This window comes from Cavia porcellus, unplaced genomic scaffold, assembly GCF_034190915.1.
Source record: "Cavia porcellus strain 051 isolate PalLab524CR breed Dunkin Hartley unplaced genomic scaffold, mCavPor4.1 scaffold_2, whole genome shotgun sequence".
Taxonomy (NCBI): Eukaryota; Metazoa; Chordata; class Mammalia; order Rodentia; family Caviidae; genus Cavia; species Cavia porcellus.
The window spans coordinates 65,253,149-65,456,842 of NW_026947485.1; the positions used below are offsets into that span (position 1 = coordinate 65,253,149).

General features: G+C 35.4%; 2 protein-coding genes and 1 non-coding gene across 11 annotated transcripts; 2 read left to right on the top strand and 1 right to left on the bottom strand.

The window, feature by feature from the left end:
- Positions 1-1,957: 1,957 nt before the first annotated feature.
- On the top strand, positions 1,958-18,347 carry LOC100730760 (lanosterol 14-alpha demethylase). The gene is made up of 10 exons (XM_003475094.5): positions 1,958-2,294; positions 4,162-4,260; positions 6,728-6,904; positions 8,578-8,704; positions 10,592-10,766; positions 12,612-12,731; positions 13,093-13,288; positions 14,255-14,350; positions 14,958-15,126; positions 17,048-18,347. Exons 1-10 carry the CDS (start codon positions 2,121-2,123, stop codon positions 17,224-17,226), a joined length of 1,512 nt encoding a protein of 503 aa, XP_003475142.1. The 5' UTR covers positions 1,958-2,120; the 3' UTR covers positions 17,227-18,347.
- A 1,261-nt stretch (positions 18,348-19,608) lies between these two features.
- Akap9 (A-kinase anchoring protein 9) lies at positions 19,609-183,092 on the bottom strand. 9 transcript variants are annotated; one of them, XM_063242902.1, is made up of 52 exons: positions 182,411-183,091; positions 163,704-163,952; positions 160,687-160,731; positions 151,883-151,936; positions 151,357-151,527; positions 150,464-150,619; positions 149,457-149,654; positions 145,003-147,360; positions 140,019-140,232; positions 138,781-138,860; positions 137,059-137,197; positions 136,227-136,312; positions 127,060-127,174; positions 126,431-126,629; positions 120,928-121,024; positions 119,763-119,855; positions 110,054-110,407; positions 107,822-108,046; positions 106,503-106,643; positions 105,942-106,045; positions 105,097-105,192; positions 103,244-103,452; positions 95,951-96,183; positions 66,441-66,603; positions 65,480-65,692; positions 64,424-64,462; positions 62,821-63,053; positions 61,334-61,453; positions 54,913-55,089; positions 54,117-54,221; positions 50,587-50,739; positions 49,966-50,145; positions 47,796-48,869; positions 46,305-46,442; positions 45,131-45,619; positions 44,563-44,614; positions 44,346-44,464; positions 43,539-43,730; positions 43,125-43,313; positions 40,650-40,794; positions 33,077-33,296; positions 31,943-32,093; positions 29,649-30,317; positions 29,215-29,423; positions 28,861-28,966; positions 27,292-27,468; positions 26,147-26,347; positions 25,140-25,372; positions 23,276-23,361; positions 22,290-22,419; positions 21,652-21,791; positions 19,609-20,147 (listed from the first exon to the last, which is right to left on the bottom strand). In XM_063242902.1, exons 1-52 carry the CDS (start codon positions 182,456-182,458, stop codon positions 20,110-20,112), a joined length of 11,805 nt encoding a protein of 3,934 aa, XP_063098972.1. In that variant the 5' UTR covers positions 182,459-183,091; the 3' UTR covers positions 19,609-20,109. The 9 variants fall into 9 exon arrangements, with proteins under 9 accessions (XP_063098972.1, XP_063098981.1, XP_063098991.1 ...); XM_063242911.1 differs by lacking the exon at positions 151,883-151,936 and having other exon boundaries at positions 182,411-183,092; XM_063242921.1 differs by lacking the exon at positions 106,503-106,643.
- LOC111758419 (small nucleolar RNA SNORD60) lies at positions 78,316-78,397 on the top strand. Its single transcript, XR_002792594.1, has one exon. It is a non-coding gene; the product is annotated as a small nucleolar RNA SNORD60 (small nucleolar RNA).
- Positions 183,093-203,694: the final 20,602 nt, after the last annotated feature.

The window sequence follows — 203,694 nt, forward strand, 5'->3', positions numbered from 1 at the left end:
GATCTCTAAGTAAATGCGCTGGTGGTCTCAGAGGCACCTCATAGCCTACAACTTAGTTTTTTTACTGCAGGGTGGCTTGCTGGATAACAGGTGCCACCCTCCTTGATTTATAAGCCTTTGCTATCATGTGGCAAATGGTCCAAGTTGCTTATCTACAGGCCTTTTTTGCTCTCAGGGCATGCCTTCTCTCTCATTCAGGCATATGGAGTAGACCAAATACTTGGCCTTTGGTAACTCATACCAAGCTTTTGATCAGTCTCATCAAGACTTGGCTATGTAGGGACTGGGGATTTAGCTCAGCAGGCATAAGTTCCTGCCTGGCAAGCACGAAGTTGTGAGTTCAATTCCTGGTACCGCAAAAAAAAAAAAAAACAAAAAAAAAACAAAAAAAACCCAACACAACAACTTGGGTATCTGTAGTTCAGAGTGATTGCAGTTATAAAACCTACTATACATGATTACCCACTGCAGTGATAATACATTTATGCAATTCACCTTTATCTACTTATAAATACCAGTCTTCTGCTCATTACTGTTACAATACAGTGACTGTTAGTATAACTGAATGTTTATGCTTGCAAAAATATGTATATTACTGCCTATTTTACTGAAAGTGGTTTACGATTGTTTTTTGTTTCCCCTTTAACAATGTAAATGTCTTTAAAAATTTTTTTAAATTAGTTTTTCCAGTGTTACATTTTTCAGGACTTTGATCTTTCAGAATTTCAACATTTGGGATTATGGTGGTCAAGACCTTGTCTTTTGGGATTACAGCAAAAGTCTCCTTCAGGGATTTGGGAGGTGGCAGCAACCTAGAGAATAAAAACAAGTGTGAAGCAGGAAGACCAGATAGGATACTGTTGTAATGTAGACAAGAAATGATGAAAGCCTTACCTAAGACAGGGGCAACAGGAATGAAAATGTTTTTAAAGTGTTAAGAGTTATACGTTGGTGACTGGTTAGATGTCAAGCATAGAGGAGAAAAAAGGGTGCAGAGAGGTGTCCATTTGACATAGGCATTGCAGGAAGGCAGACTGGCAAGAAGGTGTGAGGAGATAAAGAGTTTAGTTTTAGACTCACTCGCTGTAAGATGAATAACTTTATAGGAAGAGGTATCTGGCATGCAATAGGGCATTTCCTATGTATTCTCTAACAGACTGTATTTACCTCATTCACTGGTGTGGCTTGCGTCTCAAAATCTGGCTCCCACCTAGCTAAATGAATGAATCTGATCAGTGTTAAACTCTATAAACCTTTATTAGAGACGCTTATATACAGCCACAGGAATAAACTGTGTTTGTAGGACTGAACGGCCGTTTCAAACATGTTGGGTACTCAACTCCTGAGAATACTGTTTTTGGTTATAGCGGCCTCAAACACCTCACAACTTCCTATCACATCTACACGTTTTTTCAAAAATCTGTTTTTCTAAAGACCACCGTACCTAATACCGAACATCTGCTAATTTTATGGCCATATATTAGTACCTTTCAGACTGGAAATTTGCTGGGGCGGGACGGTGATGACCTCATCATCTACTCCACGCCCCAGCGGCTACGGAGACAGTGTCTTTCCCAGAGCCCCGCACAGCACCTGGGCCGTGAGGCGCAGCCAGACCGCGCCCAGACGGAGGGGGTGCACCCCACAGCCCCGCGTGACGCCACATAGGCCGACATCACCTCAGGAATGCGCCGTGCAATCACAGAGCGCGCCGCATCGAGCGGACGTAGCCCCCGCCCCGGATCCCTCCGCCAGGCCACTCCCGCGCCGGGTGCCGGCACTCTGCACTCTCAGGCCCACAGGCTCTGGGGCCCTCGGTTCTTACATCGTGGTCACCTCTAAAGCCACTTTCGCTTGCGTGTAGGACCCCTCTCGCCACTGTTTTAGGGCGCGTCCTCAGAGCCTCTCGTAGGCGCAGGGAGACCTCGTCGGCGAGTCGTAGTGCTTATGGGCGTGGTTTGCGTCAGGCCCCGCCCCTTCCATGACGTTTTTGGTGGCGAGCGAGCGAGTGGTGTGCTGGGCTGCCCGGGGTTAGGTGTAGGTCGGTGTGAGGGCGCTGCTTCTCCACGCGGGTCTGCCTGTTTCTCTCGCTTGGTATCTTCTGAGAGGGCAGCGACGGGATGGCTCTGCTGGGTTTACTGCATGCGGGCGGGTCGTTGCTGGGACAGGTAGTGGATCAAGTGACCGGCAGCAGCCTTGTCTCCACGCTGCTGGTGGCCTGCGCCTTCACGCTCAGCCTGGCCTACCTGTACCGCCTGCCTTTGGACCACTTGGCCCATCTGTCACCCGGAGCGGTGGGTACAGCTTCTGTGGGCCGGGCGAGGCCTTGGCAGCTGAGGTGGCGGGAGGGAGGCTGGGTCCTTAGTCCTGGCCCTGCTGGGAGGTGGATGTGGTGGTCGTGGCCACAGCACGGCTGCTGATGGCGCTGGCTATCGCGACGTCTGTGACCTTGCCGGCCTCGGTATTGGGGCCAGCGGCCACCTATCTGATCCTGGTGAATCGTGCGTGCAGCGTTTGTGGTCGTTGTGACTACTCTGCAGTCCAGCCTGGTTGTGGACCTTACTGGCTGACTTCCGACTTTGGGGGCTTGAGGAAGACCTTCATGATGATGCGCTTGGCAACTGCGGCCCTTGTGGTCGACACCCTATAGATGGCAGCTTATGTCGGTGTCCAGGCTTTTGTGTTCAGTTTGGTAAAGGGGAGTTTCAGGGATGCGGTAAGGGGTTTCTTATAATACTGTTAAAATACCAGTTTCTTTAATTAGGGATTGGCCACCAGTCTTAAATCTGCCAAATATGTTTGATGAATGCACCCTTAATAAGCAACTATAGATAGATTTCAAAAACTACCCTTTACTGACAGTGAAATGGACAAACCAACTACACAGTACTTAGATCAAGGTCTGGGTTAAAAGATTTTAAACTTTATTTGAACTACGACAGGCACGAGGCAGGGTTAGTAGTAGTATTTTTCCTACAGGTGCGATTTTTGAGGAAGTAGTGTATGTTTTTGGAAAGTATGTTATTTTTCTTGTTGCTGGGACAAAATATGCAACACCCAACGTTAAAGGGGTAAGGTTTATTTAGCTTTCAGTTTGTAGTGGTTTTAGTCCAAAACTGGCTGACTCCAAGGCAGGGTGACTGGGCAGAGAACAGTTCATGGTGCAGAAGACAGCAAAGGCAACAGGGAGAAAGAGGCCTCTTTCTGTCCCTTGTATTGTATGCAGGCAACTTGCCCCTAGGGTGGGTGTAGCACTCACATCCTTAATCAGTTGACTGTGAAAGCCTGCCCCACCCTGCAACCCTGTTGGGATTTGGGGGAACATCCAGACACAAACCATAACACATCTAAACAGTACCATCCTTTGTCATTGCAAGTTTCATTTACAGGAAACTTAATGTAATATGTGGATATCATTTTGTAACATTTGATGTATGGTTTATGATGAATGTTAAAGAATTTCTGTTAGAATTGATGTATTTCCTTTAAAATTGATGGATCTAATTCATTTGCAGTGAAAGAAGTATGAGATGTGTTCTGTTCACTGTAAATGCAGATTAAACATTTCCCTTATGTCAACTTAGTGTTGGCCTTTTCTGTTTCTTTGAGGAAGATTCTGCAACTACTAATGGTTAGAAAGGCTAGCCTGAATCACTGGTAATACTACGGTGTCTATTTAGAATTGCAGTGCTTGTTCAACTATCCTGTTTTGAAAAAGAATTTTTTTTGAGATAGTATTGTTGTATGGTTCAGGCTGGTTTTCAACTTGTTATGTAGCCCAGGCTGGCCTTGAACTCAGTGTGATCTTCCTGCCTCAGCCACCTGAGTGGAGGTGTGCATCACACCTAGCCTTGAATTTCTGTTCTTTTAAATAGTATTCATCATAGATATTGGCTGTTTAGCTCTTCTTAAGTTACTTATGATGCTTCACTTTTTGGTAGTTTTCTTTTAGGACTGATAGAAAATTTGATTACATTATTTGGTTATGAAACTGAATTGAGTTTTTTTCTTTAAAATTAAATAAGAAATGAACTTTTTTTTTTTTTTTTTTTGGTACCAGGGATTGTACTCATGACCTTGTGCTAGCCAGGCAAGCACTTAATACCGCTGAGCTAAATCCCCGGCCCAAGAAATGAATTTTGTTGCTCTTTTCACTTACAGAAAACTCCACCGTACATTTTCTCTCCAGTTCCATTCCTTGGGCATGCTGTAGCATTTGGGAAAAATCCAATTGAGTTCCTAGAGAATGCATATGAGAAGGTAAGTCTTCTAAATAACTAGAGAAAAAGTAGGTTAGATAGATAAGTGGAAGAACATTTTAAAATTGTGTCTTTATGATTACAGAGAGTATAGAAACAAATGGAAGCTACCCTAGTATAAGAGATGGAGAAGTCTTGTAAACTACTATTTTAGCTTCTGTGCATGTCCTGAGGTAGTCTGAGAGTCCCCTGAGGAAATGTAGTTCTGGCAATTATTGTTTAAGAAACAGTGTTCTAAATTTTGTTTTCACTGATTGTAGTTAAAATTGATAAAATTGACCCTCATTTTTCTTAACCATGCATCTGTGGAATTTCTAACCTGCCTGGTACATCCTCTGTGACTTTACTATCTACTTGTGTACTCAATCTTTGACCTTTCCTCTCTAATTAGCTTTCTTCTGTCACTTCAACCATTTACTGCTCGCGCTACTTTGGACTTGCTGTGACAGAATACCTGAGGTAAATAAAGGAGGAGACTTTTACTTTGGCTCATGCTTTCTGAGTCCTTGGTTTGACTCTGGCAGAAACATAGTGAAAGGAACGCTGTTCAACTTGTGGAAATCAGAAAGCAGAGCGAGAGAGGATTGCTAGTGGGCTTCTTCCTCTTTCTGTTTTTGTTCCATCCAGGCCCTTACTGTATTGGATGGTGCCATCTACATTCAAGGTGGTTCTCAGCCCAGTTTGCTATCCCACGTACTAATCATCTCTAGAAATCCCTCAGACATTTCCCTTCAGGGATTTACTTAGGTGGTTTCCCTTCAGTGAAAAACTTAGGTGGTTTTTCAATCCAGTCAGATGACAGTGATTAATCCTCACAGAGTTGTTCCCTGTTCCACTTTCTAATTTTTCTCAGGTCTTGGGTCACACCTCCTCATTTGCCTGTGTGACTCCTTTAATTATAATCATTCTTGACTTCATTATATTATCTGTTCCACTTTCCCATTTACTTTCTTCCTGATCTATCAGGCTTCTTCTTTTTTCTGTTTTTTACTTTTGGCCCATGGTTCATCATTTCAGTTACATTCTTGCCAAGACTTTAAGTTTCCTTGTTTCTAGAGCGGTTTGTTCCTCTCACTTGGCAAAACTCCAATGGTGGGAGAAGTCAGTTACTCAATTTCAGCTTTTTTGCATCAGATCAATTTCTTAATTTCATCATGACCTGCCTTGCATGAAATTTGAATATTGCTCAACAGTTCTGTTTTGTTCTTGTGATTGGCTGACTGAATTTCTTTCTTTTTTTTTTTTTTTTTGTTACCGGGGATTGAATTTACAACCTCCCACTTGCAGGGCAGGCGCTTATGCCACTGACCTAAATCCCCAGCCCCTGAATTTCCACATAGTTTAAACTTCCTTCTTTTGCTCATGAACACAAATGTCCTTAATGTGATTTCTGAGCAGACTCTGGTATAACTGCTGCCTGACTCTTAATTCTCATCTCATTTTTCCCACTGTTCTCATTCAGGACCGTTGAGCATGCTTGGCTGCCAAGCTGACTCCTGTTCATCTGCTGGGGCTCATTGTGGGTCTTTTTCCCTGTTTATATCTGCCTTTCATCACAGTTGTTTTTCTTTATGTACTACTGCCTCACCTGCATTTTATATTTATTTTCAGTGATTTACATATTTTCCAAGACACTGCTTCAGGAGTGAGGGACAGTATATTTTTGTTCATGATTATATTTCCAGAATTTAGTCTTTAATAGTAATAGTGATAATAATAATAAATGCAAAATGAAGCTTGTTACGCCTAACGAGTAACATCAACATGATAAAACCATTCGTTGTTGGTGAGATAGTATAAAACTGATAATGACAAACTTCCTGGGTCTTCTATATGTTTTATAGAAAAGGACATATATTTCAGCTGCTGCTTAAATTTTTTAAAATTTTTTTTTATTTTTTTGTCTTTTTCCTTTTTATCGGTACTGGGGATCGAACTCACAACTGTCTGCTTACAAGACAGGCGCTTGTGCCGCTGAGCTAAATCTCCAGCCCCCGTGTAAATTTATTTTTAACTAAAGAGGGGAGGGCTGTATATTCTCAGAGATACTCATTCCAGAATTGTTTATGAAAACAAAACCTTGATAGCATTACCCATAGCCAATAATGAAAAAGCAATTAAGTTAACATCATGGTGTATAATAATAGAAAACAATGGTTGACTAATGTTTAAATGATAAAAAATGTTTTCAGTATAAAAAGTGGAAAACAGAATAAACAGTTGTCTTTATATTGAATTTGCAACTAGATCAACATATTTATAAATTTAAATAAATACAAGAGGGGTTGGGGTACGAAGTTGAAACAGATTCCTTTAAAATATATGAATTTTATTTTTTGGCTATGCATTGTATGATTTAAGTAGTAGTAGTAGTTGTTTTCATTGTTGTGTGTGTGTGTGTGTGTGTGTGTGTGTGTGTGTGTGTATGCGTTTGGTAACTGTCACTATGAGTGCTTTTCTCTCTTTAGTATGGACCTGTATTTAGTTTTACCATGGCGGGTAAGACATTTACTTACCTTCTGGGGAGTGATGCTGCTGCACTGCTTTTTAATAGTAAAAATGAAGACCTGAATGCAGAAGATGTCTACAGTCGTCTGACAACTCCTGTTTTTGGGAAGGGAGTTGCATATGATGTGCCTAATGCAGTAAGTAACACTGTTGTCTTGAATAAGGACAAATTTATACTGTGATAGTTATAGCTAGTACTGTAATATTACACATTTACAATGTGGAAACATTTTATTCCTTGGTTCAAAAAATCTGAGGTGCATGAGACATTTAAAAGGAGAAAAACTACACTGATAAGGAATGTATATTTTGTTTTATACCTGCTAAATAAAGTGCTTCCTCTAAAAAGAAATGTAATCAGTGATAAGAGGATATTGGAATTTGTTTTGAGAAATTAGTAAGGAAATCCCATTATTTCATTAAAGGAGCTTTTTCCCTACCTATTTCTCCCTGAAATTCTATCATAAGTGCTGGAAGAAATTGCTAACTTCAGAAGTTCTCTTTCTAATGTAATCATTCAGGTACAGTGAGCATTTGTTGGGTGCTTTTTTTCTTCTTCTAAAGTTAAGTATTAAAGTGCAGGTTGATACACAACATAACTTAGATGACTGGCTTGGTTGCTTCCTATGTGGACTTTGGCTAATGCACATAGACCCAAGTGTCATAGTTAGTTTTCTTATTGCTGAGACACAATACCTGACACCCATGATTAAAGGAGGAAAAGTTTATTTGGATCACAGTTTGAAGAGGTTTTAGTACATAGTTTGTTGGCTCCAAGGCAGGATGACATGTCAGTTTTCTCTTTTGCAGAAGAGAAATAGCCCACATCAAGTAGTCAGGTGATGAGAGCACATTAGTCCTCTTTCTGTCCCCTTTTTAAATGTAATATCCTCTCTAAGGTGAGTGTGCTAGTCACACCCTTAATCGTAGAATTGTGCCCTGTCAATCAGTATACTGACTTAGTAATCATACAAGAGATCCAGCCACATCTGAAAAGCATCTCACTTCCTCCATGAGTGCTTGAGACTTTGAGGAGCCATCTAGATGACAGCCATGACACCAAATAAAGCAGTTAAAAATAGATTAAATGTCGTTTTTGAGAATGGTCATGTTGTGGGAGAATGACTACTCAAATTCAAAAGCCAAGGCCTCAGAGAGAATGATTCTACTTGAATTTAAAAGCAAAGTCCTCAGAAAAACTTTGTTTAGATTTGGTTTATCTATTCATTTCTCTTTTTACATCGTACTAGCCTCTTAACATATAAATGCCCTGAAGGATTAACCATTAGTTGTCTTTGTGTAAATTTATTTTACTCAGATTGTAGTCTCATTAAACTTGTGGAAGATAGTGTCACAGAGGTTGATATTTTCTTGGAAATAGAGGAAAAAAGCATGTTAAAGAGGATAAAAATAGTATCAAACTGTAAATGGACCTTCAGGAAATTGCAGTGGAATTTGGGTTGAGTTTAAAGACTGGAAATTAAAGACAACAGGGACAGGAAGCTCTGGAGTTAGAAGAGGGAAAAGGGTCTGTAGGAAGGAGGGCAGGAGGTGGGCCTCCTACTTTATTCATCTGGGACCTTGGTAGCAGACACTGTGCTTCCATCATTACTTCAGCTAAATGCATAGATGCTCTACGTTGCTGTATCTGGTCTAGTTTTTAAAAACTCTTACTGTTTTTTTTTTTTTTTTTTATAATTTTTCAGGATGTTTTCTTTGAATGTTACATAGTTAGACTAATTTAATGGACTGTATGATATAGCAGACATTATTGTAATGCTGTGTGACCTTGATTTTTTTTTCTTAAAAGATTTTCTTGGAGCAGAAGAAAATGTTAAAAAGTGGCCTTAACATAGCCCATTTTAAGCAGTATGTTCCTATAATTGAAGAAGAAACAAAGGAATACTTTAAAAGTTGGGGAGAAAGTGGAGAAAAAAGTAAGGTCCTGTTATTTCTACTTGTCCATGATTAGAAGTATAGAGTGCGTGCGTGCATGCGTGCGTGCGTGTGCGTGTGCGTGTGTGTGTGTGTGTGTGTGTGTGTGTGTGTGTGTGTGTATAAAATAGTATGGCAGGCTGGGGATTTAGCTCAGTGATTTGAGTGCCTTTCTGGCAAGCGCAAGGTCATAAGTTCGATCCCAGCACCAAAAAAATAAAAAGAAAAAATAATATGGCATATATACAGTTTCCTTGGATTTAATGAGAGGGACGTGTTCTGATTACTAAGGAGTAGTTACTGTAGATCCAGTTTTTCACTAGACTGTAATAATGTATTTCTTTAGAGGGGATTGCCTTACCTAAAGCAGGGATCAGTGTTTGATCATAGGGTAGTAGTATCCAGAGCAACAGGTCATCACATTCTGAGTGTGGGCTTCAGCTTCTGTAAGTGGAGTAGGAACCTGTTTTTATTTTTAGCATCTCTAAAGTTGGTATTGATGTATTTTCAAACCATACATAAAGCTGATGTGTAAATTAGAATGCCAACTTAATAAACATGTGAGTTTATAGTATTCAGAAGACCCAGAGAATTGGCTGATCTTCTCTTTTTTTGGCAGTCTGATTGGAAACCCAATTGTTAATGGGTCATTCTTTTTGTTATAGTAGAATGAAAGAACAGGAAATTACTTGGACAAATTTTGTGACTTATAAGTATCACCAAAATATGTTCGCCAGATGCATCTGTTTCCAGTGTTGAGATACACCATTTGGTGATTATAGTTTGCTTTTATATATTGCCAAAACTTCAGTGTTTAGTCTTGAGTCCTTTATTGATCTGGGAAAAATTCAGATCTTTGAACTGTCATCCCTTATTGTCTTTGTAGGCACAAAATAATCTTTTTTCTGGTTTGTTGTGCTGTGACCTGAAAATCAGATAATCCCATTGATTTTAATCTCCATTTTATCTCTAAAGAGCTCAGAAAAGAGATTTGGAGATGCCTTGGTGGCATCTGTCATGGCTGTCCAGAGGGCAGTTCCCTATTATTGTTGTTATTATTATTATTTTGGTACTAGGAATTGAACTCAGGACTTCACGCTTGCCAGGTAGTCACTAGTGTCTTATTATTATAGACAGCTAAATTAGATAAAAATATTTTAGGCAGTCAGACAAGGTTAGGCCCTTGAGGGGAGTCAGTACAGAGGATGAAAACATATTACAGCTGTGGCTGGAGGTGTATCTGTTAAAGACCAGGCCTCAAGATAAAGACAAAATGACCAGGCCTACATGCCTCACCAATGGATAAGCAATATACTATAATCAGTAACACTTGGTCTAATAAAGTCCAGATAGATATCAGTTATCTAGATGGGTGACCAGGACCTCCTCTTCTTTCAGCGTACACTTTCTATGTGATTTGCTTCCCCATTAGATCAGCATCACCTAATTAACTATACTTGTAATCTTATTGGCTGATGTAATTTTGTTCCAGGTTGAACATATCTCATAATATTATACCCATCTTGTGATTTTGTTCTATAAAACTTCCTTTGGCAGTGGGCTTATTGGCAACCCATTTGGGCCCCCTCCTCTTTCATAAAATTTCCTACTCTTAACCTCCATTGTTCCTTAAAATTCATTCTTCAATTTTGGGAAACTTGGTGTATCAGACATGTAATAGGTTGAGAATTACAATATTTCCCTAGGTCTTTTTCACTATGATCTGGTCCATTGACTTCAGTGTTCTGAATAGCCACATATCTGTCTTTTTTATGAATGGGATCTTGTTTTTCAGTTTTAATTCTATTTTCTATCACTATCTTTTTTTATTTTCAGCGAAACTATTTCATAAGTCATTTGGAAATAGTAATAATCTTTTTCTTCCCTAGATTTATTTGAAGCTCTTTCTGAGCTCATAATTTTAACAGCTAGCCATTGTTTACATGGAAAAGAAATCAGAAGTCAACTCAATGAGCAGGTGGCACAGCTGTATGCAGATCTGGATGGAGGTTTTAGTCATGCAGCCTGGCTGCTGCCGGGTTGGCTGCCTCTACCTAGTTTCAGGTATGGATAACAAGATATTGCACGTAGTTAATTTAACTTCTTATTATGTGCTGTTGATATGCTTTCAACTCTGGGGAGATTATGAACTCCTTTATAAGAATTCATGACAGGTTTTCATTATGTAGTAAACTTATTTAAAGTAAGTTTTAGGTAGTTAGAATGGTGATTTGCTGTTTATTCTAGTATTTTAAAGCTTACCTCTCATAATTTTTATACTCAGGAAAGTCGTAACTATCTCTGAAAGTTTCCTTTAAGCACTTGTTTGATACTCTAATGATTTTATAGTATATATGCTGCTAAATTAATTTCTTTTGAATATTTGTGCCTTTATTTAATATTTTCTTTGTCCCTTTGCTGAATATTCTGGGATTTGACTAAGGGCAGAGACTTTCTTTGATTCACAGAAATACTGCTTTTAAAACATGATGATTAACTGAGGGTCATGCACATTAGTACACTTTCTAAATCTTCACTGAATCACATCCATTTAGGTGAGTGATGGGGAGGAGTTAAATTGGTATTCCCTTTCCCTTCTATTTCTGCCCCTTTTATCTCTTACAGAATAAAAGTAGTCAGAATAAAAGAAAGTCAGAAGAGGTTCTCTGTAAGACTTCTCTGGAATTCATAGCACCTTGTAGGTGTTAGGAGCTTCACAGTTTTCAAAATTCTTTTCCTTTGTATTGTGTTGGGACACACAGCACAGCTTTTGGTCCTGGTTTTCCATAAACCCAGTCTGTTTCTTTCTGCCCTATCTCCTGGGTGAATCAGAATTCTTTAGTTTGCTGATGTCCTGGTCTTTTTTTTTTTTTTTTTTTTTTTTAACTTTGACAACCAAATTATTCCATTCATTGTCTTTATTTCGTTTCTTGGAATTGAACCCAGGGCCCCATGCATACTAAGCACACGCTCTCTGTCTGAATGATACCCCTGGCCCTCCATTTATCTTCAATAGGCTCTGCTGTATTCACAATTAAACTTGAATTTTTCTTTCTGTGCATAGCATCTGAGTTGATTTCCTATAGCAGTCTTTCAAGTGAAATACGCAGAAACTTGGAGTTTGTTATGAGAGAGTGCTTTGCAATTAGGTTGCCTGGTTTTAAGTGATAGTTCTGCTGTTCATTGGGTATGTGATTTTCGGCAGCCACCTTTGAGTTGGGGTGGCTGCTATATTGTTACATGGTGAGCAGCCTGTTTAAAAGTAAAGCTTTGGGAGTTGAAGTTAGTTTTCTGAAATCTACTTGAATTTTCCTCCCTGAAGAACGAAGTTATAGAAAAATGAAAGGTAGCTTCAAAAATGAATGAATCTTGTTCAAAATTGATTTGGTTAAAATTAAATTGTGTGTTGATTTAGAAAAGTATTTTACTTTCTGTTGAACTGAAAGATAACTTCCAAAGGAATTTTGTGCCTATTGTGTGCCTACAGTTAGAAGATGGTGTGTTAAGGATCTGAGACATACAGTATAACATTTTTGGGGTCTAAGAGCTATAGGAATTCTTAAGATTTTTATGAAGTTTTTCTTGGTTCTAGATTTTTATTTTCATTTTGTCATTGTACTGGGGATAGGGTCTCATATGCTAGCTAAGTGTTGCACCACTAAGATATATCCCCAGCCTCTTTTCATTTTTTGTTTTGAGATAAGGTCTCACTAAATTGTTGTCTGGGCTAGCCTTGAACTTGTGATCCTCAGCATGAGTCACCATACCTAGCTGATTCTACTTTTTGTAAATTAAATTAGAGTCCTTAATTAGTTAAGTAAGGTTGCCTTAAGCGAGGTCCTGGTTTTCAAATGAATTTAATTCTAGAAAGTATTTTTTTAAAAAGTCATTTTTATGTTTAAATTACAGGCGCAGGGACAGAGCTCATCAAAAAATCAAGAATATTTTCTATAAGGCAATCCAGAAACGCAGACAATCAAAAGAAAAAATTGATGATATCCTCCAAACTTTATTAGATTCTACATATAAGTAAGTGTTGTCCACATGAGATATTTAGTGAAAGTGGGAAATTACACATTAAAACATGGTTAAATAATATTTCCAGTTAAAAGATAGGGAGGTTGACAAAGTAAGTTTGTAACCGTGACCTTTGGATTTTAGATTGTTGAAACATAAATTACTGGGACCTCATTATTAACTAGAATCCCAGTGACTGAGCATGGTGACAACTTTTCATGTTTTCCACTGTCAGTCTCTTCCTGGGGCAAGGTGGGGGATTCTGATATAGGGTAGGTAGATGAAAGCAGCTGTTATGCCTGAAAAATATATTCTGGCGGAGACATGAAATGTGTTGGCCCAAATGTTCAGTTTCTGTGTGTTCATTCTGCAGAGATGGGCGTCCTTTGACAGATGATGAAGTAGCAGGGATGCTTATTGGACTGCTCTTGGCAGGGCAGCACACATCCTCAACCACCAGTGCCTGGTTGGGCTTCTTTTTGGCCAGAGATAAAATGCTACAAGAAAAATGTTATTTAGAACAGAAAACAGTATGCGGAGAGGACCTGCCTCCATTAACCTATGACCAGGTTTGTTGGATTTTATTTCATTTCTGTACCATAATGTTTAGCAGCTGTGGCTTGTCTATTTTAAAAGACAAAGGTTTTTTTTTTTTAATACTTAATTAGGGTTATCTGTGTTTTAGGAAATTTCCTATAACATTACCCTGGTCACATTCTCTTCCTGTTGTGTATTTTGGTCCTGAATTAGTATGACATATGACATGGATTTTTTTTCAGATGTTGATGCTTGTATTCCTGGAATAAATCTTACATCATAGAGTATACAGTGTGTCCTTTCTCTTTTCCTTCCTCCATCTCTCTCTCTTCTTGTTTTTTTTTTTTTGAGACAGGCTGGTCCTGAAGTTGCTGTGTTGCTTAGGCTGGCTTTGAATTTAACAGCTATCCTGCCTCAGACTCCCCAGTGCTAGGATTATAGCTGTGTGCTACCATGCCTGGCCTTCTTCCTTTCTCCCTTCCGTAACTTCCTCCTTTTTTTCCTTGTCCTTTTTGTGTATGCTGAATTTTATTTGCTAATATTTTGAAAATTTTTTACACTGTATTAAAAAAAATCAGGAAATACATTTTTATCTTCTTATACTACTACAAACCTTGCTTTTCTTGCCAGTATTCACTTTTGTTTCTTGAATCAACTCTCCTTTAGATTGTTAAAAGCCGTTGGTTGATTTTCGGGAGTTTTGAAAAAGTTGAGATTGGTGGTTTTTGCTAATGCTCTTGTTTTTTGGAGGAGTGAATCTCCTTTGTCTTCCATGCTGTTTTTCAGGGTGATTGCCCCTCTTGCTATTATCTTGCCTTTTTTCCTTTGTTGAAATTGGGCATTATAGTCCAAACCTCAGCCATCTTGAGCCAGTTGTCTCTTCTCTTCAATCCAGAGTGAAACCTGTCTTATAGTAATCAAGATGTTAAAATAACATTTTTATACTGTTGAGTATGTTAAGTATTTGTAAAGAATCAGGAAATAATTTTTCTTTTTAGCTCAAGGATCTAAATTTACTTGATCGCTGCATAAAAGAAACATTAAGACTTAGACCTCCTATAATGACCATGATGAGAATGGCTAAAACTCCTCAGGTAAGTCTCTTGCGTAGATTGCTCCTTCTGTGCCCCTGGTTTTTATTGATCAAACTTAGGAGATACAATGGTATCAAAGAGAAATTTCTTGAAAAAAAAATCACTTCTACATAATGTTAAATTTTATACTAAATATATGGACATTTTAATGGCAGATACTATATATATGCCTATCTCTAATGCTGTTTTCTTTTTTTTTTTTTTTTTTTTGTCTTTTTCCTTTTTATCGGTACCGGGGATCGAACTCACGACTGCCCGCTTTCAAGGCAGGCGCTTATGCCGCTGAGCTAAACCTCCAGCCCCTGTTTTCTTAATTCTCATTTAACAATTGAGTTTTTAAAATGTCATTTAAAATTGACATTTTTTTTGGTTTTAAAAATAACATTTTGTTGTAAAACAATTTAATCATATGAAGCATTGAAATTAGGTAGTGAAAGGCCCTCTGAAATGCTGCCTACCTCTGAAGCATTATGGATTTGTGTACATTGGTCCAACTCCTTGTTGGCTTACTTGGAGATCATTAGAGTAATTTTTAGCTGGTTTGTCATGTGGCTGGATTAGTTATTTGGCAAAATTCTCTAATGCAGTGTGTTGCTTGCATTTGTAGACTGTGGCAGGGTACACCATTCCCCCAGGACATCAGGTGTGCGTTTCTCCCACTGTCAACCAGAGACTTAAAGACTCCTGGATAGAGCGTCTGGACTTTAATCCTGATCGATACTTACGGGACAACCCAGCATCAGGAGAGAAGTTTGCCTATGTGCCATTTGGAGCTGGTAAGATAAGAGTTTTGGTTTGAAACGTTTTTGTTCTGATAACATTTGTCCCTATCAGCATAATGCATGTGAATTTTTTTTACAAATGTCTTTCACTTTGGCTCTGATTACTGCCTCTGGCATCACCAGGCTTTTTCTATTTTGGTTGTTCTTGTGACTTCATATGGCCTCCCTATAAGGGCCTACCCTAAATCAGTGTGACCCCATCTTAATTACATAAAGATCATTTCCAAATAAATTTATATCCTGAGATTCTTGATGGACTTGAATTGGGAGCAGGGGGTATAGAACTCAAAAGTTAAATAACCCCAGTTTCTTTTTTTTGAACTCATGACTGCCTGCTTGCAAGGCAGGCGTTTATGCCACTGAGCTAAATCCCCAACCCCCATAACCCCAGTTTCTTTCAACAGTTTTTTGTTTTTTTTTTTTTTTTGCGCTTAGGCCACTGAGCTAAATCCCCAGCCCATCTTTCAACAGTTTTTAAAGAGGCAAAGCTTGTTGTGTTGCCTAGACTAGCTGCAAAGTCCAGGCTTTAGCACTTCTGTTGTTTTAGCCTTCTCAGTAGCTGAGACCTTACCTGCAAACCACTATTCCTTACTTCAACCATTTTGTACTTTGTAGTAAAGCTGTTTATCTATATTGGTGTGTATAACTTTAGTTCATCTATTTTCATGTTGCATTTTGTTAAATCATCAGACATTACCAAAATTTGTTGATTGAGTTTAGCATACTTCCAGTTTTTTTGCTATTAAAAATAACCCTTTGTGGGGCTGGGGCATACGTAGGATGTTATTTTCTTCCTTGGTTTGCTTTATGGATGTGAAAGATAATCAGATAACCATAAAAGTATTTCTGGGCACTCTGCTATGTTCCCTTGATGTATTTCTTGATCCTTATACAGTACCACACTGGCTTGGTTGCTGTACCCTTAGTCTTGAAGTCAAACGTGGCCAGTTTTAATTCCTCCAGTATGGTCTATTTTGAAGATTGTTTTGCGTCTTCTAGGCCTTTGTATTTCCTTGTACATGTTAGAACAAGTTTGTCAGTTCTGGTATGACTTTTCAAATTTTGACACTAGTAAATGTTATTTTTGAATTTATTAAATCTTCCATAGTGGCATTTTAAGGTTCCTGGCCCCTTTTTGTTCTCATGTATCTGCCATTTATTTTACTTTACATTTTATATTTTGACGCAAGGTTTTGCTGAATAGTTAGGCTGGCCTCAAACTTAGAGCAGTCCTGTTCCCTCTGCCTCTGAAGTGCTGAGATTACAACTGTACACCACTGTGAGGTTTTGATTGAAAGGTTCATATTGACTTTCAACTAGGGTTCTCTTGGGAAAGGAATTGAGAATGTTCCAGTACATTTCCAAACTAGAATACTATCTTATGATTCAAACTCAGATAGTTTTTAAATTTCAAAGTCATTAGAAAAAATCATGAGCCAAGTGCTGTTTTCTTAAAAACACTGAAAATATTCTGGAGCTTTAACCACTTACATTTTTATTTTATGTGAAAGATGTCTGAATATTTGCTCAAATGTGGTCAAATAAATTACTCCAGGCTTTTCCCCTATGGTATATACATTCAGACCCACACATTGACAAATTTTTCAAATATCTCCTACTATTTCTAATTATTATAATGATTTTAGTTATAGCAAATAACCAGTTCCAACTTTTTATTGGCTTAGAGTGAGTTGGAATTGTATTTTTTTTTACTAATTGGATGATGATATGGTTGAACGGACACAAATATAGCAGCACTCCAAGCAGTCCTGTATGACCGAGTTGGAGATACTGGATTTGTAGTATCCATGGCATAACTCATACATTTTAATTCATGAGAGTTATAACAATTGTTTGTAACGTAAGACAAAAGAATTTAAGTTTTTGATGAAAACTTTTTTTTTTTTTTAAACAGGGCGTCATCGTTGTATTGGGGAAAATTTTGCTTATGTTCAAATTAAGACAATATGGTCCACCCTGTTTCGTTTATATGAATTTGATCTTATTGATGAATATTTTCCTGCTGTGAATTATACAACTATGATCCACACTCCTGAAAACCCTGTTATCCGGTACAAACAGAGGTCAAAATGAAGAATGCCACAATGAACTAACGGGACAGCAGTGTAAGCTGCAGATGCATCCGGAGAGAATGAAGTTTACAAAATAACACTCAGCGTGCCGTGTTTTTAATTCTAAAAACAAGTTTTATGATTTTAATATTAACTGATCTATCAAATATAGTAGTATTTGAAATGTTATATAATAGTTTTGATACTTCCGTGTACTTTAAGGAAGCCAAATTAGTGAAAGGAACTGTTTTCTAAGTAATTGGCCGATTCTAAGTAGTAATACGAATTTTAAAAGCATATAGACCTCTTGGCAAGTTTATTCAGCAGAGTCAGGTCTGGGACCACTTCTGCAAGGTACAAAGAGCCCAAGAATACTTGGAAGAACACAAGTTATTCATTTACCTTGGTAATTTTTATGTGTAAGGATGGGAGAGTAAGAATGAACTCACAGTGAAAGCCTTGGATAGAAAAGAATACCATTAATTGTTTTGGTATGAAGATAGATACCAGTGATGGGACTATAATGCAGAAAAATAAATTCTCTGAATTTTAATTGGGAACACTATTGGAAATAGAGAAATCTAAGTTTGTTCCTTGATAATATTTCCTAAAAATAAATTAACATTAAAGGTTGCTTGAATTTTAATATAATTGCTAAATATCAGCTATTTCTCATCTGCTAAATAATGCATATTTCTACAAGGTCGTATTTGTATAAAAGTCCTCAGTGGGTAGTTATTTCCTCCTTGGCTCAAGGTTGTTCCCTGTCTCCTCTCCAAAATCCAATTTGGGGTGTTTCTAGTACTGCTACTTTTGATTCAGTTTGTTTTGAACTGAGGACTAAAGAACACAGCAGTGTACTAGGTACTGTGCTTCTCTGTGTAAAATACAGATTCATTGGATGGTTCACTGGTTGCATTTTGAAGCCTGTATTTGGGAATGAGCCTAACTGAAATATACTGGCAGCCTAACTACGTGAGATAATTGCATTTTGACCACATGATCCATTTTTACCAGATGCAGCCAAAATGTTTTCCTGTGTGTATGCTACATTCTGTTGAATGAGGCTGGAAGACTCATGTTAGACTCTTGTGAAAGCAAAATCTTCACTATTTTTTGCATTAAAATTCTCTTTGAGAAAAATTGTTTATGAAGTGTGTACTTCAGTGAGTAGAACTGGGGCATCCTGGAATCTGGATGGGGAAAATTATGTCTTGCACTATTTTTCTTTTTACACATAGCTCTTGTTCACTTATTTTAAAGGCACAGTTGTCTGCCTTGGAGAAACATGATTTATTTACAGGTAGATATTACACATGATCCAGTTTTGACAGCAGTGATAATGTCTTCTTAGGTTTCTTTGGGGGAAATTATCAAGAGTAATATTAAATATGCTGGGTTAAGAGAATAGTTTTTTAAGATATTTTGTCCTCTAAGTGGCTATATCAGTTACATTTCCATCAGCAACTTGTGAGTTTCTACAAATTTTTCATTGTTCGTTGAGACAGTTTAGTTACATCTTGTATACTAATTTTTTTTTTTGGTACTGGGAATCAAACTCAGGACCTCAAATGCAGGTGCTGTGCTGCTGAGCTCGATAAGTTTTAAAGTCTGACAGATTTTTGTGTTGGTTTCCTTTGCAATGCTGCATGTTTTATTTCTTTAAAAGCACTATTATGAAAAAGGATCTATACGTTCACCAGACTGAAGAGATTTCATAGCACAAAAAAGTAAAACCTGAATGAAGGTTAGAAGGAAAACTGGTGGATAGTTTCAGATATCCACCAGTTACTAGGGGAGGATTCCTGGGTAATCGAATCTCTTGGAGCCTAACTTACTAATATAGGAAATTTGAGTAATTAGAGACATTGAAGAATGTAGCAATGTACTAGGTACTGTGCTTCTTTGTGTTGAATATAAATAATAAGACATTAGATAAGAAAATCCTTTAAATGTTAGTGACCGGTATTACTGCTGCTTTAGTGAGAGGCCACAAGGCTGGGAAAGACTTAAATAACAGGTAACAGTGGCACTTGTGTTACCTCTGGGAACCTACCAGTCTGAATTTGGCTTGGCAGGTATATTTAATTCTGTAACATTATGATCAATACAATTTAAGATTCTTTAAGCTAAATGACCTCTGTGTCTTAATAGGCCAAGACATTTACATCTTTGAATAGAAGAAATACTAAATACAAAAGAGCAAATATGGATTAGTCACACGAATACCATTAAAATGTAGTATTTCCCATAGATTAAAAACATACAAAAACAAATGGAAAACTTTCTTCATTAAAGGCACAGAAAAGCCCTAATACCTACTTCACGAATTAGGGCAATAACCACAGGACAGGCATAAAGAAGTATGGCTCAGTTATAAAATAAAGAAGATTCAAATACAGAGTTGTGAAAATGGTGAAGTCATTTTTATTTCAGTACTTGACAAAATACCCCATAAAATTCAAAACTTCTACCATTATACAAAAATAGGTCTCTACACAAGTATATGTTCTGTCTTCATCACCAGTACCAAATATATTAGGCAGAAACATGTAACTTCAGTAGCCTTGTAAGGAAAGTGCCAGACACCGCAAGCTACACTTCCAGCAGTATCATAATTTGCAAGTTTAATCTTTTTACCCATCTGATAAATACACAAGATTCATAATTTAATCATTTAAATTAGCATTCCACAAATATACATGTAATGATTATTGTGCATGAATACATACACAACAGTTATATACACAAATTCCAGTTTTCATGTGCTGGCAAGGGATTTGTATACAATCTTGAGCTGTGTTTATAATGGTCCCATTGAATATTCACAATACAAAAGCACAAAAGAACCATTGATATACAAAAGAATTTCTTTAAAATCACTTCATTTAAATGATTTGAAGAATCATCTTCTCATGCCAGTATGAAACTGAATAGTTGACCCTACAAGAGAAAAACCAATCATTTCAATGATTTCAAATTGTACTACTTACTACCGATACCAGGCAGATTCACATAGAACAGATTACTTTTATCCAGCACTAAAAAAATGCTTTCTTGGGGCTGAGGATTTAGCTTTCTGACAGTGCCTGTTTGGCAAGCATGAAATCCTGAGTTTGACTTCCAGTACACCCCTGCCTCTAAAGAAAGCTTTCTTGTCCTTAAAATATCATTCATATTTGAACTAACTTTAAAAGAGATTCTGATTATGTATTTAAAAGTCACCATGACTGGCTCAAGGTAAGAAAGACTAATTTTGGTACTGGAGATTGAACTCATGACCTTGCGTTTGCCAAGCAGGCACTTAGGCGGCTGAGCTAAACCCCAGCCCTAGAAAGACTAATGTTAAGAAGTTCTACAAAGTGCTTCTGGAAGTTGAATCAGCTTGAAAAATTGATCCAGGTCCTATTGCTTCTCAGCCTTTTGGCTAAGATCAAGGACATCTGGGTCTTAAGAACTTTGGATGCTGAAAACAAAACAAGCCAAACCACCAAAAAACTCCTCAACTATGGCATTGTTTCCTATTACTACAGAGAACCTGCTATTAGTCCAAGTTTGTGAAGTTAGTAGAAAAAAAACTGCTTAATACAGTTAGACATGACAGCACAACCACTTAAAAATCAGTCCCTGGATCAAGAGTAAATGAGATTAGGGGCTGGGGATTTAGCTCAGTGGTATAAGTGCCTGTGCCTTGCATGTAGGCAGTCGTGAGTTCAATTCCCGGTACCAGTAAAAATGAAAAAGACAAAAAAAAAAAATGTTAGTATAAAAAGAGTAAATGAGATTAGAAAATGAGATTTTTCAAAAAATGAATGGGGAATTCATCTGTATTATAGTGACGTTGTACTACAAAAATGACATTTTTGAGGACAGAAAAATAAAGGGACCATTCTTTTTTTAAAAGCCAGTCAAATAATTAGCAGTGGGGGGGGGTGGTGGTGGTATACCAACTTTAGTGACACTAATGTTAATAAGTTCTGATAACCCACTGCCATCGGACCAGCCTAGGGATCGTTCTTATAAGGTCTTTTAAATGGAACATTCTTTAGTATCCATGAGTGCAACAGAGCAGTAGGGGTGCTGGCTGCAGGAAGTGTTAAAGGCAGCCAGTGCCTTAGCACTTTGTATCATTCGTTCCTTATTTCAGAAACCTGTTCCCCAGTCGACTAAAATGTGGAGTGCCTTGTGTACTGCATTTTGTCTGATCACTCTGCTGCATGAAGACAGCAGGGAATCATTTTAGGGCAGAATAAGATTCTGGGTGATAAGTTAGGTCATTCTTTGAAGGCTCTACAGATTATACAGTTTTAAGCTTTGGTTAACTTGGTGACTTGTCTACTGAAAGATTTGAGAATCTTAAAAAAGTGAAGGTCAAACAGTTTTAGAAAGGAAGGAGAGCTGTGGGTCTGGCATTATGGTGCTACCAATAAGCAAGTAAATGGAATACCTGACTGCACAGTTCCAAGGCGTCTTTGTAATGCCTCGAGCCGAGTGATGTAATCTGTTAGAGCTCTGTCAGGATCATAATTCTGAAGCTGAGAACATGCTAGGGAACTGGGATTTAAATCAGCTGGAGTGCCTGGGTACCTAAGGATTAAAAATGTATATAAAATCTAAATTATCCAGAAAAGACAACTAAGTTACCAGCTTGTCTCCATTCCCTGCTTCAAAAGGTAGGCCATTTATACACTGCCTGACCTATATTCTCCAGGCTTCTCAGTTTGAGATGACAAAAAACTCAACAGATTCAAAGAAACTACCAATGTCATAAAGAGTGCCCAGTGCAATGCTTCTCAGTGATTCTCAGAAAATCTTAGAAAATTCTTAGAAAATGAGTCTTGTGCAGACTGTTAGGATTTTCACAAGGCCAGTAACACCAATTTTAGTCAATAGTTTATCCAAAGTCAAAACCATTTACACATTCAAAAACTATAGCTTTCATTCTGAGCCTTGGGTTACATAAACTACATATAGGTAAAGATGTATAGCTATTGCAATGCAAGGAAGTAAAAGCCCTAACAGTGTCCATCTTTCTTTGTTAAATATTAATGTACTTATTCCAGTCAGGTTAGATCAAATTCTTACCTATTCTGAAATGGTAAAGGAGACCTGGGATATTCCAGATCTGATCTTGAGCGATATGTTGTATGTCTTTGTTCTCCATACAGCTCCAGCCCACCAGAAGAATGATAAAATGGGTCTGTCTTTTCAGTACCTAAAGTAACCCAAGATGTATAATTATAAAGAAAGAAAACCCCATGTCCTAGTTATAGTCATTTTCCATTTTTGCTAAAAGAAGTAACAGTGCAAGCAAAAATTTGACCTACTAGCTTTGAACACAACACATAACTCACTATGGCAAACATGTTAGCTGTTGCAATATGATAATGTGTACTTCAGAGTACCTCCAGGATACCAAATACACACATTTCCCTTTCTCTGTTGCTTAACTACTGGCAGACTATATAAAGGCGGCTTAATACCAACACAGGGTGAGTATGCAATGCCCTCTAGCTCTGTGTATGCTCCAGCTGATCCTTATGCCCAAAATGTTTAAGTCTCATGTACTACTCCTTCCTCTTAGGTGTGTAGAGAAAGAATTTTAACTGTCACTGTGCAACCTACTAATAAACTCAACAGCTGTCTGAAAATTGCTAAACGATGGAAACAAACTAATTATTTCACCTGACTAAGCAACCCTTTCTTGCTTAAAATGCAGGCGAATCACTGGCTTGAGCCAGAACACCAGGGTTTGGTCCTGGCTCCATTACTTCCCTCGGGAGTAATCTGGGGCCAATGACGTGTTTTCCATAGTTTGGTTTCTCATTTATGCTGTGAGAGTAAGAGTGACTGTAGACTGGAAGATTATACACAAGAGCGAGCCTTGGTGTAGACTAACTGATCCATAAAAATGAGCTGTTAATATCCTTTTTAAAAAAGTGTGGTCCCCAACCTTGTTAAAGAACATGTCTCTGGGCAACCCTGGCTCTGGAATTTATTATTTAGAAAATATTATACTTGTAGTAATTTTAGAGTCATAAATATAAGAAAATATGCTATTATGAATTCACCTGAATGTAGTCCAAAGCCATCTCTGTTAATATTGATGGAACCAGAACCTGTGACTCGATGCCACCGACGAACCAAGAATTTCATTCTAAAAAAGATCCCAAAATGAAATGTCACAGCACATCAATAAAGCATATATGTACCTTCCACAAAAACTGTCAGTTAAATATGTACACAGAGCAAATTTAAGTAGTATCATATGATCCCCTATTCTAAAACTACATGAATATCTGTGGTTTATAGCAAAAATAACTGCAAGAAAACAATGTTGCAAGCTCCCCTAACACTTTTGCAAGGGCCAGGAGAGGTCACCAACGTACTTACAACTTCAGGGATAAATGAGTTAAGATGTGGGGCAAAAAGAGTAATGAGAACAGAAGGCAGAATCAAAGATGAGTAGAGAACAAAAAGACCCTTAAATTGGTGATGAGAGTAGGCTGGACTAGCTACAGGATGAGGTCATACCATCAGCACAAAAACAGTGCTATCCCAAAGGAATGGGCTTCTTAAGTGTCATGAGCTAGCAAGGTAGCTGCTTGGGTCACTGGACCTGCAGAATATATTGGAGTATCAGCTTTGATTTCTTAATTCTAGTTTTATAGTTTAGGTTTTTTTGAGACAGGATCTTGTGATGGAGTCCAGCTTGGTCTCAAACTGTGGCAATCCTCCAGCCTGCTCCCGAATGCTGGGACTGCAGACTGTGCCAGCATACATCATTAAGTTCAGTTTTAGGAAGGTCAAAATACAATGAACATAAAAGAGGACAAGAAAATGGGTGGTAGAGTAGCAACTTTTATAGTGCTTCCATGGAGCCTCCTCAAATTCCTCTAATCAAGATGATTGATGAGCTCCTGTGACCTCCATGGGGACTTTTCTAAGCCACTGCAGAGTCCTTCCCCACAAGAAAGTGTGGCTTCCAGGCAGACACTAGTGTGTCTCATCACTGGCTCTCTTAGCACTCAGCCCATGTTCCCACCAGCCAAGGTGATGAAGGGAATGTGAGGGAGGAGAGTGGGAGCTGTGTGACTAATGTGGAGCACAATGGTGGGGAGGGTGGGAAGCCAATGATGAGACACAAAAATGATGAGACAGCATGAGCGGAGCTTGGGGAAACTAGCTGGTTACCTGATGGGCTTATTACCTCCTTCGCCTCTTTCTTCACTGTGAAGTGATGCTCTGGACTAGATAATCTCCCACACCTTCCAGTTAAGAAGTGTAATGTATTTTTATTTGAAAAAAAAAAAAATAAGAGCAAAGGCTCTTAAAGCAGCATCCAAAGTGATCTAGCAGGTACACGTATGAAAAACAAACCTGCTTTGGCCCTCTGGCCCTGGACAGGGAGAGGGAGGAGACCCTTGCAGGAGCTCAGTGTCTGCCACGCCCTAGGCAGGCCAGGATGCCAACGATCTTGGAATCTTCATTCCCTTTCAACCACAGAGAACAAACAGCAAACCTGCCAACTTAAAGCTGCCAGGAAGGCAACAGAAACTCCAGCAGAGTTGCTGCCCTGAAGGCTATCAGCTTGGCAAGCATGGTCCTTGGCAGGTACCACCCATGAGTTAAGTATGCAGTGAGAAAACAAACACATGCCAGCCTCAAGAGGAAGCTTTCAAAAAGTTTTTTTCCTTCTGTGATCTTAGGTGTATGTCTAAACTAGTTCATGGTCTAATTCAAATTTGATTTAAGATCTCGGATTAGATGTGCCTGCTGAGTCACCAACCACAATACTGGGTTTACTCAATGCAGCTAAAGAATCCCTGCTAGAAGCACAAAAGGCTAACGAGAAATAAGCAGGACTGTTTCAGTGAGAGTAAACGCCTCTGTACAAACAGCCTTTGATAGAGTCGACCAGTAAAGTGACTTTACCTGGAAATTGCAATGCACACTCTGACAGCTGAACGGAACCTGGTGAAGGCCCTGGGGCGATTGGTGATCACCTCGAGGTCTGTAAAGGCTGGCTGTCCCCCCATGCGGGCAAGCAGTGCAAGGGTGGCATCCTCACACTCTTGGAACCCACCCAGTAACAGCAGCAGGTATTTCTTCTGATAAATAAGAGCTTTGCGAAAACCTTCGGCCCTCAAGTATTTACCATAAATCCTCTGTGTTTACAAAAGAAAGAACAAAAAGACATTACTGTCATTCAAATTGTTCTCTAGGGAAAGACAAGCGATGTTAAAAAGCCTGAAAGCCAGTGTCCTCTCACGGTTTTCCACTGTAACAGCAAAGTTGAAAGTGAATATAATTACTTTTATACTTAGTAATGGAGTGTGAGTACCATCTTTATAGTTATGCTTTTTATTTTGAGCTCATTATATCTATTGGCTATAAGTTTTTAAAAATTACATGGAGCTACTTTACTAATTTGGTCATTTATCTACTTAGTTCTTTTAATAACTTAATGCTTCTTGTTCATTTGTCACACATTTATGTTCATTCCATAGTTCTAACAAATACTTCAAATAGTTCAAGTTGCTGATTAAGGTAGCTTTACCACAGTGTCTATTCTTAGACATCAGAGGGGCTACTTGGAAGGCTTCTTGTCCTATGGGGCATGATGCTCTTATGCTGACAAGTACTGCTTTGGTTAGCTGAAAAGAGAACATTTTGAATCTATTACAGGAAGAAACCATAGGAAGCAGGACCGTGAGCTCTTGGTGCTACCACTGTGACAATGAACAGAGCTTTACTGGGTCCAGTCCTTGACTTGCTAACTCTACAGACCTTCCAGAAGCCTTGCAATCACAACACAGACTGAATAAACAGACCTAGACACCTGAGTGCCACCTCCATTTCTTTAGTCTAAACAGTTAAGGTCAGGAGAGATGAAACAAGGCAAAACAGAGAACAGTCTATAGCCTGAAGAGGTATCCTACCTTTAAGGTGGCATGTTCAGAATCATGGCTCAGATTCTGAAGTACATTATCATTTCTTAGTTCAGCTTTCAGTTTATACACTTCTGCTTCTGCCCTTTTCAAGGATTTCTGGAGAGTCGATTTCTCTCTGTTCCATACTTCTTTTTCAGATGCAATGATGGCATCAATGTTGGCCCCACCACCAAATGAAAACCTAGAAGACTAGAGACCACATCCTTCTTACATGATTTTTAAAAATGAATCTTATGAAGAAAAACTGGAATTAATCATATTAAAGGTATCCTACAGTGGATGCCTATATCAGCTGTTTAATCTCAGGAAAGCTCAAAGCCAATCTAAACTGACATTTAAGAGATGTTTTAAGTACATGCTCCTTTGCTGAGCAGAATGCCTAGCCAGAGAAAGCTTAACTTTAGCAGAGCTCTGAAACAAAAAGGTCAAGAAAACTGAACATGTGGGTCACTGGGTCTAAATGCTGAGCCTGTACTCAGAAGAGGGCAGAAAATAACACCTCATGTACACAGCTAAATGGGTTGTTATGGAAACTGCTTGGCTAGGTTTCTATTTATTTGTACAGTTTTCTTACTGGTCCTTCTTGTCTATCAACTGATTACAGAAACCAATTATTTTGCAGCTTTTAACTTTTTATCGGTACCGGGGATTGAACTCTTATGACCGCCTGCTTGCAAGGCAGGTGCTTAGGCCGCTGAGCTAAATCCCCAGCCCCTATTTTGCAGCTTTTAAGCTGGAAAAAATGTAAATGCCCAGAGTATTTTATTAGGGTGAAATAGTTTAACAGCATCCTTCACCTGAGTAGTAAACACAGTAACTGCAAGTGTAATAAAAAAAGCAATCAGGACCTTAGGGAGCAATGTATCTAGATTAGGAGTAAGCAGACTTCAGTTGATTATAAGTTTAGTTTAGTTTTCTCACCTATAAGGCTGGATGTGGATTAGATTCTGCACGTATATAACCCTGTGTCTAATACAGAGAAGGCTTTCTTCAAAACAACAGCTTTTATTATTCCTGTCACCCCTATAAAATTTTCCACAGATGGTATTATAGATGTTTTTATATCTCAGAGTCAGAAACTTGAAACCAGACAAAGGAACAGTAACTTGGCACTGCTTTTAAAAATGACGTACACAATCTCCAGCAGCCTGTCTGTAGCACCTTATCCGATCTTCTAGCTTCATAACTGTGTTCCGCAAACCATTCTTTTCTTCCGTCAGCTGGCTGATATGTCCTGTCAGCTCAGCATTCTGTCTCAGCAGTCTTTCAGTCAATGAGCCACAAGAAGCACTTTGGGACACTAAGCTGGGCTGGGAAAATAACATGGCAGTAACTGGTCGTGTAAGTACAAATGTCCATGAATACTGTGTGTGAACGTGTGAAGAGGTAGAGAGAAGCCCATTTCATGAACCAGTGCTTTGTTAACTAATAGGGAGAAATGTATCAGGCAGCAAAGAAACTAGCGAAGGGCATGGTAAGCAGCAGGGTGATTAAAGACACAAAGGCTCATTCAAAAGTGCTATGTTTAAGTTATAAGTTGCTTGATGAAACTAGAATAAATGTTTCAATTTGTGGATAATAGACTTTAATGAAGGCAATAAACTTCAGTGAAGGCAATCCAGAAGACTTTAGGAAGCAGTGTGCCACAAATAAAGTTTATGTGCTAGAAAGATTCCTTTGGCAGCAGGATGCACAACAGTGTAAGCTCGGGAAGATTTAGGGAAGGTATCTTCCAGTGTCAGGCATGCCCACAAGCAAGCTGTTATAATAGTGCTACTAAGAAATCCTAAAAAGTGGAGGCAGCAATGGGCACAGGAGACAGACATGTTAGGAGGTGAAAGGCACACGATTTGAGGACTGCTTAGCTGTGCAAGTAAGGGTAAAGCAAGGTAGACTACAGTGAGGTCCAGCGTTCTAACTGGGACGATAGCATTAACACGAAGGCTAGGGGAAGATAAAAAGTTTGGAGCATACAGGGTTTCTAAGGGATCATTATGGGGTACAAAGAAAAGAAAGACACCTAGTAACGAACTGAAATTATAAGCCTGAAGCACAGGTCAAAGGTCTACACTAGAACCCTAGTCCATGGGACAGTGATCTCCGTATGGCTATGATTTGTCAAATTTATTCATTTTATTTCCAGAACACAGTACAGTACTTGAGACACAGTATGGTGCATTTCAAGTGTTTGTTCAATAAATCAGTTCAATGAAGGCTATGGGAATGAATGAGTTTTAGAATACACTTAAAAAAAACATGGATGATGACAGGGAAAGAGAAAACCATGAGGGTAACTGATTAAAGATGTAGATGCAATGAAAGAACACTGACACAAGAGACCAGCAAAGAAGGTTCTAAAAAGACGAAGGGCTTATAACTGTTCAGTATAATTAAACGAAGGCAGGAGGAAGAAGATTCAGCAGATGAATGAATCATGAAGACACTGGTATGATTCTGAGGATGGTTTCATGCAGTGGTGAGGGTAGAAACCACACTGTTCTAAGAATCTTAGTATTTTAGTAAAAGAGCACTGTAGCCAAGTGTGGTAGTACACACCTGAATCCCAGTGCTTGGGAGGGCATTGTATTTAAAATTAAAAAAATCAAAATTTTATAGAATATGCTGGCAATTTCAAACAATTCATATTTCCTACTGAGTCTTTGCTCTCTATGCTTTATAAAGACTTTTTAAAAAAGCCTTACCTCTTCACCTGGCTGGTCAATGAATTTCTGTAGTTGTAAAATAATTCCATCAATATTTTCCTGAACCCAGATGAAAGTTTCATCATCTGCTGTTTCAAACTGTAGCCTTTAACAAAAAGACAGAGTTATGAAAGACTTTCTCCAGCTTGCTTATTAACACAAATATTACAGACTGGGGAGACTTCACTTATCACTGATGTTGAGTCTTCCCTAAGTGCAGGTATTATTTTCAGCTCTTCCCATGTAAACAAGCATTACCTTCACACCTAGTTTCCTGCCCTGGCCAGCTACTCCTGCAGGGCAGTGTCGTCTAGCCTAAGAACACTGTGTCAAAGACCAGGCAGGCAAGCTAACCTGTTAGAGGCTTTCTGGGACAGATGTTGCAGGCTCGAAGCTGCACGCTCAAGCTTCTGTCTGACCACTTCTAATTCATGATTGTAGCCAGTTTCCTCTCCATTCATTACAGTCAATTTAGGATAGTTTGATTCTTTTGTATCTCCTTCTATCTTCTGTTGAAGGACCCAATTTCGAGTGCGATCGTTAGTGAAGCTCCAACTGGTTGGCTGGCAATTTTGGACAGAAGAAGAAATAATTATTATAAACAAATAGCATTAAATATTCTTTCTTAAGGGAGCAGAAATATTTATATTCCAAATAAAGTTCCACAGAATTCATTTTAAATGATTTGCACATAAACTAGTTGAATAATTTAACCCAATATAAAAATTTTATAGTCAAAGGGCTTTTAGAGCTCCTTAAAAGTATTTAAAAATAAAGTATCAGTTCACCTCATTAAGATTCTGATACAGGATTCGCCTACTTTCTCTTTTTTCTTCTCGTTCTAGTTCTTGCTTTTGGAACTCCTGCATAATTCCCTGTAGTCGCTTTCCTTCAAGGTCTAACTTATAGACTTGCTGCCTTTTCTCTTCCAGCTGGCGCTGAAGATCTTCCACCTTAGACTGGAGTTCATGCATCTTTTTCTGTCCCTCAGTGTTGGCCTCTTGTTCGGTCTGCAGTGTCTTCTTATGAACTTGTCTGTCTTTTTCCATCTGCTGTCTTGTTTGCAAAGAATCCAGTTTGTATTTCTCAGTCTCATTTAACAGTTCTACTATACGGCTGTGCTTCTCCTCCAGCTGTCTCTGCAGCTCTTTCAAGAGCTCCTCTGACGGCAGGGGTGGACGTGGCTGGCCAACCTCGTCACTGCTCTGCAGCTGGGCCCGCAGTTCCCGCTCCCTCGCCAGGACACCACTGAGCTCCTGAATTCGGATTTTCTCAGAATCAAGGAGCACTTGAAGCTCCAAGTTTCGGCCTTGTTCTTCTGCTAACTTGGCATCATAAAGAATCCTCTGTGATTCCACTTTCTGCTGTGATTCATTTAGCAGTTGTTTCTGTTGCTCCAAAAGTAGATTTAGCTGAGTGTTCCTTTGTTTCTGATCCTCAAGTGAAAATTTCAGATCCTTGAGAGAAAACATCCAACTTAAGTACTTATTAATATTACTAAAGATACTTTGTAAGTATACAACCATACTTTTATTAATACTAAATTGGTAATACTTAGATGTTACCCAGTTTATTAATTTAAATTTTAAGTGGTTACAACATAATTATTTAGATGCCAATTGATTTTCATCAAGGAATATAAACAAGATAGAATAACACATTTCTCTTAAAGCATTAAACTTATCTACTAAATATGACCTGGTATGTTTCTTTTTTTCTTTCTTTTTCAGATGGTGTTACTATGTAGTTCAGGCTGGCCTTGAACTCATTATGAAGCCCAAACTCCCAGGGATTCTCCTGCCTCAGATTCCCGCATACTGGGATTATGGGTGTGTCACTACACCTGGTGTCTCGGATACATTTCTAACAAAGAGCGTCAAAAATTATAAGCATTCTTGTGATACTTTTCAACCATATTAATGGTATTTTTTTTTAACTGTTAGGCACTTACGTGTAAGTATATGAAAATAATCGCTTAACAGTAAAACATACATGTAGAATCTAGAATGATGGCGATTTCAGACAGCTATCGACTAGCCCACAGGGGTAGCTAAAATAGTGATACTTCTACTTTTATACACTACTAAACCACACTATATAAAATTTCAAAAACATGTTTCCAGTAGAAAAATGGTACAAATTCCTGAAAAATCTTCTGTTTTTCAATTTCAGAGGCTAAAAATAATAAATCTGATACAGAAAGGGGATCTAAGACAAACTACTAAAAATCAATGCAAACTTTTAGTAAGAAATAGGTAGTACTTGAGGGAAGTAACACATCCCCCTCGTGGAGGTTACCACAGTAGAAATTAAAAAGTGATCAAGCAAAAAATATGGCAAAAGTCTTGAAAGTGTTTTGGCTGCTGAGCTGAAGCACACTGCTTTGTGTGACAAGGAGGCATGCGTGGGGCTGGAGGCTGCGGCCACAGAGGACCTTCCATGTGGGCCAGCCTGTCCTGAGCAGAGAGCTATGTGAGGTAGGGTTACCTCTCTGGGAAAGCCAACTGCTTATTTCAAATTTTTTAAAAGTATAGCAGGAATGACTCCTGGGCACCACAAAAGTAGCCCTGATCCCATTCTCTAGTCTGCCACAATGGCCTGCAGAGCCTCTGTCAGCACATGAGCCAAGCTGCCCCAGCAGTTGAACACTGGATGACAGTTTTTGTTCCTGAACTAAAACCTCAGTATCAGGTTTAATTGTAGTGTTGGCACTCTGCAATGAATAAATGGGTCCTGGGTTGCAGAGTGGGCACTTGTTTCTAAGATGTTTGCCATCACTGCTGTAGGAGAAAACAGAACAAAACTACTTTTGCATTCTGAGTGCCCTATTTAGCAAACTGGGTGTTCACTAATTCATATTCCCAAAATAAAGTGCCCCAGAGCAATCTGTATGTGTCCTTGGATGCAGCAAATAAAGATTAAATCACCAACATTTCCTCATCATATCATTTAGATAATCCCAAAGCAGTATTTAATGCAAATGAAAAACACGGTTTTTAAGGACTTCTAGTGCTGATATTTTAGGCAAAAGCCTGTCTCAAGAATGAATTCTCCTGAGACACAAAGACAATGATGGCAATACCTCGAGTTCGTCTTTTTCCCTCTCTTCACTGTGTCCCAACCTGGCTTTCTCTTTCTCCAAAGCCCACTGGAGCTCTCTTGATTTTTTCTGTTCACTTGCTAATGTGTCATTAAGCAAATGTACTTCATCTGTCTTATCTTTAACTTCCAATCTAAATCAAAAGAGACAAATGAACTGTCATCAAGTATGTCTTGAGCAAGAAAGAGAAAACAGTATACACCAAAAGCTGAGGCATACAGTGCACATTATAAACTAGCTAACAGGAAAATATAAAGTTTAAAGATTCTTGACTGGTTATTTCAGATTCTCTGTTTCTAATATTGGTAGAACAACTATGATTATTTACCATTGTAAAATACTACGCCATTTGCTGCTACAGAATAATTTTTTGTTGACATGGGGACTGACACCAAGGAATGTACTTTAACTACACTCCCAGTCCTTTTCATTTTTTGGTACAGGAGGCTCACTAAATTACACAGGCTGCCTTGAACTTACTACGATCCTTCTGCCTAATGCTGCCCAAGTAGATAGATTTATAGGTATGCACCAGGCTTACAAAATAAAATCAATAAAGTTTCTCCTTGTGTTTTACTAAACACAGGAATCATATGAATTCATGTGTGAAATCAATGTTCAAAATAAAAACACCTGTATTTGCAATGCGTTTTGACAAACAGAACACCTCAGTTTTTATATCAATGTATCCCTTTTTGCAAGCATTATCTTGAAATATTTTCCATAATTTGGCTAACTAAACCATTAATCACATTAAACATCATTTCAAGTTAGTATACAGTAAAATAAATGCCAAAATTATATCTCATATAGAAGTAAGGCCATAGTAGAGAATATGCCAAAAATAATCAGGAATTTACAACTGGAAAACATTTGGAATTTTTCTCCATGATTGTTTTTTTTGTAATTAACAAAGTTTTCATGCTATGTAAACATCATGAACAGTGTTTTAATTTTCTTTGCACAATGTTTACACAAAATTATTCTATTTCTTCCCTAATACAAATTTATAGTAAAGAAGCCGGAAGTTTAGCTCAGCAGTGTAAGCATCTGCCTGGCAAGTGCCAAGTCATAAGTTCGATCCCTGGGACCAAAAAAAAAAGAAGCCAGGCATACCTGAATGCTTCTAATTCTTTTAGGTGCTTATGCTGTGCCTTGAGTGTTGTTTCTAATTCCAATTTCGTTTGTGCAAGTTCACTTTTCAGCTCAGCAACAACCATCTTTTCTGAACTCAGCTGCTCCTGAAGTTCAGTTGCTTTTTCTTTCACATTGCTGAGCTCCATTTGCATCTCCAGAATTTGAGACTGCTTCTGTTGCATATTATATTCCAAAAGTTCTAAAGGGAATATGATTGATATTTAAATATTTCACTGCTAAGAATTGAGGAGACTACTATTGTAAAGCAACTGTGGAAGACTACAAAATTGGTACATTACATAATCTTTATGTATGTTTTCCTTTATGTATGTTTTCCTCAGTAGTGCTAGTGGCAGAAATTTCAGGAGTAGGCCTGGATCTGTGAGCTGTAAGAGGTGATGTGGGCCAAGTGGTGTGCACCACACCATGGCCCTCGCTGAGGCTGGGGACTGGGGTAGCCACAGTTCTTGTCCCAGGAACGATGGTCCTCAGTGTGCAGAGCACTTGGGCAGTGCTACTCCTGGGACAGCTACAGGTGCTGGTGCTTCAGGGGTCCCTTGAAATGCAGGAATTTCTAAATATGGACTTTTTGGTGCCTCTGCACAATTCCAGGCTAACCTAACACAGAATGTATTCTCCAAGGATAAGAGCAAATCTAAGAGCAGCAGCCATGTGAAAAGATTAACTATAGTTTTCCTAGATACAATCAATGGGACAAGGTGTCACCATGAAATTCACAGACTTCTAAACTGATAGCACTAATAATCTCTACAAATATAACTCTACAACCTCAAAGTATAATACTAAAGCACCAAGTGTTTCATGAAACAATCCTAGATGTCAATATCCTCAATGACGAATCAGCCCATTGGTGACACAGCTTACAATCACTACAACTATTCATTCAAGAGAAATTAAAGGATCAAAATTTGACAATGGCAGTTTTGTTGGTAGTACTGTATTGGCAAGGGAGTCTTATCTACTTTTTGCACTGTATGTAAAATATATTATTTGAGAAAAGGCATTATGTATAGAATCACTGATGAACATGATGTGATCATTTAAGGAAATCTAAGAACAGGGTGAAGAAGTGGGTCCCCTGGACCCAGGAAGAATCTGAAGTGCAAACTGAAGTCCACAGAAGGAGTGAAAAAAAGAACTTTAATGAAGAAGGCAGTGGCAGCCAGTGACATCTGTGTGCTGAGACAGGACTCACTGTATGAGAGGAGCTGTTCAATGCACGGCCATGGTGACAGTAATGGCTGGTAATCCTGGAGACCTCTGCAGAGAGATGTGGCAGTGGAGGGGAATAGTGAACTTGGGGGACTGCACTGGCTGGCAGTGAATGCAGAGGATATTAGTCTTCCTGTGGGACAGAGCAACTGGCTGGGAGCTCTCTGGGAAACAGGCAGATGAGCTCAGAATGCAGAACTACTAATGGCTTTGTGTCATGGTTTATGTCTGTGTCCCCCAGGCCTCATTAGTTTGCATTGTTCATTTGTGATGGTTCATTGTATAGTGCTTGGATTGATGGTGTCAGTGCTCCACCCACATAGAGGTGGAGCCAGGATATGATGTAATGGCAGGAAGAAGGTGTGTTTTGCTCTTTGCTGGTTCTGGCTTGCTGTTTGCAGCCGCATGAACTGCAGCCCAGCCATGCCCGCCTGTCTTGGAGCCAACTGAGTGTGGACTGAAACCTCCAAAAACTGTAAGAAATAAACCTTTCCTTTCCCAACTTGGGCATCAGGTATTTTGTCTCAGCGATGAGCATAAAGTAACTAAGACACTTGGACTAGCAGCTCCCCCGCTTGGGTGCAGACCTGTGGAAATTGCTTGGACTGCTGTAAGCCTGATGAGTCTGGTCTCAAGGCAGGCTACTGAGATTATCCACTACCCCACCAAAAAGCAACTGGTGGCTTGCTGGGATATACTGGCACGATTGAGGACTCCTGTCTCCACAGGCTGTCTACTAGCGAAGCCAGAGAGAACCCTGCAAGTGGACTTTCTTTTTCTTTTCTTTCTTTTTTTCCTCCTGTTCTCTTACATTGTTTTTATATGAGTTTGAAGGTAGTTCTTAACCTCTGGGTGTGGTTTTTTTTTCTGTTCATTCTCATCTCTTTCATCTATCTTTACCTTCACCCTTCTGCATCAGTTTCCCAAAATTGGCATGATGCCCCTTTGTCCACCAACCTTACTTCTAATCCTATTCTCTTCTTCCACTTATCTATTTTCTCCTTAATCCATTTACATTTTAACTCCTGAAGGCAAAACTGACACATTACTTCCATGACAGAGAACATCTGAGGAAATTTACGATCACCAAGCCAGCACTCCAAAATGTTTTGAAGAACATTCTAGAAAGAGATAATAAGGACCATAGCTCCATGAATCCCAACAGAAGAAATCTACCAGGGAAGGTAAACAGTTAGAGGGAGCCATCAATTAACCATCAAAATGGATCAAGAAGCAAGATCCAACAATATGCATACAAGAAACACATTTAATTAAAAAAGAAATTCATAGACTGAAAGTCAAAGGATGAAAAACAATATACCATGAGACAGGAACCCAGAAAAAAGCAGGGGTAGCTATTCTATTTGCAGACAAAGTGAATTTCAAGCCAAGGCTGATTAAAGGAGATAAAGATAGTCACTATATCCTTATAAAGGGAACAGTCCAAGAGGAAGAGATAACAATCATAAATATACAACAAATACCAGTGCACTCAACTATATACAAAAATTACTAATGGACATGAAACATCAAGTAAGCTCTAATACAATTGTACTGGGAGATCTCAATACCCACTGTCACAAAAAGAGCAATGAGACAAAAAAAAAAAATCAATGATGAAGTATTAGAACTGAATCAAACTTTTAAACAATTGGACCTAGTAGATGTCTATAGTGTTTCACCCCACAACATCAGAATACATGTTCTTATCAGTCATTCTCCAAAATAGACCATACACTGGCTCACGGAACATGCTTAAATATATGAAAAGGAACTGAAATTATCCCATGCATACTATCAGACCACAGCGCAAAAAAACTGGAACTCCATCGCAAAGGAAACCACAAGAACTTCATAAACACGTGAAAATTAAATAGCACCTTAATGAACAACCAATGGGTCACAAATGAAATTAAAGAAGAAATTAAGACAGTTTATATAGTTTCATGGTAACGACAACCACATACTGGAATTTGTGTGACACAATGAAAGTTGTCTTAAGAGGGCAATTTATAGCAGTAAACACACATATCAGGAAAACAGAGCAAACACATGTAAGCAATTTAACGTTGAACTCCAAACTTCTAGAAAAAAAAGAGCAGGCTAAACCAAAAGCTCATACAAGGGAGGAAATTATAAAGATCAGAGCAAATATTAACACAATGGAGACCAAACCCAAAAAAAAAAAAAAATCAATGAATCAAAGAGTTGGTTCTTTGAAAGATTAAATAAAATTGACAAACCCTTAGTCAACCTTATCAAAAACAGGAAAGACTCAAATCCATGCGATTAGGAATGAAAAGGGCAAAATCACAACAGACCCTGCAGAAATCCAGAAAATCACCTATACCTACTTTGAAAACTTGCATTCTAACATGGAAAATACCGAAGAAATGTACAGATTCCTAGATACATATGAATTACCAAAGCCACAAATCAAAAAGACATAACAATCTTAATAATCCAATGTCAATAAATGAAATTGAAGATGTAATTAAAAACCTATCAACAAATAAAAGCTCAGGTCCTGACAGATTCACTGCTGAATTCTACCAGAAATTTAATGAAGTATTAACACCACTACTTCTCAAACTCATTAGTGAAACTGAACAGGAAGCAATACTTCCAAATCCATTCCTGAAAGCAAGTACTACCCTGATAACAAAGTCAGAGAAGGACTCAACTAAGAAAGAGAATTACAGGTCAATCTCCCTAATGAACACTGATGCAAAAATCCTCAATAAGATACTGGCAAACAGATCGTAGCAAATCATTAAGAAGACTGTATACCACGATCAAGTGGGGTTCATCCCAGGGATGGTTCAATAGATGTAAACCCATAAATGTAATACACTGTATTAACAGTCAAGGACAAAAATCATCTCAACAGATACAGAAAAAGCTTTTAACAAAGTCCAGCACCCATTCATGATAAAAATGCTACAGAAAATTCGAATAGATGGTCTTTATCTCAATCTGATAAAAGCCATTTATGACAAACCAACAGCCAACATCATACTAAATGGACAAAACCTGAAAGCTTTTACTCTAAAATCAGAAACAAAACAAGGATGTCCACTGTCTCCACTGTTATTCAACATAGTCCTTGAAACTTTAGTTGGAGCAATTAGACAAGAGAAACAAATAAAAGGAATACAGATAAGAAAGGAATAAGTTAAACTATCATTACTTGCAGATCACATGATATTTTACTTAGGAGGCCCAAAAAACTCTACCAGAAGACTATTAGATTTAATAAGCAAATATACTAATGTAGCTGGATACAAAATCAACACTCAAAAATCAACAGCCTTCCTGTACAAAAATATCAAACTCACTGACACAGAAGTCAGTCACAATACCTTTTATGATAGCATCCAAAAATTGAAATACCTAGGAACCAATCTAACAAAGGATATAAAAGACCTCTACATTGAAAACTGTAGTACTCTGAAAAAGGTGATTGAAGAAGATACTAGAAAATGGACAGAGATTCTGTGCTCTTGGGTAGGAAGAACCAGTATAGTGAAAATGGCCATACTTCATACAGATTCAGTGCAATCACTGTCAAAATTCCAAATGCATATCTCACAGAATTACAGAAAACAATCCAAAAATTCTTCTGGAACCGTGTGCAAACACCATATTGTCTCAGTGTGAGAAGCTGAAACACAACATATGAAATATATATATGTATATAAAATAGTTAAAATAGTTATACTACTGATTTTTCTGAGTTTGTTGAAGAGAAGGATTTATGCTGGTATTGTTTGGACAACTGAATGCAGATGTCTTGTGTTCTGGGTGAATGATCTGGTGTTAACAACACACAACATATGTATCACTGCTGTCTGAACTGACACGTTTTGAAACTGTTTTACTTTTTCCTTACTTTTTTTTCTCCTTAAAATAAAATGGATTTGGAAAAAAAAATTTTAAAAAAACTTTAAATGTTCACACAGAAGACTTTTGTGAAGAAGTCAGAAGAGGGACTTTTCTTTCTCTGTTTTCTCTCTCTCTCTTTCTCTCTCTCTCTCTCTCTCTCTCTGTCTCTCTGTCTGTCTTTTTAGACAGTGCTTCACTACGCAGTTCAGGCTGGCTTTGAATTCACTTTGTAGTCATGATTACATGAGGAACTACCATAAATACTATATGTGGTTATCAAAAATTGTTAGAAAATTTTAGTGTGAGAAGTTAACACTCTGAATGAATAAATGTAGAAGCCCCTTGCAGAGTCAGGCTGGCCTTGAACTCAAAAGTGCTGGGATTACAGCCATGCATCACCACACCTAGCCAAGGGACTTCTGCATTTATTCATTCAGAATGTTAACCTCTCACAGTAAAATTTGCTAATGATTTTTGACAATCACATATAGTATTTGCAGTAGTTACCCATGTAATCACCACTACCAGGGTCAACACTGCTTGCTTCTGTTCAGACCATCTTTGCAGACAGCCCCTAGGTACTTTATTATAACTCTGTCCCTAGCAGTTGGAAGCAAAAACCCTGGCTGAGATCCTTTCCCCTGCCTTCTCATTAGACATCAAGCAAATGCTGCACATTTGTTTTAAGTCTTCAAGTATGTTAAGTGAAAAAAAGTATGTTACAAAATATGCATCAGTATTTACTTGTTCAAAAATTATATATTTATGTATGTATGCACATTGAAAAGGTCTGCAGACATATTTACCTACATGTTAAATAGTCACTATATTTTAGGCTTTATACGATTCTAGGGGGTGACTTTTACTCTTGTTTTTTTCTGTTGTGTCATAAATATGTAACAATACTCAATAGAAGTTTTTTAAAATTTAAAATTCTATTAAAGTTTATCAAGTCATTAATGATGTTACAAGAGAGGAATAGTACTGGCGTTAGATGATAACCTTATCAATTTAGAGTTCTCAAATAGTTTCTTAGTGAATAGTATATGTAAAAATGAACCTATGTTATTAATTAAGCTTTCAATGGGATCCTGCTTAATTTAAATACAACAGTATTATCTCACACAATTTTAGTCAAGCCTCTGTCTATAGGGATATGTTTAATTTATCTCATGGTAATTGTTTCTTCTAAAGTACTTTTATGCTGATTCAGGTTTTCAATAATAAATGTGAGACTGCTGTAACAGTCTCAAAAGCACATGTTTCTGCCATTACTTGCAACAATATCATTAAACATGCAGGAATGTGCCCTAGGTAGGGAAAATGAAAATTTACTCTACTGACTTTTATCTATAGCTTAGTTTAAATAGCCATCCCTATTGTAAAATGCAAAACGACTCAAGCAAGAGAAAAACCCATCTAGTCAATAATTATATGAAAAGGGACTAAATCATGTTAGTAAAGTCAATTAAAATCACAGTATCTGTCCACAATGCATCTAAGAGACACCAAAAAATTATCCACCATGCATCTAAGTGATTCTCATAGCATCAGCTCTTTGCAAATATGTGCAACAAAAACCCTCATACACTGCCAGTGAGCAATCTGATACTACCACTCTTTAAAACAGTTTGGCATTACCTAGTAAATTTGAATAAATATATCTTATGAGACAGCAATTCTACTCCTAGGATGATTTGTGTACACATACATCAAACAGACTGTAGAGTAAGATGGAGAACATAATGTAGGATATCTACACAAGGGAATTCTACACAGTAACATAAACAAACCAGAGATAAATTCAGTAATTTGAATGAATGTTACAGGAAGATGAAAAACGCAAGACACAAAATATGCAAAGACCGACAAAAGTTCAAAACAGGGCAACTTAATAATTAACACAGGGAAAAACCCCACAGAAGTACAGGACATATGTAAATTGGTAAAAAATCAGAAAGAAAACTGCTGAGTACACACTACAGAGGAGTATGTGAAGGAGCTTTTGGAATATGGGCAATATTCTACTTCTTGACATGTGTGATGCTTAGACAGATACTCCTTTAATAATTTGTCAAAATGTGTATTTGAATTCTTCACTATATGTTACAGTTCGTAAGTTTTTAAACAAAGCTTAAAAGTGAAAATAACTTTTCACTGCAAATTTACTTAAAATAGTTATCCTTTAGGGTATAGAAAAACTTACAAACATAAGAAACAAAGACAATGAACTTAATGGCTTTAATCTAAGGCCTATTTTTAATATGACACTGTTAATCAATTTGACTATCTTCTATCTCCTATAGTAATTAATATAGATTATTTCCTTAGTATTGTTAGAATAAGAATATGACCAAGAAACGTGTTTTAACTGCATAATAATATGAGAAACAAAGGAAATAGTTTTAGCGACTTATGTAACCATATGACCTACCTTGGCCAGGTTTATCACTCTCCTGCTCTCTTTTCAGGATCATTTTTCTACCATTCATTTGAGCACGCAGTGCTTGAATTTCAGACAACAAACTCCTTCTGTCTGCTTTTTGGACACATTCCATAGCTGCTTGATATTGAATACCCTGCAACGAAGGAAAATAAAAAAATCAAATGAAAAGTTATAAAGATAATAAAATTAACAACCAAGAAGTTTGAAAAAGAATGCATGGAATACATTCTACATTTTTTATTTAAAAAATTTCATTTTTTTATCCAAATTGTATGCTGATCTGTTATAAAGAGATGCCCCTTTATACTGCAATGTACAGTATTTCCTAAAAACAAAACATTCTTATACAACCACAGTACAGTAAACAAAAAATTACCATTACTACATTATCTAATAAACTAAGCCTATTCAAATTTTGCCAAATGTTCTTTATAAAAAAGCAGTGATACTGATGAGTCTTTGTTATTGTAATCTTGGATTTTCTGAGGCACATAAGTTAGTTATCTTGTTTTATGTCGTTCAATTAAAAAAACACAAGACTTTGAACTAATTTAGCCAATGTTCCCATGTACCTGGTCAGCGAGCTTTCCCCATCACAGCACAGTATCAAAACCAGGAAACTCTCATTGCCACATACTATGTAGGTTACAGACTTTATTCAAATTTCTTTAGCTTTTATATATACTTTCCGTGATATACAGTATCATACAGATTCATGTATGAACCACAATCAGCACAGAACTATTTCACCAACAATGAGTCTACTTGTAGTTACACCCTCTCCCTAACTCTCACACCTACACCACTGATTATCTGTCACGATATATTTTAACCTCAGGCATGTTATGCAACAAAACAAGCTGAGGCCTTCAAGAGTTCGCTCTTCGTAATGTGCTGAGGAGTGCTTCATGGGGTAGGTATACCAGACCTTGGTCATTGCCTTCACCGACTGCGGGCCATTTGCGTTGTTTCCAGTTTGGAGCTATTACAATAAAACTGCTATGAATACACATGTGTAGGTTCTTAAAAGACACAACGTTTTAATTTCTGGATGATTAAATACCTATGAGTGTGAGTGCGAGGTTGCATGGTAAATGAACATTCAATTTCCTAAGCAACCCGCCAGGTTAGTCTGCAGAGCGGCTCACCTACTCCACATTCCTCCTAGCAATGCGTGCGAGACAGTCTCCCAGCAACTCTCCCAGCAAGTGGTAGTGTTACAGTTTATTTTGGCCACTTAAACAGGTATATGTGCCTCACTATGTTTTGGTCTGGTATTTCAAGAATAGATAAATATTTTTGAGACAGAGTTTCATTCTGTAATTCAAATTAGCCTTGAACTCACTGGTTGTATTCTTATGACCCCACCTTCACTCTAAACACTTAAAAAAGGTTGTTTTATCATTTTCTTACCAATCCTGCAGAAAAGTTTATTAGTTCTTTCAAACTTTTAATATTTCTTCCTCTCTATTGTACTGTGTATTTGGTTAACTTTTTTACTATCATCAACCCTTATTTGGATTCTGTATTTACAGATTTGATTACTCACTAAAATATATTTGTAATCTCCAAATGAGTTTCTTTCACTGGTTCACACATGTACTGAGAAGCTTAAAACTGCTTCAAAAATCAAACAAGGTAATACTCTGTCTTCTCATTTCTATTCTCAAACTATAAACAACTGTCCTTTTAAGCTATGTAGTATCAATTTTTTTCACAGCTTTGTGCTTATCTTTTGTGATTTCCTGGTTTGTTTGTTTATTTGTCTTTTTGAGACAGGGTTTCACTATGCAGTTCAGGCTGGCCTTGACCTCACTTTGTAGCCCAGGCTGGCCTTGAACTCACAATGATCCTCCTGCCTCAGCCTCTCGAGTGCAGGGATTACAGGTGTGTGCCACCATGCCCGGCTGTTTTCTTGGCTTAAAATGAAGTACTGTTTAAAGTGAAGTACTGAGTTGTATTCCTAAGTTCAAAGAGGCTGTGAAACATCTTAAGGTGAAAATGTATGTTAGATAAACCTTTTTGGGCACAAGTAATATTGCTACTGATCATGTTCAACACTAATAATGAATCAATAACATATAATATTTTAAAACAAAACCTCACAGAAAGCAAGGTTATGTACAGATTGGGTGAGGAAACGTGACTAGAGGTTTATAAGCCCCTAAGTGTGTATTTTACCTAAGAGTGACGGCAACTTTATACAACATAGCTACTGCAAACAATGAGAACTGATTCCACCTTACTCTATTTCTTTGAGTTTATTTGTTGTTCTAATTCCCTACATTTGATGATCAGCTCATTTGTTTTCAGGCTTTATTTTATAACACAGAATGTCTAACATAACATTTTTCCCCTAAATATTCTTAGTGGTCCTGTTACTTAAGACTCTAAAATGAGTCAGTAACTGATACCCTATTATTATTTACAAGTATCTTTTAAAATGAAGTTCCATTTGGCTACCTGTTCCTGTATTCTCTGTTCTAAGCAGCTCAGTAATCCAACTGCATCTCTGGTACCTAGAGCTGTTAGCTCGGTCTGGAATGCAGCCAGCACAACGTTGCGCTCCTTTAGGAAAACATGTTGAAGGGCAAGCAAAAGGTCACCTCGCCAGTCTGAGAGATTCTCAGAAGGCTGAGAATCATCATAAACCTAGGAGAATATGAATAGCAAAAGTTAGTGTTCAAATAAGCATGTTTTAAAAAATCGTAAGTTAGTCTACTACCCCAAATAAATATCAAAAGTCAAAAAACAGCAATTTCAAGTGTGAAAATATATATAACAATTCATGTGAAAACATAAAGAATAATTTATGAAGTGTATTACTGCCATTAGGAATCATACAAAGCCACTGGAAGCATAATGTTCTTTGGGTACCTCGCCTTCTCTTTGCACTTGCATTTTGGTAATTAGATCCTTAAGCGAGGAGATTGTACTAAGGTACGCCCTTCTTTCTTCCAGCCAGGATTCTGAAGCTTGTTGAACAGAATGGTCTTCTCCATCACCGCAAGGCAGCTCTGTGAGAGAAAGTACCTGCATGCCCTCGGTGTGAACAGCTCTCAGCAATCCCTAGAAACAGAGGCCAGAAGTAGGACAACTTCTTCAAAAGCTGAAATCTTAGATGTACAAAGATACATGAATTTTAAGCAAACTAGCTTTACCAAGCTAGACGGATTTAGAAAATCCACTGGACAGAGGAAATTTCAGCCTTCTAGTGATATATCTTCTTCCTGGGGAGACTTAGCCAGTCCCCAAATGCTGCCCAGAACATCTTACTACCTTTTTGCGCCAGAAATCGAACTCAGGACTATATTCCAGTCCCCTTCTCATTGCTTTTTCTCTAGGTTGCTTTTGTGTAGCAAAAGTGTCTTTCTTAGGTTTAATAATTAGCCACTGATATAACCAAAGGAAATGGTGTGAGAAAACCTCTATTCCTTTAGACTGTTTTAAAATAATTTTGACAAACAAAAACACCAGGAGTAAAAATTAAAGTATCTTTTACCCATAACTATGAAATATACTGCAGTTCATTACCTATGAAACATGAAAACAAAGTGAAACAGATTCTCAAGGATCAAGCTAGTTTTCTCTTCAGAGCAGATCTTACTATGTAATTTAAATATGCTATAATGCTCAATATAAAAACAGTATAAGCTAAGTTTTTTAAAAAATATTTTTCACTACCTTTATTTTCTTTGGAAATAAATCTGTGGAATTTTCAATTTCTTCTCTGTCTTCTAATGCTGTGTCAAATCCCTGACTTTGTGTAAGGTAAATTCCATGACCCCAGTCTGCTGCAGAATCTAAAATAAAATCATATATTATACAAAAGGTCACATCCTCAACAAAAGTAATATTTTAAATAAATACTATAATTAGTCAAGAAATGTATAACACTTACCACTGGAACATATTTCTCCAGTTTGGTAAGTATTAGTATGAACTGATGATCCCTAATTAGAGAAAATAAAATAAAACAAAATAAAAAGTTTTGTTTGCTTTAGTAAAAAATAGATAAATTGTAAAAAAGAAAGAAATCAGCTCATCTGTCATACTTGTCACAGTAAATGAAACTATCTATGGCTTATAACAATTTATTATTTTTTTCTGTCCTGGATATCACAATAAAAAGAGACATTCATGAACTAAGGAATTATAACAAGCTCCAAATCCACACAGGGTTTTTATTATATAACCCTACACAACAGGAAGATTTAAAATTGGAATAGTATCATGAAAAAGAGGTGCTTTCCTTGGGGCTGGCGATTTAGCTCAGCGGCATAAGCACTTGCCTTGCAAGCAGGAGGTTGTGAGTTCAATCCCTGGTACCGATAAAAATGAAAAAGACAAAAAAAAAAAGGAGGTGCTTCCCATATTTCTTTTTAAATTGCTCTTAAAAACATAAAAGTATAGAATTTTGAAAAAAAATTATAGAATGCTAAAAAAGAAAAAGTAAAGAAATCACATACCTCTTTAGATCTCAGACACTGTATCACTGCTTTCAAGGTCCCACACTCCTCTGTCAGTAACTGGACAGCAACATAATGCTCCCTCTTCAGAGTCTCAGTTTCTGAAATGTGTCTCGATTCCATATCCAAAATTTCGGCAGCATGTAATTCTTGCATCTGCTCAATTTTCTCAGTAAACTGACTGATTATTTCAGTGACTTCTTCCGAAGAACATTCATTCTGCGTATCAATCTGAACTCCCACATTTCTGACCAGAACCTGCAGAGTCTGGCTGCTGCCATGCACTGTGAGGGCTCCCCCTGTCTGGGATGTGCAGCTTTCACCCACTTCAATGGGAAGTGGCTCACATATGCAGATCTCCCTGTTTCCTTGTACCTCACTCTTATCTCCTTTCCGTATGAAGTGGGATAATTTGTCTTCTGCCCCTGTGAGTTGATCCCTGACTTGGCTTAAATCTTTCTGAAGAGATGCTATATTTATTTCTTTTATCTAAAACAATGAGAACAATAAAAAGAATTGAGTTAGAATTTTTGTAAATAAAATGTAGACCTTTTTAAAAGAAGGGGAAGCTGAGTGTGGTGGCTCACGCCTGTAATCCCAGCACTAGGGAGGCTGAGGCAAAAGGATCATTGTGAGTTGGAGACCAACCTGGGATACAAAGTGAGCTCAAGGCCAGCCTGAACTGCACAGAGACCCTGTCTCACAAAACAAAACAGAATACAAAAGAATAAAAAACAAAAAACAAGAAGGGGAAAGGAAGAGTACAACTCATGTTCAATATATTTATCTGTCTCAGAATAATAGGGAAAACACATTTCAGAAACACCCATGGTCTACATATACTTCCATATGTATACATGGTCATGTTACCATTATTCCAGAAAGGAAATAATTGTCTTTTAGTTCCGTTAGATTTATGGTTCTCTTTAATATCTGTCTTCTTCTTTTGGTAATGGACTAGATAGACATCAAAGTGTTCTCCTAAAAAAAGATCCTCAGGAAAACCAAGCAAGGAAATACTGGTAAAGGAAATTATAACAATAAATTTTTCATTAAACCTATAAAAATCTTTCTTTTTTATGTAGCTTTTAAATTATGGATCTGGGTTTGTTTTTATAGAAGGAAATTAAGATAGGCAAAAATAAATGAATTAAGACTATGTTTCTTTTCCTACCAAAAGCTCTTCTTGAAGTTTCTCCACCTTCTCTTTGTGACTGGCAAGTTCTTTCTTGGTAGCCACTGATTCAGCTCTAAAAGCCTCAAGTTCATCAAAAAGTCTTTCTTCACTGCTATGAATTACTTCAGTAGGAATCTGAATGGCAGTAGAAAATACAACAAACACATCATTTTAAAGAAATATAGCTAAGTTCAAGGGACTTACACAATGAAGCCTTTCCAGGAATGCCTGTCTACAGATGAAAGGCACTGAAAAGATCAGTGCTCTTTTTCACAAATGGAAATTTTTTAGGAACCATCATCTTATGGTAGTTAAAATTTATAAATTATTAATAAAAATACTCTTTGTTATAGTCAAAAGTTTCCTATTTGTATCACTTTCCTTAAAGGATACCAGATATAACTAAGATAATTCTTTGAAAATATAAATGGGAAGTCACTAGCATTATAATACTTATTACAAAGCAATGTAGTCCAACTACAAGAAAAAGCCTAGTAAATAGGATTATTGTTATATGACTAATATAATTATAAAGTTCCAATATATCTGGTGTTCAGGTAAGATTTTAACTCAAAATTGTAAATTCATAATATGAGAATTTGAAAAAAAAGTTCTTGTCATATTTGTTACGCAGTGAAAAATAACTGCAACTTCGTATTTTTACTTAAGTAGATTCACACAGGTCAAACACAAACTGCTAAGGAAGGGTGACATAAAATTTGTAAAAACTAACATTTGTCATACTAACACATTAATTCAGTAGAATACTAACACATTTTGGTATTTTCACTATCTAAAAGGGATATGTATGTATTAGTGGGAAATGAAGGAGAAAACCCACACGAAGTCCTAAAGGACATTTGATAAACTGATTTTATTCTTTAGACAGTTCTAATTAATGACTATGCTAACGGAATGTTCCGTTTGAAAGTATTAACTATAGCTTGTATCTATTACTCTAGTAATAATATCACTACCTGGTGTTTAATTTGGCCTTGTCTCTGTAATCTTAAATTCCTGCAATTAAACCTAGCATATAAACAAAAACCTAACCTAGGATTATAATAAACAGCGAAGTCTTAGGTGAACATGAGCAGCTCTGCTTCAACTAATCACAGGTAAGCAACTTATCAAATCACACTCAAAACAGACCTAGTTGTAAGCAGTAAGGCCACTTCCATACATTATTGGAAGTTCTGTCTATACTCACTGGCCACTGTTGCAGAGAGAAATTTTCTGAACCTCTTCTGGGTCTTGAATGTTGCATAATTCATGAATCACTCTTTGCCCAAATAAATTCTGTTAATTTTAGTTTGTCTAAAGTTTTTCTTTTAGGTATAATATTTTAATAAAATCCTGCTATGTACAATTTGCTAGGTATAAACAGAGCACCATATTTAATTTAGTAAATTAGGAGTCAGTATAATGAACAGAGGAAAAAGTTTCTCAAAATATTTAAGTGAAAAAAACATCAAATACAAAACTAACCTTGAGAACTTCAAAATCTCCTTGAGAGCTTGTTTTACTTTCTTTCCCTTCCTGTTTTTTCTTACTGTCCTCTAAAAGCTTCTGTAGTTCTATCAGTCTCCTTTCTTTTTCCAAAGCATTTTTCTCTGCTGTTTCTACTTGTTTTTTTTCTGAAATCAAACTACTATGCATTGCAACCACCTGGCTTTCTAATTCTGATATTCTCAGGGTTAATTTGGATACATCTGATTCCACCCTGTTTTCCGTTATTTGATCTAAATTCTGTATACTGGTCCTTTCACGCTCTGATGAAACTGTTTGCTTATCCCGATAGAACTTCACATATTCCTGGACTGCCTCAAGCTGGGCCTGACTCACAAGAGCAGCAGCTACTTTCTCCTCAAGTATTTTCTGCAGGTTTATGATCTTTTTTTGAAGGTTTTCTGTTTCAGATTGGCCTTGCTCTTGCATATCCTTTATTTGCTTATAACACTGGGTAAGTTCTAAGTCTTTTGTACTAATAGAGCTCTCAAGTTGTAGCAACTTTGTTTCCAAACTTCTGGAATCTGTGGTGCTTTCTTCAAAAGATTGGAGGTCAATCTGATACCCTAGGGGATTAAAACCATCCTCAGTAGAGACTACTTCCAGCTCAGGTTTGTCCTTGCTGAGGTCATCTAGAGCCAGAGCAGCACTTTTCTCTGGTACATTTTGCATTTTTCCCTTAATTTTACATTCTTCCTTTAAGCTGCACAATTCTTGTGTTAGTTGACTCATTTTAAAATTGGTTTCCTTAAGTACATTTTTGGTAAAGGCCATTTCTTCATTAGTGGTTTCTACTTGCTGTTCCAAAGCCAGTTTTTCAGCTGTAACTTTATCCAACTGATGTTTTAAACTGTCTGCTTCCTCCGGAAGGGAATTAGCATACACTGAAGTCTTCCGTTCAATATTTGCCAATTCCTGTTGAAGTTTTTCAATCAGTTCATTGAGTTGCTCTACTTCTTCTTCTCTGTTTTTCTTCACACATTCTTGATCACTCAACAGACATTCTATTTGAGTTTCAAGATCCCTTATGAGTTCATTTTTTTCTTCAATAACCTATTAGTTAATGAAAAAAAGAAACATGGTAGTATGAATTTGTATCTTGGAAATGGATCCTTGGGGCGTCCCCCAAGAGAAAATGTACTTTATTTTAGGGCAGGATCTTAAAGAGATGATTTTGTTTTGTTGTTGAGACAGGGTCTCACTGTAGTTCAGATTGGCCTTGGATTTGTGATGATCTTTTGCCTCAGCCTCGCAAGTGCTGGGATTACAGATATGTGCCACAATGCCTGGCTTAAACAGAAGATCTAGAACAAAAACAATATACTGTGCTTCTCAGACATAGTGTGTTACTTCCAATATAGATCAACACTATCACTATCATGTAAAACTAGGACATTACTAAGAACTTCCTTTCTGAAAGTTCTGTTAAATACAATTTATAGTTTTAGGATTTAGTTTCTTATTAGGCAAAAATGGTCAGTACATTCTATTGAAAAGAATGATGGGGTTTTTGTTTTGTTTTGTTTTTACCTGAAGTACTGGAGATTAAACCCAGAGCTTCTGCATTGAGCATATCTCTACTCTGTTATGTTACATTACGGTTTTTTTTTTTTGGTACGGGGAATCAAACTCGGGCCAGTCTTCATGCTTGCTAGGCAGGTGCTGTGCCACTGTGCTGCATCCTTGGGCCTATATTATTTTTTGGAGACAGGTCTTGTTAATACACTAAATTGCTCAGTCTGGGTTTAAATTTGTGATCCTCCTACCTCAACCTCTCAGTGTTGGGATAACAGGAATTTACCAACACATCCAGCTCAAGGATTAAGTACTGAATAAAGTCTAAAAGAGAAGGTACCCAAAGGTGATACACATTAAAGGGAAGAATTTTTCACAGATTTGATTAGGATATGATGAAATATAAGTCATAGAACTTCCTTGAAAAATATTAAATCTACCTTTTGAGAATATTAGTAATTAACAAAATATATAGTTTAAGCTAATGTATATTAAAATTAATGAGTAAAAGAGAAATAAGATTTAAGATTTGTTTTTAAAAATTCAGTGAGAAAGTAAAAATTATCACCACTGCGCCCTTCAAAATGACAGCTCATACTAATTTTGGATAATAACCAATTATAAATGCGTATACCTTGTTATCTGTTGTAAGTTTAAGCTGTTGCTGAAGTTGTATAATTTGTTCATTTAATTGATCAATTTCTACATCTTTTTCTTGTATTATTTGAGCAAATTTTCCAAATAACACATGTTGGTCCTGAGTAGAAACATCATCAGATTCCTTCATGGAATGTCTCAGTTTCTCCATTTCATCCTAGAGACAAATGAATATAATAAGTGAAGAGGCAAATAAAAGTGAATAAACAAACATCTCAATAAAGTAACAAGACAACAAGGACTATAGTAATTACACTGTACACTATTAATTACACTGTAATTTCCAGAACATCTTTAACTCACAAAAAAATGTATCATCAATAAGGTACAAATGAAAATATTAGTACTTATAATGTACAAATGAAAATTATATAGTACGTAATTCTTCAAAAATTTTAATTAAAAAATCACACAATTTTTTATTTTTGACAAATTTAAATGATTTGGTTCAGCAAAAAGTAAGTTCCATGCAAATCCATTTGCCTGCTAATGTTCCTCTAGTATTTTTTAGCAGCTGAATTTGGTAAATGTTTATTAAGGCTCCATAGAAGTGAAATTATGAATTACATATAGACAAAATCTTTTCTAAATTAATTACCTTAAATAATTTGTTCTCTTGTTGAAGTTCTTGTAGGCGGGTAGTGGATTCCTTTTTCTGTATTTCTAATTGCATATGTAGTTGCTGAACTTCTTCATTCTTATTTTCTAGTTCTTCTCTAAACTGCTCTAATTGCTCTTCTAAGTTTGTGATCTTTAATGCCAAAAATTATTGAGAGAAAAGTTTATATAAATGTTTTGTCAAGATAGGATAAAGAGTGCTTAGGTTTACAAAATACATATGCTTAAAACATGTAAATGGGAATACATGAAAGTGGTTTTCTAAACCAGCTGAACTACACAGTTCTAGACATGCTCAACTACATCCTCTATTTTTTTTTGAGACAGTCTCATTATGTAGTCCAGACTGGCCTTTGAACTCCTCAGGATTCTCCTGCCTCAGACTCCCAAGTGCTGGGATTACATGATTGAGCCATCACACGTGGCTCCACCCACACATTCTTAAAGTTATCTTGCCCAAAGCAGAGAGGAGATCTGAAGGAATGCCACACAGAGCCTTTTGTTACCTAAGAAACTGCATTAACACAGAAGGGTAAAGGCAGGAAGTAGTCCATATGCTACACCTTAAATTTATATTAAATTTAGTTGCTACCAAAAAACTTTTTAAAAAATTCATTTGGTTATTTTAGTAAGACTAGCTCATTTTAGTCTATAAATGTCTACTTATCTACCTGAAGGGACTGATTGCTTGGTGGTTTGCCTAAGGAGAAGGGTGTAGAGGTAAACACTAAGACCAAGAGGCTCTTTGGTCTGAATTATAAAAGCCCTAGAACAGCAGTAATGAACTTAAGGCACACTTGCTGCAGCAGGCTGTCTGCCTCACTGAAAGCTCTAAAAGGTTCATCACCATCACTGCCGCAGGGTAAGTTAATACAGTTTTAGGAGAAAATTAGCTTCTATAGGTAGGACAATAGAAATTTAGTTAATTTCTGAAAATGGATGGTTAGTAATAATGGAAAAACAACATCTTTGACATAGAAACTGAATCTAATGATAAATATTGAGCTAGTTATTATTCTATTTTAAAAAACAGATTTCACCAAGGACGGTAACATTTAAGCTTACTGCTTTGTAGTTACTTAACAAATATTTAATGAATAGATTTCCAAACTGCATTCATTTGAAGATAAAAACTGCTGCATTAAAAGCAACCTAAGATACAGGAGTAGTGTTAGTGGCAGCTGGCTCAGAGTAGTTGACAAATCCTTTAGTGCCTTGGAAGCTAAAAACAGGCATGTGCTGCTTACACAGTGACATATTACATAATTAGAACTGTGTCACTGCTTCATTCTACTTAAAACTTGGATTAATACTTCTTAAACAGAAATGCTATTGATACTACTAGCCATCACTTACAATTTCCTGCTACACACTATACAAAGTGCTCTGTGTGTATTATTTTTTATAATTCTGTAATAATCATGGTTAAGAGATCTGTTCTGATTATTCTCCTTTTGGAGGTGAGAAAAGGAGTCATAAAGAGGAGGAGTAACTGGGCCTCAGTATGTGGTGAAGCTGCTTTTAGAACTTGGGAAGTTTTTACCTCTGAAGCCTTCCATTCTACACTATCACTTATCCTGATTCTAGTAACTACTGTCTAAGACATTTAACCTTTTTTTTCTCTAATGCTGGTATTAAATTCTATAGACAAATACATTTAGTGGCTGTGCACATAGAATTATCATGTTAGTTTGCTGAAAAGTATGGTAATTATAGTTTCTTTAAAGTTATCTAACAGTATTTATATCTATTTCTACCTTCTACAAATACTTTTGATGAGGAGACATTATAAAGTCAGCACATCTGTGTTTACTTAGGTTCAAAACTGCTACACTACATCACATGATGTTTAGTATCTTTCTTGGATACATACTTAGTAGTCAGATTCTTAGCTCTGTGATCTAAAGCCTTGCTACATGAAGGTCATCACTGGTCATCTCTGGTCACATCATGTGAAAGCCTGTGCAGAATTCCATGCTACTAAAGATCAGCACATTCACAAAGTCTCCAGGTGATTCGTGTACACACTGAAGAGGTGTATAGCACTAACATTTTTAACTAACTGAATCTGAGTTATCACCTTAGAAATTTTAACCTCCAAAATGGTATTAAGGAATATTCTTTCTTCTTCTGAAACCAGACTCTAGTTTCAGTCCCAGCCTTTCTCATTATTGAGAGCCCATAACCACCCTCAAGAAGGACAATATAAATGTTTAAATGTGTTTTAATCTTCTTTATCTATTATATTAGGCTATTCAGATTAATTTGCACCTGTTTACGTTTTACTTGTTAAATGTTTTATCTCTTTCAAATGTAACTATGTCTCCTTAATCACACAGCAGATTCCTTGAAGCCTGGTGTTAGTTTTACAGCTAGGAAAAATGTGTTACATGTAATAAGAATGCAATAAATGTTTAAAAAATGAGATGAGATCCTGCTATGTTGCCTATGGTATTTCCTGAGCTCAACCATTTTTTCTGCCTCAGCCTTTGGAACAGCTGAGACTACAGATATGTATCACCATGCCCAGATGAGTTCTTTTTTTTTCTTTTGGAAGGGATGGAGCTTTGCAAATCACAGGAGAAATCTGTACTGTTACTTTATTATTACTGTTCTGGAAGCTTAACAAAGAGAATCAAACCCACAGTTCTGTACATGCTAAATGAATGTTGTACCACTGAGTTAGATCAAACCTTGGTTACTTTATTATTTACCTTTTGTTTTAAGAACAAAGCTGGGGTTGGTGGTACTCTTTCACCTAACCAGCCTGGGGTATACTGAGAAATGCAATGTCAAAACCAGTAACAGAGATAAGCCTGTAAACCGAGACCTATTTTCCTTACTAGCATGAGTGTTTCTTCATCTCAGTACTATTGCAATGCTGTGGATAGCTCTTTGTAACAACGGCTTGCTCTGTACACTGGAGGATGCTTAGCAGCGTCCTTGTCCTCTATGAGCTGTCTATAGCATTTTTTCCACTGGGCTCACCCTCATCTGTGGCAACCACTATCTCCAATGGCACCAGACATTAGCACATAATAAAACCCTATCTCAAAAAACAAACTCCAAATGAACACTCCAAAACCCTTAAAAAACATGCTTTCTATGTTGTAAAATAGCACTATAAATCTCCTAGACCAATAGTTTTGAAAACAACTGAAGGAACCCACAGTGGAGCAGCATTAACTCAAAGAGAGGTACTAACTTTTGATCTTGCACATCACCACTCTCCTCTTCATTCAATCATTATCTGCTGATTTTTTTTTTCTCTTTAGGTTCCTTCTTTAAAGCCTTCACATTCCATATCCTCTCCACTTGGAACATGTCTTCCTTACATTGACTTATTTGTTCATAGGTCTACTACTATTAAGGTCAATTTACACAAGAATTGAGAAACAGCTTGAGCATAGCTTTTAGGTCATAAACTTCATTCTACTGAAATGGTATTTTCAAGGTAAGTGATTTAAAATTATTCAAACCACACTTTGTCATTAGAAAATAACTCCTTACCTCTTTTTCCTTTCTGTCTATAGCATCTCGCTCAGCCTGCAGCTGTACTTCTAGAGATAATTCTGCTTTAGCTTCTACAGCTTCAAGTTGTCTTCTGTCTTCTACCTTTAAATACATAAGAATTTTCTCAATATTTAGAGATTTAGTCCTGGTTTTCTATTGTGTTTGCGCACGCACGTGTGTGGGACGTTTGGACAAGTAGCAATTCTGTATCTATTTAGAAGGAGAAAATCTCTGTATTCTGTATTCTATTTAGAAGGAGAAAATCTACATTGACAAATAATAAAAGTTACATATATTCAAACTTGAATGCATTTTCCATTAATCTGAACAGGAACTTTTGAACTTTTGAACAGGAACTTTTGAAAATACAAATGAAATGAAAGCGATCTCCCATATGCAACCAGCCTTCTGCTAACATTTCTTTCTTTCTTTCTTTCTTTTTTTTTTTTTTTTTTGATTTTGCTTCTGCAGAATAATAGAGATGGATTTCATTACTTCTTAATTTGGAGAAAAATATCAGCCTAAACTGAAGTCCATTTTTCATTTAATGATCATTGATGGTTAAAAGGTAAGTAATTAATTCTTCTGGGAAATACTTAAACTTTCTTTTATCAAGATTGAAGAACACAGGCAACACTTGGAAATTTAAAAACAGGTTATGAGATCAACAAAGACGTAAAGATACATACATTATAGCATGTCAACACAATTTTTTATTTTAAAGACCCAATGCTTGTATAAGAGTAATCTTTACTAAAACATTTGATAAAGTTAGCTCAAATAAACGTCATACCTTTTGAAAAGTATCTGCACTGACGAGTAATGCCTGCTCCAGTTCTCGTACTCTGAACTCTAGCTTTTCAATTTCTTCATTCCGCTCTTGTACATCTCTTTGAAGCTGCTCTTTCGACAGCAAAAGCTCACTGCATTTGTCTGTTTTTTCTTTCAGATTATTTGTTAACTGTTCAACCTGAAAATACATTAAGCAAAAAGTATAAATTTTTAGGATGTTCACAGCTATAAAACACATCTATTTTCATTTCATAAAGATGACTTTTAAATACTACACTAATTTCATTTTTGATTAGAATAGAAAAATTATCTCTAACCAAGGTGACATTTTTCTAAATTGATAAAACTAGGTGGCACTAGTAAAAAGGTAATATATTCTACTCAATCCTTTCTTCAAATATTCTATCTCTTAAGACCAAGACCTTTCTCCAGCTAGGAAAGGGGAAAAATATATTTTGAGTAACAAATTATCCAATGGCAAAACTACTCGAAGACCTAGTGACCTAAAAGGAGACAAAACTGCATAATACTTTCTGACTTACTCTTACGTGAGGCAAGACAATCTTTAAAAAATAACTTTTATAGATTTCGTTTTGACAACAGCTATTTGCAAAGGTTTTTTCATCTATATATTTCACTAGGCCAGAATGAAGATAGGTGGGGAAAAGGACCTGGGCACTCTGTAAGTATCCCCTAAATGTCTTTATGGTGTTGGCTTTTCTATCTGAGATCTAATGATGAAGTGACTCAAGACTTATGGCTTAAGGCAGGACCGTTCAGATCAGTGGCAATGTGACAGAAAAACCACAGGAAAGCTTAAGACCATTTATGAAATTAGTTCTGAACAAGTGAGGAAATAAAAGAATAAAAAAGACATGATGTAGTAAGAAATAAAGGAACACTATCTTACTTTGGTGGACTATTTGGAGGAAATTATCCAACAATGACAGTTATTCCTTAAAATTTAAAAAAATGCACGCATAACAATAATTACAGGTTTAAGGATGATGGTAATAAACCTACTGAGGAGAAACTTTAGGTTGACCTACATTTAGAGTAAGGTCATAAAAAAAGGAAGGAAATACATACAATATGGTGAACTACTATGTTTCATTTTAGAAATGAATAAACAAGACATTTGAGAGAGTATGTGATTTGATCATTGTCATATACTTAGTAAACAGCAAAAGTATGATCCAAACTGGGACTGCCTCACTTGAGAAACAATCTCTTTGTCATCACCAGCCACTATTAGCAATTTATAGTCATTCTTCCCCATGCACATACCATTCAACTGGTAAGTAAAGAATTCTATTTTTTTTTACCAGTATCTCACTTATTTTGTTATACAGCTATCATACTTAAGTTCAAATCTCAACCTTATTTTTTTCTCCTACAAAGAGTGCTAATTTAGTATTGTGAAGAGAGAAGTGCTATTATTCATGAAACTAACTGACTCACAGATACACACCAGATTTGTTTTTGGAAAAGTTACATGTTGCATTTATTTCTTTGGTTTTTGCAATGGCTTTGAGAACAGTTAGCTTAGAATTATTTCATTAAAATATATTAATAAATACATCAAGGTCCTCAGGTAAAAATACATGGTAGTTTTAGTATTTTAATGTAGAGGAGATTAAGTGGAACTGAGTTTTTGTCTCATTAACTTTTCTTTCACATAATAACTCTAAGTGAAATACCTAAAATATTATTGCCTTGAGAAACTTTAATGGAGGTTTCCTTATCAATAAGTGAGAGATTGTTAGCATCTTTGAATGTACTGAAGCCTTTTACAGAATCAGAAGTAGAAACTAACCTGTCCGCAATTCTGGAACACATTCTAGTTATTCTGACCTGAGACCTCATTTCGTTCTTCTGTAGAGTGCAATGTTGGCCTCTCATTAATTCTGCAACTAACTTCCCAGCCAGTATCACCAAGGCTGACTTATCCAAAAGTTTTTATACAATTCCAGACTTAATGAGTTAGACTCTAAAGGGTGGTTTCCAGAACGTGTATTTTAAGTTTCCTTAGTTATTTGATAATCACCTAGTTGTGGTACCTTTCAATCTAGTCACTTACTAAAATCTTTTCTTCCGAACTTTCTTTTTCTTGTCTGTGAAATGGATTGACATTTGGCAGTATATTTATTTCTAGAGCTTGTGGCTATTAATCTTTGTTTTATTTTACAATGACATTTATAATAAAGTGGATAAACCAGTTAGCTGATTAAGAGTTCAAATAAAAGCAGACCATATGATTAGGAGTATAACAAAATGTAATTTTCACCACTAATTATGGGCCAGCAATGCATTTAAACTAAATACAGTACTTGAAAGCACAAAGAATTTATACAGCACATTTAGTTATTCATAATGTGTCTAGTTGTTTAATAAAATACTGTAAGAACTACATTCTAAATTTGAAAGCTAAAGAGTCAAAGTACTAAATAAATCACTTCATGGCACAAGACATCAATAAACTTATCTATACAAACAGCAAGCAGATTTTTGTGCTAAAAGAACAGAAAACAAATGACGTAGAAAATTCAAGTATGATGAACTTAGAAATGGCTGGTAAACTAAGGCTGAACAGTGCCCTGTGAGCATCAGGTCCTTTTTTTTTTTTTTTAATAAAAATGAAAACATCCTTTCCTGGTAAGCAGCTGTAGCTCCAGCAAGTGGTGGCAGCCCCAGGGATAGAACCAGCCAGCGTCTCCCAAGATCCACGCCACGTTGGAACTTAGGGCACTGGGAAACAAAGTAACCCGCTCACCTCCCTGGTAAGCAGCCATGGCTCCAGCAAGTGGTGGCTGCCCCAGGGAGAGAACCAGCTAGTGTCTCGAGATCTATGCTATGTTGGAACTTAGGGTGCTGGGAAATAAAGCAACCCACTCACTTCCCTGGTAAGCAGCCATGAGCCTACCAACACGTGGGCTGAGAATCAAACATTCCACCCCATCCCATCCCCTGATTAGTAAATGGGAGCCAGAAGTCTGAGCATCTCTTGGGAGGTTGACCATATGCAAATAGGGGGCATTTTCTTCTACCATCTCTTTGAAGGCAAATATTGTTATCACTGTTATGCTTTGCTCTGATTAACTATATTGCTCTTTTTAATATTCTGTTTTGATAAGTTCTATGTTCTATATTTGGTTTGATTTTGCTATACCTGATTGAAAGGACAACTATTGTGAGGATAATGAGATATACTATGGTACCTATTACTGTTATCCCGGTAACTGTTGTGACATTCAGTACCAATTTCACTGCATTGTCTCAACTGGCTTTGTTCTGCCTTGTTCTGTTGTATTTTACTATCTTCAAAACAATAAAGATTTTTTAAAAAATGAAAACATCTCAAACATAGTAGCACACAGCTTTAGAAAATTTTCTTTGATAACTTAAAATTGTGTTCATGCATTAAATATGTGAAACGTGTTAATTTCTTGAAGTATTGATGTCACCCTTCAGATGCTGATCCTATTGCATTTTCCTGTAATTTTTTTCCTCAATGAATCTTAGACTTGTAATAGGGAAGACATTAAACATGCTAAGATAAATACTGGCCTTAGGCTTTATTTATAAATAAACTTAATTATGGGCCAATAATACATTTCCAGCATTAAAAAGAACTAGACACAAAATCCCTGCTCTACAGAGTTCTCTATTTTAATAAAGTATCTCAAGCACTGATTCTGAACCACTATGAGCTTTCAATTCATCTTTCAAACTGTGCACAGATACTGATTTTCTCTGCAAATGCTCATCATTTTTTGAATACTCATAATGGATACCTTAAATTTGGATGGACAAGAACTATATTTTGTTTTATATAATACTATGTCAAGAATTTTGTTTTATCTTTCAGTTTTCTAACATGTCCTTCTCAGTTCTGTCCAACCCAGTGGCATTTTCTGTAACAATTTGTGACGGTTTTCTGTTATTTTTTACTGTTTCCTTGCCACTCATTCCTCATTTCTACAGTTTGATCATATGAGCTTGCCATCTTCCAAACTTTCCTGACTTCATATCCACTGGGTGACTAATGTTGAAATATCCTCAAAAGCCAGGTCGTCAATAAATGTAACTCATCAGCATTTCTGATCAGTATTTCTTTAACATTTGTTTTGAACTTCAGATCTTCGCTGTAACAGCAATTCTAAAAGAATAGTATCTTCAAAAAGAAGAAATGCTATCTTCAAAAAGAATCATTTCTTGGGGGGTCTTCGTCATAAAACAGTTGTATTAAGAGATTGATAAAGAAATACATAACTCTAAAGAAATGTGTGACTCCGCAAAGGTTGCTTCTATTGTGTTGTCAACTTCCACCATGATAAACACTGTTAAAACTATCTGGTATGGGACATTAATTTATACACAAAATGGTCAGATCAAAAAATTAAAATTTTGATTCAATACTGAATGAAAATTTGTATGACAAAATTAAGTTTGAAAACTTAAAACATAAAAGATAAAGATTGGTAAGTATTCATTGGTATGTCTGTTACATTTATCAAAAATATATATTTAAGAATCAAACTATTTGAGTTTACAAGATGCTATCAAGCAATCTGCCATCTGTGATCCATAATTTTTCTACATTTTTAACTCAAAGGCAGTAATTTAACATTAAGAAAATTTTAATTTTCCAAATGTACTCAGAAAAAATTATCAGAATTATCTTCCAGATAATAAATACACTTGTATAATTCATTGCCACAAATGAACTCCCTACTTGTGAACTAGCAGTCAACAACTCTATGACCATCTGTGCTGATGGCACTGTCTACTCATAACCACTCTCTCCTGATGTGAGGTATATGAACAAGAAGAGACAATAGTCAACTTGCACTGTTTCACTGACTCTTGTTTTCACTGTACGTTAAAGGCCTGATTTCACTTTTACAACCAAAATAAAAACAGCGGTTTTCTACTTGGAAAGGTAATTATATGTTCCTGTTAGTAGAAATAGCAATTTCAAACATGATCTCTAGGAATACTTTGCAGTTCTCAATCTTGCTTTAGAAAAAATTTCTTTGCCTACTGATTGGGATATCAATACATCAGTGTGAATTAGGTTAATAAAACAACTTAGAGATTGAGTGTGGACTCGGTCTCAGGAGTATGTGCAAGATTTATTCCCATACCATCATTGGTAATAACTGCACTTGTTGCTGTGGAAACCTTAAATTCTTCTGTTGCAAACTTTAAGTTTGCTGTGAAGGTGTACTTTCAGGAATCCTGGGTTTTCAGCAGCTGTGGGTCCAACATGAGAATGAATTTAAAGGAAAACTTTGAAATGGCACATCTGTTCTGGATGCACAGGTCACCCAACTAGGCTGAGTGGCCACTTTGACTATGTTTCCATTTGAGGAAAAGGGACAGAGGGCGTGAAAAAGTAGCAGCGTGCAGACTATGTAGAAGGCTAATACGACCATCTGGCAAACAGTGATGACAATGAAGGTAGAAGAGTACAAAGATGTAGTACAAATCTGACCTAGCAATGAGTTGGGAGAAGGGCTGAGAAAAGTCAGACCAAGGAAGCATCTATGTTTTAGCGGAGAACAGAAGATAAAGACTTTGAGATGAAGAAACATACTTTATTTTTATCTTTTTTGGTAAAGGCTCACCAGGAATCAAGGGTTCTCTTTTGGACATGTTAATCTTGAGACATCTAAGTGGAAGTCAGGCAGCTCAATATTCAAGTATGGACACAGATGTCAGGAACAAAGGAACAACTGTGGAGTCATTTTTATAGGACTGCCCAAGCAGTAAATGTATGCATGGAAGAAAAAGGGGCTTAAGACTAATTCATGGGGTACTCCATCATTTATTGTGGGCTGGTAGAGAGGGAACAAAAAAGATTAGAGAAGATCAGTGGAGCAGGTAAGTCCCAAGCCAAAAGAAAGAACTGTTTCTTCAAGACTGTAATGAATGCCTCTGAACGGTTGACTACGATGAAGACAGAGAGGTGAGCCTCTAGGCAACTGTCACGAAAACAGTTTAAATGGAGGAGAGGGCATAAACCCCAAGATAGAGAAGTCAGAACTTCACTGTAGTAGACCGAGAAGAGAATGGGAAATGTAACTAAGAGTGATTATAGCTAATTCCTTCAATTGGGAATGGGAGTAAAGAAATGAGCAGGAAAATTTATTTAACTGGTTAACACTAGAAGATATATGCAGATGAAAAACAGTTGCAAATTTCAATTCAAACAATTTCTTTTTCTGGCAGTGCTAGTAATCTAACATGGGCCCTGGGTCATGCTGATTCTCTCACATTTGAGTAGTATTTGATTTTCTGATTTTTGAGATTTATATACAACAAAAAGAATTCACGTTTAAGTTTTTCATGAAATAAATCTTATTTTGTACACACAATAGAAAGCAATGTAAGATAGGCAATATCAATGAAGTTCTTACCTCTCTAGTTTGATGTTCACTGACAGGCTGAAACCGAGGTACAACCTTAAGCTGCTGTTCTAGTTTCTGTATTTCTTGTTGGAATACATCTCTCTCATGTTCTCTATCAATGGCTTGCTCCTGAAGTTTAATAATAATGATGATAGTAACTGAAGAAATGTTTATTAAACCTATTATTTGCCTTATTTCCCTTTTGTTAAAGTTTTTTTTTTTTTTTTTTTTTTTTTTGGTACTGAGGATCGAATTCACAATCTCATGCTAGCTAGGCAGATGCTTATAATGCTGAGCTAACTCCCTGACCCTTAAAGATTAGTTTTGTTTGAAAATGAAGAACTGATGACCAAAGAATACCCTGAACCACAAAGGTTTAAAAAAATTTTTTTTTTGGTATCGGGACTTGAACTCAGGGCCTCATGTTTGCCAGGCAGGTGTTGTCACTATATCCCCAGCCCCTACAAAGGTTTAAAAAGAAAATACTTCTTTTAATATATTATGTATCTCATAAGGACTCTTCAGCAAATATTTAAGTATTTAAAAACTATCTGAAGTATAATTTTAAAAATCAAGTAATGTTAAATCAGAAGGGAAAAAAATTTTTTTTTTGGTACTGGGGATTGAACTGACAACCTTGCACTTGCCAGGCAGGCACGTGTGCCACTGAGTTAAATCCCTGGCCTAGGAAAAAAAGTTCTTTTTTTTTTTTTTTTTTCTGGTACAGGCGATTAATGACTGCATGCTTCCCAAGCTAAATCCCAGGCTCTAGGAAAAAAAATTCTTAAAATGAATTCACCTTTTTGTACAAAGGAAAAATTACACTGCTAATTTAGCCATTACAATAAGTATAAAAATTACCTTGTTAATTTCTTAGAGTTTTATACCTAACATTAGAAAATGTATAAGGATATGACTCTCTGATCTACGAAGAGAACATTAGACTTGTATGAGATTCTAAAGAAGGAAATCTGTGAGAGTCAGGAGATTTAATACTGATTTGGAAAAAGCCTTAAATGGTATGAGGCTGACTGCTCTAGTCCCATTTCTAGACACCATTCCTGTTAGCTATGTCCATTTTTTTGGAGGGAGAAGCAGTGGGAACTAGTCCGCTCTCAGAATTCTCATCTGCTTTGGTACTGATTAAATGAAAGACTAGGATATGCTTAGGGTGGAATTTGGAAAAAGCAGTAGGGCTTATTCCAAGTTTCCTATTCTACTTTTTTTGTTTTTGTGTGTGTTGTGGATTGAACCCAGGACCTTGTGGCTGTACTTTACCATGGAGCTACATCCCTAGTTGTACTACCTTTAATTCTGATTGTTATACAATATAAACTATTGGAATTTTTAATAAGAAAAGTGCTCAAGCATCATAGAATACAAATATGGTTGAAAACAGTCATTCAAGGGTCCTCATAATTTAAAATTCACAGCCTTGAAGAGTAGCAAGTAGTATTCCTTTGAGAAAAGTCAATATTCAAATTGAGAATACTTACATCTAAAAATTTTCTCATTTTTTCTAACTGCTTTTCCAGTGCTTGGTTTTGCTGTCTTAAATCCATTAGTTCAGCATTTTTCTCTTGTTCCAGCTCTATAAACCTACTGACTTGTTCCTCAACATCTATTTCTAGAGCTTTCACTTGCTTTTGAAGGTCATCACGTACTTTTTCTGCTTGACACTGTACTTCTAGCTTTTCCTTCATTAGTTTTTCTGTCTCCTGTAATAACTCTGTTTATAAATGTGAAAAAACATAAAGGCAAATCACAATTAATGATTCTATAATAGTAAAGTCACCCACAACTGTTTAAATTTTTACCTTTATAAAGATGGAGACTTATTGTAAATACATGTTAAAAAGTTTTATACAAGTATCAAGATTACTTCACATTTATATAAGGTAGGCAAGTATTAATTGATAGAGGAATGAGAAAAAAGTTATGTTCTGTCATAAAAATTAACATTTGTGTAAAAACAACACAGTAAAGCAAAAAATCCAGTTTCACTATTAGAGAAAGAGCAAAATCCAATTAAATTCAAGCACAGGGAAAAAAACTCATCATTTTCTTTGCATCAGGCAAAATTAATCCATTCTAAACCATTCTCACTTTATATGCATATATAATATACAAAGATCAAGCACCATACTGCAACAGAATTTCCTGTTACACTTACTCATCAGATCTATAATCCTGAGATGCTTTTGCATGCTCACATATCTGTGTACCCAGGAAAAACTGACATGGGTAAGAGGCGGTGCAGTTAGTACTTAGGAGCAGACTATGGGTTTAAAGTCTGACTGTAAGCCTTTTTTCCTATGTGACATTAATATGACACTCTTGAGTTTTCTCAGACATAAAATATTAGTACTGTTATCATATCTACCATATACTACCATATAAAATGACAGTATTGTTACCAATCTCTTAGAATGATTTTGGGATCAAATGAATTATAATACGTAAAGAATACTGAATGATAAACACTATGTAAATGATAATTATTGCTATTAATATAACAATAAAGTATAGACAGCCAAAATAAAATAATCTTTTAATGAAGAAAAGGGATATAACATAGCTCTACTGTCTTTATACTATACTAATTATTGTGTTTACACTGTACTCAGGACTAAGAATCTGTAGAAAATACCTTTTTTAAAAAAACAATACTGCTATTGAATGTAAAAGTAAATCAATCAGAAAACCTGTTACTGAATTTCACTGAATCTTTTGCTACTGTTATCGTCCTGATTTTGAAGAAATATTTATTACAGATGAGTTTAATCACTTACAAAAATAGAGTTTAAAAACATAGTTTTTTAAAAAAATCTTTTAAACTCTGTAAAAAACTAGATACAACAAAATGATGGTTACCATAAAACCTAATTTCAGATGAAAATGTAAAAGAAGTTGTTTTCTTGTTAAAGAGAAAAACTGTAAGTATGACACACAACAGCAAAACTGCAAAATTAGAGACATATTAGTTGAAAATTCAAGGGTCACCCAAATTTTGAATTGTAAGTTTACCATCCAAAAGCAGTCCATGCAACTGTACACACACACACACACACACACACACACACACACACACACACACACCTGCTCCAGGTGCTGCATCAACTGCAGCATCTACTAGTCCTATGAGAAAAGAAAAAACAGATACAACAAAAATATAATTATATCATTTCTCATGTAATGCTTTATGTATTCATATATTAGAAGCAAAAGCTGAAGTCACTGTTTATCATTATTAATATTTGAGAAGTTCCAGTATTTCTTTTATTCATTCCACATTAAAAATTCCAACCCTAAATCTGTGTTAAAAAAATTTCAGCACCTGAAAAAAACTTCAGCATCTTTCAAATGTATGCTGTAAATAAAATTAGACATTTATAATTTCTACTGTATATATAATATGAATAAAAGTAAGAGGACATGATAAAGAGGATTTAAAGGTCCATTGTTTCAAAGACTAGTATCACTGAACAAGCTTTTAACTTCAAGATTTTTCTTTCTTTCTTTCTTTCTTTTTTGGTACCAGAGATTGAACTCATGACCTTGCACTTGTCAGGCAGATACTTGTGCCACTGAGCTATATCCCTAGCCCTTAATTTCAAGATATTGATTTCTCAGTTAAGGAAAACTTAGTTTACTTGAAAATTTAAGTATTATTTGAATGCCTACTTAGATGTCAGATTGCTTTTAGCTGCACTAACCTTTTCAAACTATTCTGGTTTAGAGGTTCAAGGGCCTCTTACCTGCTTACTAATGGTACCCGATTACTGTTCTTTGTTATTCAACAATATATTTTTTGCTCGTTCTCTGCTATTAAAAGAACTAAACCTCGCATAATTTGTAAAAATACTTTATTTTACTGTTTGTAACTTTATCCCACGGTAGAGATTTAGGGATAAAGAAGCATCTTATTTTTTTTTTAAACTGCTATTATCTGCCAAAAGTGAAAAAACAAAATTCTCCTCCTAGAGATCCTGATTTCATATTTATTACTGACTAATAAAACTATCAGGTATCCTTTTACTTACAATTTTTTTAAGTTCCTACATAAAATATACAAAAAATGGTTCTGAAAGGGGGAAAAGAAGTTTAAATGTAAATGAAGGAGTAATGTTTTATGCAAAGTCTAAAAATACATACGTCGTTCCACTGGGCCTGCCTCTGCTTTCATAGCCTCTTTCTGTCTGGACAGTAATTCTTTTTCTTCCTGGATCTGCTGTTGCTCTGCTTCCAATTCTTGTAATCGATTACCTGCACATAACAACTCCTGTTCAAGGCGATCTATTATATCGGTTTTTTCCTGAATTTGCCTTTCAAAAACAGTTTTTTCATCTGCATAACCATCAATGACACCTATAAAATAAAAGGAATAAAATTTCAAAGAATGAAATTACTGCTCATTTAAAATTTTACCAGTAGGTTTTTATATAAATAAGAGATGTACTGTTAAACAAATTATTCTAACCTATTAAAAAAGTATAAATTTGCTACAAGATTAACCTTTAATGATATGTTCAGTATTGTTTTTTCTTGTTTATCACTGGGCAATATATACAAAATATCTCTATAAACTACTACTATTATTGTCCGTTGTGATAGTAAGATATCATATTATGAATGTATAACTCACTATGAAACAGAAATAGGTTCCTGGAAAACTTAATGTAAATCAGATAGTTCTGAATTGAAGTCTAATATTAAATACATTGGAGAAGGATGATACTTTAATTCTAGGAGGGCAATACTCAACAACCTGAGAGAATAGAAACAGCCTGAGGTGGTAGAGGCTAAAACATAGTCACCATTTCAAGGCTCCTTAAATAGCAATTATTTTACTATGGTCAGATGATGGTAACAATTCACTACCATCCATTTCTGTATTTTTAAAAATTTTAAGTATTTTCTGTAATTCCCTAAATTGTTCTCATAATATTGTGTGTGTGTATTTTTAAAAACTGCTTTGAAGAACTCTGAAGACAAACTACAACCACCTTTCAGTGGTTGCTCTAAATTAAGAATGTTTTTAAATATGGCTATATATACACATCTCTATTTTAAGACCGAAATTTCTCCAATCAGTTGCGAAAGACAGCATGCTTACCCTCAGCCTTACTGAGCTCCACAGCCAGTTGTTCTCTGGCCCTGGACTCTTCATGAAGGCGCTCTCGCAGTTCTTCTTGGCACTTAAGGGATTCTGTTGCTTCTTGTTTCTGCCTAAATGATTCACGCATCAACTCTGTCTGTGTGACTTTTGCATGTTCGAGCTAAACCAGGAGGGAAACAACACATGAAGCATGATACAGTGTTGGTAATACCTGTGTCATTTTCAATTGAAGTTAAAAAAGGATTTAAAGTGAATAAATTATAGTCATGAGCTGATGATTTAGTTCAGTGGCATAAGCGCCTGCCTGACAAGCATGAGGTTGTGATTTGATCCGGGTATCCATATATAGTCACTTAAATAGTCTTAATGCTTGTTAATATTAGCAGGAAGAATTTCACAGAAAATGAGTAGATTAACTTGCGTCACTTCTGGTAAGTAATACTTTAGTTTTATGGGATGAAAAAGCATCCTTCTATGGGAAATAAGCTACTAACTCAATGGATATGTATTCCACAATGCAAAGGGAAGTATAAAATTAATGAAACACAGGATTTTTGTATTTGCTGAAAAGTTCTTGAGATATATGTAATGGCCTATGAAAAACTATTTATTTTATATTTAACATTTATTCATTATGACTCTCACAATATTTGCCATACTTTGTGAGGGACTATTAATATATGATTAATACAATGGTACCAGTTAAAATTATAGTGGCACAAAAAATCATAATTATAATACCTGGGCTTGACGCCTGTTCCTTTGTAAGAAGTCTAAAAATTCTATATTCAATTTATTTTCAAAATCTTATAAATGCAGAAGCATTAAAAATAGAGCTATCATAGAATGCTATCATTGGCACAAATAGGAGTATATTCTTTTTCCTTTTTTATTGGTACCAGGGATCGAACTCACGACTGCCCGCTTGCAAGGTAGGCGCTTATGCCGCTGAGCTAAATCCCCAGCCCCAGGACTATATTCTTAAACATTTCTTAAGATGGCAGTACAGAGTGGAAGCCAAAGGTCTCAATTAGGAGGCAAGTGGATTACTTGTTACTGAATCATTGTATGAAATTACAGAAAAGCACTGTTTCCATCATAGATATCTGGAGTTCCTGAATACCATAACCTACTTTTCTGTTTTTACTGTAACTATACAAGACAAGTCTGGCCTCAAATGTTTCTAATACTTAGTCCAAAAATTTTAAAAACAAATAACTATAATAACAACAAGCAAGTCTCATAAAATCTGTGACTTTATATGTCAAGCACTGTATACAACACAAAGATATTATTGCCATGTTTTAAGCCAAAATATATCGAATATATTTGTGGTACTAAGTGTACTGGTTTTGTTAGTCTTCGAAAATATAAAGCACTCCCAGTTAAGAGATAAGTAGGTTTGAATTATGCCAAAATGTTAAGTGTTTGATCTTATATAAAAACTTTATTAAACACATTTTTGTGGAAATTAAGAAAATGATCAAATGTATTCAGAGAACAATGTATTATAAAATTTTGATAATAGTTAAGAGCATTTTATTCTTTAAATGCCTTTGCACTTCATAATTTAACCAGTATTACCATAACAAATGGATTCTGGAGTTACTAAAGCTTTTCCATGGTCACTAAATCTATTTCCAAAATATCTAATATATAATTATTCTCATTTCTTTTTTTAAAAAATTGCTCTCATTTCAATAAAATGTTTCAAATACCCTTTGGAATTTATTTTAGAATAACACTCATAAATATATGACAATAGAAATTTAAGCATGAATTTTAAATTATAAATTATTTCCTAGAATGATTCTAGAACAACAGCAGCTACGGAGGCTCTCTGAGATAGTCAGCTCAGAATCCAGGTATGGTGCGGTGTGAGGAGTCCTAAGCAGGAGGAGATATACCGTGCCGACCCAGGAACGAACTAAGCTGAGAGAAAACAATCAGAAATGCAATCCTGGTGCTATGACTGGAACAGCTAAAGTCTCAGGGCTGAAGCTGGAACCCATGCCTCTGGAAACTGCGACTTGAATTTCCTGCCGCAGCTGATGCATGAGAATTGGCACAGCAGGGATAGAGACGTGAAAGCTCTGAGAGTGGGAATCAGTAAACCGAATTGAGAGAGGAACTGGCGGGGAGCCCTGCATTGACTGGTGGTGAGTGAGAGGAATGGGGACCCCTCCATAGATAAGGAGGCTCCAACAGAGGACTAGCCAGAACAGGACGCTGCAGTGACTTCAGTCGCATATTCCCCTCTCAAGCGGGATTGGTGGGGAGCCCTGACCTGGGTGATGTCAGGGACTAAGACCCAGTAGGCTAGCCCAAACCAGGTCCCTGTGCCTGGCAGTGCACCCTAGCAGTGAAGCTTTCAGTAGGTTGACCTGGAGGAGTGGACCCAACAAACGCTGCCCCGGTCTGTGTCTTCCTAGCACACTGCAGTGGGCGGGAACACCTAGCCAGCTAACCCACAAAGAAAGAAAATGGGCCTCCTATATAAGACTGTATGGAAGGTTCAAAAAATATTAGAAGAGGAGGCAACAAGAAAGGGTCCTCAGTCCCCAATCCTGAGAACACTGATCCAGGAAAGGTAAATGCAAAGGAGAATGAGGACAGAAAACATGCAGTATCAGACACGGCACCAACAGACATAAAGCAGTATCTCCAGAGCCTCATAGATGAGCTCAAAAGTGAAGTATTTAACGAAGTAAAGCAAGATATAAGTAGAACAGTTAGAGAAATGCTAAGCACCGCCCAAGAAAAAACAGATGGTGGAATGGAAAAAAAGGGGAGAATTGTTTGATGGAGAAAATAGAGAAAACATAGAATACATCAAGCAGGTTCAAAGAGATTACCAGGAAACTAAAAACTATTGAAAACTGGCATAACAGCTTGAAAGAAACTAAGGATAGACTATCTGAATTGGAGGACAGATTTGTAAAGTGGGAGCATGAAATGAAAAACTTCTTAAAAATAACAAGGAAACAAACAGCAATAATACAAAGGCTAGAAGATGATCAGAGGATCTATAACTTAAGAATTAAGAACCTAAAGGAAGAAATAGGGACACAAACAAATGAACTACAAAGGCTATTCACAGAAATAATCCAGGAGAATTTTCCTAATTTAGTAAAAGGTAAGGATACTCAGATGTATGAGGCATACAGGACCCCAGCCACCTTACACCCCAAACAGAACTACACCCAGGCATATAATAATCAAAATTCCAGAAATCCAATATAAGAACAGAATATTAAAAGCAGTCAGAGACAAGAAACAGATCACTTACAAGGGAACACTCATCAGAATTACAGCAAACTTCTCAGCACAAACTATCAAATCACGAAGAGCATGGGGTGAAATCATTCAAGCTTTGAAAGACAATAACCTCCAGCCAAGATTGATATATCCTGCACAACTGTCCCTAGAAATTAATGAAGAAACAAGGTGCTTCTAGGATAAAGAGGAACTAGGGGAATTTGCAACCACCAATTCAACTCTACGGAGAATACTGCAGGACATTCTAAAAGAGAAAAATACCAAGACTCCAAAAACAGTAACAGAGAGGCCACAATGAATGGAGCAGAAAGCAAAATGAAGAAGACAAACTGACAGACAACTAATGACAGAAAAAGAGCTCAACAGAAATGAGGCAGAGAAGGTTGGATATAATATCTAATATACATGGCCTAGATACCCTAACTTCAGGGAAAAAATAGAGAATAGCAGGCACAGTGGATCAAGAGATAGGGTCCACTGAGAGGCTCTTTATAGGAAATATAATTAGCCTAAAGAAGGTTATATGGACCAAAATCAAACATGAGAAAATGGAACTCGATGTGATAGGGAACCAGAGAGAATAGGGCTAATGAGGCCAGTATATATGGATAGGTTGAACAGACAGGCTTTAAGAAGTATACCTAGAAATCCAGCCCAGGAGTGAGAAAATTCAGAAACACTTAAGTAAATAGCAGGTTGCCCCCCCCCCCCCAATATAAAACCGTGAGTGTTGGGGAGACCCAAAATACACAGTTCATTCTGGAGGAGTAAAAGGGAGGGATAGTCCTCAAAAAAAAAACAGCATAAGATATAGCTAATAGTGTATCAGGAATCAAAACCCCTATTACTCTTACCACTCTGCTTGGTTGGAACTTGTTCTGTCCTAGTTTGTATACAAGCATTGGATCTGAGGGGCATGGATGGCTGTCCATAGCATAGGGGACATATTTAATTCCCTATTAACTCAATCAGGATCCATGTATGACTTATACTGTTATATCATGACTGATCTTAGTTAAATCTGACTTGTTTGATTGCTGCTTATTACTGATAGATTTTATTCAAAACCTGTAAGGTTGATGGCAACAAGTTGAGCAGTACAGACAACTATACTGAAAATGACAATGATTCACTACTGATTTGATTACTACCTGTTTTTGTAGCTCTACACTATCTATAAAGTTGTGTTTCTGTTAATTCTGTTATGTACTGATATGCTCAATTATACTTTATCTGATGATATAGCCAATTCTGTTGATGATAACAAGAAACAGCATGGTGACCAGGATAGAACTCGTTATACAGCAGATTTATATGTCTTTTTAGTTTTATATGTCTATAGGAAAAAGTTTAGTTCTGTCCTGCTTTGTTATGTTTTTCCCTCTAACATAGAAAGGATAGAAATACATGTTAAGACTCAAGCTTACGTAAAACCTATAAACAGTTTATGAGCACTGATGTGATGACACATGACGAAATGAACAAAAACTTTGAAAGAAAGTGGCACTGCAGTACCCAATCCCGATTCCTGAGTGTTATGATGTGAAATCCAGCAGTATTATTGATCTTTGTTCAGAAGGAATTTAATCTAATATGCTGTTAGGTCTCAACATAAATGAACATATAGATAAACGCGTACATGTCTAAGTGTATAGAATTGATAGCCATAATACTTAGTTTTTGTTGGATAGTTGAACAGAACTGTTTGCAGTATCCCTGGTTAAATTCCCATTTATATGTTCCACTTGTGTACCTTGAACAACTATTTATAGGGGATAATATGTATACATCAGCTAGTGATTTATTACTATTTCTTTTATTTTAAAGTACGTACTATTTCTGCCTGTTTTCTATGTTGTTTTGTGTTTCTTTAAATAAAAAAAGAAAAAAAAGTTACTTCCTAAAATATCTACAAAAACATGTTACCTACTAAAGAATAAGAGAAACAGTTTTACATTCAACTGGCAAAGTTTTTTTCCCTTAATGTAGATAATACAATTAGTTTTTAAACTAATTTTATAAAAGAAACATGACCATAAAGTATGAAAAAACCCATATATTACTACTCTGATGAACTTACTCACAACTTATATATGTATTTTTAGAGGCTATCAATTTTTATTTTTTAAAAATTAATTTTATCACTACATTTTAGATAAACAGAATGGTAACATTCATCATAGGGGACTTGTACAACATATCTAGATGCTATATCAACTGCTTCTAGCTACACATGTAATTTTGCTGAGTAAAATAGTTAACTAGTGACTATATGAAATACAAGAGTTCTAAGCTACAACTTCTATTTTCTACTCCACAAGATCTAATCCAAGCTTTTATAATACAATTAAATATTTACTACAAAATCACAATAAATTTGGTTTTATGAAACAAAGAACTGAAGCAGTCAGAAGTACAGTTAACAATTTTATTTATGATAGCAGGTGGGTACCACAATTTACTTGGCTAAGAGTCCCTTTTCAAATTCTAATGTAAATACTTTAAGCCCTTCTCCCTCTGCTTTAGTCCTAATATTTACAAAAATATGAAGTACATAAAAATTTCAAATTCAGTAATTTAAAAAAGCACTCAGGAAACATTTAAAGTACTGGTATATCTTTAGTGAACAGTCTTTATCACTTTAAAATGAAAATTGTAGGATAGATAACAAAACGATTCTGAAAACCATCTGGCTTGTTAAATATTAGCTAGTTGGTATAGTGAAAGTCATGAAAGTCATAAAAAGTGCTGAGTAACTTGTGAATCATTCACAACCATAAACATCCAAATGAACCCAGAAAACTGAATATGAAGGCATCTTTAAGCTAAACACTTACCCTTTGCAACTTTTATAAAAACATTTCACATTAAAAGCAGAAAATGAGGCATTGCTCTACAGAATTACTAGGCAACTTAAAAACAGAAAATAGGTTCTGTAGGGGCTAAGAAAAATTTTGAATACATTTCCTTGTTCCTTATCTGGAACTACAGCCAATATGAAATAGGATTTGTAAACATTTTCTGACTGGCTCAAAGATAATTCACTTAGCTGCTTTAGGTATCACAATGCCTATTTTCTTAAATATCATTTCATTTGTATTTAGAAAAAAAAACATACAAAGGCAAGAAGAACCTCAAGGACAAGTAGAATCTTTAAAAGGCTGGCTTGGTATTGGAGAAATATAGTATCTCTTCCTGCTTTAAAAACATAGCCAAGTTGGGGCTCTGAAATCAACTCTAATTTTAGCACTTGAATACAACTAGGATGAATGAGTAGTAATTCACCAAATAACAACAAAACAATCTTACTAAAGACACTTAAAATTTCATTTCTCATTATACTTAGTTTAAAAATAACTTTTATACTTACTGAATAAGGAGGAGTAGGCAGTGAAATTTTAGAAATCAGCTTTAATATGTGCCCATTTCTTTTATGAATAAAATGAAAAATAGAAGTATTAATAATTACTGAGTTATTTTCATCCAAATGTTCACACAGAGGAAAAGGATATGGCAAAGGTACCCGAGATTCAACCTCATAAATGTCTTCATCTTGTTCTTCCGACCAAGAGCCACTGAGTTTGACAGTTGCCAAATAGGTCTTGTAAGAATCCATTCTAGAAGATGAAGCTGCCAAGTTTCCCTATTTGCTTAACCAGTTTCCCACTACACTAAAAAGTTTTCAGTTTATCAATATATTTTATACTAGTATAAAAATTTCTTTTTAGCACTATCAAGCAAACATATTAATTCAGAGATGAAAAAGTCCAGGAAAAAAACTTATAAAGCTACAAAAACTAGCTATCTATCAGTCTTCATCCAAATAAAATAACAAACAAAAAGCAACAAATAGAAAGCAAGCAATAAAAAATCCACTATTTTAAGTAGAATAATGAAATCCTTGAAGAATGAAAATGTAAATATCTAGCTGCGCAGTAGAACTGCTTGCATATATCAAATATGCTATGATAATAAGTAAGCCTTCCAAGCAGATCCTGGCAGGGAGGGTCAGGTTTTAAATTTCCATAGCAGCAGTCCCGAGAAATGTTGCACCATTATTTCCCTTGTTCTAGCAGCTTCACCCAACTGAAAAGGAAAAGCATTCTGAACTGAGAGCTATTCAAATAACCTGGCCTGTTGAGCCAAGGATTCTAGTCAGAGTCCCCTGAGAAAAAGGTCAGAACACTGGGTGTGGTTTCATGTCTTTACCTATAGACACACAGACAGGTGGAGTACGAGTTAATCACCCACAAAAAAGCCTGCTCAACAGGATCCAAGTTCTACGTCAGAGCTTTCAAAAGAGTATTCAGACAAATTTACAATGTTTCTAAGATAAGCTGGTGTTTTTCCATCCCACTAAAATACTGCTTTCATTTAAAATGTGAAATAAAGATTGTCTGAGCTTACTTTATTAAGCACTTATTCAAGTATATCGAATAATTGTAATTATTTCTTTATTATTAAACTAGAACTTTTTTCATATTTTCCTAGAAATAACATTGTGAATAAATATAGATAGTTCAGCTATAACCTATTTTACACTAACTTGTTTATGGAGTGCATGTTTAGGAAAAAAATGTTTTAAAATTTGTGCTATATATAAATAGCTAGTTATTATATAGCTTAAAGTAGCCACCTAAACAGTAAGGTGAAAGTTTATATACAATAGCTAGCTTCTAGTAGTTCCAGAAACCTGAGGAATAGTTAAACTATCTCCTCAGAATTTTAAAAGATACATAGTATTTATTTACTTAACAGATTCTTAAAAGATAAATAACATTAATTAATTAATTCATGTAGTATTGAGGCCAGGTAGTCCCTCAGCTATAACCTCCGCCACTTTTGGTATTTTATTTTGAGACACAGTCTTGTTCAACTGTCCAGGCTGCGATCCAGCTTGAGATCCTCCTCCCTCATTTCCCCAAATTGCTTGGTGTAACGGCAAGCGACATTACTCATAGCTGTAACACACTTTCTAAAATGGAAAGATTCTCAGTTGTTTTAAATAAAATTTCCTTTTTAATTTAATTCCCTTGTTTTTTTTTTTTTTCCTACCAAGTAACTAAATATTCCAAATGCACAAGGCTTTTATCTAAATGGAAAAACCCATGCTAAAGAAAGCAGGTAACATCAACAATAATCTCCTTAATAGCCAATCTCACTACATAAAGCTGTTTTTGAGGACCTGGTTCTCAAACCCTTTGCAACAAGCTAATAGTTAATGTGGAGAAAATGAAAATTTTCCAAAGAAAGTCCTGAATGGGTGTTGAGAGATGACTTATAGCTAAGGAGGGGTAGGAGCCTCCTATAATTCTGCAAAGTTTTGTCTTATATTCTCTAGTTAGACTGTAAAGATGTCGTAACACCTATACAAGATAGAGACCTAAACCTATCACCATAGCAGCTAAATGTGATTTTAATGAGAATTCAGAAGATCTCAAATTTCCAATACCCTGGCTGTTCCACTTTATAAATGAGGGGGACCTATGAAAAAGTCCATAAAATATCTTTTAAAATATTCTTTCTCTGCAAGTTAGTTTATTCTGGTAACTTGTTGGCCAACATACCTGATTTGAAGTAAAAATGAAACTTTGTAGAGGTAAAATACAATCCTTCATAAATAGTAAAATTTAGCTCAAGGTATAAACTAACTACAAAAAGAAAAAAAATACCAAAAAAGTTTTTTTTTTTTTTTTTTTTTTAAAGTAACAGATTAGAGCTGGGGATTTAGCTCAGCGGCATAAGCACCTGTCTTGCAAGCTCATGGTCATGAGTTCAATCCTAGATACAAAAATAAATAAATAAATAAATAAATAAATAAATAAATAAAGTAACACATTAAGATGACTTAGAATAGACAAACAGCTTCTCTAATAGCATACAATTGATGGCATACTGTATTAATTGATGTTCAGGAAGAAGACTCTAAATGAAAATAATCCAAATGATAATTCATTATTTTTACTCATTTTGGGAAACGTGGTTTGTGTCTAGATGTCCACCCAGAGCCTCGCGTAGTCGTAAGTGGGGCTTTATAGGGGTGGCAGGATCTGGAGTGTATGATGTTGGGAGCAAGGATGTGTGATTCCTAAATCAGTGTGCTGATTGGTTTGGCATGGTTCTGGGTAGGATCATGGGTGCTCCACCCTGGTTGTGAAGACTATGCAACATAATAATGGCCAGCCTGGATAAGACACAAGAACAGAAAGAAGCTGCTACTACCACTTGTCTCCTGTCTCTTGTTGCTTGCTTGTTTTTGCTGTCTTCTGCCTGCCATGGACTATTGCTCCTCTGTGATTCCCCTCTATCATGCCACCTAGGAGCCAGTCAACTATGAACTGAAACCACTACAAACTGTGAGCTGATCTTCCCTCCTTTAATTTTGGATGCCAGGTATTTTGTCTCTTCAATGAGAAAAGTAACTAAGATACATATAAAATGTTTCTATCTATACTAAAAAAGCTTTTAAGTAAGAAATATCCTCTATTGAGTAGGAACAGTGCTCAAAGTAAGAAACTAACCAAAAACAAAATGTAAAAAATCAGAGGGAAAAAAAAAGACTAAAAAAAGATTAATAAAGATGACTTACAACAGTGGCACATGGTGACTATTACAAGAATTCAACTTACATTCAATTTTGATTTCCCCCTCTGTTTTACAAAGCATATAAACCTTTTTGCAACCACACCTAAAGTATAACTTTAATTCTTAGAAGCACACATTTTTAATTATTGTGACTATTTCATTATCCCCAGATTTCAGATGATCAAGATTTAAACAAACCAGATACAGAAGATGAACTATCTCATGGTTTGTCTTATATGAGAAATTCAAAGTATAACTTAAAGGACATAATAAACAACAGATGGTAAGAAACAGGGAGGCAGACCTCGTATAAATGGGGATGGAATCTAGGTAAGGACAAAAAAGGGAAGGAGCATTTAAAAAAAATTAAGGTGCAATAGTGTAAGTACCAACTACCCACAATGAATGTATTCACTATGTACTGAAACCATGAATAATAAAAAAGAAAATTTTAATATATATTTGAAGGTTACTGATTTGTAATACTGGCGTATGTTTCCTCAATGAAACAGCTTTGCATCAGTCACAAAATGTCAAATCATTAACCATTTAACCTCCCCTTCACACAAACTGCCCTCAAATTATAAATACTCCTGCTATTGTCTTTTGGGCTTGACTTATATGCTTATTTCTCTGAATTATTTAATGGAATAAATTCTGTTTATATTACTTGACAGAGCCCCAATCAATGCTAAACATACTTAAGAGAGCACTAGATGATAAAATGTTTTTCAGCACTTTATCATTAAATTTAAAATGACAAAACAAAATCTTTTATTCTCAGATTCCTCTTTGAGAATATATATTTAAGCACATAGCTTTGATTCTACTATTCTAAAAAGTGAGAATTAGTAAACTTGTGAGAGTTTATCACAGAGAAAATCATTCTGTGAGAATAAACTGCCCATTCATTGATTTCTTCCAAGTAATTCTTGCTCCTTTCCCCCCCAAAATACTGGAAACTTAGTGAATAAAGTTTGAATTCAAGAGATTATCTTTCTAAGGGCCTTAGCACAGTTTTTAAGCAGTTTTCATCACTCTACAATAAAAGCTACTCTACCCAGTAAGAAAATGCCAATATATGGAAATTATACCTGTTTTAATGGTGATCTCTGAAAGCAAATGTGAAGCAAAACCCATTAAATTAAATGTATTATTACATAAACTTGGACATACCATTGGGCAAATTATCTCTCCAATCACGTATATAGTATAAACTACTGTATCTTGTGAAATTAGCTTATGAGTGCTTATCCAATGCCCTTACACATGGTAAAGAAAATACAGTTCAACAGTTCTTTCATTAAAATAGGGTGCATGTTTAGACCCTAACGCAACTTCAAACCTTAAAACTAAGTACAATGTTTATTTAGTTTTCACTGAAATTACACAGCAAATAAAATCACTGAAAGAAAAAAAGAACGTTGAATATCAATAATATCTGCTTAGACCTTGAGGCCTTTTAAATGTTTACCTCCCCAAAGCACCTCATAGTCTTTCCAAACTAACTGGAGGCACAGTCTTCCTGCAACAGAATATACTTTTCACCAGTACTCCCATACTCCAACAAGGGGGCTGTACAAAGCCTATCCTTCTGATCTATTTCTTCTTTTTCATCATTTCTAATTAGTACAAACCATTCCAATCTAGAGCAGGGAGGGAAAGCAGTTTCCTCCCTTTCAAGCCAGTGCTTTCTTGTTTTTTCAGAACTAGGTATCATGAGATTGCCACCTCTATTTCTTTAAAGTTGATTAAGACTAAAGTTTTAATTCTCTTCTACTCTATGGAACTGTTCTTACCAATGTCACTGTCAACAATCATACTGAAATAAAACCTTCATATTCCTAACCTCTCCCTGATACTGCATCTGAAACTTTTGGAAAACTTTCATGAGTTTTATGACATTATTCTCTTGAGTTTCTTCTTTGCTCTATAGAATTATGTGTCTTTAGTCTCTTACACGTCACCATTTTACATTTACCATTGTGTATATTCTTTAAAATCATGAAGCCTGTGATAAATTCCTTTAATTTTGGACATCATGTATAAAACAGCATGTGCATTCTGATTGCTTCACAGGACTGAGGCCTGAATTTTGGGAAAAAAGAAACTAAAATGAAAATGAGAAAGAAAACTATGACTTCGAATGCCTTAAAATGGTAACAACCTCCAATTTAGTACTCTCCAAATTTCACATACCAGTGAATTTCTTTAATGAGATGTCACCTTTGTGTGCTGAGACTCAGCATATCTAAAACTGACTTCATATCTGCTTCTTTTGCATTCTCTATCTCACTAAACTAAACAGTCGACAACTGTACCCAAGATCCATGCTTAGTTTACTTATTCTCATCTTCCACATCTAATTAGCTGGTAGATAAAAAGATGCATTCTGAAGCCAAAATGTATGGGTTCAATTTCTACCTCTATCACCTCACCTGTAAGTCTAAAGTGACTTCTCTACTCGTTTCTGTTTCTGTACCTCTCCCTGCGTGTGCCTTTACTATCCTCTACCTACTCCAGTCTGTTTTTAACAAGACAGTCAAAGGGATCAGACTGGAAAACTGTTTAAACAACAATGACCTTTAAACAGCAAATGAAAAAACAAACGTGTATGCATTCGTGAGAATTCCTCATCTACACAAAGCAACAAACGAAAGGAATTATAAAAGCGCACTGTTACAGAAAGAAGGCACATTTAAATAAAATACAATTTCATATGACACTTTGGAAAAAGCAAAACTGAAGGGAACCGAAGGAAACCAAGACAGTGTCTGACATAGGCATGGGGTGGGAAAGGCACGGTGATGAAACTTTTTGCATTATGGCAGATACATGATGCTGCATCTACAACTCAAAGAACGGTCCACATAACGTGAAGTTTATCACGTGTAATTTTCAAAATACACAGAAACAGACATGGAGACAAGGGTTATAGACACACACACATTTTCAAACTCTTCACTAAGAGGACTTAGACATAATGACATGCTAGTAACAATGAATATAGTTAGCCCCAGATTTTGTTTTCTCAATATTATTCTTATGCAAAAGGAACATGAGTTTCCTGGAGAATAAAGCTGGGATTTGGAAACTACAAGGTGGTCCTTGTAGTTTTTACAGCATAAATACTGAAAAAGTAGCACTTCAAACAGGCATAAAAGCCAACCTGAAAAAGCTATCAATTCCAAAACAGGAACAAACTATTATGGTATTAAAGTGTAACAGGCAAATAAAATATTCATTAATCTATACTGCAACTGATTAGTTAAATAAACATGAATTAAGAGATATTCCATACAAATTCCAAGTAAGTAAGTCAAGAAATGAACAGTATTAGAAAATCACTATTAGAATACCATAGTAACAATTACTTATGAAAGATTCAACAATGGATGTAAAAGTTAAGAAACAGAACATCTGCATAATATCAAAGTATCTTCTCAAGATAGTTATTATTTTTAAAGTGAAAACAGTAATACTACAGATAGGAAACCTGCCGATACCACATAACATCACCAATAAGAAGACACTGAATTCATGTGACCCTTGACATGACACACTGAGAAGGGCACATAACTTTTGTGGTATCATAAAAAGGTACAGGTTGCATGTTACTGTGAAAAACTATGAGGCAAATCTCTGTTAACCAGCACTACTCCCCCCACCACCTCGTCTGCTATTCCTAGTTATTTTTAATTTAATAGAGGGTACATTAGTCACATTTTTGTCTGAACAAAATATGGGACACCTAAAATGAAAATGAGGAAAGGTTCATGTTTTCAGAGGGTTTGGGCCATGGGGTTTCTGGTTTCAAGGTGAAAAATGCATGATAGAAGAGCCTGGCCAATGAACGCTGTTCAAACCATGCAGCCAGGAAGCAGAGAGACAAAAAACTAGAGCAAGAAAAGTATCTTTCACTTATGCTTCTAGTAATTCACTTCTTTCAAGTGGGCCTCACTTCCTATAACAGCACATTCACTATTCACATATTCACATAGCACAAATGGAATGATGAGTCAATCTACTGATGAGCATACAGCCCCCATGATCCACCCACCTTCCAAAAAGCCCCATCTCCAAGTACCTGTGACTTCAAGGGGTCACTTTAGATCTATGCCATAACAGAGGGTCACACTAAGTTACCTAGGCTGGCCTCAAAACAACAATCCTCTTGCCTCAGTTTCCTTTGACCAGTAAATTTTCTAGTGTCAAGGTAATAAAAGATGAAGGAAAACTACGGAGCTGTCAGACTTAAGACGGTAAAAGAAGACACAACAACTAAGTACAATGTGGAATCTTGAAATGTATCTTGGAACAGCAAAGAACATTAAAAACTGGTCTTCATTTACTCCACAGCAAGTGCTGCAGATCTCCTGGGCTTGCTGTAACTTCTCTCTACTCATTACACACCTTGCTCTGGCTGCACTGGCCCATCTGTCAACCATGCCTCATGGCCTTTGCACTTGCTGTCTGTCTGCCTGAACATTGCTCACTTACCTATGTGGTATAGTGTCCTGCATTTTCTTTAATAGACTTATATCTCACATTATGAGAGCCCCTTCCCTAATTTTCCTATAAAAGACCTTCCATTCTTCTACCATAATCTATATTTTCCCTCTATTAATTTGTTCTTTAAAGTAGTTATCACCATCTGATATACTACGTGTCTAGTCACTATTGGCTCCTACTGTTAAACCAAAAGCTCTTGTGAGCAGGGACTTTGTCCATTTTGTTTACTGCTGTGTTTCCAACACATAGAATAACTGTCATGTAATAGTTATTAGACTTCTGGCAAGATGGAAAATGATGAGTATCACAGAAATACCCTCTCGTATATTTGGAATCTACAGGCCAGAATCTAACAATTTGATGAAGAGAAGCAAGAGTGAGTGGACCCAGCAAGGACCCAGCAAGGATCTGAAACAAGAATTGGAGCCCATGGGGCAAGCAAAGACAGGGACCACAATGCAGAAGAGGGAGGTGGCATCAGTGCTTCTTCCGTGAAACCTGGCTTGCAGTGTGGGAGGGGTGGCTTGAACCTATAGAGGCTTGGTGACTGCCCAGAGACCTCCACAGAGAAACACAACAATGGAATGGGGCAGTGGATGCTATAGACTGTGGTGGATGGTGAGTGATTAGGGTTGAGACCCACCCCCACGGCAACTGGATGGTAGCCATTATGGAAAGGGGCCAAAAGAAATCAGAACTCTGACTAGCTGTGAGTTGGTCTCATCTGGAGGCTCCAAGTGTCAGGATGAAGCGCCGTCAAGTTCGAGCTGCCAGGAGGTCAGGGAGCCAAATTCAAGACAGTAGGAAGTATGCAAAGTGGGATGTGGAAAGAAAAAACTGAGTTCAGCCTCACAGCCAGAACTTCAGTGGAACTAAAAGCCCAGGTTTGTTAGGATTATCCACCACTGTCAAAATTCTAATTGCACTGGCTTGCTGGGATGAATCAATATAGATATGCATTCTGTCCCCCCACCCCCATCAACCAGTGACAACAGAGATATAACCTGAGGTGGATATTTTTTTTCTCTGCTTTAATTCATTTTTTTATTTTTCAATTTATTTCTCTTTTTCTTATTTGTTCTTGTTTTTATAAGACAGAGAACATTGCTTCTAGTTTTGGGGGTTGCTGTGTTGGCCGATGGTTTGTTTCTTCTTCTTTTCCCTTCTATCTTCTTCACCAGTTCCCAAAGCTTCCTTTGTCCTCTAGCTTTGCTTCTAATTCCTTTTTCTTGTTCTACATCTCTATTTTTTAATTCTTTTAAAAATCATCATATTGAGGGCATATTCACTGTATATAACTCTGAAATTTGTTTTAGATTTGGTTATATAACAACAAATCCTGTTCACAGGGTTAAAGGTAGCAAATTAATAGTTACCACAGTTTGTCATTTTCTAGAGTGTATTTGATGCTATTGTTATTACTGATTTTCTACTTTAGTCAAGGTGACAGTTATTTTAATCAGTTTTTCTTCATTCTATGCCAAGAATGAAATTTCCTGAGGTTAAAAACAATAGTATACGCAGTGTCAAGAAACAAGAAGTAGACCAATTAGGCAGCAACTTTTCATCCCCAATAAAATGAAGAGGTAGGATTTTACAAAGACTCAAAACCCAAAAAACCAGGGGTAGCTGTTCTTTTTGCAGACAAAGTGAATTACAACCTGGGACTGATAAAGAGAGACAAAGAAGGTCACTACATCCTTGTTAAACGAACAATCTAAGAGGATGAGATAACAATCATAAATATGCATGCATTAAGTACCAGTGTATCTGATATATAACACAAATATTAGCAAACAGGAAAAATCAAAATAACCACTAATACAATTGTATTGGAGGACCTCAATACCCCCTTGTGACAATTACATAAATCAACTAGACAAAAAAATTCAAAAAAATATCAGAGCTAAACCAAATTTTTCAAAAAATGCACTTAGTAAATGTATACAGTGTTCATTTCACAGCATCAGAATACACATTTTTCTCAGCTATACACAGGATGTTTTCCCAAATAGACCACATAATACCTCTTAGAACATGCTGAAGTAAACAGAAAAGGACAGAAATTATCCCATGCATATTATCAGACTACAGTGTAATAAAACTGGGAATCAATGGCAAAAGTGACCACAAAAAATTCATAAACATATTGAAGTTAAAGAACACCCTCCTGAATAAAATATAGGTCACAGATGAAATTAAAGAAGAAACTGGAAAGATTCTGCAGTCAAATGATAATGCCAATACAACATACTGGAACTTAGTTGTATGGGGGAAATTTATAGCAGGAAATATTCACATCAGAAAAACAGGATGAACGCAAATAAATAATTCCGTTGAATGTTGAATCTCAAGCTCCTAATAAAAGAAGAGCAAGTCAAAACCGAAGCTCATACAAGGCAGAAATTATAATGATTAGTGCAGAAATCAAGGCAAAGGAGACTAAAGAAACAATACAAGAATTGCTCAATGTAAGAGTTGGTTCTTTGGAAGATTAAATAAAACTGACAAACCCTCAACCTATTTTATCAAAAAAATGGAAAGAAAAGACTCAAGTCCATGCCATTAGGAATAAAAGGGTGAAATCACAACAGATCCTGCAGAAAACCAGAAAATCATTAATGTGTACTGTAAGTACCTTTATTCTAATAAGACGGAAAACATAGGAGTGGACAGATTCCTAGATACTTATCAATTAACAAGAATGATCAACCAGATATTAAAGTATAAATAACCCAGTATCAGTCAATGAAATTGAAGATATAATTAAAAACCAATTAACAATGAAAAACCCAGACTTCAATGGAGTTGCTGTTGAATTCTGTAAGAAATTTAGAGAAATCACAACTACAAACACACTCAACCACCTTATCTTTGATAAAGGAGCCAAGCAGGTTCACTGGAAGAACGACAGTCTCTTTAATAAATGGTGCTGGAAAAACTGGCTCTCCATTTGCCATGTCTATCACCATGTACTAAATTAAAATCTAAATGGGTCAAAGATCTGAAAATTAAAACAGAAACATTAAATCTACTGGAAGACAAATTGGGTAGAAACCTCGAAGACAGGAGTAGGTAGAGAATTCATGAACAGGACTCAAACCGCACGGGAAATACTTCCCAGAATCAATAATTGGGACCACTTCTTATTAAAAAGTTTCTGCATGTCAAAAGAAATCTCCAGCATAGTGAAAAGAAAACCCACAAACTGGGAAAAGATTTTAGTGAACTCTCTCTCAGACAAGGGGCTCTTGTCTAAAACATATAAAGAATTTAAGGGTTCCGGGAGAACATGGCGGACAGATAGCAGATACTACAGAGGCTCTCTGAAAGGCTTGGTTCAGAAGTCAGGAATGGTGCGGACTAAGGAGACATAAGCTGGTAGAGATATGCTCTGCTGACTCAGGAACAAACTGGGCTGAGAGAAACCAACTTGGAATGCAGTCCTGGTGCTAAAACAGGAACGGAAAAGCCTCGGTGTGGAGGCTAGACCCCGCACCATTGGAAGCCGCGATTTGGTTTTCCCGCCGCACCGCGGCTGGCTGCCTCTACATCAGCTCGGCAAGGAGAGAGACGTGCAGAAGCTCTGAGAACAGGAGTCTGCGAACCTAGTCGAAAACAGGATGGACAGGGAGGCGTACACTGATTTTGGTGAGGTGAGTGAGAGAAACTGACACTCTACCACAGTTTGACTCCAGCGGAGGACTTTCTGGGCTCGGGCAGTCCTGCGGGAGCAGGGCGCAGTGGTGACTCCAGCCACACATTCCCCTCTTGGATGGGATTGGTGAAAAGTGCCTGGCCTGCGTGACGCTGCCGGCGGACTCAGTAGGCTGGCCCAACCCAGATCCCAGAGCCTGACGGTGGCCCGGAGGGGTGACTCCCACGTAGGCTGCCTAGTCCCTAACTCCCTGGTGCGCTGCGGTGGGCGGGAACACCTAGCCAGCGCAATTTGATCAGGCTGTGGCTGACAGGGAGGGAAGCTGGGCCTCCTATGTAAGCTTGCATATATAAGGAACAGAGAATATGGGAAAAAGCAGCAACAAGAAAGGCTCTTCGGCCCCCAATTCTGAGAAACAGGCAATAGCGGACACCGCACCAATAGACATAAAGCACCATATAGAGAGCCTCATAGACCAATTCAGGAATGAAGTTATCAACGACCTGAAGCTAGAAGTATGCAGAATAGTTAGAGAAATGCTAAGCACCACCCAGGAAAAAACAGATGGTGGAATGGAAGAACAGAAAAAGAGGGGAGAATTGTTTGATGGAGAAAACAGAGAAAGTATAGAGTACATGAAGCAGGTTCAAAGGGACTATCAAGAAACTAAGAAGTCTATCCAAGACTGGCATAACAGCTTGAAAGAAACTAAGGACAGACTATCTGAACTGGAGGACAGACTTGTAATATGGGAGAATGAAATGAAAAACTTCTTAAAAATAACAAAGAAACAAACAGCAATAATACAAAGACAAGAAGATGATAAGAGGAGCCATAACTTAAGGATTAAGAACATAAAAGAAGAAGTAGGGACACAAACAAGTGAACTACAAAAGCTACTCACAGAAATAATCCAGGAGAATTTTCCTAATTTAGCAAAAGGTAAAGATACTCAGATGTATCAGGCATACAGGACCCCAGCTACCTACAACCCAAACAGGGCAACACCCAGGCATATAATAATAAAAATTCCAGAAATTCAATACAAGAACAGAATATTAAAAGCTGTCAGAGACAAGAAACAGACCACTTACAAGGGAACACCCATCAGAATTACAGCAAATTTCTCTGCACAAACCATCAAATCACGAAGAGCGTGGGGGGAAATAATTCAAGCTTTTCTTTTTTTTTTTTTTTTTTTTTTTTTTTGGTCTTTTTCATTTTTATCGGTACCGGGGATTGAACTCACGACTGCCTGCTTGCAAGGCAGGCTCTTATGCTGCTGAGCTAAATCCCCAGCCCCAATAATTCAAGCTTTGAAAGACAATAATCTCCAGCCAAGATTGAGATATCCTGCACAACTGTCCCTGGAAATTGATGGAAAAACAAGGTGCTTCCAGGATAAAGAGGAACTGGGGGAATTTGCAACCACCAATTTAACTCTACAAAAAGTATTGCAGGATATTCTAAAAAAAGAAAAATACAAAGAACCCAGAAATAGTGGCGGGGAGGCCACAACGAATGGAGCAGAGAACAAAATGAAGAAGACAAACTGACAGCTATTGACAGAAAAAGAGCTCAACAGAAATGAGACAGAGAAGATTGGATGATAGGAACAGCTATTTTGGAGAAAATGACATCTTAATAGGTAATACTGATTTAGTATCATCTTGTTCTGAAGTCTCATCTAGCTTTTGTTCTTCTGTCTCCAATGGTCTAAATAGGTTGTATCTTATTGGATTTTATTATGTACGATAGTATAAGCAAAAACCTTTTAAAGACAAGGAGATTATACAGAAACCATTGTTCATTTTCTGTTAGTCGATTCTAAGTACTCTGCAATGCTGTCATTCTCTTAAATGGTTTTACATTGTTTTGATATACTTAATGCTACAGTATATGAAGTTGTACTCAAGGACTTCAAGGAAAGAGTCAATATGGTAATTACTTTTGGGTCGGAATTATCTGGTGGTGAAACATTATTCTGCTTAAATGGTTATGTTTTGATCTGCGCTGTTTCGCTGTTATGCCCTCTTTTATCCCAATCTCCACTCCATTATTTACTTTTTTATTTTTATCTGTTTAATTAAAGGGAAAAAAATAGCAGGATATATTATAGTAACCCACTTTGACTTTCTATTATCTCGATTTGAAGCCCTGTATTACTCTCACCATCTTGTTTTTGACTGATGTTCCCCTATTCTGTTTTGCTGGATAGTATCAGGTTCGAAAGTTTAGGCATCAGCTGTGAAGATAATGAGATTTATTATAACGCCCATTCTCGTTGACTTTTATCTACTTTTGAAGACCTACAATGTCTCCAATGGTTTGGTTTTGTCGGTTTTGTTCTTTACTGTTTTGTTCAATTGTATTGTAACTAATGATGTAGGCAATTCTATTGGAGATGGCGGGAGGCATTGTGGTAGCCACTCTTGATCACCTTGTGTTGTGTTTTTGCATTGTCTATTGTGTCCACCCTTTTGACTTGACCGATTCTGTTCTGTTATGTCACATTTGGTTTTACTCTCTTCCAAAAAAGCAATGAGAACTGTGGGAGCGATGAAACCCAAAATGTGTAATAGTCATTGTACAAAAGAGAGGAAAAGAAAGTGCTCTAAACTATATAACTGCATGTATATTTAAGTGTATAAGATAGAAAATGATATCACAGAGTTTTATTGGATCATTGAACAGAACTGTTTGCAGTATCATTGTTGGAATGTCCACTCTACAAGCTTTAATTTTGTGACTTGAACAATTATTTCTAAGATGGCAATATGTAGTCCATTAAGTAGTGATTTCCTACTGTTCATTTTTTTTTCTGTGGGTCTGTATAACTTGTACCCTTTCACTGTTTTTTTTTTTCTTTTCTCCTTAAATAAAATTAAAAAAAAAAAAGAATTTAAAAAACTCAGACCCCCAAAATTCAAAGATCCAATCCAGAAATGGGCATCTGAGATGAATACGCACTTCTCAGATAAAGAAATGCAAATGGCAAATAAATACATGAAAAAATGTTCATCATCACTGGTCATTAGAGAAATGCAAATTAAAACCAGACTGAAATACCATCTCACTCCTGAAAGAATGGCCAGGATCAAGAAAATCAACAACAACAAATGCTGGAGAGGCTGTGGGGAAAAAGGAACTCTCCTACACTGTTGGTGGGAGTGTAGACTGGTGCAGCCTTTGTGGAGGTCAGTCTGGAGATTTCTCAAAAAGCTGGGATTGGAAGTCCCATTTGTTCCAGCTATTCCACTTCTAGGTATATTCCCAGAAGAATAGAAAGCATCATACCACAGTGGTATATTCGCACCTATGTTTATAGCAGCACAATTTGTAATTGCCAGATCTTGGAAACAGCCCAAGTGTCCATCAACTGAGGAATGGATAAAAAAGTTGTGGTATTTCTATACAATGGAGTATTATTCAGCTATAAAGAAGGATCACATTGAGATATTTATCAATAAATGGGCGCAGTTTGAGACCATACTCATAAGTGAAATAAATCAATCTCACATGTGTGAATACCGAATAGTTTCCCTAATGTAAGTAATGATTCAAATATATAAAAGTATGTGGTAATCATGATTCCCCATTATGTGGCCTTGAAGCCTTATAAAGTTTTCACTTATTAATTGGAAAGGCTTTATTCTGGGCTTCTTGATATGAAAATATTTGAAGCTAGAGTATATGAAGTTTTATTCAAATATTTCAAGGAAAAAGACAGACACTATAGTAACTACTATTAAGTCGGGTTATTTGGTGGTGAAGCACTAGGTTGCTGAAACAGTCATGCTTTCACCTGTATTGTTATATTGTTATGTCCTGTTTTATCTCAATCTCTCCCTTATTCATTAAAAAAAGTTAGTTATTTTTTATGTTTTTTTAATTAAGGGGAAAATTTTTAAAAATTAGCAGGATATATAATAGTAACTTTTTTTGATTTCCTATTAACTTGTTTTGAAGTCCTGTAATACTCCCACGATCTTGTTTTGACTGATTAGACTCTGTTCCATTCTGTATGGTAGTATCAAGTTTGAGGGTATAGGCAACTGCTTTGAAGGCAATAAGATTCACTAAGATGCCCATTTTGGTTTGACTATTGTCTCCTTTGGAAGTCCTGTAATGTTTACAATGCTTAAGTTTTATTGGTCTTGTTCTCTACTGCTTTGTTCAACTTTATAATATCTAATGAGACAGACAATTCTTTTTAAGGAAACAAGAGACATTGTTGATAACCATTGTTGATAACTTTGTACTCTGTTTTACATCATGTGCTATGTCTATCCTTGGTTTTGACTGACAGCTTTGTTTTGCCATATTTGACTTTATTCTCCCCCCCCCCAAAAAGTAATAAGAACTAAGGAGTAATAAAAACCAAAATGTATAAATTTTGTTGTAAAAAAGAGAGGGAAAAAAAGAGCTCTAAAGGATACAACAGCAAGTGTGTTTAGGGGTGCTAAATAGCTGACCATATTAATGTTTTTGGTTGGATCATTGAACACAACTGTTTGCAGTCTCACTGTTTGAATGTCCACTTTGTATGCTTTGATACTGTGATTTGAGCAACTATCTCTAAGATGATAATATGTAATCTATTAACTGGTAATTTCTTACTGTTTTTTTTTTTGTAGTTCTGTATTACTTGTACCCTTACACCGCTTTGTTTTGTTTTGTTTTTTCTCTTTTTCCTTTTAAATAAAATTAAAAAAAATAAAAAATAAAAAAAAGAAATTTAGAGAAATCTAATGCATATATACTTTAAACTTTTTAATAAAACTCAAAGGGAAGCAATACTCTTAAACTCATTACTAGAAGCAAGCATTAGGGTTATACCAAATCCAAAAAGTATCCAACCAAAAAAGAGAACTACAAGCCAAATTCCTTAATGAACACAGATGAAAAAGTCCTCAATAAGATACTGGCAAACAGAATGTAAAAAATTATCAAGAAGATTATATAACATGACCAAGTGGGATTCATCCCAGGGATGCAGGGATGGTTCAATATATGCAAAACAATAAATGAAACCCACCTTATCAATAGAGCCAAAGATAAGAATCACATGATCATTTCTATAAGTGCAGAAAAGGCATTGCACAAAAGTCAACACCCATTCATGACCAAAACATTCCAAAATTGGAATAGATAGTCTTTACCTCAATTTGAAAAAAGTCACCTGTGAGAAACAAATAGCCAACATCATACTAAATGGACAAGAACTGAAAGTAGTATTCTTTTACACAAATAAAAAAGTTAATGACAGGGAAACGAGAGAAACCACATCTTCCATAATAGCACAAACAAACAACAAGAAATATCTAGGAATCAAAAGATCTTTCCATTGAAAATTATAGTTCTCTGAAAAAGGAGGTTGAAGAGGGTATCAGAAAATGAAAAGCTATCCTTTACTCTTTGGTAGAAAGAACCAGTATAGTGAAAATGTTATACAGAAACATTTTCTTTATAAATCTGTATAAATAACACTTTTATAAAGATTTAATGCAATTCCAATCAAAATACCAACAACATACCTCACAGAATTAGAGAAATAACTTGAAGTTTACTTGGAACCAGAAGAGACCTGGAATAGCAAAAGTAATTCTGAGTAACAAAGGTCAGTCAAGGGTATCAGAACCCCTGACTTGAAATTATGCTACAAAGCTACAGTGATAAAAACAGCATGGTATTTGCAAAAAAACAGATACTCGGATCAACGGAAGACAATAGAAAATATATAAGCAACTTCAAACATACTTAGCCATTGCATTTTTTTTTGTCTTTTTCCTTTTTATCAGTACCGGGGATCGAACTCACGACTACCTGCTTGCAAGGCAGGCGCTACTGCATTTTTGACAAAGGGGTCAAACACCTTCACTGGAAGAAAAATACCCTCTTTAACAAATGGTGCTTGGGGGAAAAAACTGTGTTAAAAAAAAAAAACTGGCTTTCCATATGCAAAAATTACAAATAGATACTCATTTCTCATATTGCATTCAATCAAAATTGATGTAAATCCAAGATCTAAATATTAAAATCGAAGTATTAAAGCTGCTGGGAGATATAATATATACAACTCTTGAAGACATAGGTGTATATAAAAGCTAATGAAGAAATCCCTGATCACACAGGAATCACAAAGAATCAACAACTGGAATCTATCTCATCTTACTAAAAAGCTTTTGCAAAGGAAGAGAAACCATCAATAGAAGAAAACCCACACAGCAGGAAAAAAAATTGCCAGCTGTTCCTCAAAGAGCTGATTATCTAAAGCATATGAAGAACTAAAAAAATCAGAACTCCCAAATTTAAAATTTGGTTTTGTTTTTTTTTTGATACCGGGGATCAAACTCATGACCTCATGTCTGCCAAGTAAGTGCTTTACACCACTGAACTAAATTCCCAGCCTCGAAGAACCCCCAAATTTAAAGACCCAATCCAAAAATGGGTGTCTCAAATGGAGAGACAGCTCTCAGATGAAGAAATAGAAACAGTAATAAAATACATGAAAAAATGTTCAACATCACTGGTCATTTGAGAGATGCAAACTAAACACTCATATTCCATGTCACTGAATGACTACCATGAAGAAATCAACCAATAACAAATGCTGGTAGACCCTGGGGAAAAAGGAACACTTCACCATTGTTGCTGGGGAGTGTATATCATACGGAAATCAGTGTGGAGATTCCTTAAAAAACTAAAACTAGAGGTTCCATTCAACCCATGAATATCTTTTTGGTATCTTTCTGAAAGAATTAAAAGCATCATACCACAGTGATGCATGCACACCATGTTTGTAGCAGTATAATTTGTAATAGCTAAATTCTAGAAACTGCCCAAATGCCTATCAACTGACAATGGATAAAGATGATGTGGTTTTTCATACCATGTAGTACTATTGTGCCACAAAGAAGGATAAACTTGAGATATTTCTAGGTAAATAGATACATCTTGAGACCATCCTCAAGTAAAATAAATGAGACACTCATGTTTAAATATCACACAGTTTCCCTGGTGTAAAAAACTGGAAAGGCACATAAAGACCAAAATGCATAACAGACATCGTTATGGCTTGTGTTTAGATGTCCCCCTAAAGCCTCGTGCAGTCATTAGGTGAGGATTTTTCAGTGAGGGATGCATCTAGAATGTGTGATTCATTCATGGTACAATACTAGGGTTAAGGCTGCTAGGATTTTTTTTTTTTTTTGTCTTTTTCCTTTTTATTGGTACCGGGGATTGAACTCACGTCTGCCTGCTTGCAAGGCAGGCGCTTATGCCACCGAGCTAAATCTCCAGCCCAAGGCTGCTAGGATTAAGGGTGGGAAAGAAAAAAGAGAAGGAAAAATTGGAACAAAGCTTTTGTAAATAAGGAGAGAAACAGGTAAAATAAGAACCAAGATGTATTATATACAGGCACAAATTCCCTACGAGTGTTATCATTATATACATCTAAAATGTACCATAAAATTAATTTTAAAAATAATATTTAAAATCTGAATAAGAAACTTTTTTCAAGTATTAAGTTCCATATTAGATTTTATGTGGTCCATGTTTTACCCTAAACCACAGACGGTGCTCTTCTCTCTCTGTTCAGAGTAATTTGTACATAGCTGTTTGCATAATTTTGTCTTTTGTGATAAGCATCAAGATATCAGCAATGCCTTGTAGCTCTCTCATGGTTAAAGAGAACGTTTTATTATGAGGAAGAGCCATATGATGACACATTTAAGAGGAAAATGAAATACTAGTTATTTCACAAAGATACCAGACATTATGTTTGTGTCAATCTACCTGACAAAAATATTCATCAAGGTCAAAATCATGTAGTTATTTATGAGCATATTCTGCAGAAGTCATGGTTTTAAACATCAATCCATACTTACAAATAACTGAACTACATTCACCCTGAAGTTTCACAAAGCATCTCTTCTTTAAAATATAGTTCACTTAAAAGTACCTCAGTTTTGTAATTTTGTATACTTAATGTCCACAACTAATGCAACCTTTTATATAATAGATAAAAAAAAAAGGACTGCAAAAGTAAGGCTGAGTAACATGAACACAATACTAACCATCTCTAGGTCAGTGGGTACATCAGAGTCACCTAAAGGGCTTCTTAAAACACAGGTTTCTAGATACCAATACTCAGAAGTTTTGGGACAGGGTCTGAAAATTCACACTTGGAATAAGTTATCAAGTGATAATGTACTGCTAGTTCTGGGGCTGTGCTTTGAAATATCCCTGGCATGCTCTACATCAAGCTTCTATGTTTTGTTTAGTGATATTTAGAGCTGAGCAACAGAATTAAGGCTAAACAGTCATGCTAACTTAGTATTTAACCGAAAATAATCTAGAAAATGCCACCGTCACAGTACTGTACCAGAGTATCTGGTAATGTAAAAAATAGTTGTTACAAGCCTGAGAATAGAGACAGATCCCGCACACTTGACTGTGGGCAGTACCAGTGATTATGGGTAAGTTTTTCTCTCACTGCCTGCAGGAACTGCTGATCATGTGAGAGTTATTTACATTTCTTCATGGTGCTTATCAAAAGATAAATACTTTATTACATTAGTTAGGCTGCCTATACTTTACAATGGAGTAAATTAATAGCAACAAGATTAACAGTGATAAGACTTCAAAGCCCTCCAGTGAGCCAGCAGCAGCTGTGGACTAGGAGGAGAATCAAGAAGCCAATGCCCTCCTGGGAGCCAATGGCAGCCATACTGGCAGGGAGGAGAACCCAAAAATCAACCCCCTTCTGTGAGCCAGTCAGCATGCATGCTGGGAGACCACAAGAGCCCAGTCCCCCCTCTCCCAGAAGCAACTGGCTAATTCGGAGAAATACAGACTGAGATGATAGCTACTGAAGTAAAAAAACAACTTAATTGTTATACTGTTCGACTGATTTTGCAGGCCTAAGGCTGGTAGTCTGAGGATCTATTCAGAGGATAATAATATACAATATAGGAACTGTGGGGGATTTCCTTCTGTTTAGTTTTGAAACTCAATATTGTTCTGTTTTATTGCTTTATCTCTTTTAAAATAACTTTTAAAAACTTTTTTAAAAAAGCTGTCAATGTATACTTCAGAGCAATGGCCCTAAGTTCAATCCCACTCTCCATAAAATTGTTTAAAATCATTTTCTTGTTAAAATGATAGTATCTTAGCCGGGCGTGATGGCTCATGCCTGTAATCCCAGCATTCGGGAGGCTGAAACAGGAGGATCGTTTCAAGTTCAAGACCAGCCTGGGCTACAAAGTGAGCTCAAGGCCAGCCTGAACTGCATAGCGAGACCCCGCCTCAAAAAGACAAAACAAACAAACAAACAAAATGATAGTATCTTTAACATACTGAACTAAACAATTACTAAAATTAGTTTTACCTGTAAAAAAAAACAAAAACAAAAAACAGAAACAAAACAAAAAAACAACACTGATCAACATTCAGGTCAATAGTATTTAATCATCGGCCAAAAAGTAGTAACAGTTATTTTCATGGTATAAAAAGACACAACGGGGGTTGGGGATTTAGCTCAGAGGCATAAGCGCCTGCCTTGCAAGCAGGCAGTCATGGGTTCGATCCCTGGTACCGATAAAAAGGAAAAAGACACAAAGTACTAATATTAATAATATAGCTGAAATAAAGAGAAATCCAAAACTAAAATTAAAAAAAACTATCCTGTAGTAATTTAGTAAAGAGTAATTTCTAATATATGAAGAGTTCCTGGATAAAATGGGTAAATACAATGTGTATACACTGAAGCTTTAAGAGTGCTTAACAAGGACCAATGAAAATATCAGAATTAATTCAGTTGACTTGGCATACTGTAAAAGTAATTTATATGGTCAACCCAGAATTTAGGGTAATTAGAAAAGACAAAAAAATGTAAGTGTTGGTAGAAAATGTGTATTTTCTTTCATTAGATATGGAATTTCATCTTGTGATACAGCATTTATGTTTTAAGTCTTCTGAACCTTAGGTTGAAGAAAAAACATTAGTCCTTTGATCTAAGGGTATGATTTAATGCCTAGTTATAAGACAAATGAAGCTAGGTTTTTGTTTGATTTTTGGTGTTAAAATTTTTCTTTGTGGTACTGCTAGGGAGTGCTAAGCTCCACATCCCCCCCTCCCCTGCCCCTTTTTAAAAAATTTAACTTTGTAACAGGATCTCTCTAAATAGTCCAGGATGGCCTCAAATTTCAAATTCACTAGCTTCAGCCTTCTGAGTGGTGCCCTCATGTATCACTATGAATAGCTGGAGCTTGTTTTTATTGGTGTCATCTTCTTAATAGCATTTAGGATGTTAGTAACGAAAAATGCTTCTTCAGGATTATAAAGAAAGATGGGCCACCATTGCTATTTGCACTAATCAAGACAATCTTTCAACTATGAGTAAATATAAAAATGGTTGAGTTTTTAAGAGCATTACAAGTCTTTTAGTTATCTGTGATACTGAAAGAGATTTTGAATTACAGCAGTAGAAGCACTCAATAATATATACATGCTATGAATGAAAGCTCCAGAAAAACAAAGAAAGGATGGCAATTTCTTTTGTTAGCTAACTATGTGTTATATCATTAGAATTCTATTTCTGGCAAGTCAATCAAGTTATAGTCTAGAAATGCAGCAGCAGATATATATTTCCCTGGCTGATTAAAGAATTCTCACTATAATGTGGTAATTCTGAATTCTTCTGCTCTTCAAAGTATCATTTACACTCTATCTCAAATAGGATTTTGATTGTCTACAAAATAAACAACCTTTTTTGTTTCTTAATTTTAAAATTTTATTTAGAAGAATAAACTTGGGGAAAATTCTAGTTAAATATTATATCTGAAGACTACATGGAAGACAAATATTTCATTGGATATATATATTGTTTTGATAATGCTTTCCTCACTGAATGTTAGTAACAAGTTACCAAAAAAAAAAAAGTTGATAATGATGCTGACCAAAATAATAGGTAATTAATAAATCCTTTTAAGCATCATTTACTCAAGAAACAGCCTATTATCAATAACTTAATCCTTAAAGTAAATAAACCTGGTATTAAAATGCAAAATGTTTAACAATATTTGTCACAGGTGCTACAATCAATAGATATTGCTATCGCAAAAACATGCCATATTGAATAATTTCATGTTAAGTGTCCCCCTGTTTTCTACCCATTATGAACTATGAACTGCTACTTCTACAAACTGTGAGCCAAAACTTTTCTCCTTCAGCTTTGGTACTAGGTATTTTGTCTCAGCAACAAGGGAAGTAACTAAGAAAAACACTGAATTTTCAAAGTGGAAAAGTCCATTAATGCATTACATGACATGAAAACATGATCAGGACCAACTGTCTTAAATACAATTAACTGAATTTCTGTGGGACAGCAGACAGAAACATTTAATCACCCCATGGTATAAAAGCATATCTGCTTCAAACTCAGTAGATACTTGCAAATTAAGGAGGTTACCTGACTACTTGTTTCACTTATTGCTTCTAGAAGTTTTTCAACTGCTGCTTGTAGTCGAGAGCTAATGTTCAGCATAAGCTCTTCATTTTCAGGGTCTATCTCAGTTTCCACAAAACCACTCCTTACAAGTCGCTGTGACAGGTCTGTTTCTTCCTCAGGTACCTTTGACCACACGCTACTGTCATTCCTTGGCATGTCACTTCCAGGATAAGAGGGTATGGATTCATCTGTAACTGGAATAACAGCTATGTTAAAGGCATCACTCAGTTTTAACTAATGATTATAATACTGTAAAGTACAAAATCAACCCTAATTAAAATTTGTAAGTATTAATATTATACGGTTTTTTAATAACAGCATTGCAACAAAACAAGTAAAATATGTACATATACAATGTAATACTACTGAGTAACTAAATAAGAAGGAATGAGAGGGATAATGCTATGCTAGTAAGACTATAAAAAATAGTATTTGGGTATTTGGTATTTTTTTTATGAAATTTTTTGAGGGTGCTGGGGATCAAAAGCAGGCTACCAACTAAGCTGTACTCCCTGCCTGAGAGAAACTTTTTTCCTTGTTTTTTAAAGACAGAGTCTCATTAATATAGTCTAGGGATGGCCTTGAAGTCACCATGTAGTTCAGGCTAGCTTCAAACTCACAGCTATCCTCCTGCCTCAGCCTCCCAAACACAGGGAGAACAGGTCTGATAAAAACTTTTAAGACAACTTTTAATAGACACTTAACATGTCCACCATGTAGTTTGTTAAGTAATGGGACATACAGGTGACAAGACCTGGTTCCTATCCTCAAGGACTTCACAGTGTAATAAGAACACAAATACATAAATAGGTATACAGAAACAGATCCTATGATATGTTCCAGGTACAGAGAAAGAAACAGAGTAAGGGCTTGTATTTGTCTGGAGCAGACCTTTTGACTCTTGAGCTCTCCTGTGGGCAGCATCACTTGCTTGGGATACACAGTAAAAAGGAAAAGATAAATCTACAGCTTACTATTTTGGTAAGAGGTACACTGGCATGGGGTTAGACTAACAAACAGTTCTTTTTTTTTTTTCCTTTTTCTTTTTTATCGGTACCAGGGATCGAACTCACGACTGCCTGCTTGCAAGGCAGGTGCTTATGCCGCTGAGCTAAATCCCCAGCCCCCTAACAAACAGTTCTAATTTAATTACTGACACTGTATCATTATCAACACTATATAATTCCTACACAGGAAAACTGAATTTATATGGGCAGAAGGTTAGCTTTGCAAGTGCCTTCTCTAAACTAAAGTAAAAAGATAGGCTATTCATCTCTGCCCTGTAATGCAGTCATCATCAATGGCAGCATGCCACAACTCAACCAGAAAATTTCCCAAAGATGAATTATCTATTGTTTTATTACATTAGTACATACTAGTTATTGGTAAATATACACAGTTAACAAAGCAGAGGAAGTTTTAATGTCCAAGGTACTTAAATTAAATATTCAGTTTGATACTTCCACTCACAGTAAGAGCAATTAGGACTCATCTTGGCAAAGAAGCTGGTGCACAGAGTTCTTGCAACCTCATATAATAATGATGTCAGATGCATCTTCAGATAAAAGATTTGAATTCTAAATCTAACAAAGTAAATAAAAGATCTATACTCTAAAAATTACTGTACTCTGAAAAACGAGGCACAAGAGAATATCATAAAATGGAAAAATACCCCTTGCTCAAGTTTCATTAAAAAAAAGTGAAAATGATATACTCCCAAAATTCATATACAGATTTAAAGAAATCTTGATCAAAATACCATTAGCATACCTCAGACAACTAGAAAAAACATTCCTAAAATTCATTTGGAAACAGAAGAGACCTAGAATAGCAAAAGCAATTCTGGGCAACAAAGGCAAGGGAGGGGGCATCACAATCCCTAATTTGAAACTGTATTACAAAGCTACTACGATAAAAATCAGAATTGTACGAACAAAAAACTAAACCAAAACAATAAAAAACCAGACCTGAGAATCAATGGAACAGATTAGGAGATGCAGACACAACCCTAAACACACTCACTGGAAGAAAGATAACCTCTGTAATAAATGGTGCTGGAAAAACTGGTTTTCCACATGCTTAAAGACTAGAACTAGATCTATGTCTATCACCATGCACTAAACTAAAATCAAAATGGATCAAAGATCTAAACATTAAAACAAACATTAAATCTACCAGAAGACAAAGTAGGTAGAAATCTTGAAGGCACAAGTGTAGGCAGACAGTTCATAAATAAAACCCAGATCACATAGGAAATACTTCAAAGAACAACTGAGATCTCATCAGAATACATAAAGAACTGGAAAAAAAAAAAAAAGACCCAAGTTCAAAGACCCAATCCAAAAATGGGCATCTGAGATAAATACACACTTCACAGATGAAGAAATACAAATAGCAAATATATGAAAAACTGTTTGACGTCATTGGCTATTCGAGAATGCATATTAAAACAACACTGAGATTCTATCTCACTCCAGAAAGAACAGCTATCATTGAGAAATCAACCAACAACAAATGCTGGAGGAACTATGGAGAAAAAGGAAAGTAGACTAGTGCAACCACTGTGGAAATCAGTGCAGACATTCTTCAAAAAACTAGGATTAGAGGTCCCATTTGATCTAGCTATTCCCCTTCTGGGTATCTTCTGGAAGAATCAAAGACACACCACAGAGCACCCATGTTTATAGCAGTACAATTTGTAATAGCTATATCTTAGAAACAACCCAAATGCACATCAACTGAGGGATGGATAAAAAAGATGTGGTCTTTTATACAATACAGTGCTACCCAGCTACAAAGAAGGATAAACTTGAGGCACTTATAGGTAAATGGATGCAACTTGAAACTGCACTTAGAAGTGAAATAAGTCAGACTCATAAATGTAAATAACATACTGTCTCCCTGGTATGAGAAATTGAAAGTTAATAAGGTCCAAAATGTACAACAGATGTTGTTATATGGGAAGAAATTATTTAAAAGGAGAAAGAAACTAGTTTGGAGGAAAGGAGAAAAGAAGGAAGGGAAAAGGAAAAAAATGCAAGTTAGTTATACTACTAGTGTCTCTTAGTTCACTAAAAGGAAAGGTTTTTTATGCCCATATGTTGCACTCTGAGTAATTAAAGATAGTAATACTAAATGTATTAACTATCATTATTCTCCTATTATTTTGTTATGAAATTTTTAGTTTTTTTCAATAAAATTTAAAAGAATTCAGACAATTCAATATTTACTAAACACTTCTTTAAGTTATGAGCTGAAGAGTCAAAAACTGCTTGGAATATGATTTTTAATGTCTATCATTACATACAAATTTATTTAATTCTAATTCTTAGTCTAACAGTTAATACAATTTTTGTTTTGTATTCATATTATTCACATAAAAAGCAAACTACACAAGTATTTACTGTATTATTTCATGTGCTCAATCCTAAATGCCTTGACAATTGAGACTAAAATATTATAAATACTTCAACGTAATTTTGCAACTATTACAAAGTACGGTATAATATATAGTATAAGTTTGGTAAATCAAATTACTATAGTCTAGAAAATATTTTGAAGAAGTAATGGAAGCAAGAAATACTAATAGTTTTTAGTTGCAGCTTAAACTAACAAAGCCTATGTCACATAGCATCTTTAAGGAATTAATGCACTTGAGTGACCTTTTTTTTCTCGTGCTCCAGAGATTGAGGCAAAGAAAAAAGAATGCTATGCTGGAGACTCTAGACTGTACAGAGCAGATATACATGGAAAAGGGGGATAAAGTAGAAGCTTAAAGAACGTAACTAGAAAGTAGGCTGAAGCCAACTGGTGAAGAGGCTGAGATTTTACAGAAACTTTGGGGTTTTGCTATGAACAATGCAAAGAGTAATACATTATTTTTACCAAGAAGATAATGTCAGATCTAAAATCAGGAGGCAAACTATAACAATGCAGAGGAAAGCTGAAAAAGACTGATTACAAAGCTATTTCAATAACGTCAGATTGGACGTGATGAGGACATGAAATAAAGTCCTTTGGTTAGAAGTGGGTTGGCAAGATACAGGAGCTGAAAGAATGAGTGTATATAAAATAGGGCAGGAAATAAAAGATGATTTCAGGTTTCAGTTTAAATACTTCTTCAATGACAAGATTAACTAAGAGAAATACTACAAAAATCAGAAGAAAGTATATATGGTAGGCATGAAAAATGACTAGTCCAAAAATGACTAGTCTGGATATGTGCAGATGTGTAAACTGTTGAAAACCTGAGTCAACAGACTTAGGAGTCATTTGTAGAAAGATGAGAGAAAAACAATATAGAAAGGACACATTTGCTTTAGAAATAATACTTAGAGAATAAAAACAAAGTTGAAACACCTGTAAATCGTAAGTAAAAAAAGAGGCTATATTGAAAAGACTAGAAATAGGAGAGAGATACTCCAACAGCTATGAAAGGATTTCAAAAGTAAAGACTTCAATGCCATCGTGTGCCTAGACAGACAGTCAAGTATTGAGAAGATACTCTGGTTCTTAGGATTCAGAGGTCAGTGCACTCTGAGAGAATCTTAAAAACAGAAAATGCAGCTACTGAATATGAGTTAGTCCAGTTTCTTATTAAATGTGCCAAATTTGGAGTGACCATTCCATTGCCTAATTAACACCATACAGGTATAAAGGAAATTTTCTTTCATCACAACCTGGGGAGTTCATTTTTATGAACTAATCCAACATTTGCCTGTTGAAGTGATTTTACATTGGCTCAAAAATTTCCTGTCAGTTTCATAAGCCAGTTTACTCTTACAAATAAGAAAATATCAGCAAATAAGTTATTTGTTTTTTGACTGTTAACAATCTAAACAAGTTCAAACTCGAAGGCAGAAAACAGATTACAAGTCTCACAATAAAAGTCATACATAAAAATCTGAAAAGCAAAGTCATTTTGTAAGCAGATAGATTACATTTTTATTACATTAAGATATTAAAAAGAAATATTCAAAAGTATATTTTAGCTTTCATGATAGTATTTTCACTAAAAATAAGAAGTGGAAAAAATGAAGGATTGCCAAAAAAATTCTTACACATGCAGCACATTTTTAATATTTTTTGTTTTACATTTTCAATATTTTAAAGCCACCACTTTCATTTTAAAAACTGAATGTTTTACATCATAAATTCTACTAATAAAATATAGTCTCAAAATGGAAAATGGGTCTGACATATGCTTTTCTATAATATATGGGTTATCATAATTTTATTAGTAAGATCAAGATACCATCACTAAAAATAAACCATGAAGATTGAGTTAAACAGAAGGTACACAGTTGTAACCAATGATACTGATACCAGCAAAATTATCTCTCCTGTAATATTCTAAACACTGTAGTTTTTTTTTTTTTTTTTTTTTTTTTTTTTTTTTTTCCTCTTTTTGAGACATGATCTCTCTATGCAATTCAGGCTGGCCTTGAGCTCACTTTGTAGCCGAGGCTGGTCACAAACTTGCAAGGATTCTCTTGCCTCAGCATTCTGAGTGCTGGAATTACCGTGGATTTTTTTAAATTGTTATCATAATACTGTTCTTTCTTAATCCATCAACAGTCAAATAACTCTTAAAGAACTTGATACAAACGTATGTACACATACACACAAAACATATAATTTCTAGACAATAACTGTTTACAAAAGTGAACTGTAAAATTCCTTACAACTGAAAAACCAACGTTGGTGTTTTTAAATGTGTAGTGCTATACTGGACAATTTAGATATAACTATAAGGAAAGTAGGTGAGTGGATGAAATGTCCTGTTAGGTCTGCTTTTCAAAGAAAATGTACATAAACATGATCCTCCAGATTTGAGAAAAACTACCAATTTATTCTTTTTTATGACTGAGCACACTGCTCTACAAGTGAGTGTGCTGCTTTTTTCGCAGCATTTCAACAATCATTCTGAGATAAATCCATGAGAACTGCTAACAAAAAAAGCACGAAATGTTTTTTAAATCTACAGAACATTCCTTTGTATTAGGAGTCAATATGGTCTTGAATATAACAGTAGAATATTAAAATTCCTCCCTTGATGATTAAGTGAAATCAGTTAACTTTTTATAAAAGTGTACTTTGGTAAAAACATTTACAAGTTTTAAATGTCTTAAAATATTCTCTTCTATAAATCAAGTTCCATAAACAGAAATAATAACAGCTCTTTAGACCCTAACCAAGAGTGAAGTTAATGTGAAAATACTTTTACCAAGTGTGAAAAGAGTGAATTTGAAAGGAAGGTTTAAAATTCAGTATTATTTTGCACCTTATGTTACTAAAAAACAGCTTTTAAAAGTATCTTTGAACTTGAGTAAGCTGTTTCTAGATCAACTTTATTTTAAATTCCAAATCAAACATTTTTTTGTACCTAGAAACACAGTTCTGGCCAAGCTGCAATTAGGCAATCCTTCAATAATTGGAAGTTTTTTCCCATTTCTTCACACTAAGCTTAACAAACAAAAGGTTGCAAATATTATACAAACATTTCCAAATATCTGTCTCTTCCTGGAGAGAAGGGTTTGGGTAAGCAATAGGTGGGAAAAATAGGTTTGACTTCCTACTTCAAGAATTAAGGCCCCATCTTTTTGCACTTGCAAAATTTTCTAATCGATATCTTAAGTTTTTTCCTCCAATAAGGAATAACAAGTTAAAAAAGGAAGAGATATTGGAAGTCAGAAAAAAAGACCCTGAAGACCCTGGCCCACTCAGCTACAGAAAGACAGGATCAGGAAGATGCTTACATTGTATCAGGACCCAATATCTAGAACCTCACATATTGTCCTATTTCAAACCACTTTTCCAAAAGGAAGAAAAGGATCTAGCAGAAGACAGTCCAAAATAAAAGAGCAAGATGTGGGTTTCTTAAAAGGGCCTTTTTCTGCTGCTGGATTTCTAAGAGCTCTTTATTTTATATGGTGGTCATAGAAGTCCTGAGTAAGGATGCAGATTATTCCATTTGTAAGTGGAGAAGTGAAATGTCTTTCTGGGTTATGTAAGAACAGCATGACCTATGGGACATGGGTGTGTATGAAGACAACCCTATGGCACAGACTTTCAATTGCTATACGATGAATGTGTTTTGAAGAGTGGCTTTAATGTATTTGTGTTTAGAAGTACATTTGCTAGAAAATACATACTTCACTATTGTCTCATCCATATTTTCCACACATAGAAAAGTGCCTTAACTCTGCAGTATTTGTTGAAGAAGACTACTTAAATATCATATGAAACTAGTACCTCTTGTGTGTTCCTCTTGGACGCAGGACTTTACTACTGATGCCTCTGCTTCTGACCTCCAAACCAGGTTGCTACATGACTGGCCTTTACATGATCTATCTAGAATCCCAAGGACATGGCGACCAATTGTTTCTTCAGCAGCTGCTGTTGTTTTAACAACTTCTAAAAGGATCTTTAAGAGTCTGTTATTAGCTTTCTGGAGTGCATACCTGTACAGACAAGAATCGTTAAAATGTAAAAGTATATATTTCATTAATATTGCATTAAAAATGCAATAGAAAATGCTGTATGTCCCTGGAAAAATATATATTATTATAATACTATGCAACAGCACTTTCAGTGAAGTACTTCTTGTTTCTGATTTATTGTGAAATTATATTATAAAATGAATTGTTTTCTAAAAATTTTAACCAGATTAATTATAACATTTTAAAAATGTTTTATGGACCTTTTAAAAATGTTTCACTAATACTAAAAAATGTTTTGCTGTCCTGAAATAAATCAAACAATTGAACTTTCAAATTAGTAACTTAATCAGAAAAAATTTTAATGAGGTAAAACTTAAGTTTAGAAAAGATAATACCCAAACACAGTAAATTATTGAGCTTGTAACACTATTTACAGTTATTCACACACATATTTACATTTCATCTTTTTATGTGCCAAATAACATTTTAAAATGTAATTGGAAATAAAATTTCAAAGTATCACTAGGAAAAAAAGTGGTACTATATTAACAAGGGTAAATAATGGTTAGATTACGAACAGCAACAGAGATCTATTTTTAAAAAGCTCTACAGTGAAATTGCAACCTGCCAACACCATGGGGACTACTACAGGCCATTTTTATTATATCTGCTTTAAACAAAAACACCTCTAGTTACACATGTAACACTCTTGAGCTAGAAGAAAAAAACCTATTTTCACCTAAATAGAAATAATAGTGTCTCTTTTTTAAAAAGATAAATAATATATATATATTTTAAATTAAAATACTGTTAACTATCCTTTAAAATACATCAGCACTTAGAGATAACCATATGTATATTAAAATGTCTATATTTCTAGAGATTTCCCCATCCAAACAAGTATAAAACATATACACCTTAAAAACAAAAATGCGACCACTCTAGAAAGTGTTTCTGTAAAGTTATTTTTTTTAGCTTAACAAGAATATTTTACCACATCAAGAAATTCACTTCCATAAATAGTAATTCAAAAGATTATCTGACTAATTCCCTTAACTTAACAATTTACTCATTCTAACAGCTTACTTCAATGGAAGTACTACAGTAGCAAACTTTATACTTAAATGCATGTAGATACAATAAAGAGATTTTCATAGAAGAGGTCTCTAGGCTTAAGAGCTTTTGTTCTCAAAATCACTTCACATTGTAGGGGCTACTATAAGTAGGTTAAAGGATATCTGTTTCACAGGCACATGGAACACCTATTTTAAGACAATGTAATAAAAGGAGCTTTAGTGTTTGTCAAGTGAAAGAGACAGTTCTATTTTTGTGCCTAGATCAAGTTCTCTGTTTATATAAGCAAGTATAATCAGAACAAAACTTGTAGTAATTTAGTAAGAAGTAAAAGGTTTTATATCTTTAGCTCCTACTACTAAGATTTTTAACTAAGTCTCAAATCCCAGGAGGGTAACATGAAAATATTTCTATTTAAATTATTAAAATGAATATAATGACAAAAAAGAAAAATGAACATTCATTTTATCAGCATTGACTATGAAATTCCTATAAGCACTATAATTTGTAAAATATATAAATTAGTGATAAATAATATAAAATAAACACAATGTTTATTTTATATTGGCATGGTAACTCTAATTTTCATACACTGTCTTTCTTGTTTGAGTTCCATACTGACTGCGTTCCATACTGATGATCCAATGGGGAAGCCAAAATCTTAGGGGCCAAATTCCTCCATGCAAGCTGAGGAAGGAGGTTAGGAGGACACATAAGGGTTGACAGTACAGAAATTGGAAAAGGAGGAAATTAAGTTAGTAGGTATTAGTTTTAGTTTAAAATTAAAGAAATTATTTTTATTTGAACAATATAAAATTTAAAACATTATGCTTAAAGATTTTAATATTAATGGGAGATAGCCACTTTTATAGTATTTACATTTTTATATTAACCTTTAAAAAAATCTATGAAAGGAAAAGTTTTGTTAACAGTGGATGATTTATTTTTCCCTAAAACTGGAAGATGGATTAAAAATTCTCTGTATTTTACTGAAAATACATGAAAAAGCTACATGTAAATAGAAATATTTCCTCAAAAATAAGGATAAACTACGGAATAGCTTACTCTGAATGTTAGGGTTAGGGTTAGGGTTAGGGATGGAGAAGAAATCAAGCTTGTAAATAGAACTTGCTTTTAAGATACAAAATGACACTGAACATAAGTAATGAAGAAAAATCTGATAACTGAATAATACCTAAACATCAAGACTGAAGAGATAGCTGTCTAATAAAAAATTACATACAAATAGCTTTTAAAGAATTTGTCTACTGAAGGATCAAAAGCTGACATTCCTTTACATGTATGGATATGTTTCATACAAATAGAACAATGATATTTTAAGACAGGGTAAATATGTACAAGATAAAAATAAGGACAGATAGTTTATTACTTTGCAACAGTTTTAATTGCACTAAAAAAGTGCATATTTTACATACCTCTCATTGGAAAGAATATCAGGAGGCACATCTTCAGGTTTTCTGTCCAGTTCCTTTACTTTAAACATCTGTTCCTCAACTTCCACTTGGTTTTCATTTCCATTCTGTTTCAGTTTGTGAAAAGGCAGAGAGCAGAAAACAGAAAGGAAACCTGTCATTTTGGAAAGAGTGGGTCATTCTGCATAAGGGTATGAGGTGAAACAGAACCTCTGTGCAATAGTGCATACTGCTTGAAATAATATTTAATTGTATTTTTAAAAGATTAACAATATCAAAATGAGATAAAATATTCCAGTGCACAGATGGAACGTTTTAATGGGTTCAACTACATGTTACATAGTGAGACAAGGATACTTCTTTGTAAAACAACAGGTGCTACTGTAACGATGCCAGAGTGAAATTACCTTAAATAGATATTTTGACTCTACCTACCTTACATGTAAGCAGCCACAAATATGTTAAGCTCAGCTATAAAAATACATGTTATACCACCAACAAAGTCAAACAAATCCTACTGCATTGCTGCTCCATTGCTCCTAAGTGGGCCAAAGTCCATACTACCTGTGTTTGCGTACTGCTGTTGCGCAGCTCACAACACAGCTTCTCTCTTCCAGCTAGAGACAGCTGCTTTAGTGCTTCCAGCTCCTCTAAAAGCAACCTCTCTCTCTCTGAAACCAGGTTTTCATTATCTATTGAGGATCTCTAAATAAGAAAAAAGGTCATGAAAGAATATTGTTTGCAATAGAGGGAAAGAGCAGAAACATTAAGCAGATTTCTTTTAACCCCTTGATCTAATTATCTATGATTCATATTCTATTTTAGAGGGGTTAAAAGGCATATACAAAGTTCAATGCAAAATTTGAAACCTAAAAAACTTTTTTTGAGTTTCTGTTTATTGAGATAGGGTCTTCTATGTAGTTCAGGCTGACCTTGAACTCACTATGTAGCCCAAGCTGGCCTTGAACTTGTGACAATTCTGCATCAGTCTCTGAGTACTGGAATTACAGTTGTGTACCAATCCGATAGCTTAAGAAAAAAAATTTAAGCTTAAATATTCAGGAATTTGTGTAGTTCAATTGATACTTTTATATGTCAATTTTGCATTGAAAATTCAGAAGTCTGAATTCATGAAAAACACTGAAGAAAAGCAAAAATGATTTTTCCAAATGCTATACTTTAATTTTAAATCTCAATTTTATTTTATACTTAAAAGAATATATATTAAGAGTTTTGTATTTCTTAACATTTTAGTTTTCAAAATTAAATTCAATAGGTTTTCTTAAGATACTTTACATATTTGCTTTTCTACAATGACTTGTTAAGTATATTTTTTATAGCAATTGACAAGAATCCAGGTCCCAAGTACCACAGAATATAATTAAATTTAGTCAAGAAATAAGAATGTTATATAAAATTTGCATTTCTCAAATCAACAAGAGTTTTCCTAGAAAAAGTTCCAGAAACATACTACTTCAGATTTCCATTCATGATTAAAAAGGTGGATTAAAGATAGATAAAGGTAAACCACGGAGATGCTAACTGATGGACTCACAGAACAATAAATGAAAATAGGAAAACTGGATGACAGCAAGCAGCTCAGCACAGTGTATTTCCAAAACTGTTGGAGTATTTTCGGCATGTATGCTCAATAGAATGATTAATGATTAAAAACTAACCATGGAGCCACTTTTCCAGAGCCTGAAACACAATGCACATTGTACCTGATGCAATCTAAAGCCAGTGTGCTAGTGGAGTATACTCTTGATGTTAAATATTTGTAGTATATTAAGATCTTGACAAATTAATTCTGCCTTTTAGAAAAGCTACACAAAGAATACTATTATTTTAATTGCAGAGAAAAGGGACTGTAAATCCCATACCTGCGCTAACTGTCTATTAAGTCTCTTAATCTCTTCTTGAAGCTGCTCCTGGTCTTCTCGCTGTCTCTCCATTTGGCGCATGTGTGCCTGCCTCAACAGTTCTGTTGCCTGCTGATGCTCTTCATATTGTCGCACAAGTTCCTGCCTCATATCTTCCAACTGTTCTTCGTGTAACATCAGCTGTCTGGAAGCATCCATGCTCGATACCAACATCTCATCATGGATCTTAAAATAGTTAAAAAAGATTCACACAGTTTAACACATTTTATAGAAATCTGTTTGCATTGATAACTATGAAAACAAATCTAACTCAATAAAGCAGCTTAACTCTTGAAAGGTATTTTTATTAGTGCATATAGATTATAGAGCAATGAGGTCTGTTGTTGCATTTTCACAGATGTATCTGATATACCTTGAGCATACTTTTCCCATTACTTTCCTCTCTACCATTCACTCTCTGGTTCCTGATCCCCTTTCTCTTATCTAATAGTTCCCAAACAGCATGAACTCAGTTTATCACCATTATGCTATTTTCCAAAAGAATGAAAGCAGCTATTATTAGTTTAGTTTAAATTTACTTTTGAAGAAGAAAAATAAAGATGTTCTAGACTCCTATTTTTTTTCTCTCTCTCTTCCTCTCCCTTTTTTGGTGGTGGTATTAGGAACTGAACTCGGGCTTGCACATTAGGCAAGCATTGTACCACTGAGCTATTTCCCTACCCTTCTTAATTTGATTTTGAGTCAGGGTCTTGCTAAGTTGCTTAGGGTGTCTTGAACTTGTGATTCACAGCTTGAGTGGGTATGATTACAGACTTGCATCATCACACCTAGCTTCCTCCTCTTTTTTTATCAGTACCAGGGATCGAACTCACGACTGCCTGCTTGCAAGGCAGGTGCTTATGCCGCTGAGTTAAATTCTCAGACCCATAGCTTCCTCCTCTTATTGAAGCTCTAGCCTCATTATCCTCGACATTTTATGATGGAAAAAAATATGAATATTCATATCTTAAAATTAAATTTAAGCAACATAAGAAATTTTACCTATTTAATTTATATTATGCAGTGGTTACCACAGTATTATAGAGATGTCTTTGTTAAGAAAAATTTCAGTAAGTTTTTAATGGGAAACAAAAGCTTTATTATATGTTGGTTTCTCAAAAGAAGAGAATGGGTCTTATGAGTACTTCAACTCCTGAAAGTTTAACAGTTTAACAGTTGCTGTTTAATTGTTTAACAGTTACTGGTAAATTAAAGGTTTTCACGAATCTCTTTAATATAAATTTTATATTCCATAGAGAGCTGATAATTTTATTGGAATACATCTCTGAATAAGACATGCCTCTGAACATTGATAACAAATCTGCATTCAGATCACTTAAAAAGACTTACTATTTTCTGTTAGTTAAGAAACAGTTGAGGTAACATTAGTGTAATGATCTTACACTAATGAATAAATAAAAGGGGATTAATGTGCCAGGCATGATGGCACACATTTAAATTTCTGCTACTTGGAAGATGGAGGCAGGAGAACTGCAAGTTCAGTGCCAGCTTGGGCAACTCAGAGGCTTTGTCTCAAAATTTAGAACAAATATAGGGGCAGGGGAGCTGAGGTTGCAGCTTAGTGTTAGATTGCTGTCTCGTATGTGCAGGCCCTGGGTTCAATTTCCAGTACAACATCTAGAGGAAAATAGAGAGAGGGAGGAAAAGAAGAGTGGGGATGAGATAATATTAGTATAGACACACAGAAATGCTTTAGATTGTCTTCTAAGGAGGCTGGCATTTCCTTATATGCTCTTATATTTACTGAGCAGATCTTTTCATCACAGATATTGTCAAATTATATACAAGTGCTCTTGATTTAGTTGAAATAAAATTAGTGCAGGTGTAAGTTAAAATGCTATTCTAATTTGTTCAATATCTCTAAACAATCACTATATTATAAATCAGATTTATTTTATTTTTTACTAATATTTTATCATTTAACTATACACTTTTCAATTAATAAAACCACAATAATAATGTGAATCATAATCAAAATCAGACTTGATATTTTCATGCTCCAGTAAGCACTATTGCTTACTTTTTAATCTTTTTTTTTTTTTTTTTAATACCAGGGATCAAACACAACCTAGCACTTGCCAGGGAGGCGCTTATGCCACTGAGCTAAATCCCCGTCCCCTCCCAAATAATAATAATAAATCCCAAGCCCTTTCTTTTTAAATCTTTACTTACAGATTCTTTGACAATAAATGATTCATCATTAGAAAATAACTCTTCTGAAATAGTCAGTCCATGGTCCTTTAGTTCTAGAACATCATCAAAATCACCATTGCTTGATAACACAACTTCCTGTCCATCTTCTAACTCTTTACTGAGTGGTTTATATTCTTTTTTAAATTTCATTTCCATTTCCTCAAAAGTCTGAAGACTAACTTGCCCCTGCGATGATTTTACTTCACCAATATGCTCTTCTTCTTGCTGACAGAGAATGTGTGCTTGTTTTAATGATGTTGTGTTTTCTTTTCCCCTAGATAACCTAGATAGTTCAGTCTGTTGAGCAAATGCTACACTCATTGATACAATAACCTAAAAAAAGAACAAAAAAATTGATTTATAAATACCAGTAGAAAATTTAAAAGTTATTACTCAAAACTGTACATGTTAGAAAAAAGCCTGATTTATGGTTTAAACAAAAAGAAATCATATAAAATGATTCAGTGTCTCTATTTTTCAATGAATTTAATGTCAAAGTATTTATTTTACTGCCTGCCTCTTGAAATAAAAAATGTTCCATATAAAAACCGGAAAACAAACCTTTATATGTTTTTCTTCCCATTTACTATAAGCATTTCAGCAAACTTACCTAAACCTCCTTCCTTTTCTGTACGTATGGATACGAGATACTGATATACATTTTCCTAACAAAAAGTGACTATTTTAAAAATGTAATTGGTTTTTATAGTTTTTCTGTATTTAAACAGTTTTGAGCCAAGAAACAGATTTCTATATACTTTTCAAAGAGTTCAAAGATTCACATTACACAAATGCATTATCAATTTATTCAATTAATTCTCTATTGTTGGGTGTTTAGATTTATTTCATTCTTTTACTATTTTGAACACCACTGTGAAATCTGTAGTTTTATCATTGTACATATCCTTTCTTTTTTTCCTCACAATAAATTCACTGAAATGGGGCACTTAGTTTGTAAGACTAATAAGTATAATACACATTTCAATCTAATCTGCTTTCCAAACACTGCAATTATGATCATGAATTTGTTTACTTCACTCCCTCCTAACACAGGTGCTTCGAAATTTTGACAGCTTTGCTCTGATGAGCCCCTCAGACTTTGAGAACCTAATGTAGCAATGACTTTATCCAAAGTACTACTTTCACAGATAATTTGTAAATGGTAAAGGCTAGCTGTCAAAAGCCAATAAAGCATGCTTGAGATTAGAAATCTTTGTCTACTGACTTTTAGCCTTCTCAAACTAATTCTCTTGTTAGTTCTAATCACATAACTAAACCTTGCTTTAATTTCCTGAATGAACCTGACTTATCAATCTGAGGTTATAATCCTGTTAGCCTACTTCTTCCCAGATGCTATATCCTCCAGCTGGCAAGTGATATCCTGCTTCAATAAAAATGAGAAAAAACAAAACAAAATACAAGGTAGTTATACTACTAGTGTCTCTTAGTTTATTGAAAAGAAAGGTTTGTCTTAACGTCACTTGGAGAACATTTTATGGCCATATCTTGTACTCTAACTACTTTAAAGATAACAATATTCAATGTATTAACTATTATTATTCTATTATTTTGTTATGAAATTTTTACTGTTTTCCATAAAATAAAACTGAGAAGTAATCAGTGATTAAGACCATTATTTTATTTAATCTTCAATATAAACTACAAGTTAGGTATTATTATTATGCCAATTTAATAGAGAAGGAAACTAAGGAAGACAGAGATTAAGTAATTTGACTCCAACTACAAAACAAACTATGGAAGATGGACCTCATCGTCCTGCAGTTTTCTAAAATTCACTTTCTAAAATAAAATACTGCACTATTAACCCACATTTGAATGGGTGTGCTTAGAAGTGTAAAGGTCAACTGCCAAGAGTATTTGTAGTATTAAGGCAAAAGCTGAGAAAAATGGAATGCAACAAGATTAGAAGCCATGAAAAAGGTCATATACCTAATCAATGACAGCAGAGATTTGAACCAAAGGATATCATAGACATTAACCACCTAAACACCCTGTTAAACTGCCTTTGTCCAGATAGTCTCACCTACCAAGCAGAACCTCTTGAATGCTAGATCAGGCAAAAGAGGTTTGGTTAACAATTGTCCTCGTCACTCACCTGGAATATATGCCCATTATAGCCAAATGTTGAAACAGAGGGTTGAAAGAATTAGTTAACTAAATAATAGGACTTGTCCTTCTGGGCAGTTTTTCTATTCTACTGATAATAATTAAAACCTCTGAACAAAATAAAAAGTAACCGCTAGAGAACTCTGAAAAGTCAACAAAGGCCAAACAGAGTGCAGAGGGGAGTTAAAACTCAGAAGCAAACCGCTTGGAAAAGGTGATACCGAACTTACGGTCTGAATCTAGCTAGACTCACTCCGTGTTTTTTTAAAAAATTCATTCTATGGATAATGAGATCCAGGGTTTTGACATCATATATCCTAAACAATCCATATACATTTCAAAATTAGATGATACATATTTTTTTTGGTGTGAATTTGCTATTAGCAGATTTAAGGAAGTTTTCCAGGCTGAAAGAAGTAACACTAAAGGAAACTTGACTTTTAAACAACTGAATACAGTCTTTTCCTGCACATATGGAGTACTACTTGCTCAAATAAGACTATACTTAAAACAAATTTAAAAGAACTGAAATCACATAGTACGTCATCTAAACACAAAGAAATAAGCTACTAAATCAGCGGCAACAAGCTATCTAAAAATTCTAGACATAAAAATCAGACAACACATATTTAAGTAGCCCATGAATCAAAGAAAATGTCACAAAGTAAACTAACTAATATATTTTAATTGAATAGCAATTAAAATGCAGCATTAGCATTGTGTATAGGATAATTTATAGCTTCAAATGCGTAAATCAGAACAGAAAGGTCTTTTAGAAAACTAGAAAAAAGGAAATTAATCCAAAAAAGCAGAAATAAGAGAATAAAAAAATGAGAGTAGCAATCAAAATGAAAATAAAACTTAAAACAATATAAACTACAATGAAACCAAAATCTGAATGCTTGAAAATATCAATATATACAATAACCGTTTAGCCAAACTAACAAAAGGAGAAATTAGGAATAACTCTAAAAGAGCATATAGATATGAAGCGACAAATGAATACAACAAAAACTCTAGATACAGAAATTCAACAGCTCTGACAAAAGGGACCAAAAGAAATAGGTAACCTGAAAAAAACTAAGAAGACCAAAGAAATTGCACATATAGCTTTTTAAAAATCCCAGCAAAGATGACCCCCAGCCCAGCTGATGCACTGGAAAATTCTACAAAATACTGCAGAATGAAGTTATGCCAAGTCCACATAAAGTTTTTTAGAAAATAGAAGAAGAGCTGATACTTTTTAACATTTTTTAAGGTCAGCACTATTCTGGTTTTAGATCCTAACAAAAACATTACAAGAAAATAAAAATATAGATAAAATTCTTCATGAAGACACATGTACATATTATTGACAAAATATTAGTAAGTAGAATACAGCATCATATAAGGGACAGAATTGTCTGCAAAGGGAAGCTTCTGGGAGTCACTGGAAGATATACCTTTATATCTTTTTTTTTTTTTTTTGTCTTTTTCCTTTTTATCGGTACCAGGGATCAAACTCATGACTGCCTGCTTGCAAGGCAGGAGCTTATGCCGCTGAGCTAAATCCCCAGCCCCTACTTTTATATCTTGATATGATACTGGTTTTACAATCATTAATGTTCATTAAAACACACAAAAATCTGCACTTATTTCATATTATGTAAATTATATCCCAATAGATATGGTTATAAACAACAAAAGTCTGACCATATGACAGGTTACAAAGCAAGCTATTGAAATTTTGAAAACTCAGTATGATGATCAATTTCTTTTGTGATTTCATTTAAATTAGAAAGGAATGATCAAAGTAATTTTTTTTTGTCTTTTTCGTTTTTATCGGTACCAGGGATCGAACTCATGACTGCCTGCTTACAAGGCAGGCGCTTATGCCACTGAGCTAAATGCCCAGCCCCAATCAAAGTAATTTTAAGAATTCGATATGGAAACTACAAAACCAGACCAAACTACCTTCTTATTCTCTTTTTCCTTTATTATACTAATAAAATTCCACCTGTGCCTACAATTAAATCTCACCCTACTCTTTGTCTTTGAACCTGAGCTTAACTGAGGAAGGAAAAATTCAATGAAGTAAACTGGTCACGCTTTAAATTCATATCAATATCCTTGCAATGCACCCTCAGTGATACTGCACAATAATTCAATTTCCCATTCCAATTCTCCCCTACTCTCCACCATCCTTCTCTCTCTCATGTCTCTTTCTATTCACTGATGTTAACTTTGCATCCTATTTTTCTGAGAGGAGAACTTCTGTGAGAAAAAAACTTCCACAGGTACCAAATATGGCATCTGAAAACATTCCTGAATATGTTTCTGCCTTCACGTACAAAGACCACAACACAGGAAGGACACTAGGAGACAAGGAGGTAGATCTCTTGCAAATGGGAAGGGGTTTTAGAGACTGAAGGTAAAAGGAGAGGGAGAAGGGAAGGAGAAATAAGTAGAATAAATATATGTCATGCACAGAAACCTAATAACCTCATGAATATAAACATTTTATGTCATAAACATGGAATAAAATTAATGTGTCAACAAAAAGGAAAATGGGGAAAGGAGAACTAAAGGAGAATGGAGGGATAGGGGATTTTAAAAAGAACCACATTATGTACATAGACCCCAATATATGATATAAACTGCAAATACTGCAAACACATACTAATAAAAAACACACACAAACTCCAAGTATTTCATGCCTTTTTCCTATTACTGCAGATTACACTGCCATGCTCCTATGTAATGGGAACTCTCCATATAACAAATTCCCTCCTCCACTCAAGTGCCCTGCTCCACAACTGCTGCTCTCTCTTCTGAATCAGCTATTTTTCTTTTTTGCTCGTCAATTATTTCTATTTGCAATCTCTCATCTTAAAAACAAAACAGCAACAACAAAAATCTACCATTTGACTCTCTACATCATTGTTTTTGCTACCATTATACTTTTCTGACCCCTTTTAAAGTAAAACTGAAAATTATTCACTTCATTCTTCTTTTCGTACTCTCAAACTAGCCAGAGGCTATCTCCATCATGCAGTCGAGTTTGTTCGTGTAAGCCAATATGATTTCATACTGTAAAATCAAACAGCTAATTTGCAGTTATAATCTTTCTTATCTATCAGAAACATCCAACCTAATTTAGTACATTCTTTTCCTAATACATTTTTTTTCATTTTTAAAATTTTTTTAATTGGCACCAGGGATCGAACTTATGACTGCCTGCTTACAAGGCAGGCGCTTATGCCGCTGAGCTAAATCCCCAGCCCCCCTAATACATTTTTATTACTTGCGTTCTATAATGCAATTTCTTTGTTCCTTCCACATCTAACATACTGCTCCTTGTTCATCTCCTTTGACTTTCTTACTTCTCTACCTCTAAACACTGGGGATTTCTTTCCTAGTCCTCAGAAGTTTTCCTATCTATATTTACTCTGTATGTTTGCAGTTTTCAATTTTTTCATTGCAATAAATGGTTAACACACACAAACAAAAACAAAATATATTTTACATTATGACCCAAAACTTATATAACGCATTTCTGTGTATGTTTACACAATGGAACCTTTCCATTAATTCTAAAATCCTATTCTCAACACACTAAATTGATTATATGACTTAAAAATGGGTTGCAACGAACAGTTTGAAACTACTTGCAATACTAACTCCTACATTTAGATTTCCTAAGCCCTAGATTTATATATCTAGCCATACAGACATTTACACCACATTTAATAAGTTTTTCATTTAATGAGTCAAATGTTGGTAACTAAACTCTCACACTCCTTTGCAAAATTTACCCCTTCACAGTCTTTTATGTCATTACTGATTCTCTGTAAATAAAAACTCCATTTTTCCAGGTCAAATTTCCTAAATTAATATTCACCCTTTAAGTGTGAATCCTGCCCCATTTCCCTGTATTTCTGCCGCCTGTACCCCATTACATCTGATAAGGAAATAAATCAAGATCACACAATTTTGTAGGAAATAGGTTCGTAGCTAAGGAAACTGCAAAGCTGAATCAAACAACTCAGAATTGAGTTAGCAGCTAGGTAAGAGGTCTTCACAAACTGTAGCCAACTTTCCTTGCTACCTCTTGGAGATACCTGTTAGACAGGTTGTCTTGACTTTTTCCTTTATTTTTATATTTCCAATTCCTTAAAGTCCTCAACCTGATACCCAGAATTCACTCCATCATTTCTTTCAGATTTTCCTCTAATATCATTCATTCAGAGACAAGGTGTCATTATGTAGTTTAGGCCTGACTTGTACTCACTATGTAGTCCAAAATGCTCTCAAATTTGCAATGATCTTCCTGTCTTAGCCTCCAAAGAGATAGAATTACAAGAGTGTATCACCATGCCTATTTTACCATTACTTGAAAAAGCGAGGTGTTCCATTACACCCTATGTAAAAACAGTATCATCTTATTCTCAATGGATATTTCTAATCTTATTCCCTGGTTATTGTTTCTTTGCAGTATTTATTGTCATCTGTGTCTAGATGTCTAGCTATAGAACTAAAATGTAAGGTCTGCAGGAGCAAAGTTCTCATCCTTTTTTCCTGACATACCCGTCTTCAAAATAGTGTCTGCAATAAAGTATAAATAAATGTGTATCTTCAGTTGTGCGTATCCAAATCACAGGAGAAATCTACAGTGTTCCTGGACATCTCCTACATGGCCTGAACTTTCAGCAAAATGGTTCCCAATCTTTTCCAATATCATACCTGAATATATAAGGTGGAGTATACTCTCATCAATATATGTCAACAATTTATATTATTCTTGGACAGAGCTTGGTCATCAGTGTTGTCTCTCAGGCCATAGTATAGTACATTGGCTTCCTTAAGAATAGTTTTCCCAATTGATTCTCCACATGCTGAAGACTGAAACTAGACCCATGTCTATCGCTATGCACAAAACTAAAATCTAAATGGATCAAAAATCTAAATATTAAAACAGAAACCCTAAATCTACTGGAAGACAAGGTAGGTAGAAGTCTTAAGAGACATAGCAGTAGGCAGAGAATTCATGAATACAACGCAAACTGCATGGGAAACACTTCAAAGAATCAACAACTGGGATATCATATTATTGAAAAGTTTCTGCACTTCAAAAGAAATCACCAACAGAGTGAAAAGAAAACCCACAGAATGGGAAAGAATTATAGCCCGCAACCCCTCAGACAAAGGACTTATATCCAGAGCATATAAAGAAGGAAAAACATCAAGCTCCCTAAATTCAAAGACCCCCTCCAAAAATGGGTATCTGAAATGAAGACACAGTTCTCAGATGAAGATATACAAATGGCAAATAAATACATGAAGAAATGTTTACCATCACTGGTCATTCGAGAAATGCAAATTAATACAGCACTAAGATTTCATCTCACTTCAGAAAGAATGGCTGCCATCAAGAAATCAACTGATAACAAATGTTGGAGAGGACGTGGGAAAAAGGAACACCTCTCCACTATTGGTGGGAGCGCAGAGTGTTGCAACCACTGTGAAAATCAGCATGGAGATTCCTCAAAAAACTAGGATTGGAAGTTCCATTCAATCCAGCTATTCCCCTACTGGGTATTTTCCCAGAAAAACTGAAAAGATCACGTCACAGAGATGTACGTGCACCCATGTTCATAGCAGCACAATTTGTGATAGCTAAATCTTGGAAACAACCAAGATGTCCATCAACCTCAGAGCAGATGAAAAAGATGTGGTATCTTTATACAATGGAATATTACTCAGCTATAAAAAGGATGATCTGGAGGCCTTCATAGGCAAATGGAGACAACTAGAAGCTATTCTCATTCGTGAAATAAACAAGAATCACATTTATAAATATCACACTGTGTCTCTAGTATAAACAGTAATAAGAAATGTAGGAGTAATAAATCCCAAAATGTGTTATTCCTATTATAAAAAAATGAGGAAAAGAAAGTACTCTAAAGGATAACTACATGTATGTTTAAGTGTATAGTATTTATAACCATATTACTAAGTTTTTGTTGGCTAGTTGAACCAGAACTGTTTGCAGTCTCACTGTTTGAATGTCCACTTTGTATGCTTCACTTTTGTAACTTGAACAACTCTTTGTAAGAGGACAATATGTAATTATCAACTAGTGATTTCATACTGTTAATTTTTTTGAAATTATGTATTATTTCTACCCTTTTTTCTGTTTTGTTTTTTTAAATAAAAAAATTTAAAAAAAATAACAAGATCAATACAAATAAATAAAAGTGCTTAAGTATATAAATACAAAGCACATGATAGATATTAGAAGGAAAAATAAACACTGGTTCTTACTAACATTCACAATAGATTTCTGTTTTCAAATAAAAGAATAGTTTTCCCTGGCCTATACTTTGATGTTCTTCTGTCAGCACAGATGAGTAATGCTTTGTAAAGTATCTTTTTTTCTTTTTCTTTTTTAGTACTGGGGATTGAACTCATGACCTCATGCTTGCCAGGCAGATTTGTAAAGTATCTTTATATCTCCATTAAGTAACTTTCTTAAGATCACACATTTAACAAACTAGAAGAACAAGAATTGATATAAACAATATCAAGTGTCATATTAATTACTGTACAATGATACCCTAATAAAATAGTCCATTTGAGACATTTCCTTGGGTCTGGAAGTCTTGGTCTCCTTTATGGTTTATATCTAAACACCCCTAAGACTGCATGTGCTCCCAGGTAGGGCTTTTGGGAGACAGCTACATCATGAGTGTGTCACGCACATCACTGGGTTAGTTCACTGGTGGGTTTATAGCTGGGTGTGATGTTGGGAGATAAAGCCTAGTGGGAAGAAGGGGTCAGTGTGGGTGTGGCCTGGAAGGATATACCTACCTATCTACCTACCTATTACATCTCTTTTCTCATTCCTTCCCCCTGCTCTGCCTCCCACTGCCATGCCATGAATCATTACTCTTCTGCTGCACCATTCTGCTATGCTGCTCTATCTTGGGAGTCAGGCAAATATGGACTAAAACAGCTATAAACTATGAGCCAAGATAACTTTTCCCTACTTCAATTGTGGGTGTTGGTTACTGTGTTTCAGCAATGAGAAAATAATGCAGACATATTTAACAGTTTAAAAGAATCACTCTGGTATAACAGCTAAGGACACAGAGATAAGCAAAAATCTACAATAAGACACCTCTACTTAGCAAGAGTTATTTGTCAGTGATAGTGCTTGTTTAGTGTCTGTAGTTATTATTTAATCACAAAAACTTCTCTAGACAAGTGAGACAAAAGTAAAACAAGACTAATCATTTTCTTGTCCTGCCTTTTGCTGTGTTTTTACTCAGAAGTTAACAAATACATAGACTTGTAGGTTTCTAATTGTTTACTGTCTACATCCAGAAATAGTTTTTCTCCAAGAAAAATTGACAGAAAGTTCCATTTAATGTAATCATAGTTGATCTCATCTAATGACTTAATGAAGAAATATACATGAAATTTATAAAAACAAAATACATACCAGTAGAGCAAACTATGCTTTTCAAAGTGTCAAAGAGAAAATAAACCAAGATACTCTTCTCAAAAAACATAAACTTACCTTAGCTACTTCTTCTTCTAATCGTTCTTGGTACTGTTTTTCTAGCAATGTAACCGTGTTTGCTTCTTGTTTCATTCCAAATTCACCAGAAAACTAAATTAAAAAGCAAGCAAAGTATGACATACCTATTGTCACTAATTATATACTTCTTGTTTTTGAGATCTACTCTCAAAATATTCTCACAGCATCACTATTTCTTAGAAAATTGTGGATATTCTCAGCAAAAAATAAATTTTGTTCCCCTTTTACTAAAAGCCTAATTCTAGTGAGTAATTGTCTTAAATAATTATACTTAGTATTGTGAATGTAGAAATACAGTACAAAGAGAAAACATTTACATACTTATAATATTGGGTGCTTGTTTATGATTATTCCACATACATTTTCTTGAGCTATTTTAATATGATCCAATTTTCCACAAATACAAATTATTTTCATCAATATAAAAGTAACCCTTTTTAGAAATGTAATCATATTCTCAGCATGTATCTATTTACCAGTAATCTGTTTCACCCAGACAGACACAGAGTAAAGGATGAGTGCAGAAGAATCAAGAATGTGGCTTTCTCTCCAGTATTCAGAATGAATACTGCAACATGCAATTATCTTTATTTTCTCTAGGAAGTAGGAGCTAAAAGTCTGGGGAGTGAAGATGAAGACTGAAGTTTTGCAGTTGGAGGTGTGAGAAACCTTTTGAGAATTAGGAATAATACAATATTGAGGAGGGGCAGAGAGTGGCTCAGCTAGAGGGCATGCAATGGAAAAGACAAGGAATGTTTTTATGTCATAAGCCTCTTGGGAAGGAGGCTTCATCCACTATTCCAGCTTTAGCACGTGGATTTTGGGAATTCCTAAATTATTCTAAAGATAGCTTGGTCTTACTTCTTGTGATGGAAAGAAAAAATTAATTGGTCATTGAAACTGATTTGTTACATAGCACACAAAGAGTTATAAAAACAAGACAAAAATTAAACTGTAACATATTTAGGCAAAATTTAACTTTCCATTTTTTCCTAGGCTATGGAAACATATTTTCTTTAGCTTAGGTTTTTATATTTTGCTTATGTCTGGAAAATATTTATGGGTAACTACTAAGCCACACATACAAAAATGAAAGAAAAAAGTCACTGCATTAACCCTTTAAAATAAAAATGTAACATCATACCTCTATTGTACCATCAATGTTTTCTTTTAGACAATATCCAGTGTGTTCTGTTCTCTGTCCAGCAGATGCTTTTACTGCTGCTGAATCAATGGAGGGACTAAATATAAATAAGAAAGGATGAAAGAATTAAAGTTGTGCATATGTTTTGCTATTCATCTAAAACTTATGCTATGCATAAAATGTGTACCAGGGCAAGAGAGACAAAAATGACAGATCAGGATTTACAGATATTGTAACTTAATTTATATTTTTGACAAATTTTTCCATTTAAAAATAACACGAATGATGCACAATTTTAACATATCACCAAATGAATTTTATAGCATTTTATAAAATTTACTATAAATGTACAATATAGAGCTATTAAAGGTATTGGTATTTTTTAAAAAAAGTTACCTTAGATTTAGCTGAGGTAAAAAGGTAGTATCTTTTACTAAAACTTGTTTTACACACGTGTGCATATCATAGAAAAAAGTCTCAAAGAACACATAGTAAAAGTAACAATGATTATCTTTAGTCAAACTGACATGCAGTGGCAATGAAGATTCTCATTTTAAGCAGTTATTTTTGGACTTTGATTTTACTCTATTCGCATACATCTTTTATGTATGTATGTATTCTAAATTCTACAATTATTTACTACTTTGTAAAAATGTTTCTCTTAAAATGTTTAACTTACCAGGTGTGATGGCACATGCTTGTAATCCTGACTACTCAGAAGACTAAGGCAGGGAGAATGTAAGTTTGAGACAAGTCTGGCAAACTTAGTAAGACTCCATCTTAAAATAAAAATGGCTGGGCATGTGTAGCTCAATAGTACAATGCTTCCCCTACTATCTATGATGCCCTGGGCTCCATCCCTACCCACAAGCTAACAAATACACAGATTTCTGGATTTCAAGTTAATTAAAATGAACAAACATCCTAAAGAGTTAAAATAGGTAACAACAATGAGTTAAGATTAGTGTTTAAGAAACATGAGAAAAAATAAAAGGAGAAAATTTGTAAGTCTCACTTTTGGAAAATATAATTCTTCACTGTCATTTTCATGTGTAACTACCTATACTGTCTTTATTCCATCCTCCTCTTGCTTACATTCTCCTAATGTCTTCTACTCTTTTCAAAATTGACCATATATAAGCTATATCATTATCCCATTCATTATATGTAATTAATCTGTATTGATGTTCACTTGGCTGTTTCCAAATGTTCACTATGAAGAACAATGCTGTAAGATTCTTACAAGTATATCTCTGTATCTTTCCACAGGTATTTTTTATGTGATAAATCTTATAACTTGTTAAACTCATTGCTTGAAATCTGAGTATAGTATCATATTTCAAATTATTTCACTTGCATAACAGTATCACTTAAGTGTTCTCTTACAACTTCAATAATGTGTATGAACATCTTAAAACTTTGCAAGAATATGTCTTAATTTCTGAGGGTAAATTTTCTTTCAAATGCTACTGTATATGTAAATTTCTCTCCTGCTACAAAATATATATTCATATTTCCTATCCATCTCATCTTTCTAAAAACTTTGCTACCCTTTCCTTTCTTAACTTTCTCACTATTTTGTCTGTTTTTCTCAGTACCCCTTACATACATAATTTGGGGCCTTGCCTTTGTTTCTTAGTTCTTATTTTCATAGTTGAGAATACCATTCTGATTATCCACTCATTTAACCTTAACTGCAAAACACTGCTTAGCCCACAACAACTGGGTTTTGTAAGCTTTATAAAGTGAAACAAAAAACAACAACAAAAAAACCTAACACCGAATTCACTACTTCTTTCCTACAATGAAGCTATTACTTAATTTACTGCCAGATTTCACTATGTATATTAATGTACCATCATTATCCATACTCAATAGGCCCAAATAACAGAAGGTTCTTTATAATTTTCCCCTATGCTTGGATCTCAATATTCATCAAAATATTCTGATATTTACCCTTCATTTCTATTCCCTGATACTACTCTATAGGCAGTATTACAGAAAGTACATTAAAAATGCTATACAGATCTAGTATTAAATCCTGCCACTTTAGTTGAATCACTAGGGCTATAATTCCCAAACATGCTATTTTAAAAATTATTTGTGAACAATTACGTCATGATTAGATTGAAGTACCTGGAAACAAAGGGCTACTTTATGTAAATCTTATTTTTTTTTCACAGCAGTTGTCAAGGTTCTTCCCAGTTATTCATCTTCATAATGTTAATAATAATTATTAACCTTATTGTTACACAGAAATGTCTAAAAATTTGCTGATAGTCATATACCAGTAAAAGTCAAAAAGCAGTCTAATGCAAATTCATCTGACTTGAAAACCCATGGTCTTTCCAATTCCATAGTATTTTTCTAAAATACTTCCCAGTATGAAGTTTTCAAATGATTATACAATAAATGACAATTATTTTTCTTAAACAAAACAAGTTCGCATGTAAAGAACTGTAAAAGTTTAATTCAAATTGTGCTATCACTGTTTTAAAATATGTGACACAAGAACCCTAGACTCGTTAGTATAAAAACGAACACGGCAATGAGTAACATTCTTCAACAGGAAAGGTAGTAAATTAATAGTCTTAACGGCAAAATTTTGTAAACACATTTCAACTGAGCAGTATGGAAATTAAGACAGGTAGTGAGGTGACAGTAGTCCAAAGATAGGGACAGCAAAACAATCCTGAATTTCCACATTTCTTCACACATTTGGAAAGAAAGCATCACTAATTAAAGGGAAATTGTTTGAAATGCAGTGATTAGTTAATAGATTTCTTGCTATCTACCTATTTTCTTTGATATCAGAAAGTCTCAAGCAGTGGTTTCCAAATGGTCGGCCGGGGGTCTCACAATTATCTTATTAAAAACAAACATTTTCAGATTCCTTCTTAAGTCTTCACTCTCCAGATGTACAATCCAGGAATCTGTAATTGTGAATACACACACACACACACACGTGTGTGTGTGCATATTATAAAGCCTCTTAACCACTAATCTTGAAAAACTAGAAGCTTTGTAGGCTATTCCAATACCAAATGAACAACTCCAAAAGCACACACAGGCCCTCAAAAACACAGGGACTAACAGATTACTTGCAAAGAATTACGGACATTCTGCATTTTGTCCTCCTTGACCACCACAAAAATCTCTGCTGAGGTTCCATCAGCAAGTGCCTATGTAGACATCAGTCCTACAGAAAGAGAGTCAGCCAAAACCGGATTACAACTCAAGGGTTTGCACAGAAGTAATTATACAGGAAAGCACGTTTCCCTCCACTAAGGTATACACTAGGGCATATTACCCTATAGTAAGCTATACAGTATTCATTTAACAAATATTTATGGAGTACTTACTATGTGGAGGAAATATTATAGATATTTAGAATATAAGAGTGACTTAAATGGATAAAGAGCCTACCTCCCCTCTACAGTTTAAAGTTCTTCCATGAGACAAACAATAAAGAAAATAAGAATAAAATCCCCTCCAGATTTATATACTTTTATATATGTGGATATACAAAATATATGCAATGTTTAGATACCCTATAAATAACAAATAATGTACATATATGTAAAATGGATCATGTTAATACAGAAAAAAACCAAAAGGCTACAGGCTTCTAGGGCACGATTTTAATTTCCGGAGGATGATCAAGAAAGGCCTTAGGAGACCATGACATTTACAGATAGACGCAAAGAGAGATGATCATGTTGGCCATCCAGATACCTAGGAATGAGCATTCTAGGTAAAGGAAACAGCCAATGAAAAACCCTAAACTTGGAGCAAACTAATCTTGTGGACACCAGGGAGTGTTTGGTTTAGGAACAGAAGAACAGACAGGGTCTGGGATTTAGCTCAGCGATATAAGCGCCTTCCTAGTGAGTGCAAGGTCATGAGTTCAATCCCTGGCATCAACAATAAATAAATAAATAAATAAATAAAAAAGAAAGACAGATAAGTCAGTAGGAATAGGGACTCACTGTGCAGGACCTGCTAAGATAGGATGCGAGCAGGAGAGCACTGAAATAACCCCTCCAGTCTTAAGTGTTAAAAGCAAGGTCTGGCACCTGTACTGACTATTCAGAAAAGAGAAAGAAGGAAAAGTCAGAGTAATCTAGGAGAGGGATGATGACTGTAGAGACTAGTAGGCCAGTGAGGAATGATTCAGTTCAAATACACATTGAAGGCTTACTTTTTAAAAAGATTTCTTCGTAGATTGGAATAAATATGTAAGAGAAAGAACAGTCATGATAGATGAAGATGGCTGCAGAAGGTATAAATTTTGAGAGGGTCCATAACTCTATTTGGTGATGGTGAATTTGAATATCAGACAATTAAGTGAAGGGAATTCAGCTAAGAATGGACAATGGTATCTTAGTTACCATATCAAAGCAACAAGACTGCCAGGCATGGTAGTGCAGGTACAGGTATACCTGTGATCCCAGCACTTTGGAGGCTGAGGCAGAAGAGTTCTAGGCCAGCCAGGGCTACAAAGTGAAACCTTGTCTCAGAAAATAAATAAATAAATAGTAGCAAAGCTTAGGCATAGAATAAACAAATACATGTTCCAGACTGATGAACCCAGAAAATTAACATCTCTATAAAAGTATAAGTAGACTGAGCCAGGTTCTGGCACAGGGATTGGGAGGAGACTCGGCAAGAAGACAAAGTATGCCTTCCCATGGGCTAGGTTATGCCACGGAGATCAGGAGAAGACAGTAATAAGTCAAAGCATGCTTTCTCATGAGCCAGCTGGTACATGGGCTGGGAAACTAGAAGAGCATATCCATCAGTCATCTCTCAACCTTCCTGGTAAGCACCTGGCTGACTGCGAGGACTCACCTGGCAACCTGAGCAACTATTCTAAAGATATCAATATGTGGTGCAACCAGTACTGTTAAATTCCTAACATACTGTTTTTAAAACCTATATAGCTATGGGGTTTTTTTGTGTGTGTAGGGTTTTTTTTTTTGTTTTTTGTTTTTTTTTGTCATTTTGCTTTTGTTGTTTTTTAGATTGGTTTGCATCTTGATTTTTCTGGTTTTTCTTTTTTATTTTTAAAATTAAAAAATCATACAAAAGATATTGTGAATTGGGAAGAAACTGTTCAAAAGAAAAGACAAACTGTAATAGGGGAAAGGAAGAATGGGCAAAAGGAAAAAAATATATGTATGTATGATAGTTATACAGCTAGTTTCTATTTGTTCTTGACAACAACGTTTTGTACCAATACTGTTTAGATATCATGCCTATGTCCTGTACTCTGAATAACTACAAGACAAAAATATGCAATATATCTAGTATTGTAACTGTCCTGCTACCCTGTTTTGAAACTCATTTTCACTGTTTATTTTATTCTTTAAAATTAAAATAAAAAAGTATAAATACAATTTTTCTTAAATTATACTTTACTCTTAAGCATTACAGAAGATACGACCATGGATTGTTACTAAGTTATAAGAACTACTGAACAAAATTGTAAGTAGACAGATACCTTAGCTGAACTGTGGACTCACTAACAGTTTGCAGCTTCTCCTGTAAAATTTGGTTCTCTACCCCATAGTTTTCTTCCTTTTTTTTCAACTGTCGCTGCAAAGAGGATACGAGGTTTTCTAAGTCTTGAACTTGTTCTTTAAGATGTTTCACTTTTTCTGTATCTTGCAGAGAAGATAATGTGCTTTTATGATTGACATCTATGTTACAGGAATAGAAAAAAATGCACATTTCACTACCAATTTGCTAGTGCAATAACACAACTACTTGTGTGAACAAAAAATAGTCATTCTTCCTTGAGAAAACTGATAGCAATGTAGTTTGACTTGTTCTGATAAAAACACAACACAGAATAATTTTTTCCTACCATCTGCCTATAGTATCACTAAAATCAAACATTTTATTACTTTAAATTTAAAACAAAATAAAATATAAAGTTAGTTAGAGGGACCAGAGATCACTAGTCCATATACTTTTCATATTAAGGATGAGAAAATTAAGACCAGACAAATTACAGTAAAATATTTAACTTAACCAAGTTATCTCATCTTTCAAAACAAAATTGTATTTTGTAAATTATTAGGTATTTTGTATAAAAATACAAAAATGTGACTTATTATCGAAATTTACCGATGTTTTGCAAGCTGGTCATCTGAGAATGGATTGACAAAGACTCAGTTTCCTCTTTTGACAGATTTTCTTTGGTAAATTCAAATTTCACACCATCTGTTTGTTGTTCTTGAACCTGTGAAAATGACAATAGAGCAAAGATGTAAATTTGTTACTTCAAAATCTGTACTAAGGTGATTTTACATTTAAGATCTTTTTAAGCACCCAGAATTTTGACAGTTTTATACAAATACCATCTCTTCTAGATAATTCCTGTTCTCTTCTGAAAAGATTCATACCCTATTATTTTCATGGCATGAAAATAATACTAGTAATGTTCTTGAATATAATGAAAAAAAATTTCATTTTCATGAAATTGAGTACTTCATAAAATTCTAGTAGAAAGTTCATCAAAATACTTGTGACTTCATCTCTGAAATTCTAATTCACACACATTTTTTATTATAAATACCTGGCAAATTATTCATTTCTAGAGAGCAGGTGGTAATCAAGTAGTTGACAAATTATATATTTTACAATAAATGTAAGGAAGAAAATAATAAAAACAGATACATATTGGCTCATTTTCTTAACTATTAAAACTGGGAGGCACTATGTCATATACATGGGTATTAAATTTATTCACTCATCAAATATTTAATAACCTGTGTGACAAACTGTGACAGCAGAGATAGAATATAGTATCAGTAAAAAGAAAAATAAACTTTATCTCACCTCACAGAATTTATCAACCAGTTGAGGAAATAAAATTTAACTATTCTACAAAGAAGTAAACTATAAAGTGTGAATATAAAAGCTAACAAAATGCAAGACTAATATGGACCCGAATATGGACAAGTAAAATTCTATTTGGGCCTCGATCTTTTGGGGAATGATGTGGAAAGACTGTAAGACAAGTCACATTATTTTAGTGCTCCTCTGCTCTCATAGTATCTTAATGAGTCTCTATTTCTTCCTGCCTTGTCTGTCCTTCAGTTCCCAAGCCAAACAACTTCCCTAGAGTCCTCAAATGATTAGTTTGCTCCAAGTTTAGGGTTTTTCAATGACTATTTCCTTTACTTAGAATGCTCATTCCTAGGTATCTGGATGGCCAACATGATCATCTCTCTTTGCGTCTATCTATAAATGTCATGGTCTCCTAAGGCCTTTCTTGATCATCCTCTGGAAATTAAAATCGTGCCCTAGAAGCCTATAGCCTTTTGGTTTTTTTCTGTATTAACATGATCCATTTTACATATATGTACATTATTTGTTATTTATAGGGTATCTAAACGTTGCATATATTTTGTCTATCCACATATATAAAAGTATATAAATCTGGAGGGGATTTTATTCTTATTTTCTTTATTGTTTGTCTCATGGAAGAACTTTAAACTGTAGAGGGGAGGTAGGCTCTTTATCCATTTAAGTCACTCTTATATTCTAAATATCTATAATATTTTCTCCACATAGTAAGTACTCCATAAATATTTGTTAAATGAATACTGTATAGCTTACTATAGGGTAATATGCCCTAGTGTATACCTTAGTGGAGGGAAACGTGCTTTTCTGTATAATTACTTCTGTGCAAACCCTTGAGTTGTAATCCGGTTTTGGCTGACTCTGTTTCTGTAGGACTGATGTCTACATAGGCACTTGCTGATGGAACCTCAGCAGAGATTTTTGTGGTGGTCAAGGAGGACAAAATGCAGAATGTCTGTAATTCTTTGCAAGTAATCTGTTAGACCCTGTGTTTTTGAGGGTCTGTGTGTGCTTTTGGAGTTGTTCATTTGGTATTGGAATAGCCTACAAAGCTTCTAGTTTTTCAAGATTAGTGGTTAAGAGGCTTTATAATATGCACACACACACACGTGTGTGTGTGTGTGTGTGTGTGTGTGTGTGTGTATTCACAATTACAGATTCCTGGATTGTACATCTGGAGAGTGAAGACTTAAGCAGAAATCTGAAAATGTTTGTTTTTAATAAGATAATTGTGAGACCCCTGGCCGACCATTTGGAAACCACTGCTTGAGACTTTCTGATATCAAAGAAAATAGGTAGATAGCAAGAAATCTATTAACTAATCACTGCATTTCAAACAATTTCCCTTTAATTAGTGATGCTTTCTGTCCAAATGTGTGAAGAAATGGAAGATGTGTGGAAATTCAGGATTGTTTTGCTGTCCCTACCTTTGGACTTGTCACTTCCCTTCTTTGTCCAGAATAACTTGATTCTGTGAGCTTTATAAAGTGTTTACTTACCAAAGTGATAAAGAAAAAATCTAACACGGAATTCATAAGTAAGAGCACTTGTGCAAAAGCCAGTTTGGACCACAAATTAAGTTCAAGACCAGCCTGAACTGCACTGTAAGAACCTGACTTTAAAAAAAAAAAAAAAAAAAAAAAAAAAAAAAAAAAGAGAGGAATAAGACAATGAGGAAGACAAACCTATTCTGTAAGCAGTGCAGGTAATTATCTATTCACAAGGGCTTAATATGTATTAAAAAGGAGGAAATAAAGCTCACAAAGAAGGTTTATCTAAATTACAATGGGGAGAGAGTTTCAAAGTGGCTAGATCAGATGAACAAAGGATGCTATCACAGCAGAAGAATAGCAGAATAAAAGCTACTTCCCAAGAAGACTGTTCACTATTCTTCAACTGGTCACTATTCTTCAATTATCCTCTGCCCTCTTACCTTCCACATATATTTCAACAGGGAATTTTCCCTCCTATTTCCAAAAGAAAATTCAGGTAAATTCTTAAGATTCTAGCTCAATATTTTTATATTTTCATCTAACTTGCTCAGTAAGGCCTTTCCTGTAGGCTAAGCAAGCACTGTACCAACAGGAGGAAATAAACGATATAATCAAAGATTCCCCTGCTTCTGAAAGTCTAGAGTACACTGAAAGGCAGAAGAGTAAACAAGTAATTACCATAACATGAGAATGTGGTGCAACTGCGGGAACATGAAAGACACAAGGATTACCAAGTATTTAAGCTTCAGAAGCTAAGAGAGAAAAAGAAATGTCTGAATCTAGGAAAACAAGAAGATGACACCAATGGAGTAACGGTTGAACCAACTATAACAAGAAAGAATAAACCAACAGATTACAGTAGATGGACAGTATTAGGAAGAACAGCATGCAAAAAAGCCCTTGGTTGTAAAGATGATAATTCATTTGGAAAACTAAGTATTTCAATAAGGCTGAAGTGAGGATTAAAACGTTATGCAGTGAGGTACTGGGTGCTGACTCTGATTCCGTCAAACTCCAGCATGCCTCTACAACTGTGGCTAATTTTGTTTAAACGGGAAATTCACTCTTTACAGAAGAGTTAACATAGCTGCCCTGAAATGGGTTATCTTTAGAAACATCTGCTGGAGTCTGTAAACTTAACTAGTGAACAGTTCCTTACACTAATATAACACTTTGCATAAGTGGTAAGCATGGTTTAACTATGCCTAAACTGTCCACGTGGTGCAGTCTGTGCTGAAACATGCTTTGCTTCTGGAAGTCTAGATTTTGGTATACTGGAAAGAGGGTGCAAACTACCTGATACATGACAGAAAACTGTGGACTATTGAGCTTAGTTAAGTTTTTCTTTGGTAGACGACATTTTGCACATACTGTCAAACTTAAGCTGGAGGAATTAATGTCCTATAAATAAATCTACTAGGAAAGTCTGTGTCTGATTTCCTCTAGATTTTGTCCTGTGCACCATTTCAAACTTTTCCAAAGCTGAGTTTGCTTTGTATCCTTTTGCTATAAAACATCTTAGGCTTAAATATAACTATATGTTAACTTCTGTTTTTTGGTTTCCAGTTTTAATTACTATGTGTTAACAGTACAAGATGATTACATTCCTTGTGGAGAGGTTTTAATTCTTTCCCTCCTTTCACTCCCTCCCCTTCCATCTCTTGATTCCTTTCTCATCTGAAAAAGATCTCCCTTCCTATTATTTTTTATTTTGCTCTTCACATTTTGAGTCTCTCAAATAAAATAAATTTAATGTGTCTGAGTTATTTCATAACATTATGGTCTTATGGTGCATCTGTAGTTTCTATATTCTTACAAATGACTCAAATGTACCCTTCTTAATGGCACAGTAGTGCTCTAGATGTACTTAAGAATACTAATTTTCTTCATCTATCCTTCTACTGATGGACATACAGGCTGTTTCCATGATCTGGCTATTATGAATTGTGCTGCCCTAAACATGTGTATGCATGTATCACTATACATGGGTAGTACGCATGGATAACTTAATTCTTGTGGGATGATACCCAAAAGGGAATTAGCCTAGTCAAACAGAATGTCTAGTTCTAATGTTTTGAGGACTCTCCCTACTGGTTTCTATACTAATTATATTGGCTTACATTCCCACCAGCAATACAGATGGGCTCCTTTTTTTCTAGTACTTCGCATCACCTGTTACTTGGTTTCCTGATAATGGTAATGCTGGAGTAAGATGGAATCTCAGTATTGTTTTAATTTGCATTTCTCTAATGGACAATTTTGTTCAGTGTTTTTTCATGTATTATTGGTCATTCATAGTTTTTTAAATTTAAAGGATACTTTTATTAGTTTCTGTAATCAAACCCATGTAGCTAAGACCTTATGTATTTAATATAGTATGTTACTCCTGTACAAATGGGAAAAATTTAGTTTAACATTTTTAGACCAATATGGCTGTTAATTTCTGTACAATGCTAACTTAACGCAGTAAACTGGGATAAATTTTTCCAAAGTTGACGGCACAAAGTTTCAAAAAATTCAAATTATATATATATGTATTTATATAAAAAGACCTATAATAGCAATATGTTATGCATCAATAGCATCAACAGTTTTTCCAGGTTCTGTTGCTGTATAACATTTGTACTTCTTAAGAAGCATCCATTCATTTTTCTGTGTTTTTGACTGGGTATTTTATTTTGATTGACTCTTTTAAGTTTTTGTTCTTTTTTGAGTTGTTTATATATTCTAGAATGGATTACAGATCTCCATCTGATGAAGAGTTGACAACAATTGTCCCGTTCTGCAGGTTGGCTCTTCATTGTACTGGCTGTATCCTTTGCTATGCAGATGCTTTTTAATCTGATATAATGCCATTTGTTTATTTTTGGTATTATTTCTTGTGTGACTGAGGTTTTGTTCAGAAAGTCTTTGTCTATGCCTATGTTTTTAAATAAGAGTTTTACCTATTTTATCTTCTAGTAGACAGTGTTTCTACCTCAACATTTAGATCTTTGATGTATTTTGATTTTAGATTATAGATGGTAAAATACATAGATTTAGACTCAATCTTCTATACGTGGATAGCCAATTTTTCCCAGCACCCTTTTTCAAAGAGGGTACCTTTCCTACAATGTATGTTTTTGGCTACTTTGTCAAGGATCAAATAGCTGAATGTGTCTGGGGTGTTTTGTTTTCTCTATCTGTTCTACTGATCCTCCTGTCTTTGTGCAGTATGCTGCTTTTATCACTGTAGTTTTGTAATGGAATTTCAAGTCCTAGATTATGATATCTCCTGCTTTGCTCATGTTACACAGGATTGCTTCTACAACCTCTTTGGTTCCATATGAATTTTAGATTTCTTTTCTCTAATTCTGTGAGTACTGTTTGTATCTTGATTTGGAAGTTTTAGAAGCATTACCATTTTGATAATATTGGCTCAATCAATCCAAGAACAGACTAATATTATCTTCACATTTTCTGATGTCCCCTTCAATCTCCCTGTACAAGGCCTTTCATTTCCTTGGTTAGGTTAATTCTTAAATATTTAATTTTTCTTAATGTTAACATGTATGAAATTTTCCCTAACTTCTTAGTGAGTTACTGTACGTCAACACTATTGATTTTTGTGTGTTAATTTTGTATCTTACCACATTGCTGAATCTGGTTAGTTCTAGTAATTTTTGGGGTCTTCTATGTAGAGGATCACGTCATCTGTAAATAATGATAATGCAACTTTTTCCTTTCCTATATATATTCTTTTTATTTTTCTTTCTATTGCCTGATTGCTCTGGCAAAGATTTTAAATTCTACACTGAATAGAAGTGATGATAATGTTGTACCTGATTTTAGAGAAAGCTATTTCCCCCTATGTTATATAATGTTGGTAGTAGGTGACTCATAAATGGCTTTCATCAGAAGGACATAAGGGCATTCTGCATCTATTTTCATGATTATTTTTATCATCATTGCATGCTGGATTTTATCAAAGCCCTTTTCTGCATTTACTGAGATATCATGTGGTTTTTGTCCTTACTACTGTTTATGTGATATACTACATGTACTAGTTTGTATACTGTGAACCTGCCTTTCATTCTTAGGATGAAGCCTACATGGTCTTTTTGATGATTTATTGCATTGTATGCCAGTATCTTCTTGTGGATTTTTACACCTGTATTTTAAAGAAATTAGCCTGCAATTTTTTTTTCCCCCTTCTTTTTCCAGTTGGGTCCTTTTCTGGTTTTGGAACCAGGGTAACACTAGTTTCCAAGAGTGATTTTGGAAGTATTTCATCTATTTTGATTTCATTAACAAATTCGATGTTATCAGAGTTAAATCTTTCTTGAAGTTCCTGTAGAATTTAACGGCTAACCTATTAGGACCTCGGTTTTTCTTAGCTGGTAGATTTTTTATTACTGTCTCAATTTCACTGCCTGTTATTCGTATTACTCAGGTTTTTTAAACCTTCTTGATTGTTCTAATTCATATGTATCTAGAAATCTATTCATTTGTTCTGAATTCGCCAATGTATGAGTATACAGGTTTGTGAAGTAGCTAATAATGTGGTGATGTCCATTGTGGTTTCTTTTTTATTTCTTTCTTCCTTCCTTCCTTCCTTTCTTTTTTTTTTTGTAAGAATGGCTAATTTTGTTCATTCTTTCAGGAACCAGCTCTTTAGTTCATCAATTCTTTGTAATTTTTTGGTCTCAATTTCACTGATTTCTGATCTTTATAATTTTCTTCCTTTTAGGTGTCAGCAATGCCAAAACATGATGACTGGCATATAGATCCCTAGTAAAAGAACACTGCCTTCTAAATACTCTTGCTGCTTCAATTTCTGTACCTTTTTTGAAGGCATAGGGCTGATTTGTGATTCTATGCTACTAAAATATAAGGCCTGCATAATCTTGAAGAACTGTGACACTTTCCCATAGAAAATGCAGCTTTGATCAGCAATACTGTTTTAAAGCAGAGAACCTAGTCCTCTACAATCACCAAAGGAGTCAGGATAAAGATCGTTAATAGACCTCAATTTCAAAGCTATACTCTTCTGCAGATTTCTGGAGGAAACTTTGGAATTGCTGTCTGGAAGCTCACTGGGATACAACTGAACACTGAGTGGAAAGAATACCTACTGTAGACCTGGAAAGAAATTTGCCCTACTAATCAGCTGATTTGTCTCTCTCAAAAGATGGTAAGAACACTGTTCTGGGATTTTCAAAGTGAGTGTAGCAGCAGTCTGAGGTATTAAGGCTGGTTATCACCTGAACTAATAGCACCAGTTCCCAGGTGTCAGCCTAACCTATATTCCTGTGTCTGATCCTTTGATGGGTTAGTATCCCAGGACAGGTACCTACAGTGTCTTGTCTGCTCTGGGCTGTGGGGCAGCAGGAATGAATGGCACTGATTACTGCTACAATGTTAATTCTTATAATCCTAGAAAAATCACTGAATCTGGAGTGGTCTTGGAGACTGCCTCCCAGAAGTCCCATACTTTGTGACCCACCCGTAAACATTTAAGGCCCAAATTTTGTGAAGGGAGGTAATAAAAAATTTTTTTGGCTTTTTTTCTTTTCTGTTATCAACTACAAAATTCTGTAGATTTTTCCCTAAATTATCTTATAAACCACTCTTTTTTTCTACATCCCTCCTGTTTTCCTACATTTTTTTCTACTTGCTCTCCTAAAAGTTCAACTTTATAATAGTTGCCCTAGGATAACAGGTGTTAATTATTTACAAGATAAAAGTGCAGCCTAGAATTGAAAGATTGTTATAGTCTATCCTCTTTAATCTTAGGGTCCATTACTGTTTCAGTAATATATCCCAACAGAATACACTTACACTTTAAGACTCTGATCATACCACTTCTCCTACCTGAACTGCAGCTGTCCTCTACCTTCTTTATTTAAAGCAGCACATCTTTTGTGGTTCATTTCAAATTCTACTTCCTCTAACACATTATTTCAGCCTATACTCATCAACTTGCTTACTTAATTTCAGATGTACTTATCTATATTTCTTTTTAAGTATTCAGTAAATGTTGCCTTGGACAACTGTTTTATAAACATATGCCACATTTCTTGAATTAGTTTATATGTAAAATCATTTATGAATAGTCAGTCTAGTGACTTCATTCTCTTTGTATACTGCTACATTCATGGTATAACTTGACATATAATTAGGAAGTAAAGTACTGGCCGGATAACTGAATGAGTATGTCTTTCATATTGAAGGTATGTCTTTCATTTCTTTTGAATTCCCTTTGGAGTATCTTTGTGCATAATGGAAAGTTAGGGGTCAGGGAAGATTTTTAAGATCCTCAAATTTGTTCAATCCCCGGTACCGATAAAAAGGAAGAAGACAAAAAAAAAAAAAAATCCTCAAATTTCTGGTTGGATGTCATTCTTTAGAACTGAGGAGAAGCTGGTTTAAGGAAAGAATTAAGTCAATAAACTCAATATTTTTTATACAATCTAGACACACTTTAAACTTGCTATGTAGTATCCCATGCTGACCTCAAACTCATGACCTTGTTATGTTAGCCCCCTTAGTATTAGGTAAAATTAAATTTTAGTACATTGATTGAGATGCTCCTAAAGGACTTTTGAGTAGGGATATCCAATTAAAAATAAGACTCTACAGCAGCTGCTATAGTTTGGATAGTGAATGCCTCCAAAGGCATGTGAATAGAAGGTCACTGGTACCCAGGCTGTGGCATACTTAGACGTTGGAGGAACTTTTAGGAGGTGAAGTATAATAGAAGGAAGCTAGGTCATTGCAGGTGTAACTTAAAGGAGATGCTGGGATCCAGTCCCTTTCTTTCTGTAAGGAAATGTATATACATATACATTACTTTCATATCTTCATGTTCATTTAATTTAGAAATTCTTGGTTGATAATGCAGCTTACAAAACAGGAGGTACATATTATATGACATGCTTTCATTTCACAGACCTTGCTTAATTGTGTCTGGAGTATCAAGAGTTTGTTGTATTCTTCTGTTACTTTGCTGAGAAGGGTTTGCATGTTTTCTTGAAAGTCTAAATGATAAATAAGCAAATACAATAATTTTACTTCGTAACAAGGGCATATCTTTCAATCAATATTACCTATCTATTTACACCTTTAAGAAAACACTAGATATAAACCTTAAATATGTAGTAAACAAAAATAAAAATGTGAATATGAAACATCTGCTACAAAGCTAACCTGAAAAATTCATTTGAAAAATGCATTAATTTTTTTGATTAACCATTAATTTGTACTGCTTGTTCATGATTCATACAAATGGGTAGGAAGAAGAAATATTCTTATCTGTGAAAGTACAAAAATTAGTTAAGGTTATAGTTTGTTAAAATAATGAGTACCAGAGTTATATTTAAAAAGCAGTTTCTTAATATATCCTTTTATTCTTAGTTTTAAAATGATATACCATTGAGATGAACTTATTAAAAAAACTACAATAACTTTTAAAGAATAGGCATGACAGTATTAAAAAGTTAAAGGAAAAAATTGAAGGAAAAAATTAGAATGAGAAAAAAGGTATTAGTACAGGAACAGAAGATAGACAAGGAAACATACAGCTTCAGTTATTTCCCAAACATAATTTTGATTATAAAAATTAAAATTGTATATTAAATAGAAGATTTCATGAATCTGAAAAGAGGACAAGATATTAAGATGATAAACAACTTGGCTGAATAAATCATGATTAAAAGTAAAATTTATCAACAATTCATTTCAGAAAATTAAGTACTATTCAGTAGTGTGGTTAAGTGTTCATTACCTTCAACTTTGTAAATATAATTTTGGAATTCTGGTTCTTGATATTCAGAAGGGTAAACCCCAGAATTTTCTCTCTCTTCCATATTGACTTCACATTTTAAAGTAGGAGCATAATATTCACGAAAGACATTGCATAAAGCCTGTTAACAGCAAAATTGGGTATTTCAAGAAATTAAACTTTTGATCTCTCACTCTAAACATCATTAAACATTATTTTCATAGATGCAACAAGTGGTCAAAATTTCACAGAAAAATTAGATCTTACTCTTCTACATACTAACCCAGTGACAGTGAACCTTTTAGAGATGAATGCCCAAACTGTAAACTCAAAACCCACTTATTTATTGCAAAGTGCCAACCCTGCAATTAAATCTGACTACTGAGGTTTTAGTTTAGAAAAGTCACATATTAACATCTTTTGTCTTAAAAAACATAAATGTGTTAAAGGTTTACCATCACTGTACTGAACCAATGTGCTGGGGAAAAAAATTGAGTCTAAATATTTACTTGTGACTTGAAATCATTCTTACATGAGAAAAATGTTGATAATCTTCATTACACAAACTGTAATTTTTGGGCTGGGGTTATAGCTCAGCAGCGGAAGTGCTGCCTGGCAAGGGCAAGGTCCTGAGTTGAATTCCCAGTACCAAAAGAAAAAAATCAAAGAGCAAATTGTAACTTTCTTCTATTTTTTCCTAATATATCTGCACTTTATTCTGTCACTTTCTAGTGAAGTCCTATCTCAACGTTATCTCTGTATCCTTAATACATTTCACTACATCAACTATCTTTGAAAACCATTACAGGACAAGGATAGAAGTCCAGAAAAGATAATTAGGAAAAACATTAGGTTCTAGAGGTATTATATCAAGGAAACTATTTCCATACACCTTTCTAAAGCATATGAGCACATTTTCTGTGGTTTATACAGACAAAAAGAAAAAAATCTAAAACCATCTGACACATTGTTCTGATTGTTCTCAGCCAACAAAATAACTCATTCCCCATAATCATCTGCTAAGTCCTCCAAATAAATTTTACCTTTGATCCTCACACAATTGAAAATAACAGTAACGTTTGGATTTTAAACAAAGTTATTATTGCTGCCACTGTGGTTTCTTGAAATTTACTTAACAAATTATATTTTTAGTAATTAAGTTTACTAAATTTTCAGTATAGCCCCTAAGATGGAGTTTTAGAAACACTGGTTTTAGAAACATTTAATTTACAGACATAAAAACTAAGACCCAGAGAGATTAAGCAGCTCCTTCATGGCTACCTCAACGATTAGGGTCTGTTCTACTCGTGAGATAATTCACCCAAATTTCTTTTCCTTTCTTCCCTTGCTGTGCTGGTGATCAAACTCAGGGCTTCATGTATAGCAGCCAAATAATCTATTACTGAGCCATCCTCCAAGCCCTGAATTTTTTTCTTATTGCTATGAACTATCATGAAAATTTTAAATGCCCATTGTAAGCTCAAACACAAAGGCTAAATCCTTAGCTTGGTGGTAGAGCACTTACCTAGCATGGGTGGTACCTGAGTTCAATCCCCAACACCTACCAACCCACATGCATAAACAACCCCCCTCCCCCAGGGATACTTTCTAAGTGCAGTTTTAGATGATAGGAAAACTGAACTGGATGGTTTTGCTCAACAAATTACTAACCAACTTAAAATTTAGCACCTCTTGTCCAAAACTATTTAACTTTTAGTATCTTACCTTTGACACATCAGAACATTCCTCAGACACCGCCTTTTGCAGCCTCCCAATGAGCCTGTGCAAAGGCTTTGCTTCACTACCTAACAGAGGAGATGACGCTTTAGTGTATCTGATTTACATGTCCGAGTACTGTTACTGTGTTTAACCTAGTATAATGGATCAGTTATGGTGAACCTTTCAGAAAGAAGAGCCCAAACTGAAACCCAAAATCCAGTAAGATACTAAATTATCTTATTGTTTATCAGAATTACTGCCAATGTTGCTCATCGGGTCTTCCCACCAGTAAGATCACCTCATTCAATTTATCCCTTGGGTATAATTTTAAATTAAAAATACTGTTACTTCCACCATTTAAAATCCTATAGCCAAATGTAATGGCTCACACCTATAATCCCAATACTCGGGAGGCTGCAGCAGGAAGATTGCCACAAGGAGGCAATCTAGGACTACACAGAGTTCAGTAAGGCTAGCCTGAGCCACACAGCAAGATCCTATCTCAAAAACAAAACAGCCAGGTATGGTGATGTACACCTGTAATCCCAACACTCAGGAGGCTGAGGCAAGAGGATCACTGTAAGTTCGATTCCAGCCCGCGCTACAAAGTGAGCTCAAGACCAGCCTGAACAGTGAGACCCTATCTCAAAAAGACAAACCCCAGGAAAAAAGTCCTGCAGTAGGTGCTCACTTAGAATATATGGGGCTCTTTCTGATCAAACTCTTGTCAGTCTTACTGCCTCTATTTTCTCAAATGATCTGACCATTCAATTCTTCAAAATGAATGCACTCTTACAATTTAATGCTTATTACTTCAGAGTCTTCCTTAAAGTTCCAACCCAACTACTGTCCATAGCTTCCTCCCATTTCATCCTCCCAGAAAACATTCCTTTCCATTCTACTCATTTTTGTATTTCAGAAATTGTAAGTTTACTTTATATATGCTTTTGCCAATGGATCAGGACTTCTTATGGGAATACATGATCCCCATAATTTTACTTTTCTCAAGCACTTAAATGTCTAATAATTGTCCTAGACTCAAATATACAAGTCATCTTCCTCTATGGGTTCTAAGCATACCAAAAACCCTCAGCACCACAAAAATAAAATTCAGAAATTTATGCTTTTTATATGCTGTATTCTCCTGATGTTTTGTTTTCCTCTCAAAGTGAGTAAAATTGTAAAATAGTGAGCTCTACCTGATACTTATTTGCTTTACGGGATTTAAGTCAGAAACCACTTACCTGTTTCCTGTGTTTTTATGTTTTGTAGCTCTAACTCATGTGTTTTCTGAAGTTCTTTGATCTTTTCCTCTTGAACAGAAATAAGCTCCTCTTTAAGACTGCAAAGAGCTTTATCTTTTTCATTTTCCATATGTTCACGAACTTGATCCACATGAGTGGAATAAACTAGGGAGAGGCATATGCGTTGAGCTTCCATCTGTAGCCTTAAGTCATTCTAAAAATGAATGTATATAAAATTAGCAATTTTTAAAATAAAAAAAATGTAACTTCAGTTTATTTGCAGACTACAAGAGAGAAACATACTAAATTAGTTTAAAAATTCATAAGAGAACCAAAATCTAACTTTCCTCATTCTTCATCCAGTTGCATTGATCTAGCAGTCTTTGTCAAAGAAGTAGTACAGTATTTTCATTACCTAAATTTTATAGTACATTTCGATATTTGGTGTCAAACTATCATAGCTTAGTATAATTTATCTCTCAGTTTGGTTTTAAGATAGTATTAAATGCAGATAAATACAAAAAGCACTTATGTACACCCAACTCAAGTTAACATATACCAACGTTTGGTCCTTACCCCCCCCCCCCAATTCCCTTGCTCCTTCTACATTTCTTTTTTGGTTAAGAAAGAAAATATTATAAATAAAATTCAATGCACTATGTTCCTATTACTCTCTCCACAAAGGCAACCATAAGCACAAATCAATCTACTTCTTACACTGTCACATCTCAGTATACCTGTAAACAGGCTGCTATATTATATATTTATATAGATTTACAACAACAGTTCAAAATGACATTTATTTTGTAAATTTATCTTCTCACTCAATATGCCTCTCATATCAAACCATGTACATAATGGGTAAATTTAACTGGTTTGGTATATGAATATACCATATTTTGTGCTTTTCTTTCTAGAGGTGAACTAGATTATTTCTAATTTTTGGATATTTCAGAATATACTGCTAAAAATTCTTACATATACATCACTAAACAAATATGCTAGTGTTTCTCAAGTCTAGCGGATTTCAAATTTAGCATGCATGAGAATTATGTGGAATGTTTACAAACTACTGCATACCACCTGAGCTCTTATGCAGGTCTAGAATGGGGCCACAAACATGAATTCTAACCTGTGTCCAAGTGATGCTGACTACACGGGTCAGGGATGATACTTTGAGGATCACCTAGAAATTTAACTGCTAGGTCATAGTTACTGCACAGGTTTACCTGTATTCGATTTTACCAAATTATGTTCTTACATAATTATACATTTAAATTGCTCTCTATAATTTTTAAAATACTATTAATAAAATAAATACTATTTTAATTAAATTAAATAAATAAATACTATTTAATACAATAGTTTAAAATACTATTATTGTATTCATTAGTAAGGTTCAAAGTATCTTTCCACACCTATGAGCCAGTTTGATTTTTTTACTCCAAGTCACATTTATCCATATCTTTTGTCCATTTTTAACTTTACTTATATTAACTGTTCTTTATACCTTCTTGATACTATTTAATAAATTCTGATTTGTAGGGGTCCTATGCCACATACCAAAATTTTATAAGAATATGGATATGCTTTTACTCTCCATGATCCACTGATATCTTTATCATAGCATCAAATTATATTGTCTATGATTTTGTATTAAATCTTGATATCACATAGAATACATATTTCTAGGGACTGTTTTGACTATTCTTGGTTGTTTATTCTATGTCAATTTTAAAATAAAATTTTCAAGATCCATGAAAGACATTCATGAAATTTTGAAATACACTGAATATAGAAATAAACGTGGCGAGGACTGGCATTTTTTCCCTCTCTCCACTACATATATTATAAATATTCCTACACTGCTAGGTGTTTGTGTCCTTCAATGTTTTCTAATTTTCTTAATTAAAGTTCAAGATACTAGGAATCTATTTTTCTCATTTCTTTTCCTATATTGGCTAAGAACTACAAAACAATGTTGAAATAGTAATGCTGACAGTGGTTAGCTTACTCCTTACCCTTGGTTTTACTGGGAATTCTTGTAAATTTCATCATTAGAAATGTTATTTGCTAAATGTTTTAATAAAAGCCATCTCATAATTAGGAGATTCTCCATCCATTCCTGATTTCCTAGCTTTTTTAAAATTATAAATGAGTTAAATTTTTTATGGATTCTTTTCCAGAATATACTATATTAAAATAATCATATGGATTTAGTCCTACAATGTACAAATGTAGAGATTACATTAGTTGATTTTTTTAAGACACTGATAAGTGAGATTCTGTAATTTCTTTTTTTTTCTTTTTATTGGTACCAGAGATTGAACTCACGACTGCCTGCTTCCAAGGCAGGTGCTTATGCCGCTGAGCTAAATCCCCAGCCCTAAGATTCTGTATTTTCTTGTACCACACTTATTAACAAGTCTTCATATCAATATCTGGGTCTTACAATGAAATAGTTGGGTTTTCTTTTTCCCCTCCTGCTCCTTCCTCCTCTCTTTAATCCAGTTTTAGCAGGCAATTATTCATTTGTTCCTTGAGAGCTGATACATTTGTTCCTTGAGAGCTGATTAGCCTAGCATGTTTTATTAGAGGGGGAAAAAGAAAACTTCTGATTACTATTTCAACCCCTTAAGTTTCGGTAATTTATACTCTACCAAAATATCATCTAATGTATCTGTATTTTCAAATTCATTGGCAACTTACTTACATTACTTTTTTACGATTTTTGAAAATCTCTGAAGTACCTTTATTTTTATTCTTCATTTCATTGTGTTTTTCCCCCTTTCAACATAGTCCTGAAGCTGTGATCAGACTTGTTAATCTTTTCAGATAATAAATCTTCAAAATTCTTCTTCTTTTGGTTATTTCAAGTTCTCTTACTTCTGCTCTTCACTTTATTGTATTTTTCCTTCTACTTTCTTTGAATGTAGATAGTCTGACACTGTTCTCTTGTCTTGAATTATAGTTTAATTCATAATCAGTATTTATCAAATTTGCATAATTAAGACAAAAATGTCATTCTATATGCCATTTTATATACATTCTGCTTTTTTCAAAAATATTATTGGGTATTACCCATTTATTCATCTAGATTAACCGTAAAACAAGTCAAATTTCAGTAACTTCATTGAGTGGAATTATAAAAGGCTTGTGGATTAAGAAATTAACTGGTACTTTACAGTATTAATTTCTCTGTTATTCAAAACTCATGTCCTTTATTACAATTTTATTTATATTGATTTTACATATTTTGCTAAGTTTATTTTTACTTTATTAAAGTTTTTTAGTTATTTACTTAATTTTCTTAATTTCTTATCTAGTTATATCTGTGAGTTTTGATAATGAACTATCTTTTCCTCCATTTATGACACATATCTTTCTGTCTCTGCAATGGTCAGGATTCTGAACAACGATAAACAACAAATAACAAAGGCTATTCTGATTTTCTCCCTAACATGAAGGCCTGTTATTTCATAGTTCAGTTACTAAATGGGCTTTATTGCTCCTTGTATTCACTCGTTCATTCACAAATATTACTAACTGCCTACTATGTGTCAGATATTATTTTAGACACTGCAAGGTCCCTGCTGTAAATTTCCTTTGTAATACTCCAGTATCTCTTTCAATTCCCTGAATTATCTTCAATTTTAAACATTAACAGTACATTAACAGTTAATCAGTATCCACAACATTCCTGCAATTCAACCCTCCTCCTCACATCCCAATCACTGATAAGACTGATTATTATTTTTCTCCTCCTGCCCAAACTTCCTAAGTGTATTAAAATAATCTGGAATTGTAATAAAACACTGTTTCTTTTCAGTTAAAAAAAAAACAAAACAACTTTTAGCAGCCACATTTATGTTGCTCTCAATGAAAGACACTGCTTGCATTAGTAGTAAGAGCAAATTTTGTTTTCATTTTTTTGTTTGTTTTGTGGTCTCTGTATCATTCCAAGCATAGTTAGGCTATTCTCAGTATTACCTTTGTGTAAGTCACTGCCCAATTTCTTCTTTTGCACACACAACCTCACTCACTGCTTCACTGATAAGGAGATTTGTTTTGGTAATGAAGAGTGGGGCAGGGACAGGTTTGTTTCTCATAATACAGTATGTCCAGTTAGGAATATTTGAATTTTTACAGCTATAAAAGTCACAACTGTACTGTAAAAGACTCATTTTGTTGGATTATGAATGAATTGACCTATGAACGTTCTCCCTGAACAAACTTATTCATGGGCCAGCAGAGCATAGCTGGACAAGTCATTCAAAGTATCTTTAGTAGAGAAAAATAAAATTCTTACTAAGAAAATTTGACCTTTTGATAGTCGAGCTTCAAGTTCAGTTCCTCTCCCAATAATGCTTTTTAATAAAATTTTTAAAATGTCTGACACTTTCAGGAGTAATTAACACCTATTAGTTTTGAAAACAATTCTAGGTATTAATACTTTTTCCCTTCAGGTATAAAAAGATCTAGAAATCTGCAGGACATAAGGTTTTCTTCCTCCATGAGAAACATACTATCATAATTACTGAACAACTATACGGAATGCTAAAAAGCTTAACAATTAATTTACAATGTAGAACCTTAAAAAGACCAATATAAAATTAAAACTTTGTGACTACAACAAAACACAACATTATAAACTACTAATTTCTTTAAAGCTGAAATTCTACGCAAACACATTACTACTTCAAAGTTTTTTTCAGCAAATGAGAAAGTATTCCTTTGATTTTCATTAAGTACTTTTTACTTCTTGAGCTGAACACAAAACAGAAAACTAAGAGAGGAAACATTTAAGGAAAGACTGTTAAACAGTACATAAAACTCAAATAAGAACTGAATGAAAACTTTAACTTTTATTCTCTTCAATGATGTGAACTCATCTTTTATGAAAATGAGGTAAAAGATGAAAGTACATTTTTAATGAAAAGTACATTTTTAATGTGCTTTATCATGTACAGACAAGTAAACATACCTGTTCTGCTCTAAGTACATGAAGCTCGTGCTGGAATTTGTCATTTTCACTTGGTTCAGATGCCTCAGGCAATGTTTCATTTGTTACTGGTGATGAAAACAATTGATCTTGCTTGCTTTCTTTTCTAATAGTCATAATTTCATAAGGACTTTTATTCTTCAACACTATTTTTGATTCTTTGCCAAAATCTTTCATTTCAAAACCAGATCCTCCAAAATCCTTGCCTATCCTCGTCATAACTCCATCTTTTAAAGAACTTAATTCAACATCACATTCATTTACATTTTCTGCCCTATTATGGTTAACTATGATCTCTAGCTCTCTACATCTCAGTAAAACTTGCTCTTTCTCATGCTTTAGAGATTTAACTTCCTCGCTAAGAATAGTAACTTCACTATGTTTCTTTTTTAATTGTTCAGAGAGAGTTGACAGTTTTTTTGTCAGTTCTAATTTTTCTCGCTTGGTTACCTCAAGTTTCTCCATAAGTTCTGTTGTATCTTTCTCAACAACCTCACCCATTTCCAATGGCTCATCATCAAAGATGTAACTTTTGACTTTGACCATAGGCGGATTTACTCTCTGCAAATGAAGTTTTTCATTAAGCGCTTTAAGTTTACTTTCATACTCTAATTCTTGCTTATTTTTACAATCTTCTAAATCATCTTTTACCTTGAGAAGACAAGCATATTCTTCTTGTAACTCCTGATAGTTAACTTCAAAGTTTTTTTCAGCAAATGAGAAAATATTCCTTTGCTTTTCAATCTCTTCACTTAGCTGAATACACTGTTGTCTGAAGTTCTTGTTCTCCTCTGTAAGTATTTCTATTTCTTTTTGCCAGTTATAGTCCTTGGATTTAGACTTAGTGGAGTCTATAAAAATCAATCTTTCTTCTTGGTCAGTGGGAGTATAAGTTTTCAACATATCCTCAAGAGCTTTCTTCTCATCTTTCAGAATGTTATTCTCTGCTTCAAGTTGTGCAAATTTTTCTTGAAGATCATCCTCTTTTTCTTTCATTTGTTTCTCCAACAATTCGGTTTTAAGTTGTAATTCTTGAACTTCTTGTTCAAGAGTACCCTTTTCATTTTCTTCTTGTCTGAGTATTTCAATTTCTTTTTGAAGTTCATTGATTTGAAGAGTCATTTCTTCTGACTTTGAATTCACAAGGGACTGCTGTAGCTCTTTTAGCTTTGAAATTTCCAAAATTAACTGATTCTGTTTAGTTATCAAACTGTCTTTTTCAAACTGCATTGACTCTATCTTTTGACTCATTTCATTCTGTAAGTCATCTATTTGCTGTTTATAGTGAATGCCTAAGTTATCTTTAAGTTTTTCAGTATTTATTCTATGTTCAATTTCTAAATCTTCCTTTAGTTTAGAAAGTTCTTCTTCATGACTAAACAGGAGCTGTGTTCTCAGCCTCTCTAATTCAGCTTCTTGTGATTCAGCCATTCTGTCTAACACAGCATTCTTTTCTTTTTCTAACATTTCAAGTTTTATCTTATAATTTGTAACTTCAGCTTCATGTTTTAACTCTAGTTCCTTCCTGGATTCAGATGCAGAAATAATCTCAGCTTTCAAATCTTCCACTGTACTAAGAGACCTATGTGCTTCATTGAGTTTGCTTTCCTGTTCAGCTATTGTCTGTCTAGCTCTTTGAATCTGATCCCTTAAAAAGCTCAATTCTTCAAAAAGATCTTCAAGCTGTCCCTGCAAAGCAGACTTTTCTCCTGAAACTACTCCTAGTTCTTCCTTGAGTTTTTCCTTTTGAGAGTTACTATCTTGTAGTTTTATATTCAGTTCATTTATTGCCACATTCATTAACTTTACTTGATCTTCATTAATTGTAATATTTGAATATGATTTTAAAGCAGTCTCCATTTCTCCCTTTTGTCGTGTTTTAAGTTCCTCTATCTGTGACATATGTTGTTTTATTAATTCTTGTTTCATCTGAACTATCTGCTGCCCATACATCTCATCTAGCTCTGCTCGGAGTTGTTCTAACTTTCTTTGTGTTTCTTGTTCCATTCTTTGCATGGTATCAATTTCAAATTGGCTATCTTTATGATTTCTCTTCTGAAGTTCTTCAACTGTCCCCATTAACTGTTTTATTTCTTCAGAACATTGTCTTTCTTTTTGTTTAGAATTAGTCAACTCTAATTTTATATTTTTTATCTCTTGATTCTTTTGTACAACCTGTTCTTGTAATTCTCCTACTAATTTATCAGTAGCTGTTATTTTATCCTTTAGCTCAAGAGTTTTTCTTTCTTCTTCTATTACTTTTGCACTTAATGCTTCAATGATTGCCTGTTTTTCCTGTATTTCCTTTTTATTTGCATTTTCTACTTTTTTATCTTGCTCCTTTAAAGAAAGAAAGAAAATATAAATATGACATTTTTAGCTTCTGGCTACTTCTACTGCTTAACTTTCTGCAAACCAAAACACATATATCACACAGACACAAAAAAAATCCACACTAATTAAAATATATCTAACCACTGTATTTTCATTTTTTCCTATTAACTGACCACTATTGTAACTGTAGTGTTTCTGAGTTATAGAACTGCATATGCTCTAGACACTTTGAAATGAAAGCAAAAAATAAATCAAGGTTCCTTCCATAAATTCTTGTAATGTAATGGCTGTCTCACAGGCAAGTGTGATGAAATGAGAAAAAAAAAAAATAGCAAAAAAACCAAAACACAAAACACAAAAAAACCCCACCAGATTCTTCTGAGTCTGCCTTAATTTTATTCCTGGGCTCTTAAATCAGTCAGAAATTTAGAGATATGAAGTGTGTAAGAGTTTAAACTTCAAGCAACACCCAAGACAACTACAGCGTCGATGGCATATCAACTCCACTCTTTTAGATCGAATCAAAATTGAAGAGCAGAGGATTACTTTTTTCCAGTTTCTATTTTGGGAATCAATTTTGGAACTATACATAAAGCTAAGCCCAGACATGCCAAGGCATGTTCATTATTATAATTATTTCAACAGAAGCCTAGGATCAAGGTTTTGGCTCTGTTACTTAGATGCACTTCTAAGTAGTTAAGGGCTGTAGTCCCAAAGACAAAGAAAGAAAGAAAACCTAGAAAACTGATCAGAACATAAGTAGATAAAAGAAATGACATTGAGGAACCTGAAGTCTTTGGCAAATTGGACTGGTAGTCACTTGAAGTAACGTTTAACACATCTAAAGAAATAATATCAAAATCTAGAAAGTGAAGTCTGAGAGAAATGTTGGTGGTGTTCATTCAGGTGTAGCATAAGGAAGATGACTGAGATGCCATCAGCCTTTGCTGTAAAATTTGCCCTTTTCATAATTTCCATGTCTTCAATTTGTATAGTTCCTATTTTTCAAAGAGCGTCTCTAGTAGTCAGCTGAGGTTTAAAATCTGGCTCTATAAACTCACCTAACACAATTATGTTGTGTACCTAACACAATTTTTTACCACTTGCTTTGAATTTATGTCCTCTTGTAAAATGGAGATAATGATACTGTTTCCCTGAAAATAAGACCTAGTTGGAAAATAATCAGCCTTGAAAACTAGAGATCAAAAATACCTGCCCCAATCAGTCTACCCTGGCCTTTACCTGCCTTCACTATTCTCTTGCTTGATGGCTCCTCTGTAAGGCAGTATGTACTATACATCTTCATTATATAGCTTCATATTTACAAATTTGCTTACTTCTTAGAATTTGGAATCCTCAAATAGTAACAGTGCTTTCAGTCACATACAGATATATACATAATGGCAAACAATTTGAGTTGCTGTACACATATGTTTTCAGCTGAGGTCAAACAAAGTGATCAGACCCTGCTTTGTTTCAGCTCCCATAGGGAAAGGACCACAAGATGGAGAAGGAAGAGGGCAAGAAGCTCTGGCCCTGGGCCAGTTGGACACGGTTTAAATACTAACTCTGGTAACTGTTAGTGTGACAGCCCCAGGCAAATGACTTCTGAAGTTCAACTTCTCTGTTGAGAAACAAAATACAATCTACAGGATGAGTTGCTTAGAACTTAAGATTATAATATATGGGTTATATATTTCCCAACCTATGATAAATTCCCCAAAAGTAGAACATAACTTAATAGAGAATAAGCTGAATTTATATTTCTAATAAAAATCCGTAAAATTTTAGTATTTCATAATTATGATTTTAGAATTTGATAATCAAAATGTTTTTACATAGGGGAAAAAGGACAGAAATTCTAATTATATAATAAAATTCAGTTTAACATGATGATCACTTTTAAGAAATATAGTAATGAGTAGGGTTATCTTAAAAACTGTATTAGGTGAAATTTTTAGTTGCTTTTGAAATAAATTACACTTAAAAAGTTAGTACTATGAAATTTTGTGATTCACATAAGTAAAAGGATCAGCACCCATATAAAACCTTTAAAGTTAAAAGCTGCTGCAAGTTTGTTTTCTTCTTTAAAATAAACATACCATTTCATATACTTTAATTTTTTCTTGCAAGACATTAATTTGCATTTTGAAGTCTTCTTTCTTCTTCTGGTAATCTTCTAATAGATGATCTTGTTCTTCTAGTTGCTGCTGATGAGTCAGGATCTGCTGTTTGGCTTGCAGTAAATCTGCAGCTGTGCTACTATGAGTGCTGTTTCTCAGAGTTTCACTAGCCTGTAACTTGAAAATAGAAACCTCAAGATAACAATTTTTCAAGAGACTAGAGAATGAGTATCTTTTAGAGCATTACTCAGCTCAGACTGGTGGCTATCAGGGAACTGTGCTTACTTCACAGGTTTGAAATCTTAGCAAACATGCTGCCATGGCTGAGTAACTCAAGCCAGGAAAAAAGTAGCTTCCACTTAACATAGAGGAAGTGTATCTAGTAAGAGAAGTAAGGCTGAGACGACACAATGGGGAGAAGTGAGGCCTCAAAGACAGCACTTCCTGCATTCCTGATGACTTTCTAGACTCTCATTCGAATCCCTTACAGAGGCTAGCTTATAATTCTGTCCTTGAATTACATAAAACTATATCCTTACATTTCTCCCTTTTGCTTAAATGATTTTAAATTGTTTTCTGTTACTGCTGTCAGAATCCCTGACTAATGCAACTGGATTTCTGTTTGACTTTAAACATAAATAGAAAATAATCAATTATCATCTTAGTAAAATAAAACCTTGTTGGGGTCAGTACAGGTGGTGTGCAAAAAATGTACTCAATCTACCTGATAAGACTTTGAAAATTTCAGAAGAGACAGGCAAAAAGTAGTACAAAGAGAATAGCAGCAAGAAACTAACCAGGGAGTACTGATATTAATTAGTTTTTCCAGGGTAATATAATGAGCAGTTTTGTAACATACTTAGGTTTGTTCTAAAAAGTAAAAATTTTAAATTCATCACCAAAAAAAGAAAAAGAAAGAGAGAAAGAAAGAAAGACAGACAAGACCAGACCAGACCACACCAGACCAGACCAATAGAAATACTTACATGCTGGAATTGAATCTGTAACTTTTGACTCTGCTCTGTCAACTCTAAAAACTCTCTCATTGTCTCATCCTTTTCTCTTCTTGCTTGCTGTAAATTAGCAGTAAGCTGGGTTATGATGCCATCTCTTTGTTTAATAGCAGCTTCAAACTCTTGTAACTAAAGGAAATCAGGAAGACAATTAAGTGCTAGGCTTTTTTAAAAAATAGAATTAGTATCACAGGAAACCATTCTTCAAAAACATGAGATTTTAAACACATTCGCAGAATTTTCACAATCTCTAAGCAACCTTCCATATTTGAAAGCTATTATCTTTTAGAAATTGGCTCTGCTGCCAAACCATCTTTGAAAAGATTTATTTGCACTGGGATAAAAAAGATCCATTGGATCTGGTTTTTTCCATACAACTATTTTCAGAACAAGAGTCTTCATATTGTGGTGTGCCCCTTATCTGTACCGAGTCAGTACCAGCAGACAAGTTAATTCCAACTTGTTTCTGAAAAGGATGAAATAGAAATATACTGTTCATCCTAATCAATGTCCCATTTTATCTGGCTTCATAACTGATCATTCTAGATATCAGATGTTATTCTAACTACAGATACTATTAGAAGGGATCATTCACATTTTTACTGAGTTTAAGCCAATTTTTTATGTACACTATAATTTTCTTTCAGGCTGAATAGAAAAACATCTGTCCTCATGAAGTAATTTCACTGTAGCTAACATACCAAGTTAAATGAAGGAAATACATCGATTTTTGTAAACCAAAAAATTAAGAGGTAACCTTTAGTAACCATTTAGAAACCCCATCTTTTAAAGCATATATAGATACTATCATTCAAATTTCCCATTTTTCCTTTTGTGAGTAGCAAGCCAAAAGCCATAGAAAGTACCTGCTGTAGTCCTTCAGTCCCATAAGCAGCCCTCATTTCTTCTAGTTCTCTGTTTAGCTCTTCAATCTCATGTTGTTTCCCAGCCAATTCATTTTCCATCATCTCTAGATGGGTCTGACTATACTGTGCACTTTGTTCAGAGTAAGAATCATCAACACCGAATTCTTCTTCCTGTATCAATTCAAAGTTTTAAATAATTCAGGACTAGCAACACTTCTCAGAAAAAAGAATTCAAATACTAAATTCCACAGCAAAATCCACTTTAAAACATCACTCATCTCCAGGAAATTTGCTGCTATGGCAACATACTTTGCTGTACATCCGGTATGTACCTTTTTAAAAGCATACACAGGGTATCTGAAAATTTTGCTTTGAGTGTTACATAAAAAGTGGCTAACTTATTAAACATTGAAAGCACTGAAAAATTACACAGAAAAAAGAAGTACATGCAGGAAAAAATCTGTTAGTAAGCCTGGTCTTAAATAGTAAAAAACATTAGTATTATGAATAGTTTTAAATACTGTACCCTCAATAAATTTGTAGGCTTTCCTGTTTTCACCAAAAAACTGCAACCATTTACCTGTATAAAAACAATTTTCTGATATATTATGATCTTAGAACTTTATTTACCTAACAATATTATTTCTACTAAATGTGCTTGTATCTTTTATATCTAGGAAAAATGTTCTATTGACAAAAATACAGTAATTAAATATAACAAGTATCTAAAAAGAATATTACCATCATTTCAAATGTTAATCATTCCTCAAACACAAGTGCTTTTAATGCAAAAGACAATATCCTACAGGTTTTCACAGAAGTAAATTAAAGTTCTAAATGCAGTTTCCATTTGGTCTTCAGAAAGGTAACTCTAAATCTCAAGTTACCAAATTCTCTTCTATGAAATGCTTTCTCAACATCATTTAAACAGCTGTTTGAAGTAAGCCCTATTCATTTTCAAATAAAACTATTTACTGCCATAATTTTCTTAAGAGGTTGGTAAACAAGCTAAGTGAAAATAAGGGACAGGAAGAGGAGCATAACACTGCCTCAACAACTTCCTCCTCTGGTGAGAATACTACTGATATTCATGCCAACTCTGACAGACCAGGGAGGTTTAACATATCACTACTTGTCTCTATAATACCTTATAGTAAGAGAAAGATGGATGACGGAATATGTCTACAGGTTTATCTAGTAGGAAATTAATTTCAGATCAATTAATCCACTTAATAATTCCTTCTTTTCCACTAATTAGTACAAAAACCAATTCCAACCTGCTCATATCTTAATTATTACAGTTCTATGTTAACAAAACCTAAGGTAATGAAACTGTTACTGTAAAAGTATGTAAGATGGAATACAGAATTAGGATCAGATCTATGGAAGCCTTAATACTTTAAAAAGTGACAATCTTGGGGACATAGCTCAGTAGTGGAGACTTATCTAGTATGTGCAAGGCCCTAGGTTCAATCCCTTGCTAAGAAAAGAAGGCAAGGAGAGAGAGACAGGGAGGGAGCACAGGAGGGACAAAGCAAGCAAGCTAATTACATATACAGAGTTCTTTATCACAGTTGGATTATTTCTGAAAAACAAAATCACACACACAAAAAAAAGAAGAAAGAAAAAACTTTTAAGGTAACACATTACTACTGATAGTTTTCTAGTGAAAACTATCAGAATGCAGGTTTACTCTTATTGAATTATTAATATCAAGTCACTTGTAAATTTTTACTTTGAAGTAATAGTATAATAAAATGGATGTTTATATATTTATCTCTATATTAAGCAAAGGATATTCCTTTAGGTTATGTTATTAGTATTATTTATATGTCATCCACTTATAATAATTAGTTGTACCTAATACACACAATTACTCAGCAGTTTAACTCTTCTCCAATTTGGTCAAGCAAATTTTACGATGTCCGTCAGTCAGGTGGTCAAGCTGGTTTGAAGGTATTTTTTTTGGTCATCAGACAGCCCACTGTAGAGTTTTCTCTAAATGCCACTCTATGTTGGCTGTCAACGCATATATGTTTGTTGTAACGCAGGAGGGTGAAGACACAAGCATGTAGAAGATTGTCAATCTTATTTTTGCTTGCTTTCATGAGCTTGTAGAGGTTTTCAAATTTCCTGTTGCTTTCCTCTGTTTTCTTCTCATTCTCATCTTTGGTTATGGGCTAACCTTCCTGGCTAACCAACACTGGTTTCTCTCCATCAAACTCCGGGAGCTGCCCAACACAGGACTTACCAACAGGCCCAGTCATATATACCATCTCAAAGTACCACTTTTGTAGTTGGTCCTCAAAAGAGTCACACGGTTTTTGTTATTGCTGGTGATGTAACAGATGGACTTCTGCAACTCATACAGAGACATACTGTGACATAAGAATCATCTTACCTCTAGATTGAAAGGCATGACAGCACAGCAAATCATAAAGGTATTGCAGTTATCGGAACTGTCCAGGATTACAAGTTTTAGATTTTGCAGAAAATACCTCATAGAATTTCTTGTACTTCTCTTTATATTCTGTCAGCTCAAAGAGTTCAAGGTACTTCCTAAGAATTTTGGCAAGTAACTTCCATGAATGATTGTGCTCTGGTGGAGCATTGTGGGAGATATTCAGGACCAGGTCCTCAGAATCACCCATACTAAGGATGAAGCTGAAATATGATGACATCAATTCATCACAGCTGAAATACAGTATCAATTCACTACTGTTCATGATGAACACAATAGATGGCGTCTGATGTTCTTCTTGTTCTGAAGTCAAACAGAGCCTGCCAAGGGATGATTAGCAAGCAATACCTTGAATTCCAACTGACCTTCTACAGAAAAGTGCCTGACTGCCAGCTGGTTTTCCCACTCAGTGATAAGGCTCTTGCAGAAATCTTCGCACTCCTGAATGATGTCATCATGGTTTCCCACCCAAATGGGCTTAGTATTATTCAGTTTTTCCTGATCGATGTATTTCTCCTTACTCCTCTCTGTTATCCTGTACTGATCCTTTCCCACTGTCATCTTCCTCATCTGAGCCCACATCTTTAATGTGGGCTTTGCCTTACCATCCTTAACTTCCTCTTCTTTGACATCTTTTTCTTCTTCGGCCTTGTCATCACAGATTTCCTTCTCCCAAATTTTCTCCAAATAAAAGGTAACAAGATATCCTGCGAATAGCAACTGCTTTCACCACTTCTTTGAACTAGTACTCTTCCAAATACTCTTTCTGGTCTTTAAGGTAAAGGACCATCTTCGTATCCTAGCCAATAGGCTGGAAGAAGTTGGCAAATATAATGAAGGATGCCCCAGCAGAAGACTCTCAGGAATACTCTTCATCATCACTTTGCTTTATGATCGCAACCACTTTTTCTCCCACTAGACAGGCACAAAAAAAGTCAAAACCAAACTGCCTGTCATTACTTTTCTTGTTGCTGAGACAAAATACCCAAAAACCCCAAGTTAACATAGGAAAGGTTTATTTAACTTACGGTTTATATAGGTTTCAGTCTATAATTAGCCGGCTCCAAGGCTAGGTAACACATGACAGAAGGGCAACAGTTCATGGCAGAGGAAAACAGTAAAAGCAACAAGTGAAGGCTAGAAAGCCTCTTTCTGTCCCTTATGTTGTACCCAGTCTACCGAGATTAGGGCAATGTCAATCCAATCAGTGGACTGATCCAGATATCACTCACCCTGAATCCCAGCACCCTTAATCCTGGCATTGCAATGCCAATCAATTACACACTCTAGATTCAGCCTCTGAAAAAACACTGTGACCACATGAGGCTTGGGGCAGGGGGCATCTAGATCTAAATCAGTAACATTGCTCAGCCACAAAGCTCTATGCACCAGTCTAAAGAGTTTCCATAAATGCTTCAGCACCAGACTTGGCAGTAACTCATTATGTATGAAGTCAGTCTTGTTCACGCTAATGCCTGTGTCTACCAAAGTCAGGATGCATTCCAAAGGGTTAGGGATGATATCAATTTTTAGCTCTTTGCCATTGTCCCATTCAGAAAGGTCTTTTAGACTACCACTGGAAATCTTATCAAAAGCATCAGGAGCAGTAAAGATGATTTCCTGAAGGAAAACAACTTTGTTGGAGTAGAAGATATTAATAATAAGAGACATGAGTTGAAAATACTGTCTTAAAAGCAAAAGTCTCTACATCTTTCTCCCCATTGTGTCAGGTGTCTACAAGGGAAAAGGCAGCAAATACTAGAGAGTAGGGTACACCCAAACTCTGCAATCTGTGTATGACACAGGAGGGATGCTCAAGACACCCCTTTTAGTTCCATGTTAGCTTTTAAATCACTGTTTTTCCCTAAGTTTAAGGCTGTTAATTGTTGTGACCATGATTGAAAAGAAAAAATATTTCAGGCTACATCTTATTGTATCTTTCCTGAAATTTATTTGAAAAACATGTGTATGTATACATATTTATTTCTATGTATTCATGCATACAACTACATATATGAAACTATACATATATAAGTAAAACATATTTCTTGCCAAGGGCCAAAGTCAATGAGTACGATAAATGCTATTCTAAATTTTATCTCCAGTGCTTATATTTAAATTCTATTTGTACCTTACTTCAAAACATATATTTACTAGGTGACACAGATACATAATTTCAATACAGTTTTTGGACTTCATAATCCCCATCTCTTATTCATTTTAAAACACTTAAGCCAAAATGGTCTTATTTTAATATGAATTTCCAATATTATTATATTGCGTAAAGAAAAACTGACAATTACTACATTAAACTGCACAATCTGTATTATTAAAATTAAAATTTTGCTGTGATACTTTTGTGAGAAAATGACTGTATGAATTTTAGCTAAATTTTCTGAGGATGTATGGAATAGTTTAACCTACAGCCAACTGACATATAATAAAATTTCACTTTCCTATAAAGGAAAAACAGATTTTTGTAGAGTTTTGAAGTATTTCAAGGCATCTAACACTTTAATGAAGAAACACAATTTGTAAGAATTAAGGCACTTATTAAGACAAGAGATTAAAAAAATAAAGATTCGTCCCATAGGGGTAACAATTTATTTAACACTGGTTAAATGTTTTCTTGACAACTTATTAACTAACCATCCAACTTTTAAATATATTATACTTCTAAAGTGTCACAGTTTTTGCTCTCATTATTGATATAAAACTGTAATGGGAACATGAAGGATTTTTTTGTATTAAAAACCTATAGTACATTGAGATTTATGTAATATACTAAGTTGCATTCAAAGTAGAAAAACAATAAATAAGATCCAAAAGGTATTGTGAAAGGGAAAGAAACTGCACAAAAGGAAAGAACAACTGGGATGGGGAAAAAGAAAAAAGAAGAGAAATACACACAGAGACACATGTGCACACACACACACACACACACAAGATAGCTAAGATAACTGTACTACTAATTCTATTAGTTCATAGAAACTTTTTAAAATCTGTTTTGCATGCCTGTATCTTGTAATCTGAGCAACTATTTCAAAGATAACAATATGCAATATAGTGACCGTTAATTTTATAATAATCTTGTTTTGAAATCTTGAATCATTTTTATTGTTTTGTTTTCGCTTATCCTCTTTAAAATAAAATTAAAAATCTAAAAAAATAAAAAAGAAAGAAAGAAACATTCAGAGTAGGGAATAGTTTTCCATATCCTCTAAATCTGGACCAAAGGTCAGCCCACGACAATCTGCGCCAAGAATCGGGCCTCAGAGAAGCTGGACATCCAGGGCACCATGCAGTGGATTAGGGGCGGATCAGCAATGATAACAGAATTGGTACGGGGTAGAGATTAAGCAAGTTGGACACATAAAGAACAGAACAAGATGGTGGAACAGTAAGCAGCAGAGTAAACAGCCTCTCTGAGAAAAACAGTCCAGATGCTGGAACACAGCATTCTGGAGAAGACAAGAAGGAAAGAAGTGAGTCCCCTCAACCCAAGAAGAAACTATAGTAAGAAATGAAACCCACAGAGAGCATTAAAAAAAGGAAACAAAACAAAACAAAACAAAAAAACCAGAAGAAGGCAGGAGATGGCGGTGTTTTCACTCAGAGCCGGACCCACTGTGCGTGCGAGAAGCGCTGCTGTAACCTAGGGATGCACAGTCACAGGGAAGCTGGTGACTGGTAAGCCTGAAGGCTTCGGCAGGGAGATGTGGTGGCAGAGGGAAGCAGCAGACTAGAGAACTGCCCTGGCTAGCAGAGAGTGTGGGAGACTCAGTCCTTCCATGTGAGTGTGAGTGATGCCATTTTGGAGTTGAGCAGGATAAGCCCCAAGCAGACTGTTGCAAATTATTTGGACCGAGTCCCACCCCTGTATGCAGTCCAACAGCCATCATCCAGGTTTCCATAAAGCTATCCTCAACCAGCTTGGTCTGCCCTGCACATACTTTGTGTACTTTAACAAGGCAACCCTGCACATGCTTTATGTGGTGAAGGCTCCCTGCTGTTAACCAGCCTGGGAGGAAAGAAGCAGCCTGCCCTGCCCCTGCTTGCACTCCAGGAGCCACCAGCAGGCTGGGAAAAGCGGCAAACAGCCCTATACCAGCACACCCAATGGTCAACAACAGATATCTCTAGCCTGCATGGGCTAGAAAAGGCAATCTCACTTCAGAAAAATTGTAGCAAACACAGGAAATGCTGGGGATCCCAATACATACTTGTTCGTAAGGAACTAGGAACATGACAAGAGAAAGAAACAAAAGGCAGTCTCTGGCCTCCAACTCAAGCAGTACTGGTCCAGAAGATGTAAACATGGAAAAGATCAGGAGTGGCCTACCTACAGTTTCTGAAGCAACAGCAACTGAAATAAAGAAATAGCTTCAAGAGGCTATTAAAGAACTTAGAACAGAAATACTATCCCAAATAAAAGAAAAAATGTGAAACATAAAAGAACTACTAAATACCTCTAAAGATATAGTTGGAAGAACAGAGGAGCATAGAATAATGAGGGAAACCGTCAATAAAGAATATTTAAAAAAAAAACCTAGAATACATGAAACAGATTCAAAGAGATTACCAGGAAATTAAAAATGCCATTGAGGGGCTGGGGGTTTAGCTCAGCGGCATAAGCGCCTGCCCTGAAAGCAGGCAGTTGTGAGTTCGATCCCCGGTACCGATAAAAAGGAAAAAGACAAAAAAAAAAAAAAAAAAAAAAAAAGTGGAAAAAAAATGCCATTGAAAGCTGGCAAAATTGCATGAAAGAAACTAAGGACAGACTATCAAACCTTGAAGACAGGTTTGCAGCTAGCAATTGTGAAAGGAAAGATCTCTTAAAAATAACAAGGAACCAGGAAGTAACAATACAAAGGCTACAAGATGACAAGAGGAAGTATAACTTAAGAATGAAAAAGCAGGGGTAAACACAAAGAAATACAAAGGTTATTTACAGAAATAATTAAAGAAAACTTCTCAAGCATAGGAAAAGGAAATGATATTCAGGTAAGTGAGGCATACAGAACACCAGCCAGCTATAACCAAAACAGATCTACACCCAGACATATAATAATCAAGATCCCAGAAATGCAACACAAGAACAGAATATTAAAAGCTGTCAGAGAAAAGAAAAAGATGGACTATAAAGGAAAACACATCAGAATCATGACAGACTTCGTGAGACAAACCATCAAATCAAAAAGAGCTTGGAGGGAAGTATTCCAAGTCCTGAAAGAAAACCTCCAATCCAGATTGATGTACCATACAAAACTATCTTTCAAAATTAATGGAGAAACAAGATGCTTCTGGGACAAAGAGGAACTGGGAGAGTTCATGACCACCATACCAACCCTACAAAAAATACTAAAGGACATTCTAGAGAGAGAAAAAAAAAAAGGCCATGGTTTCAGGAACAATGGCAGAGGGGGCTCACTGAACGGGCCAGACATCAGAATGAAGGGGAAAAGTAGACAACCAACAGCAGAAAAAAGCATAGCAGAGGAGGCACAGCCATAGCAGAGGAGGTTGGCCATAATCACTAATACAGATGGCTGTGATTCACCAATGAAAAGAAACACAGGCAGAGTGGGTCAGGAGATAGGGTCCATCAATATGCTTTATATAAGAAATACATTTAACTCGAAAGGGAGTTTATAGACTGAAAGTCAAAGATGAGCAAACAATGCTGTATGTGACAGGGAACCACAAAAAAGTGGGGACAGCTTGCCCATCAGCTGCAGATTGGTTAGAAAGCCATGACACTTTTATATAATGGAAAACTACTCAGCTATAAAGAAAGAAAACCTTGAGGCTCTTGTAGGTAAATGGATATAACTTGAGGTCATGCTTAGTGGTAAAAAGGTTCAGAACCACTTAGGTGAATAGTTGCCTCCCTAATAAAACTAAAGGAGTTAGTGTGATACAAAATGTACAATACATCCTGTGAAAGTGAAAGGGGAGGAATTGTCTAAGAAGGGAAGGCGGTGGCCATTGTTAATCTATTATCATGATTTGAAACCCATATTGTTTTCATTGTTCTGTTTAGTTTGGTTTTATTCTGTTTTCAGTTTGTCTACTTGTATTACATTTGATGGCATGGACAGCTATTCCAAAGATAGCAGGATATAATATGGCAACCATTTTTGATTTCCTATTAACTTGATCTGAAGCTCTGTACTGCTTTCACCACTTTATTTTGACTGATTTTATTCTATTCTGTTTTGTTTGATAATATAGGCAACTACTTTGAAGACAGTAAGATCCACTACAAAACCCTAAATAAATAAATAAATACATCTGGACCAAAGAAATGACAATCATAGCTAAGACAATCAGGTAACAGTATGGCATATAGTTACTGGTCACAAATAAAGAAGGTATTTCCTAAAGATGCCAATGTCAGTTTTATAGTTTGTTACCTAAACTGAAAATCCTATTGAAATATTAATTTCAATAAACAAGTGTTCATGACAATCTAACAATTGACGCATTTATAAAAAGCATTACTCAAAAAGTCTGACATAAAACTTTACTGTGGTAAATATGATTATCTTGTAATTGTGACGTATTATGGAAACCAAGCGTTGAACATTTTCCCAGGAACTAAAACAGGTCCTCTATCTAAAATGGACCAAACTGGTTCAAACCAACTGTTTGAACTATTCAAACAGTTAAAACCTTAGCTAACAACTAAAAAAGAATACAGTAATAAAACATAATCTTCAGATTTTCTAATGGTTTACATTACATTGATTATATTTTAAAAATACACTAGAAGCATACACATTTGCAAGAAATAAAGTATAAACAATAATTTCAATAATATAAAATATCAATTTTATTTATGAAATTTGAAATTATGTTAGTCTTACCTCTGAACTGTAATCATCTGCTGTGGTTGAAATTTCACTTTCTGGCTAAAATAAAAATAAAAACCAATTATAACTTTTTCCCTATTAAACACCAACCTTTACTAATATTAAGACATTACTGTTACTAGTCTATGATAGAAACCTCAGATAAAATACCATTAAAAGACTAGTAAAATGACCTTTAAAATTTTCATTTGATTATGAATTACAAGTACCAAATAAAACATGAACTATATCACTAGACATTTTTCACAACTTTCACACAGGTCTTGTGTATAGTAGATATCATTTGTATGCCCAAAGCATCAAATAAGACACTATTCCTCTAATCCTTGTATCTCCTTTAAAAAGTCATTAAAATGCTGTCAGAAAAACTTCAATTTCTTCAAAAGAACCATCAGATCTTGATATTAAAAAGTATTTACTTTAAAGAACATAACAATCATTATTGTAAAAACACATTTGCAGCTTTCAAAGCACTCTGAAAGGTAACTGTACTTTACTATTATATCCTTGGGATTTGCGCATGAAATCCATAGCTTTTCCAAACATTCCTCAGCTAAGAAGTAGTAGAACGAATTCTGATTCTCTTTGCTTTCAAAATTACTTTCATTTTCCATCACATCTAACCCAAGAATCTCACTTTACTAGTAAGGAAAGTAAGACCTGGATATTTTCCTCTTTTATTCAACAAGTATTAATTGTCATTTGTCTATTCTCATTTACACCTATGGAAGTGTCATTCAGCATTCAAGATTAAGTTCGAAGTCTGCTTCTCTATGAAGTAATAACTGATAGAACAAAAACTGCTGATGGAACAGAAACAAGCGAGGCTCTTCTCCAAAATTCTGTAACAGTGGCTAACTCATTAGGCCCTCCTTTAAAACTAAAATTTTTCATGACACAAACCTCACATTAAATGATTAAGTCAGAAGTGCAGTAGAAATTGTGCTGAGAATAAAATGGCTAAGCAAACAGTTGTTGCATTCAAAGTGCTAAACCTACACTGAAGAATCCCACAAATACTGGTTTTCTATGCAATAGTAAATAATGTACCTTCAAGCCACATCACATATCAAAGTTGCCCAGTCACTTTATTTAAAATGCCCAGGTAAAAACTATGCTATACACAAAGAAAAAGGAGTATGTGGCATATATACAAGAAAAACAATGGTCAATAGAAACTGTCTTTGAAAAAACACAAACTGAAATCAATAGACACAGACTTAAAACCAGCTATTTTTAAATATTGTATTGTATAGTTAAGTAACTAAAAGAAATAATGTCTACAAAAACTGAAGAAAATTGTTAAGAACTATGCCATACTAAATAGAGAACAATAAACGAAACAAATTATAAAAACCAAAGGGAAATTCTGGAATTGATAAAGAAAATAACAAAAAAAAGACATGAAAAAACTCATTATAGAGAATAATGATCTAATGATTTGAACAGAAGAATCAGTAAAACTCAAGTGAAAACAACTAAAATGAACTTTTCTGAACTCTAGAGAGAGGAATGTATATGAAGTCATGAAAAGAATTCAATATTTAAAATGACTGAAATTATGTTTTCTAACATCTTCTATCTTCTATAGTAACAGTTTTTGTACTAGTTATCAATAGACACAGAAAAGGCATCTAACAAAACTCAATATTCCTTTATAATAAATACAATGAATAAATCAGGACTAGAAAGAACTCAATCTGACAAAAGGCAATATATACATATATATTAACATATGAGCTAATACTCAAGATAGAAACCTGAATGCATTCCTCTAATATGAGAAACAATACTGTGCAGACTAAGACCAAGGTACACTGTTCAAACTTATAACATATCTTCACTCTTCCTGTACAGTACACTTTTTATAATATGGTAATTTCTGCTGATGGTAATGCACATACAATACTGCAACTTTATGTTATTATACATTATAGTACCTCACATAAGAGTTATGCAAATAAAAGCAAATTCATCATTTTGGAATTTTCTTTGACCATTTCTTTGTTCTGACTTTTGTAATGTATATATACATAATGTATATATACAATATACAGCTCCTCATTTAGTGATCAATATACTTTACAATCTATTGAAGGAACTTAACTTGGTCATTAAACAAGATATTTCTATAATCAAAAAATAAAGATAAAATAATCTACAGCCAAGTGCAGTGGTACATGCTTGTAATCCCCACACTTGGGAGGCAGAGGCAAAAGGATCACTATGAGTTTGAGGCTAGGTTGGGCTACAAAGTAAGTTCAAAGCCAGCCTGAACTGCATAGCAAAAAGACAAATAAAATAAGTAAATAAATTTATTTTTTAAAAAAAGAAAAAAAAACAATACACACAAAAACAATAAAATTCTCAGAAATAAAATAGCAATAAAATCTTAGGAATACATTTAATGAAATAAGTACAAGATTTATGCACTTAAAACTACAAAATAAAATTGAAAGAAATTCAAGGTGGACCAAATAAATTATACAACAGATTGGAAGACATTAATATAACACTATTCTTCAAATTCATCTACATATTCAACCTAATTTCTGTCAAAGTTCCTGCTTTTATCTATATGCTACATATCTGTAGTCCCAACTACCTAGAAACCTTCACCAATCACATAGACAAAACTGAGTTGCACTTTTGCAAAGCACTGTTGCACTTTTTAGTACCATGTGGATAGCTGATAATGTAGCTCTGTGTGAATACACTGTGTATCTTATCTGCCTTCCCCACTAAACTAATTTTTCTAAAGGGGAAGACTGTCAGACTCATCAACATAGTGTTGGTGCTCCAGCTTTGGTGTATTGCAGTTGCTCAATTAATATTTATATAATTAAGCTTGCAAAATTCACTCTCAGAAATTGATTACTAAATATTTTAGATGTTCAGTTACTATAATACTGATACTTACAGACACAAAAATCACAAACAAATTGCATGAGGTGCTAGTAACTATTTTCCACTTAGAATTACAATGATGAGAAATCTGTATGTATACTTACTTCAAGAGAGAAGACCTGCTCAGGCTTGATTATTTCCCCACTGTGCAGAGTTCTCTTTATTGTGGATTCGGGAGTCAAGACTGATCCTACTCCCTGAGAACTATTTATGTACATCTCATCACTCTGTGGTTGATCAATATTCAAACTGTGCACATCATGTTTACTGCTTGAGGTTTTTCTTTTTTTTTTCTGCTTCCTGGGAGGATTCTGCCCATCAGATTGAGCTTTTCTCTGACGAAACTGGGCAAGCTACAGAAAACAAAACACAGTACAACATTTCCTTTTTAAAATGCCAATCTCAAGTTGACAGCCTTCAACAACTGTATATATCTGGCTTGAATTTTAAGAACATTACACTTAAAGGCATAGGTAAATTCTGGAAAACTATAACCATAATAACTTTGGTGTATTTCTGGATTTGAAATTACATTTAATTTCCTTTTCTGATGCTATAAATTTTCTAACTTTTATATGAAACAAATATTACCAACAATTTATAAATTTAATTTGCACTCATAATCACGTTAAAAGGAGAAAGATAAAAAAGACCATGTATAAGTTCCTTTATGCCTTAAAAAAGAGGAAATATACAACCTAGACCTATTACAATTACTAGACCTATCACAAAAGACTGTATGCCAATAAATTTTTATTACACAAAGTATTAAAGTAATCCTGTTAATGATGCTAATGTTAACTATCTGATTACTAAATAACATACAGTATAATGTATATTTATATAGATGATAGTATGCAGAAATGTTTTATTCACTTAGTATTTAACTCATAACAGAAATAGCTAATTATCAGCCTCACAGAAAATAAAAACATGTAGCATTTAATTTTTTCCTAGTTATGCAGCCACTAACCCGTTATTCCAACTTGTGTCTGCTTGTGAAACAGGTGCAAGAACAGTTGTTTCTAGTTGCATATTATTAAACTCTTGGAATGCACTTAAACCACTTTGAAGGATAACAGATTCATTCTTAAAAATAAGCTAACTGGACTACTAGTAAATATACTATCTGTAAATAGAATCAGAAGTGTAGGTAATAAAAAAAACTTAAAAATAGAAAAAAAATCTGAGAGTGACAGCAATGCCAAAAAATATTCATAATAATGACACTCAATGTTTACATCCAATTTCAGAAACTTCTTCAAATAGATTGTCACATTAGGATATATTTAGACAGGAGAACATACGAAGGCAAAGATTAAAATTTTGTTTAAAATTCAAAATCTGTCAAAATACATATTTAATATTTATTCAATGTATAATACATAGCCAATAATAAAACATTAAAAAAAGACTCTGAGACAACCGTATCCATGACTATATGAACCCAGTAAATAAAAAGACAGTAAAAAGCGAATGAAAAGAATGGTTCTATTATAGCATTTAAATCATATCTAAAGATGAAATTATAAAAAGTTTTATGTTTATATTGATTATATGAAATTGTATTTTTTTTTGAACATGAAACAAAAAGTAAATTCCATGGTGGCAAAGACTTTTGTTCACTTCTACATATTCAAGCCTAGAATGATAATAAATATATGTTAAATAAAAAAGGGTACTTTACCTTTTATAGGGAAGTTACTATACAGCAATAGTTTTAAGGAGCTCCATAAAAACTGACAACTAAGATGATAAAGAGATATATCTAATTCTTCTTTGTAAAAAAAGTCCATGATTTCAAAATTAAAATTAACCATTATCAGTTAGGCATGATGGCACACACCTGTAATCTTAGTACTCAAGAGGCTGAGGCAGGAAGATTGCTGTGAGTTCAAGGCTACATAGTAAGCTCAAGGGGAGCCTGAACTACATAGTAAGACCCTGTCTCAAAAAAAAAAAATAAAGAGAGAAAATTATTTAAAATAATCTCTCAGTATAATCTCCCTCTTCCACCAAGAAAAAAACAAAAATAAAACTTTTAAATTCTCAGGAAAATAGTATCACAATAGCTTTCTGTTCTAGATAAAAATGTGAGGGAAGGTACAGATCATATCACATATTCCAATTCTTATAGCTATTTAAGTCACTTTTATTTTAAAGCTGAAAAATGGCAAGCCAGTAAATAAGCAAAAACTCAGATAACCATCTGATTCTGAAATAATGCACTTTTAAATTACTGAGAAAACATTTATTCTAAAACATGCTGAAAATTCAGACTACAGCCATCTGTGTTTGCCATTTGGAAGCCAATTATAAAAATGCTAACATATGCAGGGACAGAAATAGTTGCAAGATTTACTGGAAAGATAGTATGGTCACATACATTTGCCTTTCAAAATTGGTTCAGATCCCAAGCAAGTGTCTTATCTTGACAAGAAGATGACTAAATAGTCATAAATAAGAATTTATTCCTTAAACTCAAGATTTATATTATAAATGATCATTCTTAACAGAAAAATGAATTTCAAAATGTATGAAAACATGCCAAGTTTTTATAATGTCCCTTCCAAAAAAAACCTAATTGAAATCTGTGTAGGTTTTTGCATGTTCACCAAGTGTTTACAAAGTGCCAGGCACTGTACTAGAAATGAGTCACAATCTGTCATCCCACATAAGGACTTTTTAGTCTAGACTAGCTTGTAATTCACCAGCTGTGAGAAATAAAGGTTAAAAGAGCACAATTTCTTAAATTCAGTCATTCAATGTATATGGAAGTAGTACAAAAAACTGTCTTGTCCTAATTTTTTCAAAGGTTTTCCCAAAGAGATGTGGTTGCACAGTTTTCTCTCTGTGAAGGACATAATTTAGCACAGGTCAGTTAGTAAGTACGTAGTTCATTTATTCAACATTTATTGACTGTTCATAACATGCCAGGTGTGTGCTAAGGCAGGGCATACCAATGAATAAAACAGATGCAAACTCAGCTCCCATGAGCTGTAATCAGATAGGAAAATCAAATTTAAAACACGGTTAAACACAAACATCTAATTTCAAGTGATAAAAAGTGTTTAAATAAAAAGCCAGACATGGTGGCAACTCTTGTAATCCCAGCACTCAGAAGGCTGAGGCAGGAGGCTCACTGCAAGTCTGAGGCCAGCCTGGGCTACAAAGGTCAGCCTGAACTGCATAGGAAGACTGTCTCAAAAAGACAAACCAAAACAAACAAACAAAAAAAACCCACAAGCATTAAGAGAACCTACAACAGAAAGACAATTTGGATAGAGATATGAGAATATGCTAGAAAACATTTATTGAGAAAAGAGCTGGGATACAAAGAATAAATTACCTACCTAAAATAATAATTAGTAGATATTGAAAACAACATCCAACTTTCTATTATACAGCTGGTTTGGCATTGCCATCTCTACCTCTTCAGATGTACAGAAAATAAAGCTGGATTTTAAGAAACTGATATAGTTGTCTAAAATATCATCCAGGGCCAGGGATATAGCTCAGAGGCATAAATGCCTGCCTGACAAGTACAAGGTCCTGCATTTAAATCCCAGTACCAAAAATAAATAAATAAATAGATAAAATACCCAAAAAACTCATTGTATTGAAGGTTCGGTTGCTAGCTTATTAGAAGACAGAACTTAATTGAATGAGACAGGTCTCGGAGAGGTGAGGGACTCTGAAGGGACTATGACAAAACTCCTGTTTGTCATAGTGATTTTTAAAAATATGTATCTAGTGAGAACTCTACTAGACCAAATAAATTTAGGAACTAATTTATAGGAACTAATCCTATAAATTTTTTGTCACATACAAACTGATGTACAGGCAAACAAAGCTCATCTGTAAAGCAAGGTGTATAAAATATTACGAACTGAGAAAATAAATGGTGGAGAGAACAGCATGAATTTCTGATGTCTTAAAATTTCTGTGAGATCAAATATACTCTTGTTCTTCCTTGGAAATCTCTTCATCTTTACCCTCTGATCTCTCTTTCCCTTACCTAATTTCAGTTTTTGTTTGGAACAAAGGTGTTCTACCAGAATGAAATACCTTATATTGAGTTACTATGGTCCGTATTTTATATTCTTAAAAACTGATGGTTTTACTGTTTAATTTGTATAACTGTAATGTATACCTGCCACCTTGTGGCAGCATACCAATTTCAATATTGAAATGATAACGATTCATGTTTCTGGAAAACTTTTGATAGTCTAACAATGTTGTAAGTACTTTTATAGTTAGCTAAGTCCTCACAATTCCCCAAGAAAAGGCAGGTACATATATTTTTGTTTTTGTTTTTGTTTTGAGACAGGATCTCATTACGCAGTTCAGACTGGACTCCAGCTCACTATGTAACCCAGGCTGGGTTCCAACCCATGGTGATCCTCCTGTCAGCCTTCCAACTGCTGAGCTTATAGGCATGTACAACCATGCCTGGCTTTATTGTTATTCTGATTTAAGGATGCAAAACAGAAGTACAGAAAGGTTAAGTAACTTCTTAACGTCATAAAGTATTTGCAGACCCACAATTTGATCCTAGATGGTCTGGTTTAGTGTAGCCTCGTATCTATTACAATTACATCGCTTTTCACAACAGAATCTGTGAAAAATTCCATCCAGATGAATCATAAAGAACTTCTCATATAACATATCCAAAACTGATTCTATAATCTTACCTAAAGTAAAAATGAAACCACTTCTCTTTATTTTTCTATCTTAGTTAGCAATAACATCTTTTTCTCCATTGTTCTCTCCTTACGAAGTTTTGCCAATTTTATTCTCTCTCCATTTTTTTTTCTTTTTCTTTCTTTTCTGAGGCAGTCTCGCTATGCAGTTCAGGCTGGCCTTGAACTTTTTGTAGCCCAGGCTGGCCTCCAACTCGAAGCAATCCTCCTGCCTCAGCCTTCCAAGTGCAATGTGCCATGACATCTGGCTGTGTACATTTCTTGATCTATCTCTACTACTATTCCTATTTCAACATCTCTCACATGTACTACTTCAGGAGCCTTCTAATTGATTTTGTCCTCTTCAATATATCCTTCATAAAGCTCATAAACTGACTTAACAGAAATCTCTTTATGTATCACTGAGAAGTGAATTTTTAAAATTTTAAGTTTAAATAAATAAAATGTAAATCTATGTAACCACATTACTCTTAGTTTAAAAATTCATCAAGGCCAGGAATTTAGTACAGCAGCATAAGCGCCTGCTTGGCAAGAGTAAGGTTGTACGTTCGATCCCTGGTACAAATAAATAAATAAATAAATACATCCCATAACCCACAGCAAAAAATTCAATCTCCTTAACGTCAGATTTAAGATGCAACCCCATTCTCAGCCTTATTTCAACCATACTCTTTGTATTGCTTTATACTTCAATAATACCAGACCTTTGTATACCTTCTCCTGAAGGAAATCAAACTCTTTCATACCTCTACGCTTTATCTATCTTGTCTTACTCTCCTAAAAATTCTATTCATTTCTTCCTTTTTATCTGCCTAATTCCTCTCCATCTTTCAAAGATTCCTTCAGTGATCATCCACCCCAGAAGTCTCTGACAATCAAAATGGAATAAGATATCCCTCTTTCACAGATCCAAAATTACGCTAAGAATTTTATATTTATGATTAACTGTTTATATTTCTGCCTACTATGTCTGGAAGATTCCATGTCATTCACATCCTACATTCTAATACAGTGCCAAACAAGCAGTAAGTGCACAAGTATTATCTACCAAATGCGTAAAATGAGTAAATAAATGGTTCTCTATATTCTACTATGAATACTTAACTTACCATGTCATGGATGGTTTTTTTATTCTGTCAGAATGTGAAAACAGTAGGAGCAGACAATGACTTTCTCTCTTAATTTCTAACAACTTGCATAAAGCAGTGACTCAAATAAACAGAAATGAATAAATCAAAAACTGAAAAGAACTGGGTACAGTAACATAACCAAAGGAATATTTTAAGAATAATCTAATGGGGGCTGGGGATTTAGCTCAGCGGCATAAGTGCCTGCCTTGCAAGCAGGTCGCCGTGAGTTCGATCCCCAGTATTGGTAAAAACGAAAAAGACAAAAAAAAAAAAAAAAAAAAGAATAATCTAATGTTGGTATGTAATAAGAATATTATTTAAGAATAATCTAATGTTGGTATGGAAATATGAATAGAGGTGAAGCAATATGGCATAAGATGAGGTGAGTCTAATTTTTCTGGGTTGTAGTATGAGAACAGAAAGAAAAAGGTAAGCACAAGGCAAAATCTGAATTAAAAATTAATTCTGTTTGGGTTTGGTTATGATTACAAAGAATAAAGGAAAATAATCAGAATTATTCAAAGGATTTTTTATCACAATACTCTCTTAGGTATAAACTATTGTGCCTAGAAAATAGGAGGCCACATGAGATCTGAAAAAATATACTTACATTAAACAATTTAAAAATGCAGATACTAGAAAAAATAAGTTTAGGTGGCTCCTCCGTTTTAAGATTAAAATAATGAGACTTGTTAAAAAATTTTTAAGAGAGAAAAAAAGGAAATATAAAAAAACAAAGCAATAAAACAGTACAAATAATACAGAATTTCAAGGAAAAAAATACAGTAAGATATCACTAGTTAACAGGTTACGTATTGTCATCTTTGAAATAGTTGTCCAAATTATAAAATTAAAGCATGTAAAGTGAACATTCATACATGAGATTGCAGACAGTGTCGATCAATGATCCAACAGAAGTTCAGTAATAAGGATTTCCACCCTACACACTCAAACATACATGCAGTTATATCCCTTAGATCACCTTCCTTTCCTCTCTTTTTAATAACAATTACACTTTTTGGTTTTTTTTACTCCCACAATTCTTATTGTTTTTTTTTTTTTTTTTTTTGGAGAGAATAAAATCTAACGTGGCTAAACAAAACAGGAGACTTGTTAAAATTTTATTTCATCCTTTCAGTTTATAAACATGTATTCTCAACTAAAAGTAAATCTCAATTATATTCTTCCTCAAACCTATTTTTTAAATTATTATTGGTTGTTTCAAGAGGAAAAGTGAAGTGGGGTGTGGTGGTATATGCCTATAATCCTAACACTCAGAAGGCTGAAGAGTCTGAAGCCAGCCTATGCTACACAGTGAGTTCAAAGCCAGCCTCAACTACATAGCAAAAGAGTATGTCTCAAAAAAGAAAAAAGAAAGAGGAGAAATGAAATCATTAGAAACACTTAGACTTGTGTTTTAATTATGAAAGGAATCTATGAAAATTAAAATTAAATATCAGTTTGACAAGTATAGAAGCTTTCATACCACACATTTCTATAAATTGTGAATATAAAGTAGAATTTCTCTAATTTTCAGCCAAAACTCTCCATTTCACATATAAACTCCCTTCCAGTAGACATCTGCTACTATATTTTTTACATTTTCCAATACTTTGCCCATTGGAGGGTCTATTAACTTGACTCAACAAATCAACATATACGAGTAGTCAATACAATATAAATGACGTGGAAATTAACTGTGATTACTTCTCCAAGCCTATGGCAATTTCCAGCAAGTCCTGCACACACTGACACATTAAATTTGGTTCCTGATACATATGAAGAACTAATATTTTAGGAGGCCACATGAGAATAGTTGGTTCTTATTCCTATCTTTCCTGGGGAAATAACTAATAAAGCAATATCAACCTGAATAAAAATGAGACTTCCCTGAGGAATAAGTAATCACACAGCCTGCGACAAACAATCATTAGCAAACAAAGAATTCTGGGATGTGTTCAATATCAAGAACTAGAAGGCCTACTAGCAAGGATGAGGCCCTGCATTCGATTCTAAGAGACAGAGAGACAGTGATGGAAATGGAGAGACAGAGACAGCCAGACAAATTTTATATTGTTAAGTTTTCAGAGATCTGTAAATAAGAGCAGCTATGCAATCAATACAATTTATAAAGTCAAAGTTAGAGACTGGACTTTGTAAAGTTTAGTGTAGTTTTAAAAGTCAAAGTAACTCCTTAAGTTTTAAGAAATGATCTCTTTAAAATGGGAAAAACACGTAAGCAAACATTAGTTATCCAGAAACTTTTAGACCACATAAAAATCTAATGAACAATAAACCAACAAAAGGAATCATAACCCAGAGAGCAACTGAAAACAAACACTAGATTGCTCATGTAATAAAAAGAAATTTCTTTCCACAGATTTAAATAAATAACCTAGTCAAAACCACTCCTGGAACAAAGCTAAATTTTTCAGTAGTCAAAATATTTAGTACTTCTGAACAGTATTAAACCCTTGTGCAAATCAAACAATGCTTTACATAGTGCAGCCTGATGGCATTCTGTATCATAAGTTGTATTTTGATGACAAGGATCACAAAAAAATAAAAGGAGAATCCACACTGCAACAAAAATATTTTACACTGGTGAAACATACACAGGTCTATTATGTTCACTTACAAAAATGACATGACTTTTCATTGCTGAAAATAATTTTTTCTTAACTCATAGTGGATATAGATTGGTAATGTCCCTTTGGCCACCTGCTTGCACTTGTAAACCAGCTCGTCGTGGAATGGAATGACTCACTAGCCCATACAAACACAAAAAATATCAAACTTTAGTATCACACTGTAATCAATTTACCAAAAACTACCACTCAAAAGAAGAAAATTTATATTTTGGTAGCCCAGAAAACCTGAAAAACAAAACAAAAACAAACAAAAAAGATGGAAGATAGCCCTACTGGAAAGGTATTTGCTTCTGTCTGTACTTGTCTTACAGATGAATACGTAAAGTCTCTCCCAGCTCTCGTGTGTGTATATTATGCTATATTACATTCATATATTAATAATTCATATAATAATAATATATAGAACAAGTTAGTGACAATTGCATTGAAAATGGGCGAAGAATTTTAATAAAGATTTTTCCAAGGAAGATCTACAAATGACTAACAAGCATATGAAAAGATGCTCAGTATGATCAGTCAGGAAAATACACATTAAAAGTATAATGAGATCTACTTTACATCCATGAGAACAGCTACAACAAAAGACCCAGAAAATACAAATGTTGGTGAAACTGGAATCCTCATACATTATTAATGGGAATGTAAAATGGTATAGCCACTTTAAAAAACAGATTGGTGATTCCTCAAAAAGTTAACACAGAATTGCCATCCAATTCGGTAGTTCAACTGCCAAGTGAAATGAACAGGTACTCAAATAATTGCTTACAAATGTTCAGTGCAGTCTACTCAAAAATGACAGAAGTTGGAAAAAAACTAAAATACTATCAATAGAGAACAGTACAAACCTATTGTGGTTTCTACACACATTAAGATATTATTCAGCCATAAAAGGAAATTGTCAATACATACTACACTAAGTGAGAGCAGTCAGAGGTACGCAAGTCATATATTGTATGATTTCACTTACATGAACTATCAAGAACAGTGATGAATTATTTAGAGCAAACCTTTTAGAGATTAAGTACCCAAAGTGCAACCCAAAACCCACTTATTTATCACAAAGTGCCAATGCTGCAATTAAGCCTGAATATTGAGATTTTGTTTAGAAAAAATTCATATATTAACATCTTTTGTCAAAAGAAAAGCAAATAACATGGACGCCGTAGATTCTCCACCACTGATCTAAAGTAAATCCATAGAAATAAAAAGTAAACTGGTGGCTGAGGGAGGAGTGAACCAAAAATATGGACAGTTTTATTTTAGGATAATAAAATTTTTTGGAGTTAAACAGAAGTAGTGGCTGCATAACACTGGCTTATGACACTGAACTGTTCGCTTTTAAACTGTTAATTTTTGTTATGTGAATCACACACCAATTCAAAATATAATAGCTTCTCTAGAGTTTTATAATTTCAGCACTCAAAAAGTTCTCTATCATTTCACTTCAAAACACAAATTGTTATCCATGTACTATAGTATGTTAGAATTAGTCCCATAAAGAAGGTACAGAATTTGCAAAATTTTAAATAAATGCTAAGTAAAAGTGCATAGCTGCAGTTGTAGGCATTCAAAACTGTCTGTTAAACAAATTAAGAAATAAATGTTTCCAAAGTCACAGAGGTTGTTCTACAATGTAGCCAACTAGCAGTATTATAAATACCCATATTGTGTATCTGTCTTTCTACCTCTCTCTCTCTCCCTGCCAACACAACCTTCATAAATAAACTTTCAAGATTTTAGTAGCTTTTCAAATTAAATTTTTTAAAGATGCTAATCAATTAAGTCAATGCCTGATTTTAATTTCAGAGGACTCACACTAAGAAACAAATGATACAATAATATCTAATAATTTACTCTTAGAATTTTCTAGGTGCCATATTGGAAGGAATTAACTTATATTTTAAAAATCAGTAGTGTATAACTCTCTTTATAAACTTTCTTATTTATAAAAATAATACATATTTTTTAAAAACAATTTTTTCCAATTCCCTGAATTTATCATACCTTTCCTTGTTTGTCAGTTTCCTATTTTTGTTGTGTTACTATTCAACAAAGTTTATGGTGTTCTGTCAGTGAAACTAACAGCTGAAAAGAGGAAGTTGATTTAAAAAAAGATGAGCTACATCCAAGGGACTGTATGGAAGATCGGGGCAGAAGTGTTTCAAACAAAAACATCGCTTCACTGTCTCTTATCACCTCTCCAGCTCCTGCCATTTTTTTTTTAATTTTCCTCAGAAATTTTTCTTTAATACTATATATATTTCAAGAAACATGTCCTGCCCATTCTTTCCTCCATTTTCTCTCTCTCTAAACATAATGCTTTATTTTGATTTGTTTTCTTTCAGCAAACACAGAAGGTGATAAATCAGTTTTAAAACAGCAATGAACAAATGTATAAATATTGATGAAGGTCTCAAACTACCACATCCACTTTGAAAACTCACATGTAGATATTAAAACAAATGAGAAAGTTTAAAAGAAAACAGGGATGCAGAGTGGCTTTCTTAGTTGTAGAACAATGTATCTACAATATTCAAAGAACAATTTTACACCATAATTAATGTTGGCTGTCACGGTAATTGAAGAGTCTCTCTATCAATAACCTAATATAGAAATGGCAAACCTTTTAGAGATGAGAGCCCAAACTGTAACCCAAACCTATTTTCATATTGCAAAGTACCAAAACTGCAATTAAATCTAAATACTGAGGTTTCAGTTTAGAAAAAAAACAACCCATACACTAATATATTTAGTATGAAAAGAAAAACAACACGAGTGCCTTTAGTTCACCACTACTGCACAGCTTACACTTAATGGTATAAAAAGCTGTCATTACTCTTTGAATTGAAAATTCCTGTTCAACAAAAATCACAAAATTATAAATTTTAATGCATAGAGGAGGAAAAAATTTTAATAATTATTCAATAAACAATGCCTATTATATAAAATGCTAAATAGCCACTATAAAACTTTGATTTTGCTGGATTCTGCTAAAACAGAACTTTTGGAGTAGGAGGAAGATGTCAGATTAATAAATAACAAAGTACAGAACCTCTCTGAGAGAAACAGCTCAGATGCTAGAATTTACCACCATGGAGAAGACTGGATAAAAGGAGAGGGATTCTCGCAACCCAGGAAGAAACTAAGGAAAAAGAAAAAGAAAAAAAGAAAGAAAGAAAAGAAAAACGTGCACAGAAGGCTGGAGCCAGACGCACTCTCACTGGAGCCGGCCCAACTTGCGGTCATCACAGCCAGTTGGACCTGCGGTTGTGGCACTCACGGAGAACAGAGCCAACATGGAGACCTGAACTAACCCACAGTGAGCTCAGAATTTGCCTGCCCCCAGCGGGAGGAGGGTGACCGACCAGCCACCATATTGGTATTGGGCAGGACAGGCCTGAACAAGGAATGTCAGTGACTTGACTGCTCCCTGCCCAGAGCAGATTGTTGGGATCTGATTGGGTTGGGTCACACCCCTGGCCAGGACCCAACAGCCAGGGTCAAAATTGTCCCCGAAGTAGCCCCGAACCAGTTCCATCCACATGGTACACACTAATGTGGTGAAGGCCCCCGCTGGTTGACTGACTCAGAGGGGAGGGACCAACCTACACCGCCCCTGTTTGCACCTCAATGACTAACAGCAAAATGGATAGCAGCAATCCCTAGCCAGCACACTTCAGAGAACCATAACCAATACCACCACATACTTGTATGGAAGAAACAAGAAACATGACAAGAGAAAGAAATAAGAAAAAGCTCCAGCCAACCCAGGGAATATGGGTACAGGAGAGATAAATACAGAAGACATCAAGGGCAACAAACATGCATTATTGTAACAGCCGACATAAAGAAATATCTTTGTGACATTATAGACGAACTCAAAACTGAAATATTAATGCAAGTAAAGCAAGATATAAGATTAATAAAAGAAATGCTAAGCAAGTCTCAAGAAGACAGAAATGGAAGAATGGAGAAACCAAGGAGAGAAAACTTCAATGAAAAGTATAAAAAAACCTAGAATACATAAAACAGATTCGAAGAGATTACCTGGAAATTAAACTCCATTGAAAACTGGCAAAATTGCATGAAGGAAACTAGAAATAGATTAACAAAACCTGAAGATAGGTTTGCAATGTGTGAATGTGAAAGGAAATATGTCTTAAAAGTAACAAACAGGCAGTAACAATACAGAGGTTAGGAGATGACAAGAGGATCTATAATTTAAGAATAAAAAATATGAGGGAAGAAGCAGAGGTAAACACAAAGGAAATACAAAGGCTATTCACAGAAATAATTAAGGAAAACTTCCCAAACATAGGAAAAGGAAGTGATATTCAGATGTTTTGAAGCATACAGAACTCCAGCCACTTACACCAAAACAAAGCCACACCTAGACATATAATAATCAAGATCCCAGAAACTGATCACAAGAACAGAATATTAAAAGCCGTCAGAGAAAAGAAACAGATCATCTATAAAGGAAAACCAATCAAAAACATGACAGACTTCTCAACACAAACCATCAAATCAAGAACTTGGAGTAAAGTATTCTAAGTCACGAAAGAAACCTCCAACCCAGATTGATGTACCCTGCAAAACTGTCTCTCAAAATTAATGGTGAAACAAGACGCTTCCATGACAAAGAGGAACTGTGGGAGTTCATGACCACCAATCCAACCCTACAAAAAATACTGAAGCACATTCTAGAGAGGGAGAAAGAAAAAACACCAGGATTTCAGGAACAGTGGCAGAGAAGCCTCAATGAATGGGGCAGACAGTGGAATGAAGGAGAAAAGTAGACAACCAATGGCAGAAAAATAGCATAACAGAAATGAGGCAGAGAAGGTTGGTTATAATCTTTAACATACATGGCCTTGATACACTAACAAAAAGAAACACAAGTAGAGTACATCAGGATCTAGGGTCCACGGAGATGCTCTGTATAGGAAATATAATCAACTTGAAAGAGATTTATGGACAAAAAAGTCAAATATGAGAAAACAGTGCTCTACGTGATAGAGAACCACAGAGAAAAAGGGGCAGCTCATCCAGCACCTGCAGCTAGGTTGGAAAGACATGACACTTTTTGCAGTGGAGAACTACTCAGCTATAATGAAGGAAAACTTGGAGGCTTTTGTAGGTAAAGGAATATAACTTAAGATCAAGCCCAGGGGTAAAAGGTTCAGAACCACTTAGGTAAATTGCAGGTTGCACTCATAACCTAAAAACTAAAGGAGTTAGTGGGACCATAAATGTACAATATACCCTGTGATAGTGAAAGGGGAGGAAGTGTCCAAAAAAAGGAAGGCAGAGGGCATCGTTAAGTGTATCAGGATTTAAAATCCACATTGTTCTTACTGCTCTGTTTAGTCTGGTTATATTCTGTTCCAATCTGTCTACTTCTAAACTTGAGAGCACAAGACAGCTATTCCAAAAATAGCAGAATATACTACGGTACCATCTTTAATTTCCTATTAACTTACTCTGAAGCTCTGTATTACTTACACTGTCTTATTATGCTGATCTTATTTGAATTTGGTTTGTGGATCGCTGTTTTGTATTAACTGATTTTATTCAAATCTGTTATGATTGATAGTATTAAGTCTGAGAGTATAGGCACTCTGAAGATGACAAGATTCACTAGGATACCCACTCTGGCTTGACTATTACCTGCTTTTGAAGTCTTATAATATCTCCAATGTTTTGTTTTAATATTGTTATGTACTGTATGTTCAATTATACTATCTATGCCTGATGATATAGACAATTCTATTGAAGATAACAAGAGATATCATAGTAACCATTGTAGATCACTTTGTAGTTTTATTTTCTAGGAATTTGTTTTGCTTTGTTTTGTTTTTCCAATAAAGAAAGGATATATTTACATGTAGAGACTCATGCATGCACAAAACTTCTAAATGGTTTATGAGAACTGATTATATAATGCACAATGAAGTCAACAACTACTTTGAACAAAAAGACACACTAAGGTACCCAGTACTGATTCTGTAGCATCATGATGTGAAATCCAGCAATACTATTTATTGTTCTTTGTTCAGAGTGATTTTAGTCTGTTTTGTTTAATTTCAACATACATGAAGGTATGGACAGCTATTTTGAAGAGACTGAGAGATATTATGACAGCCATTGTTGACTTCCTCACTGTCTGGGTCTTGAAAACCTAAAATGCCTTCATCATCCTGTTTGGATCAGTTTTATACTATGTTGTTTTGTACGAATGCGCTATATTTGAAGATATAGACACCTATTTGGAAGAAAACACAATATGATAGATAGTGAAGATCTCCGGTTGTCTTGCTTTGAAATCTATGTCTCTTACATTGTTTTCTTCTGTTTTGTTATGTTTAATTTTACCCTCTTTAAAATAAAATTTAAAAAATAAAAAAAACCTTTAAAAGTATATGACATGATTTACAGCAGTAATTTTGTATTAAATATACAACTGTCATCTAATTTGTTCTCTAACACAGTGCATTCTTTATATAACTGTAAATAACTTCACTTAGAAAAAGTGAAATCATTTAAAGTGCAGCTGAGGTAGTTTGATTCCACACAAGGACAGTCTGTGTGGTGTCATTCCTGCAGGTTAGCCCTGCTCTGAAAATACTGACTTCATAATGCAATAATGTGCTACATCTTGGTGTCAGGACTGTTGCAACATCAAGGAGCAGGACACAGCTGAGGATTCAATGGTAAACCGAAAACCCACAAAGTAGAAACATTAACATGGCATAAGGTCTGCTCTACAGGCTCTACTGGCCCTTGATTTTTACAAACCATTTTATTAACCTCAGTTTCTGGAGTTTTTTTGTCCTAGCATACGTAAAACAGCATATCACAGGAAGAGGCAAGTCAAAAGAAGCAATGCTAGATGAGCATGCCCATAGAAAGGAAAACTGATAGCAAGGAGACTCATAAATGTCAAATAACACAAAACTGCAACTATATAACACTGGTAGTACTAGAGTAAGAATTACAGTTCTGAGATACTAAACTAGAATAATAACCCAGTTATTCTGTGCTTCATGTTCTAGCTCTGTATGATGATCTTTTATCTTTCTTATTTACTTTTGGTACCAGGGATTGAACCCAGGGCTTCACTCATGCTAGGGAAGTACACTACAACATTTTCTTTAGGGGCTAGAGATTTAGCTCAGCGGCATAAGCGCCTGCCTTGCAAGCAGGCAGTCGTGAGTTTGATCCCCAGTACCGATAAAAAGGAAAAAGAACAACAACAAAAAATTTTCTTTATCACAGTTTGGTAAGCTTCTATTATGTTTCAAAATGGAATTTGAACACTTTTGCTTGATCATGAAATGAACAGACTGTTGAGAACTTGGAAAAAGCTACAAGTTTAAAGAAAAGCATAACTGCTTACAATTCACTACCCAGAGAGAGGCACAACTGAGTTCTTCATAGATTTTCTTTCAAATGTCTTCATGTATCAATATGTGCATATACTTTTCTTTGTAGCTTTTTTAAAAAGCTGTGGGCATTCCCAACTCAAAAGATCTTCATAGAACTACTTTAATAGTTCGGTATACTATAATTTATTCATCTACTATTGCAGATTTTGGTTGGTATTAAAGATTTCAAAAAGTATTCCATTGTATAGACATGATAAGCTATTTTTAAAGTATCTATAAAGTTTAAAGGAAATTTTTCAATCAAACAACTTAATAATTACAAAGATTCAAAAGTTGTAGTTTATAGAACTAAGTTATCAAATACAATACTTAAGAACAAATCAGGTACTTAGAAAACCAAATCTCTGAATAAATTTGTAAAGTTATCGTTTTAGTGATTTCTGATGCCAGCAATATGATTAAGGGAATTCTAGATTATTGTTACAAAATTATAACAATGCTAACAAAGCAACACTCAATAAAAACTCATTAGCTATTCTGCTCATGCATTCAAGAAGTATTTACTGATACCTATTTGATAGGCACTATGCTAGGCCATGTTTCTATCAGTATTAAGAGGCCTCTTTCTAAAATATTCTATAAAATGAGGTAGCAGGATAAAACATTTTAACAAAATGTGGGGGAAAAAAAAATCCAAGTATCTATCTCTTCCACTGGATGATGAGCACTGCACAGGAGAGACTCATGTCTCTTTATTTCCAGTTTTTGGCAGAAAACAGAATTCATATCGTATTTGCTGAGTAACCACTTTTTATTGGAAAGTGTTGGGAACTGAAATTGAAAATCTGTGCTCTATAGTCTCAACTCTTGAATAACCAACTACATTTAGAATCTAGTTTTCCACTAATCTAAAACCACCTATGTTTATACAAATGAATTAATGTATACACTATTTTGATAATGCTGTTTTCACTCTATTTCCATGTTCATATCAGTCTGGCTGTGTAGCATTCTGTGAATTAATATAATTTAGAAAACTGGGCATGGTGGTGCATACTTGTAATCCCAGGATTTGGGATTAGGCTGAGGCAGGAAAATCACTGCAAATTCGAGACTAGTCCAGGCTACAAAGTGAGCTCAAGGCCTGAACAGCATAGGCAGATGCTGTCTCAAAAAAAGAGAAAACAATTCTCTTTGGTTACCTTTAAAGGTTATGTCAAGTGCTTTTACACTGTACAGCTAATGCTGCAACAGACACATCTTGCTTTATTAGTCTTCCGGACATTATGCAACAAGTGGGCTCATTTCTAAACATAAATAATCGACAATAAAAGGTAACCTAATAAAAAAGATTACCCATAAGTAGAATTTTGAAAGATAAATTACAATTCTATTTCGCCAAATCAACTGGTCACTGTCACAATTTAATGATTTTGAATGTGAATGCCCAACCTAAACCTTTTAAGACAACTGCCTCATATATATTTAGTAGAGATACTTTTGGTGACAAGCAGTAAAAATTCTGAAGTTACAAACAAAATGTCTAACGGAACTTCAATCCTTTTTAAAAGACCACCCACTACTCTTCTAATTCCTTGGAGGCAATATCCTTGCTCAGTCTCTCAGGCTGCACAAATGTAAGGGACTCTGGCCTTTTGAAAATGTCCTGACTTCTCTTTTCTTCCATTTACAGATTGTAGAGGAAAAGCAACCTACCCTACATACCTAAGCATTCAAGCCTTGACCACAGGCAGAGGTAGCTTACAAGAAAGCCAACTGCATTTTTTCACAATAAGAAGCTGGTTAATGTATATATTTCTTTAACAAATCGTGATGTGCTCCTACTACAGTATTGCATCTCTGCAGCGCGGCCCTCCATTACTGAAATCATTAACCCGGTTTCTTTGTTGTGTGTGGGGTGAAAGGAAAAGAAGAAAAACAGTTAACTATGTTGTAATTTAATTGTGGTCCACATATGATCACCAACAATTAGCAATAAAAAGACAATAAAGCCCATAAACGATACGTTCATTGTAGGTAAGAATGAGAGTCTTTCAGGCTAGCCAAATTATGCTCAAACGTGTAATTTTTAAAAGAAATATGCTATTCAATTTGCATTTTGTCTATGTCAAGTTTTTCATGAATGCCATGGAAGGTATATTTGTGTATTGTTTGCTTCACAGGATTTTCCGTATGCATACATAAACATAAAATCGGAACTCACCAGATACACACACATATACTCACATGTATAAAACAATTACCTTAGGCAAAAATTCCGTAGGTGTTACTTGGTGTGCGAAACCTTTCAGTTCTCTGAACTATTCCACATGACACAAAAGCGTGTGCAGTGACAAAGCTCTCCAAATACAAAGATACGCTTCTAAAAACGCTCCTAAAGCCAAGTTCACAGCTGGCACTTGTGGCACACTCAAGCCACTGCTGGGGCAGCTGTCACAGGCCAATCACACACACCCAAGAGTGCCAGCGTGCCACCTAAGGAAGGCAAGCTGATGATCCGCGCACAAATCCCCACCGAATAAAGAAAAGCCCTAAATCCCCCTGCTGGAAAGCACAATGCCTATCTACCACCTAGAAAGCTCCCTAGAAAAGTCAAAGAGGCTGGCGATTTAAAAGCAATAAATTTACCAATTTACAGCAATACAGCAAAATAGAGTTTTGATTTTTTTTTTTTTTTTTTTTAGCGTTCACGAGAAGGGAGCCACGCCATTCCATTTTCGAGTAGTCAGTAAGCACTGGGCTTTTCCTCTTGGGGAAACGGGAGAGGTGGGCGAGGAAAAAGGAAAAACGCAGACCCAGCAGCAACCCTCCCGGAGCAGCAGCGGAGGCTGCAACGAACTCGGCTTCCCAGGCCTCCTCCCACCCCTTCCCGGCCGCCGCCTCCCACCGCGCGAGCCGGCCGCCTCCCGCTCGCCTACCTTTGCCTTGCCAGCCTCCAGCTTCTTCTGCCTCTCCTCGTCCTCCATGGCCTCTGTGGGGCAGGCGGGTGGGAGACAGAGAGGGATCGGGGGTGGGAAGGAAAGGTCGGTTCAGACGGAGGTGGGTCGGCAACCTCCGCGGCCCAGGGAGTAGGGCCGGCCGGGCCGGCGCTCCGCCTGCCTGGGGTGGAACCACTCTCCGCGCTCACTGGCGAATTGTCCTCGTCCGCGAGAGCCGCGCCGTCACCGCCGCCATCTTCGTCTCCACGTAAACACACGGTGGGGCGCCGGGGGGAGAAGGAGGGACGTCGGTCCGCGCAGGCGCCGCGAGTCCGCGGCCGGGCAGGTGCACCGCTCCGCCGCCCCCAGCCCTGCCTCCTGGACGGGCTGGGGCAGAGCCGCTGCGGGACTCAGTCCCCGGCCGGTGTGGGGGCCGCAGGGCAGGCGGTGCCGGGCTCCTAGCGGACAGACACCCCGTTCCAACCTGGAGCACTGCCTTTGTATTTACAGAAATAGCAGAGCTCTAGTAGTGAAACCGGCGAACGCTTTTTGAAAAGCGCCAGTGGTAAGGATGAGGGGCAGGGAGGAGCCCACCGGACAACAGCATTTTAACCCCTGGACTCAAGAGACCTTCGCAAAAGATTCTTACTTCCTTAGTCTAAAAGCCCCTCCTTTGCTACATTGGTTCCCGCCCAATTCTGGATTCACCCTTTAAGGCCCAGGTCATGCACCGTTTCCAAATAGCTCTTGTGATTTCTTTGTTTCCGTACATCTTGCCTGGGATCTTACCTGCTCAAAACAGCTTCCTTCACCAAAGGTGTTCTGAAAGGAACCTAAATTTAGGAATCTGTGCTGGGGACAAAGCCAGGACACTTTCACTTTCTAGCTTTAGTGACCGTGAACAATTACCTATTCTTTCCGACCTTATCTGGAATTTTTTGGAAGGGCTGTTAACATGCGTGCCCTTGGCATACTAAAACATCTGAAGCAATGTCAGCTTTCTTTCTTCTTGCAGTCTAGGTATGCAGCACTATATTTTAATAATATTCCAAGATTCCTAGCTTCTCCATGGCAGAGATTTATCAGGAGTCTAACCCCAACTTGACATGTAGTGACTAGCATATTGCTTTCCACCGAATGAGTACTTGTTAGATTAAATTAAGATGTGTTTATAGACTGAGTATTGCTTTTTTTCTTCCATCATCTGGTCCCTCTGTCCTCCCCCCCCCCAACAACCCTCACATTCACTCCTGGGATGAACTAAACATTGTAACATCCCAGATTGATCATTTCTCCTTTGTTTTCTGCAAGGTGGGGCTGAAACTGTACAATGAGAACTAAAATAGACTAAGTTTAATCATAGAAGTGGTGTTAAATGAAAGTTGGGTCAAAAAGAAAAAGGGAGAGATTAAAGGCTTTACGCTACCACAAACCGAAGGCAATGACCCTAATTTGGAAATTCTCAGATTCAAGAAAGGTTTTGTTTTTGTTTTTGTATTTTGTACTGGGGATTGAACTCACAATCTCATGCTTGCCCAGCAGGCATTTAAGCCACTGAGCTAAACCCCTGGCCTCAAGGAAGATTTTTCCCCACTGAAATCCCACAATACGTACAGAATTGTACCAACATGTAACTGCCAGATATATAAACCCCTGTTATGTCAACTTGAATTTAGAATTAGTGCAGTGATGTAAATTCTGCCTGGATAGAGAGATTGTTTGTAGATTCTGATTGCCTAGAAGTTCCTAATAGGAGTACTGTAACTGCTTGTTAAAAGATACTTCTTTCTCAGTGACTAAGGGGTTCAATTATTTGTTCAAGTGTGTGCGAAAATAAAAACACCTGCCGAATCAACAAAGTTACTTCAGTTTCACCTCACTAATAAAACCAATCATGTATATGTTGTCTGTTTTACATATAATGGTTGCCCAATAAATGGGGCTTTTTTAGAGCAGAATATATTTATTGAAAGAAAGAAAGCTTCTGTGAGAGAGACAGACAGAAGGGGTCCCAAGTGAGTTGCCCATCCAGTAAATGTTGACAGTTGTGTGTAGTTCTATCAAAAGTGCAAGCATGTGGCTCTTGAGATTTCCTCTGGCACCTATTCATGTCATGTCTTGTCACATCATTCATACATTCATGCCATATCGTTCACTCACTCAAGTCATCCCTAGGAAGGACTTGAAAAAAGACGAGGGAGTGAGCCATGGAGGTAAGTGAGAGTAGTCCAGCAAATCCAAAGGAACTTAAACTACAGAATGACTTACGTGTTAAGGGAAGAATAGGAGGTGAGGGTGGTTACGGTGAAGTGACCAAGGAGGACAGTAGGCAATAAAGGCATTTGGAGTTCTGAAGGTCACTGTAAGGATTTTGGCTTTTACGCTGAGATCAGGAGCCATTGGAGAATTCTCAGCAGATGAGTGAAATAATCTGGTTTGTGTTAAACCAGGACGTTTGTTGCTATGAAGAGAAAGGGGGATCTATTTGGATGTTACTGCAATAATCCAGACAAGAGATAGTGGGAATTTGTACTACAGTTTAGTGGTAGTGGAAGCAATGATAAGATACCAGATTCTGAATATATTCTGAACCTAGAGTTAACAGTGCCATAAGAGTTGTAGATTAAATGGGAGGTTGGAGATTAAATGGTGAGTCAAGATTGACTCCAGAGGTTTTGCCCTGGGCAACTGAAATGATGAAGTTACTAGTAAGGGACTGAATAGGAGCAAATTTGGAGGAGACCAAGAGTTCAGTTTTGGACAAGATAACTTAGACATGCAAAGTAGGCATCAAGAAGTGATGTTATCCTTATATATCTAAATTTACAGTTCAGAAAAGAGGTCTCAGCTAGAAATAAAATTTCAAGAATGGTCAGAATTCAGCACACAGATGGCATTTTAAATTAGGGAATGGAATGAGTTGATCCAGTGCCATGCTTTTCAACTCAGCAGCCCAAAGGCAAGTATGAGTACGGGGTACATGAAATGTAGTCAGTCTGAGTGGCAGTATGCCATTAGCACAGCACACTAGATTTCAAAGACTTAGTATTAAAATAATTTTAAAGATGTTAATAACTAATAATTTTATACTGGTAAAGTGACTATATTTGTGGCACTTTGGGTCAAATTAAATATAGATGAATTTCTCTAGCTTTTAAATTTTTAACATTATTACTAGAAAATTTCAAACTATAAAAAAAGAAAATCTCAAATTATATATGTAGCTTGCATTTGTAATTTACATTATTTTTCTATTGGATTATACAGCTTTAAGGAGCAAATTTAGATAGAAAAGTGATAACACTGAGTAAATCTTAGAAAGCCCCATTTCTTTTTTTTTTTTTTTCTTTTTTTTTTTTTTTTGTATTTTTACTGGTACCAGGGATCAAACTCATAACCACGTGCTTGCAAGGCAGGCACTTATGCCACTGAGCTAAATCCCCAGCCCCAAAAGCCCCATTTCTAAACTGTGGTGAATCAGCCAATGAGATAGAGAGCAGTGGCTAGCTGTGAAAAATAAAAATTAAAAAAAATACATATATATATATATATATATATATATATATATATATATAAAACAGTAGTCAAGTGAAGAAAGGAATGATGAACTGTGATGACTGCCTCTAATAAGTCAAGTAAAATAAGAACTCAGAAAGGACCATTAGTTGTAGGTGCCTATAGAAGTTATTGCAGTTAAATCATTAATGCTTTCATACTGAGTGAAGACACTACTTTGGGATTCTCAAAGAACCCCTCACAGTCATGTCTAATGAACTAGAAATGAAAAGAAAAATGAACTCTCCCTTGACCAGAGTTTTACATTCTAGGAATTCTGTGTAGAACACCCATAAAATTCTTACATCTATTAGGTCACACTTCCTTTAGTGTTGACTTGCCTTCACAGTAGTAAGAACACTGTTATCCCAGTGGAATAAAATTCAAGATGTTTAAAACTACTTTTAATGTCCTAGTTATTTAAATGTCCTCGGCATTTAAATAGTCCTATTTCCTCTTCAGCAAGATAACAAACAAAGGAATATCAAGTACCTATGTGGACAGAAAACAAGATTGCTGTGTATTATAAATTGTGTTTTTGAAAAGCTTTTGCTGAACTCCCCAATATATTGTGACTCTAATTCCATGTTATTTCATTTTTCACAAATAGACCAGATACCAATACATATCACTAAACCTTTATCACAAAAACCACAATTGAGAAATTGAAGCAATTTCTTACTTTCTGTTAAAAAAAGAAAAACCTAATACAATATGCTTTTCTCCTATATTGGTTGGAACGAAATATACTTTCTAAATCATGAGGAAAGACCTCACAGTTCATATGCAGTTATCTTTTGTGGATTAAATAGTTTTCTTTTGCCTTTTCTCATATGATATTAAAATGTATTTCATCTTAAAATAATGGCTAAAAGGTACCATTCTTTGGATCTTGGCTGAACTCTGTATAACATCATTTGATGGTTTTCATTAAATATTTGAGCTATGTCTCTCACCACAGCAAATCATCTTAAGTTTCCCATACGCTTAAAATCTGTTTGTATCTCATATATATTAATGACAAAGTGGAAAATATGCCTGACTCTTCTCTTTTTTCTCTGACAGCCAGAGGAGACCTGACTCAACTGGCAGCTGTCCTTGAACTTCACTCTTGTTTCCGGTCACCTCAAGAGTGTCCTGGATGACTACCCCCCAGCATCTTCCCACCATCCTTGGGGTTGTTTCCTCAGCCTTTAGGCTTAGTTGACAGGAACTGCTAAACTGACAGCCAGGACACCCCTATCTGACTCCAGTCTTCCACAGGTGCTGATAGAAAATCATGTTTAATAAAGTAAAGACTGGAAAGGGATAGGACTTATTGCTCATATCCCTGAAATCCTCAATTTACTGGACCATGGTATATATGGCTGGCCCTCTCAGAGACTTGTTGGAAGCACCACAGTCATTAGTTCAGCCCTAACATTTTTTTTCTTCTTCTTCTTCTTTTTTTTTTTATCGGTACCAGGGATCGAACTCACAACTGCTTGCTTGCAAGGCAGGCACTTATGCCGCTGAGTTAAATCCCCAGCCCCAATCCCCAACATTTTTGCAGAAAGAGCTGTCAATTAAAAAGCCTCTTTTCCCTAAATTTGGTAAGCTGTCACCATGACAACTGAGGCTGTCCTAGATGCCCCAAGCAATCCTAAGAGTTAGATATTTGCTTTGGCCACCAGGCTTGAAACATGGATCCTTGTTTGACTGTACCTTGTAACCTCAAAATGACCATGCCCCTCTCTGTAATTACTACAGAAGTTCTAAAATAATTCTGGGAGATGCAAGAAACTGAACATTCATGACCTGATGCTCTTTTACTTAAGCACTGTTCCCTCACATTCCTCAAGTCAGTCTAGAAGAGTTCTCGTCTATGTACTAGGATACTAGGACAGGTCCCAGTAAAGTTTGACTTGTGTGGTCCTGTTGCCTACCAGGGTTTTTATCTCAGCCTAAGTATTTTGCACTAAATAGAGCAAGTAACACCAGGGACTAAGGATCCTGAAGATTTCCAGATACTGGCAAGGATATGTAGATACCTCAGTTAACCTGCAAAGAGCTTCAGAGAGGCAGCTGCTGGATGAATGCCAGAAAGTTGCCAAGAGAGTCAGTCATAAGCTTCTGCTGTTGAGGAACCGATAGGAGTGACTGGAAGCTGACAAGGGCTATAACACTAAGAGCCCTAACGTTAAAGGCTGAGACGTACTAGCAGTCAAAGCCAGAGCCAGTAACATGAAGAGAGTTATACTTTTCCAGACTGTGTTAGCTATCTGAATTGAGCAAAAGAAACCTCAGCTGAATGGTGACAAAACTACATGACTATTAACCTCTTTTCATTTAAATGTAAACACATTTTCCTCTTGCAGTGTTACTTTTGGCTCCTCTTTAGAATGTGGCTTTTTGAAATTTTTGTATCAGCAATTTATGCATTTGCAATTCAATCATGTTATTGACTATGGGTCTGTAAAAAGCACATAGACTTTTTAATTAACATTCAAAATCCAGTTCTTTAAGGCACCTCATCTCCTGGTAGATTGTTTCTCTTCCTATGCTAACCATTTTTTAAGTGTTACACTGACTCCCTCAAACAACTTATCAATAATTCCTTACAAACAGGTATTAACCTCTGTCACTTTTCAAAAGTATTTATTGTGAAACTGAAATACCCAGAATTTTGCTGATTACTTCTTTAAATTTTTCCAAGTCTAGACCAATACATTGATGATCCACATAAACAATCAATCCTATGGTAATAAAACTGTTATATGATTATATTCTGGGACAAGATTTTTGAGAGAAAATTCCTGTTTTGTTTGTTTTGTTAGACTGGGTACAGTTAATTATCTACTCAGTTGCTCAACTATGTTGTTCATTTTCAAAGCTTTGCTTCTCTTTCAAAGACTTTGCCACCTACAATTACTACCAAACTGGCCTGAAGTATATCCAAAATCTTCTGCTCACAACTTTCAAACATCTGTTTCAATTATTGACCTTCTTCCAGTGCTCTCGTCTCCTCATCTTTTACTTTGCTCTTACTGATTATACCTTAGAAGATGCCATGTCCTGTTGTGCTTTCTTTCCCAGTATCTCTTGATTCCTCCCTAGATTTGTCCTTTCCATCCTAGATTTTCCTTTTCTAATGCCACCATGTTAAATTAAACTTTATTATCTGTTATTTTGAAAATATCAAAATAATTCAAGCTGTTATGGCTGCATTTCAGTCCTCAGAACTCTTGTCAGACTAGTTTTGTAAAATACACCTTTCATTAAGCCTTCTATTCACTTCCTGATGTCTGTTAAGGGAACTTCAAATTCCTAAATGTCACTCAAGGTCTTCCATGAACTGTTCCCAGTTTCACAATATATTATTAATTCTAACTCCCCTCACTAAATTCCCATTCTAGATAGACAGGTGCTTACTGTGCTCCCCATGCATTAATCACATTTTATACAATGCCAGAAATTGCATCTGTCATAGCTTTCACAGGACAAATATTTAAGGAACATACAGTTGAGCTTATTTTGCAAATGCCACGGTTGCCCTTTGTAACTAGTGCTAAGCTGAAGATAAAGGAGATGTTAAATGCTAAAACCAACAGTGGTTACTAATTAAGAGAGATAAAAGGCACACAAAGAAAAAATAACTGGAAGCATAATTTTACATCTTCCAAATTTTATAGAAGATGAAATCAAAGGCTTGAGAGGTTAAATGACTTGTCAACTTTCCATGATTGGTACCAAAAGTCCTAACTAGTCCTATTCCCAAATCCCCTGATTTGAGTACGATTCCATTCCATTTCATTCCCTAACAAACAATATCTTCAGTACATTTTAAAAAGAAGAAATACAGGCTTACACAATGTGTTGAATAGAATTTAGAATGAAGTTGCCAGTGTTTTAGGTTTCTAACAGTTTCTTTTGAAATAATGACTTGAAAGAAATACTCCATCAACATGGCCTAGGATCTAAAGAAGTATTAGAAAAATTTAAGGTGTTACTATTACAAAGGATCTAATTATAAGTCTATAAGACACTGCAATTGATTACTGAAAATTGAATTTATACACACTAGTTTCAGATCTCCACTGATTCTTACATCACTAAGCTGTCACAGAATAAAAACTAAAGGAGTTTTCAGAAGAGTTGTGTCAAGTGTTCATGTAGGTTTGATACTTTTAGTTTAAACATGATAGGCAATTTCAAGTAATACATCAACCAGGAGTATGTGTAGTGTTAAAACCCCATTAATTTTGTATTGTGCTTTTTAGGGAAATTGTGGGTAGAGGTGGTGGCTTTTGCTGGCTTTACTAGTCCAATGTTTGGACCACTCTAAAGACAGGACACAAACAAGACTGACCTCTGTGAGGATAAAATTCAAAGTAGTTTTTGCACTACATTTTTAATTGGGATGTATGAACCTAATCACATTCTGTCCTTCTTGGGAAGTAGCATTTCTTATGAACTAAGGGAGTTACAGGTCATTAGAATTTAGGCATGATTTCAGTTTTCCACGAGGCATGTACTGCTATACTTCCCAGTCTTTGAAGTGCCTCGAGTAACTCCATAACTCAAAGGATAATGCCCTGCGCTATTTTACATCCTATTATATTCTTGCACAAAACCCCCACTGCCAAAGGTCACCTGGGTATAACATTTCTTATATCTTTATCTTTAAGAAGCCTAACAAATAGATCTTATATAAACTGTATGAAATTTTTAAAAATGGGTCAAATAATACAAAGTATTTGAATTCCTTCTCTATCTACAGAATTTGTGCTTTTCATTTTTATTACCATTTATTCATCTTTCATCCAAGAAACTAGGAATAAAACTCACCACTGTGAAATTCTGTAATTCTTTTCTATTTTCAAAAATCAAAATTAAATTGAAATGAAACTTAAAAGAGTCCCTAAAGAGGGAAAAAGAAACAAGTGAATCACATTGTATATTAGTGTAGTAGCATAAGTAACCACAATGAAGATAAATACATAAGAAGTAATAAAATGCAAAACCAATCATTCTGAAAACCCTACAGAAATACTGGATCTGGGGAACATTTGTTAACGGACGCTAAAGCCCTGTTTTGTAAGACTACTAGAAAACTTTATACTGAAAAAAGAAGCCTACACTATTTGAGTGCTATTATCATCAGAGTGAAATAAGCAGACATTATTCTCCTCATGATGTGATACTGCAGAGAGTGCAGCAGCAGCAACAGCAGCATTGTATAGTAATTTTATCTTTAAAAATGAACTGTAATCTAATTAAGTCTCTACAAACAAACACTAGGTATTCAGGAAATACAAGTGATAAAAGTAAATTAAGAACACTGTGAGGGAGCACTTATCTAAATTCAGAATGTGAGACATTCTCTAAGACTAGGTCTGCGTGAGTAGTCCATGTGACTCTTCTTTAACAGAAGGGGGAAAGGGTATGGTCCTAAAATAAAAGTGAAATAGATACTACATAGTTAAATAAGGTTGGGAGCACCATTTGAATTTATTTGTAACAAGTAACTGAAAAAATATGTTTTGAGACAGTGCAAAGTTATTGGAACGTGGACTGTGTTTCAGATAATATTAAGGTATTACTGATTTTACTAGGTGAAGGTGATGTGTAAAACACAAGTGTATATCAGAGAAAACTCAGGAAAGGCAGTGTTAATGCAATACATTCTATACTTCAAAATTATTTAGAGAGCACCATTATGTTAGAGAGCACCATCAAACATCCCCAGTTCCCAACTCTGATGCATATGAAAAATGGTATTTTAGCATGATTTTTTTATAGGAAAGCCTTTAGTTGAGCTTGTTGCCAAATATTATTTCATTTTCATTGTATTTACAAATATACTCATGATATAAATAAATCTAAAACAATTAGTAATATAGAATATGTAACTCATTTGTGCAAATATATTTTTAGGTGTTAAGCTATATTTATTAGTATATGTAACAATTTTACAAAATTTGTTTTTGTTTCTGGTATATACGTTTAATTAATTTGTATTCTTTGTTTTTGAGCCAAGACATATAGTTCAAGCTAGCCTTGAACTTGCAGCATTTGCCCTGCCTCAGCTTCCCAAGTACTGGAATTACAAGTGTGTACCACCACACCCTGCCCTAGTGTTGCATTCTTATAAATCAGGAATGTGGGTTTGTATATCAATGAAATTCAATCCTGTGTAGATTGACCAAGACATTCAATTTTTTAAAAATAGCTTAAATATGAAGATACAAAATTAGAAATGAAGTACACATACTTTATTCATACTTATGGTACTTTATTATTACTCTATTAGTAATTATTGTACTTTTTATAACTACATTTATTTCTATTACCTATTTAGTTGATAGTAGTTCTCGTTAAATTTCCTGTGGCAATTTCTGTTTGTGAATTGTGATCTTCAAAATATTATAGCAATCACTACAATCCCTAGGAACTAGAGATTAAAAAGTAATGGATACAATGTACTCATGGAGATTGTTAGACAATTTCAATGTCTTTAAAATCTCATATGGTACACAGGGAGATTGCGTGACTTCCTTGCTTCTCCCCAGTTATATATTGTCCCTGTGTGCCGGCAGAGACCCTGTCAGCTGGGAAGGAGAAGGAAGCCATCTCCGCCTCCTCCAACCTCTGTCCTGGGTAAGCAACCAGACTTGACACAGGCTGAGACGATAGTTACTGAAGTAAGGAAGCAACCTGATATTTATGTTATTTGATTGACTTTGCAAACCTGGGGCCGGTAGTCTGAACAACTATTTAGAGGATAAAAATATGCAATATAGAACAATTGTTAATTTCTTACTGTCCTATTACTGCTTTGTTTTGTTTCATTTTACTGTTCTGTTTTACTCCCTTTAAAATAAAAAAGGCATAAAATTTGGTAATAATAATGATAACTGAATTTATAGAGTGCTAGCTCTATGTGAATCGTTCTGTTCTGTTTCCCATACGTTAATTCATTTAATCCTAATAATATGATGTAGTATATTATATTAATACAAGTAATTTCCATAATTAGTCAAATAGATGACTTAGGTTTAATATAAAATTAAAGTTAGGTTATTAAAAGTTTTTTAAAAATCTCATATGGTTCATATTTGATAATTGATGAAAGTTATACCTATACAATGTAAGTTAAGTAGTAGAATTAGTAAATACAGAAGACTTGAACAAATAACTGAATCATTGCTGTAGTTTGGATCTGAAATATCCTCTGAAGGCCCAGATGGCAAATGCTTGGTCCTATTATAGTACTATTGGGAGGTGGTGGAACTTTTTAAACATCTTACAGGAAGGTCTTTATGTAGCAGAAGATGCTCCTACCCCCAAGTCAATATGCTTCAGTTTGTTACTTGCCCAGGTAATAGTTCTAGTTACAGTTCCTATTACTTTTGTCTTTTAGAAAAGGCTGGTCGGACTTCCGGGAGAACATGGCGGACAGATAACAGATACTATGGAGGCTCTCTGAAAGGCTTGGTTCAGAAGTCAGGAAGGGTGCAGAGTAAGGAGACATAAGCAGGTGGAGATATGCTCTGCTGACTCAGGAACGAACTGGGCTGAGAGAAACCAACTTGGAATGCAGTCCTGGTGCTAAAACAGGAACAGAAAAGCCTCAGTGTGGAGGCTGGACCCCGCGCCATTGGAAGCCGCGATTTGGGTTTCCCGCTGCGCGGCGACTGCCTCTACAGCGGCTCCGCAAGGAGAGAGACGCGCGGAAGCTCTGAGATCGGGAATCTGCGAACGGAGTCGAAAACAGGACGGGCAGGGAGGCGTGCACTGACTTGTGGTGAGGTGAGTGAGAGAAACTGACACTCTACCACAGTTTGACTCCAGCAGAGGACTTTCTGGGCCAGGGCAGTCCTGTGGGAGCAGGGCGCAGTGGCGACTCCAGCCACACATCCCCCTCTTGGGCGGGATTGGTGAAAAGTGCCTGGCCTGTGTGATGATGCTGGCGGACCCGGTAGGCTGGCCCAACCCAGATCCCAGAGCCTGATGGTGGCCCAGAGGGGCGGGCCCCCCGTAGGCTGCCTGGTCTGTAACTCCCTGGTGTGCTGCGGTGGGCGGGAACACCTAACCGGCGCAATTCGATCAGGCTGTGGCTGACAGGGAGAGAAGCTGGGTCTCCTATATAAGCTTGCATATATAAGGAACAGAGAATATGGGAAGAGGCAGCAACAAGAAAAGCTCCTCGGCCCCCAATTCTGCGAAACAGGCAATAGTGGACACCGCACCAATAGACATAAAGCGCCATATAGAGAGCCTCATAGATCAATTCAGGAATGAAGTTATCAATGACCTGAAGCTAGAAGTATGCAGAATAGAGAAATGCTAAGCACCACCCAAGGAAAAAGCAGATGGTGGAATGGAAGAACAGAAAAAGAGGGGAGAATTGTTTGATGAGAAAACAGAGAAAGCATAGAATACATGAAGCAGGTTCAAAGGGACTACCAAGAAACTAAGAAGTCTATCGAAGACTGGCATAACAGCTTGAAAGAAACTAAGGACAGACTATCTGAACTGGAGGGCAGACTTGTAATATGGGAGAATGAAATGAAAAACTTCTTAAAAATAACAAAGAAACAAACAGCAATAATACAAAGACAAGAAGATGATAAGAGGAGCCATAACTTAAGGATTAAGAACATAAAAGAAGAAGTAGGGACACAAACAAGTGAACTACAAAAGCTACTCACAGAAATAATCCAGGAGAATTTTCCTAATTTAGCAAAAGGTAAAGATATTCAGATGTATCAGGCATACAGGACCCCAGCTACCTACAACCCAAACAGAGCAACACCCAGGCATATAATAATAAAAATTCCAGAAATTCAATACAAGAACGGAATATTAAAAGCTGTCAGAGACAAGAAACAGACCACTTACAAGGGAACACCCATCAGAATTACAGCAGATTTCTCTGCACAAACCATCAAATCACGAAGAGCGTGGGGGGAAATAATTCAAGCTTTGAAAGATAATAATCTCCAGCCAAGATTGAGATATCCTGCACAACTGTCCCTGGAAACTGATGGAAAAACAAGGTGCTTCCAGGATAAAGAGGAACTGGGGGAATTTGCAACCACCAATTCAATTCTACAGAGAGTATTGCAGGATATTCTAAAAAAAGAAAAATACAAAGAATCCAGAAATAGTGGTGGGGAGGCCACAACGAATGGAGCAGAGAACAAAATGAAGAAGACAAAATGACAGCTACTGACAGAAAAAGAGCTCAACAGAAATGAGGCAGGGAAGATTGGATGATAGAAACAGCTATTTTGGAGAAAATGACATCTTAACAGGTAATACTGATTTAGTATCATCTTGTTTTGAAGTCTCATCAAGCTTTTGTTCTTCTGTCTCCAATGGTCTAAATAGGTTGTATCTTATTGGATTTTATTATGTACAATAGTATAAGCAAAAACCTTTTAAAGACAAGGAGATTATACAGAAACCATTGTTCATTTTCTGTTAGTCAATTCTAAATACTCTGTAATGCTGTCATTCTCTTAAATGGTTTTACATTGTTTTGATATACTTAATGCTACAGTATACGAAGTTGTACTCAAGGATTTCAAGGAAAGAGACAATATGGTAACTACTTTTATGTCAGGATTATCTGGTGGTGAAACACTGTTCTGCTTAAATGGTTATATTTTGATCTGTGCTGTTTCACTGTTATGCCCTCTTTTATCTCAATCTCCACTCCATTATTTACTTTTTTTATTTTTATCCTTTTAATTAAAGGAAAAAAATAGCAGGATATATTATAGTAACCCACTTTGACTTTCTATTATCTCGATTTAAAGCCCTGTATTACTCTCACCATCTTGTTTTTGACTGATGTTCCTCTATTCTGTTTTGCTGGATAGTATCAGGTTCAAAAGTTTAGGCATCAGCTGTGAAGATAATGAGATTCATTATAACGCCCATTCTCATTGACTTTTATCTACTTTTGAAGACCTACAATGTCTCCAATGTTTTGGTTTTGTCAGTTTTATTCTTTACTGTTTTGTTCAATTGTATTATAACTACTGATATAGGCAATTCTATTAGAGATAGCAGGAGGCATTATGGTAACCATTGTTGATCACCTTGTATTATGTTTTTACATTATCTATTATGTCCACCCTTTTGACTTGACCGATTCTGTTCTGTTATGTCACATTTGGTTTTACTCTCTTCCAAAAAAGTAATAAGAACCGTGGGAGCAATGAAACCCAAAATGTGTAATAGTCATGGTACAAAAGAGAGGAAAAGAAAGTGCTCTAAACTATATAACTGCATGTATATTTAAGTGTACAAGGGAGAAAATGATATCACAGAGTTTTATTGGATCATTGAACAGAACTGTTTGCAGTATCATTGTTGGAATGTCCACTTTACAAGCTTTAATTTTGTGACTTGAACAATTATTTCTAAGATGACAATATGTAATCCATTAACTAGTGATTTCCTACTTTTTATTTTTTTTCTGTAAATCTGTATAACTTGTACCCTTTCTCTGCTTTTTTTTTCTTTTCTCCTTAAATAAAATTAAAAAAAAAGAAAAGGCTAGTCACTGTGATGTACAGCTGGTCACATGATGCATACTGTAAGAACCAGTCCCCAATTGATAAGCTATTCTGCCTCTGTACTTTCTACTCACTTATCCCATATAAAACCTAGACTACCAGAGGTCAGAGCCTGATACTTTAGGAATGAGCCTCATCGACATAAATAAATCTGCCTCCAAATCTTGAGTGCCATTTTGATGCTTCTATTTGCTGTTGCATCTGGTACATCAGCTGGTAAGACTTCTTTGGTCACCAGTCATAGACCTTCTGGATGCAGCAAGGACCTCTCCACGTCCTGACAGGAAGACATTTCCTTGAGATTTTTTCAAGCTCACTTAGAGGCATGGAGGAGGATTTCTGGCTCCCCACTTGAGCAGAAGCGGGGAGGATGCAGTCTATCTTTCTGTCTGTCTGTTTGTCTGCTTGCCTGATTTTGGTAAGATCCCCCCACCAGGGGTACCCAGGTTAGTCTGTCTGTCAGCAGAAGGAGAGTCTGATCAATTCTCCTTAGACAGAACCACCCTTAAGGGAAGACGGTTTGAATGTTTGACTGCTGAGTGCTTGCTGAATAAATATGTGAGTGGAAAGGCAGCATAAGCCATAGGCTGCTCTGTCTGTACACCAAGAATAGGAATCACTGGTCATGGTAGTTGATTGGTGCCTCACTTGCAGTTCCATGGTGATCTATATAAGGCATAATGGAGGCTTTGCACTCTCTTTAGCTAAGTTGTGCCTAAGTCCCTGTGAGGGGGAATGGCCAGGTGGGCATCTGAATGGTCTCTTTCTGAGAGGTGCCCATCTTTTGTCTGTTGTGCCATTATTGAAGGGTAACACACATGTAGCATGTCAGAGATAGGTATTAATCAGTCAAACTCCACAGTTCCTGAGTGCAGGAAAAAGAGTTTTTATGGAGCTGAAAATGAAACCAAACTGCTCAAAGAAAAAAAGAGGAAAAATACACCAATTCCACATTGAGAATTCCACATTGGCGCCCTCATTGGCCATCATAGTTGCTGCCAATGACTATGGTTTCACTCCCCACTCCCAAATAGTGTACTTCTTGCCAGTTGAACTGGTTCCAGCTAGCCATTGCCTGCATTTGTCCATAGAGGCCCTCCTTCTGCAGCTTTCTGCTTCTATCCTAGTCAGATGGCATCATCTAGCACCCACCTAAAATGACTGTCAACACTTCCTTCTGAGTTTCATATTTTGACTGAAGAAAAATTGGACCATCAACCCTGATGAATGAGTTGTCATGGCTTTCCCCAAATGTTGCCCCACCCCCCACCCCGGCTAGAAATAGCCCAGTTGAGCACTTCTGAAAGACAAATCAAAGTGAAGGGCAAAAAGCCCAACAATATGTCAAAAGATGCTACTCTTACCAAAAGCCAGATATAAGGATTATTGACCCAAAAATAACAAATGTTTATTCAGATTAAAAGATAAGAACTTTCAAAATCTTCAACCTGGATCAGATAACAAACCTTGACTGGGCTCAGCCTAGGCCAGTTTGGGCTTCCTTCTTCAGCTGGGCCACGAGGAGCCCATAGTACCATCATCAGGGTAAGTATTCTTCCCTTTCGCGTCTTCTACCAGGCACAAACTCGAAACCTTGGAGGTCATCTCCTGTGTAAGCCAGTCCCTATACTACTTCTGGGAAGAGACCTCCTTCTCAAGTTAGAAGCAACTGTCTCTTTTGTACCAGGCCAGACAGCTTCCCTCTCATTTAACCCCATACTTTCAACTCTATTACCCAAGAGAATGATAATGCCTGCATCAGCCTGAGGTAGATAACCATAATGTTGAAATTCTGAAAACTCTCCTCCCAGAGGCATGAGCCAAACAATTGCCTCCAGGCCTGGCCATAAATCATGCTGCCTCACTGTGACCCCCATTGCTGTCAGATGTCATGAGAAGCACAAACAGGCATTCAGTTCCATCAGCCTAAAAGAATAAGGATCTTGATACACTGTTGATCTTTGGTTCCCAATCCATATACCCTTTCTGGACTGTTATCTCTACATTCCACTTAGTTTACATGCCTAGATTTCAAAGATACCTTTCTCTGCTTGTGAGTTGCTCCCATATGCCCCTTCAACTAAAAAGAACCTGAGACAAGACACAACTCACTTGGACTCAACAGACACAAAGGTTTGGGAACTCTCTATTTTTGGGAAGGCTCTAACAGATTTGGTTCCAGGACAGCCTGTTTCTCTCTCCTTTCCATCTCTGTCATGCTACACCAAGAAAGAAAAAAATGAAAACTGAAAAATTTTATAGACTGTCAAAATACACCTTTCCTGCATGTAAAGCCAGTTCAAGATTTCCGAACTTCCAATGGTACTGTAACTGCCCTCCATATACGTTGCCTCAGCCTTCTACCACCTTCAGCCTTCTGGTATGCAGAAGAAGGCATCATTTAGGTCCAGGCAGCACACTGTGTTCAAATAGATCAATAATCCTACGTGTTTCCCTGATCTAATCGTTGTTGTCTTACACCTTGATTTTTGCTGATGTTTTAACTTATCTCTTGCTTCAACTCTTGCCTCATCACAGTATAGTCTCCACACAGCAGTCAGACAGACCCTTTTAAAACAATAAGTAACATCATGTCATTCCTGTATTCAGAATTTTTATAACATTCTGTAACATTCAAAGTAAAGCCCCAAATCTTTACAAGGCCTTCTGGATCTGTCTCTGACTTTATCGATACTTTTAACACTTACTCTAATTCCACCACACAGACTTTCTTAATCCTTCTCTAAAAGCCAAGCATGTGTCCACTTAAGAGTGTTTGCAGTTGGTATTCCCACTGTCTGGTCTGTGCTTTCTCCAAATAACCAAATGGCTCACTTCATAATCCTTTCTGGTTTTGTGTTATTATCATTCTTAAACACCCTCTGAATTAGTCATTTTATCTTGCTATAAATAAATACCCAGGTTTTTATTTTATTAAGAAAAGTTCATTTAGCTTGCAGTTTTGGGGGCTGAAATTCTAAACAGCATGGTATTGGGCCTACAGAGGGGCTCCCTGACTGTATCACATTGTGGAGGATGGCAACATGGTGAGAATTCATTCAAGAGACAGAGATTACATGGTACGCCAGGAAGCACAGAGTGGAGACGGGCCAGGTTCACCCTTATATAAAAGGGTGTAAATTCAAGGAGCTAATTCAAGTATCCCACAAGGACTACCTCAATCCCTTCCAAGTGTAGCACTCCCTTACTAAACTCCACCTAATTTACCTTCCACTGAACTCTACCTCTTAAAGTTTCCACACCACCTGAAGACTATCATAATTCCCTCCCTATCAACTGAAAATCAAGCTTATGTTTCCCATTGAGGAACATCTCAAGCCAGATCTGTTGTGGCTTGCATCTAGAAGTCTACCCAAAGCCTCATGTTCTTATATATGGAGCTTTTCAGAGGTGGCTGAATCTAGGTGTGTGATACTGGGATTCAGGGTGTGTAGTACTAAATTAGCTCAGTTTTGGTTTAGCATAATTCTGGGTGTGGATAATGGGAAGGCCCAATCTGTGTGTGAATGGTACCAACAAAAATGCTGGTAGCCTGGATGAGATAAAAGGGCTTTTCAGACCTGCTGCTGCTGTTTTCTATTGCTATCATCATTTGATTCTAGACAGAAGGACCGAGATAATTTTAGAAACACGTGTTCTCACCTTGCTAAGTCATTGAAGCACTATAGTAGTTGCCTACCTCCAGACTTCTTATCATGTCAAAACAGATACTCCTAATTTTTTAAACTACCACAATTGGGTTAATTAAGGAAATGAAAAAAAAATTTACTTGGAGACTTGGATGAGATCAGTAATTTCATTTTATGTGATTTGTTTGCATTTCATATCTCACCTCCTGAGATTCTACAATGACCCAATGTGATTTATGATCACAGAAGTAAGAGATGTATTGAGGAAATTTAACTCATTCTTGATTAAATATTAACAATGGTAAAATAGAAGTAAACTTACAATATTTTTATTGATTTTAAAATAAACAAAATCAAAGATAAGATGTTATATAATTTTTAATGTACAAATTTGGTCCCTAAAAGGGAGTACAGTTTTAAATTATGCAGCTTAAAAATTATGCAGGCTGAAGTTCAAATTGTGTATCATAAAAACAATTGTGAGAAGTATTTGTTGAGTGTTTTTCAGGTACCTATCAGTCGTGTACTGAGAACCTTAAACACATCATCTTGACATAATATGAGCAACTCTGTAAGGAATATATTACCTCAATTTTGGTCTGATGAAATTAAACTGGAGAGAAGTTAAGCACCTTTAATAAAATCTCACTATAATATAAGCAACTCTGCGATGAATCTGTTATCTCCATTTTTGTAAGATGAGAATAAATTGCAGAGAAGTTAAGAAACCTCATCAAGGTCATGGGTTGATAAAAGGTGGAATGTCAAGCTGGGCATAGTGGCACACACTTGTAATCCCAGCATTTGGAAGTCGAGTTAGGAGAATTGCCATGAGTTTGAGGCAGTCTGGGATATAGACAGAGTTCAAGACCAGACTCAACTACATAGTGAGACATTATCTCTAAAAACAAACAAACAAACAAACAAACAAATAAAAACTGGAGGGTGATCTTAAGGCTAAATCTAGCAGACAATAAAGTTGTGTGAGCACCCTTAATCATGGATTTGTTTACTTTTTCCATGCCACCACAGGACAATGCTTCACAATTTTCCTGGGTCAAAGCAGGATTTTCTAATAACTGTAAATTGCATACTGAATTTTAGTATAAAAATCAAAGGATCTGGGCATGGTGGCACATGCCTGTAATCCCAGCACTTGAGAGGTTGAAACAGGAGGATTATTGTGTGTTTGAGACCAGCCTGGGCTACAAAGTAAGCTCAAATCCTGCTTGAACTGCAAAGGCAAGACCCTGTCTCAAAGACAAATGACAAAACAAAACAAATAAGTAAATAAAAATAAAAATAACATCTTATTTTGAGCTGGAAGAAGATATTGTAGTTGGCAATCATAGTTTGTATCACATTGTCATCCTGTGGCCTAACCCACTCCACAATCTGTCCTTATTTTAGCACTTAAATGGAGGTGAAATTTTGCATGAAAATTAGAATAATTTATGCCAATTGTACTTCAATATGGTTGGAAAAACAGATCAGAATAATGGCCACTTATATCCTGTTAAGATAACTACACAGTTACAGAGAAAATATGACGTATAATATCTATACAAAGTTTATAGATAACTGGAATATTTTCAAATTTGCAATCTAATTTTTGCAATTTTTTAAGTGTTACATTGGACTGCACTTTTAAAGAGTTGCATGATTGCAAAAATATTAAAATTAGTCTGTGAGAAAGTAGTTTCAAAAGATTAAATGAACTTTCTTGGAAATAAGCTCAGAGGTTTTTTGAAAAAACATTTAGCTAAGCTATCGAAACAGAAGTTATCCTTATACTTTTCCTCCCCTTTGGCCTAAATTGTCTGGAAAATTTCAATAAAAGTAACTGAATCTATTCTTGATTATATACATCCTATAGGATTTATGTACAATAGTTCTTTTCTTAGAACTTCACACTCTTAATGTCTTGAATATTAGAGTGTTGCCTACTAACTGTGTAATCAGGAAAGATCATGGATAATGCTTCACACACAAAAAAAGGGTAAATAAAAATTTGAGTGTTTACAAGTATTCAGTGACCTAAAAGTCACTTTCATTTCTCAACCATGATAAATTATGTGTTATCTTGTGTGCTTGTGTCACCTTTGGCTGAGCATCTCTCTCAGGAAGCCTTCTGGTGTTAAACCATGAAGATAGCATTTATGGTTATCATGCATCTTTCTGAGACTTTATTAAAATTCCAGAGCCTGGCATCATGGCACATACCTGTAACCCTAGTACCTGGAGACTCAGGCAAGAGGACTGATGGTAGTTTGAGACCAGCCTGGGTTACACAGTGAGTTCAAAAGCCTGTCTGAACTACACAGCAAATAAAACAAAACAAAATAAAATAAAGTTTCAATAAAGAGAATTTTTTTGGGTTTTTTTGTTTAGTTTGCTTTTTATTTTTGGACAGGGTCTCACTATGTAGCCCAGGCTGGCTTCAAACTGTCCAATGATCCTGCTGTCTAGGTCTCCTGAGTGCTGGGATTACAGCACCACATCTGAATCAAAATGGAGCCATCACATATAGCTCAATAAGGAGATTTTTTAAAAAAAGTATAAGCGAATGGGCATAAAAGAAATGTAAGAGATGATATTACAGTGGAGCTATAATAAGAGTTTTGGAAGATAGTTTGTCTATGAGTGATAATACACTTAGCACATTTTTTAAAACCTTAAAACTCAACTGTCTGTAAAGAGGTAATGTCACTTTGGCAGAAGACAGAAGTCTTCAGGAAAGAGTCTACCTAGAACTTTTAATTTAAAGAAGTTCTGGGCTTGGAGATGCCAGGCTCAGCTGAGGTCAGAAGGAAAGTAGCAAACTGATACTGGAGGATTTAGTTAATCTCCCTGCCGTTGTTTCCCTCTTGGCTTTCAGAATTTTAGAGGGCACACTAGGCTACATAGTGAGCTCAAGGTAAGCCTGCTCTACATAGTGAGATCCTGGCACAGAAACACTAACCAATCAGCCAAACAAAATCCTTCCAAAGCTAAACAAACCAAAAAGGAGAGTATTTATTGCAGTGGACATGGGGCAAACACAGAAAGCTATAAAAAAAAGCAATATTCAGTGACCGTGAACAAACACTGGGAAAGTAAAAGAGTGAAAGTGAGCAATTCAGTAAAAGAACTGAAAGATTCTCTTCAGGAAATTTCCCCTGAAGTAGAATAAAACAGGACAGAGAAGGTAACAAATAAGCAATAGGAAAATCAGAGGGCAAATTTGTAAGAGTTTTAGTGATAATATGATAGCGTTTTCCCAAACTAAAAGTCATGGAATTCTACTTTGGAAGAATCCAGAGTGCCTAGCATAATGAATGAAAAACGTGTTACGCCAAAGCAATTGCTGAGAAATTATAGAACTCTGGGGATAGAGACCTTCATATCTCTTGTCCTCTTTCCTTCTTTGTTCTTCCTTCAGACAATCACAGGTGCAGTTAAATTCAACTCTAAACTCTCTCTGTGCCCTCCCCACTCCCCTTCCCCAGTGGAATGCAAGTGTAGGAAA

What these genes read in the sequence shown, in the direction of transcription:
- LOC100730760 (XM_003475094.5), top strand. Translation starts at nt 2,121, where the DNA reads ATGGCTCTGCTGGGTTTACTGCATGCGGGCGGGTCGTTGCTGGGACAG. An exon ending in TTATTAGATTCTACATATAA is followed by an intron (nt 12,732 to 13,092) that starts GTAAGTGTTGTC and finishes TTCATTCTGCAG; the next exon opens with AGATGGGCGTCCTTTGACAG. An exon ending in GAATGGCTAAAACTCCTCAG is followed by an intron (nt 14,351 to 14,957) that starts GTAAGTCTCTTG and finishes TTGCATTTGTAG; the next exon opens with ACTGTGGCAGGGTACACCAT.
- Akap9 (XM_063242902.1), bottom strand. Translation starts at nt 182,458, where the DNA reads ATGGAGGACGAGGAGAGGCAGAAGAAGCTGGAGGCTGGCAAGGCAAAG. An exon ending in TTATATTTACAAAGTTGAAG is followed by an intron (nt 136,313 to 137,058) that starts GTAATGAACACT and finishes TTTATCATTTAG; the next exon opens with ACTTTCAAGAAAACATGCAA. An exon ending in GTGTGCATTGCAATTTCCAG is followed by an intron (nt 23,362 to 25,139) that starts GTAAAGTCACTT and finishes GATCTTTTTTAG; the next exon opens with AATGAAATTCTTGGTTCGTC.